The 288358-nt window shown below is 37.1% G+C and overlaps 2 protein-coding genes, 1 long non-coding RNA gene and 1 pseudogene across 6 annotated transcripts; 2 read left to right on the forward strand and 2 right to left on the reverse strand.

The window, feature by feature from the left end:
• Positions 1–33253: 33253 nt before the first annotated feature.
• HOMER1 (homer scaffold protein 1) lies at positions 33254–168759 on the forward strand. 2 transcript variants are annotated; one of them, XM_072958460.1, is made up of 14 exons: positions 33331–34638; positions 81086–81242; positions 85562–85693; positions 88299–88391; positions 97866–98005; positions 127067–127223; positions 130980–131090; positions 131682–131762; positions 156371–156555; positions 162316–162438; positions 163352–163939; positions 164402–164510; positions 165664–165745; positions 168257–168759. In XM_072958460.1, the coding sequence occupies exons 1-10, from the start codon at positions 34634–34636 to the stop codon at positions 162353–162355; spliced, it is 1101 nt and encodes a 366-aa protein (XP_072814561.1). In that variant the 5' UTR covers positions 33331–34633; the 3' UTR covers positions 162356–162438; positions 163352–163939; positions 164402–164510; positions 165664–165745; positions 168257–168759. The 2 variants fall into 2 exon arrangements, with proteins under 2 accessions (XP_006197664.1, XP_072814561.1); XM_006197602.4 differs by lacking the exons at positions 156371–156555; positions 162316–162438; positions 163352–163939; ... (1 more) ...; positions 165664–165745; positions 168257–168759 and adding an exon at positions 144149–146350 and having other exon boundaries at positions 33254–34638.
• Positions 168760–168983: 224 nt separating this feature from the next.
• LOC140695642 (transmembrane protein 88 pseudogene) lies at positions 168984–170415 on the reverse strand (annotated as a pseudogene).
• A 519-nt stretch (positions 170416–170934) lies between these two features.
• Positions 170935–232777, reverse strand: JMY (junction mediating and regulatory protein, p53 cofactor). Of its 3 annotated transcripts, none has more exons than XM_015244810.3 (11): positions 231215–232777; positions 209921–210094; positions 198088–198238; positions 194682–194851; positions 192160–192325; positions 191452–191639; positions 189452–189538; positions 183578–183673; positions 181773–182352; positions 180394–180704; positions 170935–176207 (listed from the first exon to the last, which is right to left on the reverse strand). In XM_015244810.3, the coding sequence occupies exons 1-10, from the start codon at positions 232253–232255 to the stop codon at positions 180397–180399; spliced, it is 2961 nt and encodes a 986-aa protein (XP_015100296.2). In that variant the 5' UTR covers positions 232256–232777; the 3' UTR covers positions 170935–176207; positions 180394–180396. The 3 variants fall into 3 exon arrangements, with proteins under 3 accessions (XP_015100296.2, XP_072814558.1, XP_072814559.1); XM_072958457.1 differs by having other exon boundaries at positions 183569–183673; XM_072958458.1 differs by lacking the exon at positions 209921–210094 and having other exon boundaries at positions 183569–183673.
• A 32578-nt stretch (positions 232778–265355) lies between these two features.
• LOC140695643 (uncharacterized) lies at positions 265356–281832 on the forward strand. The gene is made up of 3 exons (XR_012071367.1): positions 265356–265550; positions 266394–266430; positions 281626–281832. It is a non-coding gene; the product is annotated as an uncharacterized lncRNA (long non-coding RNA).
• Positions 281833–288358: the final 6526 nt, after the last annotated feature.

Here is a 288358-nt window from a genome sequence, read left to right on the forward strand (position 1 = left end):
AGAAATAAAAGGGATCCAAATTGGAAAAGAAGAGGTAAAGTGTCATTATATGCTGACGACATGTTACTATATTTAGAAAACCCTAAAAGGTCCACACAAAAGCCACTAGAGCTGATTGAAGAATTCAGCAAGGTAGCAGATTACAAAATTAATGTTCAAAAATCAGTTGCATTTCTTTACACTAACGATAAATCAACAGAAAAAGAAAGTAAAGAAATAATCCCCTTTAAAATAGCACCCAAAGTAATAAAATATCCGGGAATAAATCTAACCAAGGAGGTGAAAGAATTATACACAGAAAACTAGAAACCATTGATGAAGGAAATTAAAGAAGACTTTAAAAAATGGAAAGATATTCCATGCTCTTGGATTGGAAGAATCAATATTGTTAAAATGGTCACACTTCCCAAGGCATTCTACAGATTTAATGCAATCCCTATCCAATTACCCAGGACATATTTCACAGAACTAGAACAAATCATAATAAAATTTATATGGAACCATCAAAGACCTAGAATTGCTAAAGCATTACTGAAGAGAAAGAAAGAGGCTGGAGGAATAACTCTCCCAGACTTCAGACAATCCTATAGAGCTACAGTCATCAAGACAGCATGGTATTGGTACCAAAACAGACATATAGACCAATGGAACAGAATAGGGAGCCCAGAAATGAACCCACAAACTTTTGGTCAACTAATCTTCAACAAAGGAGGCAAGAATATACAATGGAATAAAGACAGTCTCTTCAGCAAATGGTGTTGGGAAAACTGGACAGCAGCATGTAAAACAATGAAGCTAGAACACACCCTTACACCATATACAAAAATCAACTCACAATGGATTAAGGACTTAAACATAAGACAAGATACAATAAACCTCCTAGAGGAAAACATAGGCAAAACATTATCTGACATACATTTCAAAAATTTTCTCCTAGAAGAAATAAAAGCAAGAATAAACAAATGGGACCTAATGAAACTTTCAAGCTTCTGCAGAGCAGAGGAAACCAGAAATAAAACAAGAAGAAAACCTACGGAATGGGAGAAAATTTTTGCAAGTGAAACCGACAAAGGCTTGATCTCCAAAATATATAAGCAGCTCATACGACTCAATAAGAAAAAAATAAACAACCCAATCCAAAAATGGGCAGAAGACCTAAACAAGCAATTCTCCAAGGAAGACATACAAATGATCAAAAAGCACATGAAAAAATGTTCAATATCACTAATTATCAGAGAAATGCAAATCAAAACTACAATGAGGTATCACCTCACACCAGTCAGAATGGCCGTCATTCAAAAATCCACAAATGACAAATGCTGGAGAGGCTGTGGAGAAAGGGGAACCCTCCTACACTGCTGGTGGGAATGCAGTTTGGTGCAGCCACTATGGAAAACAGTGTGGAGATTCCTCAAAAGACTAGGAATAGACTTACCATATGACCCAGGAATCCCACTCCTGGGCTTGTATCCAGAAGGAAATCTACTTCAGGATGACACCTGCACTCCAATGTTCATAGCAGCACTATTTACAATAGCCAAAACATGGAAACAGCCTAAATGTCCATCAACAGGTGACTGGATAAAGAAGAGGTGGTATATTTATACAATGGAATACTACTCAGCCATAAAAACCGACAACATAACGCCATTTGCAGCAACATGGATGCTCCTAGAGAATGTCATTCTAAGTGAAGTAAGCCAGAAAGAGAAAGAAAAATACCATATGAGATCGCTCATATGTGGAATCTAAAAAACAAAAACAAAAACAAACAAACAAACAAAAACAAAGCATAAATACAGGACAGAAATAGACTCATGGGCAGAGAATACAGACTTGTGGTTACCAGGGGGGTAGAGGGTGGGAAGGGATAGACTGGGATTTCAAAATTGTAGAATAGATAAACAAGATTACACTGTATAGCACAGGGAAATATACACAAAATGTTATGATAAATCACAGAGAAAAAAATGTGACAATGAGTGTGTATATGTCCATGAATGACTGAAAAATTGTGCTGAACACTGGAATTTGACACAACATTGTAAAATGATTATAAATCAATAAAAAATGTTAAAAAAAATAAATTTTAAAAAAACTAACATTTGGTCCTTGAGTGGTACACTTAAAATTTTTGTATTTATTTTAATAAATTTAACTACAAGATGAGAAAAAGGGTTCTATTTTCTTCCTCCACGATGTAAAAAGAAATCAATTAATGGATCTCCTTTATACTAAATTAATGCTAGTAATCATTATTTAAGTTGATAAAAGACTAGAGAGTTCCTGGGGAATAAACAAAATAATTTACATAGTACACAGCCCATAGTAGGCATTCAATACAGGTTATATGCATGTGAATCTTAATCTGGAAAAAAAAAACAACACTTTTTTCAGCTGGAGCCTAAGTCGTCTAGTGGATTGAAAGTAAAAGAGAATGGTGTTGATCTGCTTTGTAAAACTCTTGGGAACAGACTTAAACACTTTAAGACTGAGTTTCTCTATTTGCAAGGAGAGGGTAAAATTCCTGATGCTCGTTGAAATGACAGGGACATCATAAAGATTAGTGAGTTGAATGTTGGTAAAGAATATCATATTCCTTATAAGAGCAATGTTATGTAAAGACTTAGTTCAGTATCATCAGAAATTGGCTACAAAGCCACTATGAAATGCATTACCTGTCATTTTTGAAATAGAGTATAAAATCCTAACAAGAAAAATAACCCTGCTCGCAAAACTATAAAATGTCATTTTTCTTCAAAGAGAGGAAAATAAGAAAAACGAAGACTTCTACCTTTGAATTTAAACACGAAATCAATATATAAAAGAAAAGAATCAGGCTCTGAGTCCTGAATGTTTTTGTTCTTTCAGCATTTTAATGAATAAATGAGAAATAGGTTTAATTATTTAAAAATACTTTGACAGAAGTTTAACTTTTTTGTCTTTCTGTTGTCTTCTTAACAGTAGAGTTAACTTGAGAAATCTTTTTCTAGGCTTTTATCTGTTCACCTGACTCTCACAGAGACAGCCCAATTGAAGGGAAAAAAAATGAGCTTCAAATCAGAGAAGCTAAATTTTAGTTCTGGCTCTGACCTTGGGTAAGCCACTTGAGGTCTCTGAGACTTATCTTTTTCTATAAAATGGAGGTTTTGAAAATAGCAGTAGCTTCTCCTCCCCGCCCCCACCCAGTGCTGTTCTGATGATTGAGTGTGTAAATTCTCCTTAGTGGCTACGAAGTTATTTCCAAATGTTAATAATTGTTTTTCATATCTTTAGTCTTTTTCTAAACAGACTTACCAATCTCATCTTTATCAAGTAGCAGGTTTTGATGATTTTACCCCCAAACTCTCAAATCCAGCTCGCTCTTTGTAAGTTCTGTCTCTTCTGCCCTGGATTCCACAAGGACTATTCTATGGCCCCACCTCTCCCTAAACCCCACCCCTGACTCTCTTCCAGCTCCAGTTAAATGACTCCACCACCAGGGTGAATTTTCTCACCTGAAAATGTAGTCACGCGTCCCTGGTGCTCAGTGTTCTTTATGGCAGCTAATAATCCACAGAATAAAATCTCGATTCCTTCACCATCCACCCCTGCCTACCTGTCCAGCTGGATCTTCTGCTGGTCCTCTCTTGCCCTTCACAGACTCATAAGTCCATGATTATCTTTTTTTCCTGCCTCCATTATTAGCATATTTATTCCTCCTGCCTAAAATGTCCTCCTCCTCCTGCTCAGCAACTCGAGTACAATTTTTCTGCAAAATCTTCTCACCTATTCAGGCCAAATTCTACTTACTCTTCACATCTTAGTTCAAAATGTCTCCCTTTCACGTGCTCCCTTTGCTCTTTGTTGCGATCTTTGCAGCTTTCACTGAACATGCTGTTCCTCTTCTAGAATGTCGATTCCTAAAGAGGGTTGATCATGTCTTTCCATGTTGCACAATGCCTGTACCTAGCAAACGTCTAACTTTTTTTTGGTGCATGAATGATTATTTTCTGGTATTCTTAACCCTGGACCAGTTTCATTTTATAAATTTAATTTTTTAATTTTTATAAGTTTTAATCATTTCTGTATACCAGTTTAGCCTCCTTGTTTTACTATCATGTAAGTAATTATAACAGCCTTCTCTTGGGATAGCTTTACTGCATCAAATACAACATTCTGGCTTAAGTTAGGGTTTTCATAATGATAAGGAACAAAGAATTACTCAGGCTAACTCAGGGAAGGGGTGGGGGGGGTTGTTCTGAAGACTCTGCAGAGATATTGCAGGGATCTCACAGGAAGCCCAAGGGAAATGTGGCTTGTATGGAGCAGTTTCTTGGTCTCCTGTCACGTCTTCACATCATTCTATGTATGTCATCTACTCACTCTCTCCCAGCTCCATCTGTTTCCAATTTCCTGATAACTTGCCTATGAATTTTGGCTACCAGTCAAGTCCCTGGCATCCTTTCACCCTTTGCCCCCACTGCTTCCTCTCTTTTTCTCAAATTTCAGATCCACAAGAGAGGACTCTAACTGACACAGCTCAACTACTTGGGCCAAGCCACATTCATTCATTCATTCATTCAATATTGATGGAATAAGTAATGTATGCTTGGCACTCTTCTAGTTGCTGGGGTAAAAGCAGTGGAAGAGACAGATGAAAATGTCTGCTGTTACAGAGCTTCCATCCTGTTAGCCACAGACAGGTCCCTGAAGTGGCTATCCCTAGATCAGAGGCCACTTTTCAGCACCAGCATCTACGGTTGGAGGTGAAGAGGCAGGGGCATGTGGTAAAAAATGTGGACACCTGGTCAGCCAAAAAATAAGCAGGGCAGATTCCCCCAAAGGAGGTGTATGCAGGCACAGAGGGACTTCAGGGCAATTTTAGTTGGAATCTTTCCTTTATTACTCAAATTTCCTGAGTTTATTCTCCTTCACTTCTTAAATACCTCATATATTGTTTTAAAAACATTCTTTTAATCTTTTCTTTGATTCGTTCAAGGCTACCATGATATCTGAGAGCATTCTTACATCTACTAAGTATGTGTCATCTTGAAAGTAATTTGGAAAGAAATTACTTAAAGAAAATCTAGGGTTTGTAATTTTTTAATACGTAAAGAGTGTATCCCGAGGCAGGATGGATAACTTTTTATTCTTGATTTAAGTGTATCACCTCACTTTGCAACTAATAAATACTGTTATTCCCATTTCTATCTATAGTTAGAGAAAAAGGAAATGACTTTAGAAACCTTTAGTACCAGACCCTAAACTCCACTAAATTCCATCTTTCTTCGTGAGTCTGCCTGTCTCTGTGGGCTCACTATGTGCGCATGAATAGGTGGGTTTGTCTGTGCACAAGTCTATGTGGCTTAGAATTCTCACAGTCCCTTGGCAGCTCCATCTCTACTTCTTTGTTGTTCATCTTTCTCTCTGTCTTCCTCTCCTGCCTCTCTGTCTTGTTCTCACTCCTCTTCCACACCCCCTGAGTCTGTTGTCTCCCTTAATTAAGTAGGACATTGAGCTGAGGGCAATGTTTTTTACTGGTGCCACCATTTCATTGGGCTGGAACTGGAGATGAGTCCCTCAGGACTGGATTACCATTTGGTAGCAGGCCGAAAATTCGGTTAGCTGTCAACAGGTGAGAAGTAATGACCCAGCCAGAGGCCAAAATTGGAAGACTTTTTTCTTATTAGCCTTTAACGTAACTATAGCTAAGTATCCTATTCTACAATCCTCTGCTTAAACTAGTCCAGGTTCACTTAGGCCCACACAGATTAAATTTGCCATAAATCTTCTCTTAGAATCAGCAGTCTACAGAGATATCCTGGTTCCAGAACTGTAGACTTCAGAGCAATTTTTTATAAAGAAATTCTTATAAGCAGTTTCCACTCTATTTTTAAGCCCTAAGTGGATCTATAACTATTTGCTTAGGACTTCTAGAAAGAAAACATTCAGTTAATTTCTTGAAACTTCCCTGTTTCTGTTTCTGACCTCATATTTTGGGCCTCATAGCAAAAGAGAGAGACAGAGAGAGAGAGAAAACAATTTTTAGCATAACCTAGACCTGAATGGAAATCCTAAGAACATACTCTTTCAGGCAACAGGTAATTCTACCACTACGGACTAACTTATTCCAATTTCTTCCAGCCTCGTATTGATTTTTATACCTTCACTTGCCATCTATCTGTTATTGTTTCCAACAGCTTTAGTAGAATTCCAAAATCTTTTTTTAACTTGCCTTTTTTTAAATTTTGTTTTTTAATTGAAGTGTAATTGACTTACAATATTAGTTTCAGTTGTACAGCAAACGTTTTAGTTATACAGATAAATATTCTTTTTCAGAGTCTTTCCCACTATAAGGTATTACAAGATATTGAATGTAGTTCCCTGTGCTATGCAGAAGGCCTTTATTGTTTATCTACTTTATCTATAGTACTATGTATCTGTTAGTCCCAAACTCTTAATTTATCCCTCCCCTGTCCTTTCCCCTTTGGTAACCATAGTTTGTTTTCTACGTCTGTGAGCCTGTTTTTGGTTTGTAAATAAGATGTATCATTTTTTTTAGATTCTGCATATAGGTGGTATCATATGGTATTTGTCTCTGTCTGACTTACTTCATTTAATGTGATAATCTCTAGGTCCATCCATATTGCTTTAAAGAAACTCACTTTGAGAGTGATATCAGACCTTCCCTCTCTTGTTCTAAAACATTTTTCATTATGTCAAAATAACCAGAGTTTTCAAATAATTTGTTTGCTTTTTCAACAAACATTTAGCCAACAACAATCCAACTAGGGCTGGATACTGGGAAGCTAAGTAAAACAGACAACTATCCTGGCATTCATGGAGTTTATGTCCTAGTGAAGATGGGGGAGACAATAAACAAAGTAACTAACAGTTATGTACTGTGGAGAAAGGTGAAGTTCTGTGGGAAAAATAGAGGAAGGCAGGTGGATAGGCAGTGGGAATCGCAATATTTAAGTAGCCAGGTAGGCTGAGTCTTTTGAAACAGTTTCATGTTTTCTCCTCTTAGCTTAAAGGAAAGAAATGTCCATTTATAATCCTCCCAACTGTAAAAAGGTGAAATAGTATTTTTAATTGCTTTTGTACTTCTACACCCTTGATTAAGTATTTGCTGTGGCTCTGTCTTCTGCCAGGAGGAAAAAAATACTAAACCAGAGTTTATGGTTTGCTGGTTGTCTGCAGCTGCTTCACTTGATTGCCTTATAGGAACATTCTACCTTCTGAAGTGAATGGCAATCTTGGGCATCAGAAGCCCTATCTCTTAGAGTTGATGATCCCACAAAAAGAGAGTACAGTACTCTAGAATCTCTGGGACCAAAAACCTCTGGCGAAGCCCCCTGATTTTAGTTATTTCAGACAAATGCAGAAAAATCTTACATGCATTCACATCCAATAACAGTACTAAGCAACTATAAATATTTGTGGATTAATGTAGCATGTAATTGTCATTGTTTTCCCACATATGAATATGGGCTTGAATTCCCTTGAGCATGATTCTTACCAGCCAGATTAGTCATAGGGCATCTGACCAGCTGGCAGTCAGCCAAACCAGCACTTCTTCACCCTGGCTGTAACTAGAATCATCTCTTAAAATTACCAACACATGGGCCCTTGACTCCAATTAAATCAGAATTAATTTGGAGGGTGTGGCCCAGGCATCAGTATTTGTTCTTTAATTCCAATTACACAAGGGATTCTAATGCATAGTCAGGGCCAGGAACCTCTGCACCTCGTCTGTCAGCCTCCTGGTCAGCACTGCTGAGGGTCTCCGATGGTCATTAGCGATCTGCTACCTCCAGAGAGACCTGTGCTTTCACCTCACTCGCTTTTTCTTTCAATTACTTTCCTCCCTTCCCTTTACTTCTTGCCCACTTCTTTTCTGCTTCTGCCTCAGGCCTGCCAGCAGTACCTGGTAAGGTTGTTTGGCCCTGGTGGGCCAGCGCTGGGCTAGGTTTTCAGCTCTCTGATGCAAAACACACTGATCTAATTACCTGCAGATCGCCCAGTCATCAGTTCTGCAGCTGTCTCTGTGCTTCTCTGGGGCCCCTCCACCCCCTGCCAGCCTGGCTGCCCTCCATGGCTGGTGCTACACTCGGGGCCGGCCCCCAAGATGGCATGCTTTGGCCTTCAGAATTCCTGTTGAATTCCTGTTGAATATGCACTATCGTAGCATCTGAATATGCTCTTGGTGTACATAAGGCATGTCATCATCTGGCTCTCCGACCTTACTCCCCACCACCGCTACCACAGTTCTCCACACACACCCACACCCACACATCCCCTTACATTATCACATTTTCCTACATATACCTGTTTGTTTCTTTCTTCAGTCTGGAAACTTCCTCATTCTTCCCGTTCCTAACTCAATTGTTGCTCCCGTAAGAAGTCGTTCTAACTCCTCAATTATAGTGTTGTTCCCAGTGTATTATGACAACTTATGTGCTTATGTTCCTGGCTCAAGGCAGAGGCTGGGTCTTTATCATACATATTTTAATTTTAATTTTTAAAAATATTTTTATTTATTTATTAATACTTTACTTATTATATTATTTAATTATTTTATTTTGTCAGGGGAAGGTAATTTGGTTCATTTATTTTTAGAGGAGATACTGGGGATTGAACCCAGGACCTCGTGCATGCTAAGCATAGGCTCTACCACTTGGGCTATACCCTCCCCCCACTTTACCGTACAAATTTTAAAAGAGATAATAGCTTCTCGGTAAATACTGAATGGAAGAAAGACTGAATGGACCCATAGACTCTGGATGGCAAACTACAGCTTGCCTGTGGACCACATCCGGCCCATCGCCTGTTTTTGTAACTTAAGTTTTATTGAAACACAGCTACATCTTTTGGTGTATGTATTGTATGAATACACCCATTTGGATGTAAGAATAAAGTTTTATCAAAACATAACCATGCTCACATGTGTTGTCCGTGGTTGCTTTAGTGCTGCCCAGGCAGACTTGAGCAGTTGCCATAGAGCCCACATAGTCCCCAGAGCCTAAAATATTTACCATCTGGCCTTTTGCAAAAAAAGAAAATGTGCAGACCCCTCACTTAAAAGAAACCTGAGAAATCTTCTATTGTATTGTGTCCAGTAGAAAGATAATGCAAACCACATAGGAAATTTTAAATTTCCTAGTAGCCACATTAAAAAGAAGAAAAGAACATAGAAAACAAACTTACGGTTACCAAAGAGGAGAAAGGGGTGGGAAGGGATAAATTGGGAGTTGGAGATTAGCAGATACAAACTACTATATACAGAAAAGATAAATAACAAGCACCTACTGTATAGCGCAAGGAACTATATTCAATAGCTTGTAATAACCTATAAGGAAAAATATGAAAAAAAAATGTATAATGGAATCACTATGCTGTACACCAGCAACTAACACAACATTGTAAACCAACTACATACTTCAATTTAAAAAAAGGGAAAAGAAACATAAAAATAATTTGAGTAATATGTTTATTTAGCCCCAGATATCCAAAATGTTATCATTTCAACATGTAATTAATATAAAAATTATATAATGAGATACTTTACACTTTTTGTAGTACTAAGTCTTTGAAATTGTATAGATATTTTATACTTACAGATCACCTTAATTTGGACTGGTGCTCAATAGCCTTGTCTGTAACTAATGATTATCTTATTGGACAGTCCTAGGACAAATCCATCTGTTTATAGTTGAAGAAATTGGTCCAGAGAGTTTAAGAGTTTAAAGTCACATAGTGGAAGAATCAGGCACTAGACCTATCTGTCTATTCCTTGACTCTTGATCCTTCCACATTATATTGCCCTTTAGTCTTGTTATCTGTTGATTAGAAAAGATAATGATAAGAAGACACGGTTTCTAATTCTGTACAAGCATAAGTTGTGTGACTTTGGGATAGTTCTTAGCTTCCCAGGATTTTCATTTTCTCGTCTCTAAATGCATTGGATTGAATGATCTTTAAGCTCTAATGTTATATGAACAATCAAACATATTGATTTGAAAACCAGAATACATGGCAGTCATTTTGCCCAATAATTCTGTTCTTGAGAATCTGTGTGTAAATATGAATTCAAGACCACGTAGGTTGTCACCATAACTGAAAACTTTTAGAGGCCAGAATTTTAAATAATTCACTCATTCAAATTTGCATTTCAGTAATCAGAACCAAGCCTAAAACCTGATACACTTGTCACAGAACCTCTCACATCAGTGTTAGGTTCTTAAGAGATTTTGTTTGTTTGTTTTTAAAATTGTAGAATAGATAAACAAGATTACACTGTATAGCACAGGGAAATATATACAAAATGTTATGATAACTCACAGAGAAAAAAATGTGACAATGAGTATGTATATGTCCATGAATGACTGAAAAATTGTGCTGAACACTGAAATTTGACACAACATTGTAAAATGATTATAAATCAATAAAAAATGTTAAAAAAAAAAAGAGATTTTGGAAGTGGTCAGAGAAGACAATTGCTGAGCAGTGAAAAAGCAAAGAAGGGACTGGTGTTAGGCCCCATCTCGGGCAGCAGAATAGTTTCCTTTCTCTGCTTACCAGCATCAGGGCTGTCATAAATGACAGAGAGGGTAGGACAGTCAGGAAATGGATCTGTCATAATATCTACAGGAAATTAGGGGATAGAGAACTGTGCCCATGATTAGATAGTCAAATTTTATTTTGCAATACCAAATTTTATAACAGAATCAATACCTTTATTAAACTTGTACACCAAATCACAAAAGAAACATAACAATGTAGAAGAAAGATTCAGAAATGAAAGTGAGTAGGCACCAGAGATGCATCTTTTTTCCAAGTTCGCCTAAGACCAGCTGTGTTCACTTTTAAACTTACTCACATCTTGCCCCTCCCTCACAACAGAAAAACATTTTTTTCCTTCCAGAGACACAAGATTACAGGAGAGGGCAAAAGGTATGTGCTTTGGAGTTAGACAGACCATGATATGAGCCCCAGATCCTCATTTTTAAAATTATATGGACTTAAAAAAATTATGTGGCCTTGGCACAAGTTTGTGTGTCAGTTTCCTCTGTAAAATGTGCGTGAAAATAGTACTTGCCACATGGGACTGAAGATTAAATGAGGCAATATGGAAAAAGGTTTTAGTACAGTGAGTATCACATTTTCAGTTCCGAATTAATCTTTGATATTATTCTTTTTTAAAAAAAAGTTTATTGAAGTAAAAGTTTACAATGCTGTGTTAATTTCTGGTGTACAACATAATGTTTCAGTTATACATATGTGTTCATATATTTGTTTTCATATTCTTTTCCATTATAGGTTACTACAAGATATTGAATATAATTACCTATGCTATACAGTAGAAACTTGTTGTTTATTTTATATATAGCAGTTAGTATGTGCAAATCTCAAACTCCCAATTTATCTCTTCCCACCCCCTTTCTCTCCTTTAGATATTATTCTCATTCTGAAAATAGGATTCAAGAAGCAGGAGAGAAACTACCAGTGTGCTATACCTGCAACTGGTTGTCCGTGTCTCATGACTGGTCCACTACGTTTATGGAAATATTGATGGTATACATTCAATTGTGTACATGTAAATTAGTGTAACTAAAGCATTTCACAGGGAACCTGATTGTGCCATTGAATTCTCTGTCCTTAATGCCTCAAAATCAGTGACTGGGTAGCTGGGCATGATGGTGTGGAATCCCTGAGGGAAACTCACTGCACATTTTGCTGTTATTACTTGATAAGTAAGTTCTTCAGAATTCTAAAACTGAGTTTTGCTTCTTTATGGCAGTATTTCATCTTGATAAGCTTGTGCATTGATAGTTGACTACAGAATGGTTTTGTTAATCTTCCTTTTTTCTGGGAAAAATGACATGGGAAGTTAAGTGCCTGCAGGTTTACATCCCATATTGGGAAACTTGCCCTCAGGCACCAAGAGATTTTGTAAAACAATCTTCAGCATTTGTTCAGCCAGCAGAGAAGAGGTAGGTTCCCTTCCCAGCTGACTCATTGTTCAGAATGGATTTCCTGCAGAATTCAACTCACTCAGCATATTTGGAACTATTGGCCAGAGATCAAGATGACAGCCCCAGGGATTCCTTCCTGGGACATTTATCAAGGAAAACTCAGCCCCTTAGATAGAACAGCAGGTTGGTTTTCAACTAGTCATCAGCTCCCGTTGAGCTAGGAAACTACCATTTACTTTATAATTTAGAGTACTTAAAAGAAATGTACTATAATAAAAATAACTAACATTTATATAACACTTACTAGGCGCCACAGTTCTGGATGTTTTATTTTAATTAACTCATTTAATCTTAACAACAACCCTATGAAGCAAGCACTGCTATAATTATCATCCCTATTTTACAGATAAGGAAACTGAAGGACAATAGGGTTCAATAACTTGCCCAAGATGACACAGCATGTAAGAAGCAGAGCCTGAGATCAAACCTAGGCAGTCTGGCACCGGAATCTGTGCCTTTACTTTCCTCTTCCACCTGCCTGCAAGGTAGGGGTACCTTTTTATTTTTGACCAATTTTTTCAATGGAGCTGCAAATATGTAGTTTTAAAAGTCTATTTAATCAAAACAATTTACAATAATTGATTTTGATACTAAGCAATTTGCACTCTTAAGAACTTTTATGATTAGTTCCTTCCAAAAATGATTATAGAATTATAATATGTTTTATTTTGTAGATAAAGACTGAGACAGACAATAGGAAGTACATTCCTACCTTCCTTCTCTTCCTGTTGTACTCCTATTCATCCCTCAAAACCCAGGGGTTCATTACTTCTTTCTCTGCTACTCCTACAACTATATACATATGTACAATTGCATTCATTGCATTGCATGGTGATTATTTGCGTGTTTCACTTATGATCCCTGCTTAACAGGACTGGATCTGTATTTTTCTTCACATTTGCATTTGTGCAATAAAGTCAGCAGACAACAAAGGCTTACTGAACTGTATTTGAAGAAAAATGCTTAAATTTAAATAGATTTCTTTTATTAAAAGTGTCCTTTTTCAGCTGATGAAGCAGATTTAATATCAGAGAAAGTTTGGAGATACATGATTACTGATAGCTACTCTTAAAAAATTTTTTCTTATTTGAAATACTGGGTGTGAAAAAAATGGAATAACTTAACTGCATTCATTCTAAAGAACTGTAGTCTTTACATCATGGAGTGCTTGTAACCCATTCTCCCAACATTTATAACTATGTGGCTATTCATATTTATCTACCATTTATTCTTAAATCTTTTGGGGTCAAAGTCATTGTGATTAGATTTTTTCTTACTATTTCACTATTGTATCTCAAGTATTACATCTAATTATATATTATATAATTATATATATAATACTTAGGTATTATAATTAGAAAATGGATCCTTGCTTTTTCATATGTTTTCTACATGCTGTCACTTACCATGATTCTATGAAGCAAATGTCACTGTATACAGTATAAATTGTTTTGCAAATATACAAACACCAGATTTTAGCTGAAAAAAATGAAGAGCATGGTATTGCAGGTCAATCATACACAAACACATTTATGTTACAGCTTAATTTTCACCTATTTTTACAAGAATAAAAGCAAAGTAATTATATTACTTAATCTTTGATTAAAATTAGTTGAAAACCAATATAGCTCTAACATGTTCTGTTGTAACTCACCTAGTGGTCAATCTTACCAGCTTTTTAAACTCCTCAATTAATGTAATTTCTACTGTTAAACATATTATTTGTTTAAAATTAAAGCAAAACTTAAGTGTATGCTATCTTCTGACTGGTTTCTTAAGTTTATTATAGTTTTTTTATTAAAGTTTGGAATTTGCTTATGACCTTCTAAGATGATTAAATGTGATTTCATATGTTTAAATTACAAACATATTGGTATTTACAGTATTTTTATTATAAGCAGTATGGATCCTGGACCTCAGATTTCCTAAGGAGTTTTTAGGAACTTGTGATAAATATTTAATAGAGGATGTGAGCTTTCTTTTTTTATTTTAATCTTTATTGTTTTAGAAAGGGATATTATTTAATTCATTTGTATTTCCTCTATATTCTCATATGATAATGCCAGAGGGGACAGAGGGAGCTTGTGGAACCTAACTTCCAAATTCCAAAAGGCTTTTTACATTGATAATGTTTGCTTATAATGGAAGTGTATTGAAGAAGCTGAAACAATTAGACAGTCATAGGATACCAAAAGAATGATTTCCTCTCTTACCCTATGTTTGCAACTCGTTTTGAAGAGTTCTAAGGGTCAGTCTAGAACCAAACTATTTTTGCAAATGTGGTATTGAATGATTTTTTTCCTTCATGTGCATCCTTTGATGTGTAAAAGGAAGCCATAATTTTTGTGAAATCATCATTTAAAAAAAGACATTTTGTCTTTAAATGTCTGGCTTACCCAATTTTAAAGCAATAATGGAAAAAATTTTAAATCGCCTACAACCCCGCCAACTTCACAAGTTGAGATTTTCTTATTTCATTTGTTTGTATCAGATTTGTTTCATGTATTGCTAAATAGCCTGTAACATGAGAATTTTAAAAAAACTTTATTAATGAAAGTACCGAGAATTGAACCCAGGACCTCATGCATGCTAAGCATTTGCTCTACCATCGAGCTATACCCTCCCCTCTGTAACATGAGAATTTTAAGAACATAGTTTTCTCTATGTTCAGCCATCAACTGGGCATTTTAACAGATTTGGGGAGGGACAAATAAAGGAAAAGGGATCATTCATCTCTGAAATGGCTGAATCTTTTAAGTATCTCCCTTCACAAACAGTCCACACTCTTATTGCTTTGCTCCCAATGGCAAGCAGCAAAGCTAACTTTGGTCATTACCAGAATTTTCTTTTGCACAAATCCAAGTTGACCTTGTTCAACTTATGTTCAAGGCATTTTTGTTGATTTCTCTCTGGGGCTTAGTTTAGAGTGCATTCAACAAACATGTGGACCTTTGATTTATTGGTCACAAACAAAAGCTAAAAATCTTATAAGAGGATAAAACTCATCTTTGTTTCAGCTTATGTTAGCAGGAAAAGTTGTTTTAGCTCCATGGAGACTCTGAACCTTATTTTGAACTTATTGCCTGGTGCCTTAGAGCAGTGAGATCAATATTTTGAGGCATTTTTTTCAAGCTCCACAATTCCAAATTGTCCTCAGCAAGTTGAACTAACTCTATTTGGCTTTAGCAATTCAAACCTTCAATATATCTTTCAATATATGATTGAATGTCAATCATATCTGCTGATAAATGCATTTAGGTTTTGTTTGAAGCCTAGGTGTTTTATTCATGTGTAAAAGCCTTGACTTTTTATGCTCATGAAAAGAGTATAAGCTCATTATTTTAAAAAATCCAAACATTACAAAATTATTGTAGAAAGTTAAGCTTTTGTGATATGGAGAGCCATTATTAATAGAGGAGTAGCAATATTTTGCAAGAATATTTTCCTGCTTAGTAGCATGCATTACTATATAGAGTCTTTTTTCAGTAATTCCTTGACAATTATTTAGCTCCTAGAAACATATAAATCATACAATACATACTGCTTTGCACGTTATGTTTCTCATTAATATCTCTTAGGTATCTTTCCATGTTAGTACTTGTAAAGTCTACTGCATTCTTTTCTTTGGCTATATAGCAGTCCATGATACAAATGTACCATAATTTATTTAAATAAATAAATAATCATGGACACATGGGTTGTTTCCAGGTTGGATTTGTTGGTTTGTTTTTGTTTTTGTTTTGCCGTACCAATGTTGCAGTGAATATCCTTTTAAAACTACCTATATACATTTGGAACACAATATTTTAAAGCATTAAAAAGAGGTAATGGAATAATACTGTTTTAATGTATGTATTTCATTCTTGTTAGCACTCCAGATTATTGTTGCCAGCATACCAAACTAGTAACAAATAACATTTCAAAAATGTAATTCAATACCTTTACTTCTAAAGAATAGGTACATTTTCCTAGAACTTGAAAATATTGACTTACAAGTGACCTTCCAACACATTCTTTTATGATTCATTGAATAATACTAATAATGATTCCTTGACCATTATATAACTCTTCGGTTTACAAAGCATCTTCACGTAATTATCTCATCTGACTTCACATCAATGTGATGATCAATGTGATGTATGCAGCACTGGTTTATAGGGAAAAAGGGTGCTGACTCGGAAATTCTCTCTGCCTGAAATAGTTATATAGAGCATAAGTCCTTTGTTCTGCTAACTCAAGGAGTAAGGCCACTGTCATGATAAGAGTGTTATACCATACTGTTACCTTAATGTGAAAAAAACACTTATGAATCACTTCAATAACTGGTGTTGCTAATTTACTATCCAGTTTTCAAGCGTTTTTATTTAATTGTCTGATATCCAGAGGTTAGACTCACCAGGCATTTATTAGCTAAGAGCTCCAATAATTGCTACTCTAGAACCAAGTATTTCAAAGACATTTATGCAGCAGTTGTTAATGATGGATGAGTTTCAGCACCACTTTACCTCATTTGGAGTTGGGAGAACTGCGAGTAAAGGCAGAACAGAAAAGTCCAAAGAGTGCAGCACCCAACAGAACAGTGCTTGCTAAAGCCTTGGAAATTCCTCTCTCCACCTGTTACTATTTTTGTATTCTTATGACCCTTCCTTTACTAGGCGCCTGTCATGGTGGGGCTGGCAATAAGTGGTGAAGCTTCGTTTCTCACACTCCTGGTAGGAAGCAGGCTCCTGTGCAGGGAAAGGAAATCTTTCTATGTTGCCTCCTGCTTTGGGAAAGGAAGCAACTTGAATGACTATTGTTGCAGTAGCTGCAAATCTATGTTGCCTCATGAGTGGCTCTATCCCCACCCTCAGTTTAGTTGAGAATGTACTTCTGAACTTCCCCTCTTCCTACATCTACTGTAAAATGCACAAGACCTCAAAATCAGCTTCCAGATCTGGAATCTTACCAATTCAAGCCCCTCTTGCTGAATACGATAGCATTTCTAACCAACCATGATTCTACAGAGTGGCTACATCAATACTGAAAAGCAAAGTACACTACTTAAAGACCAACACGTTGCTGATAATACTTTGAAATTCTGGCGTTCTGTTCTTTCCCATCAGCACAATTACAGAAAGCTGATTTGCCCCTCATTCCATCTGTCCAATATGACTTTGTACTTCTCAAAGTATACTTGACTGTCAAATCAAGTTGGTCTTTTCATTGTCCTATGTGTAATACCTACCTCTTTGCCACCTTTCTTCCTAACCTTATATTTTTCTCTTTCCTACCAGTCCTTCTCCTCTCTTGTCTAACTGAATTCTTAACAAGTTTGAGAACCAGCCCCCACGTCCTGATAAAGCCTTTCCTGCTATGACAGAGAACCCACTGACATCTGTACACAGGCAGAGAAACTCAACACCTTTCTGCACATTCTGTCTTTCCCCTCCCAACCTGTGGTTGAAATATCAAACTTGTACTCCTGACATTCAAGCTCTTAAAATAGTGTCTTGTTTATTGAATTGCAATAATCATATTAGGCACCAGAATGTAGTGTATGCCTCTCCGATTCTCCCACCCCTGGGGCCTTCTCTCTGAACCAAGTAGGGAGCAAGGTTGAGTTTTAGTGTACATCTCTGGACCTATCAGAGGACCCCCATTGAAGTTCCAGAGTCAGCAACAGTTGGTCAGTTTCTTACTCACACAGTGTATGGGAATGATGGATGGTTTCAAGCTGATCAAAGGCAAATGCCCTACCTTTCTTCTTATTTGGCTAACAAATTCCCCTTACATACACAAGAATGACCTCTTGACCCTCATGGTGTTTGTACAGCAGGTACCTTTGGACACATTTCACTCACTCAGGATATTTCCAACATGAGTGAGATTCCATGGTGGTTAAAATTTCACTAATACTCTCTTATTCAGAATAATATATTTTATAAGCCTAATAAATAAAAATGTTTCCAATTCAGAAAATTAAAAAATATAAGGAGTATGGACTATCTGGAGGGTGAGAATTTCCTATGATAATTTTATCTCATGTCTTCCTGACCAGTCCTATGAACTACCTAATTTAAGACTTAAAGTCCTGTGTTACATGTGAATTGTTTAATATATTGACCATGGACTTTTAAACTAGATTATAAACGTCTCAGGGACAAGACTCATGATCCTGAGTGTATTAAGATGTTCAATACATACTCACTGATTGAAATCAATGTCATCTTTAGATTGAAGTGCTTAAATTCCAGTCCAACGGGTTTTAGTTAAGAGATAGTCAATCATAAACCTAATTACCACCCCCCCAAATAAATAAAATAAAATATAGGGAAAAAATGAGGGCAGGGGTACAAGGGGGGGCTGGATGGAGGAATTACAAAGTGGCATGAGGAAACATTTAAAGGTGCTGAATATATTCATTATCTTGACTTTGGTAATGCTTTCACAGGTGTCTACATATTTCAAAACTTACATTGTATACTTCAAATTATGAGCAGTTTATTGTGTGTCAATAATATCTCAAAAAAAAAAGCTGGGGTTCTAGGGGAGAAACAAAATTCACTCTAGGTGGTACAAATGAAAACAGTTTCATGAAAAGACTACTCAGAGATATACAGGCAAGGTGAAGAAAAGAGACAAAGTAGGGTGATGCAGCCAGCAATCAGCTACAGAGGGAGGGCCATTTTTCCCCTGGGGATGAAGGAACAAACAAAATAGAGTTAGCAGAACCCAGTGAGAGCTGGAGCTGGGGAAAAAAAAAAAAGATTGATCTGGCAGAAAAATGTGGTTGAAGAGTCACGAGCAAGAGCTGAAATATCCTAGTAGGGGGCAGGGGAAAAATACCCAACTTTCCACCCTCAGATCTCCTTTGTGTTCCAGCTCACAGGGAGTCATGGAGTCAGCAAATTTCAGTCTTCTGAGGCATGAAAGCAGGGCAGAGAAGGGTGGAGAAAGATTGCGGTGGAGAGAACTTGGGCAGGATTGAAGGGGTGGGAAGGGAGGCACACAAAATAACCAGCAGGGAAGGCTACTCCATTATAAATGGAAACAAGAAAAGGTTGAATTATTAGGTACAGAATAAGAGAAGCCTAGAAATCAAAAAAATTATCTGGCAAAAACTAAGTCTGACTTAACTAAATTTAAGCCCTGACTCTGTTCATTTTCTTCATGAGATCACTCTGAATACAATCTGAGTAAAGAGAATAAATACTCTGTTACATTGAAACTTCCAATTATTGCAGTTTACAGTCAAGCAGTGAACATGTATAGCCATCATTCAGAGCAATGAATAAAATTCATTTGCAAATATAACTGCCATCACACTCAACAGTGGGATCTGTACTGCTTAATGAGCCCTTTGATGGTTTGTTTTGTTCTGTTTTGTTTTTGGGGGGTTTTTGGCTATGATGTAAAATAATAGAACACATACATTCCTCCTGTGTGGAGAAACTGTTATGAATAATATCAAACTGTTCTCTTTAAATTCAAAAGAGAAGCACATTTTAACATTTTAAACTTTTGTTTGGTGCCTACCCATGACCATGTAAGATTAGTTAATATTTACATTAATAGAATGACAGAACATTAAGGGTCGTGTAATCTGCCATCACATTTAACAGATAAAGAAACAGGCTCCCACAAGTCACCTGCCCTTGGTCAAATAAATGGTTGTGGCAAAATCAGCCCTGGATGCAGACTGTCAACATCCAAATCTGGCCACTCTGGTTCTAGAAATGCTTGATTTAGTGCCAATTAAATGGCAAATAGAGGTTAAGGGCAGAAGTTTGGAATTAGGCAGATTAGTGTTCAAATTCAGCTGGTCCATAGGCAAACAAAAAATAAATTCCTGCAGAGCTTCCATTTCCTCTTCTATAAAGCTGGGGTAAATACCCACCTCATCAGAGTTGTGGGTTGACTAAAAAAATACACTTAACATATTTAGCACAATGGTTGGCAATAGCAGAGGTCCAATAAATAAAAGCTATTATAGAGTAGTTTTCTTTGAAAATCAACCAATAATTTAGTTATTGATGATGGTCAATAAGAATTTGAGAAACAATATGCAGGGAACTCTAAAGACTAAGAAAAGAAACTTTAAGTAAATCAGAAGAGGTAAGCAGAGAATAAAGGAAATTACTTAATTGGTGGGGAAAGGAATACAACAGACAGTCCTAACAGTAAATGAATTGATTTTATGTTTTTCTCCTCCATCTTTACTAAGGAAACATTACCAAGAGTCCTACTTTTCAATTTTTTTTTGATTAATTAGGCTTTATTTTTCAGAGTAGTTTATCCTTTGATTCACAGAGCTTAACACTACTGGACCCATTGAAATGCTGAAAATAATTGAAAAGCATAAAGCACTGTACTAGATGCAAGGTGGTATTATTCTCATGAATGAGTACTGAGAAGTGCCCAAGACCTAGTTAACACGCCGGAAAGAGATGAATCGACAGAACTTGATCTATGTAGGTTTTAAAGAACATCAAGTGTAAAATGGTGCAGCTGCTGGCAAGTTGTGTACCCTGTTACGGCAAACTTTCCCAGGGACTGATGGATTGCCTATCTGAATTCTATCTAAATGAAGAATTGCAGGCATAGCTGTGGAAACTTACAGATAGTGAGTATCACACTGTACTGGATAAACCAGTTAAATATGTAATTAAATCGTAGGACCATTGGAAAAAATGTATAAAAACCTACTGGGGAAAAGGCATCATAGCTTGTAAGGGAAATTCAAATCGAAATATTATGAAGTCTTTAGAGAAATAAAGACTGTAGTGTCAAAGGGAAAACTAATGGGTAAAATTTATACGTGTAAGACTTCTCCAAAATCCTTATATGAAAAGGCATTTCCTACTATTTAGTAAGAAATTTTGATGAGGTCATCATTGGATTGGCAATACTTAAAAATAAATAAATAAATAAGGATAGGAACCTGACTTAAAATGAGGAAACAGAGTATACAAATCAGTAAGCATGTCTTAATTTGGAGAAGCATAAACAGCAGCGTCTCAGAGATCCTTCGGCGCTGAGACAAATATATTTAAAATCTGTATAAGTAATCTGGAAGACATAATATCGGGTTCATAGGTGATATTGAGTTCCTCCAAGTATATCCATAATAGCAATGGGAGAAATGATAGGAAAAATCTGAGAGTTGGGTAAGTAGGCAGAAAGGTAGCAGCTCTCATTCCTCTACACTTAATGCCCAGAAGTGTTGATCCTCTTTCTAGATGAGAGGGTCCCGCGGAGATGCTGTTGGTTAAGGGAATGCCGTGGACTGGAGGAAAGTTCCGTGGAGCTGAAGCCTCAGTGTGCACTCCAAAGGAGGTTCTGGATGAAGGATAGAGGTGGACCAGTTTCTCTCTGGGTCCAAACTGTGGGAGGTTCTGTCTTTCAGAGAAGCCTGGAAGGAGTGGGAGGGGCAGAAAAATTATGAAGAGAAGAATTATTATTTAAGGAAAAATGTTTTGTGGAGGTTTAGCTAAAAATTGTAGTAGGTACCCTCATGTACTCTTAAGGGCTCAGTTAATTCACGGGGCGAGCTTTGAGGCCAACTTTGAGGATCTCCAAAGGCCTTTAAAGGGTGATATGAGCCTTTGTCCAAGGATAGGCGTTCTTTAAAGATGAGGAGTTGACTCTAGCACCTATGTAATAAATCCACGCTCAATGATAATCTGCAGTCTAGTTCAGAGATGGAAGAGACCACAATGCAGTGATTCAGAAGGATTCAGAGACTACTGGTCATGAAGTAGAAAAGATTTTGTATTTGAATGCTAGATTCTCTGTTTTTGCTTTCCTTTTACACTTGATAAGATCACAGAGTTGGTATGGTATGCCTCTGTGTAAAACTCTCAAAGGTTTTGGATGCTTTAAAGCAAAGGATTGCATTTTAGAAACAACTTTGAAGTCCACTTCTCTAATTCTTACATAGTCTAATATTGCTTTTCCATTTGCATAGTGACTCTTATACAGCTGATTATAAAAGGAGGAGGAAGAATACAATTAATTTTTATGTCAGTAAAAGTAACAAAAAACTGATAGTTGCCTTTCATATATAAAGATTGCATTTGCTAAGCATTTGCAATGTACCAGGATTTTATACTTTGTTTAATTATTACGGCAAGCCCTTCAGGTACTATTATTATTCACCCTTTAGAGACAGGGAAACTGAGGCTCAGAGTATTCAATAACTTACCCAGTACTACCTGGCAGGGCCAAGAGGACTCAAAGTCAAAGTCTGTCTGATTCCAAAGTCTATGTTCTTAATATCTATCTATCTATCTATCTATCTATCTATCTATCTATCTATCTATCTATCTAAACTTGCTGATGTTCTTTAAGTTCATGTATGTATTTGATTGTAGTTGGTATAAAAACAACAAAAGGAAATTTCATTAAAATACTTGCTCATCTTTAATATCTTTCATCTCTACTTTAAAAGTCTTTTCATTTTATTCGACATGCAGCTTACCCTATTAGTAGAGCATCCACCAATACAGATTATAGAAACTATTTTTCAACAGGGACATGCCACTGGATGTTATGACTATTCATGTACTGGTTCTAATGCTTTCAAACAGATTTGTTTTGTGGTGCTCACTCTATTGCATTTTTTGAATAGGTTGTAAATCTTGTTAAAACCAATAAAAATATAATTTAAGAATGTTTCAAAAGCAATCTCTCATGTCACTAGAATTTCAAACGTTTTCTGTTTCTACTTTCTTCTATGTGTAGTGCAAAAATGATTCTAAAAGTAACTTTATTGTTAGGTATAATTTTTTTCTAATTACAAAAAGTAACACATGATGACTCGACAATTTAGAATATGTAAAAAGGTATAAAGGGAAAAAAGTATCCAAAATTCCAGTATTCAGAGGTAAAATATGATAAATATTCTAATGTACTTCCTTTGACAACAAAAAATTCCTATGACAACAAAATATTAACTGTGGATTATTTTGGAGGATGGTTGAAGAATTTCAAGTAATTTAAAATTATATACATGTACATTTTAAATATATATCTATTTTATATATGTATATATTCATTTAAGATATTCATCTAAGTTTTCAAATACTTTCTCTAAAGTTAATTCCATTTCTCTGTAGGGTGACTATGAGATGTTATGATGATAACCAAAATTTTGGCCAATTTGTCTAGATGAGAATTGAGAAAAATTAATGTGACTTATGTATAACAGAATATTTGAATTTTTGCATGTTTTAATTTTTTTCTGTTTACAAAGATAATATGTGATCATTATATACAAATCAAATAACACATAAAAGCATTAAAAATAGCTAACATTTGTGGAGTGCTTTCTACATGCCAGGCATTGTTCTAAGGATTTTGTTTCTATTCATTCATTTAATCCTCACAAGAATTTTATGAAGTAGGGACATTATTTTATTATTTTTTATTTTACAAATGAGAAAACTTAGGAATCAAGAGGCTAAATAATTTGCTTGAAGTCTTGGTTTACTAGGGAAACAAGTAGGTCGAACAGCATGGTTTTTATTTGTTCATTGAGATGTTTTCATGAGAAAACAAAGATGATGAATTAGAGCCTTGCCATGGACAAATTATACCTTCTTTTTAGGAAAGAAAATGATCAAGTTCCACACGGTGTTCTCATAGATGAAGGCAGTAAATTGAGGGTGGATGGACACCTAAGAGGATCTGGAGCTGGCTGAGCCCTTGGACTCAGAGGACAGGTAGTGGAGCCCTGTCAAGGACATGTCACTACACAATGACTGAGTTGAGATTCAGACCTAGGCAGGATGCCCCAGAGCCTACACTTAACCACTCCCTAATTTGCCTCTAGAAAGTATAAAGAAAAAGAGGCATCAAGAAGAAAGCCTAAAGTCCTCTGATTCCACAACTCATGGACAACAACGGTCATCATTTTGGTAAACATATTTCCAGACCCTTTTTGATCCAAAGCTTACCTGCAGCTGATCTAAGTTTTCCTTCCTCTTCAATATTTTGGAAAAGCTTCAGAAGGCTAGGTGTTAACGCTTCTCTAAATGTTTGGTGGCATTCATCTGTGAAGCTGTCTGGCCATGGACTTTTGCTTGTTGGGAGTTTTTAAATTACTGATTCAATTTCAGTACCTATAACTGGTCTGTTCGTATTTCCTATTTCTTCCTGGTTCAGTCTTGGGAGATTGTACCTTTCTAAGAATTTGTCCATTTCTTCTAGATTGTCCATTTTATCGGCATATAGTTTCTCATAATTGTCTCTTATGGTCCTTTGTATTTCTGTGGTGCAGCTGATCTAATTTTTGGCAGAATGTCTTGTGATGCTGTTGGAACATGAGGAACCACTGCAAGGCCATTTCTCACTTGCCTACATCTCTTTCCGGAAGGGTACCATGAGACTGTTTCTCATCATTTCTTAGGTTCTGAGGAGGTATGAGGTTTTTCTGCCTTACCCTCTGCAATGCAATTATGATGCTAACCACCCAGAGTTAGGTCAAATTCCACAGGTTAAGAACACAGTCCCCACAAGACTGTTCTCACTTCAGACACTAGCCATTAGCTCAGGGATTCTCAGCCATCCACACTTCTGACCAACTAACTACAAATTCATGTGTTGCCATTGTCCCCTCAAGTTTGGTAATTCACTAGCACAACTCACAGAACTCAGGAAAGCACTAGACTTATGATTACAGTTTTATTATAAAGGATAAATCAGGACCAGCAAACTGAAGAGACACAAAAGGCAAGTTCTGGGAAGGTCCCAAATATGAAGCTTCCATATCTTTAGGCTGTGTAACCCTCCCACACATCCATGTATGATTACCAATAGGAAAGCTCACCTAAGCCCCACCTAAGTTTTTATTGGGGTTTCTTTATGCAGGAAGGATTGATTTACTTACTAGCCAAATGGTTGACTCAATCTCTAGTCCCACTATCCTTCCCAGAGGTTGGGGCTGATATTACCTGGCTCAAAGCCCCAGTACTCTACTTAGTGGTTGGTTTTTCTGGCATGACTAGCCCCCATCCTGAGTCATCTCATTAGCAAAAAAAACCCAGGTAAGGTCGAAGGTACCCTCCATGAATAACAGACAATGGTCCCTGGGGAAATTCCAAGGATTTAGCGGTTACCTCCTAGGAACCAGGAATATATGTCAGCTGTAGTCTTTATTACATAATGCCACCCGTCCTTAGCACACCACTGCAGGCTATAAAGCTACTTAGCAGCAGCATGTAATCAGCTCCTCAGCAACAAGGTATCCCATAACTTACGTTGCATTGTCATCCAGTCCCTTTTGTTTCTGTGTTGTCCTCTGGGGCCAGGGACATCAGGACCTGGCACCTTTGCTGTTCTTGCTTTTGCTATCTGTATAAGTAATCAACTATCTGAATTTTAAAAGGGCTTGTTGTTTCTTTACGAGCCAAATATGTTAGCCTTGCTTAACGTATCATGTATCGAGATAAGAAAATCCCAAGAGGACACGTATGGGGAATTAAGGTGTTTAATTTGCTACAGCCATTTTGATTTTTAAGGACATTACAATGGAGCTGTTCAGTAGGCTGGATGTGAGATCAGAGCATGGAGGGTAGAGGAGAAAGTAGGCTGTGCAATGCCAATGACTGACACCAGAGAAGAGGATGAGTTCTCTGAAGGAGACAGCTAATGGGAAGGATGACTTTGATATGAGCTCAGGCTTAAGTAGTCATGAGATCTTTGAATAAAAGAATAACTTTAAGGGTCTTATATCCAATCTCTTACTTGATACAAGCATCTCTTCTACATCATCCCAACAATTGGTCATATAGCCAGTTTATACTTTAATAGACATAATGAGGAAGCAATAGGCCAGTTATTCTTAGGGCAACTAATTCTACTGATGTAGATCTGATTATTGTTGCATTCTTTCTCATATTGAGCTGACACTTGCCTTTTAATAAATTTTACCCTTGATCCTTTACTATCTCATGGAACACATATTCACACAATTACGTATTCTTTGGGACAGACATGCTGTGAAGACAGCCATCATGTCTCCCCTTGGTTTTGTCTTCAGCAAGTTAAACATGTGCCTTCATTCACATCTCACATGGCCTTGTCTTGGTCTTCACCACCTTGGTTATCTTGCTGTTTCATCAGCATCTTCCTTAAAATAGAATATCCAGATATTGTTGCATCAGTGAAGAGTACAGTGAAATAACTATTTCCTATAAAATATTACTTCAATTTCTTCTCTTTCTGTAAATGTATTTTTAAACTTAGAGTCTTACTCAAAAAAGGATATGATGGAGATAGGAAAATAAAGTTTATATTACTGTCTGATCCTGTCCTCCTACAATTAAGTTTTAACATATTTGTGTGTTTTTTTAAATAATTGATTTGTATTACCAAAATAATACGTGTTTGTGGGGGAAAAAAGTCAAACAATACAAATGGTATTAGGGAAAAATTTTTTAAAATGCCCCTAATTCTCAAATTTATAATCCCACTCCTTAAAGGTAACCACAATTTAGTTTACTGTATTTACCCAGAATTGTTTTTATATTAGGCATCTTTCCTTATCAGAACTATGGATCTATCTCATTCTTTTAAAAAGCTGCATAGGATTTTATTATACTGTTATACTTTCTTTTATTTACCAGTCCCCTATTGATGGACATAGATGCTGCTTCCTCTCCTTTTTTCATTTTATAGCAATACAATCAATTTTTGTATGTGTTCCTTTGAATACTTGAGAAAGCATATGTGTAGGATAATTTCTTTGAAGTAGAACTGCTGTGTCAAAATTTACATATATCTTCAAGGGTACAGCGATTTACACTCCTGCTGGCAATGTAAGGTAGTACCACGGCCCCTTGATCAATGCTGGCTTGAACTGCAAGGTCCACTACACCAGGATTTTATAGCACTATGTAATTGGTGGTTGGTTGAATGGGAGAAGCAGGGGCAGGGACGTAAATTTATACTCCGATTTTTTTGTGTTTCCCACTGGGCTGAGAATCAGTGCCCGACCCCCATGTTGCTCAAGGACCAACTGTACTTGTTTTTCCATATGCCAAACTTTAAAATAATTGTTCATCTAACAGCTGATAAATAGAACCTGGTTTGGGCTGGATACCTTCAGTTTGCCCCCCACCCCATGCACCCTGCACTCTTCTCCCTGCCCTTTGCATAGACTACATCACTGGACTCCTGTGCCCTCTAGCTTCCCATATGTCAGGTTTAGAAGGAGGGACACCAGTAGAAGATGGGGTGGGGAAGGGAGGGACTAGGTATTATTGATGAAGTCGAGATATTTATTTCTTGTGCTCTCTCCTTGTGGGGACTCTGGGCTGGCTGTGACCCTAAAGCCAAGGATCCAGCTCCTGTCCACACAATCTTCTCTGTCTCCAGTTTCTAGCCACTGCTTTCTACTCGTCTTTCAGGCATAGAAGTGTAGTCTCCCCTGCTAAGCCAGATACTGTCCTCTCTCTTAGAGCTTCCTGTACCCTGCCCCACCTTTGTAAGTAGTATCTTTATTAAGCATGCCTCAGGGTATCTAATTTGAATGTTCTGTTTCCTGCCAGTTCTTTTTTCTGGGAGTTCAGCCAGGAGAGATTCCCCAGAATGTTCAGGAGGTATCTCTCAAGAGATGCAATCTGAGCATAGACCTGAATGACGAGGAGCAGTGTGAAGATCTTAGGCATATGTGTTCCAGGTGACAAAGGCCCTGCATTTGGAACAAGCTGATCACAGTTGAAGAGCAGCAGGAATACCAGAGTGGCCTTGGGCCATGTGGCAAATATGTGGTTTGCTAGCCCAAGAGCTATTGCCTCTTATTCCTCGCTGAGAGGGCTCTAATTTTGTTCAGGCCCAATATGAAGACTCAAGAAATGAACCACCATTACTCTAAGCAGATCATGAAACTTCTGTGCCAAAGTGTCAGTGATTCATTTAGGGATGGGCATGTCACCCAGTTCTGGCCAATGAGACATGAGAGGGAATTTTCTGGGGGCCTCTTCAGAGTTTTTCTTCCTGATAAGAAACAGGCATGAAGGAGAAAATTCCTGTTTCTTTCCCTCTCTTCCTGCTTTAGATGCTCTTTGTGAGAATATGATGCCTGGAAATGTAACAGTCTTTTAACAACCATGAGACAAAGGGCCAGTTATTAAAAAAACAACATATGAAGATTGCAAAGTGAAAGGCTGGAAACAGCCTGGACCCTAATGATACCTTGGACCTTGCAATCCAACTGTAGGGCCACCTACCTTCAGACTTCTTGTTAAGTAGGCAAATAAAAAACTTATAACTTAAGTTACCATAAGGTGGGGGTTTCTGTTTCTTGTAGTTGACACATAACTCACACTGTGGCAAGAGAGGGAGTGAGGAATGGTAACAAAGGTAAGAGAAGTGGGCAGGGGCCTACCATACAGTGCCTATTAGCCAATACATGGAGCTTGAATTTTATTCTGAGAATAGAGATTTTAGCAGATGAGCCAATCAATACAGGCATATAATACAGATAGATCGATTGATCTGTCTATCTGTCTATGTATCTATCTGTCTGTCTGTCTATTTATCTATCTATATCTATATACATATTTATCATGTATATGGTAAGAATATAATCCATTATTAGAATAACAGATACTGAGTAAAGGTAGATTTACCATTTCCATTTTAATTTTTAGAGAAATTATTATTTAGAACCAGGTAAAAAGAAATAAAATTCTCATGGATAATTCATGAACTATCTTGGCCAAAACTCCCAAATGTGAGAATCTTTATGAATGTCTGACCTCTTATGCTTGGAAGAACCCTTAACACAGTTTCTAGAAGGTGTTTGCCTGCTTTAGTCATGTCAGAGTCTTTACTAATTATGTTCTGCTTCAGAGAGTTTGCAATTGTCACCTCAAACCCTTATCTCTCTTTGAAAGAGCCCCCAGTTTTTGCCTCAGTCTTTTCTCTTTGAAAAGAAGGCAACTTCCTTTAAGCATGGCTGTCCTAAATAGCCTGGATGGTGTTTTTCTCCGAGCTGGCACCAAGCGCATCACAAAATAAGGTAGAACATTTAAAACATTTTCCTCATGGTTGTCCTGTTTCCCCATTCAGGAGAAAGATTATTGGTTACCATGGCAATCAGCTTCCACAGCATTCCATTCTAAGGAACTGCACAGGTAGAGCGAAAGCTAAACTTTGCGTTCTTGACTCTAGCTTTCTGCAGATCTGCATATTTGTCCAGCCTGTTCTCTGTAACTGCTGTTTAGAACAATCAACCAACCAAGCAAAGAAAGTGCAGTTAAGCCAGATCATTTTTTTCAAAAGCACTATCACCCCTTCGCTTCTGAATGTTTTTCAAATTTACACAGTTGTACAACGATTTTCTCACAGCACCAATGGAAAACTTTCTGGTATGTTCTTTCACATGTCTGGGATTCTATCTGTATCTCTTTATTTAGAAAACAAATAATGAATTTACAGTAAAAATCAGAGCCAGAGATAGTTCTATGAGATCGTTTCCCATGGGCTCTATATTGTATCTTTCCTGAGGATAATTCTCTAACTTCCCATCCTCCACCATTCCCAAACCCTCTGATAAATACTGCAGATACTCAGAAGACTAAAAATTGTCCTCAAGCCATTGCCTTGGAGATGCCAAACACTTATACTCCCACCCTTGAGACTGTTAACTACCCTGTTTCTGTTCAGAACATTAGTGGTAATAGTAAAAGAGAGTTTTAAACAGACCAAACAATTTACTGCCACCAGTAACTGCTAGCGTGGAGGAGATGGAATAAATTTGGAGACTCAATGGGATAAATTCTATTTCCCTACAACTCTTTTGTTTCCTTCTTTTCATTACTTTTAGTCTTTGCTGATTATTTAGTTTCTTTGTAATTATGTGGCATCAGTGAGGAATCTAGAGATTTTTACAGTATGGAGAGATATGTTTTAATCTATTATTTCTACTTATGACTTTATTTGAAGCACTGGTGATATTTTGGTATAATTAAAAAGAGGGCACATAAAAAAGGAAGTTGCTATTACCTAATGTTAAGCAATTTAAAATAATATCTGGCTTTAGCCCTCTTTCCCTAAAAGTGTTTCTATCTCCTAGATGCCTTTTCATTGAAAAGGTATTGCATGACCAATCTATGAACACCCCATTGAATATTACCATCTCCTATTAAGGGCATGGAAGTAAACTCTGTTAACTAAAACAGATGCCTTCGCCCACAGATTCTAAAATCAGTGGGTATTCATAAACCTTGCCACAAATTTTCAGAGCATAGTGGGAAAAGGGAACTGTTAAAAATTTGAAACTCTACTAAAGTACTTTCTGCCTCTTCCGGTAAAAGAAAATATATTACTTTCTAGGAAGCTCACTACTTTAAAAAACAAAGCAATCAGGATTGGAAATTCATGGCTAGCATCTGGGTTGCATCAGCTCAGTTTTAGAAGAAAAGATTTTAGATGAAAAGCCATGTAGAATGATTCTCTGACTCCTTTGAAAATTGTATTGGAATCATTTCAAGGGAAGAGAAAGGCACTTTATTATAATTTTTTTCTGAGCAGACATTCCATGATATATAAAATGTTACAAAGTTTTATTTATTCCTTGGGGTACGTGAACATATGTATTCCCTTATATACTAATCCCACATAAGCTAGAAAAAAATTGACCAATAACTGGCAGAATTTGCTAGATTAAGTGCAGAGGCTGAAATTAAATAATCACAGAAACTTTGGATAATTATATCACAGTGCACCATTCTATTTATATAGAAAAAAAAGTTGCTCTCAATTGTCAGTTGACAAAAGAGCAGTCAAGAAGAGACCATGTAGCTTTGAAAAGCAGAAATGCTAACGAAGGGTCAGCATTCTCAAAGCAGGGAGGTAGCTAACACGCTGTTTTGACAGTTGTGTAAAGATGAGGAGAAAAAATGATTGTGAACCAGAGAAAGTCATGATGAAAGGGCAGGACAAAGTGTTTGAAAATAGTGAAGTGGGAGCTTTCATTAACATGGATAGAAAGAGCAGGAAAGAGAGAAAAGTGATTTCCTTTAGATAGGAAATGGTTTGTACAGCAATTTTAGTTGAGTAATAATTTGTATTTTAATTTGCAATGGCCAAGGGATGACTTTATTTGAAGAATGATAATTTTATTGGTTTAATATTTTATACATATGTAAGAAGCTCCAATTATCTGAAATATAAATTAGTACAAGTGTCTATTAATATAATAATATATATTAGACAAATTGGCAAGCAGGGGTTTGCTTTTGATCAACCTTTGTTATAACCTTAATAAAAACTATTAATACTTCAAACTGTAAGCAAGATCATGATTTTATAATGTGAAGATAACAGAAAGTCTGATTTAGTTGCAATTTGGCTGATTTCCTTTAGTCTTGGGATCCTAACTTTATCATGAAAGTGTAAATGCAGAAAGCAGTAAAAACAATGTTTCTTAATTAGGACTCATGTGAGTAGTTTAATACTAAAAATGTTTTTTTAAAAAACTACACGTGGTATAAATTCTGTAGAGTTTTCACTTCCTTTATTTAAACTGCATTGATATCTATTTATAGCTCTCCTAACAATTACAGTATAGGTTGACAATCCTATGTCCTGGATTTTCCAGGTCATTTCAGATTCCAAATATTTTGTCTATTGTTACATGATGTGTTTGGATTTCAGTTTGGAAAACATGGTCACTGAATTTATAGACTAACTCTGAAATAGCAATAGCCTTTGGCATTTTGTAGTAGTTCTATTTCTGGGCCATGATTATCAAGTTAAATCAGATCAAATCAAAGTTCATTATTTGAGTCTACCTAATAATAAACTATGAAATAATGAGGACATTTAAAAAACTTTGTAGTAACTGGCAATTTGAAGAGCATTCATAGTATGACTTACAGACACACACACACACACAAAACCGTATCTAGTAAACCTATAGATAGACGGCTACCCCTCCCTGCCATATAGGAAATGAGTAACAATATACGTAAGAGATACTGTGTTATATGTTATACAGTCAAAACTAAGGAAGACAAAAATAGTCTTAATGCTCTTGTATTAATATTAAGAAAAAGAATTTGGTAGTCATTCTTATTTTCAATTTCCATAGACTGGAATTCATAGTCTTGATAAACCAGAAGTGAGAGGAGGATACCCTGGGATTTGCTGTGCATATGACGATAACTATGGGGGATCTAAGTCAAGACTGACTCATTATCCCACGCCAAAACATGCTGTTTTGCAACTGAAAACATTTAGATCATTTGATACCCACCATTACTATCCTTTATGTCATTATAACATTGCTCATGGCTTCACTTGAAATTCATGATTTAGGTGCCACACACCAAAAAAAAGTTTTAGCGACTACTAAGTGCAGAATGGCATTTAATAACTTTCAAAAATTAAGGTGATTTTCCCCTCGTCTTGTTGGAAACATATCTACCACTGTGATCAGTCTCTCCTCCCACATTTCCGCGCTAGTGGGGACTTGAGAAGCCCGGGAAAGCTGCTGCAACAGGGGTGGGAGTGGGAGATAGGATATCACCCGCTTGACACTTCGGCACTGTTGCTATGAATGATTCACTTGTGTTTGGCACATTTGTTGCAAGGAAATCTCCTCCTGCCGCTCCTCTCGGGCTGTCTCCTGCGCTTTGGCCTTTAAGGAGAAGCGAGAGCAGGTGGGCACAGAGGAGCTCGCCGAGTCCTCCTCCCCCTACTCCTTCCCTAATTTAGCAGTACTTCCGGCCGCGTGACATCATCCCCCGCACCCCGGTGACGTGAACGGCGGGTGACGTGTGTGCGGAGAGGAGCGCGCTGACGTTGCTATTTAAAGGTCCTCCTGCGGGGAGGATGGAGACACAGCGGGAGCACCTGGAGTGGGGCGCGGAGGAGGCTGTGGCGGCCGGGAGCGGGGCCAGGAGCCAGCAGAGGAGCAGAGCGCACGGCCTGCCCGCCGCCGGCCACTAGGGGAGGGGGGAAAGACAGGAAGGACGGACCGCCGGACCCGCCGGCCGGCCTAGCTCCCCACGAGGGCCAGCTCGACCCCCGACCACCAGCCTCCCCGCCGCCCTCTCGGCTGCCGCCTCCTCCCGCTGTCTGCAGGGCCCCATCGGGCCCTCGGGACCGGCCCGCGCCCCAGCCCCCGGCGCCCGGCCGCGTCCCCGCGGCAGCAGCCGCCTCACGCCCCCTCCCGTGAGCAGGGGGAGGGACCGCTCTGCTCCCCGTTCTCCCCGCCCCCTCCCCCGCCCCCCGCAGCCCACTCTGCTGCCGCGCTTGCCTCTCACGGGCGGCGCTGACCCGGGAAGCGGCGCCCTCCGCTCTGCTAGCGGCCGGTGGAGGCGGAGGCAGCGGCGGGCTTCGGGCCGCCCCGGCCGGCGCTGCTCTGCCGAGTGGGAGCTGGAGGCCGGCGGAGGCGGGCGGTGATGGAAGTGTGAGGAGGAGGCGGCGGGGCCCGGGGACTGTGAGGCGGCGCGTGGCGGCGGCGCGGAGCGGGAGAGGCGAGGAGCAGGGGTGGGGGCACTGGAGCAGCGGCTCTTCCGCGGCTTCGAGCCCCGTTCCCCTGCCCCTGACGCGGGATTAGCCGCCCGCCTTGCCTCGAGCGGGCGCCCGTCGACCCTTGATTCCCGTCCTCTGCCGCTGCTCGGCTGGCTCCGGAGCTAGGGGCAGCGTGGGGCTCGGTTCTCTGATTCATTCATTCGCCGCCGCCGGGAGCCTCAGACCTGCGGTGCTCCGAAGAGCGGAGGGAAGAGGGACAGCTGCGAATGAAGGGCCGTGCGCGAGCCGGGCTCCATTGTGCTCGGCGGCGGGGGGCGGGCAGGGGCTGAGGGAGGTGGGATCCGGCCCCCTCCCCCTGCTCCCTGGCGTGCGCTGCGCCCCCAGCCTGCTGCCAGCCTGGAAATGGCTCCGTGTATTCTCTTTGGGAGAATGAATCGATCCTGCCCAGCCTGCTCTTCCTCCTCCCCGCCTCCTCTCTGCTCCCTGTCTTAGGAGGGGAAAAAAAATTAAAAGACAGATTCCCATGTGGAGTGCCGTGCACGTCGCGAGCTGCCGGGTTTGCACTTCGAGGAGATTTTTCTACATAGCTTTTTCTAATGTAAGCGCAGGGAAGCACTGGCAGTACTGCTTTTAGGATTTTTCTTTTCTCGCAGGGATCTGTCAAGTGCTCGTCGCATTGGGTTGCACGCTCCACCCCCGGGGACCTGGTGTGGTGGAGAAATTTGAACCTGCAGCCTTAGTAGCACCGAAGAGGCCGAGTTACCTGGCTCTCCCTGAGTGTCGAGAAGGACATGAGCGAAATGACCACCGAACTCATTTTTTATAGGACTCGGTGAAGCTGGATTCTGCGTTTCCCGGCACGTAGACTCATTTTGTGGAATAGAGTCGACCGCTATCTCCTCCGCGCAGCATTTTCACCCTAATAAGCAAATGCCACCTCTGCTTGAACATTTTGGTGTTTACCAGAGAGAAATCATTTTAACTAAGGGAACTAACTGAATTTTCAGCATCACTGAAATACCTCCAGAAAAGGATCTCGGGAGGTGGAAAAGCAACTGCGAAATAGCAGACGGGGAAATTCCTTTGGAAGTTATTCCGTAGCATAAGAGCAGAAACTTCAGAGCAAGTTTTCATTGGGCAAAATGGGGTAAGGATTTTTGTGCTTAACACCTCTTACAGTCTGTTTATGTATGTATGTTACTGAGCGGTGGTGGTGAATTGTCTGTGTTTTATGTTTTCAAACAATTTTGCCACCTTGCTAAGCTGGTCGTACTTTAAAAATATAGGTGAGATGTGTTAACCTTTTGACAAGTTATTTTTGTAGAGTGACGCCGGAGGCCATAATTAAGGAACATGCGTATATTGCTTGTAATGAGAATATAGTTTTACTAGCAGTATTTAAGAAGACAATACATTCTGCCCTTTCCAGGTCAAAGTGCTGCATCAGCGTGTAGTGAAAGTCATGTTGTCTTAGGTTTTGTTGTTCGTGTCTTTCAAAGAGAAGTCCTCCATTCTCTCAGTACTTTGAGAATAATCAGGTGCACAAAGGAACATTTGTAAAGTAGTGAGTGGTTAGACTACAGTCCTTGAAAATGAGCCAATGTAAATTGTTGCCCTCACTGTGCCCTCTGTTTTGCCCTTGAATAGCCAAACCTGAAATCTATAAAATTGATTAATTGGAGGCATTATAGCAAACATCTGGAAGTCTTACTAATGAGGGCTCTACAGTGCCCCGCACTTCGTTGAAGATCAGAGCCTAAATAGGAAAAAGCTTTTTGTTGAATGAACTCGTTCACTTATTCTGTTTTTTTTTTGTTTTTATGATAAAGTCTTTCGTTTGTGTTAACAATGTCAAATCTACAGCTTCTTTCAGATTCATGGTCAATCAAGAGTGCATTTTCCAACCTTTTGTTAACTCTTCACACAGTAACTTGATAAAATGCTACTGATTCTTCCTAATTTAAGCCAGGAATCCATAATAGATTAATGGAGCAATGATGTCGTTTCATTGATGGATTGTCAATGTTTTTTGTCAAAGAGGAACTTCTAGAATTTTCTTTGTCTCTTGGTGGTTGAATAAATACCTGTAAAGTGTAATTAAGGGACAGAGGTTGAAAGGATAGACACTGAAATTCATTGTGACAGTTTAGGGGTGTGCACACCTAAACTTTTCTTGAAACGTTCGGAGGAAAGTTGTTAATAGTACTGCCCTTTTTGTTGGAGGTAGAATTTGAAGTTTATTAACTTGAACAAGTGTGAAAATGTAGAACGTACATTGTAGGAGTCCTTCATCGAATTGATGAGAAGGAGCGGTACTTGTTTGTAAAGCTTAAAGGACAAAGTGATGAGAATATATATAACGAATAATTTGCTGGTACTGCTAAGAGCAATTAAAATACCTCATTCTATTTCTAGTGCTGCTATTAGTAGCGTGGTGATCTGAGGCAAATTGCTTGACCTTTGTGGACTCTATCTGTAAAATGAAAGTCTTAGGTGAGTTCTAAAATTTTTTCCAGTCTGTAAAAGTGAATTACTTCTTTTTCTCCTCCTCCTGTTTTCATGATTGCTGGTTGATTTCTTGAAGTAAATCTCTCAGATGGAGAGATTGTCTTCTCTAAGTAGTTTCTAAGTGTGTAGGCTGGAAAATTATGGCATTTGGAAATATTTTGAATGAATTGTACCAGTTTTAATTAGAGAAAATACTGAAAAAGACTACCATTCAAAACCTTTGAAATATGGCTTCCCTTGAGAGTCTGCAGCTCTTCTGTTTAAAACGTGTCAGAGAAAAAAATCAAGTGGCAATTTTTCATGTTAAAGGCTGCGTTCTCTCTACTCTGTGAACTGGTAGCATCATGAAAGAAAACTGATTTTCCACAACCTTTAAGCTGTATGACTGTTCGTCGTTTTACCAAGAGCAGCTTGGGAAGAACTTAATATGCATGGGACTGATATTTAATGCATGAAAATAAGCCCCCTGACACAGCACACCTTTTAGATACTTCAGTGTAAATGTGTTGATAAACTAATTTATTTGTCCTTAATAAAGTCTTAAAGGTGGGCTGCAGAGGCAAAGGAGCAAATGTTCATGGCACAATTTTTCTACAAGTCTGTCTTTGGGGCTAGGACTCCTTCTCCTTGATAGTGACTTGTTTCATCTGAGTTGTCAAGAGAGGATGGGCAGGTGGAAGTGGAAGAGGACAGCATACAGAGAAGGCATTGTGGAAATTCACACACTTGATAGGTGTTTGTACCTGATAAGTGCGGAATAAGCAAGCCTCTTGTACCTACTTACGGGAAACAGAGCTTTAAATGGTCCTTAAAGTTTTACCCAGGCAATCCTAAATTACCTTACTCTGACCAGTATGTAAAATTTAATGTGGGTGAAGTTTCACATTTTATGAATATATTTTTGACTGATTTTAGGTTTTAATCAGAATTTATCTTTGCCTTAATTATGGATATAATTGCAAGTCCGGGGCAAAGTTGCAGCAAAAGGAATTTTTTTTCAAAGAAAATAAGTGATTAGTTCAGGCAGAAAACAAATCTAAGGTTCCTGTAATAGTAGTTTATAAACTGTGGTGGGAGTGGAAAAGAACAGCTGAAACTGACAGTTGGCAGAGTCTATCAAAGTATCTTGGATGCAGCCTGAACTGCATTTATTTTATTTTTTTTTAAATTTTTTGGGGGGTAAGTAATTAGGTTTATTTATTTACTGATGGAGGTACTGGGTATCAAACCCAGGACCTCGTGAATGCTAAGCATGCGCTCTACCACTGAGCTATTCCCTGCCCCCGAACTATTTTTAATTACAGTGGAGGCAGTGGAAGTATTGATTTGTGAAACTGGTGTATCAGACCCCCCTAAAAATGAGAGCATTCATATATGTAAGGTTAAAGTCTAGGAAAAGCTTCCAAGCCTCAGCGAGGAGTCTCTGTTAAGGTTTGACCCCAGTCCTCTAAGTACTATCTCCTAATGAGAGCAGTGAGTCAGGAGCTATTTTGAAATGATTAGAGTAGGCAACAGAAATCACATAACTTCAAGGAGGTATTTCATGCTACTGTTTGTTTTGCTTAGCTCATATTGGCAACTTAGTGCCCTCAACAAGGGAATAGAAAATATCCCCTCCCCCTTCTCATTAAGAGTTATTTTTCAGCTGTGATTTTTTCCTGCTACTGGTTTTGATAATGCTGTTTCTGATTTATCTCACCTGCCTGTGGGTGCCTCTGGAAACCCTCTTCTCCACCTTTCCCCAGATAACTTCCTGAAGTGTGGAAGTGGGTGCTGCTACATTGCAACCTGAACCAGTCCCTTCTGGGAGTGGAAGCTGACACCTCTTTCTGCCTCAGGCTACTGTCCGGGGACTTTAGCTAAAATGCGGAAATCTTGATCTAGCACTGCAACCTGAATGGGCTTTGTCACAAAGGCACCCACCAGGTCATTTCTAACATCAGAGAAGTTAGATAGACGTCTTAATTCTTCATTTGTTCATTTTACCGATTTTGAACCTCTCCCCTGTGGCGTGTCCAGCAGCTCAGTGCTTCTGATACAGAGACTAGTAAAAGGTGCTGCTTCCCTTAGGGAGTTTATAGTTTAGAAGTTGGGAAGACAGTCAAGCCTAAAATTACGAAGTACAGTGAAATGTCTAAGGGACTGTAATGTAGGCATCACAGAGGGACAAAGAGTGTGTGTGTGTATGTGTGATATTGGCTGCTGAGGGAGGGATAAAAAAGCTTTTGTGGAGGCGGTAATTGGTATTAAATAATGGAAGATGGGTACAGGTGGGCCTTGTAGACAAATGAGAGAGCATTCAAGGCAGAGGTAACAGTGTGATTGACAGCACTTAGACAAGGAACTGTAAAAAAGTTTGGCATGATGGACTTGGCTTTATGGAGTCTGAACAAGAGATGGGCCTAGAGCCTTATGCAGGGAGCAGGTTAGAGGGCCTTGAGGAACAAACAAAGCTGGTGTATTTCAAGCTTTTTTTTTTTTAAGCAGTGATCCATTATAGTAAGATAGATATTTTTATTTCACAACTTAGTGCACACATATATAAATGATAAAAACGTCACAAAATAATATCCTTTGTATGAGGTACTCTGATATTTTCTATTCTCTTCTATTTTTAAGAGTGATGGCTGGGACCCAATACATTGATTTAACAACCCAGTAATTTGAAAAACACTACTCTTAGCTGTGGGAGCCACTGAAGTGTTTTAAGCAAAACAGTTACATGAAGGATCAGGGAAGTAGCATGAGAAAAGAGTTTTAAATATTTAAATTTTGGTTGTGTATGTTGCATCCTGTGGAAACACCAAGCCAGAACAGTGAACCATGGCTGGATAGGGGAAGTGGACAGCTGGGCAGGCCCTGGAAGACTCCATGGTTAGGGGAAAGGAAGAATGGTGTTGAGTTGTGTGTGGCTGTCTGAGTGGGACATTCTCAGAATCAGGGCATTTTGTGTGGAGAGGTAAAAATGTGGGAAACAGCATGCAGTGTTCTAGCAGCAGTGTTCTAGCAGAACCACTCTCTCAGATGGGCCATGAAATAGTGAATTTGGGAGTTGAAAAAGTACTTTCTAGCTGGCATACAAACTGAATGGTAAGAGTGAGAACATGTTTGAAATTACCCCAAGAAGTAATTAAAGGGTATCTGGAAGAACAGGAGAAGGAATAGATAGATCGATCGATTGATCTGAAGCACTATGCTGTACACCAGAAACTAATACAGCACTGTAAATCAACTGTACTTTTATAATAAAATAGTGATTAGGGGTAGCATATTAGGATGTGATTATGTAATTCTTAAAAACAAACAGTAAGGACCTACTGTATGGCACAGGGAACTATAGTCAATATCTTGTAATAACCTACAATTGAAAAGACTCTGAAAAGGAATATATATATATGTACACACATATATGTATAATTGAATCACTTTGCTGTACACCTAAAACTAACACAACATTGTAAATCAACTATACTTCAACTAAAAAAAAGAATCCAAAACACCACACACACAGAAAAAGATGTCATTTTGATTGGTAACATTATGTGGAAATCAATCCTTTTTAAAAAATCATTATTGATTCTGTTTTTATTTCTTTCACTTATAGTTTTCCTTATTTTGTTTTCTTGGCTCTAGAATAGAATTACTGAACTTTCACAATAAACTTGCAGACCTATCATGAGCAAATAAATAGACACACTAAAAAATCCTTTTCAAAATATAAATACATAAAGGATGCATTTAGGGAAATCTCTTAATTTTGGTTCGGTACACTAATTTGTTTAATAATTTTGAAGTGGAGTTGCAGTATAAACCTGACTGTTGTGACTTCTCTTTTTGGAGATTAGAGAATCATGAAAGTGATCTAGGATAGTTACCTAATCTTATTTATGGCAGTTAAGGGACTGACGAAAGTGTCTTTATACATAGTTTGTAAATTCAGTTTAGTTTCAAGTGATTAAGTGTCTCAGATGAAAAGGTGGTTAAATTTCAAAGGTACACCCTCCCTACTGCCATGTGTTCGTTTTTCTTCCCCCAGATCTCTGGTGTTTAGCTGAAATATTTATTTTTAGTTACTCAATTGTTTTGTTATTTAAGAGTAATCTGACTCACTGGATGGAAGAGTAGGGAAACTGAGTTCCAAATATTTAAATATTTCCTGATACAATTTTTAAATGACTGAATATAAGACATTTTAAATAGCTTTATTTCTCAACTGTTTAGTTGAGTAGAATGTGCAGTTTCTTGTTTGTGTATTTGACCTGTGACTTACACAATAAAGAGTGACCATATAGTTTATGAGATTCATTATCTTTGTGGAATAAATCAAGATTTTCCTAGAGATCAGAAAGACTTCTCTGTTAAGGTTTGAAAAGTTGAGTGCTTTTTGAGACAATGTAAGGTTTTAGGTTCATTAAGTATCTTCATTTCAAAAGACTCTCCATGTGATTAGCAGTATTTATTTATGTACATTTTAACCCATGTACAAGAATTGAGATAAACTTTTGAAATCTTACTGAATGGGCATTGCAAGAGTAGGTAAAACTTTTTGAAGGCTTATCATTCAGTGGTCGTCAACATGTGAATAAAATCATGTTGTTAGTCTGACTTTCAGGTAAAAAAAAAATCTTAATTTTTACAACATAACCTTCTGTATACTGTAAAATTAGGATATCCATTATCACTGCTAAAAGAGGCAGACTGTTCAGTGAACTTGTGCTCTTAATTGTAGCTTGATTCTCCTTCATCTGTCATTTAAGTCTAATGCGTTGGTCATTTCTGTGCTCTCTAATAAAATATCTGACAAAAAAGATGAAATTGTTTAGAATCAACACTGCTTGTTTTAAGCAACATTTTTTAGGGAAGAGGCTGAAATTAATCATATGTATGTATTATCTTTTTTGTGCTTTGTTTTTACCTTCCACTTATATTTTGTTTATTTCTCAAATTGTTTTTAAAAGTTTTTTTTTTTTGCTGGAAGCATTTTTTTTTATTTAATCAGATTTATTCACCATTAAGTAAACTATGTGTCACCAACCTTGTCCTGCAAAGAGTTCATATTTACCACAAATGGTGAGTAAGCTCAGTTATTACTCAACTGGGGGCATCTCTCATTTACATGGAGTTCAACTTTTTTTCTAACTTAATTAAAAGGTTTTTAAAAATCTCACTTTTCTGGTAAGTATAATTTAGAATTACTTTTACAGGGGCAAAACTAAATTACTATCTAGTGAGCCTGCAAAGGGGAAAAAGAACAACAAACCATTCCTTCTTAGGTTTTTTTTCCCCCCAATAATTAATTGGGAACCCAGTATGGCTCTTGTGTAGCTAACAGAATTTTAAATATGTAAAATGAATATATGACTTATTTAAGAGCAGAATTTCATTTACACATAACTTTTTTTTTCTGTTGTAAGGTAGAATACTGGAAGAAGGCAAAAATGCATTGTTTTCTTTTTTTTTGTATCAGGATATAAAATTATTTATAAAATCCAAAAAATTAGCAGTCTAGTCAGTATTTGCTCTTCATAGTACAGTTTACCTTAGCACTTTCTCTAGCTTTTGAAAAATCACTTTAATCCCTTAGCACCTAATAGTAGTTTTTTTTGTTTTGTTTTTTGTTTTGTTTTTGCTTTGCTTTATGGACCTTTTCTTTTAATGTTCTCCCATAAAACATGAAGCATTTCCATGTTATCTTTGAAAAGGTTTGGCACCAGTTCCTCAAGGCAGAGCCATTTCAAGAATTGACGGCTTTTTGTAAAATTACCAAACGAGAGTTAGACCGAAATTAAACACAAACAAAAAACTGTGCTGGGGGATCACAGATCCCAAAGCAGCTATCATTTCTTTCTAAGGCCATTTTAAGTCATGTTTTTCATGTCATATCTATTGGCACATCTGGATCCACGTGTGCACATGCCTGCAGGTCCAGAGGGCTGTAGAAGAGAGTATGCTTGACCTCCAGCCCACCCACAGGAGGGCTTGCTCCTAATTTGTCCCTGTCCTTAGTAGGGGGGCCATAACAGACACAGAGCCACAGCCTTGGAATGGATCTTGGTGGGTACTATACATAGAGGTTCCTAACCACCTAGTTCTTAGCAGAGCACATGTGTGCAGCATAAGTTGAAAGAATCTGGGGAATTAGACCTCATTTGCAGTGTACAGAAAATCGTGATTCCTAGCAATTGGGTAGAAGTTGGTGTACCAATTATTTTTCTGATAATTTTTCTTGATAAATTGTTGGATCCTTTCACCTTTACATTTAAGCATGTCTCGATCTGAAAGTGTTGGCTTCCTTCTGTTTCATTTAAGAAATTTAAGAGGATTATTCTGAATAAGACTTTTTTGTGTGTGAGTTGGAATTTTCTGCCCTAGTTACTTTCAGTTTCCCCCATTAGACTCTTAATAACAGTCTCTAGGAAATTATCTTAAGTGGATTTGACTATCAGAGAGCTCGAAGTCCTCACATTAGAAAATTTCTGTCAGCCAGTGTTCCTTCATGGAAGGTAAGTCTGAACATGAGTAAACTTATATGGGACAATTATTTTGAACCAGCTATAATGTTTGAGTGTGCTTAGCCTATCCCTTTACCTTTCTGTGCTGCTTTTTTGCTTATTTGGTTTGTAAAACTACTGTTTGCTGTCCTACTCTGTAGTCATGAATCTCTGTCATGTGGCTTTTAACATTAAAATTCATTACTTTGCTTAATCACCCTGCCAGCTCCCAAGATGTTTATGGAATGAGGATTCCACCTACTCTTGTTTACTCAGTATTGCCAGGGATCTGTGTACATTCAGCTGAATGGGAAGACTCCCAAATCACCCTTAAACTCATCTTTCTTGAGGTTCTGTTGATTAAAAAGAATAAGTTTTAGATCTTGCAGGATGACTTTTTCCCTACTTAACTGATAATGTATAGAATTTTAGTTTTCTATTTTCATTGTTGCTTTCATTGATTATTAAATGCTAAATTGATATTTAGCATTTAATAATGGCTATGCCTGTATTCATGTGGGGGGAAATAAGACATTAGTGACAGTATTTCTATTTAATTTCACTTGGTGGCATATTAGTATATTTGAAGTAATTAGCATCATGATCTGTGAGTAAATTATAGGCTAGTCATATTGTAGGAAGCTACCCTGAAAAATATTTTCAAAGATGGTGCAGTGGTCAGTTAGAAACCAGGATACAAAATTGTATATTCTCAACTATATAAAACACATTCTGCATAAGCATAAAAAGATTTGAAGGAAATTCCTGAAAGTGCTACCATGCTTATTTCTGGAAGGTATGACTGTGAAATTCTGTTTTTTTTGAGTCTTTCTGAATCTTTAAGTTTCTCTATGATGAATATATTAAGTTTTAAAACTTGGGTTTTAAGGGTGAGGGTATAAAAAAAAAGCTAATACCCACAATACCAAGTTAACAGATCAATCACCGTTCCTACATATAGATACTTAACGTGTTTGTATCAATTTTAGCTTGCTTATCTCAAATTTTATTTTTCTTTTCAAAACTGGCTTAAAAAAGTAGTTGCTCTAATGACAGCAAAAATGGTTTCTTGTTTAAATGTAAGGGTTAGTTCTGCTGTCAGCTATCAGAGTGTTGGCACTAATCCCCACTTTTTATGCAGGAAGAGCCAAAACTCAAAGGGAAAATGTGACTTAGGGGAGGTTATGCAGCTATCAAGTGGCTGAGCATGTACTGGGTCCCTCCAGCTCCTCGGGGCTCTTACCATTAGGTCAGGGGATCCTAAAGGGATGCTCACATACACAGAGACTCAATTAGAGAGGGGCTCTTACCCTCATAGTTAAAAAACAAATTCTAATTTAGTGTAAGCTTAGTATCTTGGTAGTGAGTTTTAATTAAATGTATTTTGTTTTCCATTTAGATGGTACTGAAACAAACTGCATTCTAATTTTAGTGTAATCAAATCTCTGTTCAGTGCCTTCTATTTTGAATTCTCATAAATGGTTTGAAATGTTATTACATGTGTTTGGTGTAGAATTTCCAAAGTTGATTCTAAATTGTAGATTCCATCAGTCAAAGCCCTGTTAAGTGCCCTTGTCGTTATTGGACACATGGGCTTAAGGAATACGTAAGTAGAGTCTCCTTCTCTGAAGACTTCAGAACAGAAAAAGAAAACTTGAGATGTTGTCTTGAAACACTTTTCTTAGGACTTAATGCTGGAGCAGGAGACACACAAGTGGAAGGATCACTTGTAGCATATTGTACAATTTCTGCATCATCATGAGATAGCTGTAAGTTACTGGAATTTGTAAGAGAAGGCTGGGCCATATTGTATCCAGATTTAAAATTGTTATTCTTTCTGAATCATTTTTCTCAGAGATCCCAAACTAATGCTGTCATTGGCTGGGTAGAAAAATGTGTCTAATGTGGAAGTCAATGAGGATGGTGGGGACTGTGGAAAAGTGAAGAGAACATGTCTTGCCTAAAGGCGTTCATATCCGATGTGTTCTAAAAACCCTCTGGTGAAAGAAACACACCTGAAGCCCGATCCCTTATTTGTTTAGCAAACATATTGTGAGCTCCTACTATGTGCCAGTCACTGTGGTATTTTAATCTAGGTGGGATACAGTATGTTTGGAAATGCTTTAACTCTTGACTCAGGAAGGAAGACCAGAGCATAACAGAGCAGTGGCATTATCACTAGGTTAGTGGCTCTCAATTTTGAACTTGCATCAGAATCACTTAGAGAGCTTGTTAAAAATATAGATTGCTGGGCTTCAACCTGAGTTTTTGATTCAGTAGTTCTGGGAGTGGAGCCCTTGAATTTGCTGTTCTAACAAATTCCCAAGTGATGCTCATGTTGCTTATCCAAGGACTTTACTTAGAGAGTCATTGGATTTGGAAAATGAAGCTTACACATGAAAAACTTTTGTCCATTCAGAAGCTTCAAGGATTCTTGAAGCCTTTTTTTTTTTCTCTGCTCGCAAATTGCGAAAAATTATGATTTTGAACTGTGGGGGAAAAACCCTGTTTGAGCCTTGTATCTATTTTTCATAAGCTAAAAGATCCAGGGCAACTTGAAACTGATCTCTATCTCTTTAAACCTGATTACTTCCAGCAGTACTTACCAGTTACACTCATTTCTTCAGAGTGACTTCTGCTTTCTGGCATTTCTGAATATATTATTTTTGAAACTACCTGAAACTGCTTTGACTCCTGAAGTTTTATGCTTTTGGAGGAAGTATGATTTCTTTCTAAGTTGTTTATCCTGTTTAGCTATCCTTAAGTTTGCCTACATGCCATAGTATTAGTTTTCTATTGCTGTGTGACAAATCATCACAATTTTAGGGGCTTGAAAACAACACCCATTTATCTAAGTTTCTGTGAGTCAGGAATCTGGGCACTCTAACAGGGTCTTCTGCTCAGGGTCTCACAAGGCAGTAGTCAGGGTGGCAGCTGGGACTCAAGTCTTATCCGTGGATCAGCATCTTCTCAAAAGCTTATGTGGTTGTTGGCTGAATTCATTTCCTTGCAGTTATAGAACTCAACGAGGCTATGTCTTCAAAGCTAGCAGGAGGAGCCCCTCTCTGGTGCTTTGTCATCTTTTAAGGACTCCTCTAAATAAGTCAGAGCCACCCAGGATAACTCCCTTTGTAATTAATTGAAAGTCAACTGATGAGTGATCTAATCACCTGTGTCATATCCCGTCCTGTTGAACCTTACTACCCACACTCAGGGTGAAAGTTTTATGCAGAAAATGTCCACCAGAGGCAGTAATCTCAGGGTTGTCTTAGAATTCTGCCTGCTACACTGCATCAAATACCTATGGATATTTTTATTTTCTTGGTAGCTTTTAAAACTCTATAGCCCTCTGCATTCCTGCTCCTATATGGACTGGTTACTCTTTATGCAGATTATGTGGTTCTCATACTAGACTTTCCCTTAAGTTTTTTTGGCAGGGTGAGGTGGGGTGGAGGACAACATATTTCTGTTTCCTGGACACTGTGTTTTCTTTTTTTCTTTCTTGGTTTATCCCTTTGTTTTGCTGAAGCTCCTTTTCATGTAGTTACCTGAAAATGACTAGGTAGGAGAGAACTTTTTTGAGGCATATGTGAAAGTGCCCTTCCCCTGGATCTCTAGACAGGAAATAATTTTCTCTCATTATTGTGAAGGCACTGATCTGTTGTTTTCTAGTTTCCAGTTTTCTTGTTGAGGCCGGCTTGTTTCTGATTCCTATTCCTTCATGTGTTACTTTTTCCCCTACTTTGGAAGGTCTTAGGATTTTCTTTTTCCTTTCTTTCTTTTTTTCCCTGCTTTTCAAAAATTTCATGATATGGTATGGGGATTTTTGTTTGTATGTTTTATTTTGTTGTGTTTTTTACCACTTTTTTTTTAAATCACTGATGGACCCTTTCAATCTGTCAGCTTCTCTAAATTTGGAAGATTTTCTTCTTTTTTAAAAAATGGTTTCTTACACATTTTCTCTCTTTATGAACTGTTAATTGGATGGTAACCTTTTTGCCTTATCTGCCAGTTTTTTTTCTTCCTTTTATTCTGCCTTCTAAGGCAATTTTCTTGACTTGATCTTCTAAAACTTCTATTGGATTTTTAATTTTCCCATAATTTCCCATAATTTAATTTCCCATAATTTCCCACTTCTTTCTCAGTATGTCATCAATTTGAGGACATTTATCATGTTTTGAGTTCTGTTTTCTATTCCCTAAATGTTCTTTGTGTTCCCTTTTCATTTGTTTAGTTTCTTCTTTCATGTTGGAAACTTTCCTGGAATATCTGGTGATTCTCAGCTGTGTATAAGAGTGAGACACTAAAAATCCAGTTAGAAGCTCTGTGTGACTCAGTGAGGCCTGTCATTGATGAGGTTCATGTTAGGCATTTAGGTGGGGAACAGCCTTTTTCTTGGGGTGTTTCCAGGTGTCAGTAAGTAGGGATCTATTCTCTGAGATTGTAGGTCTTCTCTCTGAGGCTGTCCAATTTCTCTAGAGAACAGTCTTCCAGTATGTATATTTCTTGGCATTCTGAGAACAAGGTAAGTATATTCTTCCATGGTATACCTCAGAGGCATAGCACCTGCTGTAAACTGAAGACCATAAAGGGAAGGGTTTTTGAGGGGCATGATTTGGTTTGCAGCCATTTTCTTAATGCTCCACCATTGTTTTCTGCTGTTGGGAAAGGAAGTGGCTTGACTGCGTAGGGTGGAAAGGGGGCTTTCATTGCTCTTTTCCTTAAACTTTAGATCAGCTCCCCAGGTTCAGTCCCATACTTCACACCTACTCCTGCAGTTCCCTTGCCTCTAAATTCTGGCCAGCAAGTTGTTCACTTATCCCTTCACTCTTTGTAAGCACTATACAGTTTCCTTGGCTTTGCCAAGTCAAGTATTATTCCTTCTTTCAAAATTATTTCTTTCAAAGTTGTATTAAAAATTTTTGTTTAAAGTTGTATTAAAATTACTTATGCACTAGTGTCACTTCTATTCTTTGGTGTTACGGGTTTACACATTTTCTTCCCCTTCACTTTCATTTTAATGTAATTTCAGAAAAGGAAGATAAATGTATGCAATTAACTTGCCATGTTTGACCAGAATCACTGAGCCTTAGCTTTCAAATTTATACAAGGCATCTTTCAGAATGTGTTGACACTGTTGACGGTTAATTGATTAGAATTTGGTGGATGATGAAGTGTTGGCTTTCTAAAAGTCTCTCCCTGTTACCAACATCTGAAAACTCAATGCATAATATAAGCACAGGCTAAAATTTAAAAGTTAAAGTTGATCATCAGCCCAAATCTCAGCAAAGCAGAGCACTTAACTCTCTCAACTGTGTCAGGTAACTAAGGTGTTGCTATGGTTTATCCCCTAACACTGTGCCTCTTGAGCACTTATAACAAACATTAAGCACTTAATTTGTGTCATGAGTCATGCTAGGCGCTGGCAATGCAAAGATGAGTAGACAGTCATGTAAACAAGAAATTAGATTACTGTGATTTAAGTGGTGTAATGGAGATGTGTGTTGTGTTTGAGAGCACAGAGCAGGAAGTGCCCGCCTCCGCCTGGGAAGGTCAGAGAAAGCTTCACACAGCCAGTCATGTTTGTTCTGCACCATCAAAAACAAGGTAGAGTTGATGAGGGGTGGGGGGCAGTGGGAGAGGGAAAATACGGTGCAGGTTGTTAGAGAAGTATTTTGGGCAGGGAAGTAGTATCAGTACAGCTTCAAAGGTGATGTGCGAGTTAGAAAGTTAAGGTAGTTTGGCAAAACTCAGAATATAAAAGTAGATTTGACCAGGAGGTTAATCCAGGGCCAGATGTGATGACTGTGAGAGGGTTGTATTTTCTCTAGATAAGTGGCCTCCACGTATTTTTGGTATGGTGCCCATATCAATGAAAGGTTTTGAGCATATTCCTTCATTTGTGTATATTTTTCAGTTGCATATCCTACTATGTGTGTGTATATATACACACGTACATGTATGTTATAAAACATATAAAGGTAGAAATGAAGGAGGAGAAAATAGCTTATTCCTGTACCCCACTTTAGAGGCCATTGCTTTAGGTAATGGTGAGGAAAGGAACAATTTTAAGCTAGTAGAGTTATTATCATGCTTGTGTTTTAGAGTAAGTACTCAGGCAGTAGTATAGAGGAAGTTTTAGAGTTGAGGGGAAGGGTGTGTGTGTGTGTGTGAGAGAGAGAGAGAGAAGTGGGTTGGAGTCTTGGAGATCCTCAGATTTAATTGTATACTAGGTTGATTGAGGCAGTTTAATCAAGATTCATGGCTTGAATTAGGGTAGAGTAGAACAGGGGCTGGATTCAAAAGCGGTCTAAGTAGCGGTGGCTACAGGAGTTGACAGTGAGCTCTGTGGACGTAGTGGGTAAGGAGACTTGCTTGGTCACCCATCGGGTGAGCTAGGGAACCAGGAGAAGAGAAGCAAGTTTGCAGTGAGGCGAGAGTGCAGAGTGAGTAAAAATGGATGTATTTATGGCCATCTACGTGGGAAAGTTTTATAGCCGGATATCCAGGCCTGCTATTCAGGAAAAGAGAACTGGGCTAAGGATAGAGTTTGGGGAATCGTTAGAAAAATAAGTATTGGTTGAAACCTTGAATGTGGATGAGCTCATGAAGGATATTTCTAGAAAACAGACAGGCCTCTCTGGGGGAGTAGTCATTTAAGGGGCAGCAGAGAAGCTAAGAGGACTGTCGGCCTCAAACAGTGAGAGAACAGTGTCAAAAAGCCAGGACGAGGGGTCTTCCAGAAATGAGTAGCCAGGATGCCATGCAGCAGAAGCATCAAATGAGGCAAAAAGTGCGTGTTAGATTGAGTGAGCAGTGGTCCTTTAACAGTGGTGCTGAGAAGTTTGAGCAGCCTGGGATGGAAGCCAGATGGCCACAGGGTGATGGTGCTAATGAAGGACGTGCAGGCTTCTCCTGGGGACTACGCTTCTCCGGAACAGTGTAGCTTCAGCAAGCTCTAGGGTTCAGGAGATTGTTTTGATTTTGTTTTCAAAATGGGACTAAGCATTCTTTTTAGGCACTGGGAAGGGAGTCTATAGCTAAGCAGCATTTAAAAATTACAGTGCAGAGGGATAATTACCGAGGAGAAAGACGGGAGGGAATGCCATCCAGGGCACAGGAGGAGTGGTTAACCTTAGGTAGGAGGCATGTCTTCCTCCTGGACTGGAGGGAGGGATGTGATTGGGTTAAGCTTGTAGGTTAAAGGGCACGAGACTGGGAGGGACTCGTTTCCTCAATTCATTCCCTGATTCATTCAATAAACAAATCTTCATTCTAAGTGGCTGCTATGTGACAGGCACTATTCTAAGTGCATGAGATACATCCAAGAACAGAGCTCTGCCTTCTTGGGCAGGTATTCTAGAAAGTGGTAAAAGACAAGGCCACCTTCTGAGAGTGTAGAGAATGAAGGTCAGTCAGAGCCTTGGGCAGAGAGGTGAGGAGTGGGAGAGATGGCCCACCTTGAACAGTGAGGCGCTTGGAGGGCCCACCTGAGGTTAAAGCCACCGGTATTGGTGCTCCTGTTGTGGAAACAGTCTAAATCCAGGTTGCTGCTGCACCTGAGGAGCAGAGAACTGTGTTTTAGAAGGGTTTTCTTGGCCTCCATTGTGGTAAAAATGAAGCAGGAAAGAGGTATGTCCAATTTGTGGAGTATTCTATTCAGAGTTGTTTTCATGGGCCACTTTCCCCCACCCCAGTGGCCAGTTTCCTTCTATAGAGAACGTTCTTATCTTAGGAAACCAACCTAGTAAGCATTAAGTTTGTCAGAATGCCACCACTTTCTTAACATGGAAGTCTTTTCTTTGGGAAACATCCCAGAACCTAGTCCTGTGGAAAATCTTGGAGCTCTTCTGAGTTCTGGGACTCCATTTAATATTTATCTTCTCATCCCTCACTTGTGCCTGTACACATTGCCACACACAACACACATGCACTCCTGGGGGAACCAGAGTGCAGGGGAATTCTTCAATGCATTTTTTCTTCTTCTCTTGTACCTGGGAAAGTCAGCGAAGTTAATTGTTGGGCTTAAGCACTTGAACATTGCTGATTCCTATTGAGAACTCAGCATATTGTTACTATTTTGGAAGCAGTTTTGCAACTGTAACTTATCCTTTCTTACTCTTGATAAATGTAAATATTTGTAGTCTTTTTTGAATGGGTGGGTTTTGTTTTCTTTCTAGTCATTCAAAGTACCTGTGCTCATTGACCTATTCTAATTTTACTATCATGACAGCCTGGATAGCATTTTATTTTTTATGGGAACTTTCATGCTGAAGGAATATGTCTTAACTAGCAAATTGAGCAGCATTTTTCTTTTTTGCAATAAAATCAGTTAAGAGACAGAGGCTTCAAAATGAAATAAATTTTACTTTATCTTTTGTTCTATAAAATGTAATTTCATCATCAAACTCTAAATTGATGGGACTTGCACTTTTTTTTTTTTTAAGGTTTTTGTTGTGGAGGTGGTGGTGGTGGTGGTTTTTAACCTTGAGAAATGACTTTAGGCTGCAGGAGCTATGGCTGTGGTAGAGAGTAGCATAGCACAGTACAGGCAGAGCGATTTAGAAATCAAGTGAGGTCTCGTGAGCCAGCCAGTGGCTGTATTAAATTACTGATCCTCTTAGCTCTGTGATCCTGGGCAGGTTACTGTATATCTCAGTTTCCTCATCTGTAAAATGGGGATAAAATTATGAGAGTTAAAGGATAAAATACAGACAAGGTCATTAAAATATTGTGGCACATAGGAACTACTTAATAAATCACAGCTGTTATTACTATAGTTTTTATACAGATAAAATTTCTGATACTAATTTAAATTTTATCTTCTTAACTTCTAAATAAAGAACGTGAAAAAAAAGTTTTAAGCTTTGGTACCACTGAAAGTCAAAAATAAGTTTGTTGACATTATCCCCTCGAATAAAATACCCATTAAAATCCCCCTTCCTCCTACATTTTATGTCCAAAGAATTTAATCTGGTTAATGCTCTAATTCATTGATTATCTTGAAATATCCTGATTTGGGAGGCCTTGATGGAATCATGAAAATACTAATTCTGAATAAGGAAGTTGAGGTTTAAATATCATATATGATAGGGACAATCACCTATTCTACTGTAATTAATTTTATAAGCTACATATAAATAAATAATACTGTTTTTATGAAAAGTCTTTATAGTTAAGCTGTCTTACTGGTCATTTTATTAAGTCTACAGAAGAATATTTAAATATCTGATTTGGTCTTTTATATTAAACATGCTCATTAAAGTCAAATTACTCAGATTGGAGTTTAATATATGGAAAGTTAAGTAAAATAAATACATACGTACATACATACATACAAACAAACATGCCTATACTTATTACCTGAAAATGATTCCAAATTCTTAAGGTAGTATTAGTTTGGACCATAAGTGTCACGAGGGTGGGGGCTCCCTTATTTGTTAATTCATTTAACAAATGTTTACTGAGCATCCACTGTGCGCTCGGGACTCTTTAAAGTGCTGGAAATACTGCAGTGAACATAAATGACAAAAATTCCTGTCCTCATGAGACAGGTAATGTAAATAGTATCTGCACTGCTTGGCACATGAAGAGTTTTCAAGAATATTTTCCTCCATACCCTTTAGCTGCCCCAGGGCCTGAGTGCAGAGATGTACTCTAGCTGGTTACTGTTTTAGGGGCTATATGGCAGTAATGCTAGGGGGCTTCATGTGTCCCTTCTATGGGTCTGAGTACGGAGGTCATGGGAGTCCCTGGAGGATTTTAAGCAGCAGAGTGAAATTTCAGTTCACCTAAAAGTGTTGCATCCGTGCAGTAGAAATACTGTTTTGACTCCAGAGGGCCTGTTCTTCCTCTTTTTAGTAATTTTGAATCTAACTTGAATGTAAGTTAAAAGTTAAAAAGTAGTATATTAAACCTGCTTTTTCCAAGTAGATTTTTCATATAGAAGGAGGAAAGAACCTTAGAGATAATTATTCTGTCTGGTTATTTATTTATTTATTTTTAGATTTTTTTATTGAGTAATAGTCATTGTACAATGTTGTGTCAAATTCTAGTGTAGAGCACAATTTTTCAATTATACATGAACATATATATATTCATTGTCACATTTTTCTTTTTTTTGCTATGAGCTACCACAAGATCTTGTATATATTTCCCTGTGCTATACAGTATAATCTTGTTTATCTATTCTGCATTTTAAAATCCCAGTCTGTCCCTTCCCACCCCCCACCCCCTTGGCAACCACAAGTTTGTATCCTATGTCTATGAGTTTTGTATTTATGTTTTGTTTTGTTTTTTAGATTCCTCATATAAGCAATCTCATATGGTATTTCCTTCTTTCTCGTTCTGGCTTACTTCACTTAGAATGACATTCTCCAGGAACATCCATGTTGCTGCAAATGGCGTTATGTTTTTGGTTTTTGTGGCTGAATAGTATTTCATCGTATAAATATACAACATCTTCTTTATTCAGTCATCTCTTGATGGACATTTAGGCTGCTTCCATGTTTTGGCTATTGTAAATAGTGCTACTATGAATATTGGGGTGCAGGTGTCATTTTGAAGTCGGGTTCCTTCTGGATATATGCCCAGGAGTGGGATTCCTGGGTCATATCATAAGTCTATTCCTAGTCTTTTGAGGAATCTCCATAACTGTTTTCCACAGTGGCTTTCCTTGCTTCCCTCTCCCACTCTTAATGATTTAGATGTCTTCTTTTACAATTTTGTGTTTATTTGTAATTCATGGCAGTTATCTCCTTTCCAGTTATGAGTTTCTCATTTTTATAGCATCCTGCTTCTTTTCTATTTAGAGTAGACCTGTCAATATTTCTTTTAGCATGGGTTTAGTGTTGCTAAACTCCTTCAGTTTTTGCTTGTCTCGCCTTCTATTCTAAAGGATAGCCTTGCTGGACAGAGTATCCTAGGCAGCATCTTTTTTTCATTCAGGACTTTGAATATATCTTGCTACTCCATTCTGACCTGTAGTGTTTGTGTAGAGAAATCAGCTGAGAGCCTTATGGGGGTTCCCTTGTAACTCACTCTTTGTTTTTCTCTTGCTGCCTTTAGGATCATTTCTTTATCCTTAACTCTGGCCATCTTGATTATGATATGTCTTGCTGGGTCTGTTTGGGTTCTTCCTGTTTGGGACCCTCTGAGCCTCCTGTACTTGGATATCTGATTCCTTTAGGTTTGGGAAGATTTCAGTCATGATTTCTTCAAATACCTTTTCAGTCCCCTTTGTTCTTTCTTCCCCTTCTGGAACCCCAATTATGTGTAGATTGGCATGCTTTATATTATCCCATAGGTCCCTTACATTATTTTCATTGTTTTTTATTTGTTCTTCTCTCAGCTGTTCTGATTGGGTGCTTTCTGTTGTCCTGTCTTCTAGGTCACTTATTCGTTCCTCTGCATTATCTAGCCTGCTTTGCACAGCCTTTAGATCAGCTCTCATCTCAGCAAATGAGTTTACTAATTCTACCTGGTTCTTCTTTATAGCTTCAATTTCATTTTTGACATATTTTATATCGCCAAACACTATTTCTTTTAGTTCCTTCAGTACTTTGATCACTCCTGTTTTGAAATCTTGATCTAGTAGGCCATCAGATTGTGCTTTCAGGGGATTTCTCTTAATCTTTGAATTGGGAGTTATTCCTCTGCTTCTTCATATTGCTCATATCTCTCTGGCACTGTGACTTAAGGAGTATCAGTTATCTAGTTCTCCTGGAGACGGTGTGCTCTTAATGATTTTATCGAGAGGGCTTTGTGTCTTCACCCTGTTTCGTGAACTCAGCTTGCTGTTTCCAGTCTGTCTGGTTTTTAAAAAAATTAATGTTTTGTTCCCTTTGGTTTTCAGACGCAGAAATGACCTTGTAAGTCAGTGCCTGTGTTATTTTTAAGTGAGACCGCTGAGGGCTTTGCCCAAAGTCCCAGTGCTTGCTGGTGGTACAGCCTAGCCTTCTATGGTTTAGCCTTGCATTTGTTCCTCTAGAAAGAAATATCCATCACTTAGTACACCATCCATTAGTGCAAGCCAGCCTAAAAATCAGCTGTGTAACAAGTTTATATGTTCATCATATTTTTAAATTTTTAGATTGATCCCTTTTCTGAATTGTTTTAGCTCTTTATATTGCTTCGCCTATGGCATTTATTACTTTCCACTCTTCATAATTATCTTCTATTTAAATTTTTTTTTCTAGATGAAACCTCTTTGAGAATAGGATGTGTATGGTTCCTCTTTGTGTATTCCCCACAACTCTTAACGGGATGCCTGGCATTTCCTGGGTATCCCTGGGTACTCAGATGATTAAACACATACTCACAGAGGTTACATTTTGGGTTTAATAACCATGAAAACCCACAAGAATCTAGTCTACAACAATTTAAGAGGCTCTTTGGCTTAGTCTCAAATTTAGGTTGAATTCTGTCTCCATCCTGAAGTTGGTTGTGTGATTTGGAATAGGTCACTTATGTCCTTTTCCTCATTTGTAAAATGGAAATAGTATGTGCCCCCTCCAGGTTTAAGATTTTGGTGAAGTGTATACGAGAGATCTAATGCCTGATGTACTAATAGCCACTTAATAAATGGTACATTTGAAATTTATTTTCTATTTGTTTTAAATGTGCATATTTTAGTAACAGCTCTATTACTATATGAAGGATGTGTCATAGCACAGAGAAGGTTCTGTGGTGAAAAGCTGACAGTATTTTGATGTGGTTATCAGCTTGTAAAGTCTGGGCTTTTTGACTTCTAGTTATTTATTTAGGACGTTTGATTTTGGGCTCAATGGACTGATTTACCCTGTGAATACTTTAATAGAGACTGATATAAAACTGGAATGGCAATTTATTAGTAAGTCATTAGAAATACATCCTCTTCCATAGAAAAAATGCCACATGGAATCCAAACTGCAGTCAGAAGTTTGCTTGATGAGTAAGGGTTGTGGATTGGATGTTTAGTGCCACAGTAGTCTCATTCATCAGTCTGTACCTGCCACTGGGATATGTCAGGACCCTCTCTCCCCCAGAGAGTGCTGGGGGCGCTGCCTAATCACCTGTCATAAATCGCCTGTTTTGTCATGTTTATCTGCTTTTATGTTGCATGTTCTTGAAGGGGAAAGAAAGCACTTGTAGATTTTGTATTTGATCATTCCTCCCTGAGTTTACAGCCTCTCCTTGGTTGCATTTGGGGAGCTTAGATAGACTCCCACATTTTTAAAATTTAAACTTTGTATTAAGAAAAGTTTTAAGCATTTAGAAATCCAAAGAAAATTGTACATTAACCCCTATGCATCCATCACCTGGCTTCAACAGTTACTAACATATGGTACATATTGTTTCATCTATACTGCTTGTCCCTCTCCACATTATTTTAAAGCAAATTCTAGACATGATATAATTTTACCTGTAAATACTAAGTATGTGTCACTAAGAAATAGGACTATTTTTAAAAAAAATATATACCATTATCATTCCAAAAATAAAGCCAATAATAATTTCTTAACATCTAATCAGTGATCAGAGCTCCCCAGTTGCCTCATCAGTGTCTTTTTTAATCATTACATTGTTGAGATCAGCTTCCATACATGGTTCACACATTGTGTTTGGTTGATTTGATTTCTTGAGTCTCTTGTAATCAATAACAGCACCCCCCTTCCCTGCTGTTTATTTATCAAATTCGTCATGTAGAATTTTCCACATTCTGGATTTGGCAGGCTCTGTCCTCATGGTGTTGTTTAGCCTGTTCCTCTGTCCTGTCTCTGGTAAACTTGTAGTTAGATCTAGCCTCGATTGGATTCAGGTTTGAATTTCTTCCCCCCAAGAACACATGATAGGCGGTTGTGATGTACTTCCTGTCTGTTGCATTATACCAGAAAGCACATAGCAGTGTCTTGGCACTTCTCTTTTCGTGTGTTAAAGTTGATCATGGGGCTCAGTGTTACCAGCCTGATCCATATGTTATATTTTTTCAGTGAAACCATTATATTTTAGTTATTCCTAATTTTATTCTCAAGGAGTACCTCGCTGTCAAACATTATTGCCTTCTAATTTATTCTTCATATGCAGCCAGAATGATCTTTTAAATATTAATTAGATCACATGCTTCTCTCCTTAAAACTGTTCAGTAATGTCCTGTTACAAACTAATACCTAAACTTCCAACCATGGTCTATAAAGATCTGCATAACCTGAGCTTGATCTGCCTTTCTACACCTTGTTTTGTGCTATTCTGTTCTTTGAGAGGAAGTATGGCTTGATTCATAGCATAGGCTTTTGTATTAGACTGCCTGAGTTTGTGATCTTGGGCAAATCAATTAACTGTTCTGTGCCTTGGTTTCCCCATATTTAAAATCAGTGTTTTAGGAGTATCTACTAACAGGATTTTAATGATTAAATGATACATATAAATCACTTAGAACAATGCCATATAACATAGTAAGTACTGAATGTTAGCTGTTGGTTGTTACTGGTGTTGGTGTTGTCATTTTTTAATCTCTGTGTTCCAGCCATACCGTATTTTTCAGTTTCTGAAACTGCCAAGCTCTTGCCAGCCTCAAATCTTGGCACATTGTTTTGATTATCTCTTGCTACATAATGAACCACTCAATTTAGTGACCTAAAACAACAGTATCATTTATGTAGCTCACGACTTTGTAACTTGGGCAGGGATGACTCATCTCTGCTCTTTGTGGCACTGGCTAGGGTGGCTTAACTGGGGGCTGCAGGATCTACTTTTAAGTGAGTCATTCATATGGTTGGCAAGACAGTGTTGGCTCTTGGCTGAGAACTCAGCTCAGCCTGGGGCTTTGGTTCTTCTCTGTAGGCTGTTTTGCTTTCCTTACTGCATGGTGGCCAGGTTCTAAGAATGAGTGCCTTAAGAGAACAAGGCTGAAAGCTGGATGGCCTATTACAAACTGGTCTCAGAAGTCACACAGTGTCACTTTTGCCTCATTATTTTGGTCCAGGCAATCACAAAGGTCCATTCAAATTTAAGGGAAATTGACGTAAACTCCACCTCCTGGTAGGGGGATGGCAAGGTTCTAGAAGAGGAACAGGAGATGTTGCAGCTGTCTTTGGAGAATGCATTTTGCCACACACATACTGCTATGAAACACTATTATCTCCCTGATTCTCACTCCTTAGCTAACTATCCAATCTAAATCTCCTCTGTCCCCATTATGCACTCTCTTTCTCATAGCTCTTTATTTTATTTGGCAGCACTGATCAGTTTGTAATCATCTCTTTAAGTCCATGAAGGCTGGTGCCTGTTACACACCCAGTACCTTGCATAGAATTTGTTGAAATGTTAAAATGTGTTGTTTTAACTTAAATATATACACACCATGCATCACATGTTCATTAAACAGGGAAAGCATATTCCAAACATTGTGGGAAGAAAGGAACAGAAATACAGAAACACCAGCAATCAGTCCTTTAACTCCTCAGAATTCGTATCCTACTGTTGGCTTAGGGTAGGGATGGGGTAGAGAAAAGAAACACGCATATATATCAATTTTGTGAGGGAGACAAGATAGGAGGCGTAAGCAGTTTGAATAGCTGAATTCCTACTGTTCTTCCTGTACTTTTAAACCTAAATCCACAAGTCCATTTTCTGTTCCCGTATTCCTCTGGTATCCAGTTCGTGTAAAAAAATTTCTAGCTGACCTAACAAAGAAATACTTAGTAATCTCAAAGAGCAGCCAAGTAGACGTACTTCACTGGAGCAAAGCTAACCAGACCCTCACTCAGAAACTGTTCTTTACTTTTGGCACAGAACTACCAAGATTGGTTACCAGATTTCTCAGCCCCAGGAGCCTGGGTAGGGGGAGAGAATAGACTTTCAGAAATGAGTTACAGATAACAGCAAGAAAAACAGCAGTTTATACCTTAGATGTTGTAGCCATGTGGGGTAGAAGTTTCCACAAATTTTAAAGGTTTTTATTAGTAAATAAATATAGCATGCCAGTTGCTGGCTGTTGTCGACATAAGAGTGAACAAGCTCCTCATGGAGCTTGCAGTCTGGGGGCGGGAGTTGACTTTATGATCACTTTTACTTTTAACCTACATGTGTCTTTATTATTTTAAATGATTTTAAAATGATTTTCTTAAAATGTATAGTTGGGTATTGTTTTATATCCAAGTGTGACAATCTCTGCCTTTTATCTGAGGTGTTTAGACCATATAAATTTAATAGGATTATTGGTATGATTGGGTTTAAGTCTATCATCTTGTTTTCAGTTTGTCCCATCTGTTCTTTGTTCCCCTCCGTCTCTCTGTTTTGCCTTATTTTGGCAAACTTATTTGAGTATATTTCATGACTCCTTTTATTTACTATGTTGACTTACTATACTCTAAAAATGTCTAGTTGTTGTAGTTTAATGGTTCTTTAGTGTTTATAGTATGTATCTTTAACTCACCACAGTCTACCTTCAGGTGACATTATATCACTTCACATATAGTAAGAACCTTAATATAGTGTTTGTGCTATTGTTAGCCATTTAAATTCTACTAATAATATAAGCCCCACGGTACATTGTTGTTATTTTTAAGAGATTTTTAAAATAAGGAAAAAATGTTATACTTACTCACATACATACCATTTTTGGTGCTCTTCATTCCTTTGAGTAGATCTGGATATCCACATGGTATAATTTTTTCCTACCACAAAATTTCCCCTTTAACATTGTTTCACAGTACAGGTCCACTGATAATGAATTGTTTCAGCTTTTGTGAGTCTTTAGAAAATAATTTCACTCTCATTTTTTAAAGTTTTTTTTTTTTAGTTAAAATTCATGTTACATGTAACCACTAACCATTTTAAAGTGTATAGCATTTAGCATATTTACAATGTTATGTAAACATCGCCTCTGTCTAGTTCTAAAACATTTTCATCACCCTAAATTCACTTTCATTTTGAAATATATTTTTACTATATTTTGATGAGTTTTTTCTTTCTATGCTTTTAAGATGTTTCACTGTCTTCTGACTTGTGTTGTTTCCAGTGAGAAGTTTGCTGTCATTCTCTTTGTTCCTCTGTATGCAATGTGCCCTACAGCCCTGAGATTGTGTTTAAGATTTTCTCTTTATCATTGATTTTAAGTAATTTAATCATGATGTTCCTGGGTGTAGTATTTTTCATGTTTCTCTGTGCTTCAGATTTGTCAGGCTTCTTGGGTTTGTGGCTTTAGGATATTATCCAATTTATAAATTCTCCAACCATCATTTCTTCAGATTTTTTTCCGCATTCTTCCTATCTTTGAGGACTTCAGTTGCATGTATGCTGGATTACTTTAAGTTGTTCCGTAACAGTTATATTCATGCTCTGTTTTTTTCCAGTGTTTTTTCTCTGCACTTCGTTTTGAGTAGTTTCTATTTCTGTATCTTCAAAGTAGCTAGTTTTCTTTTCTTCCACAATGTTTACTTTGCTGTTAATTTCATCTAGTTTATTTTACATCCCCAGAAAATTAATTTGGGGCTTTTATATATCTTCCAGTCTCTCCTTAACATACCCAGGCTTTCCTCTGCCTTCTTGAACATGCAGACAGTCATTATAATAACTATCGTAATGTCCTTGTCTACTAGTCCTATCATCTGTGTCATTTCTGGGTCTGTTTCTGTTGATTGGTTTTTCTGCTCATTATGGATTTTACTTCTGAATGTTAGATACTTAGAATTTTAGTTTATTCAGTGCTAAATATTTTTGTATTCTTTTGAATATTCTTGTAGAAGGGCCTAATGAAAGAATTAGGATATTTCATAATATTTATAAGGAGATAATAACTTGTATAGTTACAATGCTCCTCTCAGAGGGAATGAGGAAATAAGAATGTGTTTTAGCATGACAGTAATAAAGATTTATAACTTAGGAGATTTTGATTTGGTCACTGAGTAATTGAAAAATAAAGCAAAAGAATTTAAGTCTAGTTTTCATTGCCAGACACCATTTTCTTCTTTGGTAGTAGTGAAAAGTCATGGGCTTGGAGTTAGCCTTGGATTTGAATTCTAGAAATACTAGTACTAGCTGTGACCTTTGGCCAGTTATTTAAACTATTTCCTCCTCCGAGTCTTTCTTTGTTGTTTTTGTTTTTTAAATCTAACTTCTTTTATCTTCTAGAGTTGTTTTGAGATGGAAATGAGAATATATATAAGGTATTCACATGTAATAGGAATTCAACAAAATGTTACTTTCTTGCCCCACCTTTTCTCCTACCTTTTAGCTGTTTCATTTTGCAACAGTGCTACTTTTGGATCACATGTTGGTTTGATGTTTAGTGAAATGGGGAGGAAAATAGTCACTACTCAGCTACTCTTATTACTCTTGAACAATTGCTGTAACTCTTCCAATAGCAATAATTTGTTATTCTTGTGCTTTAATTTTTATCGCATTACATGGTAGTTGAAGATACCCAATTGGCAAATAAATTGCCAAAAATTGCTTCACCAAATTCAAAGTTGCTTCTATCAAGATTCTGTGATTTTTTTCAGTAATTCTATCCCTATCAAGTAAACATATTATTTGAAATATGTGATTAGAAACTTATTTCTAACAGAGTTTAGAATAAATTAATTCTATAAATGGTGGAAGGTTCATAGATTTTAGCCAGATGAAGAGCTGTGTCATCTGTTAGTGTATTTGTTTCCTATGTCTGCCATAACAAATTACCACAACATTAGCACTTAAGACAGCACTTAAGTCTTAAAGTTCTAGATGCCAGAAGTCCAAAATCAGTTTCACAGAGGTGAAACCAGGGTATCAGCAGGGCCACAGTCCCTCAGGAGGCTCTGGGGAGAATGGTTCCCTGGCCTTTTCCAGCTTCTAGAGCTATATTACTTGTGTTCATGGTTCACGGTCTCTTTCTGTTTCAAAGCCAGCAGTGTAGCTTCTTCCAGTCGCTGTCACTCTTCTCCCTTCATACATAACCTTCTTCTTCACTTAAATCTCCCTCTGCCACCTTGCTTTAAGGACATTTGTGATCACAGTTAGGATCCAGTAGGATAATCTAGAAGAATCTCTCCATCTCAGGAGTCTTAGCCTAATCACAGCTACAAAGTCCCTTTTGCCAACAAGGTAACATTCACAGGTTCTAGGTATTAGGACCTGGATCTCTTTGGGGGCCATTATTCAACATTCCATAATCACTTAAAGGAGATATCAACAAATGCTATTTTTCAAATGTTATGTTTTTTATGCAGTCCCACATTAAAAAATCTATCAGTTTACTGAAGTCTTCTGTTGAACTCCCATTTTCCATGGACTGTTTATAATTTCACCTAGTGAAGTATGTTTTTTCTCCTAACTGTCATGTCACAAATACTTAGTTGTGATGATTGACAAGAAAAAGATTGTTTTAAAAGTCACATCATTTTCAAAGAATTAGTAAGTACTTTCTAAAGTAGTTCACACAACCCATTTTATAAAACTTGTTTTTATGGAATCTAGCCTTTCTGCCTGTGTGTGTGTGTGTGTATGTGTATGTGTACATGTACGTGTGTATGTAGGAGTCCTATAATGGTTCAGACAGCTTTTCAAAAAATGTACACAGCTTCTCCACAAGTACAACTAGTTAGGAAATTACATTTTTTTAAACTGAAGGGTAACATTTTCCTGAAAAAAATCCTTTATCACAGTGAAGTGTTCCATAAAATGCTGGAAGTATTAAATTCATAAATGTTTTTGCCAGAAAGAAACCAAATCAAGATAGGAAAAACAGCAGGGAGAAAGCAGAAAGTATTTTCACAAGTACCTGGCTCCTATTTTATCACATTACGTGTATTATTACTGTCATGTCATCCTTTTCAGAAATGCCATGTGTGATGAAATCTAGCCAATGTCTGAAGCAGACATGAGATACATTGAAATTAATAACTTCCATTCTCAAAGACCAGTGTTTTCACCTCAGACAGGCTAACAATATTATTACTATTGTTATTACTATTACTGTCATTATTATTACTGTGTTTTGTACAAAGGTGAAATCTTTGTATCAAAATCCAGATCAGAGAGTTAACTTCCCTTGCAGAGGAAAGCTCAAGAACTACGATAATTGGCATGACTGAAAATGAGTGTTTGGGTTTTTCCAAACCACACTATCATTCCAATGAGGTGCTGCAATACAAATTGTTTTCAAAATACAGATAAAAGGTAAGTGGTACCAGTGCGCATAATATACTTCCCATGAGAACACTTACACACCCTTAACAGTGCTTAACGTGCGTAGTACCCATGGTTGTGTAGCTGTACTTTCTTGCTTCTGTCAACAAAATTTAAGGCCCAGGGGCCAGGCAAGAGTTTGGTTACAGCAGTGAACTCAGATTTACCTGACAGAAGTGTTCTTTTCCCATCCAAAGAGTCAGTGTGGGATAAAGATGTGGGCTCTGGAGCCAGGCTGTATTTATTTGCCTGCTCTACAATGTGTCATCTGAGCGAATTATACACCCTCTCTTTGCCCCAGGTTCCTCGTCTTCAGAAGAGGGGTAATAGTAACTACCTCACAAAGCTTGAGAGGATTAAATTACACAGGCAGAATGCTGATATCAGTGTCAGACCATATGGTAAGCTCTCAAAAATGTTAATTATAACCAATGAATATACCACATACCCATTTTATAAGTTTAGCCTTTTGTTTTCAGGTTTAAGAGCAGCATATTTGAATTTCTTAGTTAGAATTATCTAAGCTGTGGATTTCCTCCTTTGGCACGAATGATGGAAGCTGTTGCTAATTTGTGTGCTCATTGATTTATAAGAAGGAAATGGTAAGATTTTATATCATTCAACTGCAAAAGGTTAAAAGCTGTCAACTTTTTTCTGTCAGTATTACTTTTTAAAATTCAATAACTAGCATTTAAGCTATTGAGTTTTTATTATATTAGTTCTGTAATCTTTCAGTTACTACAGAGAATTCCCAGTAATTAATCAGGAACAAGGTAGAATAGAATGGTTAAAAACGCAGTGTTAAAAAAAAACACATGAATTGGTACAGCGGACAACTGAGATAAGATCATTATTGGTGGAAAACAGAACATGGCCGAGTTCCTTGACACCTGAGTGGGAAGTGTGTTGAGCTGCAGTCTTGTTTGGGTATAACAGCAAGCAGATACACTTTTTCCTAGCACTGTCATGTAGAATACTGAATAATACAGGGATCCAATGAGAGTTTTGTTTTGTCAGTCTGTTAACAGATTCAAGGAAGAACTTTAAATCTTAATTCAGTGAAGGCTTTCTTCCAAGGAATTGTGATAAGCAGAATTAGTCATAAGCAGAAATCAGGGGGATTAATTAGTCTTAGAGAATTTGTAATAGTTAATGGGTTCCTTAAACAAATACTTTTGATAGTTCTGCCAAAGTACTTTAATAGTGGAAAAGAGTGAATGCATTTAAGATACTGGGGATAAGGAAAAAAAAAAAGATACTGGAGATAGGAAGGTGTCAGGTTTTAAGTGTTACGGCTTAGCTTATAAATTTATATAAACTTTGCATCTGTAGTCTTGTCATGTTTATTTTTGATACAATTTTTTTTATTACCATGATGTAAAATTATTGTAGGATGATGTGCTGTGCTCATGTGCTGTTTGTAGTACCTTGTCGTTAATACCACTGCTCTCTTCTTGAGAAATAGGACTAACTTGTTTTTCTCAAATGTCTCAAAAGAGCATTCAGTTGAAACTCTACAGCTTTTTAGCGCATGATGAGAGGCAGTTTTTAAGTAGGAAAGACTTAAGAGTAGGCTTTACCACTTGGTCCAGAATCCAGAGTATGGCTTTTGTAGAAGAACTGAAGAGAACTGTTTCCTGAAGAATTTGGTCACCAGATAGTTGGCTGAGGCAGCCTTAATTGGAGTTCTGATATTATCCACATAGATAGTGTGGAATATCTCCCAAACACAAAGGCTTTAGTAGAATCTGTACTTTCTCTATTTATGAAATGGTTCAGCTAATATTTGTATTTAATGTTTGTTTAATTAATCCATCATCATCTTCTGTGCTGTGTTAGCTGGAGAACCAGTTGGGGACTTTCTCCCCCTTTAGGTGACTGGCTGTCTTAGAGTCAATATTTCATAGGATTTCTTAGGACAAGCTTGCTGGTTCACAGTTAAAGGCACACAAGTAGTTCTAGGTTACTTGTTGAGCAGGATAACTCTAGGTATTGTTACATACCATAAAGAGAGTTCTGAGCAGACCTAGTTGATGGAAAAATTTGCATCAGTGGAGACTTGTGGCTAATTTGTAGAAAGTATTCTACAGGTTAGAGTGTCCCCCAAATCTCTGTTTGCTAGATGAATTCATTATCACCTGGGCTACAGTGTTTTTAACTGTCGTTCAGTTTTTTGAAAAAATTTAAGACATGTACTCAGTAAAGTGCACAAATCTATAGCTCAATGAATATTTGCCTACGTGTTTATTTGTGTAATCACCAACGTAACATTCCACTAGCTGTGTTTTTTTAAAACAAGGAAATATATTGCATTAAAATTGTTTGCTTACTTTTTTTTCTTATTATAAATACAGTGCATGCTCACATATTGAAAAATTGAGATAAGAGAAAATAAGTCACTTGTACTCCTACCACCAAGAACTCTAAATGTCTTTGTATGTAATCATTTATTTATTTATTTATTAAGTATTTTCTGAGTGCCTAATACGTGCCAGGTATTTGAGTTGCTGGGAACACAGCTATGATTAAAGACAGCAAAATCCTTGCCCTTGAGGAGATAACACTTGAGCTGGGGGAGAGGAATAATAAATAAGAATATAGATTGTGTGTCAGATGGTGGTAAGTGCCAGGGGGAAAAGTAAAAGAAGGGGAGTAGGGAGTCCTGCGAGAGGAGAGGAAGGGGCTGTGATTTTCAGATAGAGCAACCAGGAAGGCCTCCCTGAGAAAGTCTTGTTTGAGCAAACACCTGAAGGAGGCAAAGGAAGATGCTAGACAGATCTGAGGGGAAAGAGGACTTTAGGCAAAGGCCCTGAGCTCAGGAGGTGCTTGGCATTGTTGGAGAAACAAGGAGGGCCATTGTGGCTGGAGTTAAAAACAGTCAGCTACAGGTGAGGTTGGAGAGAGAGCAGGGGCCATATCCTACAGTGGTTTTCCCTCCTGAGAGGTGATTGATGGCATAGGAGAATCACCTTGCAAGCAGGGCTGCCCACCAGACCACTGATTCTGGGCTTGAGGCCTGGTGTCTATAATGCAGGCAGGATTGAGAAGCACTGATGGATTGAACGCCTTTAGACCATTTTAAGGACTTTGACTTTTACTGTGAGCCAGATGGAAAGCCATTGGAGGGTTTTGAGGAATGATCCACCTGATTTAGGTTTTATTACTTTAAAACTCTGTATTATGAAATTTTCTAGAGATACAAAAAAGAAGAGTATACAGTCTCCTATGCTACCATTATTCCACCCACTTCAGTAGCCATCAGCATTTTGCCATACATGATTTATCCTGACCTCTCAACTCTGTTTTCCAGGAATATTTTAATGCTAGCTTGGGTTTTTAGAAGAATCATTCTAGTTTCTTTGTTGAGAGAAGAGGAGGCAGGACAAGGGCAGAATACAAGTATATCTTCCATGTATTTTTTTTTCTGTGCATATACAGTTGATCCTTGAACAACATGGGTTTGAACTTTAAGGATCCACTTACATGCAGATTTTTTGCACTAAATACAGATTATAATACTGCACTGTCTAAGGTTGGTTGAATGCATGGAGGGCTAATTGTAAAGCTGTACTCAGATTTTTGACTGCCTAGAGGATCGCTGCCCCTAATCCCTGCTTGTTCAAGGTTCAAACGTAGATATACTTTTTAAACAGAAAATTGAATTATACTGTACTCACCATTTTACATAAACTGTTTTTATTTACTATATTGGACATCCTATGTCACTGAATATTCTACAACTTCATTTTTGAATGGTTACATAGGATTCCATTATATGGCTCTACCATAATTTATATGATCTTACATTATTGGACTTTGTAATTTACAATCTTTGGTTACCATAAACAGTGTGGTGATGCATCCCTATAGCTAAATCTCTGCAGATATATGTCCATGATTGTTTCTGTAAGGAAAGTTCCTAGAATGGAATTGCTGTGTTAAAGGATAGGGACAAAAATTTAAAGGTTTTTAGTAGACATTTTTCAAAGTGTTTTCAGAAAGACTTTACTAATTTATTCTGCCGCCAACTGCTTCTGAAAGTGTCAGATTTCCTTAAGCTCTAACACTGAATTTTTTCATTAGAAAAAAAAAAGATTTCTTATTTTGACAGGTGAAAAAAATAACTCATGGTTTTAATTTGCAGTTCTTTGATTTCTAATGAGGTTGAATTCCATTTCTGTTTGCATTTTAAAAATATGCTTAGTCATATAATTTGCTAGCTCTGTGACTTTGGATAAGTCACTTAGGACCTCTGCTTTTGTACTATGAAATAGATGTTGTATATACCTCTTTGCAAGCTTTTCATGAATATTAAAAGCATTTTTCATGAACATTAAATAAAAGCATTTTGTATGCCAGGTTTTTGAACTTTTTGACCATGATCCACAGTAGAAACAAAACAAAACAAGACTGCATCCTACTTTGTGACAAGTGTATATAAATATGTAGCCAAAAGTTTTATGGAACGGTACAGATACTCTTACCAAGTATGATGCACTCTGGTAATTTACATTCTCAGTCAATTTTTAGAATACCCATCAAACTGATTATAACACTCTGGGTTGTGACCCAGTATTTGAAAAACACTGCTATAGGCTCTAAAGGACTCCATCTTGTTAGGTGCTCTTTTATCTACAGTGATGATCTCTTCCAGGTACCTCAGAAGTCAACCTCCCTTTACCTCTGCTAAAACTCATTTTCAGAAAAGCTTAAATAGGAAAAAGACCCAAATTTAGCTTATTGTATTGCTGTATCAAATATTTGGTCAGTGAAAAATGTTAAATACATTCACAGTCAGAAAATGTATTTGTTTGGGGCTTTTGTGATACCATAATGACTGAATTGGTAACACCATTGTGAAATCCATCTAATACATTTGAGCCAAAAACCACATCATTACAGGGATTATATTTGCAAAACTCCAAATTGGGACATAGCATCTGACAGTTTTGCCTATAATTTTTGTTACCTGAAAAGCTGACAAAAATGGAAAACATAAATCACATTTAGTTATACTTAATACAGCCTTTTTTCAGTAGAAAAATAAAATAATATGAAAGCTGGATAATTCTGAGAGACTGGGAACATGTGGCTACCATGAGTAAAACACCAGATGCTGTTCATTGGTAGACTTACGGCGAAACTAACTTGAGGACCACTCGGAAAGGAGTTAGCCAGACCTAATGATTAGCTGTGACTAGGGAAACTTAATCAGATGAAAGTGAGAATCACTTCCAAGTCTGAGGGATGCTGGAATGAGAATTGCAGAGAGAAATAAAGTGGGAATGGGCTGGTGGTGTTTAGTATTTGGAAAGCACCCAGAGGTTTATCATATTTGATAGGAGAACTGTGCTGTTACTTTGGACCTCTAGTTTAACATGACATATGTTTTATCTGTTAAAATTATTTTTTGATGCTAAGCCAGGAAGTTTTTTAATGACTCTAAGTTAAAAGTTTAACTAATAAGCATGTACCGTTCACCCCTTCACAAAGGAAAACAATTTGAGAAATGCCAGAAACAATTTGGTACATAAAAATAAAACCTAAATTTTATACCAAAGAACTGTAATTTACCTTTGAAAAAGAGCAGAATATTTATGTTGTATCTATACTATATTGATTTTTAAACATTAAATGTCATCAGATTTAGAAAAATAAGCAACTTTGTCTTTCTCTACTTTAGTGGGTATTCACCTTAATTAGGTTTATACATGTGGTTAGAATTGTGTATTTGAGATGTTTCCATGCGTCTAGTTTGCGTGCTGATTCTGGATTCTGGTCTTTTCAATGTCTTAAGCTAAAATAAGGTTTTAAACAAGCTTAGGAGTAAGGGTAGAAATCTGCTGGACTCAAATATGTGAAGAGCCCAGAAATATGTGAAGAGATCCTCAGCCTCACTAGTAATCAGGGATGTACAGATTGAAGCAACAGTGAAATACCATTTCATGCCCATCAAGTGGACGCAAATTAAAGATGTTACTTGGACATTATCAAGTGTTGGGAGGAAATAATACAAGACTTTTAAAGTACAAGCTGGTATATGAGTTGTGATGAGCAATTTGGAAATATGCTATGGTGCATATCCCATGACCCAGAATCTGGTTTCTGGTATATCTCTTGCATGTGTACACAAGTAAACATCAGGGGCGTGGTTTGTAATAGAGCAAAAGTTGAAACAACCTGTATGTCTACCAGTAAGGAAATGGCTACATAAAATAGCCTAGTATTTTCCACTTGAAATACAATATAACATACGTAATTTTAAATTTACTTTTAAAGTTTTAAAATGGTGAAATGCATTTTAAAATATTTTGATAATACAGTTGACCCTTGAACAATGCAGAGGTTGGGGCACCAGCCTCCCATGCTTAATGTTGAAAATTTGCTTTATAGCTTCTGACTCCCACAGTACTTAACTACTGATAGCCTGCTGTTGATTAGTACTGTTACCAATAATATTAACAGTTGGTTAACATGTATTTTGTATGTTATATGTATATTATATACTATATTCTTAGAATAAAATAAGCTAGAGAAAATGTTATTAGGAAAATCATAATGAAGTGAAAAATGAAGTGTATTTATAGTGCTGTACTGTATTTATCAGAACTGTTAAGTTTACATCATCAGTTTACAAGATGATTGTCCATCAGTGCTTATATCAATATTGTTTTATATGATAAAAACACCATAGATGTTATATGTATTGCTAGCACTAGACCTCGAAAATGAAAGGATAATGTGAAAAAGAAATTCGTTTTTATTTACAGGTGTAACAATTGCTAACGAAGAGGCAGCAGAGTGATGGCTTTATGGTAGCCTAGTGTCATAGTATGATTGCTTCACAGCAGCTTAGCCTGTACACTAACGACATACAGTGTTAACCGGTTTCATGGCATACAGTATTACAGTCATTCATACTACAGTTTTGGAGGCACTGTTACTTAAAAAAAAAAAACCTGTAATGATAGACTGATATGCAGTTTCTCCAATTTCAAGAGAGAGGCACACTGTACAGTAATGTAGTTCTTTGAAAGCAAAGTTACAAAACAAAACTAGCACATATTTAATTTTAAATATTAAATATCATTCACCTTATGCCTATGTAAGGATAGACCAGTATCTACATATATTTTAGGCATTCTTGACATACTTAACCTTTTCGTAATTTTTTCATTATTTCTAAGCTTTAATGGTTTGTAAGTTTTTTAAAATTGTTGCATAATCTACAAAAAATTTTCTAATACATTGGGGAAAAAAATCTATGAATAAGCAGACCTGTACAGTTCAAACCCATGTTCAAGAGTCAACTATATACCCAAGATATTTTTAACATGTGGATTGAGATTGAGATTTTACATTCTTTTTTTATACTATCCATTGTGTATTTTGCACTTGGAGCACATCTGCATTTAGATGTGAAACTTTTTATCAAAAATACTTGATCTAAATTCAAGTGTCATAAAATTTACATTTGAAACAGTAGACTCACATATCCAGGTTGTTCCATACATGCTTAAAAGTATTTCAGTAATGACTTGAGTATTATATAAACTAATTCACTTTCTCAGTTGCACTAACCGTGTTTTACATGCTCAGTAGTCACTAACTGGATAGTGCAGTTCTAATCAGACTTGTACCACAGTTAAAAGAAATGATCTTCTGTATAAAATAAAATCTGGCTGATTTATTCAAATTTCACAGTGCCATTAAGAGTTCTAGAGTTATAGTGTGAGGCTTTATTGTTTGTTTTGAGCAATTAAAAATATTCAGAATAATACAGGGAATAATGTAACATCCATGCAACCACTGTTCAAATGTAGCAAATGTTGATATTTTGCCAAAATACCTTCAGCTCTTTCTCTTCAACCTTGGGTTTATTTATTTTTTTTGAGTATTTACTTGTTCAGATAGTATATGGATTGCATGTTCACTTGGTTAGTTTGTATTAAGTGTAAAGGAAAAGAGTACTTAAGAGTGTTATTGTTTCTTGAAATATTGTTGGTATTAGAACTTAAATAATGTTTTGCCATTTAATTCACTTTAAAAGTTTTTAGGAACTGGATGTCTACTAGAAGAGTACTTATTTTTGGTTTTTAGGAATGTGCCACATACATTAGCAAGAATTAAATTCTCATTAACAGGAGGCTATTTTCCTTAGATTTCCCTAGTGTATACTATGAGTTCTCAGAATTTAGCTGTATTTAGTGGAAATCATCTGGGAAAAGAAAAATGTTTAAAGTCTAGTGTAATTGAAAGTATAATACTGATTTTAAGTGTAATTGAGTTACCAGGCATACCTCTTGATATATTTTAAAACACCACGTATTTTGTCTGAAATGAATAGGGTTTTAAATGGGGAGGTGGGGCAGAGATGATGTCACTTGGAAGTTGTTTAATAAATAGCAAGCCAGATTCTTTATGTATTGAAGGTATTGCTTAAATATATACATTGAGTGGGTTTGCTTGCTCTTTACTATGAATTTCAGCATATTCCTTTGATCTGTTAATTGTTGCTACTGATTAAGTTCCCAGCGTAAATAAGTACTGTAACCCCTTTTAATAACTAGTGCTATGGCCTAATGAAAGGATTGAGATAGATTAAAAAAAAAAAAAACCTCATAAAATGAGGGCTGGTATGTAAAGAATGTAAAAAGTGTTATTACTGTTCTAGTTTTATAATTTAATCACGATAGATTCCAAACTGAAAACGTTAATTTATTTGATTACATTTTCTTCAGATATACTAATTAATTCAAATACTTGACATCATGAGAGTATTTCTGATGAGCAGTTGTGGAACGATGATTTTCTAAAAGTTTTTTGTTTGAATGTGCAAGTAATTAAAAGACCAGGGAATTCAGATGATACACTTTTTAAAAAATTCTTCCAGAAAAGACGTTTTGTAGTTGGTGGTTTCACATTTTAAGTCTTTATACCTGTGTTATAACAATGTCCTTTACAATTTTGTTATTTGCTGTATTGGTAACCTGGAAGTTTAAAAGGACGTACACCGGCTATGTTTTTGGTTCATCACTAGATGGCGTTCTTGCAGTACAACTATGTGGGGTAGTCAGTAGACTAAGCCTTGCTTTTCTCACAGTCAGTATGTGGGTTTGTTTTAAAGAACATTAAACGTGGATAAGTAATCACCAGTTAAATACATAAGATGGTAATGGGAATGCATAGTTGGTAATATGCAGTCATAATCTTTGAGCAGCATCAATACAGCTATTACAGTCAATAAGATTTTTCTTACAAGCATGTATTGGGGGGGAGTAGAGCTTGGGGGTGGGGTGGGAGAGGATTTGAACCAGTTAGTGATAATCCAATGGAATTACAATTTGTATTATTAACTAGTGCGGGACAATTCTTTTGAGGAAATTCCAGTAATTGAGCTCCAGCTTGTCTGAAGACGTCTGTGCCAGCTCACAATGGCACCAAAACTAAATTCTTCAAGCATTACGTCTAAAGTTAAATGTCCATTAGTGTCTATCCCCACCCCTTATCTTATCCTTGCTTATGTCCTTTTGGCCTTAACAAGTATTGTCCAGCTTCTCTTGCCACCTCAAACCCCAGAAACCAAGCTAAAGGTAGAATTTTTTTTTTTGTCTTACTTCCTGTGTATTTACTTCTAACAAAGGAGGGTATTTTCTCCAGGAAGTAGACATACCTTCAGCCCTTCGAGTCTCATAGTTAGGCATGTTTGGATTCCTGGTCCTCTCCTGCTTTCCCTTTATTCCTCTTTATGAACAATAAGAATGCTTTCATCCATGTACTGTTACGTTAGTTGAGTTCCAAGCTATTAGAAATTGTCGCTTACTGTATGGTTCTTTGGCAGTCTTCAAAAGTGACCTCTAAAGCATTCTTTTCCCAGCATTAATTGTAATGTAAGTGTAGCTTCCTCCACAGTGCCACTTAAGATAATCTTTTAGTACTGGTACAAGTTAAAAAAAAAATTAAATATTACTTAAAGCTTTGTAAAGACAAGTCCTAGTTTCCCATCTCATTTCTTCCTTCATCTAGACCCATCCCCACAGGCAACTGCTTTTAAAAATTCTAATTTTTATTTCTTTTGGTAGTTGCCTGCATATCTCTACTATGCTGTTACACCACTATTTCTTGATGAAAAGCTTTCGATATTAAATCCTTTTAGCCAAAAAGTCAATTGATAATGAACTTTCACCATTTCCACATTTCTTCCTTCCACCCGTCTCATTCACTTAGTCTTATAAGTTTTTCCCTTGATTACCTCTGCAATATTAAATGAGGCCATAAAAATCTAATTGTGTATACTTTGGGTCTGTGCTACGAAGTTGATGAATGACCAGTTCTGGAAGACCACCAGTCACATTTTATTGGGAAGCATGTTATTGCAGAGTTTATTATATGTAGATCTCTTTCTCCAGTTATTATTTGGGTAACTTTTAAAAATGACAACTTCCTGGAACAATTAGGAAACATATCACATAAAAAGCCTAGAGGCTGATTCACTGATTCAATGACATAATCAAGGAACCAGATTCTTGGTCTTTCCATATGCTCGTCTTCACAATGTTGGCTTTGTTTTTAGGTTAGTTGCCCTCACACTACTAAGGTGACTCTTCAGGGCCGATGTCACTGCAAACAACATTATTTAAGAGAACATCCCTTTTTATGTGTGTATCTTTTTGTGAGTGTACCCAGAAGCTTCTGGCAAACATTGCCTCATTATCTCATTAACCAGAATTGCTTCAGAGGTCCATTCCTAAACAGATTTCCAGCAAGGAGAATGGGATTGCTTTGATTATCGTAGTGAAGCTTACAGTCATGTAGAGGAGGGTAGAGCCGCAGAACACTATCTGAGGTGTGTTAGGAAGGAGCGAGGAGCAATAGTTGGTGGATAGTCAGCCAGTAGTGTCTGTAACAGAGCCAGACTCTCAGTGGGAGCTGTTATCCACCTTGTTTCTTATACCTCTGTCAGGCTGCTTTCTTTTGGAAAATTAAGTAGAAAGGGAAATTATTTGAAACCATAACTTTCTTCATATCCCCATTTGCTGCAATATCTAATTGTATTTACATATGTGAAAAGGGTATTGGTAAGCTAGGCATTAAAAGAAGAGTAGGAATGTATAATTATTCTTTATTCCCTTGGGCTTGGTTGTATGTATTGGACCCATACTTTTGCATTTCCTTAGAAGAAAAGTTTATTGAGTAATCACGTAATGTTTGCAAAAATACAGACTTCAGTAGTAATTTTTTAAAATTATTGTCATTGATTTTTTTTTTAATCCAAGCTATCCAGACGACAAATGTTACCTTTTTGATTGTTTTCTTAGATCTAGAACTTACATATCTTTTGGCAAATAGTCTTTTTGTTTTGCTTCCGTTTTTCATGATCTTCATTTCTTGCTTATTACACAAATGCCTGAGAGTTAAATATAATAATTCTTTATGTCAATTTTTATGAGTTTGAATAAACTTTATTTCTAAAACAAAATTCTGATTTTTACTGGATTTTCCTCAGGGTCATCTTATACTTACATTCTTCCAATTTTCTGCATCCATATTAAGTTGTAGAGTCCATCACGGAGCATAGTTCTTTTACAGAGTATTTGCCCATGATTAAGACCTTCAGAATTATTTTTATATCAGTCTTTCTAGAATTACTTTATGAACCTTCTGGAAAATACTTTAGTAACCTTTACTTTTAACAGTAAGGTCATTTGAACCACTCATTGTCTTAATTATTGATATAAGAAATTACAAAGTAGATTATTCTCTAGGATTAAAGTGTGTGTGTGTTTTTTGTTTTTCTAAACTGGTTTAAAGCATTTCATGCCAAAATCTCTTGCTTTTCAAATTAATTTTTAGATTAATGTTTAATTTCTTAGGAGAGTTTGTGTTGTTATATCTATTTATGAAATAACACTACAGTCATTACTAAATAAGCCTCAATTTTCTATTATGTCTTTTGTATATATTTTCTAGTGACAGTAATGTCAATAAATATAGTAGAATACACAGATCAGCTTTTAGTGAGATGTATTTACCTCAAAATTCATCTTTTGATTCTCATACTGTGATTGTAAATATAAGTTATGAGATGTTGCTGTATTAATGAAAAAGAATTCTGGAGTCAGATCATTTTGTTGCATGCTGGGTTATTCAGGGTGAAATGAGTTTCTTTACAGCAGGATTTCATAGAACCTTTAACATATTAACGTGCATTATAAATGTTTCAAAATGGGACATAACACAGTGTTTGCAGAACTTATTTAAACACAAAACACTCAATTCTAGCTCTATTTTCCATAGAACATACTTTGGAAAATGCTGGTATTTGATGCAGTTAATATTTGTGTGACTTGTTATAAAGCAAGTAGTGTGTCTAACCGTTTTTTATGAGTGCTATCCAGTTTATTTGAAAAAGTATTAACTTTAACATTTGGACACTTGGAATAATCGGTGTCAGATGCTTTTAGAGATCCTTTTAAGATAAGAGCTTTAAGGTTTCAGGTATAGCTTCTCTACTGCTGCTTCTATAGCTTTTCTCTAAAATGAAATTTATCCACATGTTTAGTGATGAAATTTACCTTAAACAGACTAGTTGTAAGATCTCTTGATGATTTTCACTCCACCCTGGTTTTCTCTACTGAGCTCCAAACTAACATTTTAAGTTCCTGACAGTTTTACATGCATACCCTGTAGGCATCTGAACTTGGTCAAAACTGAGCTCATCCTCACCCCTGCTATCCCCCAAATTCCAGACTTTATTTTCTGTTTACCATCTTGCCTAGTGGCACTGTCTTCTTTTCAGTCATTCAAACTGGAACCCCAGGAGACTCAGGTTCCTCCTTCATCTCCTACATCATTATTTCTTAACCTTGGCGCTGTAGGTATTTTGGGCTGGATAATTCTTTGTTATGGGGGGCTGTCCTGTGCATTGTAGATGTTTAGCAACATCCCTGGTCTCTTGCCACTAGAAGCCCGTAGCAGTCTCCCTCAGTTGGGACCACCAACTGTGCCTCTGGATTTTGTGAAATGTCTCCTGGAAGACAACTCACGTTTGATGAACCACTGTCCTACATCCAAACTGTTACTTAATCTTATTGATTCTACTTCCTAAATTTACCTTTAATCCCTCCTCATGTCTTCATTTTACTCCATAACCTCCTGTCCTCTTTATTTTTTTTTTAATACTTGGAATTCTTCTTAAGGGTCTGACTAGCACCCCTGTGTCCCATATTGTTTGCCTCCAGTCCACCCTCTTCAGTGCTACCAAATTTATCTTGCTAAAGTGCAAAGCTGTTCCCTTCTTACGTCTCTCAGTACCTTCCAGTGGGTACCCTCATGAACTAGCTTCTCTCTTTATCCCTAGACTCATCCTTCAAAGGCCCTCATACTCACTAACGTTCTTGCTACACATGCTGTTGTACTGTGTCCTCTCACTGCTGTGCTATACTTTGTTTCAGACTCTCCTGAGGCATCAATTTCTCCACAGTACCCCTTACCCACTTATTTTCAGAGAATTTATCATGGTGAAGAGCATTTTATTTATTTAGTTTTTAATATTTGAGAGTAGTTTTTTTTAAATTGAAGAATAGTCAGTTTACAGTGTTGTGTCAATTTCTGGTGTACAGCATAATGCTCAGTCATACATGAACATACATATATTTGTTTTCATATTCTTTTTCACCATAAAGTACTACAAGATATTAAATATAGTTCCCAGTGTTACATAGTATGAACTTGTTGTTTATCTACTTTATATATATTAGTTAGTATCTGCAAATCTTGAACTCCCAATTTATCCCTTCCCACCTCCTTCCCCTCCTGGTAACCATAAATTTGCTTTCTACGTGAGTCTCTTTCTGCTTTGTAAATAAGTTCATTTATCTTTTTTTTTTTCTCAGATTCCACATATAAGTGATATCATGTGGTGTTTTTCTTTCTCTTTATGGTTTATTTCACTTAAAATGACAACCTCCAGGTCCATCCATGTTGCAGCAAATGGCATTATTTTACTAGTTTTTATGGCTGAGTAGTATTCCATTGTATAAATGTACCAAACTTCTTTATCCATTCATCTGTTGATAGACATTTGGGTTGTTTCCATGTCTTGGCTATTGTAAATAGTGCTGCTGAGAACATTGGGGTGCATGTACCTTTCTGAATTAAAGTTCCCTCTGGATATAAGCCCAGGTAAGACAAGACACTATAAACCTCTTAGAAGAAAACATAGGCAGAACATTTTCTGACATAAATCTTAGCAATGTTCTCCTCGGGCAGTCTACTCAGGCAATAGAAATAAAAGTAAAAATAAACAAATGGGACCTAATTAAACTTACAAGCTTTTGCACAGCAAAGGAAAACATAAGCAAAACAAAACGATAACCTATGGAATGGGAGAATATATTCTCAAAAGATGAGACTGACAAGGGCTTAATTTCCAGAATAGATAAACAGCTCATACAACTTAATAATAAACAATGTAATCCAAAAATGGGCAGAAGACCTCAACAAGAAATTCTCCAATGAAGACATACAAATAACTCATGAAAAACTGCTCAATATCGCTAATTATCAGAGAAATACACATCAAAACTACAATGAGGTATAACCTCACACCAGTCAGAATGGCCATCATTAAAAAGTCCACAAACAATAAATGTTGGAGAGGGTGTGGAGAAAAGGGAGCCCTCCTACACTGCTGGTGGGAATGCTGTTTGGTGCAGCCGTTGTGGAAAACAGTATGGAGATTCCTCAGAAGAGCATTTTATTTTTCAACACATCTGTCTTCCCTCACCAAACTGAACTTTTCAAGGGCAAAGACCAATTCTGTCTGTTTTTGGCATGTAGAGATACTCAATAAAAGTTTGAATCGCTTATTTGTATGCCCTGATAAATGTAGTAACATCTTTGTTACTTCTAGGAATTCTGTTCCCTGTATCAGCAATACAGTTGTTTTCCTAGTCTTTGTCACCCAGGTCTTGATGGTTAGGCTTTTGACCACCGAAATCTTGAACTATAACTTTCTTTAAGAAATCAGCTTTTCAGAAAAGAATTGAAGAAAGCAGTGTATTTAGTTGATGGCAAATGTCATTTGCTTGTAAAATAGCTAGTTTACCCTAAAGATTTTTATTCAGAAGGGAATTGTGTGGGATAATTGTGCAGATTAATTACATTGTGTAAATTAATAATGGTGTGGGAAGTATTTATTGGACTCTAAACATTGCAATTCTGTTGAGTAAGGATTTGATGATTGGTCATGTAAGGCTTCTGAAACCAGTATCATTGTCTTAACAAATTTAATTTTTTGGAAAATATGTCTATTAGCACACATTCTTATAATTATCAGCCTACACTATCTAGAAATTTACCCCCTGTCAAATGAAAAAAAAAAGTATCAAGTCAATAAAGTCTAGAGTGGCCCACTTACCTTCCTTACATATCTTAATAAGTAGAATTTTGTGTGAATGAATTGCCCTGTGCATTAGGACTAGCCACAGTCACTGATGCTTAGAACTTTTAAATTAAAAGGTGAAAAAAAGAATTGCAGTGGTCGCAGGGCTTCAGGAAGGTCACGCACATATAGCAGCAGCCTTGCTGTGAAAGGCCAGGGGAGGAGAGTGAGTAAGACCTAATTGGGAAGAATTCTCTATCCCCGGCATAGTGCCTGCCAAACTACTCATAATTATTTGTTAAATGATCCCCTGACTAATGGCAGTTAAGCCAGAAGTGATGACTTTCTGCTTTAGGGAGGGACATAAAATGTACACTTCCTTTCGAAAGAGATTCTTGAGTAGGAACAGTTGTTATGGAGGTTTCCAGAAATAAAACTGCAGAGAGCCAGGTTACACACAGGGAAGGTACCTCCCTTTCCTAACAGCTCTCCCAGGACTGAAGTAAATCGTGGGAGACGTGTGACACCCAGCCCATCATTATTAACCTGAAGGGTCATTTTGCTAAAGACCAAGATTTGCCTTGATTGTTTTCTAATTTCTCTCCTTTCTATATTCTCCTTTCCCTTTAAATTTAAAGTTGAAAAAAATTTTAATTCTTTAAAATTAAAAAAATTAATTTGTTTAATTTTAATGTTAAATAATAACAGTTAAAATTCTCATTAGGACCTTAAGCTGCTTTAGGAAAAAAGGTGTTATGTAAATGAAAGAAACAAGCTTTATTTGGGCTCAAAAAAAGAAAAGTAAATGCTCTTAGAGAATTTTTACTGAAAACTCGGAGAATTTTGCATTGTAACGCTTCTATTACATACAGATTATCTCATGCTTGTTTTTCAGACTAAAAAAACTAATGATCATATTTTGAGTATATATTTTTGAATCATTTTGGTAATTGAAATTATAATTTTAAAAAAATCTCTATTGTTTGTCTTTAAGGCCTTACTTGATCTAAGTAAAACAGACTGTGATGATGGGCTACTTTGTTTACCTTACACTTTTCAGTGTCATAGGGATTATATTGAATATAAACTTTTCCAGTAATTTACTTACTTGTTACCAGAATAATGTAGGTTTTTTTAATACCTTTATTGTGGTATAATTCCTGTGCAGTAAACTACACATATTTCAGATGTACAATTTGATGAATTTTGATGGATATATATATACCTATTAAACCACCATTACAGTCAGGATAGCTAACATTTCCATCACTCCCCAAGGGGTGCAATTTTCCTACTCCTGATTTATCTCTTCCCACCTCATTTACCCCCTGGTAACTGTAAGTTTGTTCTCTATGTTTCTGAGTCTGTTTTTGTTTTGTAGATAAGTTCATTTGTGGGGTTTTTTTGTTTGTTTGTTTGTTTTAGTTTCCACATTTAAATGATATCGTATGCTGTTTTTCTTTCTCTTTCTGCTTACTTCATTTAGAATGACAATCTCCAGGTCCATCCATGTTGCTGCAGATGGCATTATTTTATTCTTTTTATGGCTGAGTAGTATTCCATTGTATGTATATATACACCACATCTTCTTTATCCATTCATCTGTCGATGGACATTTAGGTTGTTTCCATGTCTTGGCTATTGTAAATAGTGCTGCTATGCACCTTGGGGTACATAAGTCTTTTGAATTATATTTTTCTCCTGATATATGCCCAGGAGTGGGATTGCTGGATCATATGGTAACTATATTTTTAGTTTTTTAAGGAACCTCCATACTGCCCTCCATAGTGGCTTCACCAATTTACCTTCCCACTAACAATTTAAGAGGGTTCCCTTTTCTTCACACCCTCTCCAGCATTTATTAAGGACTTTCTAATAATAACCATTCTGAATGGTGTGAGGTGATACCTCATTATAGTTTTGATTTGCATTTCTCTAACAATTAGTGATGTTGTGCATTTTTTCATGTGCTCGTCGGCTATCTGGATGTCGTCTTTGGAGAGATATCTGTTTAGATCTTCTGCCCATTTTTTGATTGGGTTGCTTGTTTTGTTTTTGTTTTTGGTATTAAGCTGTATGAGCTTTTGGAAATTAGTCCGTTGTTGGTTGCATTATTTGCAAATGTTTTCTCCCATTCTGTAGGTTGTCTTTTCATTTTGTTGATGGTATCCTTAACTGTGGAAAAAAATGTAGTTTTAAATGGGTAAAAACTTTTAGTAAGAATCACATATATATAAGATACTTGTATTTTAGCAGGGCATAGTCAATTCTAATTATTTGCAGTGGTTTTGTTCTATAAAGACACCACAAACATTGAATTAGTGAATATTGAACCGTTGTCCTAGGGGAAATGCAGGGTTGGATTCCTGTGAGCTTCTGGCCACAACATTTTCATCAACCAATCAATACATAACCTTGTTTGATGTGTGTTTCCATTTAAAGACACCTTATTTAATGTATATTGTTGATTAATTACCATTGAACTCATGGCCAAAAGCACTGTAACACATGACTGAACAGAGCTTATATAACATTTTTTCTCCATGAGGCACATCACAGCCTTCTTGCACCTAGGAACAGGCAGCACTTCAGCACTGCTTGGGGGCCATTTGAAACAGTGAAAGCGCCAACAAAACACACAAGAATGCAAAACTCATGGCGCTAAACAAATTGCAAAAGGGACACTTGTTCATAGTGTGAGAACTGAAACAAGAAGGCAGAGTATTGCCTTGATCCACCTCAGGTGGAAACGTGCATGTCAGGTCACTGGAAGAGACTAAGAAAGTACTTCAAGTATGGACTTTGGGGTTACAAACGCATTTTATTGAGTAGGCAAATTCACAAATACAGAATTTTCAAATAATAAAGATTGTAACTGTTTTAAAGAAACTTAGGATTGAATACTTAGAATATTCAAATATAAGGGAAAGTTTCTCTTATTTTCAAAGATGTGGGAGTTTTTGGTTAAGTGGAATGAATCATCCTCCCAGTTTCCATGTTCTGTTGTCCAGTGGAATAAAATTGACTGCTTTCAATCTATCATTTTGTTTTCTCCCCAACAGGGAACAACCTATCTTCAGCACCCGAGCTCATGTCTTCCAGATCGACCCAAACACAAAGAAGAACTGGGTACCCACCAGCAAGCACGCAGTTACTGTGTCTTATTTCTATGACAGCACAAGAAACGTGTATAGGATAATCAGTTTAGACGGCTCAAAGGTAAGTTACATTTGCTTTAAATAACCTTGCTGTTTTGCTTTGTACAGTATACACTTCAGTTTTATTCAGAAGATTTTTATCTTCATTATTTTCTTTTGAGTTTTAAAAAGTTACCTCTTGAAAAACAAAATTGATTGTTCTTAGGGTATCAACTTTTTCACCCAGTAAACTACTTGGATTAACCACCATGTATACAGAGAGAGTTATATGCCAAAATATTCTACAGATTTAGGGTCAGTTTGATGAATATTCATTGTGTATCTGTTATGTCAGGCATTATGCTAGGTGATGGGAATATAGTGCAAACAGAATGGACACAGTTTCTACTCTTGGAGCATGCAAGCCAGTAAGGAACAAGAATTCTTTTCAGATGTGCTTCCATAGCCTAGTAGACAGTTCAGTATCCCTAATTCATATGAAGTCTTTAATATTAAATTCAATAATAAAGCTGACATCCATTATTCAGAAGAGAAGCAAATGGATAAGACCTGTTTTTATCTTTTAGGAGAGGCAGATAGTAAAATGTTTGACAGCATGGACTGCCTGGGTTTACATCTCAACTTTATCATCTGCTAAGTTTTTGACTTTGGGCAAATTATGGGTTTACTTCTCTCAGCCTCATTGTTCTCACCTCAGTACTGGTACTTGTAAGCACTGAGTTAATATCTACAAAGCTCCTACTTAGCTCAGTGCCTGATGGAGAGTATACCCTCAATGAATTCTGAATAACACACATAGGTAAATACCAAACATTAACTTCTGGAGATAGTGTGTAGGAAGATGAGGCTTCCATTCTTCTCCTTCCAGCTTCCCTGATGCCATGAGACCTTTTCACCCCCAGGAAAATTTCCCAGTTCAGTGTAGGGCTAAGAGCACAGACTCTAGAGCTGGACTGTCTGGTTTGAAGTTTTACTTTGCTACTTACTAGCCATGTGACCTAGAGCAAGATAGTTAATGTCTTCATGCCTTAGTTTTCTCATCTGTAAAAAAGAATTCATATGAATACCTACATCATTACGTCATGGGATTATCATGAAGATTAAATAAATTATTTTGAACACAAGCACTTAAAGTATGTATAGTAATCACTGTACAAACACTGATAATAATTGTTATTATTAATAATAAGCTTTTAATTATGTATTGCCTAGTGGGTTGAGGGACTAAAAGATAATTTAATGTTCAACTTCCTGTCTGCTTTTTCTGTATGCTCATTCCTTTTCTCCTTAACTAGATGATAGGCCCAAGGTGCTATTTGCACTTTGTCTTGCATGTAAGTGACTAAGGTGTATTTATTTGAATAATTGATCCTCTTTTCATTTTTACTCAGGATTTAAAGGACTTGGAGAATAGCAGTAGTTAATTTCTATGAAGCTTTATTTAATAAAGAATAATTTTGTCACATTTTGTAACTGTTCATGAAATTGACAGATATTAATTATTATAATCTCAGACCCTAGAATGTTTATATCTTTCCCCTGACTCAAACTTTCAGTTCTCTATAATCTGTATTTCTCTCTTGGCCCAAACCACAGATAAGATGTAGTTTTTATTAGAGACGACAGTCAAATGACGTATAAAAGTAAATTAGTCCCATGTCCATTGTGATGAAATAATCCTCATGTATTCTTCCTTCTGAAGCAGTATGAACTATTGCTTCTGTCAATCCCATTTTGAATATACTTTGCAGCTTGTAATTATTAGGCTCTTATATAACTCTTGTGAAAAGTTGTTTTTTTTTGTTTCTTTGAACAAAATCTACCGTCTGTACCAGAGTTAAATTTTCTTACACGTTTTCTATTTTCTAGTTACTTTTCTAAACCAGTGCTATTAACTACTGCAGTTTCCCTCAGGAGTAGTTTTCTGGTAAGCAGTAGTGGTTTATTTGATGCAGCTAAATGAGTGTTTTTCTCCTCCCCACCCCCACTTCTATTCCTGCACAACATGATGGATTGGAAGAACCTTCGGTGCCCTTGATTAGAAAGCGTCCATTTATTCTCACTTAGGGCCTCTACAGTGCATGTAACTTGCTTGAAGGTTTTCTAATCATGCTGCAGAGACACCAGCATAGCCGAGGGCCGGAATCAGGGCACTATATGGTTGGTAATGACACAGCATTTCTGTGTCTTTTCCTTGAAAAGACAAGAGCTCTAAGATTGAGAGATATATTTTAAAGAACTAAAATTTTTCTTTTAAATGGATTCATAGTAGCATTCTATTCAAATAAATCTGATAAATAACTGTAAGTGTGGAATCATCTGTCATTTTTAAGTTTTCTTCACTGATGAAAGAATTCAAGAACAAGTCATATGTAGGCAAGGAAAGTTTCAAAATGGGAATTAAAGTGGAACTCTTAAAAGCAAAAGAAGTTCATTTAAAATAGCTAAAACAGAAGGTTAGTAACCAGCAGCACATGGGTCCCTTATATGCCTTATAAAGCCTGTGACTGCCTGCTGTGTGTGAGTTACTAGGATCACCTGTAAAACACCCTTATCTCCTTAGACATACTCAGAGCTCTGCTCAGAGGGAACACTCAAGGACCATCCAAATCCAAAGCCGTGCTTGAATGGGGAGGGGATAGCTCAGTGGTAGAGCACGTGCTTAGCATGTACGAGGTCCTGGGTTCAATCTGCAGTACCTCTGTTAATAAATGAATAAATATAGCTAATTAGCTTCCTCCTCTTCCCCCAGAATAGGCCAGAAAAGGAAAAATCCTTGCAACTTCAGAGAAATAATAAAAAAGAAATAATAAAGTAGTGCTTGCCAGCCCTTACCTTCTTGCCTCTCAGTCTTTATCCCATCCTGGTCTGTGGTCTTCACAGAACTTAACACTCTGAAATTTCACTGGTCAGCTACTTGTTTACCTGTTCATTGACTGACTATTCTTGTGCTGGAATGTAATCCACAATTATATTGCCTCTCATTGTTGTATCTCAAGTTCCTAGAATTGTGCTAGGCATTTAATAGGTACTCACACACACACAAAAAGTTCAATATCCAAATGATTCCTTGCCATTTGGTAATATATCCTGTCCCTCTTAGTCTTTCATTCTATGACAACCCTACGAGTTAGAGCAGTTGTTAACCACACTTTACAGGATCTAAAATGACATGCTAGGGAAAACAGCTTTTGAACTGAAGGGTAAAGCAGTATATTAGTATATAAATTTTGTCGGAGATAAAAATGCTTATCAAGAATAAAGGCTCTCATGTAACAACAGAGAATATGTCTACTGTCTGTGAGATTGAAAGCAAGGAACCACTTTTACATCTACTTTAGTAGGACAAGAGTCATACATTCATTATTATAACTTCATCAATACCTGCATAGCTCATAAATATTTACATTTATACTGTTGTTTATGTGGTAAACAGACTTAGCCGTGTTCTGAAAATGATTGATTTTTTTGTTTCACATTTAATAGTTCACCAAATAACTGCTTATGGATTTGATAATATGTTTATTTTTATTATTATTAGAACCATTTTGTAATCTCGATCTCAGTTACAAAGTCATTAGGCTACTTAACTAAAACCAATTATACACTTCTGTAGTGCTGGCACAGGGATGAATGAACTTAAGTTAATATGTTATAAGAATAGTTGAAATTTATTGTAGTGGTCACCAAAGTTAATATTTAATATACTAAAGTACTAGTTTTCTAAGAAACTATGTGTTAAACAGAAATGATAGTGATTCTCACTGCCGTGATTTTATACCACTTTGTATGTGAAGAAGTAAAGCATATATTTAAGAGTTTGTTTTTCCCTTGAATAAAGGAAAATGTATTAAATGATTGAAAGTCTTTTTTGTATCATAATGTATTTCAGATAAGTTGGCTTTAAGAAAATTCTTAACTATGGATTTTAGAAAAGTGTCCAAATAGAAAATTTGTTCTGTTGCTGTGTTCATTTTTGGAAGACTCTTTGGAGAGGGAAAACTTGCTTTCAAATAAACAACTATTAAAACCTACTGGCTTTCAGTGAATATCATCCAAAATTAATAGATATTGATCCTAAGTGTTCAAAGGGAAGAACTGACCACATTAAAAATTCTTTAAAATTTCTTGCATCACAGGAAAACTTACTTTGATTGTGAAGTGTTGAAATTTGTGATAGAGTGCCATTATACTTATAGTTCTATTATTACCATATTTCCACCCTGTCACTTACAATGTTAAGAACTATTTCTCTGTCTTTATGTATTTAACATTGTATCTCAATAAGAATCTTAAGTTTATATGTAACTAAAAAGTCCTGTGCTTAAATGCCTGTTTGCTAATTTTTGGCTGGTTGCTCATACTTGTTTTATTTTTCAGGCAATAATTAACAGCACCATCACCCCAAACATGACATTTACTAAAACATCTCAGAAGTTTGGCCAATGGGCCGATAGCCGAGCAAATACTGTTTATGGACTGGGGTTCTCCTCTGAGCATCATCTTTCAAAAGTAAGTTAAATCATAAGATCTGAGAGGAAATCTGCATTTTTCAAGTCAGATGTCTTAAATATATAACAGACAATGGAGAGTGTAAAATGCAAGAGAAATTTTTTTAATATTCTCAGAACAACTTTAGTGACTTTAGAGCAGAAAGTAAGAGATCATTGGATTCCTCGTCAATTGAAAAATTTATTGTATACATTAAAAATGGTCACCGTGGATTGAGAAGGATTTGTGTGGTTAACTCTCTGTGTGATAGGAAATAAAAGGAAGGGATTATCACTTCAGAATGGATTTTGCTGAGGAGTTAACACCGTTGGCTGAAGATGTTATGCAAGATAGGTAGACACTAAGTTCTTCTGGATTATGAAAACTCAAGCTGATAATGATTTAGATTTCTGCCTTTTGGCATCATAGCAGGCACATATAGAATTCCTGTGTTCCTGTTAGGAAAGTGGTGAGAATTACTCTGAGCAATCTGATGCAATACAGCATACAGTCTAATAGACACCATGAAGAGTTCTCGGAACTGACCAAGTGAATTACTGTGGTCAGAGGGGCTGGTGAAATACAGAGCATCACCAGGCTAGATACTGGAAGTAAAACAGTTGTCTGCATATAAGTAAAAGCCATGCAGTGTTCTTACCAGCAGCACCTTGAATTCTTGTGAATGTCACACAGAAAAAGTTTATAAGGAAAAGGAAACGATCTCAGGATAATAAGATCAGGGGGATGAGGATTACTGACTTTTGCTCTTCAGATTTTATGCTTACCAGACCTAAAGATTTATGGTGAAAACTGCTGTGTTTAAAGCATTTTGTTAAAAGGATGACCCTACATTTGAAACATGTTACCTTTGATTTGGTATACATAGAATCTGATGGCTTGAGAGTTGAAATTGCTCAAGTGTAGGGTATTTAGGCTCTTGTTAGATGCACTCTGTTAATACTTAAGTTAAACCTAAGCTAATTATTACAGAAATCACTCAGTCTTAAAAATCAGTTATTTAAAAAAAAAAACTTACCCTTTTGTGAATATTTATTGACTTGAGGTTATAAGATAGTTTAATAATTAAAATAATCTTTGTTTGCTTTTGTTTTAGTTGTAAATTTTCCTTAACACTGTTGTTTTCAAGTGCTTTTGTTAAATTTTTGATATAAATTACACTTTAACGCTCAGTTTTATGACTTTTAAGTTTTGCCTTGGTGATTATAAGTCATTCTCTGTAAGATGATTAAAACAAACAAGTGTTACCTGATTTCATTTCTCTAACACCCATCATATTCTCTAAATACATTTCCTGAACTGTGGTAAAGGAATAAGTTCTAGACTCAAAGTATTTCAACATAACAGGGACACAGTCATCTAGTTAAGCATTGCCCCTCCATAAACAGTTCCCTTAGGAAATTACACAGTTATTCTAATATTTTTGCTCTTACTCAGAACCTTTTTGGAGCTTTTCTTTTGAAATAATCTATTAAAGCCTATAGCAAATAAATTAAAACTGTAATTATATTACATTTGCTGAATTTCTTGACAACAAAGGAACTAAATTGTGGATTAATTTCTGAAACCTGCATGAAATGATTTTTAAGCCTAAGTAATTCTGACTATAAATTAAGTTTGTTTTTTTTTCACCATGTCTTTCAAGTTACTGGGCAGATAGCTAATGTGGTAAAGAAATAGTTTATTAAATTCTGTCAGTCATATTGGCTCCTCTCATCCCGTCTTTTCTCTGAGAATGGGTTTTGTATATAAACAATTTTATTTTTCCTCTTTAAAGTTAACAAACATTTGCTTTTTGACCAAATTTACTGCTAGTGAATCCTAGTGTTCTGAGGGTGAAATGACTATTAGGAGACAACTCTAGTTTATTTATTCACTAGACTTGGTCCAAGTCTATAATCAGTCTCTTCAGAATATTTTGGCCCAGCGATGACAAAATCATGACTTACTTTCCAAGCCACCTTGAAGGCTAATGTTGGTGCTTTGTAGACTGTAAGGGACCCAAAGGAGTATGTAATCTTTTATAGTTGAAGCAAGCATGTAAATATTCTGGCTTGTTTTATCATTAAAAACTGTACGTGAAACAGTTATACGTCAAACATCATAAAGGTTTGAAGAAGGCTGTGAAGGCAGTTCTAGACAAGAGCCTCTCAAAATCAGGGAGAGCAGCAGCACGGAAGGAAATGTGTGGTCTCCAGAGGTTGATGTATGAGGAAAATTCCAATTTAATTTTCTCCGTGATACACAAACATAGTATCCTTGCTGATTACACTCCCAAACTGTACCCTCACCCCTTGGTCTTATTAAATATATATGAGCAACCAAGGAGGGACATGTGTAAGCTATCTGAGACCAAACTCTAGCTTCGTTGTATCATGATGTTTTTAAATGAGATTTGTCAGAGTACTCTATGGTGCGCAAGCAAATGTTTGATATTAGGCTTATTTTCCCGTCATTTTCATATTACACCTGTAATTGATTTGAGGGCTTATTGGCTTGTGTAAGAGTCAGCTATTCGGTAAAATGGAAGAAAACGAAGATAAAAGTAGGCAAAATTGAAATCGACCCGTTTTTATTTGGTTAATGTCTATAGTCTTTATACATTTAGTTTGCAGAAAAGTTTCAGGAATTTAAAGAAGCTGCTCGACTAGCCAAGGAGAAATCACAAGAAAAGATGGAACTTACCAGTACACCTTCACAGGTGGGTATCTAATTTCTATTCTTATTTATAAGTCTTTTTCATTTTCAGTGGTATCCTTTACGCCAGAGATAAGTTTGGGGGAAAAAATGGCAAAATTAAGGTGATTTCCAAAGTGGACATAAAAATGCACCCTTCAGTTAATCTGTACTCATAGGTGAAGGATTTTTTTTCTTTTTTTCTTTTTTTCTTTTCTATATGCCAGTGTCTTCAAGAATCTCAGGGGGAAAAATCAGCTTAATAATTAAAACTCAGGTTTTTTTAATGTGCATATAACTTAAAAACAATTGTACATAAAGAGCATAGATTGGCCTATTGTTTGTTTTCTGTGTTCCGTGATGGTCAGTTGGGTGCAGCCACAAGAGGAGACACAGGAGAGGCTTGGGAAAACAAAAGTTTGTTATACTCACAGGTCCTAGAAACTGGGGGCATGGCACACCTCTGAGGGGTACCAGGGATGCCTCAAGGTGGTCAGGAGGCAGAAAGCAGGAGCAGAAGGGAATACCAAGGCTAGAGCCCTGTACTGGGCTTTCTCTGGGAATGGCAGGGGAGAGTGAACAGTTTGGGATTGGCTAGTCTGAGTCATTTCATTGAGCTCTGAACTACAGGGGTGGTCCCTGGTTGCCTGCTACTGGGCTCTTAGATGACTAAGGCAGAGGAATATTGCCTCCTGGGATGCAGGGGCCAGAGAGAGGATGTGTGGCTCGGCCAGGGTGGGGGTGGGGGTTAATTTGCATATCAAAGGCATGTTCCCACCTTACCCCTGCTCTCTCTGAGAACTGGCTTGCCAGAAAGGTTTTTAAGATGTCAGAACATCACAATATACAGAAAATGTATATAAACAGTATAGTTTGTTCTACCTGATTTCAAGGTATACTTAAATCTGACAGTTGGAACATTTACATCTTAGCACTGAAACCCAAAAGGTTATAGGTTTTATAAAAGTATCACTTTTTCCTTTAACAAATGAGTTAATACCTGTTATTTGTCCATCATAGTCTTTCCTTAGCTGGAAATTAATTATACCTCCAAATAAAATTCATTAAATAGTTACATTTCAGTACTTTTTCAAATGTTTTAATGTATATAATATGACTCATAGAATGCCAATTATTTCCAGTTTTCTTAATAATAGACTTCTAAAATTAATCTTTATTTCAGTTGTCATCTTAAGAATAAGGTTCAGCTTTTTGCTGAGTTCTTCTCTGTAGTAATTATTGGTTTTTGAAATATAGTTAAGAAATTTTGTAAAAGGAAGGATTGGATGTTACAAATGGTTCTCTGGAAAAATAGCAGTTGTAGCTGGTTTACCTAAAACTTTCTTGAGGAAGTTAATAGGAATTGCCTTGGAATTTTGTGACTGGCCAAATGATTGGCACATTTTAGAAAATGGTTTGCTCTTCACCTTCTTTCTCATCCCTGGCAGCCAACTCTATTTGATAAACTCTACTGGTGTAAAGAGTTTTGGGTTTTTCAGAGGAAAGGAGAGCTCTATTAACAATGCTTAGAGTACATATTTCCTCATAGACTAAAGGTGTACTCTGGATTGAAGCCAAAGCTCTGTTATACCTCCTTTATACTCGCAGTGACCTGGAATGACGTGAATGATCATTTTGAAACTTCCCTTGAATCTGTCTTCCCTGAGTGTTATGGTAGTGTAGTTACGCTTTTAAGCATAAAACCCTATTTAAAATTTAGTACCAGTACATTAAAATTTAGTACCAGTACACGTTGGGAGCTCCCAGTTCCTCGGGTGAATGATTCTAGTATCACAAGAGGATGCTACAACACATTCAATAAGAGCATACTCAAAAGACTCCAATAAAATTGTAGTAGATTACACTTTGCCATTGTACTTAGTTCCTGTTTCTCTAATCATAACTTGTTTTTGTTTAATTGACCATGAACCATTACAAGTTGCTGCTAAGATACCTGCTCCTCTTTGGTGGAAGGAATGTCTTTAAGCCTTTACTTTCGTCAAAGGACTATTTCAAAGATGTTTACATTTGGAAAGTGCTGTGAAGTGTAAGGCATAAAGAAATGTCTTAAGTTCATTTGTATTTGAAAGCAAAAATATACTAACCTTAATTTACCCTTTCAAAATATTTGAAATCTGATTGTTAATTTACAGAAGCCAGAGAAATAGGGGGGAAGTATTTTCATTTCTTTTTCCTCCCCTTCCTCTTTTTCATGCCAATCCCTTATAGAGGTCATTAATATTTCTATTTTAGCTTGACTTGTATGACCTCTGGCTACCCTAACCCTGCTCAGCTAGAAAGCAGAGCTTGATTCTCACGGGTTTAACCCAATCTACTAAATGAATGCTCTGCCTGGAGAATAGAATATTATTCAGGAATTCAGCAAGGGGATCAAGAAATTAAATGGGATAATTGATAATAGTACACATTCAGTTGGTCATAGCTTTTGCCTTTTTTTTTTGAGGTGGTGTAACAAACTGGTAAAGTGTGTAGATTTTCAGGTCAAAGAGACTCAAATATAAATCCTTTTTCTGTCACTATGTGATCCTGGGAAAATTGCTTAACCCAAATCTATCTATACACTTGTAACATGAGTTTTATGTTGCTTACCTTATAAGATTATTGAGTGGAGTAAATATGATAATGGCAGTGTCCGTTAGGCAGTGTTACACAGTAATGGCAATAATGTAGACTCCAGAGCTGGGCTTTGAATCTGGGCTCTAACCCTATTAGTTTTCTGAACTTAAGCAAGTTACTATTTTCTTAATCTATAAAATGGGAGTAAGGACAATATTTCCTTACAGAGTTATTGTGAGAATTAAATGAGGATTATAAAGTGCTCAGTGTACAATAAAGGCTTAATAAACGTTAACAACTGAGTTGGTGATGTGGCTGTAATGTTAAAGACGATGATGTAAAGCCTTGACATAACAGTTTTTTAGAAAAATAGAGATGCCTTAACTGACTAAAGCTTCCATTAGAAGCCCCTGGAAGAGTTGTTAAAACACAATTGCTGCATCCCAAACTTAGGGTTTCTTATTTAGAAGGGCTGAGATAGGGCTTGAATTTCTGTTTCTTACAAGTTTCCAGGAGATGCTGATGGCTGTTGATCTGGGGACCACACTTTGAGATGCAGTGCTATAGACAAATCAGTCTGTCTCTCTAAAAGCTTGTAATGAAAGGAGTCTGGCATGTTTTCTGGTCACTTCTCTCTTCTTAGACTCTTGAATTAAGATTGTACCCATGATAATAAATGTGTGGTGGTGTCAGATAATCTTAATGTTGATTTCATCAAGGTAACATCTTTAGGAATAAGTTGAATCACATATTAGTTGTTAGTTTCTTTTGTGTATCTCTTTAAATAACACATTGATTTAGAACTTTGCCTCTGTCAGAGATTTACGTTCTCCCTTTTCCATGGGAATCTTTTAAACAGTCTGTTTGATATAAAATCAAGAGTGATGATTGACTTTAAATCTGAAGTTTCTTAGAAAGTTCACAGTTTTAAAAACACTGTATTTCAGTTAACTTGTTAGGCACGTTCCTGAGAATATACATTGAAGAAAAAAGATCTGTATAATCAAATAGTATTCAAATTTTTCTTCACTAGAGTTTAGAAAAAAATAATTTTAGCTGTCAGTTGACAAAGACTTTTAAATTGAGTAAAGTCTATTTACTCCATCACTTGTTTGTAGGCAAACAAAAGTCATGGGTTTTTCCCCCATTTAAATTGTCAGGTTGTATAGCATGGAACATATTGTAGTTGTTATCTTGATTTATAATTAATATATGTAGCTTTCTCAAGATTTTTTAGACTTCACTTTATAGAAAAAGTGGATTATATGTGTGTGAGTATATGTATACGAAGAAAAAGTTTCTTTAGCTTTGTTATTAATACCGTAATTTGGGTGGGGGAAGGTATAGCTAGTGGTAGAGTGTGTGCTTAGCATGCATGAGGTCCTGGGTTCAATCCCCAGTACCTACATTAAAATAAATACCTACCTACCTAATTACCTCCCCCCAAAAAATAAAATTTAAAAAGTACAATAATTTTTTAAAGTATTCATTTTAGTGATAAAATTGTATTTACCCAAATAGCACAGGCTTATTGTAACTGATTTTTTTTGGAGGGAGTAGGGAGGTAATTAGGTTTATTTATTTATTTATTTCTTAATTAAGGCATTCTACCACTGAGCTATACCTTCCCCCTATTGTAACTGATTGTTAGGATCTCTGTGACTGGTGTTTGTACCCATGAAAGTCAGTTGATCCTCTCTAGAGAGTAGTTCTTGAATCTATCAGATCAGAAGTTTGAACTGTATCATATCTTAGAACATTTAAAGTGCAATAAATCTCAAATGTTTTAGGTTTTCTTTAACAAAGGTGTCACTTGCTATAAATGTATTTTTTGAAAGGTAGTCTGCATTAGCCAAGTATTACTTCCCTAAACTATAATATTTATATATCTAGTCCACAAATATACCATTAGAATTAGTAAATGCCTATAAATTAACATGATACCCTGTTACTATCATTAGACAAGTATGGTTTCACCGAACCAAATGCCACAAGAACAACTTTTACAACCTCAGGAAAGGTTCACTAGAATTCTCTGGTATTATTGTTTGCCCTCCAAAGTAAGGACAGTGTAGATAAGATATGTGTCTTTAATCATGTTACTTGTCTCAGTGGAGTATTTTTCTCCTTCTGTATTGTTTATGTCCTAGGTGTTGGCAGTGAAAATAGAAAAGGAAGAAATTAGACGTAATGGTGAAATTGACTGAACTGGGAGGAAATGCAGGAACTGAGGGAGTGATGAAGGCAAGAGAGAATAGTAAAGAAAGATGTTAAGTTAGATGTTCTTGAAACTTCTATTCTTGGTTTGTAGCATCAACTTCAAAGGAACATTCCTACTTCAGACAGTGAATTTGAATCCTGTTGGGAGATACAGGTGAATAGTGGGTAGTTAGAAATTTGGAATTGGAGCTAAGTCTCAGGAGTCATCAACAAATGAATAATAGTTAAAGCTGTAGGTGAGAATGATATCCAGGAAAAAAATAGGATGGAAAGACAGGAGAGACAGGGGTCAAAATTTGTCACTTAAGATTGTCACTTAAGAAATTTGAGGAAGGTACAGGGGAAGACACAGAAGTAGGAAATGAAATAGCAGAGAATGTTAGCACAGAAGTCAAGAGAACTGCATTTTAAATTGGAGACAGTGATTTGGTACTTCAGGGGCAGAATTCCAATAGGTTGAGACTTAAGGGTGCAACAGCAAACTGGAGTTCACTGGTAATTAAAGGTGGACTGTTGGTGAAGGAAGGGCAATGTGAAGTAGCTTCTAGAATGAACGGAGGTAGAGTTAGTGACTTTGGGCTGTTCTTGAGGCCAGAAGGCTTGGTAGTAAGAATAAGGTAAGATATTTGGTTCTCCTGTAGGAGAAAAAGGGTTAGCATAACCTAATAATAATAATCTCAGGAGGATGTGGAGTTAAGAATTTTTTCCTAGAATGTGTGTGTAGGAGTAACATGAGTGTGTTTTTAAATGGAAGGAAGGAGTTAGGGAAGGAAAAAGAGAATAGAAGGAAGGGATCATTGATGCAGCGTTGTGCAGAAGAACGTAATGTTTTGAGAGGGGAGGGTGGAAACAAATTAGCAACTTCATCTGAGACAGGAGGGAAAGATAAAAATGGATTTAGATGCAAATAGGTGGGAAACTGAGAAAGTCTATGCCAGTTTATTTCTATTTTTTTCTGTGAAGAAAGAGATCATTCTCTAAGAGGAAGTACAACTGAAGAAAGAGAAGACTTGAGCAGAGGTTTGGAACTGCAGTTAGGTAAAGAAAAAGAAGAACCAAGTGTAAGTAAACTAAGGGATCCTCTGCACTTCAAGAGCATAACTGAAGTTGGAGCTCAAAATTATTTTCATGACACGACCCACTGTATTTAATGTATTTTCTCTGATAGCATTTGGTAGCTTGGGCACATGAAAATAGGGAATGATGATATGAAATTGGAAATTGTCAAGATGGGTGTTGTGGAAGGTAAGGAATCCAGAAAATTGTGATGATGCTGGTGAGGATATAATTAAGGTGATTGCCTTTCTGCTGTAGGCTGACTGTGGAGAGAAGTAAAGCTGGATTGAGCTGGACAATGTAGCAAAATAGCAGATGGCCAAGAGATCTAAGTCTTGATGAGGCTGAAGAGCAGATGGAAAGGGAGTGGGAGAGGTTGGGAAGATAGGAGGTTGTACAGCACAAGCCTTCCATGTCTGTTGGAATCAAAACCAGCAGTTGATGAGTTAATCTGAAAAGTCGGTTAATGTAAAGACTTTTTTTTTAAGATTCTTTTAAATTATAAATTAAAATTCAACAGTATTACATTTCATTTGTTCACCAACTTTTTTTATTTAAATCTTAAGTCTTTTCTTTAAATATAAATCTGTTCATTGGAATTCATGTTCTCTTTCTTACATAAATCACCAATAACTGATTGTAATTGCATGAGTTTGTTTTCATTAAGTAGAGCTAACCCTTGGCCCTGCACACTCCTACTGCAGCACATACACCTGAGAGTAGGCTGGTGCTACCACTCTGAAGGTCTGGCCTGGAGTGAGGGCCAACATCATTTTCTTCCATGTGATTTAAGATATTTCTAGGGCTTTTTGCTTTTTTTGGGGGGGGGAGCTTTCTTGCCGCTCTATAAATAGAGTAGAGGGAACAAATTCTTAAGCACTTTCTGAATCTTACATCGGTGCTGAGGCGCCTTTTATGTAATGGGGTCATGTGTCAGTTTTGGCTTCCTTGATACTCTCAGATTTTAATATGCAAATTTTTTTCCCAGTTTGCCTATTGTTGTAGATTATATGTGTAGGTGTAGGGTGTAGGGAGAATTTCTCAGAAACAGTGAGATGTGAGTTTTATTTTCTCAAAATAAGGATGTAGAGGTGAAAGAAATTCGTTAAATCTCAGTTTTTATTTATATTTTACACTTTTTATTTTTATCAACTATGATCAAAGAATATGGTATTTGATAATTTTTTCCTTAAATGATTACTGTAGAAGTGACTAGCCACTCTGTTTCTAAGGAGAAGTTATCCTACTTTTTCAAAAGTTTGTAGTCTAATAAATATACTTCCATGTTTTTTATTTTAATGTTTGATTTAAAGATGTAAAATGTTGGCTTTATGAAAGTTAAGGTTTTTAAGGAATAACTAAAGTTAGATGTTTAGAAAATTACACAAAGTTTATATTAAAAAAACAATTAGATGTTTGGAATATGTTAAGTAAAACAAGTTTCACAGTGCTATTTTTAGCATATGTTAAATTTCTGGAAGGTTTCACCCAATACTTTTGGCTACCTCTAGGGTAGTTGGAGAAGCTGGAGAGCAAAGGAGATTGATTTCCCTTATTTCTGTTGGATTCTTTCTTATTTTCATGAGCAAATATTAATTTTTTTAAACCTCCTTAAAAATAAAACATGTTCTGGGCTTTTTTGTTTTCATTTTAGATATAATGTTTAGGATAACTTAAATATGCCTTTTGTTAAACACAGCTAATGTTCGAGCTTTTGGAAGAAAAGCTTGCTGCAGTGAGATACTGGCATCATTGCAACCTCCATCGCTTTCTTCCTTCTCTCCTTCTTAGTTGCTTCAGCAGCATCACCATTTCTAGCCTCCCCAACACCCATGCCTCATAATCTTTCTTATTTTCCCCCAGAAGGTAGTAAGAACCAGAAATCAAATGACTATTCCTCTTCCTTTCTCTTTTGGTCCTAATCTATTTTTGTCCCTCATACTGTTATCATCCAGTTCTAGCAAATCCATAGTTGCTAATACTGGTTATGCCTTTTCAGGATAACAAGGTAATTTGCCTCTGTTATCATTTTCACTGAATCAGGTCCTGGCCAACTTACTGTTTAGTTCATTGGACAGTGAACCTTGATTATTTTAGTTTGGTTTGGCCTTTCTTGGAGAAAAATTTTCCTGATTTATTGAAACCAAATGTGAATACCTCATGGTTTCTTACTGGCTGCTTGAAGTTTTTCTAGCTAATTGATATGGTCCATAACTGATCTAGAATTAGTCATTTTGGATACTGTTCCCATTATTCACTTAGTGAGATTTGACTGTTGTTGAACAATTTCATGTTGTCATATTATCCTACAAACTATTCATGCATTGACTATCAGTTAATAGGAACAATAGATTTAGGAAAAAGATTTAAAAATAATGAAATTGAAGATCAAACTAGAGGTTCCATTAATAATTAAAAAATAGTTAAGTGATAATGTGAAATCAAGAAAGTAGCCTTTTGATCTTTGATGGCTTGTACAATTTATAGCATTATGGAATTATTAGTAAAATATTTAAATGTGAAATAAAACACATACAACAATATAAAACTAGAAGCCCCAGAAAAGAAAGTTGGTCTTACTACATTAATATTTTCTATATTTCTTCCTAGTCCTTCTTCATATGCAATACTTTTTCTGTGATCTAAATATCTCCTTATATCACCCTTTTTTTCTAGTTATAAGCATTTTCCTATATTACACATATTCTTCTTCTTTTTATTTGAGGAAATAGTATATTCTTTCAAGCTGACAAATTATGACCCATATCCCTTTTGGACGCTGGTGTTTTAATTTTCTTCCCCAACATAACCTCGTATTTCAGTTGTTAAGTTTTATTGCCCAGAGATTGCAAGGGGTCCACCAAGCTGCTCTTTAACAATCTGGTGCTAGTACCTTCCCTGGTTAACAGGTTTATCAAATGACCTCTCATTCTGATTTCTAGTATCACATTTAGGTAGTCTGATGATGGCAGTCACGAACGTGTCAGCATGAGCTTCGTTTTAAATTCCATTTATTTTCCAGTGGGATAAATTTAATTTACATCCATAGAAATAAGACAGGAAATTTTGCAAAGAAAAATATTTTCATTATGAGTAGCAGGCAAGAAAAGCTAAAATACACTAACATCATTATATATAATATGGTATAGAAATATTTCTGGTTACTTTTCTAAATGACTGTTGGAATTGAAAACAATGGCAGATAAGAAAAATTAAGACTTGTTGAAGATTCATTCTCCTCGCCTTCCTACCCTCCCAAATAAAAAATAAAATCTTGCATTTTTGTCCCATTTTTTTCTTCTCAAGTAATTATTGAATATTTTTTATTCTAATCAATTAATTGATTATATAAATGCAGAAGTTTTTCGGTTCTTTGAAACTACACTTCTAAATTGTGTTATGTTTACATCTTTTTTTTTAATGTTTACATTTTTAAATTGTATTCTTTCAATTTTCTTGTGTGTTAAAAAATTGTTTCTCCTTCACAGTTCATTTTTTAAGTCTTTGACGCAAATGTCAATTGAAATATAACCATACTTCATAAGTAAACATACATCAGAGTCTTTTTTAATTTTTAGATGATCTTGTGTATTTTAACATATATAACTCTTTTTTATTTCCACTCCCTTTTTTTTTTTTTTTAAAGGAGTCAGCAGGCGGGGATCTTCAGTCTCCTTTAACACCAGAAAGTATCAATGGGACAGATGATGAGAGAACACCTGATGTGACACAGAACTCCGAGCCAAGGCCTGAACCGACTCAGAATGCATTGTCATTTTCACATAGGTACAGATTCAATTCAACCATCATGATTAAGTAAAATATGTAGATATGGAAACTTACTCAGTTTCAGATAAATCTTGCAAAGTTACAACCCTGAGTGAAAATTCCAGGACAGACTTTTCTTTTTAACTGTTAACCTCAGACCGGTTTTAATAATTTATAGTTTATAGTTGCCTAGATGAACTGGAGTGAGCATTTCCATTATCCTTATAGAAAAAGGGCTACTGAGCTGATTATAGTACAAGTTGTTTTTCAGTGAAACAATATATTATTGCAAATCTCTTCTACTTATTTCTTATCACAGCCCGTAAAAGGCCCTCTGTTAACCTAGTTTCTATTCTCTTGTATGTTCTTGTTCTTATAAAATTTTAAAAATAGATTTCCTACTCTGAAATTAAACTTTACCATCGTCTTAGAGGTGACCTCACTGTATGATTTTGAAGAAGGGAACAAGTTACTGGGGTAACTTTTAGCATGGACCTATTAATTTTAATATCAGATTTATTTTGCATACCAAATAATAGTAAATAAATCTTCATGTGCTTCTGAATTTTAAAGAATTTGATACTTTAAAAAGGTGCAGTTTATCCTAAATGTGTTCCAAACTAGTTCCATTAATTATTGGCCATACTGTGGGATTTTGGAGGTGTAAGGAGATTTTTGAAACTGAAGTATTGCTAAACAAATACCTATCAGTCATTGTCTTAAAACTAATTTTTTTCCTTCTTTGGAAACTTTTGACTAGGCAGTTTTAGTTAACATTAAGAAAACAGTTTTCCTTTGTTGTGTTCTTTGGACCAGTTAAAAAAATCAAATTCTTGAGCATATTCAGAAGAATTGTGAAATGAGATACTCCAAACTCTTTTTCACGAGAATTTTAATTTTGATTGAATTTGTTGAATATTAGGGACATAGGATTAAACTTACTGAAGACTAACATTGTGGGATCTCAATGGCTGAGGAAGAAGAAATTAGGGTCTTTTTAGGAATGAACGTAGAAAAACTATTTGACTATGAGACTATTCTAATTTGTTCCTAAAACTGCTAACAATTTTGCATAAAAGAGTAGGCACATTTTGGAATTCTCATAGAGCTCATGCTTCAAGTATTGCAGTATAAGCATATTCTCTTTTCTATAGCTATAAAAATGAGTGAATCACATGAAAATTTTTGGTTCCACCAATCTGAAGACTGTATGTTTACACTGATTTGTAGATCATACAGGTTTTTAAAATACACAATTACAATTAAAGAGCAACGTGATTCATACGCAGTTTAAAAAAATACTAATGTTGAGGGAAGGAAAAATTTCTTTCCTGTTAAACATATCCATTTAATAAATAGATATGACTGCACTGAACATAATTATAAACTTGATTTCTTTGGCTAACACTTGAACGAGACATGGATTGAATACTGTAGCATTAAGAAGGAAATATGAACTTTTGTATTTATCATTTGTAAAAGCTATTTCTAGTTTATGCACCTAAAAATTTCTAAATGTTTATTATTTTGCTGACCCTTGGTATTTGGAGTTACTGTGATTGGTCATCTATTGATTTTCTCTGCTCTTGGGAGTCAAATAGAAGTTACTTACTTTGATGTGAAGATATAGCTTCTTTGACAACTGGAATATGTAGATTAGCAAAGGAGATATTTGAGTTCTGAAAATAAAACTTAACAGGTCAATTTAAGCTTTTAATTTTGTTAAAGGTATTACATAATCTTACAGTTTTCTTACTTATAGGATTTTAGAAGACTTATTCTCTGAACTTATTTTGATTTTACATCAATCAATATTAATGACTATTCACCTAGTTACTTGACTGAAATCAAGATTTCTAGCTGAGATAGAAGACTGAGTATTTTATAACTAATGTCAGAATCTCAAAATGTCAGTTAGAGAGCTCAGAGACATGTAATCTAGGATTTTCCAAACTACGGTAGCCTGAAATCAACTTAGGTTATTTAACGCATTCTTAAAAATAAAATGTAATAAAATAAATGGGAAACACCAGAATAAAACCCACATTAAAAGAAGAAACTGTATGTCACTAACATACATATTTATGTGTGTGCTGTATTATAGGGTAAGACGTCAAAGTTTGAAAGCATGTGCCTTTGGCATATGAAGAGATTAAATCCCTGAAGTTAGGTAGATTTGTCCTAGGTCACATAGTTCATTAATAACAACTTCAGGACTACAGCTCAGCTCTTTTGATACTAGTGTGTACTGCCAGTTAATAGTGCATCTTAATAGAATCCCAGTCCCCAAAACAAGTACATTGTTGTGTCAGGAAGTTAATAACTGTTCCTATTTTATGAGAACTACAGAGAGATAAGATCAGTGTTTCATGAATTAGAGACACAAACAATATTAAAATAATTTTTGTTTAAATCTGAAACTCATAAATGTTTAAACTTGATGTATTATCCTTTTTTTCCCCGATGGCAAAGAAAACGTTTAAAAATCTGTATTTTTAAGGCTTATTTATACTATTTATTTTTGCCTTTCTTCCTTAGCACTTATTTCAGCAGAAAAGAATGAATGGCAAAAGAGATATTTTGCCAACATTCCTTTGTTCTGGTTGATACCATTTTACTGCTAAATAAGGAGCAAAATCACTAGAATATCTGTGCAGTTCTTGTTTTTTTTTTCTTTTAAAGATGGAAGAATATAGGGAACAGTAACCCAGTCAGTCAAGTTAACTAAGAGTTGATTGTAGTAATAGCTACTTAGCAAGCAATTCAAATCTTATACCTAAATCTTAGTAATTCATTAATTAACACACCAAAAGAAGGCCCTGATTTTCATTTAGCTCTAAAAATTTTAGTAATGTGTGTATAGTTTGTTGACTCTCTGTAAGCTTTGTATTACTTGCTTTAAAGAGAAAAGCAAGATTTTTGTTAGCCTTTAAATTTACACAAATTTTCAAGTATCTTTGAAAGAGAGAGTACTATAATGAACTCCCATGAACACATCTCCCAGCTTCAACAGTTAGGGGAAAATGGCCAGTCTTGTTTCATTTCTAATCCTATCCACCCTTCCAGTTTTGTGTTATTTTTAAAGCAAATCCTAGACGTACAATTTTATCCACAAGTATTTTTTTAAAAATTACTTTTGAACTTAAAAAAAACTTACTTACCAAGCTAGTAAACTTTTTTTTATATTTTAATTCACTGGCATTATAGGGGTACCTTTATTTACTCTTTTCTTTGTTTTTTTAAAAATTACACTGCTGAACTCAGTTTTAAAATGTATGGGCTGCTCAGTATTCTTTAGTCAAGTGCTGTAGTCATGTTTTGTGTCTTTGTCATAGCTATGCAGAAACATTCTTATTAAATAAGTTTCAGTAAATTAACAATGTTTTGGTATAGTCTAGGGATGTATAAAATAGGGAGATTATGAGGATGAAAATGTTTAATTTCTTTGGGGAAATGGTATTAAATTTTATCTAAATCACTATTTTTCCTTAAAAAATAATTTTTTAACCTAAATGATAATATTCTTTGGGGACTTAGCAGGTATACACTCTGACCCACTGAAGTGTGGAGGGCATCTTTTGAGACCTTAGTCTTAGAATAGTTATACAGTTGACCCTTAACACAGGTTTGAACTGCAAGGGTCCACTCATATGTGGATTTCCTTCAGTAGTAAATATTACAGTACTACATGATTCACTGTTGAATCTGTGGATGTGGAACACGTATATGGAGGACCAACTGTAAAGCTATGCATCAATTTTGACTGCATGGAGGGTTGGCACTCCTAATCCCTTGCATTGTTCAAGGGTCAACTGTATACTAAATAAAATAACTTCTTCGTGCTAATCGACTAGCATATATTATATGGGGAAAGTGTTTGTTCTCTCACTCCAGGGAGGACTTGTTTGCTTCATAGCATCAGCTGTATGGAATTGTGGAATTTACTTGTTATTTCTTAATAAAATCTAGGCTTTTTAAAAAAAGATTTAAAGCTATCTAAAATTCTCTTAGAAATAGTTAATTTTATAGTATCCCAGTGCTATTAGAATATAATGCTGAAATATAATACTGAAAACTAAAACTTTTAACTTTGTTTATTGTAAATTTATGATCCTCAAATATTCAGTAATACATTGATAAATAACTGCTATCATATTTTTGAGAGTTGAGAGCAGGTATGTATATACAGTAGTAGCTCATAAAGCTATTTTTGTACTGATAAATTTTAAAAACAGTTTATCTTAACGGAAAGTAAGCTTTTCTGAGCACCAATTGTATTTAAATTATTTGATATTTAGATAATGTATTCTTATGGTGCTGCTAGATTTTATGCATTTTGGGAGTACTGCATCTATCTTCTATTCAGTTAAAAGAGATTTTTTCTGCCACTCTATGTGTTTCCAGCAGATATTCATTAAAGGATGTAGGCAGAAACATTACTGTTTAGTATATTGATTTTGCTTTAAATCAATATGACTACAATTTCACCCAAATTTATGAAATCCGGACACTTCATTCCATTTGTGTTTAGTAAATTAATTTTTTCATTTATTATCAGAATTTCCAAAAGCTACTACTTTAAAACTGTCACTAGGGATTTTTGTACAGTTTCAAAAACTATTATTTCATAGGAAAATGTACATACCAGTTTAGTTACATGTTAAAAAAAACAATGTTTTATCTTGAATGAAATACATTTTGTACTTAGTTTGAAGATGATACAAACAGGAAAAAATTGAATGACTGTTAAACACTCTGGGGTACTGTATTCTCCACAGCTGTGCCATTTGTCTCTTTCTCATGGATAATAAGCAAAACTCCTAAGATTATAGTTATGAACTAAAATAGAAGTAATTTCTGTAGATCACTCTTGCTTAAATAAAACCATGTATAAAGCTAGGGCTTGATTTCACAAAAAGTGCTTTATCATTGCTAAAAGTGCAGATGAAAAATTTAACTTGTAGTCTTCCCCTTATTGTTACAGTTACAATTGACTTAAATATTGTTATTCTTCCACCATCAAACCTAGAAAATTAGAATTCATTTTGAAAAATTAATTTGAAGACCAAGACAATTTGTGAGAGATTGCAGTTCAGCAATTTGGAGATGTCAGAACTTCTTTTACCATAATTGTGAACAGATAGCATTTTCTAAGAGATGTTATGGTAATTTGGCAGTATGTATAGGTCTGCATTGCTGGGAACTAAGAAGTAATTCATATTTTTAAAAATAAGATGCAGTAAAAAATACAGTTTAGTGACCAAGAATTTTCACTTTATTAGCTTTTTACATATGTATACTTAAATTTCCTATCTTAAATTTTTTTGGGAACTTTTATTCTATTTTAATGTCTTCTAAAAATTTTTAAAGACAATGTAAAAATTTGCTAAAGCATTTTGTCAGGCATTATCGCTTAATATGGGTTATTTGCAAGCAGAAAAATACTATTCATATGAGATAATGACATTACTAACACATCTCCAGTAGGGATTAATCCCTTCCCCTCCTTCTCCTCTGCCTTACCATTGTAATTAACTGGAAGAATTTTCACCAATCCATCCTTAGTGATTGTGAGTTTCTATTTTCAGGAAGATTGGCTTGGAGTTAGAGGTGTGGTCATTCACAATGGAACAGATTGACCTTAGATTAATTATGATCTCTTCCCTGTGGCAGGCTTTTAAAAATCCCTTTTTCCCCTCTTTCTCTTCTTAGAAGTCAATAGTGGGGATTCCATTGGAAGGGAGGTGTGTGATATGGACAGTTCTGTTCTAAGACTCAGAGGAAAGTGTTCCTGCTTTGGATTTGGCTTTCCGTCTTTCCTCTTACTAGAATAGTAAGGGATAAGAGTAAGGTGTGAACGTAGGCAGAGACCAAGCAAGCCACATAAATGTGTGAAATTTGTGGTGTATATGACAGTATGGAATTGTGAAGTAAGGTGGAATGTGCAAGGTTCATCCAAAGATATTAAATTAAAAAAAAATAAGACCAGAGAGATGAGGATTATATGACCCATCTGGTTTCTAGTCTGGGCTTTCAAAAGGGATCTTTGTGATTTACATATGGTTTAGCCCAAGGTAAGGATCTTAAGCAAATTCCCAACTAGTAATATTCATTGCCTTTTAATTCTTGGTGGTGGTATTTGGGAGGATATGATCTGCAGATTTGGAATCCTGGGTATTTGGTGACATACTATTCTGACAGGTGTTATTCTCTCAAACACAAAAATCTGACCATGCCACTTTTCTCCTTAAAATATTTCAGAGGCGTGATGTATGTAGACCAGTCCATAGTCATCAGATGAGGCTTCCTCAGCCTCATCATTTTGTGCTTCTGTAGCATTTACTCCCAATTGCTTGTAGTCCTCCACTTACAACCAAGCAGCCATGCTATTGCTCCTCTGCAAGTCTTTGCTCCCTTGTTTTTGGAATGTTCTCCCTTCTCTTTGGAGTGGCTACGCACACAAACATATAGTACTTTATACTTCCTTGCCCCCCATCTCTGCCTCTAACTTGATCACCAACTGATGAACCCCTATATATCCTTATAAACTCCAGCATCACCTCCTCCAGTAAGCTCTCTCATGTCCTCAGACTGAATTATGTGTCTCCTTTGTTAAATTCCTATTGTCTCCAAGCTGACATATGGAAGTTAACATTAGCTTCTCAGTCTCTACTGGGACAAGGACTGTGCTTTATTCATTAGTGTCACTGGTGCTTAGTACAGTAGGCATTCATTAAACATACGAAGGAAACAGTTTCCCTCACAGAAACTGAGTACATGCTCTGAATGCCCTTGGTACGGTGCTTCAGTCAGCTAAAGTTACACTGGTTCATAAGACCTTGAAGCTAAGATATAAAACTAGTTCTGTTTTTGAAAAGCAGTCAGTCTTACCAAACTTGAGATTTGAGTTTAACTGACTTAGTTTAAATTGTCTTCAAAGTTTCATAGTTTGTGTAAAGAAATTTTAAAGATAGTTTTATTAATAATGTTACTAAGTACCTAAATAATGTGAAGAATGCTAAAATGTGCATTTTCATTGTAACAGAATCATTTTCATTCTTTTCTTGAGAATAATTTTTCTTTTTATTTCAAAAGAAGTGCAGAGAACAATGATGTATTTTCTGTGAAATGAAGCAATATTTGTATTCTGTGGTTTTAAAACTGGTTATAACCACAGTGTTTTTAAAACTTTGATCTCTTATAAAGGCCAGAATAAGTACTTATTATTTGACTCAAAGAAGTGAATTTAGGGAATATAGAATTTTTTTAATTGAGAATTTTACTATGTACATTTGGCAAAAGTAAAGATGAGGGCCAACTTGTGCTTTGTGGGGTAACACATTAGCCTCACATTTATGCAAATAAGCTGACAATTCACTGAAATGTATTGAAAGTAGTCATGTTTCAGGGCCTACTTTCCTTGTAGAGTGTGTAAAATGTAAATGTGACTAAACAGTTGAAATCCATGTAAATTTTACTTTATTTGTTTTTTATCAGTTTTCCATTTTCCTTTGACAGTTTAGATTAGCCATATATCCAGTGTAGACAAAATAGTTTGATTTTTTTTTTAATGACTCTGTCCTAAATTGAAGTCTAAATGTTGATTTTAGAACTTTGGAGATAGAAGGAACTTGCACTACTAAATAGTCCAGACACTTCATTTTACAGGAACGGAAGCAAGTCCAGGGAAGAGGCGTTCAGCGTCACTATTTGCTCATGGCTAAATTAGACCAGAGAGGACTCCTGAGTCATTGATCATTAGGGTCCATCCTAGTTGAGGCAGCCCTCCTTCTACTAAACTTCAAGAGGATTTATTTTCTGTATCACATTTCCAGATACTCATTGTCTCATTTTTATCATCGTTCAACACACATTTATCACCACTTACTAAATTCCCCTGCTAGGTTCTTAGCTTCTGGCTAAGCCTGATTGACTTGCATTTCTTGGTAGCCCATATTGTTGTTTCTAGTCACTTAGGCATGTAATAGATAGGAAATAAATGTGTGAAAAAAGAATGTACATGCTTTTATTGTTACTGAGATGACAGGGGTATATAAGTTGGTACAACTTGATTATTAGCATCAGAAAACATACATATACTAGGAATGGCTAACAAATATACCAATATGAAGAATAATTAGTTTACCTTTTTAATTCTAATGGGGTCTACTTACCTATTAACATTCCCATATCATTAATAGTTTTATTGAGATATAATTTGCATACTAGACAAATCATCTATTTTAAGTGTATAATTCAGTGCTTTTTGGTATTTTCAGCGTTGTGCAGCCATCACCACAGTTAATTTTAGAACACTTTCATTACATCCCTCAAAGCTTTGTACCCATTAGCAGCCACTTCCTTCTTCTCCTTCCTCCTAGAAGACATCCCCTGCCTCTCCCAATCCTAGGCAACTGCTAATCTACTTTCTGTCTTCGTAGATTTGTCTGTTCTGGACATTTTGTATAAATGGAATCATATAATATGTGGTCTTTTATAGCTGGATTCTTTTATTTAGTGTGTGTTTACAAGGTTTATCCAAGTTGTAGAATGTGTCGGTACTTCACTTCCTTTTATTGCTGAATAATACTCAGTTAACCCAATCATCAGTTGATAGACACTTGGATTGTTTCCACTTTCTGGAAGTTCCACCATTGTTATGGATAATGCTGCTATGAACATTTGTGTATGAGTTTTTGTGTGAATATATGTTTTCAATTCTCCAAGTGTATACTTAGAAATGGAATTACTGTCATATGGTAACTCTGTGTTTAACCTTTGAGAGGAACTGCCTGATTGTTTTGCAAAGCAGCTGCACCATTTTAAATTCCTACCATCAGTATGTAAGGGTTCCAGTTTTTCCACATCATCAACACTTGTTATTATCTGTCTTTTTTTATTATAGCCATGCTAATAGCTGTGAAGTAGTATCTCTTTATGGTTTTGATTTATATTTCCTTGATGGCTAATGTCGAAAATTTTTTCATGTGCTTATTGGTTACTTGCGTATCTTCTTTGGAGAAATAGCTACTCAGACCATTTGTCCATTTTTAATTGAGTTTGTCTTTTTGCTGTTGAGTTGTAATTCTTTATATATTCTGATGTTAACTCCTTATCAAATAAATGATTTGCACCTATTTTCTCCAGTTCTGTGGGTTGTCTTTTCACTTTCTTGATGGTGTCCTTTGCAACACAAATGTTGTTAATTTTAGTGAAGTCACATTTACCTTTTCTTTACCCCTATGTTGCTTGTGCTTTTGGTGTCATATTTAAGAAACCATTGCCTACTCCATGGTCATGAAGAGTTACACCTATGTTTTCTTCTGAGAGTTCTATAGTTTTAACTCTTACATTTTGATCTTGTCCATTTTGAATGTTTTTGTATATGATGTTGGATAGAAGCCCACTTTATTCTTTTGCATGTGGATATCGAGTTATCCCAGTGCCATTTGTTGAAAAGACTGTTATTTTCCTATTGAGTTGTTCTGACATCCTTGTGAAAAGTCAGTTGACCATAAATGTGAGGGTTTATTCTGAACACTCAGTTCCGTCCCACTGGTCTATCTTCATGCTGTTCTTCTGTATGGTAGCTTTGTAGTACATTTTGAAATTTGAAGATGTGAGTTCTCTAATTTTATTCTTTCTTTTTAAGATTGTTCTGTTTTGAGTCCCGAGAATTTCCATGTAAATTTTTGGATCAGCTTGTGAATTGTTGCAAAGAAGTCATTTGGGATCCTGATAGCAATTGCATTGAATCTATAGAACAATTTGGATGGCCATCTTAATAATGCTGAGTCATCCATCCATGACCTGTGATGTTGTTTAGTGTTGTTTAATTTTCAGAGTATGAGTTTTGCCCTTCTTTTGTTAAATTTATTCCTAACTATTCTTTCTAATGCTGTTATTAGTGGAATTGTTTTCTTAACTTTATTTTCTAACTGTTCATTGCTGAATATAGAAATACAATTGATTTTTGTATAGTGATATTGTATCCCATAAACTTCCTAAACTCATTTATTAGTTTCATTAGTTTTTTAGAAGCTTCCTTAGGATTTTGTATAGTGATACTGTATCCTATAAATTTGCTGAAATTCATTTATTAGTTTTAAGTTTTTTAGTAGCTTCCTTAGGATTTTCTATATACAAAATCATGTCATCTACAAATATAGGTAATTTTAACTTCTTCCTTTCCATTCTTGATGCCTTTGCTTTCATTTTCTTGACAACTGCCCAGTCTAGAACCTTTGGTACAATGCCGAATAGAAGTGACAAGAAGGGACATCTTTGTCTTTTTCCTGACCTAAAGGGGAAAGCTTTCAGTCTTGCATCCTTACGTACAATATTAGCTGTGGCTTTTCATGGATGCTCTTTATGAGATTGAGGAAGTTCCCCTGTATTCCTAGTATTTTAGTGTTTTATATTTAATATTTATTCTGGCTGGTTAGTGATTTCTTCCCCCTCAGTGGAAGCCCCAACAGTTATATAGAGAGATTTCCTTCATAGGTGCTTTGGCATCTATAATACGAGGTTAATGAAAAAGCATGTTAGCAAAAGTGACTTTAGAAAGTATATTCAATCCTTTGGCTTAATTGTTTTTTGTAATTGGATCATTTTAGGGTATGCTTTACTCACAGGCTAAGTTACTATTGAAGAGACAACCTAAAGCCTCTCTGCTCTATGAAATAATAGACTTTTTTCCTCTAGATATATAGAGAATAGATATTAGTAATTTGTTAAATTATATGAAGAAGCACATAATTGGGTGTTACCTGAGTCCAAAACACTGCTATTGTATGGTAGTCATACCTTTGCAGCTTCTTTTAAAAGGCATAGCTAAGCCATCCTGTCATTATTATATATTGTCACAAAGTCTTAGTTTCCGTAGCAAGGAAGATGTACTGTATCTTAGAGGTCTCACAGCCCACAGTACCTACTAGGTGTCAAGCCCTGAACTAGACGTGTATCATGTTTTAGTTTTTTGGAGAGAAATAGGTGTCTTGGGCAGAAACAATAAAGAAGAAATTGGACTCACTTCCCTTTCCCGACTTCCCACTTCTGTGACCACATCTAGTTTTGGAACATAGTGGAGTCACCATTTCTCATGGAAGAAGAAGATCTGCAGTTTAGCCTAATTGAAAAGATGCAAATAGTCCCTGACTGAGAGACTAACTAACATGGAAGAAACATAACACTTTAAAAAGACCCAATCATCACAGATTTAACTTTGAAGAGTCAAAAGAACTGTACTTAACTGTAAGAATTCCTGAGTATGCCTAGATAGCATTTAAGATATCTCTGATTAGAAAAGGAAAAAATGACTTGGCGTGGCATCCTGTGTTTTGTTCCTTTGGCAAAATGCTATTATACTTGCTCCACATAATTTTCAGAAGTCTTAAAAGCTCTTGATGGAGAAAATGTTCTGTTTCTTAAAAATCAAAATAGCTATTATTCCTGATAAAGATAGTGAAAAAATAAGCAACCTGATTTTTCTGGACTTCAAAGTAGAACTCGTTCATAGATGCTGTTTCTTTTAAGACTTTAATGTAGCTATTTTCCTACATGTAATCTGATACTCATATCTTGGTCCATTTCTTTTCTCGTCACCTCACAGGGATGTTGTGAGGCAAATTTTAAATGTTCCTAAGAAAAGTGTAGAATTAATAACTCTTGACTGTCTCTGTTGATAGTTTATACAATCGTAAGATTTTTATCTTAAAATTTACAAGTGCTTTCCTATAGTTATAAATGGATTTTAGGTGTAATAAAATGGAAATAGAGAATGAAGTTGTATTTGATTTATCACTGAGCATCGTTGTAAATAATTTAACTGCATTAATTGTTGCATTGTTTTTTTTTCCAACCAAAAGCTTTTATACAATTATAATTAAAGAACAGTAAAAGTGTCTGTTTTCCCCTTTAATTTAGTTGAGATTTAATTATTCATATCTCTTAGATAAAAGGTAATCCAACTCATCAATTTCTAATGAAGAGAAAATGAAAACTACAATGAAATAGATATAGTTTAAAGGAAAAAAATCATAGAGATGCCCAGAATTCAGACTTTGAATAAAACTCTATATTATTAGGTAGAGGTGACATTTTAGTAATATTTTCACTAAAAATAAGAATAGAGAGATGATAAGCACTTGCTTTACCTCACAGTAAAAAGAGTTAGAAAAATTACGTTACTAAATAAAGGAAATATGTTTAAGTATTAGTTAAAATTCATGTATAGAAAATTTTTGATAGCCTGCAGAATTTGATTTCATTTGTACAATTTCATTTTTATAACATATTTTGGAAAGTAATTGTATAACATTTTCTCCTCCGCATAAATCAACCAACCCAGTTTTTGCAAATCAAACAGATATAGCACATGAATTATCTGATAATGGCTCCCAGAGCAAGGTTTTTAAATTGCTGTCAAATGTCTATTTTCTACTGCTTTATTCTCACTGTGTATAGTATCAAAAGAGAAATCAATTCAAAGTTAACTTATGGATTCAGGCATATAACCTGGCATTTATAAACAACTAATTTAGAAAATCTTTTCTAAATTACCATATTATTTAAATATTTGTTTTATAACTTATTCTATATGCTATAAAAATGGGAATGGATATAGTCTTAGGTTAAGTGTGTTGGTATCAAGAAAGCACTTGAAATTAAAATGTTGTATTTTTTGTATGCCTCACTTAAAAAAAATTTAATACCTTTAAATGAACCTTGTACACTTCACTTCACCAGAGATCCTGCTACTCCCTACTGTCATATATACCTCAGTTCACTCACTTATGTTGTTTAAGTTGTTAATTTACTTGATTTGTATGGTGGGAGTAACTATAGAAGGGGCCTTTCTTTGGCTAACTCAGTTTATCCCTCTTTTCAACATTTTCATAGTTTGCCTTCATTTAAGCATTGTATGCATACATTCATACCTACTACTGATATGAATGATATAAATTGGCTCATAGTATATTATTCTTCCGGTTTAATGCTGGTATGTTTGAATACTGCAGCTAGAATAACAATTTGGAAATTCTAACCTCATAATAATGAGGAAAGCACCATGTAAACAGTGAGCTAGTTTGAGGATAATTATGAAATTAGTGATAAAATTTATGTATAAGCATTAATAAAAATAAGGCTCCTTTTAAAATAATTCTGAACCTGGTTCCTTTTGCCCATACTGATACTTTTTTAACATTAAAAATGATATCTAATTGAGATAAGTTATTTTTTATTAAAAAAATTAGAATGTTTTTCTTTTCCCCCCAAATATGATAGCATCTAATACAATATGTGTATTCTTCTAACCAATCTATCATAGAAAGCAAATATTAAAGTTGGTAAACATGTGCTTCAGAAATAATGAAGAAATACTGCTGCATTAGTCATTACCTTAACAATATGCCCTGTCTGATCTTTAAAACTTAGAAGGGCTATCTTGTATCAGTGCCCATTTTATTATGGGAGCAGTTTATCAAATACATCCTGAGCCTGATATAATTCTAGAAAGATTAATTTTCTGGGAGGAAATGTGAATAATATAATAGTTTTGTGATCGTTTTGTCAGTCTCTAAAAATAAAACACGTTCTTACCATCATATACCTCTCAAAAGGTGAACTTAGGTTCTTCTGGCTGTGCTGCTTGTAATATTCTTTTAGGTAAATCACTTCATCCCTCTAAGCTGGTTTCCTCATCTATTAAGTAAAAGCAGGGGGTGGGGGGCAGTGAGTAATGATTTATAAGGCCCTTTCTCTTGATCATGTTAAAGTGATCTTGCCTTTAGTCCAAGAAATGAGTAAGATGTCCTCTTGCGGTCTTTTGTGGCTGGGCATGAGATTTAGCACCGAGTTTATAATCATTAAAAACACTGATATGTTACTCTGCTACATAAAAAATTAAATAAGTCAAATTCACCATCTCTGTCTTTAAATAGTAGAACATTAGGCAGAAGAAGTTGTGCCCTATGCTTTTCCATGATATGTACACATAATTAAAATTATTTAAATTCCTTCCAGATGGCACTGTGGATTCAAAATATGTGATCCATCAGTTATTACTGTTGAACGATAAACTCATTTAAAGTTAGAGCACTAGCATAGGAGACCGCATAGCATTGTAATGTCCTGGAATGGATTACTATAATGGGATGAACTTTTGAACAATAATACCACCTAATAACTAGACTTACAGATTGAAACCCATAATGACAATTAAGTCTTCTATACTTGGGAATGAATTTTAGCAGCATTAAATCATAAACAGCAAATTGAAACCTGCTTTATGTACTGGTTCACTTTGAAACATGGTATTAACCAGTGGAAAATGGTGAGATCTGAGAGGCTGTCCTTGGGGAAAGGAAGATGTAAGAATTTAATTAGTAATTTATTGCTATACCTGGAAATAATAGTGTAGTCATTTACACTTCAAATAGTGTTGTTGGATATCTCGTCTGTGGGTCATGCCTCACAGTTTAACACAAGCTCCAGACTAATTTATAGAAAGCATTGTGCCCCAAAAGGCCGGGGAGGAATACTCCTTGCTTTTAATTCACTAAATTTCAGTGATGCCAACTGAGAGAAAGATCATGTTTGTTCTTCTTCTTTATTTTCTTCCTCAAGAGATCATCTTTTAATAGTTTATTTCAGTTCAGAACTCTAAAGGCTAGGCTATGTGTACTATCCTTAGTGCTTCTGAAGATTAGATGGTATGGTGTATATAGAAATCTATTTATTAAAGGGGTTTGTATTTAAACCTATATTTTTATACTGTTAATTTTTTTTACAGTTTTATCTCCACTCATTTTATTTTACAATTGTCTCATGAGAAGTAGAATTTACCCATTTTCAAAGAAAAAAAGAACCTGAGATATAAGGAGGCTAGGGAGTTTTTCTAAAATCTGTAGATCTCAGAATTAGAATTTGACTCTAATCTTCTGCTTCTCTGCCTCAGTCTTTGCCAGATTTATCCTGAAGAAATTTTAAGCCCATATGGAGACCAAACTTGAAAAAGATGATAATTAACAAAATTCATTCGTTGTTTGGCACAATAGGTCACAAGTCACCAATAAGTAGTAGGTCTGTAGGCATTTAATTCACTTCACTTCTTATGTATTTAGGCTAAGTCAACATGGTCATGTTGATTTATAGTTATTTACACTGACAAATATGTTAATAGGGTTTATTGTGTATACTTGTATCTGTGTATAGTCATAGTATTCTTGATTATATACTGCCGGAAAGGAAAATCATTAGGAAATCTTAGATTTGGGTAAACATATATGAGTATAGGGCACAATAAATTTACATATAATGTGTTTTTTGTGCTCTTTAGTCTATTAATCTAGTAATATAGTTAAGAGTACAATCTGAGCGTTTACCAAGTAGCTGGTTAACTGTTTCAATACTGCTTAGAGCTACCCTTTATGTTTCCAAAACCATCATGGCATGAGCAAACGTTTGGAACCCTTGTAAGGATGTGGCAAGTTACCAGCATCTCATTCCTTGGGAGCAGCAAGTTAAAACTTGCACATAGTTTATGCATAATATGGTCGTAGTCCCTGAATAGTTCAAAAGTAAATTCTAGATTTTATTTGAAAGTAAAGAGGTTAAAATTAGCTCTGCTATGAACCAGTGATTCTAAAAACATGTCCAGAGGTTGGGGGCACCTGGAAAGCACAATTACGGTTATGGAGTGCTTTTTTATGTATGTATATATACGTGGGTAATCACATGGATTAGAAAGCATTTAGCTAACGTGTTATATGTGTAAAAATTACCATGAGCCACATTCAAAAGTATGGTCAAACTAAGCATAACCAGCTGTTTCTGGAAGTTATCCATGTATAGGTCCTCTTTTCATATTCATTCGTTCAAAATCATTAATTGAGCGTGTCTGTGTGCCAGGACAGAGTGACTAAGACTGCCCTTAAGGAGCTTTGTGAGGCAGTAGGACATATATTTGGTGGTGATCCATGATTATGCAGAGGTGGTGATTCATAGAGAGCCCTGGAAGCCCCAGAGAGCCCAGCTATCTTCCTGTATACCTCAGCTCTCTGATCTCATGCTTCCCTTTACACTCTTGATGTATTTGAGTGCCAGGTACTGTGGATACATCGGTGCACGAGGAACACAGCTCTGTTCTCATGGTGTTTAGACTTAAGTGTGGGGAGTAAGAAAAATAAATAACTGCATAATTACTGCTGTGAAAAATGTCGTGGAAGAAGAGGTCACAGGGAGTGGGAGAGGGCAGGTAGTGTTATGTCTGAGTCAGAAGTGAACGCCCCCCTGAGGAGTCACACGTCAGTCAACCTACCAGAGAACAGAAGCCACCTAGAAGAGTGGAGGAGGAGCATTCCAGGCAGAGGGAGGGGCACCTGAAGCCCTTACGTGTTTAGTGCCATCAGCCCAGGTCACAGTAGTGGCGGTGGAAAGAATCTGTAGAGAAAAACTGGGATGGAAGAAATGAGAGAATTTTTTCACTCGGTAGCATTGAGAGGAACGGAATAGGAAAAGATAAAAATGTCTCTACTCCATGAGCTTGTAAGCCTTTGGAGAACAATAGCCATGCTTATTATTTATTCTTGAATTCATCTTGTCTGGTAGAATGCAGTGAACATTTGTTAACTCAGATGACTGGTCACTTGTTTGCTATATATTACAATTTTTTTCTACACTTAGGGTGAGAAATGCCTTTGAGGATGAGAAAAATGTCATATACATCTAATCCCCTAAATATTAAGTGCAGTACTGCTGATTTATCACTGATTGCTTGAATTAAGTTCAGAAATTACACAAACTGATAGCCTTTTTAGTTATCCAGTAACCATGAAAATGTTAGCATCACATGACTAAATAAATTAGAAATGTAAATCTTAATGCATCGATAGAAAACAAACACTTCTTTGTCTTTCTTCTCCTGTAGAACCCAAGAGGTAAAATATATAAATTCCCACATTTTATAGAATTTGTCATATGGTTCTCAATTGCTAAAAATTTTAAGGAAGAGATACTTCTGACTGTATTATAATAAATCATTATATATTATTTAGCATTGTCTGTTAAGATCATCTATGAATATAGTGTTAAGTGGTATCAGTAAAAGGAATCTAAAATAAGTTTGTCTTCTTTCTTGAATTTCTCTGTTCACTTTTACAAAAATGCATCTGAAAAGTAGTTAAGTATACTCTCAAAGATTAACATTTCTAAGTTGCCTGAAGTTAGTTGCCACAGGTCATGTCATTTTAATGTAATTCTTGAAAAAACTCAGCATGGAAGCTAGCTTTCTAGATCTGTATTTACATAGAGTTTCTCCGAAGTCTTTATTTTTTCCTAGCTTTATTAAGGTATAATTGACATATAACATTGTGTAAGTTTAAGGTATACAGTGTGTTGATTTGGTATATTTATATATTGCAAAATAATTTCGTCAGGCAACACCTGTGTCAGGTCACATAATTACCAATTCTTTTTTGGGATAAGAACATTTAAGGTGTACTCTTAGCAACTTTCTTTTTCTTTTTCTTTATATATATATATATTTTTAAATTGAAGTATAGTCAGTTTACAATGTTGTGTTAATTTCTGTTGTGTAGCATAATGCTTCAGTCATATATGAACATGTATTTATTTTCATATTCTTTTTCACCATAAGTTACAAGATATTGAATGTAGTTCCCTGTACATAAGTTTCAAGTATATAATACAGTATTCTTAACCATAATCAGTATGCTGTACATTAGATCCCCAGAAATTTTTCATCTAATAGCTGGAAGTTTATACTCTTTGACCAGTATCTGGATCCTTTTTCCCCCACCACCTCTTCCCTGGTAACTGCCATTGTAGTCTGTTTGTATGCATTTGGCTTTTTTTAGATTCTGCATGTAAAAGACAGTATACAGTATTTGTCCTTCTCTGACTTATTTCACTTAGCATAATGCCCTCAGGGTCCATCTATGTGGTCACAAATGGCAGGATGTACTTCTTTCTCATGGCTGAATAATATTCCATTGTGTATATATACCAGATATTTGTCTGTTTTCCGTTGATGGACACTCGGATTGTCTCCATATCTTGGCTATTGTGAATAATGCTGCAGTGAACATGGGATCATAAGTCCTTAATTTGTTTTTTATAAATCAGTAAGTCATAGAGATGTAACATAACTAGTTAAAAGGCAAAAAAATGAGTCATTACAATTGCCTAAGATATTTACGTAAGGAGTCACTAATACGGGTAAACACAATGTATATGATGAAAGCTCCTCCGAAGCTTGGGATATGTAGTTATTTGGAGTGTTTTCTGAAAGCTGTTAATAAACCAAGTAAACCTCAAAGCATATTTTAGTGCTAAGAGCCTAGTTTTAGTTTCTGCGTTCATTTGTAGAAAACAGCACAGCAAATAGTAACAGTGGTTCCTTGAAGTAATTACGCAGGTAATCACATGTACACATTGTATCAAATTGTTACCTTTACATGTAAATTTAAGTAAAACGTCCATCTCTATAATGCCAAGTCTTTTGATTTTGAGTTATTTAGTGACACGGATGTCTGTTGTTTTCATATCCTCAAAGAGAAATAAAGAGATCCTACTTTATTAGTCAGTCCATACTTGTAACCATTCTCCACTTCAAAACATGTTTCAAAATATGTTTTGCAAATTTTACTGTGATGTCGAAGGCCTTTGGAACAACATCTTAAATCTGTTTAATCCATTCTTTACCAGACTCTCTAAGGATCTGAACCCAACTTTCACATTTTCATTTCACTTCTGACTTGTATAAGCTCATCATTATTGATTTTTATTAATCTACATTCTAAGCTAGTTGAAAAGTAGTCCCCTTCATGGCGTTCTCAACACCCTTATATGACGGCATCTAGCCTATTGTAGATAACAGAGCACCGGAATAGCCCATGTGGGAAAAGACATGGTTTAGTTGGAAAAACCTTGAGGCAGGAATCTTGATTCAAGTTTTAGCTCTGTTGCTGTTATATAGAATGTGGAAAGTCCCCACCCATTACAGCATTTGGATTTAATAGTCTGGATTAATTCAGTTGCTTAAGCTTGGCATAAATGAAGCCCATGTCACTGTCTTGATATCATATGTGATAGCTTTACACAAACAAAAACTCTTTTAAAGTCACAGATTACAAAAGAAGTGTTAAGCAAGGGAAATTCAAGTTAATGGAATGGACATGTTCAAATCTGCCACTGTTACTAGAAAAACACACAAAGCAAATATCCCGCTGACAGTGATTTTAGTTTTATCATCTTTCTATTGCTTAAGTGATGACTGTTGCTGAACTAATCTGGAGATGGAGCACAGCCAGTCTTCATCAGCTTGGCCAGTAAAGTTGGTCCTTGGAGTTACTGTGGCTTCTATCCAGGCTGACTAGGCAGGCTTTAGAGGAAAAACAAAAAAAAAACCCTCTTGGTAATAGCCAATCAATCAGTAGTAGACTAAACTGTTATTAATTCTGAACTATATTCACTTATCAGAAGTTCCCCCTTTTAAAAGTTCATTTGCATAATACTTTTGATCAGGCCCTTACTTTTGCATAATATTTACATTGCTCACATATACATTAAATAAATGAAGTTACTAATGATGATCTGCCTCAACTAAAAGACAATAATAGTTGCAAGTAAAATTTTGTTCATAGTATAACTCAAACTTTTAAGTAATTTGAAGTTATAGCTTTAGACTCTGGCCTTATCGTTAAAAACAAATTTAAACTGAAATGCAAAACTTCTCTGATTCTGAGTACCAAATAATGGTCAATTGAATTATTGATTATAATTGGTTTCTAAAAAAATGAAAAGTTTTCATGACAAAAAAATTGGAAAACAGATTTTACTATAAAATTAGCCATATATTTCCACTCAGTTTTAGCTTTGGCAAAATCTCTATTAATAGCATTTTTTTCTTTTTGCCAGTACTGAGAGTGACTTCTATTTTATTTATAATATTTTCCCCCAACAATACTAATATTGTGCTAAACAATTTTTAGGATGGCTTTTTCCTTAAATGACCTACTTTGCAAGGAAACAGAGGCATCTTAGCCTCTAAAACTAAATCAAATTATGACTAGATAGATAAAAATATTCGTTTCTGTCTTGAATAAAGTATAATGATTATAATGCTATTAACCTGCAAATGACAGGCTTAAAATTAATTGATCTCTTTGTAAAAGATAGATGTATATTCATGAGGTACATAATTCTTAAGATAAGAGAAACATAATTCTTTACTTATTATGTAAGGCTATTTCCCTGAAGACATCTCCCCAGTAGGATGATCTAACATCATACTCTAAATGAATTTCCAAAGAAAGTTTTTAGTTACTGATCAGTTTTTATAAGAAGGAAACCAACACAAATACTGACTTGTATGAAGACAGTAAATGCATAATTCACAGTAGCACCTTGAGTGAGTTCTTTTCTCATTTATGAACTAGCAATAGGCCCATTAAGTAGCTCTTTATTCCCTTCCCTTACATCCAGCACCCAACCCCGTAAATTCACTGATGGCAGGGAAAGTATGTTTTTTACTAAAATATTTGAAACACCTGAAAAGGAGTTTGAGCCTTTCACTTCAGGCAAGAAGTTGTTATCCACACCTTTTACTTTAAATAGGCTGCTTTAAATTTTCAAAGGGAATCTCTTTACAGGTTTTAGAGGTAGGGAGTTGCAGCGAGAGTGACAAGTGAAAATGAAGTTGGGACCTCCTTGACCCCTTCACCTTGTATCTCCTTTCCTTGACCACAACTACCTTAAGGCGTGTGGCAGAGACCACAGAAGGTGCTGTGCCAGGCAGGCAGTGCGCAGATGTTAGAGTTCAAAACCATCTCCAAAGCCACGAGTGCTACTCCAGCACATAGGTACACTTCTCTTACTGCTAGGAGCACAGTTATGGGAACTAGGGGATTTCTGAGGGCCTCTTTTTAGTGGGTTTATGTCTCCCTCAATTTTAGTGAATAAAAATGGGGGTAGGGGTAGAATTTTGTGTCCTCTAAAGTCAAATGGGAAACTGCACCAAAGTGCAGTATATTTTTATAAATGTAACATAGTTCAGATTCAGATTTCATCTTCTCTGCTCACTGCTCACAATCAGAAATCAACATTACCACTTTATGAGAATCCTTTTGGTTAACTTATTTTCTCACTTCTTCATTAACTTGATAAACTTATTTGGAGGTCTGTACCCACCAGAGGTTAAACTTATACATATTGGAGTGCGCACCTGATGTTGTTTCATTTAAATTATGTCTAAGTTATTTACATCACTAATCAAAAATATCTCCCTTAAAATACTTAATGTTATGTATTTTTAACCTTATAGTTCACTGAAGATTCTTTGAAGGTTGTTGCTTGTGCATATACAGAAGGTGCTAACATTTGAGTGTCTGTTACGTTCCTTTTTCAGAGATACTTTTATTTGAGCTGTTTGTTCCTTGGAGTCGATGAGAAGAGTTAGTATTAGTGCTGGTTTTACAGATAAGGAAACTGAGAGCCAATGAGCTAGACAAGCTGCCCAGGGTCATAAAATCAGCAAGTGGCTGGAGCCGTGAGTTGAACCACGTGAACAGACTCCTAAGCCTTTGCCTTTTTAAAGTGAGCTGTAATAGACGTGTAACGTTGTGTTAGTTTTTGGTGTACGTGAGCCTGTACTTTTAATCGCTGTTTCACAGCTGGTTCTTGCTTCATGTGTTCTTTTAACAAAATTCTTTACAACTCAGATACTTCTATTTATAGATTCATACAGTTATGCATTACATATTTTGAAATAATTTGTTTCAGATTAATTTTATAACTTCCTCAGAAAAGTCAATGGTATTTCAGTTTCTTTACCAGAACTAAGTGAAATTCTGTTTTAGAATCTAATTTCAGATGCCTTTGTTAAGACACACTATTACTTACATACTACCAAGAAAAAACATTGTCAATTAAACTGATGGTAACAGTGCTTTCAGATGTATTTAGACATAGATGTTAATATATCTGTGTAACACTTTTGTATGCATGTAAAATAAAATAAACAGTTTAAGATATTCCTATAATATCATCAGATTCAGAGTAGACCTCTTCTGCTTCACTCATTGACTTTTTTGACTCTAATCTATGTCCAGTTTTTCAACCCAATATCATTTTTGGGGGCTACCAGTAACATTGGTGATACAGTGCTTCTTTAAAAACTAGTTCACTCTTGTCTCTGAGACTTTCTTCTGAGCCATTGTTTATTGAAAGCTTTAATACTTAAATTCCAATTCAGTTCTAAAAACTGTGTTTCCCAGAGTATGACCATGTGATTTCCAGTTCACTACAGGGCTTTCTTTAAACCTTTATCGGCAAATTTATCTTTATCTGTTTATCAGTAGCCATCGGTTTCTATATTGTATGTTAATCTGGACACACCAGGCTATGTGCAAAGATAATAGAGTGTGAGGCAGGGGAGGAATCTGAGCTGGAAAGTAAGACTTGGGAGAATATCAAGGCAAACAGTGAAAGCAAATGGTCAGAGGAGGCAGCGTTTAGAAGCAGATGCCAACAAGAGGGTAAGGAACGGAGCAGTGGGAACAGATGATAAGACGACCCCCAAGGATAAGGAAGTTAATGAGTTGCCAAAACTACAGTAAGCTTTTTTTTTCTTTTTAGTGCAGGTACTGGAGATTGAACCCAGGACCTTATGTATGCCAAGCATGCACTCTACCACTGAGCTATACCCACCCCCCTGCAATAAGCTCTGAGAGACACCTTGTTAATATAGCATTTAGGCAAACTGAGGCTTGCACCTACACCTAGCAGAAAAGTCCTTTCATATACTGGGCTCTTTAAATACTGTTTATAAACAACGCAGAATTACTCTGTTTTCATTTAAGAGGTATTTCTTTCCTTTGAAAGGATAACTTACACTGTATTAAGAAACACCTTTACACCCTAAACTGTTTCTTCAGAAAGCATTAATTTCTAAGTGGAACTAGCTTAGGGCCAGTAGTCCACCATGAGCACCTACCCCAGAAGGCGGCTCGCAGACAGGTGAAAGTCCATGGTGACTGCTTCTGCGTTCACAGGTGTGGAGGGGGAGGGAAGCTGACGACAGGCAGATCCTGAGATAAGGCAGTATTATGGGGTGCTCAGTTCAGCTCTCTTTCATAGTTAGGGAGTAACCTCATTACCAGTGCTGAAATTAATGTGGAGAAGTAAGCCTGTTGCAACCTATTCTTAAATCCTCTATTAAAAGCTTATCAGGATATTTCACACAGTTCTATGTATTAACATGCTTAGGAAGTATATGCAAGGAGCTGCCACTCCAGAGACTCTGATGGTGGATCCTGAGGCCTGGAGGTGTGCAAGAGAGGTAGCTCTCTTCAATTCTGTTAGTGACCATTCACGTGTAGGATTCACTCCGCAGGATAAATAAGTGCATTGCTCATGCATGAGACTCTTATTTTGGTAGATAGTCTATTTGTTAGATAGTACTTTTGAAATACTTTTTCTTCTAGATTTTATATAACTTAATGAAGTTTACCAATCACTTACAGAAAGAACTTTGACTTTAAAGGAAAACAATAAAATTCCAGTTTAAAGAATCTTTCCAATGATGTTTTTGCAGTGTTTTGAACTCTCTCATCTGACTTCTAGATCTGAAGCCAACAGGAAACCAGCTGGTCCTTTTAGAAGGGAAACGTTACCAAATAGTCACAAGAATAAAGAATTATTTTGCCCTATTCCAGCATTCAGACATGAGATCATAGTGGTATTTCAGTATCTCTTCTGACTCACTGGTGTCTCCAGCTAAACAATTTCTTTGTGAACAGTTTATATTTTTACTTACCGTGAAACTATCAACACTATACTTGTAAAAAAAAAAGGGGGGGAGGGGGTGCATATTAGCAGCCAGAGAACCCCCCTCCTTTTTTAAACAATGCTGACTTAAAATTTTGGTATCAGAACTAATCCCAAGGTATTAATTACTGCTAAAAATTAGTCTGTTGGGGAGGAATATGAAATCTTAGAGTTGTGGATTAAATCAAGGAACATTGTTTTTGCAAAATTGCAAAAGTGTGCCAAGTATTTTAAATTATATGTAAAGACTGAACAAATCTAAGATAACAGATAGCTCACATGTAGAACTTCGTTCAGGACACTCCAGAGTTCATTGTCAGCTGAAATTGTGGAGGGTGTTCTGATGTACTAGATGGTGAAAGGAATATATGAAGAAACTGTAAAGAGAAGACAGAGCAGATTGACAAAAATCAAAAGCATTGTATTTCCTCCACTCTGTTTCACACGGTGCTCTAGAAAGACAGATTATTAAAGAAATAGCTCATAAAGCAGAAGCAGCAAGAATGTTCTGAAAGTTTCAGATTTACCAACAGAGATGAAATTTTCGTTGGTAATTGTAAAATAACCTTGAAAACATGTATTTCTTTACCTTGGAAACAAATACTAAGAAAAATGCAGAAACAAAAACTTAGCGTTGAACTGCCTGCCTTTAGTACTTATTTCAGGACCATTAAATCTCAAATTGTTATTGTTTACTGTACTCTTATTCAGTATGCATAAAAGCATTTGATATGACAGTCTTCTTCAATATTTATTTTCTTCTTTAAGTGCAATGAGCAGTACTTTGGAGCTCTGCAGAGGAAAGAAAAGAAAGGTTAATGGGAATCCATTGAACAGCTTAACTGTGGCGAGACATCACTACTTAATATATTAGATGCTCAAGACACATTCTTGGATATGAAGTAAACAAGTTATAGTATACGAAGACTTTGTATGTTCATCTTTTTCTATCCCTTCCAGAGGCGTCGTTTCAAATTTTTCTTGCCCAAAGCAGTTTTAACTGCACCTTGTCTATGTCCTGTTCCTTTCCTTTTCATATCCTTGCCTCTATAATTCTACTTCTCCTATCTGCTTCTTATCACTATCTCCAGATGCCCTCACCTCCTTCCTTTTATTTTCACCTCTTTTATTATGTGTCACAGCTATTCTGTTTCCTGCCCACCCAGTCTCTTCTCTGCCAACAAATACAGACATGAATGGAGCAGCTTAGAGATCATTCTACCCCTTTTAAGAAGACCTGAGTTTTCAGCTCTTTATTATTTGTAGTCCTACAGTCACAGGAAGAGTTATCTGGGAGTTCTTAGAAAGAATTTTTTTTTTCTTTTAGTTGTGTGATAATTTTTTTTTTAATTTCACATATTGCTGGTTTTATTTTGTGTGTGTGTGTGTGATAATATTTTTTAATTGAAGTACAATTTATGTATAGTAAAATTCACCTTTTCTACTATAGTTTTATGATTTTTGACAGATTTGTACGATTATGTACACATCAACACAATCCAGGTAAAGAAGGATTCAGTCACCCCCCAAAATTCTCTCCTGCTCTTCTGTAGTTAGCCTCTCTCCCTACCCCCAGCTACAAGCAACCAGTAATCTGTTTTCTGTCCCTATAGCTTTTCCCTAATGTCATATAAATGAAATCATATAGTAGTAGATAGGCTTTTCTCCCTTCTTTAAAAAAATTGTGGTAAAATATGTATAACATAATATTTATCATCTTAACCATTTTTAATGGTTCAGTAATGTTAAGTATATTCACATTGTTGTGGAACTAATCTGTAGAATTTTTTTTCTCTTCCAAAACTGAAACTCTGCCCATTAAACAACAAGTCTCCATTTCTCTCTCTGCCCCCACCCCTCCAACACCTGGCAGCTACCCTTCTACTTTCTCTCTCCATGAATTTGACTACTCTAGGTAACTTACATAGGTGGAATCACATAGTATTTGTCTTTTTGTGACTAATTTATTTCACTTAGCATCATGCCCCCAAGGTTCTGCCGTGTTATAGTACGTGTAAGAATTTTCTTCCATTTGAAATCTCAGTAATATTCCATTATATGTGCAATGTAGGCACCATGTACTGTTTATCCATCTATCAGTGGACACTTGGGTTGCTTCTACCTTTTGATTATTGTGGCTAATACTGCTATGAACATTGTTGTACAGCTATCTTAGATGTATACCAAGGAGTGGAATTACTTGATCATATGATTATTCTAGTCTTAATTTTTTGAGGCACTGCCATACTGTTTCCCATAGCAGCTCCACCATTCCCAGCAGTGCACAGGAGTTCTAAGTTTCTCCTTATCCTCACCAATACGTGCTGTTTTCTGGTTTTTTGATAGTAGTCATGCCAGTGGTTATGAAGTAGTACCTCATTGTGAATTTGATTTGCATTTCCCTAATGATCAGTGATGTTTAACCTCGTTTCAGGTACAGGTGCTTACTGGCCGTTTGTATATTTTCTTTGGAGAATCTTTTCAAGTCCTTTGCCCATGTCTTAATCAGTTGCTTGTTTTTTGTTGTTGAGTTGTAGGAGTTTTTCATATGTTCTGAATAACCCCTTCTCAGGTATATAATTTGCAAATGTATTTTCCCATTCATGGGTTGTTATTTCACTCTGTTGATTGTATCCTTTGATGCACAGACGTTTTTAATTTTGCTGTGGTGCAAATTTATTTTTCCTTTTATTGCCTGTGCTTTTCGTGTTATATCCAAGAAATCATTGCAAGTCCAATGTCGTGAAGCTTTTCCCTGTGTTTTCTTTTTAAGAGTTTTATTGTTTTAGCTCTCATGTTTAGGTCTTTGATCTATTTTTAGCTAATTTTTATTTATGAACAAAACTTTACTCTTTTGTGTGTGGATAGCCAGTTTTCCTAGCACCATTTGTTGAAAAGATTTTCTTTTCCCCATTGAATGGATATGGTAACCATATATGTGAAAATGATTTGACCACATAATTGAGGGCTTATTTCTGAACTCCGTTCTTTTTATATTACGCCCATCTTTTTGGGGGCATAATAATTAATCTTATTATCCAGCTTTATGCCAATATCAGACAAATGATTGAAATAATTATGCGGTAGGCTGAGTTCTCAAATTTTTAATGGACTTTGCAACCTGTAGACTACAAAATAAAACCTACAGAAATAAAATACAAAATGCCCTCATTTTTGTTCCCTTTTGTTTTATACAAATATGGGTAATCTTACTTTATAATTGTGAAACTTTCAACAAATGGATTTTTTTTAATATTCAAATTCATTTCTTCTCTTTAATTTTTAAGGGGTTTGATATTTGCATATATCAAGTGTTTACATTAGTTCAGTAAGATTTTCATTGTCGAATTGAAGAGTCCATTTAAATAAAATTCATCCCTGTAGAGGAAAAGTTGGTTGGTGTTTTTTTAAAGAAATCTGTAATTCAGTTAGAGCAAGTGAGTTGGTACATTCTTTACTCAGAAAATCTGAATCTGGAAAGTCATTCCACAGAACAGGAAATAGAGAGCTTTCTTTTTAAGCTTAACTTACTGTTTGATTCTGTCCATTTCAGATTTGATAAAATTTTCTCAGTAAACTTTAGAAGAATTTTTAATTTTTCATTTTAAACTAATTTTAGACTTAAAAATTACAAAAACTTATAGCACAGGGAAATATACACAAAATGTTATGATAAATCACAGAGAAAAAAATGTGACAATGAGTGTGTATATGTCCATGAATGACTGAAAAATTGTGCTGAACACTGGAATTTGACACAACACTGTAAAATGATTATGAATCAATAAAAAATGTAAAAAAAAAATTACAAAAACTGACAGAGAATCCTTGTATACCTCTCACTCAGCTTCCCTTAATGTTAACATCTGACATAACCACAATATAATGATTGAAACCAGGAAATTAACCTTGATGCAATACTACCAACTAAACTACAAGTCTTAGTTGTCATCAGTGTCCCTCTTCTGATCCAGGAACCTATGCAGGATCTACATTGCATTTAATTATTTCTTCTTAGTTTCCTCCATTCTGTTTCTTAGTCTTACCTTTCCTTGACACTTTTGAAGAGTACCAATCAATTATTTCATAGAATGTCTCTCAGTTTGGGCTTATATGATGTTTACTCATAGTTGGAATGAAAGCTACAAGTTTTTGGCAAAAATACCACAGAAATTATCTTGTGCTTAATATGTCTTATTACTAGTGATGTGCTTTAAAAATCTTGATGATAGAAACTATGCTTTCTTTTATATAATGTATATGTTAAAATTACTATAAAATATCAGTCCAGCAAAACATTTGGTCTGTGATGCAAATGACTTACCAAAAACCAAAATGCTTATTAAAGAAAGCTATTATCATTAGTTAGTTAATTGGATGTGGTTAGTAGAATTTCACTAATAGGAATAAACTTTCAATAATGAGAAAGAGAAGCCGCCTTTTTCTTTGAAGTAAGGCAGTTCTTTCTTCATTGGAAAATTAAGAAAGGAGTTATCAAGAGAGGGGTCTTCTCACTTAATAGAATTGTCTTTATAATAGAAAATTGTCTTTGTTGAGGTACTTAACTCTGGACAAATTATCAAGTAGAACATTAAATGAGGAAAAAAGTGATTGCTTTAGTTTTGTTCTATAAGTGATAACTGGAATTCTATCAGAACTTAAGTCAGAACCAATTTATAGGTCTAGCCTATCATGTGAAATCAATTTATTGCAGCAAACTTTGGTATTTTTCACATTTTAAAATTCTGAGTAAAATGAAATAAATCAACAATTTCAAAAGAAATACTACATTATATGTTCCAAACCTTATTGACATTGAAGCATCTTCTTATGTTTCATATGAAGGAATGAAATTGTACTTCAGGCTTTGATACTCTTTAAAAAAATAGAGTACATTGTTAGGTTTTGTTTGTAGGTATTTTTCAAGATACAATTTCATGTTTATTCCTCAAAAAAATAGGTAGAGACTCTTTTGTGGATACTTATATCTGTCATAATGATGGAAAGTCTTCCACGTTAAGCCTTCTACTTCGGTAATTTTTATATTGCTTTAGTTGGTAGGTTTTATTCACTAGGAACATCTCAGTGAAGTGTATGTGTTTTTATTTTTGAGCGGTTGTCTTTGAAACATTCATGGATTACAAACCACATAACAGAACTGAGTACTGCTTTCTCTTCAAATGACAATATTCAGTGGAATGGGTAGAATTTTATTTTCTTTTATTTTAGTTCAGCAATCAGCAAACATTGGGAGGCTGAACTGGCTACCCTCAAAGGAAATAACGCCAAACTCACTGCAGCTCTGTTGGAGTCCACTGCCAACGTGAAACAATGGAAACAGCAACTTGCTGCGTATCAAGAGGAAGCAGAACGTCTGCACAAGCGGGTAAGTTCAGGGCTGCTGTCGATAAGGATTTATGGCTAACATATTTCCTCGATCAGAGGAAATTTACATATAGATTCAGCACAGGGATATCTTCTGGAGGCTTTTGTTGGTTATCAAAACATGTATATGGTTGTATTACACATGGGTTTATTAGTTAAGAAAAACATTTTCTGCAGTTTAATGAGAATGAAGAATATACGGCTTTTGGAGTCAAAAGACCTGATTGCCAATTCCTGGTCCACCATTTATTAGCTATATGACCTTTGGTAAGTTATTCCCCTCTTTCTGCTCAGTATTCTCATCTATGAAATTGAAATAATAATATAGACTCTGTATAATTTCTGTGAAAATTGAGATACTGAATTGACATGTAATTACACTGAGTTAATGATAATGCTTTTGTTATTTTATTTTATTGTTGTTTCTTGAAGAAAGAACAATTTGAAAAATACAGGTAGAAAATTCTTTATAAAAGTTGGTAATAATAGAAATATATGGGGCAGCAAAACAAAAATCCCAATACCATTTATATCAGACCAAACAATTACTCACAAAGAATTTTTTAAATTCAAAACATATGCATTCACTCAGTTGGAAGCAGATGTCACTAGTTTCTGTTTTTAAAAAGGATGCCAAAGAAGTGAACTCCCTAGACAATAGGAATTGGGCTTAGTATCCCATTTCACAATTTGGACTTAGTACCCCAGAGCACAATTTGAGGAGTACAATAGGACCAGGATGACAGGGGAAGTAAGACAGGAGTTGAATAGAGACAGGACGGCAAGTAAGAACCCTGAGTAAACACCATTCCGTGCAGAGTATAAAGTTAAGGCGAGGAGGGAAGTTGTTTGATGAGTATAGAGTTTCCATTTCGCAATATGAAAAGTTGGAGATCTGTTTCACAACAGTGTGAATATACTTAACACTACTGAACTATACATTTAAAAATGGTTAGGATGATAAACTTTGTGTTTTTACCATAATTAAAAAAATTAACGTATGACAATTAACTCGTAACCCAAAAACATTCATTGGGAAGCTATCCTTTTTATGTATTCCCTGCCCTTGAGGAATTTTTGCTTTAAATAGTCAATTGAATATTAAAGAATTTTAGAAACTAAGTATTTTTATTTACTCACATGTTTATAATATCCAGTGCTCTTCTTTCCTTCCTGTAGGTCTGAATTTTCATCAGGTATCATTTCCCTTCAGCCTGAATAACTTCCTTTAGCATTTTTTGTACTTCAAGTGTACTGGCAATAAATTCTCTCAGCCTTCATATATGTGTGTGTATATATAGAGATGTGTGTCTTTACTGTAGATTGCATTTTCCTATTTCTTCACATGTCTAGTCATTTTCAGTTGTATATTGGACATTGTAAATGGTATCATGTAGAGCCCTTAGATTCTATTATCTTCCTCTGAATATTCAATGTTGATTTTGTTTCAGCAAGCAGTTAAATTACCTGTAGAGTACAGTCATCTCTTGGTATCCAAAAGGAATTGGTTCCAGGATGCACCCCCAACCCCACAGATACCAAAATCCACAAATGCCCAAGTCCCTTATATAAAGTGGCATTAAGTATAGTCAGCCCTTTGTAATCCAGATTCTGCACCCACAGTGGGTAAGGAGGGCCAAGTGTACTTTGAATTTGTGGAGGTGTGGACTTATGCTTCTTCAGTAGTTTATGTATTTCAGTTTTGCCCTTAATCCTAGGGTGAATCGATGAGTCCTGGGAAATCTATATCTCTGGGGCATAACCCTTCTAGGATTTCAGTGGAAAGCTGGAGGTGTTTACCAAGACCCTCTGATTTGGCAGGACCCGAACCTCAGTGTCCTCTCTGTCATGAGCACTACCACAGTTTAGCTCTTTCAGCTGTCTAACTTTTCTCCCACGCCCCTGACTCCTTGGATCCCTACTTTTACAATGCTCAGTTCAGAGATCACCCAAAGATTTGATGGGTGTCTATGCTTATTAGAGCCCTTCCTTTCATACATTTCCCTGAATTTCTAGTCATTTTAGCTATTCTGAGGCATTTCAAAATCCTCAGGCTCCTCAGGAGAATAAGATAACAGGTTATTGCTTGAGTTCTAGTCAAGCAATGCATCCAGGCTGCACAGGGTCTTCAGGCCAAAAATTGTGTCAATTTGTATCTCACCCAATATGGTGCTTTCTTTCAGTCTTTTGCCCAATTTGGTCACTCACCAGGGCCTTCAAACAGTTGATTTCTACATTTTGCCCATGATTTGCAATTATTTTCTGTGGAAAAGTTAATCCAATAGAAACTACTCCATCATTTTCAAAACTGGAACTCCTCATAAGAAATTTATTACCTAATCAGACAAAGAAAACCAATATATATTAAGAATAAGGAGATAATTCCTGAGATTTTTGAACAGATGCTCAGTGTTGTGGACCAAAGGACAAGAGAGCCTTGAGCACTTGAGTAGATAGAGCTGGCTTTCTAGACAAGTGCATTCTGAGCTGAGAGTTGAGGCTTGGTAAGTTCTGAATGGTTTTAAGAAGTAAGAGAAGGCATTCTAGTTAAGTCAAAAAGATGGGTATGAGCATGGTTTGTTCTTAGGACAAGGAGATTTACCTGCTTTTAGTTCAGTGTACATACGAGAGTGTTGGGCAATGAGATGGTTAAGTAGTTTGGGGCTAGCTTATGGAGGACCTGAGAATTTAGGTTTGATGCTGTAAAAAAAAAAAAAAAGATGAGCTGTTGAAAGGCTTTTAATGGAGGAGTCACACAATGAATGATGGAACACTAGCAGTTTGCAGAAGAGAGAAAAATAGACAACAAATGTAATTAAGTATACTGGCAAGCCATTGCTTTTGTTTACACCTGGATGAGAAGGGTCTGCACATGTCTACTAGAGCATGAATAGAAAGAAAGTGATATGAGAGGTAGACTGACAGAATGCGGAGGTTAATTCAATATTTGGAAAATGGGAGGGAAAGAGATTTGCTGTTTTCTTAGTAGTCTACAATTTATTATATTCTGGTCAATCAAAATGTATGAGATCTGAACATGTGTAGAGAGATTTGATAAGGTGTGTGTGTGCTTATGTTGACTTCTGTCTATTTAGACTGGTTTTGGATGGTATAACTTTTAGTGACAATGTCCTCTGTTCTCTCAAAAAATAGCAAGTGTTCATTAACAGTTATGTTGCTCTCCGGGCCCTCAGTAAATCCGTATTAAGTAGAAAATTGTTATCTTTTGCCATAAGAGACACTACTAATGTGAAGATATTCTAGTTTCAAATGATCGAAGTTGTATTTTAAGCATATCTTTTCTTCCAGATTCTTTTACATTTTAGAAATATATTTGAAAAATTTCTCACTTCTGTAAGGCCAGTTTTCAGAACCCATATTTAATTTGAAGGCTACAGATGGAGGGCAGATGGCTGATTTTGAATTTGCTCTCAGAAATAATTTTTAAAGAAGACTTTAATGATAGGGGTTCTCTACTGTCAATTAATCTCTACTGTCATTCATTTAAATTTTCCTAACCTTTTCATGACCAAGCCATGCAAATGATTATTTCCTTTACTTCTTTTTCTTTTGTCCTAAGTTCACATTTTTAAAGAATCTCTTCTGTTCATTCTACTCTGTCTTAATATTTCTCAAAATTTATTTTCATATGTTAATTTCAGAATTCATTATTCACCTATCAGGGGCTTATATGTCTTCAGCAAGAAAGCCTTTGGAATTGTCATACAATTTAATCTACATTCTCATCTAATTTTAGGTGACCGAGCTTGAATGTGTTAGTAGCCAAGCAAATGCCGTACACACCCATAAGACGGAATTAAATCAGACAATACAGGAACTGGAAGAGACGCTGAAAGTGAAGGAAGAGGTATTTGCTATTCTCACTCGTTTATAATCACACTAAAATATGTGTACAAATATTAGCGCCTGTGTCAGATTTAAAGGTACTTTACACAGTAGGGTAAAGTTGTGGGATGTTTGTAGAATGAAATTTTTCTCGAGTGATACTAAACTTGTTTCTGTTGTGAAATTATGGTGAGACACTCAGACCGAGATATTGCCTCTTGCCTTCCATATGAAAAGCTGCGTTCATGTAATCAACAGAAAATCATAAGAAGTTAAATGAATTTTACAAGCTGGTTTCTCTGGTTTCCAGTCAGGAGGTTTAATATCCCAGGAAAGAATTATATCTTCATTCTTGAAGCAACCTTATAATGTTCAGTTTGCTGTTTCTAAGCAGTGCTGTACCAAAGCCACCAAGCTGACTTGCTGCTTAAGATTATTCTGTAAAAGACAACATACTTGTAAAGGTGAATTTACCTCTTGAAAAACAAAGGAATGTTTTTTAAATCATCTTTTTTTTTTAAGGACTAGGACATTAATTTCAGGGAAAAATAAGGTTCTCTTTCCTTGATATAGTTAAATATTGTTGTTAAAGACATTGCTCTTCTTTTTCTAGGAAATAGAAAGATTAAAACAAGAAATTGATAACGCCAGAGAGCTACAAGAACAGAGGGACTCTTTGACTCAGAAACTACAGGTGAGCAATAATAAGATCTTTATTCCTTTTTGCATAGAGAGGCATCAGTCATTCTTTCATATTGCAATGACCTTTTCCCCCGCAACTCCATTTTGTAGGTTGTTGGTCATTTTTCCTTTCTAGGACCTCTGCTTCATGCATAATCTTTGATTTTTCAAAAATTACTTGATAACTTCATTTGGGAGGCTTATGATCATCATAGATGGTCATTTATAAATTGTCTTTAGTAAATTATTTTAGAAATTCTAGTAAATTATTTTAGAAAATATTTTAGTACTTTTATTTACACTGAGCTAATGTAGGAATTACAACAGTAATGGTGCCCTAATGGAAATCAAGATAGTGTTCTTTTTCTTTCTTTGGTCTAATTAATTTTACCAATTTTTTCCTCCATACATAGTATTCTTCCTGACTCTAATTTACATGCATAGATCTTGTGTCAGTGGTAGTCAACCATGTTTAGGGAAGATCTTTCAAAATTACAAATTCTCCTCCTGCCAGCTTGGGCACTTTTCTTATGCCCCTGTGGGCTCAAGAAGGGTTAGGTCCACTTCAGGGTTTGGAGTAAAAACAAGTTCATGTAGAAAGCGAGGAATTTGGGACAAGGGGAGATCAGTAGGACCTGAAAGTCTAGGACTGTAAAGAGTACCTAGATTTTAGTAGGACTGACCAACATTTGTTGAGTGCTTACTGTGACCAGACTCTGCACTTTACTTATATTATGCATTTAATCCCTGTAACAGTCCAAAAGGAAACTAAATGTTGAATAGGTTGACTTGTCCAGTGGGCACAAATTCTATGAGAATAGAGACCCTTCCTAAAGAAAACAGGTTCTTTTTATGAAATGAGATATTTCCCCCTTCCTCTGCCATCACTGACTTCCAGCAGTCTGGGAAAAATGAAGTTGCTTGTTGTGATTTGCCCTATTAAATATTGTTTCTACATTTCAACCATCTGTGTAGATTAGTGGTTCTCAGCTGGGGGCAGTTTTGTGCCCTGGGGTACATTCAGCAGTGTGTGGAGACATTTTTGATTTTCACAAGTAGGGTGGTGGAATTGACATCTAGTAAGGCTGCTGCTAAACATTGAATTATCCAGCCCAGAATGTCAGATTGAGAAAACCCTGGTGTACAACTGAAGTATGCAGCAAGTAATCAGGGCTGGAAGGAATGGGGGAAATGCAGGCTAGTTCTGTCTTTTGTTTTGGTTTGGGCTACCATTGTTCAAGTACTTGCTGTGATTCAGGCCGTTGCTAAGCACTTATGTGTATTAGCTCCAACGCTCACAGTAGTAGGTGTGGTATCCGCATGTTCAGAGAGAAAGCAGTTCAGAGGTGTTAACAAGTGTAACTAAGGCACTTAGCTGACTGTTTCAGCAGTCAAGCATCCAAGCCATCTCCAGCAATTCTTTAGAAAAGCTTTTACAGTGTAAATGTGTACATTTACGTTGTCCTGGAGAAACCAAGAGATGGTTTATTCATATCAAACTTCTAAATGTATTTCATCATTGATTGAGCAATAATTGAATTTTACAGCTAGCACCTGGAACTGTGAATATCACTTGTTAGCTGTTCTTTCACTGAATATCAGAAATACTGGGCAAGATAGCCTCCTGGAACAGGACAGGAAAGCTTTCAGAAAAGCTAAGAATGAATTTTAAATGGCCAAGCCACAGAAATAACCCGTATTTTTTTTTCCAGTTTGAAGAAAATTCCTCCTTATAGCCTGCTCCCTCCCACCTAACATCTGTTTATCACAAGTCCCAACGCCCTTAAACCTCCATTCATAAATTCAGTCCAAAAAATTGGGATCATTAAATTTCTGGAATGGTAGAGGACTTCTGAAATTGTACTCCATGAAATTGGATTGTAGGTATGATTATCTAATTTGCAGGTTGGTTTTTCCCCCAATATCAATGAAACATGTTCATCATATAAAGTTAAGAAAGATGTAACTTAGGGCAAGGAAAAAAAAATTTAAAAAGGAGATATAATCTCATCATCCTAAGGCAAAGTATTTAGAGTTTCCTTCCCCCAATGTTTGTTTGGATAACTTTTTCTTTATGTAAGACATATAGATACCAATTTTTTGTCTTGCCTTCCTAACTTAACATTATGTCATAGGCTGCATGTGTCACGGAGATGTGTAGATGTACCATAGTTTTCTTCCAGCATTCTTACATTTGTTTTCAGTGTTAACTATAATAATGTCATAATCTTTTTGACATAATCCTGTCTTTCTCATTATTTCTTTAAGATGAACTTGTAAAAAAGAATTACTTGGCATCATTGTTTTCAAGTTTCTTATGCTGAGAAATTGATGTCTGGAAAGGCAGGATATCCTCTGATATTGATCTCCTCCCATTTTTGCTGTCTGATAAAGAAGAAAGAGTAGCTCACTATTTTTCTTAAGTATTGTCATTTTTTGATTACGAGTAAAACTGAGTAGTTTCCTATATGTTTATTGCCGTCTTTCTATATCTTGAAGGCATCAAGTACATTTTCACCTTAGAGTACATGGCATATCCTTGCCTGCAGTTCTAAGCCCCCAGATCTTCAAATAATCTGGTTTCTAATGTAACTGAGGTCTTGGCTTGCATGTTAATTTCTTTGACTTCTCAAGTTAAGCACTACTCTGCAGGTCTCCCCCAGACCCCAGCCCTGGGAACTCTTTGTAATATTACCATGTCTCACTTTCTTTGTAGGACTTATCACTGTGTGAAATGATCTTATTTGTTTAATTTATTTTTAAATTTTTTTATTTTGAAATAATTTCACCCTCAACAGAAAAGTTTCAAGACTGAAATAAAGACTTTTCATGTATCTTTCACCCACATCCCCACCAAATATTAACATTTTTGCCATATTTGTTTTGTTTTATCATTATGGAACTCATTCTGTATATATTCATTTTATTTTTTCCTAAAATGTTTGAGAATAAGTCGCAAATATGATACCCCTCTACCTCTAAAGACTTTGGTGTGTATTTTCTAAGAGTAAGAACAGTCTCTATATAACCATCAAAATCTAGAAATTATCTAAATACTTTATTCAAATTCCCATAATTGTCCTAATAATCTTTTTCATAACAGAATTTTTTAGATTGCTTTTCTGGTCCCAGATTCATTCCAGGATCACAAGTTGCATTTAGTTGTCATGTCTGTTTATTTTGATGTTTGAATTGTTCCAGATTTAGCAGGCGGGAAACCCTTCAATGATGCCTCTGCCTCTGTGTCCTTTTGATGTGACCCTGTCATTCTTTAAAGAACTTCATGTTTTAGCTCAACTAGATATTCCAGGTTCATCTTGTATTTCTCAGCTCCAGCTTTGAAATTAGCAATTTTTCAAAGACAAATTTTTTTTTTTTTTTGCAAAGACTGGTATTTAGAAACCAAGATCTGGGCACTAGATAGACTCTTTCTGTTCTAATAGAGGTTCAAAAGTTGGTTACATTAGTTCTTCCTCTCCCCCTCTTCAATTGGTTAGGTTATTCATTTGAAATACCTTTATGTTCATTTGTATCATACTGTATTCCATTTTAGTTTTTTCTTCCTCATTCTTCTTTATTTTATATTTGTATGCATTTACTGAGTGTATGAAACATTAACATGGAGAACCTGAAATGTTTGAGAATACTCATACCTAAAAGTCTGAACTGTTCAGAAAGATACCTTCAGAGAAGTGTCATCCTGTCCAGTTCAGTCCGCCCCTATTCTTGCCCCCATTCTCATCTGCCCCCTGCAGGTAACCAGTCTCAGTAGTTTCTGGTTTATGCTTTCTGTGTTTTTTACACAATGAACAGATACATATTTTTAAAATTTCCTCCCCCTTTTTTTCTTACACAAGTGGTAACATACTCTAGATTACTCTTCTGCATTTTGCTTTTTTCATCTAAGATATGTCCTGGAAATCACTGTTAGTTCATAGTGATCTTGTTCATTCTTTTTTATAGCTGTATAGTATTTGCGTGTACAATAGTTCATTCAACCACACTCCTTTATATGGGTATTTAGGTTGTTTCCAGTATCCTGTGACAGTACTGCAATGAGTTATCTTGTGCGTAGGTATTTTGTTATTGTTGGAGGTGTATCTTCAGGATAGACACTTACAAGTGAGATTTCTAAACAAGAAGGTCATACTGTCAAATTCCTCTCCATAATTGATTGTGCCAATTTTCCCTTGTACCGTCAGTGTGAGTAACTGTTTCTCCACAAGCCTTGCCAACAAAATGTGTTCTCATACTTTTTAACATTTGTCAATGTGTGATAGGTGAGAAATGATCGTTTTAATTAGTGTGTCTCATGTTATGAGTGAGATTAAATATCTTTCATAAGCTTAAAGGCCATTTTGGCATACTTTTGTATGTATATGGATTGTGTTTCTCCCAGTTTGTCATTGGGACTTTGTTAAACACAGTGATGTTGTTTTATGGAGCAGTCAAATATATCATTCTTTTCTTTCGTTGTTTCTGGCTTGTCAATCATAGTTAAATAGCTTTTTTCCAAACTCAGATCATATAGGAATCTATCCATATTTCCCTCTAGTACTTATACAGTTTCCTTTTTTTTTTTTTTTTTACATTTAGATCTCTTATTCATTTGGGGTTTCTCCTTTTGTATGTGGTATGAGATATGGATCTAATTTTATCTTTTTCCAAATGTCTATCTAATTATTCATTGCCATTTTTAAAATTCTATCCTTTTTTTTTTCCAGAGATTTGAGATATTCAATTTCTAGTTGTATTTTGGTTTCTCTCTGGACTTCCTTTTCTGTTCTACTAGTAACTCTTATTTATTCATGCATCCTAATACCACACTGCTTTAATGGTAGAGGCTTTGCAAGACATTTTAATAAGTGATAAGGCCAGTCACTCCTCATAGCTTTTCATTTTCATTGTTTTTTACATATTCTTACATGTTTATTTTTCCATATGAATTTTAGTATTAACATTAGTACCAGTTTTAGTGTCAGCAGAAGTTTAGCTCTATGAAAAGGTTTCATTGAGATTACGTAAAATTTATAGTTCTACTTTAGCCAAAGTGATATCATCATGAGGTTTCCATCCTCTTCAGGAACAAGAGATGTCTTCCTATTTGTTCACATCTACTTTTATGTTTTTCAGAAGTGTTTTAGGGTTTTCATTATGTGAGTTTGGAACGTTTCTTGTTTATTTGTAAATATTTTATCTTCTTTTTTACTATTGCAAATGGGGTTTACTCTACCATTGTATCTTTTTCAATTTTTTATTTTATTTGTTTATTTACAGGGGTGAGGTAATTAGGTTTACTTATTTATTTTGGTGGAGGTTCTGGGGATTGAACCCAGGACCTCATGCGTGCTAGGTGTGCTCTCTGCCACTGAGCTATGTCCTCTCCCTGGGCCATTGTATCTTTTAATTGATTATTATTTGTATATATGAAAGCTGTTGAGTTGTGTTTGCTAATTTTATATCCTGTTACCTTACTAAATTATTTTATTGTTTGAGCCAGTTTTGTCATTTGTCCTATTTATTCTCTATTGGTAGTATAACATGTAGTCTGAAAACAGATCATTTTACTTTTTTTCCAAGTCATATGTTTCTGTTGATTGTTCTTGTCAAATACATCCATTAAAAACACCAGTACAGTGTTAAATAGTAGTGGAGACTTACCTTGTTCCTGATCTTAGTGGAAATGCCTCTAATATTTTTTCATTAATTGAAATGCTGGCTTTACCACTAAAATATATATCTTATCATGTTGTGAGAGGGCTTATTCCTATTTTCTTGTTTTTACCAACAAGGACTGTTGAATTTTGTTAATAGTTTCTTTAGTATCTATGGAGATAATCATGATTTTTCTCCCAGATCCATTAATATGGTTAATTTTATTAATGATTTTTTAATAATGAACCATACCACTTAGCTGTGGTGTATTATTTTCTTAATATGGTGTCAGATTTTTGTTCCCTGTCATTTACAGTTTTTACATGACGTTCATTTGTAATGTCTTGTAATTTTCGTCTTTTTTTCAAGTAGAGGCTGGATTTATAAGATTTAGATATCTAGGCCGAACTAGCTTCATAAAATAATTTGGAAGATTTTTTTCATTTTTCATGCCCCGGAATAATTTATGTCATATTGGAACTATCTGGTCTTGGAAGATTTAATAGAAATCCCCCTTGAAACCATCCGGGCCTGGTCCTTTTCTGTGCAGTAATCGCTTAATTACTGTCGTTTCTTCTACAGATATTGGGCTATTTAAGCTCTCCATTTGGGTTTTCAAATATTCAATGGAAAGTCTTATAATCTCTTGTTTTATGTAGTTGCTCTTTATCCTTTTCTTTCTTGATGACGTAAAGTAATGATATGTTTATTTTAAGTTTTTAAAAAAATAAGATTTTGACTTATTAATCATTGTCAATATTTTTCTATTCTCTACCCAGTGAATTTTTACTTTTATCTTTATTATTCTTGCCCTATGCTTTGTTTTGGTTTACTTTTAAAATTCTTTTTCTAGCATTTTGAGAGGGAAATTTAATTCCTTTATTTTCTTTTTTAAATTTTTATTTATGTGTTTAAAGCTATAGATTTTCCTCTAATCATTGCTTTGTGTCCCATCAATTCTGACAGTATTTTCATTATCATTATTTCTTAAAATTCTATAGTTTTGGTTTTATTTCCCTTTCATACAAAAAATGTTTAGAAGTATGTGCTTTAATTTCCTGGTGGAAGGGCCTTTTAGTTTTTGATTAAGTTATTTATTTCTAGTTTTTCTGCATTGTGATCACAAGCATTTGTATAATTTCTGCTTTACATAATTTACTGCTTTTTTGTGTAGTTTAATTTATGCTCAGTTTTTGTGAATGCTGTTTATTGATTTTGTAATTTAAGCCTCTGTAGCCTTACCTTGTTTTTCCCTCTTGATCTATCCTGTACTAAGAGTGACATATTAAAATCTCTTATAAGTGTATTTTTATCTGTTTCTCCTTTCATCTCCTGTAATTTCTACTTCATAAAAGTGGCTGCTGTGTTCTTGGCACATAAATATAATTGTTATATCTTCATTGTGAGTTGTGGCATTTAGCATTAAAGGTGTCTTTCTTTGCTACTTTTTCTACCACTGTCACAAACCCTGCCTAGTATACCTTTGCCCATGTCATTATTTTTGGATTTTCTAAATGAATTTCCAAGTGGAAAGACCGTTTTATTTTGTGATTTAGCTATCAATTCCTGGTCTTACTACATTGTGATCACAGAGTATTTTTAAGTTACATTAAGTGATTTTTATATGTATTTATATGTTATGTAGCTTACCTGGTTTTCTTGTATGTGACCTAATACATGATCAGTTTTTGAGAATGTTCTTTGTGTGTTATTTGAGCCAATCTGAGAAATTTTTTTATACTAAGTAATTCATTCATATTTGCTGATATGATTTTTATGTTTGGTCTCAACTTGTCATTATTTTATGTATAATTTATTTATATATTATATTAACTTGACTTTTTCTTTCTCTATATGATGTGTTCTTTTCTCATTTTTTATCTTTTTAAATTTAAGATAGTCTTAAATTTGTTGTAGTGGTCACCTTTGAACTTACATCTTTTCTAAATGCCCCTCGTCAACTGTGTTCACATATAAACTTTGTCTGTCTGGTTTGTTAGTTTTTAATGATGTCCTTTGACTCTCAACTACTACATATTCAATAATAATGAATCAGCTTACCTGCTTTTCTGTTTCCCTTCCCTTTTCTTCCTGTTTTCAGTTGCGTTATTACTACTTTGTCAGAATAAGTGACATTTTTATATTACTTTTTAACCGTCATCCACCTTTATTCTTATCTTTGATATACATTAAATATAGCAAATGCTCACCATCAGTCCTTTTTCTGAAGTTTTCACAGTAGTCTGTTAGTTGGATGAAGCCTGTCTGCTGGTAGGTGGTTCCAGAAGAGCTCATAGGTACACCTGTCCTCCGTTCTTTCATGTTTACGCTGTTTTTTAATAGGCTTAGTATTTGGATGATAGCTTGGCTAGGTGTAAAATCCTCGGTTCATAATTTTCTTTCTTTGAGTTTCTTGAAACTGCTACTCCATTGTTACCTTATTTTTAATATTGCTTTTGAGAAGTCTGATTCCAGTCTGATTTTCTGGCCTTGGAAGTTTTGAACTAATTCTGCTCGTTTACCCTGAGGAATTTTTCCTTTGTTTTTAAAGTCTAATCATTTTACTAGGGTATTTCTCAGAATGGATTATTGAGGATCAGTTTTCCTAGGTAGGCTGTTTAATTAGTAGATTCAGGTCTTTCCTTGTTCAGGAAATTTTCTTGTATAAAAGTTTTAAATGTTATTTCTGTCCTGTTGTATTTCTCTCCCTCAGGAGCTCCAGTGATATGTAATTGGATTGTCTTGTCTTCTGTTCCAATCACTTTCTATCTGACCATTTTCCCTACTTTATCTTTATTTCTTTCATTCCTTTGGATTTTTTTCAAATAATAATTGACTAAAATAAATTTTATTCAAATCTGTTTTTCCTTGGACATCATATAATTCAGTCTTCATTTCTGTTACGATTTTGCATTTTTCTTCTATTTCTATCATTGGTTTAATCAACTTTTCCTGTTTTTCAGGGTTTTGACTCATATCTGATTTAGTGTTTGAATATCTGATTCAAGCTCTTTTTTTAAATGCTTGTTTGAGAATATTTAATTTAGAGTGGAGGGTTCTATCAGAATTTTCTTGTGCTTCATAGTTGGTTTTTTGAGGTATTTTAATTTTTATCCACTGAAGTGTTTTTAGCATATTTTCTACTTTTATGTTTTAACAGTTTATGAAGATGAAGATTGCTCGTACCTTGGTATGTGGTACACAGAGTGGCAGTTTTGGGTGGTTTACAAATTTTTGGTTAAAAAACATTGCTTTTGGGGAGATAGTAGGGGAGAGGTTTGTGTCCTTTGATATTTTAATTTTCTTTTGTCTTGAAAGATTCTAAACTTCCCCATGTTGCTTTTTTTATCCCTTTGCATACTATTGCAAAAAGTCCCTTTCTCTTCTTTTTACTGTCTTCTCTCAAAAGTATTGCCTCTCCAGGGTTGCCTCCTTGTGTCTCATGTCCCTTCTTGTAGGTTGCTCTGATCTTCCAAGACCTTTATCTTCCCCTGACCAGTATTTTGGCACTTTCAGTGCTCTTTCCTCTTTCTTTGGATTATTGGAGCTCAGTCAGTCTCCTCTTCCCTCTTCTGTGTGACCCCACAGCCCTGCCTTGCACTCTGCGAGGGGTTAGAGTGAGAACATGAAAATTATCTTTGCTGAAAACCAGGGATTATATTTCCTTATTATAGGTAACTTGAAGTTTGTATTGGTCTCTTTCTTCTAGTTCCATTGAAGTCATGGAATTTGTTTGGTTTTTATTTGCTCTTATTATTGGTTTTATAGTGTGGGAAGGTAATTGGAAGATTTCAGGGTGTACAGTCACCATTTCCTCAGTAACCCAGACCGTCCATTCTGTTCACTCCTTTGTTGCCTGTTCTTTCTAGAATGCATGCGCCATTAAAACAGGGACCATTTTTTTGTTTATTTACTGGTTTATCCTCAGTACCTAGTTTGTAGAGGGCACTGTAGATAATTGTTGACTAACTCTTATTCACAGTGTGGTGTGTGTCTTATACCCGTTTTTCTGTTGAATTATTAATATGTGTTTTGATTATTTATGTCCTGTTACATATGAAGGTTAATAATCTAATAGGACGGTAATACATGTAAGAAGAGTTTAAGATGCGAATTGGCTGTTAATAAAGAGGGTTTTTTTGTAGCTTTTATTTAGATTCAATGGTGCAGAATTTAATTTTATAGAATATGAACCTGACCTCATCCCATTGATATGGTGGTAAAAATTGTCTAAATTTTTTTCATCTCTCTAGTTTTGTAGGCTCCATATCTAACAAACACAGAGCACGACCTGCTGCCTGCTAGGATGTTACACTTTCAGTGCTTGCCCTTTGAAGGCCTCAAAAGGGAGTTAGCAAATTGTGGCCTCACTGCTTTATCAGGACTGCACCAGGCCTCTTGGTGCACCTGGCATGTGCGCACGTATCAGTGAAGGAGAAAGGGAAATGGTTGCACAAAAATGATAGTAAACAGAAAGATGAGTTGTGGGGGTCGTGGGGGGAGAATAAAAGGCAAGGAGAGGGTTGGAAATTGTGGACAGAAGGTAGAAAACTGGAAAGTGCTACCAACCAGGCTGCTTCGTACTGGCCCTGGGCTGTCTGTCTCTTCTTGCTCTGGGATCATACCCTCTGCCTTAGAATAGACCAGTGCCGACAGCCCTATACTGGATCCCTTTTGTCATCTGCCTAGTAAAACTCCTCCAATCAGGGAAATGGCTTAGAGCACAAGACTTCTATGGAGAACAGCGCAATTTTAATAGCTGAGGGGATTTGGTGTTTTGCTTGCTTCCATTGAAAATGTTTGGATGTTTCATTGATTGTCAGAGAGAACAAGGAAGCCTTTCATTCTTAGGGAAGGCTTTAGAGGGCAAACTGGGTGGTGCCTGGTGAAGTGGGTGTTTGCTAGTGAATGACATTTGGTCTATTTTTATGTTGGAAACTTTCTACTCTTAAGCTTATTGTTTAAACAGGCAAGAAAGCATGCTGTGTAATCACGAGTGGAATTTTTACATTTAATCCCAGGGTCTGTTTTCTCCCTCATAATTTAGAGCCTCCATGAACTTGGCTTCTGAATTTATAAATATTTTATTGGTTTCATAATCTGCTCTCAGTTTACTTATCTTCACTTTGTAGATTATTCAAAAGAAAAAGATTAGAAACGTACCTGGTTAACATCTAGCAGTAAATACTTTAAGATTAGATTGGGATTCCCTAAATCCCTCATTTATAAATCATTATAGGTGCTTTATTTCTATTTTATATTTTCCCAGGCTCTTGTGACTCATCTGTGCTGTCTTTTTGCTGGAGCCTTGCTCTCAGTTCTGTCTGTCAAAACGTGAATATTCGTATTGAGAATTCTAAATCAATAGTTACTTTCTTCTATGTATTCAAGTCAATTTTCCAATTATTTTGCTCAGAAGTTTAATTTTGCACATATTATAGGACAAATAAATTTTGGAAAGAAGTGCCCATCATCCCAACAACCAGAACGGTTTCCTGTTTCTTGTGTGTACATTAATTCCCATTGTTCTCAATTTGCATACAAATTTTTGCCTAGTTGCAGTGCGCTGCTTCATCTTTGGTTCTTTTCATTTAACATTTACCAATTTGTCTTTCAATATTTTTTTTTAATCCACTGTCCTTTAGACTTGATGGAATTTTCTTAAAGATTTGTATTTAACATTTGAAACATCGTATTTTCTGAGGCTGATTCATAATTGTGTTACTAACAAAAATGTCTTCATTGTTCCATGTCATTTACATATATGAATGTAATTTTTAGCAGTCACTTAATTCTTCTCAGATATAAAAGTGAGCTTTCCATAAAGGATATGTAACTTTCAATTCATCGCTTTTCTGAAGTTTATTTAAAGCGTAAAAATAGGTTTTCTGCTATTTTTTCTTAATTCTCTTTTTTAACCGAATTTGGATGTCTAGCTTATGTCATTTTATTTTTTAGAATCACTTTATTATATTCGTCATGCTTAGAAACTTTCTTTTAGAGCAATAGTAACTTCTAAATAAATTTAAGTAAGCTAGAATTTATTCTTTTAAAAAACTAACCATTTTTTATTCCCATGAACTTTTACCTCCCTTTTGTCATTTTTTCTTTCTTTATTCTGCAGTATGTTGGAACTGTTAGTTGTATAATTCTCTTATATGTACAGTTATTATATATCCCTACAGATTTTAGCAGGTGAGTTTTATTCTCTACCATATGCATTTATTTAATATTGAGGCAAAACGAAAAATATTGAACATATTCAGAGGATCCTAAAACCTCATTTAAGAGTCATTTTCTTCTCTAAATCTTCCTCCAGAATTGCCCATAAGGAGAAAAAATTAATTTCTCTTATTCTCTTCCTGCTTTCACCTGAGATTGCTAACGGTTGTGCATGAGGAAAAGGCAGTGGGCAGAAGTAGAAATGAGATGTAGATAATCCACAGAGTGGGTCTTCGGTGTCTTGGTACCTGAAGTGCTGGGGTGTCGTGTGGCATGAAGGAAGCAGTCAGGAGATTTGTGTTCAGGGGAGAGAATGGATTTATGAACAAGCCAGTCAATAAAACCACATGAATTTCTCAGGTGGTAAAATCTAAAAATCTCCTTAAACTGTGTTAATTTGTGATTCAGAAGCTCATCCTGACTGTCAAACTGCATGAACTACAACAATATTACTAATAAGTTATGTTGATTTCTAAGTCTCGAACTGATGCACATGTATGTATCACACTTTTGTTTCTAAAGGAAGTAGAAATTCGGAACAAAGACCTGGAGGGACAACTGTCTGACTTAGAGCAACGTCTGGAGAAAAGTCAGAATGAACAAGAAGCTTTTCGCAATAACCTGAAGACACTCTTAGAAATTCTTGATGGGAAAATATTTGAACTAACAGAATTACGAGATAACTTGGCCAAGCTACTAGAACGCAGCTAAGGAAAGTTAAATTTCAGTGCCAATTGATTAAAAAATACACTGTCTCTCTTCATAGGACTGTTGGGGCTCTGCATCAAGATTGCACAAAAAATTTGAATATCACTCCTCCAGGAGGAGGGTCTTTTGAAAATTGGAATTGTATATTTCAGTGTAAATTTTAGACTTCAGCTTATAGCTAGTTGGGGAAAAAAAGAGATGAAAAACTTGAACTACAAATTACCTCCATGTATATTATTGGCCATAGTTAACTAGAAAGTTATAATAGATACTTAATGCAATCTTTTTTTCTGGTATAAGCCAATGGGAGAATTAACAATGTCTGGGTCACATCCCATTTTTTGTGTTCAACACAGTGAAGGTTATCTGCTTTTTAAATCAATTTATTTCTGATATCTCAAGCTGTGTTTTGTGCAAAATCTTAGTGATGAAAGCCCTGTCTTTTGTTGTAATCTGAATAATTTCTCAGGATATTTTTGCACTGCTGAGAAGCAGTGCCGTTACCAATTAATTCTTGCCAGGAGTGAGAGAGAGCTGTATCTTTAACTGAAACATAACTGGGTGTATAGAGTTCTTCCCTTTTTTTATACTGGAAGATAAATCACTCTGGTGACCACTCTGGTACACTCTGGTGTTCTCTAATCTTGTCTGCTGAATAGTTTACTTTCCATATTGATTCCATGTATTTATGAGAAGATACTGTCTCCCATTTTATTACATATTTTAAAGCCAACTAATGAAGGCAGCTGAGTCCCTCCGAAATTTTTCTTTTTAAATTTCTAATAAATTTGACACACAGTACTGAAATACAGCAGCCGTCACCGACGGTCTGGTCTAGCAATGCTAAGTATATTTACAGAATATGCAGTTACATTTATTTATATATTTTGCAAGAAATCTTTTCTGAATGATCGATGCATTTCAATTTACAAATAATAATGGTTATTGGGGAACTGTTTAATATAGATCATTTTAAGGTGTACAGCTATTTTAAAGGGAATCCATTTCCATCAAGCAGCCGAGCAGAGGACTATTAGGATTGGAGCCGTGTACTCTCTCTGGGTCTTCACATCAACCACGTCTCTAGTCAAACCTCACAAGGCAATATTCTGAACTGTTAACTAGGCATTTCCAAACAGGAATTCAATTCAGTGGGCACTTCTCAGTGAACAGGTTTTAATGTTGTTTGGATGTAATTTTAAAAGACTTTTAGCAAACATGCATTTCTTTATATATTTCTTTTAAGAAGCTATTTTAAAAATAAGTCAAGTGCTGTCTAGTTTGCTTATGGAGTAGGAATTGCATCAGAGTCCATATGTTCTTGCTGTGTAATGCCTGTGACGTTGAGGAGGGTTCTTTTTTAGAGTGTATGCTTGAGTATCTGACTCTTTGGAGTCTACAAATGCACTGACTTTTTGTTTGTATCCCAAAACGACTGAATTGTTAAGTACAAAATTAAGCTGATTGATCAATTTGTAACCATTTTTTCACTCACAAACAGCTACTCAACACTAGACAATTTTGTTTTCTATATGTATGTGTATGTATGTAAATACATACATCTTAATTTATATTAGAGTGAAAAATAAATGGTTTGTTTCTAAAGTTAGTTTCTAAAAGTGAGTTTCCAGGTGTCTCTGAAAAGTTTATATCAGACACAATCATCATGTATTATATGTGCTATTTTATTGTGTAAGTTCCCTCCATCTATTTTAGGGTGTTTTCCTCACCTGTTCATTATAGGGAGGGTAATTTAGGCACACAAGCTCAGAGTTGAGATATTTCTCTGGTAAATCAGGTAATAAAATGTATTTGATTGATGGAATTTTGAAGTAGATGTGATTTTTATCCATCAGTTTCTGAGTAACAGAGCACCAGATTTTAATTTAAATAGAAGATTTAACACTAGGGATCAGGGAATTTAGTTATGAAGAGTTAAAAATTTAAAAAAGTGTAAGCTATTGAAATGCTAAGTGAATTATTTTAATGATGTAAAAAGATATTTTTAAATTTTGACATAGTTGTCATTTAATGGGAAAATAGCTCACCAAAATGTCTCCACTTTAATTGTATTGATACATGAGACATGTGTGCAATTCAATATATACATATACTCTATGTATATACAGAAAATTATTTTTAATATTTTCCTACTGATATGAAATTTGAAATTGGAAATTTTGTGAGTTTTTTCTTTGTCCAAAAGAGCCTAATTTGTTCTTTTTTTAGTGATTCCACAATTTCTTGAGGGCTGCACCTTTAAGTTCCCAGCTTGTCATCCGATGTGTACAGTGTAGGGATAAGGTGGACACAAGTGCACATATAAATAAAACCTTCTCAGTAAGACTATTTTAAACCTTCATTTACAGTAGGAGAGTATCTAGAAACCATCATCTATACGTCATAATTAGGTTGTGTGCCTACGGTAGCTTTCTCCATTTCTGTATTATATAAATAAAAGTTTGCATATTAAAATCTGATTTTTCCCAGAGACAAGTATTATATAATGTATCTATATTTAGATCAAACTGTGGTAATATATTTATCAGAAAATAATGTTGGGGGCTATAGCCTGAACACGTGGACTTGAAGTGACACGGAAAAGGAGAGCAGAGATCGATCCCATTGTGTGTAAGTTATTATATGATAACTATGAATTCTTGTACAAAAAAAAAACAACTGAAAAAAAGAAAAGCAAAAATACAGTTTTTATTTTGAAATACACTCGTTGTTCTCTGGAGAATGTACTTTATCTTTTTCCCCTTCAGTCTTTTACAGATATTTTTTAAAAAGCATTTAAGTGATGGCAGCATTTACTTAAATCTTACAGGTGCTACTGGATTTTGCATTAGTGTGTTATGTTGTGAAATCCTAACTTTGACATAAAAGGTTTTATAAGTATTTCCCTGGCTGGAAAATTAGTTTTTGTTCCTCCTCTCTCTCTTTCTCTCTCCCTCTCTGTCTCCCTTTTTTGTCCCCCTTTCTTTCTGCAGATTAAAAAAAAGTTGATGAAGTTGCAGCCCTCCTTGTCCCTATAGAAGAGCTCCAGCACCACCATAGATTTAATGTTTTGCTGTCATAGAACTGTTGAGAAGCAGTTAGAGGAAAAACTTACGCCTTTTTCTCAAATGGGACCAAAAGAGACACTCAAAATGAATCCTCCACCACCTTTTAAAACTCCTGTCTTTGCCCTGTTAAAATTAAATGTATTCTTTCCCACGTGTGCTGCGGGCTCCCATGTTTGTACTTAACTCTGGAGTGTGCAGCTCGGCTGCTGTCTCCTTGCAGGCCTGAGTTTCTGTCAGCTCTGGAAGGAGAGGCAGGCCAGAGGGAAACTGGTTTGGTGGCAGTGTTTTGTTCTGTTTTGTTTTAAAGAAATCTTTCTGTTTATTTGATAGCAAGTGATTTTAACATGATGCTTGAAATCATGAAATAATCTTTATTGAATTTTTTTCTTCTGGATATTTAGCTCTGTTCCTTTATCATTCACAAAGTAAATTAATTTATATAAATCTTTTTTTTTCAATTTTTTGAGTTTTTTTGGGGGGGTTGGTAATTAGGTTTATTTATTTATTTTTTAATGGAGGCACTGGGGATTGAACCCAGGACCTTGTGCATGCTAAGCATGTGCTCTACCACTGAGCTATACCCTCCCTCCTAATTTACATAAATCTTAAAGAGGAAAACTTTCAGGTAAGAAGTAGTTGAGAATGACACATTTTTAAAAATTTCTCAAGTAGGATACTATGCCATAAAAATTATTTGTTGAGAAGGTAATTTTCATGTGAGAAAATATTTTTAGAATTACTAGAAAACAATCATTTTAGAATGGAAACATGTGTCATTCACCTTACTCTAAATTGTAAAAGTGTATTTTTTACTAATATTCTTATTAAATTGGAACTTAAGTTTTTATGGCAGTTTCTATGGGAAACTAATATATAGATGTCACACAAATAAGCATAGTTAATGAATTAAAGAAATGAATTTTTTTCTCTTTTTGTTCATAGATTACCTGGTAAAATATACCTAAAAATAGCTAACAGTTTCATCCAAGAAAAAACTCAAACTTAATCAGCACTACACTGCCTGGTGATTTCTGCTTAGTTTACCAGATGAAAAAGAATTGAGTTATTTTTACCAAAAACAGATGACCCAGGGAGAGAAATTGCATCTAGACTAGAGTAGGGGACAGGGCACAAGCTCCCAGTGGATGTCTAGTCAATTCTCTGATCTCTTTAAATACCCCTGTATCTCTCAGATTAAAGGACACATTCCAGAGGATGCCAGGAGTGTACGTGGTGAGGAGAGGATTTTGTGTGTGTGTGTGTGTGTGAAAACAGAGCCAGCAAAAAAAGTAGGAGCAAAATGACTTCAGTTTTTATCTAAGATACATCAGGATAGCCAGACTGGTAAAGTGCTACTTCCTATCTTGCTGCTGCTTTTAACTAAACAGGTTGGAATTGCCCTAATGAATTTCAGGCTTTCAAAAGATCCTGTCGTATTTGTCCTGTCAGGATTTATAACCTAATATAAAACACCTAGCATTCAGAATTCACCATTCTGTGGGATTCTGACCTACTTTTGTCAATTATTTTCACATCTTGTCTACCCAGGGACAGAAATATTACTCTGCTTTCTCCTAATAACACCAAATTAAGGTGATAATGGGTGCCTAATAGATGCCAAATTAAGCCCATTTCTGTAATAAAGAAAAATTTCTTTTGTGGATATTTTTTTCTAACTAGACTCATCTTTTTATCTTGTTATCTGTGCTCTATAACTGTGTTACCATATATGCATATATATAGTAAGTCATATCCATATGACTTGAGCGTATGACTTACTTGATTGTTATACCTTAGGTAGAATGACTGTTTCAGAAAACAGGGCTAGAAAGCAGATGTACTTGAAGTAAAAGCTTCCTCAACAACTCTAGTATGAAACAGAACAAAAAGGGCTGTTTGTTGAATATCTGCTGTGTGACAGGCACTGTGCTAACTGTTTGACATTTCATTTCTATGCATAGGGTCCCTGCCAAGGGTGTTCCTTTGGAGGGAGGATGAGGGAAAAAAGCTCAAATGTCTGCATCAGCTGTGTTCCCACAGCAGTCAGTCTGGTCCTCCAATCTACTGTCAAAAGGTAGAGATCGGCTCATGTTGCTGGTAGTTTTCCCCTTGAGCTTGCCTGCCTTGCCTCTCTGGAATATCTCTGTTAGGACACTTCTTAACTATATATTTTATATTTGCTTCTCTTGAACTTCTTCCTTTGGCCTCCTTTGGTGTTTAAAATGTTTGTTATCATTCAGTTGCGAATCATATTTGTTTGCAGTTGTCATAGTTATGCAGTATGTTTTAGTCCTCGGGTTTTTTAAAAAAAAAAAACTTACAGGCTTCAGATAACCCAAGCAAAGTATGTTTCATATGCAGAATTTCAGTCTATAAAGTTTAAGTAGCAAACAATTTATAAGGGCCTTGGGAAGACAATTCATCTCTTGAGTTCCCTAGTGGAATACGTTGTTAACCTGTAAAACTCATCTCCTAACACTAAATAGTAGTTCAGCAGGATGTGGGTTTTGTAGTCAGTGCTGGGTGACTTTGTGGTCAATTCTGGCTCCACGGAAGTCAAGGCCTCTCCAGGTTGATCATGCCATTAGATCAGCCACAGAAGTAACTCATGGCCCTAGGTTCTTTAGATGGGTGATACCCCTCATATAAATGGAATCATGTAATATTTGTCTTTTTGTGTATGGCTTATTCCACTTAGCATAATGTTTTTGAGGTTTATCCATATTGTGGCATGTATCAGAATTTACTTCCCTTTCAATGCTGAATAATATTCCATTATACGGATATACCACATTAAGTTTATCCATTTATCTATTGATAAACACTTGGGTCAGTTCCACCTTTTGGCTATTGTGAATAATCCTACAATGAATGTTCATATACAAGTATTTGTTTGAGTCCTGCTTTCATTTCTTTGGGTATGTATCTAGCACTGGAATTGCTGTATCATATGGTAATTCTATGTTTAACTTTTTGAGGAAGGATTGGGTTTGAATTGGATTAATTTAAAAGACTCAGAGCAAGATGCTACCTCATTGGGAAATCACCATCTTGGGGTTAGTATTTTGTTTACAGACCTTTAAGTGATCATTGGCCTCCTTAGTCATGCCTTTTACTCTCTTGCCTAAAACATTTGTTGTTACCACTTATGTCCCAGGCCCCATTTTGGAATAGAGACTCAAGAGAGCAGCTCACACTTTGGTGCAAGACACAGACAGGTAGTCTACAGTGTGTAAGTGCTGTGACAGGGGGAGCACTAGCACAAGCGAGCCCAGGGGTAAGAAGAGTCAAGAAATCTCTCTCAGAAGAGATGATACCCAGCTGAGTTTTGATGGAGGAGTAGGCTAGCTAGTTGAAGAAGAGGTGAAAGAGAATTGCAGAGAGAGTGTCATGTGCAAAGGCTCAAAGGTATGAAAGCTTTGGGACACTTAGAAGGTTAGAATGGATTAGTACCCTGAAACATAGATATCAGGGAAGGGTATATGGCAAAAGATGGTGGTGGCGAAGTGGCAAAAAGTAGATCAGGAAGGACTTTGTAAAAGTCATATGAAAGGTTTGGGTTTTATTCTGAAGGTAATGTAGAGAAATGGAAGGATTTTTTTGTAAAGAAGTGATATTTTAAAATAAATGTTTCAGAAGTCAAGGTAGTCATGCAGATCACAATAATCCCTGTTGAGAGGCTGCATTATGGTAGTCGTACTGGGACAGAGAAGATGGACTATTTGGGACATACAATCAATAGGGCTTCTTGCTAGAATCAATAGATGACAAAGAGAAGAATGCAGGGTGACTCCTAGATCTCTTGAGTTGGACAACCAGGTGAATGATCCCATTTACTAAGATAGGGAATTCAAGATGAGAAAGGGCTTGGTTTTGGTGGAGGCAGGACAAAACAAGATGAATGATAGGTTATTTCTGTTTTGAGTTTAAGATACCTATGGAATATCCAAGTGGAAATGTGAGTCTGATTGAAACTTAGGAGAAAAATATGAGCTGGAGATAAATATTTGGGGATTGTTGGCATACATAATAGTAATTGAGGGCATGGAAAATCGGGAGGATGCAAGATGAAAATGTCACTTTGCGCCAGGTGCAGGACAAGAGCTTATGAAAGAAACAAAGAATGACCAAGAATGATGAGTAGACCGCAAAGAATGGGGACTCATAGAAGCCTAGAGCAGAGTTTCAGAAAGCCAGATTGCACATGAGAATAAATAACAAATCAACCCATGTCTTGAGGCAGTGATGTTCCAACTGTGTTCTGTTAAGACCCTTCATTAATATTTGATTCATAAATATATTTTAACATAAAAATTAGATATGCAGACTATAACAAACTGAGATATGCAGTTTATAACATTTTAAAACATTGAAATCCAGCAAACATCAATACCAGGTTAACTGTTTCTGTGCAGATGCCAGAATAAAGCCATCTCTGGTAAATTGAGGAGCCCCTTGGTATTTCAAGGTGAGCTGTTAAAGAACTGCTACTGTTTCTTAGTGTGAATCAGGACTTGCTCAATACTGTGCAGCTGAAACGAAATACAGAAATAGGATCCACCTAAGATAACATCTGTCTTCCGTAAACCCAGCCTCAAATATTGTTAATGAAAGTAACTTCGCTTTTCTTGACTCATTATTAAATTAAGTGTTACGTACCATTCTTTCTGTTAATGTATTGGTTTTCCATGTAGCTGTCATTTCTAAAAGGTTGCAGAGGTGGAGGGCCACAGACAAAACGAAGCTGACGCTTTCCCAGTAGAACTTGGCTTACTATCTTTCTGTGGTTCACCTGCCTCTCCTCAGAGTCAAGTTCTAGAGGCTTAAGTGTATTACATGTATCTTTCAGAATGTGTTATTTTGATACTGAATTCGCCACTAGGACCAGATGATGTTTGTGTTTGCATTGCCATAGAAAGTCTAGAGTTAATGTTCTGTTATCTTAAATAAGATCCTTACTCCTTTTTTCATATTGGTTCAAAAATAGATAACTGTATACAAATTATCTCTGGTAGAAATGATCTCAGCAATGGCAACAACAACACAGTGCTCTTTGTATTTGGTTTTAGAATGCTGTATGGTATGTTTGATTTTTATTTCTAGTTTAAGTTAAAATTAGCTTGAATTCCTTGAGTAGACACGACTTGCACTACTTGGGCAACAACTTAGAGCATGTTAGACATTCCAGGAAGAAAAGAGGAGCTACTGGTTTTCAAATTTGGCTCCAAATAATCCATAAAATTTGCAGATCACTTGTGAATTGTCAAATAAACTCTAACTTTTAAACCACTTTTGTTCATATTTTTCTATATAGTGATTAATCTTGGTCTCCTTTAGCAGAGCCTTTGTTTGGAATTGACTCTGTGCGTTAAAATCCCACGTTATGTGTAACAGTATGAAACAGAATGTCACTGTCCGTGGCACTTGGCCGTCTCACAGCAGCTCACAGCAAGTTTTCACAGCAGTGCCGTGACTTAAGTGCTATTGTTATCCCCGTTTTATAGATTTTGTAGAGTCTGAGATTCAGCAAGATTAAGTGACTGTTCAAGTAAGAGGCGAAGGAGGCATAGAGCGCAGGTCCTCTGCCTGCTAATCTTTTTCCCTTCCCTCTCCATCGGCCCACACCATGAACTGCACGCCTTTTTTAAGAAGGCAGGTACAAAATTTACCAATTCACAATATTTAACAACCTATCACTTAATGAGAAAAATTGTTCATTATCTGTTTCACAAAGGTATTATGTCTTTGAATACTTATCTCCCTGCTTCTCTCTGTTTTTAGGACAAAAAACCCTTTATTTTCATTTTGATTATGGAAGTGGTTCATATGTGCTTTCCTTTTGCAGATGTTTTTAATAGTATAGATAAAGCAAAAGTCACCTGGAGCTTTCAGTTCTATCCCTAGAAATCACTACTCTAATCTGTTTGATGTATGTTCTCCCAGCATTTGTATATGCATTTATGTACAACATGTATGTGCTTATAGAAATAATTAGTTTTGGGGGGAGGGAGTACATACATTTTATCAAATGCTGTGTCTTTTCTACAATTTGCTATTGTTTTACTTAATCTCTTTGAAAGATCTGTCCCAGTTGGTAGACATAGACCTACTTCATGATTTTTAACTTCTCCGGTATTCCATTTTACGGATTAGGTCATGGTTTATTTAAGCATTTCCATATTTTCTCCTTGCTTTTTCATTCTACCCCCTTCTTCCTGAACTTGATGGTACTTTGTGAAGTATTAGAGGTATTCAAGATTGGTTAATACCCAGTTACCAAATGTCCCGCAGTCCCTCTCACATCCCCAGTCAGGATGAACTCTGGATCAATCAATTTAACTGAAAACTAAAACTCAAAGAAGTTTTTTAACCTGGTCTTGATGAAAATCTAAATTACACTACACACAGGCAAAACCTTGTGTTGTGGACGTAGTGGTCGTTCAATAACTGTGTTGAGTGATGCAACACACTTACTGCCTTAGAAAAGAGAAGGCTTTGATGTAAGCGTTTACCTTTGCTTAGTGACTTGGCCCACCAACCGTTTTACAGGGCCTCCATCTGGGACGCCCGGAGGACCCCCAGGGGTGTGTAGGACTGTTTAAAACACCAAGTGGTGTGCTTTACAGCCTTCAAAGTGGGGAAGAAGGATGCAGAATTAGAAAGAAAGGGAGAAATGGGAGCGGCTTATACTGCGGTATATCCAGACAGTGTCTCCCTCCTATGCCAGGAGCCTTTTGTCACTTCATTGGTAGTTTTGCTTCTGGTACGTCCCCTGCCATTTGGCTGTTCATTCAGTCAGACGTTTTGTGAGCACCTACAGTGTTACAAGGGACTGTGTCAGCCACCGGTAATACAAAGGTGGTAAGACAGCCCTGACCCTCAAGAAGCTTATACTCTAGCGAAGGAAGAGTGTTAACCAGTGAGTGCAGTAAGACATTAACCTTATCACAAGAGGGGTCATAGCTTCTAGTGAATATACAGACAGGGAGATAGGCATTGTCATTGAGGAGGTGGCATTTGAGCCAAGTTGTAAAAGATGAAAAGCCGACCACTTTGAGGATCCAGGTGGAGGGGTGGAGAGCTGAGGGGAAGGGGCGCATCACCAGAACAGAGCCACGCACCCGAATTCACTCTAATGTCTCGTGGCTTAGCCTGGACACCAGAGCAGACAAGGTAGACAGATTCCACATGGAACCTTGTCTTGTATCCTTGGCAATTCTGACTTTTCCTAAAGGGAGTGGAAAGCCACTGACCCTTTGGAGAAGGGAAGTAATGTGACTGGATTTACATTTTAGAGAAAGTGAGTCACTGACCACGGTATCAAGTGAATTCAAGACTATATGAGGTGATGGAGATGTTAACTGTCCTTATTGTGGTGATCATTTGGCAATATATAGACATATATCAAATCACCGTGTAACTTATGTAGTATTATGTGTCAATTATATCTCAGTAATGCTGGGAGAAAGAAAGGGTTAAAGAAAGGTTTTGTAAGACCAGATTCAGGATTCAGGAGGACTTTTTTTTCCCCCTAATGGTAGCAATCTAGGTAAGAGATTAAAAAAAGAAAGAAAGAACTGGAAATTACAGGAAAGCAGCTAAACTAAATATGAGAAATGTTCGAGAGATATGTGTTGGGGTGATATTTTGAAAATTTTAGTTTCTGCTTCTTTCCTGGCATTTATTGCTCCTTTCCCTTCCTTGCACCACCCCCCCCCCCCCCAGTTCAGGCCAACAGCAAAAACATCCTCTTTTCTGGCCCTCAGGATTCGGTTTTTCCTACAGGACTGAAAGAGTCAATTCTCTCCTTTTGAATTCCTCCCCTCAAATGAGATTTTTTAATAAAAGACCCCTCCCCCGCCCCATGTGATAAGGGAGAAAAATTGAAGGGAAACAAGATGATGAGAGGGTGGCAACGTCACTAAGAGGAGGCCCTGAGCACTGCCCCTCCCGCCAATGTACCAGTCTTAAATCTGAGCTTAGGGGGCATAAGCCCCAGAGACAGTGGAGGGTCAAAGAGCTGAAGACACCCATGCCTCAGCTTCCAGGTTTTGCCTGGGAGTCTTGGGGCCCCAGAGCGGCCCCAGGAAGCATCTGAGAAGTTTCCCTGCCTCACCCTCTGCAGCAGGCACAGAAGCTATTGGCAAAGGAGCCAGGGAATTGTGACAGAGGGTCACCTGCATGGATCTGGCACCAAAGACCGGATGGATATCTCAGAGGCTGTTGGTGCAGAAAAGTGCCGGTGACCAACAGTGCCAGAGGGGACCCAGCTATGTAAGCAAATGCAACATCAATGGAAGTAGATCAAGAACCAGGCCCCCTGCCACAACCCCCACCCCAGGTCCCCAGGTGCTCGACACTAGATGGAACTTAACTGTGACCACAGGGAGGAGGTGGGAAACTGGCTGAGCTTATCTTGAATTTACAAAATGTTTCTGCAGCTGGGCAGAATGTATTTTAGAACAAAACTATATTCTTTGCCCACCTAGTTTTGGCCTGAGAAAATATATCCACTACCCCACTACCAGTAGACGCTGCAGGACTTGGTAACTGTCTGGAGGACTTAGTAGGTTTCCAGATTTGGTTTGAAGAAATGAGGTCGGTTTGGACATGTTTAGTTTGAGGTACTTCTCCAGGAGCCTTAGGGATCTGAAGCTTGGGAGAGAAGTGTAGGCTGCAGAAATGAATTTGGAAGTTACCAGAAAACAGGCTGTAGGTGAAGCCGTGAGTGGATGAAATCGAACACAGGGTGAAGAGGACAGGACCGGAGCCCTGGAAAACCGCAACATGGAAAAGGGTGTGCAGAGAAAAGTCCAAAGTAAACTAGAGAGGAACTGGCAGGTGACACCAGATAATCAAACTGATAGCTGTCATTTAATGTTATACCAAGTCAGTAGGATGCAGCCCCGGGACAGATCATAGTTACAAACTCAAATTCTTTGTGACATCTCTTCTCCTTATTATCCAGGAAAATATCTTCCTCACGTCCAAACGCGAGGCCACGTTCTGGTTGCCTGAGGATGCCGGGATTCCGACTCCCGGCAGGGCCGCATCCGTGCTCCCCGGTGAAGCCTGGACCATTCCACAGAGTCCCTGCAGGGCAGGTCGCAGCTCGTGTTCACAGGCAGCACCTCTGTGTGCTGTGCCCAGGAGGTATCAGGGGCTTTCTTTTTTCACTCTCTTACTCAATTTTCCCTTTAAAGAGAAGATCTCTATCACATTGTCTTCAGAGATTAAGACTGAACAAATGTGTTCTTTTGGCCTGTGCTGCTTATTTCTAGGCACTAACAACTATATAAATCCATCATCCCCTTATCACCCTGGCTGCTAGGAAGTTCAAGACCAGGTTTTGGGTATAATTGTTGTAGTGTTCCCCAGATAGGAGTTCTTAGAATTCTAATTTTTTTTTCTTCCTTTCAGCCCTTATTTATTTGTTCCTGTTCCTTTTTTTGTTTTGTTTTGTTTTTGATTGGTAGTTTGGCTTTTTTATACTAGTCTGATGATACTTAAATTTTTATAACAATCTACTTTAAATCTTTTTGAGTTTAGAATAGCTGCTAAAAAAATAAAGGATATGTCATCATAATTTTGCAGGATTTTTTAAACCTGTATCTCTAAGGCTGACCATTGGTCTATGTTAGGAACTGCTGTCTTCATTTATCAGTTACAAAGTTCATTCTGATGAATAATTCAGAGAACTTCTTTCTCCATAGTCAACTCATATACTAATAATAGTGAAACTTAAACATGTGATTGCCTGATCACATTGAGCATTTAAGGACACAAGGTAACCCCAATGAAGAGATATCAGGAAGCCTTCCTCTTTGGTCTGTTAGCTCTGCTTCTCTCATGGCCATATTGGTTAGAAGGGTGCCACTAATCTTGGTCATTCACATAAAATTTTACTTCTCCATATCCCATGTCAGAACTGATAGCAAGATTCTTGTTCTGACTGTTGACCTATCACAAGCAAGAACTCAACAAAAATAAGTAATAGCAAACGTTCTCCTGTACTGCGCTGGGTTCATGACTTTGGGCATGTTTTCATTCATTGCATCTTTTGGACTGTCAGATCTTTTTTAGGTGCCAGGATCTACTTTTACCATCACAAGTGAGGAAGATAAAAGGCTCCTTCCAAGGCAAAGACTCAACTATTAAAAGAGACCTTGTCAAGACCAAATTTTTCCCCAAGAGTCCTGCCAAAGATTGCCCTTGGGCAGGATGCAGCCTCCTTCAGAGAGTGAGGAACACATCATGCAATTCTCCTTTTCCTCGATTGCCTACTAGATTAATCATTAAGCCACATGTGCCAGGTTAGAATGCAGTTACCAATCACCGTTGCCTTAATTCTCCCAACTTAGATGGCCTTGAGCCACCTGAACTGAAATTTGGGTGAAACTCTCCTTGGAATAGAGCTCATCGCAGGGCATAATGTAGCCTGGGTCCTCGGCCAATGCCTGCTAAATACTAGTGCGGGTCCTGATAAAAAGAAAAACAGTGCAAACTCTCCTTTTGGCTAATTATTTGATCATCAAACCAAGATGTTTGAAACCCATGGTTCTAGTTTTAATTGATTGCATTCTATTTCAAAGAGCAATAGCTTCAAGGGAGGAGGGTAAGAAGTTTTATTAACCCCACAGCATGCTTTGGGCCCTCCACGTTAGGTCATTTGGTCCTTACAACAGCCCTGGAGGAGCCCTGGAGAGGGCAGTGGTGGCTCAGCTTCACAAAGCAGCACCCAAGGACGCCAGGAAACCAGTGGTCACCCAACACCATATAGCCAGCAAAGGATGGAATCTACTTTGAAGGCAGATGGGCTTCTTAACTCCTGCTATTTTTCTCTACCAGACCTATTTTTCTTAGCCAGCTGCAGCAATGAGAGAAAAAGAGGCAGAAAGACAATCCAGAAAATGGAGCTGACTGCTCACTTAGGAAGCTGTAGCAAGACTGGAGCCTGGTGGCTATTGCTCGAGTCTCTAGGGAAGGCTCCTTAAGAAGACTTCTGAATTGGTGACCTTGACGCATTCAGTCCTCTCAATTCAAACCAGTTACTTGGTTCACTAACTGATCTCAAGACTGTGCTACAACTTTAGGGTGAGAAAACGGAGCCCAGAGTCCATGCAGTAGTCACACCTCCCATCTAATGCCTTGATTCCTGAGATGCCTACTTTAAACATAAAGGGGGAAATAGATGCATGAAGGCCGAACTTCACTCCAGATACAGCTGCCCACTTGTGCCAGGACAGACTAATTCATGTGAACTCAGAGGAACCTCAGGGACAAGTGTTTGGAAAACCAGACCCAGGGGTTCTGGACGCTAAAAAATGCTGGCAGTGACGCCGATAGCAGTCAGTACTCCGCCTACAGAGCACTCTCATTCCTGTCTCCTCATCCTCTGGAAAGAATCCCGGGTTGTTGGAATCCAGATCAAATAAAGAAGGGGCAGTAGTAACCAAGGTGATGACACCCCCCGACCCCGCAACCCGGAGAACCTCCTTAGCCTTTCCCCAGCCACACCCTCCAGTAGAGAACTCCTTCCACTTCAGCCCCGCTGGGATCCTCAGATTTCACAGTGAAGTTTTTGGTTCCACCTTCTCTAAATCCTGAGACAGTTTTTGTTGCAGATTGGGAGCCGGCAGGCTATCTTCAGAACCAGGAGATGTAGGATTCTTTAAAAACATGCAGCGGGGAGCATGAAAAACCTCAGAAATGCTTTAGAGATTCAATTTCATCTTCAAGCTACAAAACCAACTGTGTGATGATGGGGGCTTTGTTTTCTTTGCAGAGCCTCGGCTTCCTTTGAGAAAACTGACAAATGTGTAAATGTAACAAAGATGACACATTTCAATAAGCTCTTATTTCTTCCTCTTTATTATCTGGTTCAAAGAATTTTTGAATTTCATTCCAATTCTTTTCACTTTGTGTGTCAAGAGAGAGTCATACCAAGAAAGACTTGACCAGTATATTCTTTCAGTTCACAAATTCTCTTCTCAAAGTTTTTTTTTTTGCAAAAAAATGAAAGTAATTTTATTTGTTGTTGAGTCAAGTACTTACAAGTGACATGTTTTTCTCCTGATCTCCCTGACTGCAGTACTGAAAATGTCATGCGTCCAGTGGCGTCCCATCTAAAATAAGATTTGTTGTTACTGCTAAAGATGATTTTACAAATATCCCTCCTAGAAACATGCTTAGTATTGACAACAGAAAGCAAACATGAATTGATTTTTTTTAAGGTCAGGCACTTTCTTTTTTCTTTTTTTAATTTAACATCTTTATTGTGGTATGGTTCCTGTAGACCACACATATTTCAAATGTACACTTTGATGAACTTTGATAGATGTATACACCAATGAAACCACTACCACAATCAAGGAAGCTAACATTTTGATCACTCCCCAAGAGGAAGAATTTTCAAATTCCCAATTTATCCCTTCCCACACCCTTTAACCACTGGTAACCATAAGTTTGTTCTCTGTCTGTGAATCTGTGTTTTGTAGATAAGTTCATTTGTGTCCTTTTTTTTTTTTTAAGATTCCACATATAAATTATACCATATGGTATTTTTCTTTCTCTTTCTGGCTTACTTCGCCAGATGTTCTCCAGGCCCATCCGTGTTGCTGCAAATGGCATTGTTTTATTTTTTATGGCTGAGTAGTATTCCATTGTATACATATACCACAACTTCTTTATCTAGTCGTCTTGTCAATGGACATTTAGGTTGTTTCCATGTCTTGGCTATTGTAAACAGTGCTGCTATGGACACTGGGGTGCATGTGTCTTTTTGAATTATATTTTTCTCTGGATATATGCTCAGGAGTGGAATTGCTGGATCATATGGTAAGTCTGTTTTTAATTTTTTAAGAAACCTCCATACTGTCCTCCATAGTCGCTGCACCAATTTACATTCCCACCAAAAGTGTAGGAAGGTTCCTTTTTCTCCACACCCTCTCCAGCATTTATCTTTTGAAGACTTTTGAATGATGGCCATTCTGACTGGTGTGAGGCGATATCTCATTGTAGTTTTGATATGCAATTATCTAATGATTAGTGATGTTGAGCATCTTTTCATGTGCTTGTTGGCTATCTGTATGTCCTCCTTGGAGAGATGACTGTTTAGGTCTTCTGCTCATTTTTTGAATGAATTGATTTTTTTTTAATTAGAATTTTGTTAGCCTTATGATTTGGACTAAGTAAGAAATCTGGTCAATTAATGATTTTATTCCATTTTTATTGCAAACAAGAATGAAAAAGTGAACAAATATTTCCACACTGGATTCCTCTTGAATGAATTCAAACAAAGCTCATTACTAGTGGTTTTGCATTTGGCAAAGGTGTGAAATTGTCCTCATAGAGGTGTTGATTTACTCCACCTCAGCAAGGCCTGGCCCTTTGAGTAGGCAGCGCTGGCCCAGGGGAAGTGGCTGTCTCTGCACATCTGTTAGGTCCCATGGGCTTCTGGGGTTTGATCAGAAGCTCCTGCTAAAAACTATTTTTTCCCACCAGATTCTAGGTTGAGAAGATACGTCATCCAGTGTAAAAGATGACTTGATCATTTTTAACTGTGATAGTGTGAACCGGGTTCTTTCTGACATTTTTTTTCCATGAACAACTCCACACACTGGTGTTTGCCATTCAGTGTTCTTCACATACGTGGGGCCTGCCAACATTGTCACTTGCCCTGCAACTCTGCTTTTGGCAGGTCCCTCATGTCCCCAGGCCCCTCCCGAAAATGGTCTATAAAATTTTTCCAACCTCTTCTTCCATCTCTAAAATACTCAACACAGTAAGAGAAGGAGAAGGTTAAGAACCATTGCCTCTAAAGAAACTCCAAGGTTTCTTTCACCTGAGGGCAAAGGCGGGCCTGTAAATCATTTACTGTCTCAAAAATTTGAGAACACTTTTTTAACACACATCTAGCATATGATCCAGCCTCCTAGCTACCTACTTAAGAGAAATAAAAACATGTCCAAACCAAAACTTGTATCTGAAGCTTTATTCACAATAACCCCAAACTGGAAACAACCCAAATGCCCTTTAACAGGTGAATGAATAAACAAAAGATTGTTCATCCATAAAATGGATTACCGTTGCACAATAAAAAAGGAACAAACTTCTCCATGCAATAGCATAAATGAATCTCGTTGTGCTGAATGAAAGAAGCCAGACACAGGACTACATGCCGTCTATTCTAGTTACCTGAATTTCTGGAGAATGCAAACTAATCTATTATGGTGACAAAAGGCAGGTCAATGGCTGCTTGTGGACTGCACAAGGGCACAAGGAATCTGAGTGGAGGGATGTTCTGTAGCATGATTGTGATGGTAGTTCTGTCACAGGTGGATGCAACTGTCAACAGTCATGAAATTGGAGACCTTAAATGAATACAACTTAGGTAAATTGTTTCTCAAAGTTACCAGGGAAAATTTTTTGGTAAGCTCTTGCCTGTTAAATCTGAGAGTTGAAGAAATACATAATGGGCAGCAGATAAGTTTTGTGGGGCCATGATATTAAAAAAAAAAAAAAGGATTGATGAACCAAAAATATTCTTAAACATTCTGGAAAGGCCCTTTTAGTTTCTGGGCAACCTATGGGAATTTGTAGGAAAAAAATTTGTCTTCTGGTTTCAGGTAACCACTAGAACAAAGAACTGCTTTGCGGGCTGAGCAAGGTCCTGGGCTGGGTGAGCCTTACTCGCAGCCCGTCTCCCCTCTGGATTCCTGAGAGCCAGCTGGCTCCGCCACGGCAAGTGCAGGGTGGCAGGCAGCTTCCTGTCTTTGCCAAGTCAGGTTCCTTCATACCGATTTCTTTCATTCTGCCTGAGGCAGTAGTGTCTACTCAGGGCTGGATTCCATTCTACTTTTTGAATGTCTGTTCACAAACTAGAAACCCGTAGGGCACATTCTTCCTTTCTAGGCCACATGGAGCAACCAATTTTAGCTGGCACCACTTGTAGGATCACAGGATGTGGGATTTGGAAGGAACCTCAGAGATTCTCCTGTCCAACTTCCCAGAGGAGGAAGCTGAGGCCCAGAGAAGGTAAGTGACTAACCTAAACTCACACAGCCCAAGCAGGACTATGAATCACTGCCCTCCAGGAGTCTCTCCGCTTTATTACGCTTACTCATCACTTGTTGAAAAAAGTGCAGCCCAAGATCTCTAGCCGGATCCTAAATCCAAGTTTAATTAGTCTGCTGCACCTTCCACCCCCCTCCCTAATGAAAGCTGTTGGAAAATGGCTGGATTCTAGCTGAGAGAAAAGCAGTGAATTCTTAGTTCTGGCCCACTGTGAGGAACCGTAAGAGCCAACCTCAGCATGGAAATGAATGTGAGGCATTTATGATTATTGTAGAACTTGGCAGCAATTACAAAAGCCTGTTCCATGGTAGAAATGACCATGTTAAATTTCCATTCTTATTTGCATTCGTAAAAATAGAATAAAATGATTTCTTGGGTAGACGCATTCTCTGGGACTGGGAAATGCTTCTTGGTCATTACTGCTCCTTTCACTCTTCATATATTTTCCCTTGATGGCTACTGAAATAGCAGATACTTCACACAGAGAGAACATTCATCACAGCAGATTCTTGATTGAAGTTGAATCAGATTCTTTCAGTGAAGCAGCCACTGCCAGGGAGTAAATCAGGCCCTTCTGGAAGCTCCACTCACACTCAATCTCACAGGACTTTAATTTCCAAACTACTCTTGGCAGGCCCGGGTCTCACCAGCGTCCCCAACTGCCTCCTCTCGCATCTGGCCCCTTGGTCCTTGACCAAGGGAGTGGGGTTTCACGACACTGAGTCGTCCCCTCGGGGTCAGGAGGCTCCTCCCAGCAGTATCCAGACAGAGCCCGCGATGCTGGTGCTGGTGCCGGGGAGACGAAGAGGTGAGAAGCGGCCTTGGCCCTTTGGTTTGCCTGCTGTGCTGGTAACATGCTTTGCTCTTCACACAGATCCCCCAGAATGTCAGTTGTCGAGGCTGGATGACTAGGACAGTATCTTCAGGAAGAAGACTTCAGATCGTGAAAATCACCCTAAGCTGAAGCAGCAGCGTCGGCAGTCCCTACTCCTGTGCGGGGACTCCTAGATGACCAATCGACAGCATTTCTTGGAGGTGGCGGTGGCGGTGGGGCCCCACGCTTCCCAGTGGTACCATTTCCTCTGCCACTTTGTCTTGTCCTGAGAGTCCTGCTGTACCGTGTCTGCAGCCAACACGTTTCATGTCTCAGAAATCAAGGGCACCAAGGATGGGTCCAACACTGTGTCCATCACTTCCCTCCGCTGAGCACCATGGTCTTGGCAGCCTACTGGGCATATTGTCAGTGCCCAGGACATCATTTTGAATGATTAGCTCAGTTGTTGAGCAAGAGGATAATGATAGTTCTGACCTTAAATGTAGACTCATCAAATCACTGTAGCAGTAATACAAAAACTCACTGAAAAACTGTGGGAGAAGAAATGAAACTTTCTCTAGGTCTAAAATCCACTAATGACCAGAATAAATGATATCATCTATATACAATCATGGAGAACTGATACAGGTACTTGAAAAGCACATTCTCCCTACCTCTTCTAATCCTTTGAATTTAAATCATTCCCATCACTAAGATCAAAGGGCAACACCTGACCTGGATAATTTTCTTCTCTATTTCCTATTGATTTATTACTTTTAAATGTAGTCTTTTGCTTACCTAAGAAACAGGAATACAATTGCTATTTCAAGTCACTTTTCCTTTTTCCTTTTTTTTTATTGGCACACAAGCATGCTCTGGCATCTCTTACCTTTAAAAAATATCTGCCCTTAGTCCTTAGAGCTGTCAGTTGATTTCTCCCTTCTCCACTAAAAGACGTCTGAGAACTGTGGACTCATGAATTACCTCCAATCCTGACTTTCCATTTATTTGTCCTTCAGACTTCTCTCCTCTGGCTTCTGCCCCCCCCCCCCCCGCCCCATGCTCTGCCAAAAGTGCTCTCTCCAGTAACCTCCACTTGGTCCATTCCAGGAGCACTTCTGAGTCCCCGTCCTACTGGAATGCTAGTTGGATGACCACCTAAGAATCCTTCTACTGCACACGAATGAAGAACCAGCGGAAATGGTGGCAAACAAAAACAGTAAGTTTCTTGTATGGTTTAACAACTTTCTCCCCTCCAGTTTTCTCTTCATCCTGGCATTCATCAGATATTAGATGAGGCGGATTAATCCTCTATCTTTTCTACCTCCTTAGCTGTTTATTCAGCTTGAAGAGTTCATTCCCTCTCTTTTAAACCTTGTGTTGAATCTGTAACATCAGCTACCATAGTTTTTGTTTCTCAGGGTCATCCCCTGTTGTCAGATTATTCCTTTTTATGGCAACACATTCTTGTTTCATAGCTGCAGAATTTCTGGCAAAACTAATTTTAATTTTTTCCTCCTACTCCCTGAATTGTCTGTTTTCTGAGTTACTTTGTTTAGGTCTTCGTCCACTGTATGGAGACTTTCTGAAAATGTCTGTGATTGGAAGCAGTCTGTTCACATTCTACAGGGAGACCTGGGAGCTCTGGTGGGCAGGGAAGGTGGAGCCGGTTGACCAGGGGTAGGTTGAGTGGGTGGGAGGCCAGCTTTGTCATTTGATGAATCTCCATCTCTCCTCAGACACAAATATCACCATGTGATGGTCTTTCCTCTTGGACAATTTAGTTTCTTCAGAAAGGAATCTTCCAGACTCCTCTGGGGTGGTGGTGGGCTGGGGTGGTGGTGTGGGTGCCTCAGATGTACTCAGACGGCAGCTGAGGGCTGTCTCAGAACCAGCCAGGCAGAAGGTGGCCAGGGCCCTGGCTGCTTCAGTGTTCAGCAGTACCTCTGCCCTCCTCTTGAACCTGCTATTTGAGTCCAGCTCTTCTCTGGCTCACTTTATCCAGGGAAGAGTCTTGCTGTGGGAAAGGAAGGTGTGGGAGGTGCCTCTTGCTCCTATGGGAATTTCCACCACTCTCCTTTTCTCCAATACCTTATCCTTGCCTTTCAAAGAGCACAGTGCCTCCCAGTGCAGGCCCCTCAGGACTTGCGTGCTCCTCAGTGTCTCCCTGCCCTCTCTCAGATCAGCTCCCTCCACTCAGTTAAGCCATTTACCACCCATGCGTCTTTCAAATACTTCCTGACATTTCTTGCCCATAATTTTCTCCTCTTTTGTTCATTCCATTACTGTCATGTTAGGGCTTTAGGAAGGAATATCAATAAATGTATGTTTCAAGCCACATTTTAATTTTGGATTATATTTTGATTCTTTAGGACTGCACTTCTACAGAAAATCAGAAAGTAAGAATTCTTTCTCAGTTGCACCCAATTCTTTCTCCAAAGAGTAAACATGAAGGTAAGTTTTTTGTTGTTAATTTAAAATGTTGCCTTTTGCATAATACTCCTTTTGTGTCATGTAAGTGAGATTATATTCTACTGAGAAAGAAAATGTGTATGGTTATTGCTGACTTTTCAGATTATCCAGGAGCACCTACTCTCAGGTGTTCTTGCTTCTACTCAAATCTTTGTAGTTCTTTGTGATAGATTTTGGTATCATATCTTCAGAATAACAGCTAACAGTCTTCTATGTGCCATTCTTCTATGCACTCATTTAATCCACAGAACAGCCATACGAAGTCAGTATCATTACTGTCTCTATTTTGGAGATGAACATGCTGAAGCACAGAGAGCAATTTATCCAAATTCACACAGCTACTGAGTGTCGCAGGAGTGCTTGCAGTTAACCACTGGGCCATGCTCTGTTATAATATCTTCTTCTTTTTATTTGATGAAATTTTTAAAGATTTTCTCACCTACTTCCCCAAAGGAAACTTACAATATTAAAACACCTAGAGACAGAGAGTTTAAAGCACACACAGAGCCAATTAAAAGCAGCAGAGGACTGTGTAGACCAGCAGTCTGAGATGAGTTGGCTTTTCCACTGAAGTGCTAAATTTGGCTCTGATTTCCTGCCAACTAATGGGAAAAAGTGAAATGTTAGATTATATGCTTCTCATTGTTTTGTAGAGCAAGCATGCAAATTACTTTGCAGAGAAAAAAGTTTTTGGCAACCGAACTCTAGAAGCAATTTCTAGAATTCTAATAAAAGAACTCCATGTTAGGGTTTTTTTTTTTTTTGAAACTTTTTTATTGGAAATGTAACACTTACTCAGAAAAATACATACACATAAATGTACAGCTTATTGAATTATCATAAAGCGAGCTCCCACCTCATCACCACCCTGGCCAAGAAATAAAAGCTTAGCCCCCCAGAGGCTCTCTGACTGCACCTTTCTATTAAAAAAGCTCTCCTTTCCCCCAAATGTAACCATTATTATGACTTCTGTTCCAATCTTTTTTTTTTTTTTAGTTTTTTACCACCTAAATAATATCCTGAATAAACACTGTAGTTTAGTTTTGCCTGTTTTTTTTTTTTAAACTGACTGGAATCATGTACTAGGTATTTTTGCTTTTTGCTCAACTTCATGTTAGTGAGGTTCATCCACACTGTTTTGTGTGGCTGTATGCACTTTTATTCTATGGCGCTCCATCATATGACTATACCACAATTTGTCCTTTCATCAGTTGTGGACATTTGGGGTATCTGGTTGTTCGCTATTAGGAAGAATGCTGCTAGAAGCATGCCTGCATATGCCTCCTGATTCTGGGATATGCATATTTCAGCTGGGCAACCATCTTTTCCTTGTGTCTCTTCACTTCATCTTCCCTCTATACATGTCTATCTCCAAATTTCCCCACTTTATAAAGATACCAGTCATAATGGAATAGGGCTCCCCCTAATAACCTTATTTTAATTTGATTACCTCTGTAAAGACCCAAGCTCCAAAAAAGGACACAGACTGAGGGTCAGGACTTCAGCATATTAATTTTGAGGAACACAAACAAGTTGGTCACACTAAAACATGGAGCAACTCTGGGAAGAGGACAGTTTGTGCACAGGCATTAAGATAAGAGACTACACACAGTGCTAGAGTTCAGCAAGCCATGGGGCTGATAGGAGGGGCCAAATTACATTCAGCTCTGTCATCCATAGGAAGATTTCAGATTTTATTCTAAGTGCAATGGAAAGTAACTAGAGGCTTTTATGCAGGGGAGAGACATGATCTCACCACTTTTGGGGCAGAGAATAAGCTGGAAGGAGACAAGAGTGGCAGTGAAAGGATCAGTTAGGAGACTAGTGTAGTGGAGATGAACACGGTCTGGACCGGGGTGGTGGTGGGAGTGGGTAAAGGACAGGGAAAGCAGTGGATGTACACCAGATGTAAACTGGAGTTCGGCTTGACAAGACTTGTTGGATATGGAGGATGAGGGTGAGAAAGGCAGCAAGGGTAAATTTCAGGTTCTGAATTGCAGAACTGCATGAATTGCTTACAAAAAGGGGGATGGGGGACTGAGGATTGGGTCCAGGTTTTGACTGAGCAGGAGTCAAGGGAGAGAACCATTTTGGATATATCTGAAATTGTATGAAGCATCCAAAAGAAGAGATCACTGGGCAGTTGAATATATACAGATCTAGTGCTGAGAAGAGGGATAAGCCAGATAAAACAAAATTGGGAATCACCATGACAAATCATGTAGAGCTAGGGGGAAAGGTAAGACGAAGAAGATAGAGAAAAGAGTTATGAAGAAAGTCTAGCAATATTTATAAGTAGGTATCTCTTCATCTCAACCACCTATGAAAACTGAAGACTAGAATCACGGTGCTTATAGATAATGCAGGGGAAAGCACGCTAGAGTTGGTGAGGTAACGTGTCTAGGTGTTACCTTCCAATGACGCACCTTAATGTAACACCAAAGCTTGAGTAACATTTGAGAAATGCATAATTGAAATTTAAAACCCTTTCAGCAGGTACTGGTCACAGTGAACTGATTGTTGCATTTTCTGGTGGTTGCTGGAAGAGTTAACTTTGTTTCAGAAACTTGGCACTGACCTATATACTTGCCCAGGTAAGTCATCCTATTTCTGAAAAGAGATGGGTCACTAAGTGGCCTGGAGGTAAGACCAAATAATTTTTAAATTGAGATTTGAGCCACTGGAACGCTTGAACGTTTACCCAAAGAAGATCTCAGAGGTTTGGGTCTTTAAGCATGAAAAAGATCATTTTGGCCTAAAACATTTATGGGATGTTTTTGCTAAGTGGACTGTTTCTACTAAAGAACCATAGTACAGCTTTTGCATAATGTAATTCAGAGTAATAGATCACAAAATGCCCATGTTGGCTACTTTCTTTCCCTTATCTTACTCCTCTCCCAAGTCAATAGTGTTAATTTACTGTTCTAGCTTAAATATATAGAATATTTTTAATATTCTATAGAATATCTTCAAAATAAAATTAATTCAGAGTAGGGCTTCTTATCCTGAATCTTTCAAAAGAAGTTTTAGGAATAACTCTAGGACTACTCCCGCTAGACTTCATTTTCTTTCCATTGGAAAATGGTTACAATCGTAAGGTTTCTCTGTAGTTTGCCAATCTATCATCTCCCCCCCCCCACTTTCAGCTTATTAGTTTTTTATTGATCACTCTTTCTCCTGCAACCTCACCCCCCACCCCCTACCCCCGGCGCGTAAATACTAGGAGCTGCACGAGCTGCATCGGAAAAGGGCACCAACGCGGTTTAGTGTCCTGTTCACAGGGGACTTGCGGGGTGGGTGCAGGGTCCAGCCCACATGTTCAGGATTCAAATATGGGTTGTGAGGGGAAAGTGGGATTTCTGGGGGTGTGGTGAAGTTTCACCAGTTTTGGTTTCACAAATGCTGCTGTTTTGTTCCCCAAGGGGTTGCTAGGACCTGTTTGAGGCAGAAGTCGGGACAGGGTAGGTCGGGAGACCTCGAGCTTCAAGTTCTTGGGCCGACAGGCAGTTGTAAGAGTTGTTCTTGCTTTGCTCGAGGGTCCTCAGACCCAGACTTTTCTTGAAGTTGGAACGGCCTGGGGCCCTGGTGAGGCCCGGGTTTGCCGGGGCTGCGGGGCGCGCCGGCGCCGCTAGAGGGCTCGGCTGTAAGGCACGAGGCAGTCGGCCAGGCGTAGGCCCAAGCAGAGGCGGCGGTAGCTGGCCAGGGCAGGCAAGGACGAGCAGCGGCAGGAGCAGGAATCTGGTGACCTGCAAGGCTGTGAAGCCCGGGTCCCGCAGGTGCGCGGTACGCGGTGCGCACGGGAGTACCTGGGAGCGCAGGAACTGGGAGCGGCAGAGGAAGCCAAAGCCTAGCATGGTGACAGCCGGTAGCAGGATGGTCCCCAGCACCAGCGCCAGCAGAAGACTGAAGGCAGCCACCAGCAGATTCTGGGCCGTGACCAGCACAGCGCAGGCCCAGCAGTCCCAGGGATCCCGGGAAAGGGCCGCTGAGCCCCCGGGGACATCCACCATGGCCCGTCTCCAATCTATCGTCTTTGATTACACAAAGCATCTGTTGGCGAAGGGTGTTTGATGCCCTTGGGGATAAATAACTTTTTAATTGTTCTTGGTAGTATTCTGACAGAAATTGGCCAGTAAGTTTAATTGCTTAAGGCTTTTCCTCAAAAACCATTATTGTACTCACAAACTTGTAATGACTTGATAAAAAGGGCTTTTAACTATTACGCCAATATAAAGAGGCTCCACATGACCAAGGAAGTGCACCAAGATACGTACTTAGGGTTGAAATAACTCAAACGGCTGCAGTCATAGGGAATTTTCTAGCTCTAGAAACACGAGAATACAGGTAAGTTGCTGAGGCTGACGTGAGTGACAGAGCACCCCAGCACCTGCAACTCTGAGACGTCACTGGAAGTGAAACAAGTTAACAGCCTAGGAATTTGTGTGGGGCCATATATGTCCCCATAACTCTCCTTGCAGGCACTATGTTCTGGGGAACAAGGTTCCTAAATCCACACAGCATATTAGCCCTACGTTGCACCCAAAGCACTTCAAAGGGATCTGCTATATAATTTATTCGTATCTTAAGTTGCCTCTGAAGAGATTTTAACTTAATTGCTTTTTTTGGATTGAATTTATTTGAATTTTATTTGAAGTCACATCTTTTGATGTCTTTGATACTTGTTTTTAATCCTTCTTGAAAATTTTTATGGATCAAGAATTTCTCTAGCACATCTCAACACAAGAGACCCAAGGCCTTGTTTCAGCCTTGGGCAGCATCTGGGACCTAAGTCCCTTAAAGAAGGCCTGTCCTGAGACGTGTGCCCCTTGTGTGTTGGGGCAGCATCAGGTCAGCATCAGGCCAGCGAATCTGAAGGCTCTAATTAAGCTAGCCCTACTTTCAAATGTAATGACAATAATCTTCTCCCAATTCAGATGATCCCAAATTGCTAAAATGAAAGGCATTTAAGGACCTTCCAATTTTGGAAGTTGACATTTCTAAACCATATTGGGGGAAAAAAACAGTCGGGAAGAGGCAGAAGTACAGGGGTGGTGTAGTCTCTCAATCCTGCTTATCACGTTACAACAAATGCACAACTTGCTGTGCTCCTTCTTTGAGGAGTGAAGTGACATTATAAACCACCAATGCTATTTTAAACAAACCAAATGAGCTTAACTCAATAAATATCTTTTATTAAAGAAAAGAAGGAATATTGTTAAGCACCAAAATTGTATGTTGTTACATTGCATGTACAAGAAGAGAAAGGTGATTGCAATACTTGGTGTACAAGTACTTAACTCTGTAGTCATGGGTGTAAAAAACATGAAATACAAAGCAATACAATAATTACAATGCAGAAAAGTTGCACTAAAGAGCAAAAGGCAACAGTCAAAACAATTATTGGAGATTTCAGAGTATTGCTCTAAATGCTTGCTTAGTTTTTTTTCTTTGTACTTTTAATACTTCAGAATGTTAATTGAGCATATTTAAGTACTGTAAATTTGCAAGAGCTGCCATTTACAATACACTTCACTGCACACTGTCCATTTAGTGTAACAGGTTTTAAAGCCATCCTGAAAAGCCAAGCACAATGTGCTAGTGTTTCACTTCTACCATTATAATATTGCACAAAGCTAGTAAATTGGTTTGCCATTAAAATTTTCATTTAACCAGAAAGGCTAAAAAACATGTCAGTTTCATCAGCCCTAATGGACTTTTATTCATGCAAAAGGATCTGTAGCCTTCGATTTTTCATAAACTATAATATATATTATGGTTTCACACATGGCAAGACATACAGTACAGTAAGAAATTCAATAAAACAGTGGGGATTCTGTCCAAGTCAGAAGTCACTGCATGGGTTGTATTGTCTACCCATCTTGGTTCACAAATGAATGGAAAGTGTCGTCTTGTGATTATGGAGAATTCTTAAAACCAATGTAATTAGTACTAGGAGAAGCTAGAGTAACTTGCTGCACTCTTTGACAGTTAACCATAGAACATTCAAGTTAAAAAACCCCAAACTTCCCTTGTTAAAATTGAACTCTACCCAACACCCATACCTTTGTATACATCTGAAAATCACTTTCCACGGACTTTCCTTAACTCATCAATTTGAGCCTCTCTTAGTCATACCTGACCCCTCCCTCCAAAAAAACTTTCCCCTAACCCTTAAAACAAATGACTGCTTTGAAATTTGGTGTGAGAGAACATTGATGAAATATTGAATATGGCAACCTCAGAGTATTTTCTGTACATGCACCTTACAGTGACTTAATAAATGTGTTTGGAGAAGGGGAGAGACATTTATGAATCTGGAATTCAGTCAATTAAATTCTTCAAATACAAGTGGTACATTTACTGTTGGTAAAACAGAAAATTTCAGAATGAACAGATCTTTGAAATAATTCACCTGGCAAACATTTAAAACACACACACACACACACAGAATCCAGACTCCCTCTCACCTTTAAAAATCCTGTTTATATAGATGAGTTTAGGCAGCAATATAAACTCATTTTGTAGGAAAAACTTAAATTAGACTATACTTATAGGATAAAAAAATGCTACTGCTTCATTTTACAAAGCAATTAAGCAGAGACTTTATGTGCTTTAAATAAAGAGCACTTTGCAGCAAAGTTCAGAAATAACTACTGAATTGTTCAGTAGCACTAAATGCAACATGCTCCAATAGTAAGGTGCTTCTATGTTCTTACCTCTCTTCCATCTGATATCAATCTTGTGGTCAATCCTCTAGCATTAGGCATAGATGTCCTTCTATGCTAAGCAATAAATGGGAAGTAAAATTTGTTTAAAATGCACATTTACCTTTAGATTATTTAAATTCAGTGCAAGAATTAGGTAAAACTTAAAGTTTCTGCTTTCACTATCAAACAGATGCATGTTAACAATGCATATGCCGTGAGTTTTAAATGTTTCACAGCTGCTCAAAAAGACTTTGCAAATAACCTGGTAAAGTATATAAAATTTCAACTCCCTGATCAGGACCCATGAGCACTTTAAGTTGGTATCTGATTCTGAGTATTAAGTAAATAATAATTAAATTAAAAGCGTTTTTTTAAAAAGATTATATTTAGTGAAAGAAAAATTTTCCTTATACATACATGCAACAATTGCAATTTAAAAATGGAGTTTTAGGGAATGTATAAAGTTAAACAGTATTAATTGTATACTGGTCCCATTCCAGAGAGGGTTCTGCCCACTAATTTTTGTCCCACTGATACAAGAGTTTTAATTCTTAGTGTCTGCTATGGCCAAAATATGCTTTACGGTTTAACACATTTTATAACATAAAGAGGTCATGCCATATGTTAGCAAATACTGCTACACAGTTCAGCTTTGGAGAAACAAGGTTCCCCCCGCCCTATCCCCTCTTTATACAGAATTTTAAAATTTTAATAGGTTCATGTAATGAAAAAGCCCCATATTCCCACTGTGGAAATACTATACCTGATAAACTGTTACAGCTGTGTCTAACAGTCCATTTAAAAATGAATTTTATAGAAACATCTCATTCCACAATGAAGAACCAAGGAATGATTGTTTTTATGCTGCTTACGAACTCAATAAGCCTATAAAATATACATTAAGTGAGCAATTCTCATCTTTTAAGAATCTTCTTTAGCCAGGTATTTCCTCATACTGCTACACTACAGTACCATTAAGATTTTAAATCATTAGGAATACCTTTTCTATACATGCCACGTTGGTTATACATACATAATTTTAGTCATATTAGTAGAGGAAATATTTAAATTGACATTCAAGTGAGCAGTAACTAACTTCCAAACATCCAAGCCATCATCTACTTGCTTCCCTATTTTAAGTATACTGCAGTTGAGACTAGATTGGTAAATTAACTTCTAAACTGATTCAGCATAAGCAAGCAGCTGTTTGTGGATTCGTGATACAAAATGATACATTAACAGTCAAATATTTTAAACCACATAAATAGTACAGGTAAGTTTGGAATTGGAAACATGATCATATATAAGTACCATCATAACTATATACAAATTTTATACTAAGGGCAAAGATGCTCATTTTATTAGGGGAAAGGAAAAAAAGGAAACTGTGCTTATATAATTTTCGTTGGGTTCTGAAATTGCCTATTAATTAAAATGAGGAATCAACTGGAGAAATGGACTGGAGTTTATTATCTGTGAGAACTCCAGAGGTTGATGGCCTCTAGTAACGTGATTTGCAGGAGGCGGAACCTGAATCTGGAGGAAGGGAAGTGGATGTGTTGGAGAAAGTTATTTAACCAGAGCACGAGCACAGCTGGCTGCTCCTCACCTTCAGGTGTAAGACAGCTTGCAGAGCACTACAGAGGGTGTGCTGACTGCAGCGGACACACTCCTCGAGGGTGCGCAGGGGTCTCAGCACCCTGCGTTATCTGCTAGAAACAGTACAACATGGCTTGCGAAAACAGATTATAAAGTGAGTATTGTCTTTTAATGGAACCCCAGCTGTTAACACTAAGAGCAATTCCCTCTCGATATATTCAAGTTCCAGTGCTTCTGCTGTGATGACACTACATCTTCCTGTATTTTTGTAAATATCAATAAATAAAACCGAAAAAAAAGTGTTATGAACAAGTATCCAAAGGCATAAAATTGATACATGATTTTTTTAAGGTTTACAAATCTCCTTTAAAACTTTTTTTCAGATATGTCAATCAAATCAGTCATTCTTTAGGTTAAAATGCATGTTTCAATGCTTTGCTGAAGGGGTGTTAAAAAAATCTACAACCCTCCCACTGTAATTAGGGGGTGAAGATTAACTTTATATTAGATCTGTACTTCCAATATTCCCAAAGTGTGAGAATAATGCTAGAATAAAACCAATGTATTATGAAAATGCTCAGTCTCATCAAAAAATATATTTCCAACATTTAAGCAGATTTTAGGTTTTTTTTATATAACCTGTTGCCAGAAAATTTTCAGAAAATTATTTGAGAGGAAGTAACATTTTCCAGTGGCAAACGTAAGCATTTCTTTTTTCCTTCAGGAACACCAATTCGGGCACACTGGAGGGCTTCTACCCAAGGACTGCTTTCTGGGTCTAGGTCAGAGAACTGCCTCACAAGAAATAAAGTTCTTTTTGGTACTTCAGCCCTTAACTCCATTCATATAAAGGTCAAGACCTGTCCTACACAGAATTACACTCTCCAGAGTACTGTAAACTGTGTCCAACATATCCATCTTAATTCAAACCCACAACAGTCCTGCTGAGAATTCGTAACAGCTCCATTCAGATAGATGCATTCCTGAGGACATTACAGCAAAATCGACACTAGAGTTACATACCTATGTTTAAAAACTTAGTGACACTAACAAAGGCTCTCTCCCAAAATTTAACTCAAAGCGTGAGAAGACAGTGAAACACCAGCCAGAGGCTTTTCTTCCTGTCCACTTTCTGCATATCTGTAGAGCACTTTTTTTTGCACTGTGGAGCATGAAAATAAAAACTTAAATGGTGCATGTTAAAAATACCTGTATCCCTATTACTGAATCCTGAATTTTGATTCTCAATAGGAAAGTCATGTTGAGTTATAGTAATCAAGCAATAGTTCAAACAAAAAGACTAAAAATAATTTGAAACATCAAATTACAAAGTATTGCTTTCCATAAACAAAGCTGCACATAAAATTCAAACTATTATAAATTCACAATTATGAAGAGCTATTTAAAAGCATGGACATTTTTACTTTGAAACCTTACAAACTGTAGTGTGTGGTCTTCTAAAAATATGCCATGTTAAGTGTATCACATTGTGGTAAACACAGTAATAAGTGTATCTCCATGGTAATGTATTTTTTCAGATGTTGCTGAACATCTTTATGAAAATTCCTTTGGAGATATTAATGTGGGAATTATCAGTGCATTTCCATCGGATTTCTTCCAACTCCTGTCCTACAGCTATCATGATTAACTTCTTTTTCAGAGTGTCACACTATTTATTTAAGCTGACATGGAAAAAGCTCTGTATTTTGAGCAGATGACTGACTATTCAGTGCACTGAACGATGGATTTCACCAAAGCAGTCTCAGTACAGCTCACAGTAAATCTGTCAACCCAGTGTTCTTCCAACTTGTAGCAACCCCTAGCTTTACTGGCCACTGCAAGAAAATGTAAATGGGTGGACAGGTGGGGAAGGTGCTTATAAAACAGGAATCTTCAGAAGGCCTTTTCTTCATAGCAGTCAGGAACATTGCACGTCTAAACTCATATTAACCACCATGTATTGCAATGACTGGGAAAGTGATAACTTGCCAATTGTGCTTCCTTTTTTACACCACTGAGCCAATACACTTTGAATCTAATGGAATCCAAATGTGGAACCAAACGTTTAAAATTTTGCTCTCCAAAAGAATATAAGCCGATGTTCAACTGTAGGCATTTTTTTCATTCTGTTGAGTCACCTGTTTATAAACAAAGTAATACAGTGTATTAAAAAGGATGGCCTATTAAAGAGTACGTATTTATGTTCCCTCACACCATTTGCAATATCCAGTATGAACACTGGTGATTTTTCCTTTAAGTGGTTTTTCATACAGATGATGTACAGGAGGCACCTTTTTTTTTGTTTAAGGATGTTTGTATTAAAGTAATAAAAATAAAAACCAAATAATTTCAACACAAATTATGATCACTGTTAAAAGATCACATGTCATGGTTACTCTAGTTATTACTGCTGTGTAATATACAGGAAAGTTGTAAAGAGGGTAAATCCTAAGAGTTCTCATCACATGGAGAATTTTTTTTCTTTTTTTCCTCCTGTTTCTTTTGTTTAAGATAGAAGTTGGCTAAACCTAACGTGATAATCATTTCACAATATACGTAAAGCAAACCTTTACGCCGTATGCCTTAAACTTACACAGTGATGTATGCCAATTATTTCTCAATAAAGCTAGGGAAAAGAATTTTTTTTAAAGGTTGTATGTTACATTAACTTTCACTTTCACTCTTAACCATTGTATGCCAAAACTATACACTAAAAAGAAAAATACAATCTAAAATCTTTGCCTCATGAACTTCCAGTACGACAAGAACTACCAAATGGCACCCTTAAAATATACTAGAGAGTGACTTTTGTTTTATTGAGATTTAGAGGACAGAGTTAGTACTGGTCTTTAAATGGAGGTTTTTACCAGGACCTTTTAAAATTCAAACTAGTTATGTCTGAGATCCATGAACTGACCCACAGCACAAGAGAATATATATAAAAGACCTACTTGTCAGATAAAAGCAGATTTGCACATGAATAAAGATGGAACTTACTTTATTACAGTTCCGCATTACTGCATACTGCAGCACTGCAGCTACATGTGGCTTTTGAGCACTTGAAGTCAGTCTAGTGTGACTGAGAAACTAACTTTTTAATTTAAGTTAAAATCTGAAATTTTGTATAAAGTATTTTTCCACTAAGCACAACTTTGTTGTTTTGGTAGGATGATTCCCTTTAATATGGAATACCTGGCATCCATATTGAGATGGTACTACTAGGAAGTGTAAAAACTGGACTTTGAAGACTCAGTATCAAAAAATACGTATACTACGTTGTGGAATTTGATCTGATACTCTTTTGGATATAACATGTAAAATAAAACATTACTAAAAATCAGTTTCATGTGAAAATTTTTAAAATGTAAAACTATTACAACATCCTTGGCTTACATTATATTTCTGTTGGATACCATCATTATAGTTACTTCATAAGTTAAGGAAGGAACCCATAGGAAACAAATTAGAAACAATAAAAAGGTCTATACAATTATATATATATATTTCCTTAAGTTTAGAAATCCCTTCAAGAGACACTACCACCTATGGCTACATCTGAGATGAGTTTTTAGAAGAGGGTGAGGCTGAACACCTCCAGCACCTTCATTTTTTATTTCATGAAGTTTTAAGAAACTAGTTTGTAATTAATGATTTTAAATCTGTAAGAAAGAAACCATTTAATAGGAAATTAAAATTTATATAGCCTTTTAGCCATCTGTAGAAAAGTATCTAAAAGTTCAGAGTCTTTAAAAATGAGTTCCTAACACCACACACAGGCAGTGTACACAGCTCTTTATCAATGGCTGCTTTATCGGTGGGGATTACAACTAGTCCTTGGCTTGCTTCTGGTGTTGGATATACTTAGTCTTTTAAAAGTGTGCTGGCTGGGCTCTGGGGGGATGGGAGAAGATAAACACAGGTGGGCTGGCCTGTGCTGCTGCTGCTGGGCCATGTACCCTGACTGTGCCACTGCAGGCGCTGTGACAAAAGGACTAAACACAAGTTTACGTGTAGGTCCAGCTTCCAAGATGATCATTTTTGGCATCGCTTTAGCAGTTTACTGAGAAGCTACACGCTGAAGGGGACAAGGCAATAGGTAACAAGCACTGTGAAATGAGCAACAATCTAAAAATAACAAGTGTGGAAAAGATTCCCAGTCAGGCACAACTGAGTCTCTAGACAAACTCACATGGTGAGTAGACACACTGATGTGCAGGCATATGTGTGTGTGTGTGTATATATATTTATATATATATATATTCATATTCCTCTACAAAGCATAGGGTACAAATGTACAAGCACAAATGGTTTGAAATTATTTTGGGATCCAACAATTTGGAGGAACAGTAAGTGACTGATAATTAAGACCTCTAAAAGTAACAGGAAAATAGGATGCCAAGAGTCCAAGACTCGTAGCAGGACAGTGTTACTATCAAACATTGGTTAGAGTACATTAAAGGTGACAGAAAACCACTTATCAAGATTTTTCATCCTTTTGGCTAAGCAACTGATTGGTGCAGGTGCTGGTGGGGAGGGACGGGGCTGGGAGTGTGGCGGTGGATCACTTTCCTGATGTGCCCCATGCCCAAAAGGAATGGGTAAAATTGTTTTCAGTAATATTTTGATATATCTAGAATAGTATCTTTCAACATTTAATCAACATTTTAAAAACGAATGACACAGTTTTTGGGGTGTTTTGTAGTTAAGTCTTCAAAATCCACTATGTATGCCTACATATACTTCAGTTAGTTCTACTCTGCCAAAATCTTTGGTCATGAAGACCATGAATCTGCATTTTTAATAAGCTGCCCCTTCCCATCCTGTAATTCTTAAGATCAGGCATGTTTAAGAATCACTATGCCAATTTCCCTGATATTGGTGATGTTGAGCAGCTTTTCATGTTCCTGTTGGCCATCTGCATTTCCTCCTTTGGAAAAATGTCTGTTCAGTTCTCCTGCCCATATTTTAAATGGGTTGTTTGTTTTTTGTTGTTGTTGTTGCTTACTTTTTAATTGAAGTACAGTTGATGTAAAATGTTGTATTAGTTTCTGATGTACAGCATGGATGGATTTGGAGGGCATTATGTTAAGTGAAATAAGTCAGACAGAGAAAAACAAATTCCTTAAGATATTACTTACATGTGGAATCTAAAAAAAAAAAAATACAGCAAACTAGTGAATATAACAGAAAAGAAACAGACTCACAGATGTAAAGAAGGAGCTAGTGGTTACCAGTGGGGAGAGGAAGCGGGGAAAGGCAAGATGGAGGTGGAGATTAAGAGGTACAAACCATCAGGTATAAAATAAGCTACAAGGGCGTATTGTACAACATGAGGAATACAGCCAGTATTTTGTAACTATAAATGGAGTATAACCTTTAAAAATTGTGAATCACTATATTGTATACCTGTAACATAATACTGTACATCAACTATACTTCAATTATTGTAAAATAAATACATAAATAAAGTTAAAAAAGTAAAAAAAGAATCACTATGCCAAGGATTAAATTTATTATTCCTTTATCTACTCCCACCAGGACTATGAGTCTTCCTGCTTTTTGTGAAGCCCACAGAAATATACTCCATCAAGCGAGCATGATGATTAACAGAATAATATTATTTGCATAGTTTATATTTTGCACAAATTACATTTCAGTTATGGTCATTAGCAATCCTATATACTAGGATTGTTCTATCTTTACCAATTCTACATACAGAATAATTTGTGCCACATTACTACAGAATCAACTATTAAAGTGTATTGGGGACAACTTTCTACTACCCTGGGACAATGCCAGAAGTGTTATCAATACCAGAGAGATACTCAATAAAATATGTATACAATTTTATATATTTATTCTGTTAGCTGCAATTTTATCTAGACAATGGAGTAACTATGATAAACATTAATTTTAAAGGTTTAGAAAGCGAAATAATCAGACAATACAATGACTTTTATAGAGTCCTTTGTGCGCAGCTAACAAAACAACAAAATTCAACATGCATAACAGAGTTTGCAATCAAAATACATTAGAAAAGGACTTCTCTGCTCTTTAAAGCCAGAATAACACTGCCACTTCACTAAATTAAGAATAACTTCTTTACTTTAATGAGCAGGATATAAGAAACACAGCATTTACATAGGAATATCTTTGGAAAGTACTTTTTTGTTATGTTGCTAGAAACCACAGTAGTAAAACCTGTTTACAAATGAATGATCCACGCTATATCTGAACCTCAGACTCAATGAAATATAACAAGATTCATCATTCAGTATAAAAGCTGTATTACTGAATGCTACTGAAGAAAGTAAGATCATTTACCTGTTAGTTCTCCCAGTCTGTGCAAGGCAAAGCTTCCTCTTCATCCTCTGATTCAGGGGATGCTTCTTTGATTCTTCTAAGAGCTTCATGGATGCTCCGTGTTAGTGGGTCTGTGTCGGGCAGCAGCGTGAAGGATTCTCTCAAGACTTCCTTCTGTACCTTCTTCAATTTTACTCCCTTCCTTATCTGTGCCAGGATATTATTACTATCATCTTCATCAGGAAAAGGAGGCAGAGTTCGCTGTTCAACCTTTTTCAGATGAAAACTACCACGCTTCAAGGAAGCTAGCACCTCATCCATGGGTGAGCTCACTTTAGAAAATGAAAGAGAACAATTACAGTTAGGGCTGCACTTAGAACCAAACTGCATAACCTCCAGATTTTAGGGCTGTGATAGCCCCAGATGCCAAAAACACCAACTACACAAGGGACGGTGAAGCATGGACAGAATGTTTCCAAAACACAAAGGATCCTAATTATGCTTGTTCAAAAAAAAAAAAAATTCCAGACTCACATTCCGTGTCAGTATTACTGACAGTCCTATCATTTCCTGTGTGAGAAGTGAGCAGACTGGGGGCTGGGGAGTGATCTTTAATATTATGGGTGAGACTCCCAAAGGGTTTCCATAATGTAAAAAGTTCAATCTAAATTCAGACAGTGATTGTATTGTACATTTAATTAAAAAAAAAATCTGATTCATTATGGTGATTGTGCTTTTTTTCATTTAGTTGTTTTACGTAATATTCTACTTGGGTTAGGATAAGAAATATTTCACAGGATGGTCTCTCAGATTAAAATCTAATATGCAAATAAAATGTTCTCTGCATGGAAGCTAAAGCTTCTTAAAAGGCCAGAATTATTCACTGTTCTTTTCAAAAATAGCTTTATTAAAGCATATCTGATGTGCAATTAATTGTACGTATTACTACTCCCTATTCTTCTTTGCTTCTTTATACAAAGAGTATGCCAAGGTCCTCCAAAACTATGTTACATGGCTCTGCCACTGTTGTCCTAGTGTGACAGTCTTCCCCAGGTAGCTTCCCTTTGCTGATGTGAATACCTTTCTTGTTCTTCTGAAACTTAGAATCAGTTCAGCACAGAAGGAGCCATCTAATATATGTTACCAAATAGACTCAGTCAGAACATACATAATTTTAAAAACTAAGAGCACAAGAAGGTACACATTTCTGTGTCTTCACACATTTGAAAATGGGTTGGTAAGAATTCTGCTGTGCTGAGACCCTGAAAACCTGTCTGCTATCAAATAAAGTCCAAAAACGAAATGTTTAAATCTTCGTAATATCCTAGGAAATAAACAGTCCTTTGATTATATGCCTCACTTAGTCAACAGATGAGCACAAAAATATCTTTTTAACTTACTTCTCCTCCTCTGCAAACCTTCAGCAGTCTTTTTGAGCTTCTTCCTGGCGCTGACCAGCTGGCTGCTGTCAAAGAGGTGTGCTGAGGGGGCGCTAGCTGACTTTGGGATCCTCTTCTCGGTCCCCTCCATTCTAGGCAGATCTTTCTCCAGTGTCTCTGGGGTGCTGTCCTTGCCAACAGGCAGAGGTGGTGGTGGTGGGGGAGGGGGAGGTGGCGGGGGAGGCGTTGGAGGGAGAGGCGGTGGGAGTGGATCTACTGTAACACAACCCGGCCTAAGGTCAGTATTATTTAAAAGTGGAAGAGATACAGTGGGAGGCAGTTCAGAGGTAACACCACTGAGAGGTAATGATGTGGCTTCAAGTTGTGCTAATGACTTATCTTCAAGTTGTGTGAGGCTTTGGGCTTCTGGTGCCTGGGGTGACCGGAGTGTGCCTCGTCCTTCCTCCACCTCCTCGTTTTTCTCTCCTACCTGTAGAGAGTCGCACTGGCCTTCACAGGGCACAGGACTGGCTGCACTTCTTCTTCTTGCATGAGCCAGTCGCAGTCTGGTTGATTTAAGTATCACCTGACCAGGGTACCTCTAAAAAAATCAGAAGTTATTTTAACTGGTTAGATTATATTAAAACCATTTATGAACAAATGGCTGTTTATTTTCTCCCTCCAATATAATGTTATTTTAGAGCTTTTGTGATTTTTTAGGGAAAATATGCAGAAAACCAAACTGTAACACCTTTTAAAATAATTATAATCAAACTTTTTATTACCTGTTTATCATCAAATCCTTGTCCCCTCGTATCCAGTTAAAAGGTCAACTGTTCAGAATTACCACATGCTTTTCTGAAATATCTTTAGTCAACAAAGTTACTAATTTAAATAGAAAAATAATACCAATGTAAAATATAAAATAGCATGTGATGTCAAATATATATGCTATTGGTATGCAGAAAGCTAACAAAAAACTATTCTTAATTTCTTACATGTATTTTCAAATGCTTACAGATAAAAATTAAAACATTACTGTTCTCTTTAAAAGGTTTACATGGCATTTTTAAAAGCTCTGAAAACAATATATGCATTTTATGATAGAATAGAAGGAATAAAATTTCTTGGAGTACTGATACACAGAACTCTCATTTTTTACTATGGTAAAACCTAGCATTAAAGCATTGGTAGGCAATATTTTCTTAACACAAGGCTTATCCTTGTGTTAAGGACCCCATTCCCACTCACTCTAACCCTTTTCACTTGATTAAAAGCGTCCTTTAAAAAAAAAAAAAAACCTTCCTTCACCTATAAGGTGATCCCTCAGAACACAGGGTGGAAGTAAGGCTCCTGAATACACCAAGAACTAGAACTACCTGGTTTAAGACCATTCCAAGAACACGTTTAGCTGCTGCAATATCAATGTCCAGAGTCATGGATTAGCCTTGCAAGAGAACTGCTCAAGTTCTTCTCATGTGTGCTGATCCATCTTCTAATTCTGCCATTGCTCATTTCCACAAATTACCAAAGGCTGACGTATACGGAATTAATAACAAGTGGATGCATGAAATGGATTCTCGGTTGTGAACTAACTCACAACTCAAGAGGAATCCAGGCTTCTCAAAGATCCTGACCATTCCTCTCACTACAGAAGAGGTAAGCCAAGGTTCAATTTAAAAGGTCTACCATGACTATAATTATTTACCAAATAACAAAGGGAAAAATCAAGTCTTTCTAATGCAAAGAAATCTTACAACAGGAATGTGTATATAGTTCTGTTTAAACAGCAATGAAAAATAATAAATTGACCATACTTTTACTACCTGTTTAAAGGTTCGAAGCCTATCCAGTGTTCTCTGTCTTTCTTGGCTAACCCAGGCACTTTTTCTTTCTTCTTCATCATGCAATTTTTCTCTTTTCTGGTAAAAAATCAATAGTAATTCCATTATGATGTGTCCATAATTTTATCACTTATAGGAAAACAGAAGACAGTTCTCCCAATACCAAAATGATGCAGATAAAGAATGATGCATTAAGCAAAATGTTTTATGGCATGAAATGGTTTCTAACAGAAATGATATTGCTGTTTCACTTTTTGCATGTATTCCCTATTAAAGATGTTTACTCTGTAAAGTAACATAGTATTTTCTCTTAACTGAAAAACGTTTCATCTTTGGGGTTCTCAAACAACTTCAGTATGCATTGCTTATAGCTGCTATAACATCTGCTAACTCAAATAGTTTACCTTAAAAATAAAAAACCACTTGGTCAGTAATTTAGATATTATATATAGGTTAAGCCTGGTGTTCTGCAGATAATATCTACTATTACTGAATCTGTTCTTCCTGTGATCAGTTTCATTTTTTCCTTCCCATTCTCCAATCCCAAACCTCTTTTATTCTGTATTTCCAGTCTGGATTAACAGTGCAACTACCGCTCCATGTTGGCAAAGTTAAACCCAAATTCCTTTCTAAAGGAAAGAAAGTAGAATTCTTGGCAGAAGGATAAAGAATGAAAATAGTGTTTTTGACAATCTCACTACTGAAGGACAGGTAACTGGTATGCAGTTACCAATTAGGGAATGCACCGAAGAGTGCCATGATGTCCAACCAGTTCCCCAGAGGGATGTAACTACCACACACAATACAGATCATTTCCACTTTTATCTCTTGGTGAGGTGCGCTGGATCCTTTGTGTGTAATCAGCCCCTTTGGACTGATGGTCAGGGTGGGGCAAGGGTGAGTAAAGATGAACTTTCTTCCATCTCTTTGCCTTCTGACAGGTCAAAAAGACCTTTCCCATTTAGAGAACTCTCACTGGGAGGGTCTTAAGAGTTCACAAAGACCATTAATAAATTAGCAGATACTAAGTAAGGCATCTCTCAGTAACAGTCCCAGATTGCTACATAATCATAAAGGCTTCTGGATGGGAAATTAAAGAGAAGACATGGCCTCAGTTCTTCATTAAAAGCAGACATAAAGGTCCCATGTTGGTTCTGTCCTTTAGAGAGGAAAGCCCAGAATGGCTCAAGGACACAGTGAGGCAAGAACTTACCCCAACTCCTCACCCCTAATCCTTACTCACTTCCATTCACGTAGCTGAGTCAGCAAAACGAAGGACAACTACATCTGGTAACCACCTGGAGTTGGGAGTGAACTTGTGCCTTCCCACACTGGCATACTCAGGGACAAAGGGTATTTCTAAGGCCTGTAGTGTAGCCCAGGATCAGAGATGAAAAGATTTTTCTATACTTAAGAGTATGTTATTCAATGGCTATAGTGCTTAGTACTTGAGAAAAAATCAGTTATCTAAGAGATGATTGGTGTTTTCAAACTGTGAATCTCTAACAAATACATAAAGAACTGAATGTGAAGTTCAGGAATAAAACTGATTAATCATACTGCTGTTCTGACAGCTGGTATATCTAGAGTCAGATCTCACTATAATCTAAAGAAGGGGGATATTGTATCTCAGTGGCAGAGTATGTGTTAGCATGCACAAGGTCCTGGTTCAATCCCAGTACCTCCATTAAAATAAACCTAATTACTCCCTCAACCCTAAACAAAACCAAAAATAAAAGATCCCAAATGGAAAGATAAGAAGAAAGTTTCAGACTCGAGGCATGAACTGATGAGCTTATATGGGCTCTTCATAAAGCATACTATTGTGTTTAAGAGCACAGGGAGTAACAGACAGCCTGAGTGGAGTACCAAGTACCCCCCTTCCCCACCCTCACTCCCCTCTGCTATCTGACAGACTTTGGGAAAGTCATTTAATGCAGATAATTTACCCGTTGGTGGGTGGAGGGTACTAACTCGGTGGTGACACAAGGGGCTTTGAGGTTTCTGTTGACATTCTGTTTATCAGCCTGGGTACTGGTTGCATATATATGTTCATCTTGTGAAAATTAAACAGTTATGAATTATATGCTTTTCTGTGTATGTGTGTATAAATAGTTGTATAGTGCTTCAATAAAAGCAGTAATAAAAGGTTTTCATAGCAGAATATTGTTTTAATAAAATGAGAATACACAACAGGTAGAGCATATTATCAGAGCATGAAGGCAGTGAGTAGTTTTAAAGAAGCCATTATGTGCAAAACCTTAAAAGTTCTGATCAGTCCATAAATGGCAGCTTAAAAGTACTCCATGTCTATTTCATGAATGCTGTTACATAAAATAACACCACATTCTTTTTAATGGGGGAAACTGACTTGCTTCCTGACCGCCATTTCCTTACTGTACTCAATTCGTCTCTAAGCTTTAAAAAAAAAATGATGAGCAAGTAATATTACATTTTCTTTATTCTGTAGAGTTTACTATCAAATATTAAACTAAACTTCCTGAGTTCCTGAATCCCCCCAAGGATTTCCAAAAGAAATTTTGGAACAATAAGGTTAAAAATCCAGGGATCAACATTTTAAATAATCTGCAACCCAACAGATTGATAAAGGTGGGTTAAAACTAGATTTGAAAAACAAGCTTTGATCTAACTTTCATTTTCCACTGGCTATGCATGTTAAAGAATAGATGATTAATGGATTCATTCTGCTACAATTAGGTGTTCTATCCAAAGCTGGTATTAGATAAAATTGTAAGACACTGATCTTTGAGATTCCCTGAAGTATCAATTTCCTCATTTTCATTCATCTTTGCCCCCCCCATAAAACTCTTTGAGAAAGGATTTGACCCTTATTTGTTCTAAAAAGCTAATTAGTTACCCCATCCACAAAAGTACTGGCATTTCACCAGAATCCAAAATCTTCATGCAATAAGAACAAATCCTAAGTGTGGAATCTCAATAACAAGCTGATAGCACAGGTACTGATGGTGATAGCAGGAGACACTCTTATTCATCTAACTCTTAAGCTGGCCCCTAGTCTAATCTTCCTTACAAAGCAGTTCTCAGCCCTGAAGACAGTAATGAACAATAAAAGTACAATAATTTTGCTATTAATTTAAGATGAATCCTACAGTTTATGGGTAAACTAGTAATAATAATATAATAATAATAATACAGACTAATTTAACTTAACGTGCCACTGAAGAAAGAAATATTTTAAACATGCAAATTGAGTAGCATGCTCATGTCAACATTTTTGGTGTTGACTAATCTAAGACATAAATGTCTAAAAAGACTACTATAATAATATATTGCAGGCATGATGAGATACCGCAATACTGGGAGTGGGAGATTTTAAAGTGACTTTTTTTTTTAAAGTGAACTAATGATCTCAGCAAATTATAACTAGAGGGGAACTTGCTCAACAGCAGCTAATATAACTTCATCACAAACTAGAAAATCTAGAAAAGACGAAGTCCCCTCTCACCACTCCTTTCCAACACTACACTGGAAGTCCTACTTAATGCAACAAGAACAGTAAATAAAAGGTATACTGATTGGGACAAAAGAACTAAACTGCTTTTATTTGCATAAGACATAATTGTCTATATAGAGAAAAATCATGGTTGACATATAAAAGTCAACTGCTTTCTAATATACAGCAAGGAACCACTGGAATTAGAAATTAAAAACCTTTTATATTACCACTACAATACTATTAACATTCCCACCCCTCAAAAAAGATCAACAGATTAAGAGCGTAAATCTAATAAAATGTGCACACAATCTATATAAGGCATATAAAAGAAAATCAAAGAATCAAATAAATGAAGAGATATTCCTTGTTCAAGTATACAAAGACTCAGTATCATTAAGGTGTCAATTATTCCCAGCTTGACTTATAGATTCAATGCAGTCTTAATCAAAATACTAGTTGTTTATTTTGTAGTTACTGTTAAGCTGATTTCAAAGTTTACTTAAAGAGGTAGAAGACCTAGATCAATGGAACAGAATAGAGAGCCTACACAAATATAATCAACTGGTCTTTAACAAAGGAGCAAAGGAAATTTAATGACAAAATGGCCATCTTTTCAGCAAATGGTGCTAGAGTAACTGGACACCTACATTTAAAGCAGAACATCAGGTTTAAAAAAAGAAAAACAGTTTAGCCTTACACCCTTCACAAAGATTAACTCAGAATGGATCACAGACCTAAACATAAAATGCAAGAGTATAAAGCTCCAAGAATATAACACAAGAGAAAATCTAGATGACCTTGGATTTGGTGATGACTTTTAAAATACACCAAAGGTAGATGAAAGAAAGAACGGATAAGCTGGACATTAAAATGAAAAACTTTGTTCTGCAGATGAAAAGGTAAGCTACAGACTGGAAGAAAACATTTGTAATAGACATGTCTGAAAGGGGCTATTATCCAGAACATACAAAGATTTTTCAGAACAGTAAGTAAACCCATAACCCAATTAAAAAGGGAACAAAAGATCTAACAGACACCTAACTAAAGAAGAGGTACAGATGGTAGATAAGCATTGTGAGAACATGCCCAACAAAATACACCACTAAAGAACTGCAAACTAAAACAACTATGAGATACCAATATACACTTACTAGAATGGCTAAAATCCAAAACACTGACAACACTAAATGCTGGTGTGGATGTGGAGCAAAATCAGCTCACTGCTCGTGGGAATGCAAAATGGTGCAGCCACTTTGGAAGACAGCTGGGCAGTTTTCTACAAGTAAGCATACTCTTCCCATAAGATCCAGCAATCATGTTCTTTGGTATATACCCAAAAGAGCTGAATACTTAATGTGTACACAAAAACCTCCACAAGTTATCAGCTTTATTCATAATTGTCAAAACCTAGAAGCAACGAAGATGTCCTTCACTAGGTGAATGGATAAATAAACTGTGGCACAACCAGAAAATGGACTATTAATCACTGCTAAAAAGAAATAAGCTACCATGCCATGAATATACACGGAGGAAGTGCATATTACAATTTAAATATGCCATTATGAAAAGGCAACATACTGTATGATTCCAATTAAACATTCTGGGAAACAGCAAACAAAATGTCAGTGGTTGCCAGGATTCTGTGGAGAGAAGGTTGTGAATAGGTGGAGTGCAGGGGATTTTTAGGGCAGTGAAAATATTCTGTATAGTACTATAATGGTGGATTCGTGTCATTATATATTTGGCAAAACCAAAAGAATGTACAGCACTAAGGATAAACTATGGCCTCTGGGTGATAATGACGTGTCAATGTTGGCTCAGACTGTACTGTAATAAATGTACCACTCCTGTGCAGGTTTCACTGGTGGGGGGAGCTGTGCATGTGTGGAGGTATATGGTTACTCCTTCTATTTCTACTCATTTTTGCCTTAAAAAACTGCTTTAAATAATGAAGTATATACACAGTTGGCCCTCTGTGTCTGCAGGTTCCAAATCACTGGAATGAAAATACTTGGGGGGAAAGAACACAGAAGGTTCCAAAAAGCAAAAATTTGTTGAACTAGTTACATAATATAAGGTATCATAAGTAACTGAGAGATGACTTAGAAAATATAGGAGGGTGTGCGCAGGTTATACCCAAGTACTATGCCATTTTATACTAGGGGCTGGAGCACTCACAGATTTTGGTATTTGGTGGGGGAGAGTGGGGACAGGGTGTCCTGGAACCAGTTTCTCCCATGGATACTGAGGGATGGCTGTATAGTGACGTAAGGCTAGTATCTATCTATAACATTTTTCTTATTCTCTATAGATGTCATTCACTTTGAAATATGTAAAAATCGAAGTTTTACTGTAAGTTTTCAAGAGTACAAACTTACTAGTTGTACTGTGTGGTGGGTCCTATATTCATCTTCACTCCGAAGGCGCTGTTGGAATTTTTCATTGTGTTTTGCAATACAAATTTCCTATAAATACATGAAATGTATTTTAATTTAAGTGAAACGACTTATTTGATAAATTAAATCTTAATCTTGACATATACCTACATAGCAAACTATCAAGTTAAGTCATCTCTGGTTTCTCATCTGGAATACTGAAGCTACATAAATCCAAAATAATTTATTAAACTCTTCTATTAAACTTAACATCTCTGTAATTCCTGACTTCTCCCTTTTTTAGAAGGGCACGGTAGAGTGGAAGAAGGGCATACCTAATTTCAAAAGTCTCTCTCAACTCTGAAGACTGTGATCAGAAGATTCTAAGTATTACTGTACTCTTTAAACTAGTATGAAGAAAAAAGGATACATAACTCCTGATTTAAAGCCTGTTTCTTAAGCACTCTGTGATGAATGTGATCTTGCCTGCACTGGTTTAAACAGTAGCATAAAATCTGAATATTCTGGTCAGAGACTTTGGAGCTAAAGGAGACCTTAAAGACTAGAAAGTATGATAACAGTATGTGACAGGTATGCTGATTCTGATCACATGAAAATAGTATTAAATAGGACTCAAGCTTTTGCATCACATAAATCTAGGGTAGAATCCTATCTTTGATCCATACTAGCTGCTTTTTCTCAGGAGGTTCATTTAACTGCTGGAAACCTTAGTTCCCCTGGTTATAAAATGAGGATACAAGTCTACAATTCCTAATTTAGAGCAGAGTTTTAGAATTTTGAATCTTTTTATTTTAGCAAGGTGATACGTTGCATATGCCACCTATTACCCAGTAACTCCAGCAGGATCTGAAGTAGAGTAAGAAGTATTTTGAGTGAAATATATGAATAGTCAAAGTAAGCAGGACAAAGAAAAGAGTACTTATATATTTGTTCAGGTCTGAGTTTGCCACCAAATCAAGTATGAGAATGCTTTTTGGCTACTAGGAGTGTTATAGAAGGTAATATACAAAAACAAGGATGTTATTCTTCTTGAAAATTTAATTTAATAAAAGTTAACAGAGCACAGACCAAGTCTTCATGGCACAGCAAGAGACCATCTTTGTTCTTTCAAGAAGAAAGGTGGGGCATGATTCACTTATCGTCAGAACTACCCCTGGGTATTAAATTCTATTGCAGCTGCCAGATTAACCAGGGAGCCTGTGACCCCAGGCATGTAGGCATGTAGACAATACAGAATGTACAATGTCACATAGAGAATCTATTTTTATCTTTTTGTATCACATGGTTGATCTTCTCATTATCTTTCTTTTTAGAAAAGTTTCTAATTTCCTCTCTTTCCAGCCTTCTGTCACTCCTCCGTCCCTCTGCAGTTGTCACCTCAGTTGTTGGACCTGGGCGTCTGGGGACATGGAGAGGGGAGGGCAGAAGGCCAAAACCATTCAGAGACCCCTGACTGTGTGATATGATGAGCTGCAGCAGACCAGAGGCTTCCAGTGTAAATAGGCAGAATCTCTGGCAGTAAGTTCCCCTACTTCAAGATTTAGACTAATGTAAGAATGAAGAGTGAAAAACATGGATTAAATTGGTACGTGTTTTTACATAAAAATTAAAATGTCCCTGAAGACTGAGGTCAGAACTAGTCTACTTAATTGTAGAGCATCCCTGGCCTCCTAAAGTAAGGAGCCAGGAATTGCATTACATGGAGTCCTGCTGTCATGCCCAAGCAGAGTCAGCTTTGGGGTGACTGGGGCAAACAGCACATCACTGCTGGCTATTCTAATGTGCTTAAGAGGGTAATTCTTAGATAACTACGTAATGTCAATATAATGGGCCAAGTATTGAGAAGAGGTAATTCTTACTTAGTTTTAAAAGATAAGTATTAGTGACAAACTGGGTTAGAATTATTAGATATGGGTCAAGGATTAAGTAATAAATAAAAGCAAGACGTAGCATTACAGTTATAAATTCAATAAATACATAACCTTTTTATTTCTGAGGTATGCTTTCTTGGCTGAAACCCGTCCACGTCTTGCCTCCAGCTGGCGTGCTTTCTGCTGAAGTTTCTGTAGCTCTTCTCTCTGTAAGTGCACAGATGATGCCATCTCCTCCTTCTCCAGCATGGCCTCCATGCTTTCATAAGTGTCGTAGTATACCACTTCATCTCTCTTTTCTGTTACAAAACAGCAACAAGGGATAGTAGTAGGTAAAAGCATGGGCTTTAGAGCCAGAGAGATGAGGGTTCTGATCCACTCACTGATTCTGTAACCTCAGGCAAAGCCATTACATCTTGAGTTTCTTTGTAAAATAGTGATTATTGGGAAATACACCTCATAGGAGGAATGTGTGTGCAAAGGGCTTAGCAATGGCCAGCACACAGTTAAGTGCTCAGTGTAAGATGCCGTGACCCTTGCTCCCCAAATTCGAAATTTGAGTATACAAATTTTGGCTGAAGCAACAAAGTAAGTTACTTACCAAATAAGTATTTTACAAAGGTAATAACATATTTGCACTCTACTTCTACTAAACCATTTGTCTGACTTTACATTAAGACGTTTTTTTAGTTTCAGCAGAAAAAATATAGCTGGAGTCCATGCACACTTTCCCTAGGTGTGCAAACAAACACATGGCGAAATTCCATCATTCATTCAAATACATTTTTGTGGATTTTAGTGGTTAGATGTACATCATACCCGATATAAGTCTTTTGATGCTTTCCAGTTGTGCTGTCAATAGTAACTCTTCACACTTTAAGATTTCAAACTGCACTTCATACAACTGAAGTTGTAGATCATAATAATCGGCTTCTAACTGATCCAATCTAGCTATGGCTTCTGTACCACCCTGCAAACTCTGCATCTGCATTGAAAATAAAAATAAGAACATATCTAGTTGGAGAGATACCAACACCACCAGGCAACCTGGGATCAGACGATTTAAGAACCTACTAAATTTGTGTACAAAGCTGTATGTGTATATTTTTCTCTGAGTACAGCGTTCCTAGCTGTAGGGGTGAGAATGACTATAATCAAGACTCAGTTAAAAAGGAGATAGATGAAAAGGAACAGTACTTACTCCTAAGTCAAATAAAATTTTACTTGCCTGGGTGGTATTTAATATTTCAGCATTAGTTTAAAAATTGTTTGAAGTTTAGCATTATACCCATGGTCACTGTCACATCACGAAGAAGTTTTTTGTTTTTAAAATAACCTAAGGAGATGCAACATATCAACATTTTTTAAAAGAACGTAAGTCTTCTCATAATTTAAACCACAGGCTAGTGCTGTATTATAAATTACTCACTGGCAAAGTATTTGTTTGGGATGGGCTTAATAAATCACATTTGGTCTGTTTCTTATGAGTCATGTGGTCACCTTAAATTAATGCTAATAAACTAGGGCAGTCATCAACAGAGATTTATATATATATCACAATATGTATATTATATCACTCAACAAGCATAAACCTGGCAAAAATGACTAACCTATAATCTTACTAAATCCTTTGAAGAATTCAAACACAATTCAGAACACTAAAAAACAGACTATTAAGGTACTGGGATGACCCCAGGAAAAATGACCCCATACTCTCTGGCCCATTTCAGCCTCACCCTTCCTCTTCCAGCAGAGATCAATTCCAGCAAGGATGATGTTCTTGCAACAGCAAACAGTCAAAAATCTTACCCCTCAGCAGCTCTTTTAGATGCCCTATGCTGTCAGTACAATTCATCCTGGTTACAATAAAGCCAGCCAATGTGACATTCTACCTCAGAAGAAATAAAATGCTGGCATTTTAAGTTTTAAAGTTCTAGAACTTAAGAAAATTCCAGACAGCTAGTCACACAAAGGAGAAAGCTAGGAACATAAAGGAGATGGAACTGAAATCTGTGAAGAGAGTCTAAATGAAGTGTGGAAAATTCCAGAACAAGTTCCAGTTTTACCTTTAACAACAGCAGCAAATAAGAAAATGTAAGGGAAAAAGAAGTTCATAATTTAAAATTCATTAACAGAAAGATCTTTCTAGATCATAGCCATGATATATTATAAGTTACCTCATATACTAGTTAAACATGCATACATACATTCATAGAGCAAAGTATTATACATAAAGCTGTATTAATAAAAGCAATGATGATGTTTTATTCTTCTCTAGAGACTAAAATGTACAACTTTCACAAATACACATTCAATGTTATTAAACGCCAATATGGTCAATCCAAAAAACAGGAGCAAATATTTGCATATCGTATATCTGACAAAAGACATACCTGGAATATGCAACTCTTTCAACTCAGTAATTTTAAAAATTCAATTTCAAAACAGGTAAAAGATATGAATAGACATTTCTCTAAAGACACATAAGGGGCCAATAAGCACACAAAAAGATAACATCAATGTCATCAGAGAAATGCAAATCAAATTCACAATGAGATACCACTTCACACCCACCAGATTGGTTATAATAATTTAAAAAAAACAGTATTAGTGATAATATAAGAAAGATGTGAAGAAATACTATTGAGTGCACACTGCTAGTGGGAATGTAAATGGTACAGCTGCTTGGGAAAACATTCTGGCAGTTACTCAACAGTTTAAATAGCATTTCACTCCTAGGTTTACACCAATATAAATGAAAACCTTAAATAGAAATATTCATAGAAGCTTTATTCATAAAGCTCCCAAAGTAGAAAGAACCCAACTGTTCATCAACTGATAGATGCATAAAATGTGTTATAACTATACAGTGGTGTATCATTTGGCAAAAAAAGTAAATTAAGAATGAGACATGTGACAGCATGGTTGAACCTTGAAAACATTATGCTACAGGAAAGAAAAGCAGTCAAAAAAGTCACATCTTCTGATTCCATTTATATGAAATGTCCAGAATAACTAATCTATAGAAATAAAAAACGGATTGGTGGGTGCCTAGGTGTGGGGAGATAGGAAATGAATGCTCCTTTTTTACAGTACATTGTTGCTGACTACAGTCACACAGGGATGCTGTGAAAAAGGTCACACATGTCTAACTCTTCTATCACAGGCCCTGTTGTGAAAGTTACCATCTCGTGGAGATAGTGTGCAAAGTTAACCCTGGCCTGAAGAGCCAGAAAAATATCAATCTTGTATCCATCCCCTCCCTCCCCACCCAAAATAGTCAAATAGCACATCTTAATTTAAAAAAAAATTTAAATATACTTTCTCATGGTTTTTGTTACCTCTTCTTTTAGTGCATGTTTCCTCTGTTCCAAACATATCTCTTTAGCCCTCATCATCTGCAGAGTCTCCTTAGAAACCGCATACTGGAGTTTTTCCATGCGTTCAGCAGCTGCTGCCCATGACGCTTTACCAAATTTCTTCTGATCTGCTCGCATTCGGTCATACACAGCTATTGATAATTTTTAAAGAGACACTGAAGCATTAAGACATGAAACAACTTGAAAATAAAGAATCAGAACGTCCTAGATTCCAATGATCACACACTCAAAGATAAACACGCAAATCCTACCACCATGATAAATTACCTATAACAGTTATAAAAATTCAACAGTATCTTAGATTCTCTCTAATGCCTTAAATAAGAATTTTAAGTAATCATCCTCAGAAATAACTTTTGGGGGGGTTAATTTTAAAACTTAAAAAAAATACTCTTCACATTGTTGAGTGATATTAAGGTTTCTATAAAACTTTATTTTATGAAAGTTTATATTTTTCCCTAGGTATGTAAGTTGAAATCAGAACCATAACTATTCAAGGTTTTAAAAAAACTATTTAAATCTATGTACTTCTGAGTTCGTCAAGAAGTCTGTAATGATGTGATGTAGGACAAAATAAATCCTAGACATTATTAGCACAGAGCTTACACTGCAAAGGTTAGCGTTAAAGGACAAGCAAGTCCCAGAGAAGACACCCAACTTCTCCTTGCCACCACGGTGCGGGAGGAGGGAAGACACTTTTTAGTATGCCATAATAGAAGCTTTGTTCAAGAAACATTTTGACAATCAAACGGCTAATATCTTACAGTTAAAGAAGCTTATCACTGACAGTAGTATGGTACTGGCTCATCTTGTGTCCTTAAACAATTAACCCAACTATCCATATGCCCAACCACTTTAAAAGGTCAGGGACACACTTTAACTACCATAAAGAGGCAGGAAATCTGATTACGTAGTACTTGATGTAGTCTTTAAGTCAATATACATTCTCTAGTAGTTTCTTGTATATGTTCAGAGGTTAAGTGATTGGTATTTTGGTACTGCTACTACAGCATTACCCTCTTTTCAAGGAAGTATCTCAGTAACCTTTGCCTCAGAATTTTATGAAATCTTAATTTTTTTTTACAAGAATACAAGCACATACTTAAAAATTAAACTGTACAGAAAGGCTTACAGTGGAAAAGAACAGTTTTTCATGCTCAATTCTACCCCACCCTTAGTCTCAATGCCTTAATATAACCAACTTGCAACTCCCTCCATTCATGAACATTATTTATTGGTTTAGTCTTTTAGTTCCTATTATGACAAATGAGCAATCTGCTTACTCAGAATCTCCTCTCAATACAGTTCTTTTGGTTTCTCTGTTTTTCTATGGCCTTTAAACACTAACATATTTGAGCATCAATCTAATCCTTAATTTTAGGGTTTTTAACAAATGATATCTACTTATGTTGTTTGAATATCAAATGATTCTGCCATTTTAAATCTCTGCCTATCTTTAAAAAATATTTATGCAACCATAACATCAATACAGTTGTGCACGGGGGGGAAAAAAACAACAGCAAGGAGTTTGGAGTTAGACAGCTTTGACTTAAATTCCCACTTCTACCCATCAGCATGTAACTTAGGGCAGAAACTTAACTGTCCGTGGGCTCAATTCCCCGAGTGATGAAATTAGGGAAATACAGTACCTACTCGGACTTTTGTGGGAATTAAATGAGAGAAATTCAAATGTTCCTCTCACTTCAATGGCAATATTAAACAAAGAGATGGTCTGTTTTGTTTCTTCTCTCTCATGCACACATCACCACAATCACTCATATTTATATGATGTTAAAGCACTTTTTCCATGTGTTATCTCTATCTGTCCAACAATCCTAAAGAATAAGCATGGTATTCACTATCAACACCTTCAACATAGATATGTGAAACTGGGAGGAGTTTTGGTGAAAAAAACCAAGGTTACTCGTCTATAAAAGCAGAGTTAAACTAGTATTTCAACTTGCTTAAAGACCTAATCTGCTACTTCTGCCATTTTCACTTGTAATCACAGCATACATCAAATATTCTGCACAAATAGTCAAGAGCATTTCCTCTTGTTTCCCACTTAAGGACTGTCTGTAGCACGGCTCTCTGTCCCAAGTTGTTGCCTACCACAACACTCAGTCAATACTTTGCCCTCCAACAACTGGATAGAATGTATTCTTCCATCTAACTGCCACTCACTTCACCTGGAATTATTTTCCAACAGTTTAGGAATATGAAGGTAATGGGAACATTGTTTGTGAATACAGAATGCTTGGAATACCCCTAGAACAGTATTGCAATATTTCTAAAACAGATTCTTCTCTCCCTCTGCTGGCAAGAATAAATATTTTTGCTAAGATGACTGTCAACATTATCAGGATAACAACCATGTAATAATACCCTATGGTGATATGGTGATCATTATATGTATAAAAACATATAAGGCAAAACAGTCCTGGTGTTTAAAGGAATCATGTTCTAATATATGTATACTTGTCAGAAATGACTCATTTAAGATGTTTTTAAAAGTTAAGCAGTAAAATTAGGCTACACCTGGCTTCATGTAAGGAAGGAAGTAAAAGAGGGGCCTGTTTTACTCGCCTTCTGAAAACTATATATATAATATAAGGAACTCTTATAGATCAATGGGGGAAAATCACTCATCATCAGAAAAATAGGCAGAAGATAGTAACTGGGGAAAAAAGGAAGGATATACAAATATCAATTATTACATAAAAACAAAAAAGATAAACACTCAGTAATAACCAAAGGAATGCAAATTTTAAAAACATAGCACTGTGTATATTTTTCTAAATGACAATGCCAAATGATACTGAGGAATCAAGGAAGGTATTCTTACTCAGCACCGGCATTCTGAAGGAATAAACTGTTTTCAGTGACACTTAAGGAAAAGTAGATTTGCTGAAAGAATATTCAGAATAACTATTTTAATGCCAGGTAAATTTTAAGTATGTGTTTTCGTGAGTTCTGTGAGTCACTAGTGAATTTTCGAACCTAAAAGGACTGCAGGAATCCCCATATCTGCAGCCAGCTGGTTAGAAATACAAATGGCCTGAGGACACCCCAAATCTGCAAACAGTGTCTGAAGGAAAAGCAGTCATGTTGGGGACTGTGCTTTTAAGCTGTAAGGTCTGTAACTGTGAATGAGTACCGTCAGTATTGAATTATGCTACATATTACCATTATTTTTTTAAAGGTGAGGTACATGTTAACATATATGCCTAGAAAAGACTGAAAGGATATACCTCAACTTGTTAGCAGTGGTCTTTATATACTTTTCCATACAACTACTGCAAACAAAATACTTAAACTGCTCATTTTTGAAAATACCTAACGAGGATAATTTTACTGGGAAACTCACCCTTTTGAGCTTTAGCTGTTATTTCAAAATATTTGACAGTAAGATCCTGAATGGACAGTACAGCCATATGAGCTTTCCGCTGCCAATCAGCATCTTCTTTTCGTAGACTTTCAATTCTTCGGGGACCCAGGTAATCATTCTCCATAGAAATCTTTAGAGAGAAAAAAAAATTTAAAAGATCGTTTCTTTCTTTTATTCATTCTTTAAACATTTACTGAATGTTTATGTATCAGGCATTGTGCTTGGTACTAAAACAAAGAATACTTGTTTTCTCCCTACTCTGGAGAAGCTATTAATTTACAAAACAATTAAACTGACAAAAATGTTGAAGATATTTGACATAGAAATTTGTTCCCCCTTCCTCTTCCTCTGTCTTCTTCATCTTTCCCTCTTCCATTTATAAACAAAAGACATACAACAAAATATCACATAATAAAATTAAGACATTAATTTTGGGTGCTGAGATGAGAAATTTATTTTCTCCTTTATGATAATTAGATTTTCAGGTTAAGAATTATTTGTGTCAATAAAACATTTTTAATCACTGACATAAATAAGATAAAAATTAACAATATATAGAAATCAGTCTATCTGCCAACTGAAGGACTCTGGATAAAAGTAACAGAAAAACTGGCTATGTATCATAAGAGTCACAAAGAATGTTAATTCTAGTATGCAGCACAGTGATTCATTTATACATTTATTTGTATTCTTTTTCATATTCTTTTTCATTGTAGGCCATTACAAGATATTGAATATAGTTCCCTGTGCTATACAGTAAGACCTTGTTGTTTATCTGTTTTATATATAGTACTTAGTATCTACAAATCCCAAACTCCCAATTTATCCTTCCCCACCCCTTTTCCCCTGGTAATCATAAGTTTGTTTTGTGTATCTTACAAAGGTATGTTAAAATGGAAGGTATAATCCAGGAAAAGCAGCAACAGACCCTTTGTAGACCCCCTCTTGCTTTACTACATACTGAGAAAAAGACTTAAAAATTAAACAAGAAGTTAATAACATCACATTAGGATGATGGGGAAAAACCATTATGGAGAAAAATGTTAATCCACTCCTCATACACTTTTAAAACTGACCAAGCTACAGTAATCAAAACCGTGTAATATTGGCACAAAAACAGACACACAGATGAACAGAACACAACAGAGAACCCAGAAATAAACCCACAGACCTATGGTCAACTAATCCTTGACAAAGGAGGCAAGACTATACAATGGAGAAAAGACAGTCTTTTCAGCAAGAGGTGTTGGGAAAACTGGACAGCAACATGTAAATCAATAAAGTTAGAACACTCCCTCACTCCACTCACAAAAATAAACTCAAATGACAAGACAATATAAACCTAGAAGAAAACACAAGCAAAACATTCTCTGACATAAATCTTAGCAATGTTCTCCTAGGGCAGTCTACCCCGGCAATAAAAATAAAAGCAAAAATAAATAGGATCTAATTAAACTTACAAGCTTTTTGCACAGCAAAGGAAACCATAAACAAAACACAAAGCCCACCTATGGAATGAGAGAAAATATTTGCAAATGATATGACTGACAAAGGCTTAATTTCCAGAATATATAAATAGCTCATACAATTTAATAACAAAAAAAAAACCCAATCCAAAAATGGGCAGAAGACCTCAACAAGAAATTCTCCAATGAAGACATACAAATGACCAATAGGCACATGAAAAAATGCTTAATATTGCTAATTATCAGAGAAATGCAAATCAAAACTACAATGAGATATCACCTCACACCAATCAGAATGGTCACCATTAAAAAGTCCACAAATGATAAATGCTGGAGAGGCTGTGGAGAAAAGGGAACACTCCTACTCTGCTGGTGGGAATGTATTTTGGTGTAAGTAGCCATTATGGAAAACAGTATGGAGATTCCTCAAAAGACTAAAAATACACTTACCCTATGATCTAGCAATCCCACTCCTGGGCACGTATCTGGAGGGAACTCTAATTCGAAAAGATACCCAATATTCACAGCAGCACTATTTACAATAGCCAAGACATGGAAACAACCTTAATGTCCACTGACAAGATGACTGGATAAAGAAGTAGTGTTATGTTTACCCAATGGAAACTACTCAGCCATAAATAAAGAACAAAATAATGCCATTTGCAGCAACATGGATGGACCTGGAGATCATCATTCTAAGTGAAATAAGCCAGGGAGAGAAAGAAAAATATCATGATTATCACTCATACGTGGAATCTAAAAAAAGAAAAAAAGAAAAAAGAAGACACTAATGAACTCATCTACAAATGAAACGCACAGTAAACAATCCTACGGTTACCAGGGAAAGGGGGTAGGAAGGGATAAATTTGGGAGTCTGAGATTTGCAAATGTTAACCACTATATATAAAAATAGATAAAAAATAAATTTCTTCTGTATAGCACAAGGAACTGTATTCAATATCTTATAATAACCTTTAATGAAAAAGAATATGGAAACAAACATATGTATATATATGCATGACTGGGACATTATGCTGTAAACCAGAAATTGACACACTGCAACTGACTATACTTCAATCAAAAAACAAAACAAAACAAAACAAAAAAAACTCTAGGGGAGGGTGTAGCTTAGTGGTGGAGCACCTGCTTAGCATGCACAACGTCGTGGGTTCAATCTCCAGTCCCTCCATTAAGTAATAAACAAACAAACTGAATTATCTCCCTCCTAAAAAAAAAATTAAAAAAAAAAAACAACTGATCAAGTAAGTTATCACACTCAATAAATAGAATTAAGCAACAAATGAAGCAACACTATACTTCTCCTTAAGCAAATGAAGAGTCTTCCAAATGGAGGAAAAAACATATGAGCATTTAGCATAGTGCTCAGCACACAGGGAGCAATTTATTAGCAATATTAAGGGAGACAATGGTGAAGCAGAAGAATGATTCCAGGGTTACTGGGAAAAAAATATGTGCATGGAATTGTCAAGGATTTCATTCTGCCTATGTTAAGTTTGACTTTGCAAGGCATGTCCAGAGATACAAGCTTGGGTATCTTTGACACACAGAAGACAATTAAAATAACAAGAGTGGATGAGCTCATGTAAGGAATCAGAATCCTAAGTAGCAAGATTCAATGGACAAGAAATCAACCCTATCAAACACTGCTTAGGTCAAGTAGATATACAACCAGCACCCATGGACCTACCAGCATGAAGATTACTGAACTTGGCAAAAACAGTTCTGGAGTACAGGCAAACTCCTTTTGCTTATTAATCCCGATCGTATCTTCAGATCTCAGCTCAATTACTAGTTCATGGACGTCTTTCTTGACTCACCACTGTAAGCTCTTCAGTGTAACAAGTATCTTTCCTTCTTAGCACTTATCACAATCAAACTTTATATTACCTTATGAACTTATAAACATTACCTGCTTCCCACTGTGAATGTTTTATGAGGGCAGAGAAGGCATAGGTGGTTTCTATCTCTGCTTGCTTTCTTTTCACTAGCACACTACCTGGCATGAACTAGGTAATCTAAAATATTTCCTGAATGATTGAGTGAATAAAAAATTCACATCCATACAGGTTTTTTAATGAGAGACATGTAGACACATGTATAATTATTCTTTAGAGAAATCTGTGAGTGAGTAGAGGGGAAAAGCGTGGGGAAGAGGGTAGGCCCTGCTTTGTTTTAATGGGAGATCTGGAGCAGGTTTGAGAGGGAGAACTGTGTTTTCCCCTGTAAAGAAAAGCACCCAGATAGGAATAAATTGGTATAGGAGAGAGGAGGAGAAGACAGAAAAACAGCTATTTTTAGATGGTAGGATGACAAATCATTTAGAAAGACTCATTAAGCAAATATTAAAAACAAGACTAACCAGGGTTAGTGAGGTCACAATGAAACAGGCACACATAATATACTTCCGGGTGGAACTAAAAATTGATTAAAATTTCCTGGAACATATTTTATGACACCATAATCTCTGAAGATATTTAACAAAATAACTTCAGAGAATAACAACCAAAGATGTTCACTGCAATGTTGTTTGAAATAAAGGTAAAAAGGGATCCCAGATAGCTAATAATAAAGTTGTATTTAATACTCCCATAAAATACAGTTCTAAGTAAAAATGCTTATGAAGAGTTTGTAAAATACATTATTATTGATGTCATCTTTTGGTGGTGAATTATGAGTGAGTTTTCTTCCTATTTGAAATATGTACTTTCCAAATCTTTTGTATTGTATATACACTGCTTTTATAATCATGAACAACAAAAAATGCTTTTATCTCTCCTTGGGTTCACAAGCCATACCAACTAGACAGGCTGAAGACACATTACCCTAAGTTTCCTGTTCCTAGTTAAGCAAACAATGAGCTCATGTTTTCATATGTGAGGCCCAGAAAGAGGCATAATTAAGAGACTTAACCTCTTTTTTCCAGTGTGGGGGAGGGATGGGATGTGGATGAATGATCAGAACCTAAATATCTTTCTTTATAGTTGGAAAAATTATTTGCACTCCATTTCTGGGGCTATAAAAATAGTGCCAAGCAAAGACAATTAAACACAAGGAGCACTACCTGTGGGGGCTGGGGTGGGAGGTCTGGGCAGACTTTCTAAAAGGAAAAATTGAGTAGGTGAGTTCTTAAAGAACAAGCAGAATTGTGCCAGGTAATGAAGATGGTGAAGAATGTATGTATGAAAAGAATTAAGGTATTTTAAGAAACATGAAAGACGTGGGGGTAAAGAATACATTTAGCTGGCATACTTTATTGAGGCTCATGAACTGCAGAAGGAAGGGTAGGATTTTGACAGTTATATGGGGAGTTTATGGGAAAAGAGCACCACGCAAAAGGCATGCTGTAGATAAGAGCTCATCTGAGCCATAGCCTAGAGGCAAGTAAGTTCAATGTATGGTAAAGGACAGAGCAGTCCAGCCTAGCAGAGTTTACGTAAAACAGATGAAAGTAGTGGGAGGTAGGACTAGAAAAGTAGGTTATGATCACTATGAGGAGGCTGTGGAGTTGGTACTTAGTATGACAGGCAAATGGAAACCACTATGGGAGTCTCAGCAGTAATTAGTGGTAGACTTGAGTTTATAGTTAAAGGTTCTAAAAGACTTGTCTTCTGTAACAAAACCATCAAGGTATGTGCTTTCTTTTGCGGTGATTACCTCTGATTTTAAAGTTAAAAAGCAAAAGATTAGTATTCACGAGTATGAAAAAGAAACTCAACGAACTGATCACTACAGTAAAAAATTTAATTCTTACTCAGCATGTTATGCATGATTGAAGCCCTTTTCAATGACATGATTAAACTTTGTACCCTTTAAAGAACTTGTATGTTTATTGTACCTAAGACCATAAGCTAGGTCACTTAGGTTTTTTTCCTGAAGTCTAAAAATGTATGTAGATTCTACCAGCTCCAAGTTTAACCTTCTGCCTTGTGATTCTAGGGTTCAGGCCCTGAAAACCCTATTTAGCCTTTGCCAATAGGAAGGGTTGGATGAGCTTTCAGAGTTGAAGGAGAAGATCTAAATCATTGTACTTTCCTGACTTTCCTGTTTGCTGTTCCTGTGACCATCATCCCAGATTTGTTTCTTCATCCAGGCATCTGCAGTACCTTCTTGAAGGAGCTAACAGAATCCAGTTTGCAGTTTTCAACCTTTGCAGAATTGGCCTCATTGTGTGTCCAAGACAGCACCAGGGTACCAGTGCCCTTGCTCAGAGATCTGGTTCTCTCCATTGAGATCTGACACACCAGCACTAGGAGAGCAATGTCCTCTCTCTCAGAGGTCAGCTCCACAGGACCTATCCTTTAATAATTACCACCTCTTCCTTTTGTAACCTCCAATCCTAGGAGTGGTGGCTGCTTTTGCAATTAACTCTGATGCCTTCTTATCTATCTCATTAACGTTATATCTACTTCTTTGTATTAAATTTCCTCTGCTGAAATAGCTGGTTTGATTTTCCAATCAGACCCCAACAGACACAATCATGGAACAGAAATGTAACAAACAGAACAAGCAGTGCTCAAAATTAAAACATCTAAACTCAGATGATGAAGACAGAAATCCTCTTCACTCACACAGTTAAACACTAAAGTGAGAAAACTTGCATTATGGCTTTTTTGAGGAGAAAAAAATATAAAAACCTGGTGGTAATTATCTGGAGATAATGTGTACTGTGTTGGATTATCTTTACCTTCATTGTATGTGTATTCAAATATACGCAAACATTCTATGCTTTTTAAATGCTGTTTTTTAACTGACTTCTGAAACTCAGTAACTAATGCCGCTTTAAAACGTGATTATAGTTTATTGCACCTAAGACATTAAGCTAGGATACTAAGTTCTTTTCCTAACTTGGCAAATCTGAAGATGTACAGCCTTGGTCAGCTGGATCGTGTGCTAAAAACAATGACACCTCTGTTTTCAATTTCAAGGCTAGAAAGAAAACAGTGCCTGTTTTTAATATGGAAAAAAGTATGTGTCAGTTTAGGTGGCTAGGATAGTGAGACTAGTTTATAAACAAATTTCTTGGCATGGAATTACTTATTATAAAGCACATCACTAGCTTGGATACTTAGTTTTATATGAGAAGCTTAAGTGTTACTTCTGAGTATCGTTAACATAGTACTGAAGAAAAAAAAATAAACAATTCCTATTTTTAGGTAGAACAAAAGCCATGAAGACTATCAGCAGGCCAATTCACTACCTAACCCTGACTCACTGAGAAACCAGGTTTAAAAATCTAGAAAGGACCATCTAGTTAAAATCTCATTTAACTGGGGCCCAAGGAGAATGTAACTGAATTCAGTGCGCTCCATCCCTTAGCTGTTTCAAATTTTATTAGATATGTGGTTCTCAAACTTTTGTGTATATCACAATTACTTGAAGACTTGTTAAAATACAGATTGCTGAGATCCCTGGTTTCAATAAAGGAGATCTGAGGTTAGGCTTAAGAATCTGTATTTCCAACAAGGTTCTAGGCAATACCGATGCTACTCATCTGGGGGTCACATTTTTAAGAATCAGCATATTAGACTTAGAGCCTGGGAGCTCCCTAAAGGGATGCAAATTTCAGGAAGACCTCTAGGCCTAAAATAATGCTGGTTATGGAGGAGCTACTTAATGCTTATACATGAGGCAGAGGGTTAATAAAAAATCTTTATTCCATTTGTATAAAGATAATGAGGCTATTTTTTATTGATTTATAATCATTTTACAATGTTGTGTCAAAGATAATGAGGCTATATTAAGAAATATTTAATATAAAATATGTAATAAATGTACTGAGCATTGTTATTATAAAATGTTACACACTTGAGATGCCAGGTTAACTTCTTTCCTATTATACTTTAGTATCTAGGTTAAATGAAACCACTGGAAATTAAATTCTTTTTTAAGAGTCTAAAGAATAAAAGTCAGATTCCATAGAATGATACAGCATTCTAGTCCCTGACCATCATTTCCCCTCATCTCCTACAAATCCTCAGATCCAAGCCATACTAAACCAACAGCAGGCTTTACAGTCAAGTAACATGTCTTTCAATTCCAGCCATGCTGGTTATTGGCCTCCATGATGATGCTGCGTTGATGATTCAGTGATGTTTAAATAATTAACTGTGACTAAAAGCCCAACTGTTATGCCTGTTCACTATACTATTCCTTTTTTTAATATATATATCTGGAATAAATCCAATCTCTAACACAGACATACATACTCACTTCCTACTGAATTCTTAATTCTTCAATGGTGAAACTCAATAATCCCTTTTTCCATATATCTTCAGGCAATGTTGATCACCTCACTTTGCTTGTCTCTACATAAACTTATACATACTTCTTATTTATTTTTCTTTAAAAAAAGAACATCTGAGTCATAATTTACATACAATACAATGTACCTGTTTAAGAACAAATTTTGACAAATTTATATACCCATGTTAACAGCCACTATAATCAAGATTTGGAGCATATCAATCTCCCCCCAAAAGATTCTGTTACACCTGTTTCCTCTGAACCAATCTCCCCAGTCCTACCCCAGGCAACAACTGTTTAAAACAATCATTTCTAGAATTTCATGTAAATGGAGGCACACAGTTTACACTCTGGAATTTTTTACTCAGGGCAAAGTTTTGTAAGCTATTTATTAGGGTTTAATTTACATATATAATCAAGTGAATCTATCTGAAGTGCTAGATTTGATGATTTCTGAAAGCTGTATATGTCCAAAAAACCCACCACTACAACCAAGATACAAAAAATTTGTCACCTCCAAAACATTCCTCGTCCTCCTTTGCCATCCACCTCCTCACACAGTATATACTCTCCTGCATGTGGCTTCTTCAGCTTAGCTTGACTTTGAGATGTGTCTGTTGTTGTGTCTATCAATAGTTAATTCCTTTGCATTGTTGAATATTATTCTATTATACGGAAATACCGTGTTTAGTTTATCCATTCACTTGTTGAAGTTATTTGGGTTGTTCCAATTTGGGGTTACCGTGAATAATGCTGGAGCAAATACTGGTATATAAGTCTTTTTTGTGAATAGATGTTTTTGCTTCTCTTGTGTAAAGAATGAGGGGTCAAAGAGCTGAGTTGTGAGGTTGTAAAGTTGACCCTTGAACAACTTGGGTTTGAACTGCAGGGGTCCACTCACAGGCAGATTTTTTTTCTATAAATACTACAATGCTGCACGATCCACTGTTGGCTCAATCCATGGATGTGGAACCATGGATTTGGAAAGCCTCTTTGGGACTCAAGCATCTGAGGATTTGGGTATCTATAGTGGGTCCTGGAACCAACGCCTCAGGCTGTTCAAAGGTCAACTGTGTATGTTTAACTTTTGAAGAAACTGCAAAACTGTTTCCCAAAATGGCTGTACCACTTTAAAATCCTGTAAGGAATGTATGTGAGATTTCCAGTTACTCTACAACCTCACTAGCCCTTGTGAGGGCTCACTCTAATGGGTATGTGACAGTATCTCATTATGTTATCAATTTGCATTTCCCAGATGACTATGTTGAGCATCTCTGCATGTACTTATCAATTTTTTTTCTCTTTCTAAATATTTAGCTCATTTTTTTTAAATTTTGAGGTTTTATCTTACTGAGTTGTACAGTTCCTTTTTCAAATGTATTACAAGTTACTTTCTTTCAGTCTGTGGCTTGCCTTCTCATTTTCTTAATATTTCAAAGAGCAAAAGTATTCATTTTAGCAAGGCCCAATTTATCAAATTTTTTTAGGTTTATGGCTCAAGTATTCTGCATCCTATTAAAAAAATTTTTTTTGCAGTACCATTTGTTGTAAAGACTTCTTTTCCCCCACTGAACTGCCTTGTCACCTATGTGGAAAGCTAACTGACTATATAATCAGATCTATTTCTGGGTCATTCATTTACATATCTATCCTATACTATTACCACATCACCTGGCTTTCTCTAGCTATTTTACAGTCAGCTGGTCAGTTTAAAAACAAAAACAAAAACACACAAATCCTACTGGACTTTAATTTGAATCTACAGATCAAATGAGAACTGACATCTGAACATTAAATCTTCTAATCTATTAACAGTCTGTTTCTCCATTTATTTAGGTATGTTTTAATTTCTCTCAGCGAAGTTTTCCAATTTTTCAGTATACAGGACTTATATATATTTTGTAAAATGTATCCCTAAACATTTCATGTTGATGCAAATGTTAATGGCATTCTTTAAAATTTTGATTTTCATTTATAGAAGACAGAAAACACAACTACTTTTTAATACTGACCTTGTAGCTAAACTTGGATTATTCCCACTAGCTTTTTTAGATTCTTTTTTTAAACACGTGTGCTCATGTGATCTACAAATACAGAAAGCTTCAGTTTGTTTTTTCTAATTTATATATGCATTTTTTCTTGTCTTATTGGACTGGCTACAAACTCCAGAGAAACACTGAATTAAAAAGTGTTGAGAACAGACAATCTTGCCTTGTTACCAATCTTAGTAGGGGAAGAATTCAGTCGTTCACCATCATGTATGATGTTAGACAGGCTTTCCATATACACACTTTATCAGGTCAAGGAAGTTCCCCGCTCTTCCTAGTTTACTGAGGTTTTATCATGGATGGGGCTGAACTTTTCATCAAATGCATTACTGGACCCACAGATATATACTGATCTTTTCCTTTATTGATAATACAGTGAGTTTACATTGATCGGTTTTTGTAATGTTAAACAAACCTTCCCTTTCTGAGATAAACCCTCATCACAGTATACTACTGAATCCTATTTTTTCAGTATTATGTTAAGGATTATTGCATCTACATTCATGAGGGATATTTATCAGTAGTTTTCTTTTTTCCTGTAATGTCTTTGATTTGAATAATGCTAGCCTCAAAAGGGAGTTGCAAAGTGTTTCCTCCTTTAAATCTTCCTGTTATCCTTCATATGGCCTTGTAGTTTTCTCTGTGAGAAGGTTTTAAATTATGAATTCAACTTTGTTAATATGTAGCTATCAACATTTTTCTATTTTTTTCCTTGAATCTATTTCGACAATTTGTATTTCTAAGGAATGTGACCATTTCATCTAAGTTGTAGAATTTTTTGGCACAAACTTGTTCATTCTCTCTTACTAGTTCATCATCATAGTTGATGGGCACTTGAGGGGCAAAGCAGTAAAATACCATTTTTACCATTGAAAATGTTATTTAAAAAACATGCTGTCTTTTCCCCCTCCCCTATACTTAACTTCCCAGGGAAAAATGGAGTAATAAGTGATGCTAGTGGCTAATACAGCCTGACAATGAGGTTCAAATGCTCAATACAAATCAAGATGTTAATTAATATGAAAGCAAAAATGCACACAATGCTGAACTGTATAGATTATGTCTGCTAAACAGTACAGCCTAGAAGTAGATGGGGCCTCCATGTCATCCAGTTCATCCCTGGCCTTCCAGTCAAGTTTTCAATGGACAAACATATATACTTCATTTTTAAAAACTGGAGGAAACTACAGTGTTTAAAAATTCTTAGTTACTAGTTACCATTTAAACCAAAATGCCAATATTATAAAATTGACTTAACAAATCAGTATTTTTCAAAATTATCAATAAAGGAGAGTATGTCAATTATGTGACAGTCTGTGTTGCTCTGTATCTTGATTCATTAGTAAAGGGGAAAAAGACACACAGACATGCTTTACCATGTCATAATTTTTCAAATACACTACTCATCCTTGCCGCCAAGTATAAAGTTCTCAGAATAATTACTAATGATCCAACCTAACCCATTATGCAAAAAAAAGTTTTTTTAAATATCCTAGTTCAGCAATGTTTCCATGTGAATTAAACCTAGCAACACTGATTTGAGAGGTCAGCTATAAAATCAAACCCTTTAACACTCACCTCAAAAATTGTAATATATACTTTACACATGAAAATTAAATGTCATGAAAATTTTAAAGCTCTACCATTAAAGCCTTGTAACTTTCAAAACAAGGTCTTCCCAAAACAAATGTTCCCAAAACTCCTGCTAAAGAAGTCTAAGATTAGACCGTACCCAAAACATTAAAAGAGAGACAGGAGTGGGCGGGGGGGAGTACAGGAAAAGGGGACACTAGGGGATCTCAACATATTTACAAACTTTTTTTCTAGGTTGTTCTCAACCCTCCCTACTCAGCAGAGTCACCTTTTCAGATGCTTTTAAAATGAGGTGTTCAGGCTCCACATACCAAACTAGAGTCTTTAGGGACAATGGACCATATATCTTTATTTTTCAAAAGCTCCTTTACTAATTAAAATGCATAGCCATCCTGAGAACTGTTAAACAGGAAGGTTACTATTTAGATTTTAAACAAATACCTTGATCTGCTGTCTCCGTAGCATGGCAAGTTCTCGCATGTCTCGGAATGGCTGTAGTAAATACTGATAGAGTTCGGTTGTGGCTTCTGCAAGACTGCTGTAGGCTTCATCCTCCATCTGATACAAGTCCAGAAGCTCTACCATGCTCTCTGTATTCTTGTGCTTATCCAAGAGCTGTGGAACAAGAAAGTTTCACTACAAAGAAATCCAATTGTAATAGCCTATAAATACTTGCTAACTGCCTAGCATCTGAGGACCTTGGAAACCTGAAACACAGAATTAAGACAGAATGAGAAGCACCAATTGCTTTCATCACTCATCTCCATGCCTTAGATCTTTTACTACAAGACCACTGTCTGGAATATCCTTTTCTAACTACTACTATTACCATACTATTCCGGGTTCTGTGTAACTTTCTGGAACTCAGTACTATCTGCCTTTCCTTAACTCTAAAAATTTTTCCCCAGCATCTAGTAGCTTTCTCCATATTTATATAAAAAAATTTTCACTTCTAATCTACAAAGTAGTTATCAACTCTTGCCTTTATTATTTTATTAGTAATTTATTTATTAGTAATTTATTTTATTTATTAGTAATTTCCCCAAACCTTCTTGCCATTCCTTTCCCCCTCCAAGTTTGGAACATTTGACTTATGTCTTCAAAAATCTAGGTGAAAACTCAACATACCGAGGAGTTTAAGACTGACTATAATTGATGTTTATAACTTTCTTACTTGACATTCCTTGGTACTCATGTGTGTATGTTTATATATAGATATCATTCATTTCTCAACAAACATAGACTGAGCATTTTAATACACGTTAGGCACTGGGCATACAAAAATATGCTTCCCTTCTTCATGGAGTTTACCATGTAGTAAATAAACAAACTAAATAAAGTTTTAAAAAAATTACAAACTTTGATAAATGTTATGAAAATTATTAAATTTTAAAAAGTAAAGAATAAAAGTAATACAGCGAAACAATGGATCCCATGATTTCTCAGGAATATGAGGTGAGGAGATGGTGAGAAACCATGACCTAGTTGTTCAGGGTAGGTTAGAGAGAAAAGGCTATCCATGGAAACTTATAATAAATTTCAAAGAACCTCTCAATGAACCATGTAGCAAAGCACTATTTTATGTACTTCTTGGTGTCCACTGACTTGTGATACTTTCATCTCCTCAAACACAGAAAATTCTGCTATTCTTTCTCAGACATAAAGTTTCCACTACTTGGGGAGGGTACAGCTCAGTGGTAGAGCACATACTTAGCATACATGAGGTCCTGGGTTTGATCCCCAGAACCTCCATTAAAATAAACAAACCTAATTACCTCACCGTCCAAAAAAATTAAAAATTAAAATAAATTTAAAAATGCTTAAAGAAGGAAAAAAACAAAATAAATAATAAAAAATAAAGTTTCCACTAATATCTTCCCTCCCAACTTCTTGCTTTATCATATTGTTGTACATATTACAACTGACCTTTGAACAACTATAATATGGGGTTAGGGGCCCTGCCTAGTCAAAAATCAGAATATAACTTTACAGACTACCCTCCTTCCCAATCTACAGTTCTGCATACAAGTATTCAAAAACTGAAATACATAGGTATAAATCTAATTATGCACAGGATCTAAAGGAAAAGTACACAACTGTGATGAAAGAAACCAAAGACCTAAATTAAATGGAGATACATGGAGTGGAAAACTCACTACTGTCAAGATGTCAGTTCTTCCCACCTTGATCTATAGAATCAATGCAATGCCGTTTAAAATCTGAGCAAGTTATTTTGTGGATATCAACAAACAGATTCTAAAATTTGTATGGAAAGGCAAAAGACCCAGAATAGCCAACACAATATTGAAGAACAAAGTCAGAAGAATGACACTCTCCGTTCAATTTCATTAGTTACTATAAAGCTACAGTAATCAAGACAGTGTGGTATTGGATAAAAGAACAGATTAATGGAATAGAGTCCAAAAATAAACCCACACAAATAGTCAAGGAATCTTTTGACAAAAGAGCAAAGGCAATTCAATGCAGAAATCACTTTTCAACATATGGTGCTGGAACAAATGGAGAAGGAACGAAGGGAGAAAGGGAGGGAGGAAAGGAGGGAGGGAGGAAAGGAGGGAGGGAGGGAGAGAGGAAGGGAAATCTACAGAGACCTTAAACCTTTCACAAAAATTAACTCAAAATGGATCATAGATCTAAATGTAAGATACAAAGCTATAAAACTATTAGATAAAAATATAGAAGAAAATCTACATAATTGTGCTTTTGGTAAAGTGGACTTTGTTAAAATTAATAACCTCTGATCTATAAAGGATACTATATCAAGAGAATGAAAAGACAAGAGTAGGAGAAAACACTTGCAAAACAGTTTTTATAAAGCACTATTTTGCAAAATACACAAATTCCTAAAACTCAGTAAGAAAACACAATTTTAAAATGGGCAAAAAAAAAAAAACCTGGAAAAGACCTCTCAGAAAAAGATATACAGATAGCAAGTAAGTATAGAAGGAGATGCTCAACATCCTACCGTAATTTGGGAACTGCAATTAAAATGATGAGCTACCACTACACACAACACCAAATACTCATGAGGATGTGCAACCACCAGAACTCCCACTGCTGCTGGTGGAAATGTATTCTGACACACTGTTGTAAGGCACATACATATTAAGGATTATTAGACATCTCTTTAGAGAATTAACCTTTTTATTATGTAATGCTCCTCTTTATGCCTGATACATTTCCTTGCTCAAAAGTCTGCTTTGTCTGAAATTAATATAGCTACTCCAACTTTCTTTTGATTTGTATTAGTAACGTGTATCTTTCTTATAAAACTAAATATATTCTTAACATATAATCTAGAAATCACACTTTTTCATATTTACTCAAATGAGTTGAAAACCTTATGTCCAAACAAAAACCTGCACATGAGTATTATAGGAGCTTTATTCATAACTGCCAAAACCTGAAAGCAACCAAGATGTCCTTCAATAGGTAAATGGATAAACAAACTATGGTACATTCATAGAAAGGACTATTTAGCAATTAAGAAAAATGAGAAGCGAAACCAATCTGAAAAAACTATGTACTCTATGGTTCCAACTATGACATTTTGGAAAAGGCAAAATATGGACACTAATAAAAATCAGTGGTTGCCAGCGACTGGAGAGAGGTGTCACACTCTAATGAATATATGGAATATAGGGGATTTCTAAAGCAGTGAAATTGTTATGCATGATACTGTAATGGTGGATACATGACATCCATTTGTTAAAATCTAGAAAACTGTACAACACAAAGAGTGAATTCTAGTGTAGCCTATGGACTCTAAATGATCATAATATATCAACACTGGATTATCAACTGTACCAAATGTACCACACCAATACAAGATGTTAACAACAGGGGAGACTCTGGACAAGAGAGAAAGAGTAAATGGGAACTCTGTATTTTCTGCTCAATTTCTCTGTAAACCTGAAAGTGATAAGATAGTTATTAATTTTTAAAGTGAAGATACAAACCTATTTAAAGACACAGTTTTGTATTTCACTGTTTTTAAAATATAACCAAAAATGATTAAAAATAAATTCACAGTAACCAATTAACACTGATTTTCATCCCTGCTAAGCCCTATTGTTTTAAGGGGATCAGACCAATGTCTTTCTGCTTTGTTAACAAGTATTTTTTGGTAGGTTGGTTTTGTTTGTTTTTTGTTTTTAATAGAGGTCAACTTGAACAAAAAAGAATCAATTCAGACATCAGTCATATTAACAACTGATAACACATGAATTATTTACAGATGTGGACAGAAGTCCAGACCAAGTGGAATCTTACTTTATGCTAAAAGCAAAGAGATGCCATTAAAGGTTTTTTGTTTCGTTTTTCCTTCAAAGACCTCACTGGTTCCAGGGAGGAATACAGTCTCCCAAGGAAGAGAATCTTGACCTGTACTCTGAAGGATAAAAAGGGATAAACTAGGCAAGGTGTAAAGGGAAGATTGGGTCAGAAAGAATGGCATGTCCCTAGCTACCATAAAATAACGTTAACAAACTGGAGTAGAGACAGCATAGGAACATAATGAAAGACAATTCTAGAGACACTAACAGACGTGGTGGCCCTAACTTATACTACAATGTCTGAGAACCGATTGGAAGGGGCACCAGAGTGGATGCATATATCAGTTCATAGTCTCCTGTGTCAGTCCATGACAAGTTGGTGGTAAGCTTCGACTGGAGGAAGAGAAAAGCACACATTCAAGAAATGCTTTGGAGATAAAATCAACAGGACTTGGTGAACGACTGGATTTTTCCCTTTACCCTAAAGTTTTTGGTATTCATTGATACAAAGAACACAAGAATAGAAACAGGTTTTTAGAAGCAAAGATCACGGATTCAGAGACACTGCATCCAAACTGCGTTTTAGATATCCATGAAGAGAGGTCATGTAGGGAATGCAAAATGTCCAAGATAGATACTACCTTTAAGTCTACAATCTAACTAGGGAAACAAACCAACAGACATATAAGTAAAATACTGACTGTAAAAGTTTAGAGAAAAGTTGGTTCAGAGTGGGCTAAAGCACTTGAAAAAGATGTTCTAAAGCTAGGATTTGAGCTGGGTCTTAAAAGGATGGGAAGTGCTAGACAGGTGAAGGAGAGCAACTCAATCTTGAGAAATCACATGAATAAAAGCATCACAGATAAGCAATCTGGATGGGAGGAAGGGGGTGGCAATTTCCATCATGCCCCCTGAAGTAGAGGGTATGCCCTAGTGAGCAGGGTATCACATTGGTTCTGTAACTGCAGCACATTCTAATGAGGAGTGAAACCATCTATGGAGCAGAAAGAAAGATGCATTAGATCAATGTGACCAGTTTAATTTTCAGTTCACAAAGTTCAACTTACCTAAATAACCATATCAAAGTGATGCTCATTTGTGTATCTGGTTACTTGAAGTATGGTCTCAGCAAATGTTAGAAATACAGAACCTCAGGGCCCACTCCAGACCTACAGAATCAGAATCTGAGTGCATAATGAATACGCACAGCCAAGTTTGAGAGGTACTGCTTCAACAGATACATTGTATAGCCATATTAACTATACTGTGAGGCAAAAGTCTGTAAGTTATACAAGATATGGTCAATTTTCAAACTTTCAAATTAAAATCTGTAGAATTATGGTATGTAACTTTTTTCCTTGGCTCTAAAATCGCTTTCCCCTCTCACTCTCTCACTACACATCTATTATTTTATAATAGCTCAATTAGTACTATTCAGACTAAAATTAAGCCAAAAGTCCCATTTCTTGTGGTTCTGTTCCCTATTAAAGCATTTTTAGCTGTTTTAAGAAAAAAAAGTTATTACTGAAAACAACACAGAATGATCATCTTTAGAAGACAGGTACAAAGTGACAGAGTCAGCCTGGCCTTATCTCCAGCACTGGTCAGAATCTTATCTCTGGACATGGGCCATTCAATGAAGTTGGATGTTTAAAAGCAGTGGTGGCCATTAAAATCATCAAATTAACTCTCTTCATTCTGAAGATTTGTTTACTTGTTTTTTTTTAAATTGTATTTTGGCCTTTCACCATTATAAAGAAAATACTGCAATGATCATTAGATATTTCAGTTCTTTTGACAAAATTCTATTAATTTAAAAACTGGCAATTTAGAATAAACTGAAAAATCACAATAGAACTAGAATTCAATAAGCTGTTAGAATATACATGCAGAAACCAACAGCCCTTTCATAGTAAATACAGAACAACCAGCAAGGATTCTATTTACAACAAAACAGAAATACCTAGGAATAAACTTAAATCTATTAGGAGCCATGTAAATAAAATGTTAAGGCACCAAAAGACTATATAAATGGAAAAATAAAAATAAAAATATCAATTCTCACTAACCTACACATTTCACATGGTAATACAACAACCTTTTGACATTTTCATGGCATAAGAAAAGACAAAATTTTAAATTCTCATGAAAAAATAAAATGACAAAAATAGCAAAAACAAAAAATTTATAAAGAGTAGTTGTGGAGAGGGGCAACAGCCTACTAGGTAGTATAAATATTTGATATAAGCATCAAGTACAATGAAGTATTTCAGATATATGAAAGTTTACTGCATGAATCATAAGCATGAATCATTCAAGAAATGTTGGTGGTAACTGTCATTTCATCAGAGAAAAAACAGTTGGACTCCCTACGTTATTCCTTACACCAAAATAAATTCCAGTAGGATCAACAATTTAAATCCAAACAAAATCATAAAAGTTGAAGAAATGAGGGTCTTTTTGTTTTTTGCTTTAAATAATCTCAACATAGGGGACTTTTACAGCATAACTCAAAATTTCTAAACTATCAAAAAAAGGACTAATAAATTTTGCAGCAAAAATTTTAAACTGGCTACAGACATAAAAAATTAAATCAAGAAATAAATGACAAAGGGAAAAAAACTTGCAATATAGACAATTTCCAAGGTCAAAAACCACGAACAAAAAATAGGTAAATAATGGAATGAATGAGTTCATAGAAATGACTCCTGAACAAATGAAGACTCACTTATACTGCAAAACAAATCACTAAAACTTCACAGATCAAAAAGTTTTAAAATACACTCCTACTTAAAAGGATATAGAAACAAATTACAACCTCCTCCATTTGTTTCAAAAAATGTAAACTGATACATCCTCTACAGAAAGCAATTTAAACAAAACACGTATTTCTCTTCCACCCAGCAACTTCTCTTATAGAATTTGTCCTATAGATACAAATGCATGTGTGGAAAGGAGTGCTGTTTCAATAGCAAGAGGTCAGGAAAAACCTATGTGTCAAAACAAATCCATTCAATGCAGCATTATTTAGCTATTAGAATAAATACAGCTTGTTGAGAGGAAAAAAAGCAAGACAGATATAACAGAGTATATAGTATGCTACCATTTGAGCTGTTAAAAAGGCGAAGAATATATATGTCCTATGTCTTTGTACATTTCTCTTCACTTTCCCATCCCAAAGGTATTCTGGCTTACACACCAAAAAAGGAAAATTAAATTTTCCTCTTTGCCACAATATCCAAAACTACAGATACACTTTCCTAAAAATGAAGTATGAGAAGTATGAAAATGACACATGCTTCTCTTCCTTTGCTCACCTATTATTTCATGTATAACTAAATCATGTGTTGAATCATCTATTTTAAGCTACAATTGAAAAAAAAAGGATTATGAAAGCAGCTGTGTACATAATCAACTTCTTTATCACAGGACTCTTCTCAAGTCTCAGAAATCAGTTCTAAAAGTGGCAAAGGTGCTCACTTCCGCCATGGCTTAGCACCAAAACTGCAGCAAATCAGAAATAAAATAACCAGAATAAGGAAGGACCAGGGGGGAGGGGGTTACTGTATAATAGCAATAAAACAATGGTATTGTTCACAATGCAATATAAACTACTTTTATAGTTTTAATAAAGGCAATAATTCTCTCCTTGCAAGATAATGTACATTCAAAGAAGGCCTTTATCTTTCATTCCACTTGAAAATGGAACGCTTTCATTGAGATAGTGATTTTCTATCAAGTCCTAGGAATTGCAAACCTACTGAAAGAATGAGAAAAAACCCAACATGGTAGCAAAATCTCTAAATAATAAATTCCCCATAGCCATTGACAAGCAATCAAATGCCAGGATTCAGCAATAAGACAATCCTCAGATACTAGGCTTTTCTGAGCTGTTTTTTAGAGACACTAAAGTAAATGTAATGCACCAGTTTAGATACTATTTTCTACCAACACAAAAACATCAAGTCACTATATGCTTATTAATAAAATCACAATAGCACTCTACACAGATAAATGCAACCTCAAAAGAGAAAATCAGTTTTCTATTCAAGTATTAACATATTTATATATTATTTCCCACATGCCTTTGATCCACAAATAGAGCAGTCCTTTACAAAGCTATTATGCACCAACTAAACTTAATACTCTTGCAGAGAAGCCCAAGGCATCTCACCTAACACTGCTAATTTATTAATTTGTCTTCTTTGCTATAAAGTTTCATGTTTTTCCAACATTAGATTACTGTAAAACCAATTAGAGCTTCAACTGGCAATCCATTTTAATCTAAGTATCCGAAAATAATCTTAAAGGAAATGTACTTTAAAACTTCAAAGATGCGACTTACTAAGCATTAGACTTTTTAGTCTAAACCATTTCCTATAATCCATGATAGAAGAATACAACTGTAAAATATAATCACTAACTTGCTATAATAACATATTTAATTTTCAATTTTGCTAACCAAAGCTGACTAAATCCAGGTAATAAATAAACTCGACTGTGGATATTTGCAGGTTATGAACTGTGAAACATAAAAGGTGCTATAAATACATATACAAAAAAAAAAAGAGTAGAAAGAAATTGGACACAGAGTTAGCTGACTTAGGATTAAGGGTGTTTGGGATGTACAGGGAAGGACCGAATTTAAAATGGGGGAAAAAAAGAAAGAAAGAAGGAAATAAAGATATTAAATGGAGAAATGCGGGTTTGCTAAATTTAAGAAGATTCACTGATGGACACAAACTGAGTCAGAATGTAGATAGATCTGAGTGAGAATACAACATGCCTCCAAAGGATGATTTCAGAAGGGCTCAAGAGCAACCAACGTAATATAGGTGCTCACTGCAGATGCAGAGGAAAAGAAGACAGGTAGAAAAGGGGGCTAGAAAGTAAAGAGTTGTATTTGTTTCAAAATCTGAAACAAACTCATAGACATAAAATACTAACTTGTGGTTGCCAGAGGGGAGAGGGGTGGGAAGGGACAGACTGGCAGTTCAAAATATGTAGATACTGACAGAGACAGAGAGAGACACAGAGAGAGAGAGAGAGAGAGAGAGAGAGAGAGAGAGAGAGAGAGAGAGAGAGAGAGAAAGAAAGAAAGAATAGATAAACAAGTTTATACTGTATAGCACAGGGAAATATATACAAGATCTTGTGGTAGCTCATGGTGAAAAAGAATGTGAAAATGAATATATGTATATTCACATATGACTGAAAAATTGTGCTCTACACTGGAAATTGACACAACATTGTAAACTGACTATAATTCAATAAAAAAAAAACAAAACAAAAATCTGACATATCTCTCGTGCAATTTGAGAAAGTTATTTTGCTCTACTGATTCATGTATAAGAAATTAAGCAGAATTATATAAAGCATTAATTAAATACATTAGCCTAATAAATAGAACACTTCTCCCTTTCCCTTCTTTCTAGCTTCGCTAAAGGTCACCTTTTTTTGCCTCCCCTGATCTAGACCTGATAAAAACTAGGCTCTTAACCTAGTCTCAGTTATCTGATATTTGTTTCAAATCTGATATTTGAAACAAAGCTCTGCTTACTGCAAAAGTTCTCTAGGGCAAGAACCCACAACTTAAACTCAGGTTCTTAAAGATGCCAGTGACAACAGCTTAAAAAATTTTTTTCTTTCAAGACTCCCTATGACCCCTGCACAGAGAAAGTGTACAACAACCCTGTGCCACTTACTCCTTTACCTAATCCTATTCAACTTGGCTTCTTATCCAGTGACCACTTATAAGGAGAAGAGAGAGAGAAGGAATCTCCTGGGCTTAATAATTTAGTCCCCATCCTGTACCTTGCCAATCAGAGACAGTTCTAGAGTCCTCTCTCTGACTTTAGGATTACAGGGCTACCACTATCTTTGAAGATCTTAGAATAATTTTTGAAGTCCTAGATACAAAATTTAGAAGCTAAACTCTCATGTGCAGTTTCATAACTTTCTTCCTACTCTAACGTATCAAACTCAACAGTGCCTCGTTTTTTTTCCCCAATTAAGATGTAAGAAGCAACTTACGTTAATCTACAAACATATCCATCATTAAATGATTAAGACATGCAAACAATTATGTGTGTGAAAAAGGGTGACTCAAGACTAGCATTGAGGTGCTCAGATGGGAGAAGCCTATTACAGCAATAAAACTGGATCCATGGCCCCAGGAACTTCCCTTAGGTCTAGATGATGTTTCCCCCACCGACAAGTAAGGCCCAATACCACAGGTTATCTTCCATTCACAAAGCGGGCTGCTCAATGCTCAACTCAGTTCTTGTTTCGTAAAACTGTTGAATCATTTTTGTTATTTCTATATTAACCACTGATTATTTGCTAACAACTGTTAATGCTGAAATCCAATTTTAGAAAATGTAAGGGCTACTGACAGAAATGACCCATTTGACATCTTAAAAATTGGCTTTCAAATTTTTTACTTCATAGATGAGAGGTAAATTTGATTTTGTTTTACTCCTAGGTGAAAACCTTTAATTAAAATGTTAGAAACATGCATCCATGTCATGTATAGAAACCAGCTTTGTAACATATCAAAAAACACCCACTGATACACTGTATATAGCACAGGGAAATATACACAAAATGTTATGATAAATCACAGAGAAAAAAATGTGACAATGAGTGTGTATATGTCCATGTATGACTGAAAAATTGTACTGAACACTGGAATTTGACACAACACTGTAAAATGATTATGAATCAATAAAAATGTAAAAAATAAAATAAAATAAAAAAAAAAAACAAACAAACAAACAAAAAACACCCACTGAGCACTGACTGCGTACAGAAGCACTGGGAAATTGAGGCATTAGAAAACCTTAACAACAAAACCTATCTTTGTCTCCTGGGCCTTACAATGCATTTTAAAGGGCAGGAGGGACCCATAAAGAGAAAAACCAGGGCAGCAGTTATGGATGATATGAACCGTATGTAACGTTAAGTTCTCTCTGATCTGTGAATTTCTGAAAGAAATTCCTCTGGTTTCTGACAGTGCTCAGAAACAACTTTCTTTAGGAGGGGCACCTTACCTGGCCCTAGAAAGAGGGTGGAACTTAGACAAAAAAAGGACTACGGGGGGGGGGGGTAGGGAGGATCCTATACAATGGAGCATGGTGTATGGTGAGTTCAGTGAATAATCGGTAAAAGCTTGGCTGGAATAATGAAAGGTTCATGCTGGGAAGAGAAAAAGGTAAGACTGGCAAAATGTGAATGAATCTAATCGCCAGGAATTTGGGCTCTGTCTGCAGGATGACAGTAAACAATGGAAGAGTTCAGTTTGGTGTGTGTATGTTAAAAGCTGGAAAGGTGGGTATGAAGATCTGCAAAATAATGTTTTAAAATAATTTGGGAGCAAGGTATACAAAGGCTACACTGCAAGGAAGACATTGAAGGAGAGCTAAAATCAGTCCAAGGGTGAAATAGTGAGCGATTAAGCTGAAGTGCGTATAGGAACAACATGGGAAAGGAAATAACTAATGCATGAATGATTTCATAGTATTTCAGTTCTAAAATTCTTATTTAACATCTCTGAATCAGTACGCATTCAGAGATCAACAGGTACTTACAACACAGTGATGTACGTGTAACTATTATGCTACTTTATAGAAAAAGAACCAGAGGCACAGGCTCAATAAATTGCCTAAAATTAGGTAGCTGGTGAAAGGTAGAAGGTGTGAATCTTTCACAGCCTAACTTAATCTCTTAACCACTGCCCTTTATGTCTGACTCATAACTACTAGTCGATTATTTTTTTCTTATGGGAATGATATCAGTCTTTTGAGTCTAGGAAGACTGAAAATATGATGAAATATATACAGTGGAATACTACTCAAACATACAAAACCGAATTTTTGACATTGGCAACAACATGGATGGACCTGAAGGGTATTATGCTTAGCGAAACAACTCAGAGAAAAACACCATGGAGTCTAAAAAATAAAACAAATCAATGAACATAACAAAAAAAGAAACAGGCTCACAGATACAGAGAACAAACCAGTAGTTAACAGTTGAGAGAGGGAAGGGGGAGGGGCAAGACAGGGCTAGGAAGTTAAAAGGTAAAAACTACTCTGTATAAAATAAATAAGCTACAAGGATATACTGTACAGCACAGGAAATATAGCCAGTACTTTATAATAATCTTAAATGGAGTATAATCTATAAAAATATTGAGTATCCATGATGTACACCTGAAACTAACAACTCTGAAAAACAATTATACCTCAATAAAAATAGTCTTTATTTGAAGTTTTAGGTCTCGAAAGACGCAAAGTGTATAGTAAAACCTGCTGAAGGGCCAACTCCAAAGCCCTCCAGGGACCCAGAGACCTTTTAACACTGTTTACAAAAGCAAGCCATCTAGACAGGCTTCACTGTGAGCTGGCATATAATTTTCTTTTGGTAAAAAGATGAACCTTTTTCAAGTTCAAATATTGCTAAAGTTAATTCTCGTCTCTTTCTCTTTTAATCCTCCACTTCTTTAACCCTACTTGTCATAATCTTTTCATTTTCATTTAGCAACCACAATACCCAAATTCACATCACCTAATATAAAAAGAGAAAAAGAGGAGGTAGGATTTCCAGCTAAAAATAGAGTTCACATCCTTAACTGCCCTCTTCCCCTGCCTAGCCAGAAAAATAAGATTATTATTTAGTATAGTTATGAGGGGAAGGGAGTACAATATTAACAATTCAAAGTTATGAACAAAGTTTTTGAAATGGGAATAAATAGAGGGAGAAAGGAGGCAGATTTCAGGTCTTATTATTTCTACTGTAGGGGGAAGTACTAGAAAACGTTTTGGGGAGAAAATAAAATTTCTTTGAAGTAATACATATCTGTGAAATCTTAAGGAAAATTATCACACCATCTAAACCAATCACCCTTAGCAAGCTCAATAAAGAACAGAACTTACAAAATAAGCATCAGTATCACATTTATTTTTCCTGTGGTTACAGAAAAATTTTATAAGTCTATATAAAAAAGATATGCATTCTGTCTCACATTAGTTTAATGTATCATGCACACAACACAGTTTTCTGTATCAGACATACAATTCGCCTCCTTTGGGATTACAATGTTCTCCAATGACAGACAACATTGACAGTGTATGTGCATAATGAAGGTTTTCCAAAAAGTGATCAGTGAGACACTGCTAATATTTTTGTCCGTGATGAGACATTGACTATGTATTTCAATTTGACAACGGCTATATTTATCAGTTAGCTTCACTCCCTTCCTATAGGGATGAAGATAGTCCAGTCGTTAAGAAAATCAGCTGAAATCAGGCATGGATTTGAATCTGGTTCTCTTATATAGATATGTTATCTTAGGCAAATTTATCTAATCTTCCTGAACCTGTTTCCTCTATTGTAAAATCTTTACCTCTTAGGTTAATATGAAGATTAATATTGGTTAAGTGTAGGGCGGTGGGTATAGCTCAGTGGTAGAGCACATGCTTAGCATGTGTGAGGTCTCAGGTTCAATCCCCAGTACCTTACAATAAAAAAATTTAAGAAGTGTTAACATTTATCAAGTGTCTACTGATAAATGGCACTACTCTAAGTAGTCTACATAAAAACTACTTTTAAATCACTTTATAAGGCAGTAGTAGTATTCTCCTGCCTTTACAGATGAGGAAGCTATAGCACTGAGAGAATTAGGTGAGCCCAAATTCACGAAGCTATTAAGTGGAGGAGCCAGGACTCAAACTCACTTGAACCCTTCCTTCTATACTCCTATCTACATGGTAACTAAGTTAATATATTTAAAGACCTCCCAAGACTGCTTGATCCACAGGAAGCATTTAATAACCGTCAGACATTTATCATTCCAAACTAGAGCCTTGGGTGTAGGGTGTAGCTCAGGGGTAGAGATGTGCTTGGAGCGCACGAGGTCCTGGGTTCAAACCACAATGCCTCTGCTCAGGGGAAATATTTTTTTTAAATAAAATAAAGTAAAAAATCATCTACACACTTAAAAACAAGAAAACTGGACCCTCACATAAGTCTCTACATATCAGTGACTACAGTTATGACCCCATTAGGGTCAATAAATAGTACAGAAACTCACCTAGATAGGAAGGTGAAGGGGAAGAAAGGCTTTCAGAAAGAATTTTAGCAATTAAATAGTGGTTTTGTAAGTGTAACTTCAGCAAGTTATCAAAAACTGAGAGGGAAGCAGTTTGAACAATAAAGTCCATAGAGAAAAGGCATACACACAAAAACCCTCAAGTACAGGTAATGAACAAAGTGATAACCAGTAAATACCAAAAAAACAAACAAAAAAAAACAGGCAGAAATGCTACTCCTGCCTGCTTCAATGCCCTCATGTACTCATAAATGAATTAGAGCTTTTTCAAAGCATAAATAAAACTCTAGCAACATTAGAAGTGCTATGTCTAGAACAGTCACCTTACTTCAGAGAGACCCAAACCTGGATACAAGCACATAAAACGAGTGGCTCAGGTCCCAACCATTGCTACCTTGTGCCTGTGAGCTACTGTGAATCCTTATGGAAAGAACATTATAATCTCATTTTACAAACATGAAATTAAGGCACCAAAAGGGTAAGTAACAATTAAGGTCAAGCAACTAGTATCAGAATTAGGACAAAAACACACATTATCCTGAGCCATGTCCAGTAAATTTTCTTTCCACTAAGCACTAATTAAGATAGTGTAGTGAGACATTTCTTAAAAAGTACCCTGCCTCAACTAATTCTAATCAGCAGGATGACTTGGTAACCAATTTTAATTAAATTTTTTTCCTGAAGAAAATGACCATTCTTATTTATTACTGTATTCCCCCTGTGCCTGTATTACTAGAACTAGTATTTGTTGAATAAACAAACTTGTTGAATAAATAAAGCTCCAAACCATCACCCTCAAACCTTAAAAGTTAGTTACAATCAAACCCTAAATCATTAAAGAAATTTCATTTATCCTTAGTATCATTCTCTACAAAATGTCTAGCCTATAAGGCCTATTTTTATTTGAGCCTATTATACAAAACCTTCACTACAGTCTGAAAAATCTATCATATGCAATTATAACTATATAAAATTTAAAATGCAAGGACAAGCATAAAGGCAATTCCCCACACTTAAGAAAACAACTCACAAAAATTTCCAGTTTTTTAAAATGAGTCCTTCTCTGCCCTATGCAGTTTTAATGACTTAGATACTGTGTTAAGGCTCCTTGGTATGCATTAACAGTCCCCCCTACAACTCGAAAAGCCAAATGAACTTCACCACTTTTACCAAAAAACAAATAGCACCAAGAACTATTGTTTAGACTTCACTGCCTATGTCTCTTACCACTTAATTTTTCTCCTGTAACAACTAAAGAAACCAGGTAGATTTAGAGGGAGCAGATCATGGCCTATTAATGGGTAAAAAGAGCCATGGGAAACTTTCCATTACAAGAAAAGAAGCACACGTACATCTAACCATCAAAGGAAGGCCACCTCGTGCTTTCCAGTCTCACTTCCAACAATATTCTACAGTCAATGAAAGGCCAAATAAAGCAGCAATGGAGAACAGTGAAACTAAAGTTACATGTGAAGATGCTGGGAGTAAAGATTGCTAATTCAACCATAACTGTTATTGACAAACCAAACCTCCCACTTGCCTTCTTCCTTCAACACGTACACACACACCCCCACACCCCCACACCCCCACACCCACACCCTTGTACTCACATTACTGAAGTATTTGTTCAAGTTTTGGCCTTCTTTTAGCAAGGAGTTAACATGTCTGTGAAATATCTGGTGGGCCTGGCATCATGTGATATTTAAACAGCAAGCAGAGAAACTACCATATAAATTATTTATCAGAAAGGCTGCCATCCTGCCACCAGCTTCCATGTTTTTGTCATACAGACACACTAACCCAGAAGCATGTATTTCAACTCTTTTCCAACACCTATCTTTTTCTTCAGTGATATGAAAAATGACCAAAAGTTTACTGGGGCACAGGACTGAAGAAAATGATTGATTTCTAAGTCATTATTTTAACAGCCTCTAGCTTTCAAGTCTTTCATCATAACTTTCAATAATTTCACAAAATTCACTCAGCTTCATTATTCCTTAACTGTGTTTTACAGTAAAAGAGCAGTTTGCACTATGTTTATGGAAATATTCAGACAGAAAGCTCTCTCCATGACAATTCAGTACATTATGTCCCTTTCAAGCCTGCTTCTACTATTCATACCTAACCATGGGCTGTGGCTGACCGGTGCAAAGGTCAGCATCCTAGAGCTCATAAAAGACTGTCATTTTGATGGGAGGGTAACTGCTCAGTGGTAGAGCATGTGCTTAACATGCACAACATCCTGGGTTCAATCTCCAGTACCTCCACTGAAAAAAAAAAAGACTGTCATTTCTCTAATGCATATAGAGATCTTCCTTGACTTACACTGGGGTTATTGCCCAAGATAAACTCATAGTAAGTTGAAAATATTCTAAGTCAGAACTGCATTTAATACATCTAACCACTGAACATTATAGCTTAGCCTAGCCTACCTTAAATGTGCTCAAAACACTCACATTAGCCTACAGTTGGGCAAAAATCATCTAACACAAAGTCTGTTTTATAATAAAGTGTGATGAGTATCTCATGTAATTGAATACTGTACTGAAAATGAAAATGGAAGGGTTGTATGGGCACAGAATCATGATCGCGTGGCTGACTGGGAGCTGTGGCTTGCTGCCCAGCATCACAAGAGAGTATGGTACCCTGGAAAAGATCAAAAGTTCAAGTATGGCTCCTGCTGAAGGCGGATCACTTTCACATCATCAAAAAGCTCAATCACCTTAAGTTGGGACTGTAGTTGGTGTTTCAGCAGTGCTCCAGAGCTTTATACCTAAATTTAATTTTCCAGGAAAATTAGTAAAGTCATAATTGGGAGGGGTGATAAGTAAACAAACTTCATAGAACTCCTTGCCCCTTCTGTAAAAAACAACTCAAGTCAGGAGTTGTTTACAGCCAAGTCATTTTAAACTACAAAGGAAAACAGTGATTAGGCACTCCTGTCTAACATAAACCCATCCTTGCACCTAAGCAACCTATTTCTTCTAAAACACAAGTTGTGGACTCTGCCCTGCACTATGCCTATCTTTATTAATTTGATATAAAACAAACGAGTTACCTTAAATTTAAAAGTTCATTACGGAACTGACTAGATTTTTAAATACTGATGCCACCCTCCCAATCTCAGGAGTGGAGAATGACATCCTTTCTAATGTTATCAGGGAAACAAGGCATGGCAGAAAAAAACACATGCCTGGATTAGGACAAATTAAGTTTGACTCTGAGTTCAGTTACTCCTTAGCTGTTTAATGTTGGCCAAATTCACATAACATCTTTTTCTAGGGAGGAGGTAACTAGATTTATTTATTTTTAATTGGAGGTACTGTGAATTGAACCCAGGACCTCCTGCATGTTAGGCATGCACTCTATCACTGAGCTATACCCTCCCCCCTCACATAACATCTTTAAGTCTCAAATTCTGCTTCAGTAAAATATGTATAAAACACTACTTGTCTCAAAAGATAGTGTGGAGGATGAAAGGATAGAGGTACTGTGAAGCGCACAATACCTAAGTAGTGCCAATGTTTACATTCCCTTGAAACAACACTGCCTGAAAGCCTCCCTTTTAAATGCCAAACACTTGTTAGGTATTTTCATAATGTCTTACTTAACCCTTCAGACATCCTTTAAGTATTTTCCCCATTTCTCTACTTTAAAGAGGTTAAATAACTAAACAAGTCACAGAAGTGGTGAGTGCTAATTCAAACCCCGGTCTTTCCGACTCCAAATACAAGGTAAGCTCTGTCTACTGTGTGCCTTACAAGGTTACTTTTGAAAACACATACTTCTGAGTGGTTTCAACTGGAAAGCAGTTAGAATTGGGCAGTTTTATAAACATAATAAATTTCAAAGTGAACACTGATTTTTAGATTTTAATCAAGCTTATCATCACAGTTAAGGTTTACCATCGAAAGGCCCACAACCATTTCAATAGCTGTCCATATACTGAAACCATTATTTACAAAATCCAGGTCATCAAAGGTAAGCCACAGTATGGGCCACCCATACACACACACTGTAATACAATCCTCAGTTCTGACCAACAACCAAGGCTACTGCTGAAACCATTCCAAGAGGCCTTGGTGGCACTTGATTCATTCAGGCATTGAGCGCTTGCTATATAAATAGCACTACTTACAGTAAACCCTTGTAAAAGTCCAAGACAAGCCTACCATGTAATAAATTTTACATTTCCTTTGTACTCAGATTGAGACCCTAAGTAGTATACGATCTACAATTCTTATGTCACCTAAAAATAATTCCTCATTAGTATTGTATAAATTGTAGTTCCTCACAAACTAATCAATTGACCAAATTTGTGAACCATTAACAACAACTTTTAGCAGAAAACTTAAGGTTTAATTCTTCAATACTCCACAAGACAGATATAGGAGTACTTTTTATAGCCCTCTATTAAATCATAAAGGTATCCCAAAAATCAAACTCCAATAGAGGTTACATGCTAAACTTACAAAGCAGGTCATTTATAATTGTGGTTTTAGGGCTCTTTTTGAAGAACATCTTTAAGTCTTTCTTTCCAAAACTGCAAATATGCCTATGCTATAAAACTATGCATGCTACTTAAGGTACTCTGTTAAACGCCATCTATAGCTCCCCTCAATTTACAGGAAATTCACCCAAAACCCCAGATAACAACTCCTTATTATGAAGTTAAGTATTTTAAACAGCACAGTCCCTTGAGGAATTTACATTTAGCAACTTACAAATTTTTATTTACTCACAATTTTACATTAAAATGGCACTTTCCCCATATTTTTAAATTCCTGCAATACTAAACAAACAAACAAACACACCAGTGTTCTTTGTCCACTATTACTAAGAGTGCTCACATGATGTGTGGCCCTGAACTAGGGTAGCAAAGAAGAAAACTCCAAGATACTGTCAAGGCCAGGGACCTTGAGAAGTTTACAATCTAGCTGTACAGTTTGTTCTATTAAAAAAAAAATCCTTCAACAATTTAGTGACCATTCTGAATACCAATTAGGTGTGGTGTTTAAATTGAAAACTTTACATTAATAGGAAAAGGAATACTGTAGGAAAAAGAACCAGAAAAAAGATTCAGAGAAATTAAAAGGAAAAATATGACCAAAGGATTAGATTTTCTGCATTTACCAGACATACCTAGCTTTAAAACCTATAGCCAATTCCACAAGTCAAGTTGAGAACTAGGAATTGAAAGAAAAAAAAACTGAATTAGACAATTACTAACAATAGAATCAATTATGCAAAAATTCTTCTACAAAGACTACGTAAAAAAAAGTTACTGTAAACTATTAAGGTAGCAAAAAATTAAGCAGAGGAGGAAGGAAAACAAATAGACTGGTGTGCTATACACTCTCATTGTCACGCCCATGGCAGACATCACTAATTAATCATGCAATCCTTCCCCCCTGAGCCTCGTAATTTCTTTCAAAATAACCTTCCAGTAGTAGGGTGGGCATTATAACTAAACCTATTTGTTGTCCTTGATAGCTTTTTCAAATACTGCTCAAGTCAACTAAGTGAAGCACCAAAAAGTTACGTATTTAATGTTCAATGAATTTATAATACACTTCATTTATTGAGCTGTTTCCCAAACAAAGTACACTTTGAAAGTTCAAATTTTTCTCTGTTAAAGAGAATAAAACATTATGGTCACTATTACCTTAATTAGGAAAAAAATATATATATTTTAAATGTACATGAGTTCAAGAAAACTATAATTCTACGTTTCAGCAGCCCTTTGACCCAATTTGAATTTTAAAAAATCAGATAAAATTATTTTTTCTGAGTATCAGTAAAATCAAAACAAGACATGCCTATATCATTTAGGGACTAAAAAACATAACGTGAATAAAAGAAAAAGAAAGGGGATAATACATATCTGTAAAATGAAGAGAAAGAAGTACAAACTTTGTCTTTTCAGTTTAAAAAACATGCAGGTCGCTATTAACAAAACTCTAAAGAGAATGTGACCATTTAAGATTTGTCACTTCCTTCCCAAAAGGATTTAAGGTAGAACACAGACTCCAGAAGTGAAATGATGAAAAGGGAAATAAAAACAGACCCCAGGAACTCTAGGATCACATTATGATGGATGATGTTTAGTTAGCATAAAGTAAACTAATAGGAAGGAGTGAAAACCTGGAATCAGTTAAGTTGTAAGAGAGCACAGTGGGATAAGTGAACAAGAATTATTTCCTAAATCCTGACGTCTCACAAAGAAAAATATGTAATATTCCAAGAAGCAACCAGGAGGTTCCAGCTTCTTAGCATTAATAGTAGGATTCAAGTATTACATAAACATAGGCAAGGTTGACAGATCATAACACAATGTCAGGAATACAAACACCATAAAAAGGGGCATTTCCCACCAACTCCAACCTCAGTACTAATACTAAAGATTATAAATTGCTTTGAGAAAGTTATCTGTTAGTGTCCCATTAGGGGAAACTAAGTATATTTTAAAATGCTTTTTAGTAGTTCTTTCCGCAGAAGCTGTTCAATAGGCATGGACCTCAAATTATACACACGTAGGGCTCCCTATGTATAATCATTCAGACCTTTTCCCGATGTTTCCTGTAATTTTAAGGATTCCTTTGAAAAAGCTTTTGCACTGCTTTTACCTCTAAAGTACAAAGTATAATGAACATTCCTAACCAGGGCCTTTTTTCTCCCTAAAACAGGAGTTGAACATGAGCCCTCCTTAAAGACTTAAGGTATTCCTAAACTGTGTATAAAACCTTTCAGTCTATTTGCATCCAATTGCCAGGAGGGACTTTTTTCTTTGGACAGGTCACTAATCTGCAGAAAAATGATTTTAAAATTTGCCTAAGTTGCCAAATTACATAAGGAGTTAAAAAACTGACCAACTTTCCTCCCTAAGACAAACCATTCTGAATAAATGAACATGACATCAAGAAAGTACGGTTAATAATCTGGGCAATTATCGCTAGAAAGAGCTTTAGGAGGGGTAACGAGAAAGCTCACTCAGTTTTTATTTATTTACAGGATATCTTTCTGCTAAGTGGCTTTAATCTTATCAGTACTTAGTAGTAAACAAAGCACTACACTGTATAGAATCTATGTGATAAGTGGGGTGCCGAAATCTAAAGACTTATCAAAGTTCCTTCAGAGGGCAGATTAAGGAAAGCCACGGTTTTCCTACCAAAGAGGAATGAAAGGGGAGACAGGTCAGGAACCCATCGTCTTACTTTTCTCTTGTCTAGAAAAACAAGTGCCCCAAAAGCGCGCAGCCTAGACCGAGGCTCCAGCCTTTGGCAGTTGAGTAACCTAAAGCGATGACTGGAGCCCAGACTAGGTCCTTACCTCCTGGATGCGCTTCCTGGCCCGCTGAAGCACTTCTTCATAGCCCTTCTGCCGCAGCTCGCTAAGGCTTTCGTAGTACTCCTCCGGGTCGTCGGTCTCGGTGAAGAGTACCTGGGAGAGGATCTTCCAGCCGCAGGTGTCCAGGCCGTGGCCCAGGTAGACCTGGAGCTGATAACACAGAGTGTCGATCTCCTGCTCGGTCATCTCTGGTGCGCCCCCGAACAACACTGTCCACATGCCCGAGGGCTCCTCTGGGAATACCGGCAGGCATGGCTCCAGCTGCGAGTTCACCGAGCACAGCTGCTGGTGCACCGCGCGCAGATCCTGGAAGGAAAAGAGCCCGGCCCAGCTGCACTCCTCGGCCGGGGACTCCAGCTCAGCGGCGGGCGGCGGTTGCTCCGCGTCCGAGAGCCCCAGCGACGCCGGGTCCGCCTCGTCCTCCCTCACCATTTCCAGCACCTCGATCTCCTCGGCGACCGTCCCGCAGGCGCTGATCACCCTTACCGACGACACCTGGGCCTCCTTGGGCGCTGTTGGGGCTGCCGCAGCGGCGGCACCCGTCACATCTCTGCCTCCAGATGCACTCCGGACCGGGCTGGACTTGGCCCGCACTGGGCTCCGGAGAGGGCTCTCCGCCTCTTTTCCGGCCAAACTCCGCGGCAGGGGGTCCCCTCGAAGGCTGCACGAGGTCCGAGGAGAGCCGCCCTCCGCCCAGGCCGGGCGCCTCCGGGGCCCAGGGCTCCTGCTCGGAGTAGCCGAGGCAGTGGCCTCGGGCCGACCCCTGCCCGCCGGGCTGCCCGGCCTGCGGGTCCCGTCGGACGTGGGTGCGCCAGCCTCGGCGCCCCCTCGCGCCCCCGCCTGCTCCCGGGTGCCGCTCCTCTGCCTCTGGGCCGTCCGGTTGTGGCAGGTTATGGCAAACTTGCCCTCAATCTCGTTCCAGGCGACGATAAAGACAAACTTGTGCTTCTCGCGCTCGTCGAATACATGCGGCCGCACGGCCACCCAGTCCGACTCGAGCGTCTCCTCGAGCGCGAACGACATGGTGGCTCCGGCGCCAGGCCGCGCGGAAGGCGCCGCCGGCCCTGCCCGCCAGAAAACTCACCGGCTGGCTGCGCCGCGCCCCCCGCTCACCGTCGCCAGACGCCTTCAGCCATCTTTGCACGCCAGCTGGCTCTCCCCGCTCGCTCGCCCGCCTCTCCGCGCTCGGACCCGCTGCGCTCCTTTGTGGCGCGGCTCGCGGAAAGACAATACGCGTCCCAGGAGCAGGTAGTTCACATGGTCACGTGTGGCGGGATCTGTTTACAAGCCCCGCGCTGCGGCAGCGCCTGGTGCCCGCCCCGGCCGCCCCCTGAGCGAGGCCGCGGTGCTGCGTCTGCGGCGCTCCGGAGATGAGGTGCGGGTTCCGTGAGGTCGGGTAGGTGGTCGGGGCGGGCGTGTGCTTCTCCGCGGCTCGCCCGGGCTGATTTCCCCGCCCCTCCTCCTCCTCCTCCTCTTCCCGACCGCCTGGAGCCGGCCTGACGGAGGGATGCGACTCCTAAACTCTGCGCCTCAGTATCGCCACAATGTTGCCATTCGGCTGCTGACGTCGGCGGCTCCACGAGGGACGTAAACACGGGCACGTGCCGCACGCTGGTGACGCGACGGCGGCGGCGCGCACACCCCGCCCGCGCGCGTCGGCCCCGCCCCTCAGCGTCCCCCGCTCCCGCCCGCTGGTTGCTGCGAGCCCGACTCTTCTTCCTTCCGCGAAGCCTCCTCCTCCTGCGAGCTGCAGCAGGCGATTCGCCGGCGGTAAAAGTGGCAGGTGTTCCCTGCGGCACAGGTGGCTTCCGAACCCAGGAGAGGAGGCATAGAAACGGAGGAACTGAGAAGTTTTCAAGTCCATTTATTCAAAGGGACCCTCAAGCGTAAATTTTCCTCCATTCACCCGATGGGATAACGTTATGCGATCTATGTGCTGTATTTTATTGAGACCCCCCCCCAAGGCTGTTGAATTCTCTCCTAACACCCTTGTGATACAATTTTAAGATATGAAATGAAGTGTCTGTTTTGGAGTATAACTCCAAAACAAAATAAAATTAAGTGAAAATTCAGTCACGTCCTAATAATATGAATGCTTACATTTCTGTTCATCAGCGTTCTTTTGCATTATTGTGTACTGTGCTGTGAATCTAGTTTTGAGGTCACTGGCTTGAGCACTATTTTTTTTTCTTAGAGCCCTTTGAAATTGTATTCAATTATCAGAGTTCCCAGAACGCACATACAAAAAAAAAAACCATGTAAATCTGAAGAATTCTGCTATTCATACTGAGCTATGATGAAACACATTCTTAAAATTGCCTAGTGGATCTTATAATCCAATTTATATTATTGCATTCTCTTTCCTGCTAGTGTTCAATTCATATTGCAGGTATTCTGCATTCTCAATAAAGTAACATGGGAATTGTTACTTTCATCCATGTTTCTGAAATATATGCGAAGCCGTTTGGCTTAACCTTGCGTTGTTACCACACTTAGTTCAGTACTGTTTCGACATCTAAATAAACAGCCTAAAGTTTTAACCCTGTAGCTCAGCCGACGTTTTAGACCTTATAGATCTGCTTTGACCACCCCCACCCCAAAAAAAAGGCGAGGAGGGAAGGGGGCACTTTCGACTTTCAGCAGGGCAGAATGAGCAAAAAGGGAAACGGTTTTTAAACCTTCTTACAGTTCTTTATGTGAACTACAAATTTTCAAAGCTAGTAACTGAACTTGTGGAAATTCTCAAATGCAAATCAGAGATATACCTCGTGAAAGACAGGAAGAAAGAAAACCTATTACAAACCTGTATCACTAGTTAAGCAAACAATAGCACACTATAGAAAAATTTCCTCTCTTTTCTGCTGAAAAGTTACTGCTAAAAATTTTCCTGATAAAAAAGTGATGAGGTAATTACCAGCTCTATTCTTCTAATATGTTATAGATAAGTATAAATACTAGGAATGAATGTAAAAACAAAAACAAAAACAAGAAAAGAAGAAAAAGAATGAATGCAAAAAGAATATGTTAATGGGATATATTTTAATTTACATGTATATTAAAATTGCAGTATTTATCCACATATATAAAAGTATGTCTTATCACGAGAGTGCTAGAGAAAATTGGTTTGTGGCCACATAGGTGTTAAGTATGTTCCCCCAATACCCTGGCAATGGTGTTTTGTCAAAAGGATTGTTTCAATGTTTCTCATTTCCTCTTAGTAATTGTTATCCTAGATACGTAAAGAAACAAACCAAAATTCCCATGGTAGGTTACTGTAGTACTTTACAATTCTTTCTTTAGGTCTATATCTGATTGTCAAGTGAAATCTCTGACTGTATAAATTATTCCCTGGGAATAAGTAAAGCTACAGAAAGCGACATTGTGACCTTGTTCCATAACCCCAGGAGCGTGGGTTGTGATTCTTCCACTGGGACTTGCGGTGAACACCACACCTTATCTTTTACTACTAACATCTCAAATACCACAGGGTGTGCCGGGATTTCTGTTCTAAGCAGCAGGGCTGCTTGCTCTGCAGTGAGGACCTTCTGCAGCAGAGACAGTCTCTATTCTGAGCCCTACTTAAAGCTGGAACCTTCCATATCCCCTGATATATGAGCTGCAGCAGTTTTCCTAGGTGTTGAATGTGTTGCCTCCAAAGCCCAAGGAGGCTTAACAGTCACTGTATTTCCTCATTGTAGTGGTGGCTGCATGGGCAGCAATCTGTCCTTCACTTTGAAGGGAATGTCCTGGCTTGCACCTGACCATGGGATGTGCAGAAACTTTACTAAGTTGGCAAGTACCTGAAATTTTGTAGTTTGTCTCCCCTCCTCTGGAGTGCATGTGTCTTCCCAAGGTCTCCAGCAGGCCAATACCCTCTTACTCCTCCTGCCAGATCATCAATGTAACAAATCAATATGATATTCTGCAATATGTCTAGGCAGTCCAGATGTCTTCAGGCTAAATTATGACAAAGAGAGGGAGAGCTAACATAGCGCTGGAGCAAAGTGTTTCTGATCTTCTTTCCTGACTGGGATAGTTTTCACATTCGCCAAATCAATGGCTGCATATTGCGAATCAGAGACCATGTTATCTGCTCTAGCAAAGAAACTAAATCTGGCTGGGCAGCTGTGATCAGGGCTATTTCTTGGTTGACCTAGCAAGAGGCTTTAGAATCCATCTGGTTTCTGCAAGGACTAGACCATCAAATAAACAGAGATATTCTAGGGACCACCATGCCTACAATTTTAAGAGTAGCTCTCATCTCTGCTATCCCTCTCCAGGGTTATACTGTTTTTGTTTCACTATCTTGGTGCAAGATGGGAAGTTTCAGAGACTTCCATTTGACTTTCTACTATCATAGCTCTCATCAACAGGACAAACATGTGGCTTACTCCAACTGCCACATGTCAATCCCAATTACATATTTGGGGATGAGAGAAATAAGTACTAGGTGAGTTCACAGACCTGATGGACCCAGATGTTGGTCCAGATTCCATTTATTACCTGGCCCCAGTATTCCTTTGCTGTACCACAGAGCTCATGATAAAGCTTCTGGTTGTTGGGTATAGGAATCAACTTAGACTCTGTCTCCAACAGTCCTTGAAAACATCTGGGAATTTCCCTTTCCCCAGGTAACAGTCACTCAAGTACATGGCCTAGATCCCTTTGGGGAAGCACTGGGGAAAGAATTATATATTGCAGAGTTCTTTGCACTGGGACTCAGTCATCTCGTTAGTCAGTGGGTACCAGGTCCGAAAACTGAAAACTGGGCAAGAGTACTACTTTGAGTACTTCCCTCAACCTCTGCTCATCCACTCCTGCTCTATTTTGACTGTGTATATTAAGCAGTGTCTTTGGGCTGCTCAGCTTTTTGGCTCCTAGGGATGCTGTGTTCTATTAATGATCCCATACTGTGGACACTGTGACCCTCTGACTTCTGGTGGTGAAATGCCAGAAATGGCCTCTATTACTCCAGTTCCTTCTCATCCCTGTTGCTATCACCGAGCCAAATTCTGTGACCACTTCTCCTGCCTTTAACCCTGGTCTTCAGAGGAGAGCCACAGTGATCTCCATGGGGGTGCTGGGACCCCTCTCACCAGCACATTTCTATGAACGTCCTTGATGAATGGCATATCCTTTGGACCTTCCTGGGAAACATACTTTGTTCTGACTTCACATAGCATATCCATCCCAGCATTCCTACTTCCCTGAGTCTTTTATTTGTTTCTCCTTTTGTATACCGTGGCAATTCAGACATTTCAGTTCAGGCTCTGTGAGGCTCATTGCTTTTTCCAGGTTTCCAGGAGTCACCCTCATAGCATATTTTCAACATCCCCTAAGGGCCTAGCTTGGATGTTAAATTCTCTTGTCCTGAGAGAGTGACCTTCAGGTCTGTAAGCAATGTTAGTTACCCACAGCTTTTTCATTATCAGTCTGTAGGATGACAACACAATCAGATAACAACCCTCCAATTTCATTATCCTTGTATTTATCATTCCCCTTACATTTCAAATGCCTAAATCACTGCACCAACCATGGCAGTCGTCTCCACTGGTACTTATTCCCAACTCACCACCAGTGGAAATTTTAGAAACAGGACTCTCACCTTTTTCCAGGGGCTCTCTGTGCCCATCACTCAGAATGTAGTGCTTGTGACTAGCCAGGTTGTGAATGATTCAGCCCCCAAACTCCATCTTACTACTGCTTACTGCTTCTAACTTACTGCTTCTCAGACTAATTCTGGTACCAACCATGCCAGCTGGGCTCTCTGGGAAGCAGACAGTGAAAGGGAGTGAGGAGTGTACAAGGTTCATGGAGAGGGACATCTGTGAAGGAGGCAGGATAAGTGGGGATGGGGATGGGATCATCGTCAGCCTGTGATGCCAACCTGACAATCTCTGCCAGCCCAGTGAGGAACTGGAGAAATGATTATTAGAGTTGGGTGGAAATGGCTATGCCCTGCTACCACTGCTTGCTCTGTCACTGGGTGGGGGCCAGCAATGAGAATGTGATCTTGGCTACCGTCATCACAATCAATCACAGGCCAGGAGCCACCTGGAGAAGTATGTGACCTTAGCTCAAAAGCTGAGGTGAATCCTGTAGGTGCTGTCAGCCAGAGGGCTGTCAGCTAAGCCCAGTCCTTGCAGCTGGATAACACGTACTTTCTTGAAGGGCGAATCTGAGTGGTGCACATCTATGTCTGCCATGACTACTTTGTTTAGTATTTTATTGTGGCCAAGTATCCTTACTTTACAGCTTTAAAGTGGTGAGAGTGAGGGCAAAAAGGAAGAAATGAGATAAGGAAAGTTGTGTAGCTTTGCAAAGTGATGGTGACCATACTGGCCCTGCTTCCTACGACCCAGTAAGTAGGTCACACAGAGCATGTTCTTCATCAGCAGGAGGGTCTTCTCCAGAAGGGATGGGAGAGAAAACTGCTCTCCCATCATAGGAAGTCATAGGAACAGGGAGACAAGGAGGATTGTGTCTTCTTGGCTCCTTCCCATCTCTCATTTCCCAAAGTCAAGTCTCCCACTATGGGAGGCTCACACTTCCAGGTTGCATCATCCAGCCCTTCAGGAAGCCAGGGTCTCTGCCCTGCAATGTTTCAACCAAGCTTGGTAGGCAACTCAGCACCAAAAAGATCAACACCCACCAACAGAAGCCTTGCAGGTCTGCAAAGGCAGCAGCAGTGGATGGTGTGGGATACAGGAAGTGCCTGCAGAAAAGTGGTTGAGGGGAACTGAGAAGGTGAACAAAGTTTACATCTAACAAACCTGCTTTTAATGTTTGATAGTACCTAAGAATAGCATGCTTCAATAAGGATTTCAACATTTCTTTAAAGCTTTAAAGATTAAGAAAAACTTTCTTAAGTATTATTACAAAAGCAATGCTTGTTCATTGAAGACAAATTTAAAATTACAGATATATTGAAACAGGACACTTTAAATGCTACCTAGAGATACCACTGTTAAAACCTTCCTGTGTATCTGTATATACTTTCTTTCTGTACTTATTTATAAAACAAGATACCACTATCAATACTATTTTGTAAACTATCTTTTTCACTTAATATTGTGTCTTCAAGATGTTAATAAATATACAGCTTTACTATCTTTTTTTTTTAAAGAATTCCATTGTGCAAGGACCTGTCAGCTCAGTTCTCAACAGATTTTTTTCTCCAGTTGTAACCTGAAGTCTTATATTTGTCTTCCTGTCCCTGTGGAATTATACCACTAAATGTATCAGAGTATACAGATACCCATATTCTTCAATTGTTTAGTATTTTCTACAATATCTAATATATCATATCCTTTATGACATCTATCCATTTATCTGTAATTTCAAAAATTTGGACATAAAGTGAGCGGACACTTATGTTTAGTACTTAATGGTCCATGTACCCACCTAGTCCACACACTAGTCAGTGTTCCATACTTTTCCATCTTGATAATGCCCTACAGTTTTACTTAGCTTTACCACTATTGTTGAACTTTTGAGATTTTTCCAACTTTCCAGGATTATAAATAGCATTTCTATAACCATCTTTGTGCAAACTACTTCTTTTCATTCTAGTCATTTCCTTGAGGTATAATCCTAAAGTGGAATTTGGCCAAAAGGTAGGAATAGTTTTATGACTCTACGTTCATAATCCAATATTATATAAATTTACATTAGAGCCAACAATGTTGGGTTTATACATTTAATATATTTTTAAATTTTAATAGGTATATAATGATTGTTAAAAGTTACTTAATTAAAAATTCTCTCAGCTGCTTTTTAAATTTTTCTGTGTGTGTGTGTGAAAGTAATAGTCTCACCATGGAAAAAAAAATCAAGTAAGTGAAAATACCGTCTAAACCTCCACTCTTAAAAGATTCCATGTTCCAATTTGACTTTACACTCTTTCACATTATGGTATATGCATGCAATGGTTTTATTCTTGAGACTCTAAAGGCCCAGGCCTGTGACCAGCAGGGTGCCATTTTTGCCACATTCTATTGGTCAGCGTATGTCACAGGCCAGCCTGATTCAAGGGGAGAGGAAATAAGACTCTCCTCTGAATGGAGAGGAATGGCATATGTGAACAGGGAGGGAGGTTTCAAGCTTGGGAAATATGCAGGGCATGTGGTAAACAAATCATATCAGTTGGAATCATTGAGTGACTGAACAAACAAATGAATAAATTGAATAATAAGAAACATAGGGCAGAAGATATTTAAAAATATACAGACAGAGAGGGGAGGGGAAAGGTCAGGGGAAGGGGATAGCTCAGTGGTAGAGTGCGTGCTTAGCATGCATGAAGTCCTGGGTTCAATCCCTAGTACCTCCACTTAAAATATAAATAAATAAATAAATCTAGTTACCTCCCCACCTCTGGAAAAAAATTTAAAAAAAATATACAGACACTACATAGACAACAACAAAATATTTAACCCTTTTATATAAATGGAATGGATTTAATGATAGAGACTGACTGCTTTCAATTTCACACCAGCAGGGAGGCTGGGAAAAGCAATAGATGTTTTACATCAAGACAGATGGTGTCAGGCCAGGCCAGAGTGCATGCAGTGAGGGAGGCTTCAGCTAGACCTGGAGGAAGTCTACACAGCCAGTGCCTTAGGCAGGCAGGACAGAGGCCAGGTCCAGAGAAGTCTGTTCTGGGTGTGGAGTGAGAGCAGGAGTGAGAAGTTACAGAGGTTCTGCAGGTCAAGGCAGCAAGTCCATATCAGTAAAGTCAGACCTCCATCGCGTAGACTCAGGACGGGAAAATGAGAGACAAGATGGGCCCGGCCGACAGGAGCTCAGACACCAGGCGTCAGCATCAAGCCTGGCCCTTGACCCTGGGCTCACTGCTCAGCCCGCCTGATCTGTAGCGACTGGAGTCTAGGTCCACAGGGGCTGGCCTGGTGCTGGGTTGCTTTCCTTTCTCCTTACTGGATCAGCTGTTCTATCTGAATGCGCAGAAAGAAGCAGCTCTTAATATGAGCTGATATTGATCGTTTTTGCCAGAATTACCCCAAATGTAGTGTGGTGGGCAGCTTTCAAGACGGTCAACCCCACTTCTGGAATTCACAACCATGTCTATTTTCTTCTGACATGAGGATTGGTCTGTGTGACCCATAGAACAAGCAAAAATAATGGTATGCCACCTCCAAGATTAGGTTATTGAAGACTGAGGGTCCATCTTGGGCTATCTCTCTTTCTCTGGTCCCTCACTCTGCCAGAAGGATGTTGTCAGGGTGTGAGCAGCCCTGTGGAGAGGCCCACAAGGTGGGGAACTGAAGTCTCTGGCTGACAACCATATGAGTGAACCTGGAAGTCAGATTCTTCCACCTAGTTGAAACTTGAAATGACTGGAGTCCCTGAGGCAGTAGCATCCAGCTAGGTCACTCCAGAGTTCCTGATCCTCAGACACTGTGTCAGACAATAAACTTGTGTAGTTTTGAGTTGCTAAATTTGGGCAATCTGTTACGCAGTAATACATACCATAAAATAGCAACCTAATACATTCAGTTTGTGTTAAATTTCTCTGGAAAGCTTATTGGACATGCAATTTCTAGGTTATGTCTGAAAGAAAAATGCCCTCTTTGGAGTAGGGGGCAACCATCTATTTTTTTAACAAGCTTCTGAGGTGATTCTTAGGTACTCTTAAATTTGAGAACAATTGCCTTATGCCTTTAATCCATCAGTGTTTCTTCTTCCAAATGAATTTGCATTTTAATCCTAATTTCTAAGACCTTATTAAGCAGTAAGCATTATCCAAGGCTTAAACACTAAACCCAGAGATTCTTGATGTTTTTGAGTTCCAGGCACTATTTCAAATATTATAACTTTTTGAGATATGTTTGAAACAATTAGAAGACGAAATGAATGCTAAGCAAGCTAACAATGGTCATAACCAATCACCTGGACAGTACAGCCTTGTCCATAAAAGTGTTCATACTAAATATGCTCTCCTCTGGTTACCCTACAGCCTTGAGCAGCACAACTTATTACTCTCTGTGTTCTCACTCATACACTCAAGTGGCCAAGTTTTTCCACATTCCAGCAAGAGTATGTCAAGCTTTGTGATAGACATGTATTAGGTCTCACCCTTATTTTTGTACTCTCTTCTATGCCCTATCATACGTCCAGCTCAATGCCTACTGGTAAAAGATTCAAGCAATTGAGAACCATAGCCTAAACTCTAGATGATGCTCAGCAATGGAGATGGGTATTATTAATTAGGTTCTGACATGAAAAAGACTGCATATTTTGGGTTGAGGGTATAGCTCAAGTGATACAGCTTAGCATGCACGAGGTCCTGGGTTCAATTCCCAGTACCTCCTCTGAAAATAAATAAACCTAATTACCTCTCCCTCACCCCCTGCCAAAATAAAATAATTAAGTAATACAATAAAGTATTTAAAAAATAAAATAAAATAAAAACAACCCCCCTCAAAAAAAAGAAAGAAAAAGACTGCGTATTTAAGTTGTGATAATTCAAGAAGTGTTTAATGAAAGGAGGAGGAACAAAAGTGTAAGATGGGTGTAGGGAAACACAAGACATAGAAGTTGATAGCAGAGCCACCCTTCATGGCACAGGGAGTGATTGGTTCCTGGAACTGGAGACAGAGGGAGGGCTGTATGAAGAATACCACTCTACAGGATCAGAGATCTTTGGCGGAGAGAGACACCTACCCTCTAGTGACTCCCATGTAGAGGGTGCAGGAGAATAATACCCCAACAGTACTTTCCCCCATTCCTCTTATCTTTTGCCATGCTCTCCATTGGTCAAACCCAACAGGAAGCCAGAGGGTAAGAGTTCAAGGAGGCAGTTCATAGAGGTTAATCTAGAGAAGGGGAGACAGTGGATCTAGGGGTAGAGGGAAGGGCGAGAAACAGAAGACATCTGGCACATTCATCCATCCATCTTTGCATAGAGCTATCCTGAGGAATTTTCTTCTCTTTCCTTTTTTTTTTTTAAATAGAGGTACTGGGGATTGAACCCATGACCTTGTGCATGCTAAGCACACACTCTGCCACTGAGCTCTAACCTCACCCCTTAACCTGAGGATTTTTTAGACCTAAAATGAACTACTTCAAGCTCAATGAGGCACAGCTTATTTAATAATTTGAAATTTGATAAATGCTTTTTTCCCCCCAAAACTTCATGACTACAAACATGATAGTCATATCTGCTTTAAGCCTTTCTATTTCTCAGCTGAATCTTAACAATCTTTATTCTATTTTACTATGTGACCCTATCTTCTTGGTGATTTTAATTAAAAGATATAGAGGAAATGGTCTGTCCGAAGTTGTGTTGTTATTAGGTGGCCAAGTTAGGGGAAGATAAAAGTGAAGTAGATGTGTAGTAGAATGTTGGAGAAGGTTCAGAGATGGAAGTGGACAACTGGAGTAAGTGGTCCTTGAGCATATAGGCATGAGGTGAGTGGAAGGAAAGAATGAACCAGGAGGATAGGAAGAGTTAAACAGTACAAAGTGTGCTTCCCAATGCTTTTGAACATAAACAAATGGCTAGAATGACTAGATGACTCAACCAAATCTTTACAATTGACAGGCATGGTCTATAAATGCTCCTCTTTTCCCCAGTTTAGAAGGTAAGCAGGGGCTTTCTGGGTAAAAGTTCAGTACCCAGTAATTCTTTATTTTTGTGGGCTTTGAGCCCCTGAAATGTGGTATGGGTGGAGGGGCGGTACCTCAGTAATACTGGATCATAAAACCTGCGATTTGGAAGGGATCTTCTACCACTATGAATCTAATGTACAACTTTCTTATTATGTGATTTTTTTCAGTCACTTTAAGGTGGCCAGTGATAAGGAGCTCAGTGTTTTATTAAGCAGCTTTTCCACTCTTTGCCTGCTCAATCATAAAACACTTTTCCTAAGGACAGAGATACGCTTTCTTTCTTTTTTTTTTTTTTTTTTTGAGATACGCTTTCTTACAACTTCTGCCCTTTGATTCTTTTTCTGCCACCCAGACAAGTTAATAATAGTTTATTCCCCTTCTACATGAAAAAGTCTCCAAATGCTTTTTTCCAGCTTCCTTTCATGCTGGTGAAGTGATTAACAATAAACAGGTATGCATAACATTTTACTGTCTGTTATGTACCAGACACTGGCCTAGATGTTTCATGCGCTGTATTGCTAATCTTTACAAAAACACGAGATCAGTATTTTCATACCCATTTTACAGGTGAGAAAATCATGGAAGTTCTATGTGGCTGAGATGGGATTAGAAAGCAGGCCTGTGTGAGTTCCAGTTCCACCTCTTTCTCCAGTTTCAGTTTCTTCATTTCCCAGACATCTCAGCATCCTGGTCACTCTCCAGGTAAGTGCTTCCCAAAGCAATGTTTTTTGAAAGTCTGATTGAGCAGAACAGTCATTGTTGTTACAATGGAAGAAAAAGAAAAAACACATTTGGAAAACATTGTGCTAAGCAAAATGAAAAAATAGGTTCTATACTTTAGGACTTACAACCTTGAGTACACTAAGTACATTGTGTAGCTGAAGGTGAAATATAGAGTATTCAGGGTTTTCTAATCTTATTTGAGTCTGGGACTCTTGTGGGTGGAAGATTTTACAGAATGATGTTCACCAGTATTCACTGGTTCACTGGTGAACACTGCTTTAGGGACATCTTTATTAGTATTATTTTGAAGATGTGAGTATACCAAATAGAATGTTATCTTTCATGTAACCGACCAGTTTTTTAAAAATCCTGTTATAATTTTACCTTTATTAAAACAAAACGTTCTTTCAACACACTGATAACTGAGATCATTCTTTAATTCAATAGAATAGAATAGAATTGAACTGAATTTATTTTTTGATACCAGGAACCTCTATATGTAGCCAGCCTCTATTCTAACACTGGGAAAAATCCCACATGACATAATAGACGCTAACATTTCTTGAGCACCGAAAGTTTTTAGGAAAATACCTTGAACAAAAAAATAGCATTCCTTTTAAAAAGCACACTTTGTAGTTGGTAGAAATAGTAGGGATGTGATTAATTTAAAAAATGCTGAATCAAGTTTTTGTGGCATGAGGCCAGGAAATTCCCTCTCCCTTTGTTTTAATTCTGAACAAAGTTGCAAGATTTTATCACTTAGCTTCCCACTGATTTAGATTCAATTTGTTTAGATTTCACATAGCCCTGTCCTTGTGGTTAGGTTTAACATAAACACTGAACCAAGATCTCCTAATAATAGACTACAGCTCTCAACTTCCTGAAAACTATGCTCCTTTATTTATACGTGTTATTTTTTTCTTACTCATTCCTTGCCTTGTATTTAAATCTTAAAGTGTTGATCAGAAAATCCCACTTTGGGATATTTTTTAAATTAACAGCACAAAATTGAATCTGAGGGGTTCAGAAGTTTTTAATATTACATGTTTTTGAAGGAAGAACAATAGATTTTATTTCCAAATCTGTCATGTTAGAGACATTAGAGTAAACTTGTAATATAATTGATGACAATAAGCCCATCTCATAACATCAAGGACTCAATTCTTAGAAGAAAGTGGATGTTTTAATACTTTCCACAATTATGTTTTCTTTATTCCTCCTTTCCCATTTAGAGACTACATTGACATTGCTTGCACTGAGATAATAGAAAATATATGTACTGGTCTCTGCCCCTGGTTCCCAGCATAGAGCTCCTGAGACTCGTGTAATTTCCAGAGTGAAAAGAATACTTGAAACATCTCTTGTTCTAATATTTGTCTTTGACCCCATCCCTGTCACAGGGCCCCTGAAACCCTTGTAAATTCCTAAGTGGTACGAGCACTAGGGCCACTTTTTGTTCTATTGAGACAACTCTGAGCAGGCTCCTGGATGGCACCTGGATGGGGGATGGTCATCAGAAAGACCAAGCCATGATTAGAAGCTTGGAATTTCCAGTCCTACCCCTCATCCTCCAGGCAGGGGAGAGGGCTGGAAATGGAGTTAATAATTGATCATGCCTGCATGAGGAAGTCTTCATAAAATCTCAACAATACTGGGCTCAGGGAGCTTCCAGGTTGACAAACACATCCACAATAGGAAAGTGACTCACCACAACTCCATGGGAATAGAAGCTCCTGTGCTTGGGACCCTCCCAGACCTCCTCCTATGTATCTGTTCATCTGGCTGCTCATCTGTATCCTTTACCCTGTCCTTCAGTAATCTGGTAAACCTAAGTATTTCCCTGAGTTCTATGAGCCACTCTAGCAAATTAATGAAACCTAAGGAGGGTGTCATGGGGACTTCCAATTTGTAGCAAAATTGGACAGAAGTTATGAGTAACCTGGAGACCTACTGCTTGCAATTAGTATCCGAAGTGGGGTTGGAGCAGTTTTGTGCGACTGAGCCCTTAACCTGTGGGACTTGACATTAGTGTTAGAATTAAGTTAAATTGTAGCTGGTGTTGCAGAGAATTGTTTGGTGTGGGGAAAATCCACACACACATTTGGTCACCAGAAGTGTCAGAAGTAAAGGAGACACACAGAAGACACAGATGGGAGGGAAAACTGAGGTTTTAATTTCTAAGGTGAATCAACAAAATTAGGACTAGAAAGAAACAAAAAAATTAGGTTCAATTGATTTTCAAATTAATAAAACAAACTATGCTATAAAAGGATATATAATGACTATATAACTACCATACAAAAAGGATGAAATGAAATGAAATGGAGAACTTATGAATTGAGTTTTAAAAAACTGTTACTTAGACAAAATAGATATACAAATAAAGTCTTTTTAAAGGATTGCAACCATAGATAATAACCCACTCAACCAACTGCGACCCTATTCAAGCTGAAAAAATTGCACTGCTACAATTTTAAGCACAACATTATTTTAATACAGTCAGTCATCACATCAGAAACTATAGAGATTATCTCAACATAAACTGGGTGATTGCATAAAATTGGAGAATGACAATTCTTTAAGATTTCAAACTTCTCTTATCATTTGATTTAAAATATATTTGTATGTTAGAAAGTTGGCGAGGAAAAACGGACACCATTCATAACTGAAAATATAAATGTATATGTATATTTAAAAAATAAATGTATATATTTATATATATTTTCTCTCATTGTATTTGCCAGTGGGTAGTGCTTTACACAATTTTTCATTATGAAAAATTTCAAAATAATTTAAAGAATAGTACAATTGAGACAGGAGGGAAGGGGGTAGGGCACAGCCACCCGAGGAATGACAGCAATTTAACACCAAAATGGTGGAATACTCACCAAAATGGTGGAAGATTCAACTCCTAGTTGGCCTTGAGGATTAAGAGGTTTGACTTCTAGGAGACCTTGAGCTTCATTATAGGCTCATTGTAACAGCTCGTGATAAGTAACATGCCTGCAGGCACCAAGGATAACCGCAAAAGGCCAAAGAATGGGTGGTGGCCCAGTTCCTGGGAATCCCAGCCCCTTCCCCAGGGAAGTTGGAATGGTCCCACCTGTAGGCATGTGAAGCTACTGAGCTCGTAAAAACTGACACCACCACGCCTAGCGGCCTTTTTCTGTTACCTCCTGTTTGGAGATGGCCCTCCCTCAGTCTATGGAGTGTGTACCTACTTTTACTTTAACCTGAGCACCCAATTAACACACCTCTTTCCTTGCCTTTCTCTTGCCTTACACTCTATGCAGTATGTATCTCTTTAAATAAATCTACATTTACTCGACTGTGGCTGGCACTTGAACTGTTTCCTGAGCAAAGCCAAGGACCCACACCTGGCGGGGCACGTCCCAGGGGCTCATCTGAGACCTGGAACACAGCCCTCCTCATGCCCCACATCCGTTTTCCTGCATCACAATGATCATTACCTATATTAAATAAGTGTTAACATTTAACAATGTTTTCATCATCATTCTCTCTATCTATGTGCTGTGTATCTTAGCCATTTGAAATTAAGTTGTAGACATTGTTAAACTCCATCTTTAGATACTTCAGCGTGTAGAATCCAAGAATAAGGGCATTCATATACCAGTATCTTAATCATATATACTCAATCATATATCAGTTTCACCCTAAGACTGAGGAAGTGTAAGTGGTAATGTTGGAGTGTATTGTCTGCAAAGAATGAAAAAACAGTAATAAAAATCGGCCATGCACTGGCAATTCTAAACAATGTCAGTGATTAAATACTTCTCCCTAAAAAACGGTTTTATTTATTTGTAAACAACTGCTGCATAGAGTTGAATAATATATATAAACTTCAAATTAGCATTTTTATTGTTTACTTTAAAAATGAACATTGTATTCTAATGGCAATTAGAGAATTCCCAGTTACACAATTGGCCCCTGGCTTTTTGGGGCTGAACTACAAGCATTCATTTTGAAAATAAATTCCTATGGTTTGGAATTATTGAGCTATATTGCAGGGAGGGGAGTTGGGGGCAAGGGAGACACAGTTCATGTCTGAGACCCCAGTGGTACTAATATTCCTGTATCTAAACAATAGATGAACAATGATGGCATAATGCCTGTAAAGATAAAGAAAACCTGAATTACTTCGATTTTGTTATTCTATGTGACTGCTTGGAGCTGTTATTTGGATTTAAAATTTAAAACAGTGAAACAGTTTGAACTAGGAGGTGAAATATTTTTGTTTGGTAATGTTACATTTTCTGATATCTAAACAGCTTTTAGTTTTGTGGACAGAATTCAGATAGGGGCTAGGCCTGATCTCATAAAGGGTTTGGGGCAAACACTGAAACTCATGATTTGGAGCAGGCTGGAACTCCTAAGCAGAAAGCTAACAAGTTTTAGTTCATACTTAAAATATCTTGGTTAACTTAAATGATATCTTAATTTTAGTTGGAATTCTTCTTATTTAATTACAATTAACCTCTTAATTGTAAGCAGATAAGAGAGAGGGTCCCCAAAGAAAGAAAACCAGACAGAGCTTTCTTGACATGAGATACCATTTTTGGCCTAAGTCATTTTGTGATTTAAGCCTGGCCGCAATGCTTACCCTTGAACTGGGATCAATAATTAATGATCTTAGGGGGACAAAAAAAAAAAATGCAGAAACAAATGACTGTTATTAGGCAAGAGAAGTAAAAAAAGTAAAGGTAATGTATCAGTTGTAAAGACTCCAAATTCTATTTAGATGGTAAAGATTAGGCAGAAGAGCTTAACCACCAGATCAACTGGAACCTAAGGGATGATGTTGACTGTTGACTGTGACTTTCAATCAGCTAAAACTTGGAATCTGTGGCCCCTTCATGAATATGCATGTACCTTTAGCTTAAAACTTTCCTAGTTTTTCTGTTCTAGGAGACACTGATTTGGGAAAGATGTCCCCTGTTCTCCTTACTTACTGCAAGTAATAGATCTTTCCTTTTCCTGATCCTTTGTTGGGTTGCACCTTTTCGCTTGACACTGACCAAGAGGCAAACCCAGTTTTGGTGAACCCAATTTTTGGGTAACATAATATTATTCATTACTGTGAAAGACCGATATGTTCGTATAATATTTTCCCTTAAAATTAATGTAATTAAACAAGATTAATACATTACATTTTTTTGGTATGGAATCTTTGTTTTGTTATTTATTTTACTGTCATGTTTTATACATACAAATTTCAATAAATTAAAAAACATACTGTCGATTTTTCTGGCCATTACTATTATCAATTTGATTTCATGGTTATTACTGAAAAAAAATTGTATAGAGAATTAGGAGTTTAAAAATGATCAACTCCAGATATCAAAAAATAAAATGTGTGCTAATTAGTGATCATGCTTAAAAACTTAGCCATTATTATCCATTGTTATCAATATCCAACCAAGTGGTGCATTTTAGCCTCCAGATTTTCTGGAGCTTGGTCAGATCCAGGAGGAGGGAGAAGAATATTAGATACTTCGACTAAATTATTCCTCTTAGAAAATAAGGTAGAGCAAGTGAGAAGAAATAAAATCACTAACAGTTAGTAGTAGAATAACAACAAAACAACCGCCCCTATGATAAAGTATGTGGAGAGCTCTTGCCAATTGGTCTAGCAGAAATTAAGTCATAACAGTTTTGCAGAATTTTACAGCCTTATTCCATCTAGAAATACAGGCATGCCCCACATAGAATGGGGGTACTCTGGAGGGCTTGATAACTTGGGAGGTGGGGGGCTCTTGGCTGCAGCCCCAGGGCCAGCCTGGAGTGATCACAGACTGCTAACAGCATGATAATAACTCTAGGAGGTAAGAAGTTTTTTTTTCTGCTACCTCCTCAAAATCCCTCAGCTTAGAGAAATACAAAAAAAAAAAATTCTGTTTCCTTCTTTTTTCTCAAATTGTAGACAGTAACTCTGGAAAATTGATCATAACTCTGTCTAACATTTCTCCGAACTTATCTTTTTTTTTCCCCTGCTTGGGGAGTGCAGTAGAGAAGAGAGGATGAAAGTGTGCAATCTGGGAGGGTTTTAATTACTTACTCGGATTAATTACTTACCCCAATAGTTAACATGGTACAGTGAACACTTACTCTGCACCAGAAGCTGCTTGTAAACATCTCTGTGTGTATTACTTTGTTTAGCCCTCACAGAACCCTATGAGGTCAGAACTGTTATTAATCCTCTTTTACAGAGAGGAAACTGAAGTAACTTGCCTAAATTTATTGGCACCCTCTTAACCACCCTACTACATACTTAACAAGTAGAGATGTTGAGAGGATTAGATAGAGAATGCATAAAAAACTCTTAGATTGGTGCTGACAGTGTTGGATTTTACCTTGAACTTTGTGAGCCTGGAAAATAGCTATCATTAAAGAGTCTGAGATTTGTAAATGTTAGCCACCATATATAAAAATAGATTTAAAAAGAGCAAGTTTCCTCTGTATAGCACAGGGAACTAACTATATTCAATATCTTGTAATAACCTTTAATGAAAAAGAGTATGAAAACAAATATATGTGTATATATATACATGACTGAGACATTGTGTTGTGCACCAGAAATTGACACACTGTAACTGACTGTACTTCAATTAAAAAAAAAAAAAGACAGAAAGAAATGCCCCCACCCATTGTGTTCTGGAAAATGGTTTATTGCAAAGAGACATCCTTCCCCATACGACCTACATACATCTCAGGTGCTCCCTTGTTTACTTATCATAATGGCCAGACAGGGACACTCTAAATTCCCATTTGTGCCTCATAAATAATTAGCTGAACTGTTCAGTCCCCACTGAGTAGTCAAAACGAAATGCTAATTAAACTTTGGTTAGGATTCTCTCCTTCCCTCAGACCCCTGAACTTTAACGCATCTCCAAATTAGCATGCAGCTCCTCCCTTAACATCTTCTCCTGAAAATAGGTTGACCTCAGGGTAAACATTCTCTGAACTACTTTCAAATCAGCCACCTCAGCCGCACTTTCATCCCACTCTCCCGCTTCACATTCTTTCCAGCCTTGTTTACTCTGCTCCATAAAAGAAAACCCCATCTTACCTAACCCTAGAGATCCTTGCAGACTAGACCCCTCCTACTGCCATCGCCCCTTCCTCGGCCACCTCCCATCCTGGCAATAATCCTTTCAAATGAAGTCTCTCCTTAACTAAATCTGGATTTGTTTTTTATTTGAAGGTTCCTGGCACTTAGTTAGGACTCGGTAAATATTAGCTACTATTGCTATTTCCTTGCATCCTCTTCCTTTGTCCTGCGCTAAAACTTTGCAAAAAGCAATGAGGGAAATCCAGCTTGCTGCATACACCTGATGAGTGTATAAATTAATCTTAGGCCACAGAGGAAATAGAACAGTCATACCTGGATAATTTGAGGAGGATTTATTTATAAGGGAGACTAGTTAAAAAGTTATGGCGGGTGGAAAAACCACAAGTGACAATAGTAATAGAATTTTTACCTTCTCTAGGTTGAGGGGACAAAAGAGGCAGATACTGCCAGAATATGGAAGGACAGTCACGTAGAGCAAGCCAATCTGATCAAATGGCCCAGCGAACCTCCATCAGGGAATAAACATCCAATCTTACCTCCTCTCTCCCTTGGATCTTCGACGGTGGCACTCCACTGACTAAATCCAACAGGAAGCCAGGGCTCAGGAGCCCTGTTACTGTAATTGACACAAGTAAGCCTCAAGGGGCAGAAAGCCAGGTGGGAGGGAGTGGCGATCTGGAGGGACAAGTGGAAAATATCTATCACAAAGGGGCTCACAGCCTTCTGTGTGTCTTAGATTGGGTCCCTAGAAACAGACACTGAAACAAAGAGTCATATGCAGAAGGCTTATTAAGGATTTCTCTCTGGAGATCCAGATTTAAGGAAGTGAAGGAGGCAGGACCGCAACAGAGGGAGAAGCTGACTCATAACGCAGGTGCAAAGCCCCAGCCTGTTCTATCAGGAGTTCTGGAATTGGGATGGTTTTTCAGGGTCACCCCCAAACTGGGGCTATGGGGCAGCCCCTCTTCGTACACACGCATCAGCCAGACAGGTACAACCTTGGGCTAAGGCTGAGCAGAGCCTGTGACCTAAAGGAATTCCCAGGGAAGGATGCAGGTAGGAGCTTTTAGCACCTGCAGGGAAGCGGAAGGGATCTGAGTGGAACATCACAGTATCCACTACCACGTGTACCAGGATGGAGGCCACTGCTGATTGGATGGCCAAAGACAAGTAAAGTGCTGAACACGGACTGATCAAATACACGGCTGAGTTGGTGAGAAGGGTTGAAAAGCATGAACTTAGATGTTGAGAGACATTTGAAAAACTTCAAGCTTCATTCTTGGTAAAATATATAAATAATAATAAACCTCTTAATAACAGAAATAAATGGATACCTCCTTAACATGGCAATATGCCTACATCTCAACCCAGGTGCTCAAATCATGCTTAATGGGCAACCTCAGGCTCCTTCCCATGAAAGGAAGGGACAAGCCAAGGCTATCCACCCTCATCATGATTATTTAATGCTGTTCTGGAGGTAGTAGCCCATGCAACACAAGAAAAGATACAAGAGGTATAAAAGCAGGAAAGGAGGAGTATATTTTTCATTAGAATTGTAAAGATAAAAGTTTCACCTATCAAATTAGCAAATATAACAAAGTTGGATAATGCACTTGGTTGGTCAAAGTGTGGAGAAACAGACACTCTGAGACATTGGTAGTGGGACAGTAAGTGACTACACTCCTCTTTGGGAGACAATCTGACAACAGTTATTAAAATTAAACACATGCAGACTCTTTCACTAGTGAGTCCACTTCAAGGAAAGTACCTTATGGATATACTCACCTGTGCAGACAAAATAGATGTGTGAGGATGTTATTTTTAGCTTGGTTTATCACAGCAAATGAAACGACCTAACTGTCCACTGGTGGGGACAAATTAAACTGTAGCCCAACCATGGGATGAAACACTATGTTGCTTTTAAAATGAATGAAGCACATTTGTTTGTATTAATATGTAAAGTGATTGTCGAGATATATTGTTGAGTAAAAAGAATCAAGATGCAGAAAAATGTGCTAATAACTAATATGGTGTTTTTGTTGTTTTAAAAAAACAACATATGCATAGAAAAATCTTAAGATAGACAAGAAAACTAGTAATGACAGCTACAACTGGAGATCAGAACTGGATATTTGGGAGAGCTGGATAAGAAGAAAACTTTTTTTATTACTTTTTTGGTACTTTTGAATTTTGTGCCTATTCAAAAATTAATGTAAATAAATAAATAGACAAAAGAGATGGACCCAAAGCAGGCAAGTATTAGAAACAACATACTGACAGCAAATTTTTATAATAACAACTATAGGAACAACAAAACAATCAATTCCCTTTCCCCAAAAAAGAGGCAGGGGAGAAGTAAGGAAAATTGGATTAAAGTTAATAATGAGTCAGAGATGAACTACAGAGATTTATCCCTCTCTAGCCTACAGCCCTGGGGAAGAGCAGGAGATTCCTTCTGTGTTTTGGCTAAGAAAATGACTGTTACTGCATTCTCTGATATCTATTCAATGTTTGATTTCATGGATAAAATTCAGATAGGAGCCAGGCTTGTAAAGCCTTGTCTTATAATAGGCTTGAGGCAAACACTAAGGAGCACCATTCCTGAGCAGGGCATCCCGTGTAACTGTCTCCCAGTCTCTCAGCATTTGCATAAAGGCATATTTGGACTGGGATGTGGCAGAGCTCCCCAGGAGACTGTACACCAGCTGAGGGACAATGACCCCAGTTACTCTCTTGTTTTATGTGGCCAGCATGGAAGTTTCTTGTATGGCTTATAACACAGGTGCTTTGAGACAAAGCAGTTGAATATAGGTGACAGCTGCCCAGAACCTGGAATCTTGGGGGTCACGACCGAAAAAAAAGAGGGAAATCTCATTGCCATGCAAAGCAGTTTGAACTGCTTCACTCATTGGACAATCCTTATGTTGGTCCTCACATGGCTTAACATAGATCCCTAACTGTTAAAGGCTTTGAATACCCTTCTTTTGACAATGGCCTTTAAAAATTTAAGGGACCCAAGAAAGTTGATGAAGTCAAACAACACTCTCAAGGAAGCCATTTTTTGATTACCAGAATGCAAGACTTTTTGCCATAGCAAATCATACTGATAAGTCTCTGTGCTTATGATATAGTTTTAATAGCATGTATTATGCTTTTAAAATTTTTTCAACAAATTTTTATTGAAGTGTACTTGATTTATAATGTTGTGTTAGTTTATGGTGTACAGCAAGTGATTCAGTTATATATATATATATGTATATATATTCTTTCTCATATTCTTTTCCATTACAACTTATTATAGGATAATGAATCTAGTTCCCTGTGCTATACTGTAGGACCTTGCTGTTTTTCTGTTTTATATACAGTAGTTTGTGTCTGCTAATCATTGGAGGAGAGTCTTTATAAGGAATTTTTTTCCTTCTATCTAACTTCTACCAGAAAGAATGGCTGAAGTTCCAGTTGCTACATTCATGGTCATTGAGCAGAATTCAAATAGCTCCATGCAGCGGATTATGTTATGCAGGTGCCTGGCTGTACATTTTGTAGCTAATTCATTCTGGCAGGCATGTCAGGAAATTATGCTGTTCAGAATCAAATGTTCCACAGGAACATTACTAGACTTTTTCTTTGGCTAAGTGGCAAAAGTGATCATACCTACTCTGAAAATTTTCCAGGTCAAGCTCATGTATCCCAGGCTCTGCTCAAGCATGAGTGCCAGGAAGATGAGTCCCGGACAATTCTGCGGATTTGTATATTTCTTCAGGGACCTCAACTGGGTACTAGAGTGGAGACAAAGGTGTTTTGTGAGGGAAATTTCTGGCTTTGGCTCAAGTATTCTGCAGTCCATCTTCCCTCACAGTAGACAGTTTGGGGCAAGGTTTTCAAGTTGATAGAATGTCAGCCTTGCTACCTGCTTACCTGATGTACAAGATTTATGTCTCTTCTATCAGTTAGCCACATAAAATCCCAATACTACATTCCAGTTGGAGAATAACCTTGAGTTGTCAATTATTTTACTCCTTTCAAAAGCTAAGCAGAGAAAAGTGGCATTTAGCCAAGTTTAAGGGACATATTATCCATCCAATTTTGGTGATTTTAAGACCTGTCCTGGTATCATATGAGATCACTCTGATAGTAGAGCTGTATATTTATGTGACATTAACTTAGTCCTCTCCAGAATCTCTATTATTGAGTTTAACTTTTAGAGAGTGCAAGGGCAAGATTTGCTATAAAACTTTTGAATTTATTGGCTGAAATATCTAACAATGTCTCCTACATAAGGCATCTCATGATGGATTTATTTTATTTTAGAACTTAGTACTACGGGAAAAAAATCTCTTCTAAAAAACTGACTTCCAAATTTGCCATTCTAAGAACAACACGTTGGATTGCTCTCTCTCTGGCAAAAATAGAATTACTAATCATGCACAGTTACTACGTTAGCTTTTGGGGCTAGCTATATGCTTCCTCCTCCTTTTTATGACTTTCTTTTTTTTATTATTTATTCATTTTATTTTACTTTTTAAATATTTTTAAATGAAGGTACTAGTGATTGAACCCATGACCTTGTGCATGCTAAGCACTGAGCTATACCTACCCCCTTCATGACTTTCGTATTACATTTCTTTCCCAATAAATGTGTCATATATGCATCTCTTATTGGAAATTTCTGTATTGCCTAAATTTATTTTTAGAAAAAAGTAGGGCTTTGAATTTGTATTATTATCAAATACTTCCCAAAACCCCCTACTATGTTCATTTAATAAACAATAAAACCCCAACAACAACAGACTACACCCAGATAAGGAGCAAGATTTTTATTTAAAGTATTTTTTTGTTTGTTTTTTTAGGGCTGTAATTAGGCTTATTTGTTTATTTATTTATGCATTTAGTTATGTATTTATTTAATAGAGGTGCTGGGGGTTGAAGGGAGCAAGAGTTTAAAAATAAAGAAGTCTGAGAGAGAAAGAATAAAAGTACCCATCATTAGTTTCTCATTTAAGTCTTAAATTCATTCATAGCAGTTGAAGTTCAGATAAATTCATTGATTCTCTAAATGCAGTAGTAAACATCAGGTTTGCCAAACTCCATGTTGGAGGCTGGCATCTACTCCCTTTTGGGAGATCCCAGGAAAGGCTAAGAGTGGGGAAAAGGATGACAGTGGGGAGAGCAGTGCTGTCCCACATGCACTGACCATGCATGCCTTCCAGTTTAAGCTGTATTGGTGGGTCGGTCCTGACTCCTCCTGGCCTGGTTCAGAAACGATGTAAACTCTGCGAGGGCGAGGGTTTTGACCAGGCACAAATGAGCTCAGGTTTTCTATTAAATATTTGGAGGATGAATGAACAAATAAATGAAAAAAATGAGTCAGCATGATAGGTACCCCGCGACGACGAGGGTGGTCCAAGTGTCCCTGAGCTGATGCCTGAGCTCCCGCCCTTACCTCCAAGCTTCTGCCAGGAGTTGGTAGTCCCATGAGAAGCTGATGCCAGAGAGCCTTTGTCTCAGTGGGTGGTAGGTCTTGGAAAGGGGATTCATGTCTTTTTTCCTTCTCTACCCAAACTCCATGCCATAAATGTAAAGTTGACTTTGTTTTAAAATATTGTGCACTTTAGACTGCCCATAAATCTTTAATATTTGTTTCCCTAGTTTGTCATAGCCATATACATGACAATGTAATGTGACCATCATCTTGGGTCTTTTGAAGCTCTGTGATAAAATCAACATACACATTTCTAAAAAAATCATGACACTGAGGAATCACTCTAATCCAAGCGTTCTTGAGCTTTAGTGTGTATCAAAATCACCTAGAGGGCTTGTTCGAATTCACGTTGCTGGGTCCCACTTTCAGAATTACTGATTCACTAGCTCTGGGGCTCAAGAATTTACATTTCTAACACATTCCCAAGTGATGCTGATGCTGCTAGTCCAGGGATCACATTTTGAGATCCGCAGCCCTAAACTGACTTCTTTACCCCACCACCTGCCTTTTGTGACCCCACAGTGCCTTCTGCTCTGAATGCAGTCGGCAAAGTTGCAGAATGTCCTCAAGAGTGAGTCTGACTAATCTGGGGACTGTGACCTGCATTATCTGCAGCTGGTAGCTGGTTGTAAAATGGAGCAATTAAGGATTAAGACATAAACCACAGGAAATTAATATGAAGCACCACTGAGAATAAAACCCATACAATTGCTCTGCTTTGGTCATACACATGCATCCTGCTTTGCTTTGCTGTTCTGCCCACCATGTATGAGACCACACCCAGAACAAACAAAAGACTCTCTTTGCCATTCAAGAATGATAAGGTCACAGGCCAGCAAGAGAATGGAAGTAAAGTCAATGAAATAAGATTCTGGTGCTGATCATAAAGGAAAATGCCATTATACTAATTAATCAGTTAATATACAACCTCAGTCTGTAACTGCGGCATAGCGGACGTTTGAATTTCTGTTGCCTTCAAAGAATAGTTTCTTTAAGCCAAAATAATTTCTACCTGAATGTTTTCTATAATTCAGAACTTCATATGACTATTTCATAAGAATTCATTATTGATTTTGATGATATGGCTTCTTAGAATACAAACCTGAAGCATACTATAAGATAAATATGAATTTGAAATACAGGTTGATGAGGTGGAAACAAATTGAAATTTTATAATGCTGATTAATAATTCATTTCACTTCTTTAGAAATTTATATTTGGATTCCTTCTTATATAACCTCATTTAAAAGATTTAAGTTGATTAGCACCAAGTAAAATGAATCGATATAAAGTCTGGCAAATCTGGTTGGATGGATTGGACAAAAATGAGTTTGAAAGCTTTCTTCCTATCATGTCCCTTCCATGAGGTCACAAAGTCACTTTTCATATCACAGACATCCCCAAATGGTTACTTATTCCTTAATGTTTCATTTAACTAAATTAGAACAAGATGACAGTTTCTTTTTATTCATCTTACCCATCTCTAAGTGTTATTTATCTAAATCTGCTCCATCTACTATTCATAATGATTGCATTGATACACATAATTTAGGATGGAATTGATTTAAATATAATTTATTTAAATTTAAATTACTACCCAGGAAGATAGAATGTAATAACTTCAACTGCAGCTTCATATCTCTTATTTGATTTAACCATAATATGGTTCTCAACTGGTAAATAGATACAGTTTCATTCTTAGAAGGTCTATGCTATCCATTTCAAGTGTTGACTGATTTTGATAATTTCTCAAATTATTTTTACTGTCTAATTAGGAAAATGAAGCCTTTGAAACAAACAGATGTGAATTCATTGAGAGGGTTAAATGCCTCTGAGTCAATAGGTTTATCATGATTTTGTTTGACATATTTTACAATATGTCAATATATCAAATAAAACACAAAAACAATGTACATGTCTGTAAGTGTTTTATCTGATTAAAACAACATGCTGGGAAATTTCTAAAGACACACAAAAATGTTGAAATTAACAACACTTGAAGAACAAATCTTTCACCTTCACTCCCTGACTCCTTGGGGACTGGCTACAGCACAGGGAGTTATGCACACTCAGGTTTGCAATCATTCCTTTGCAGAAATTAACACAGGGAATGAGGGATGTCTTGCTGCAGAATCTAACCTTGCTTAATGAAGAAAAAAAAAAGCAGCAATTTCAGAGTCTTGGCCTGGTTTGTGTTCAGGGTAATGAGCTAGGTGAATTTAGAATCTCAGAACCAGCCCCCAAAGTGCGTTAATGTGGCTAAGCAGTAGTGTGGCCTGCTGTCTCCACTGTGGATCTAGGTCTCTGTGCTGATCATCTGATAGAGGGCTGTTTTGTCCTCTTAATATACTTTAATATGCTTTATTACCTTTGAAATTTACTGTTTTTCCTTAGAAAGTATCGTGTGTGTGTGTGTGCGTGCGTGCGTGCGTGCGTGCGTGTGTGTGTGAGAGAGATTTAATACTCACCTCCAGGATGCTCTAGAATAATGAAGGATATATTTTCAGGTTACACCAGGAAAGAATGGAGTCCAAGTCTTAGAATACTGAAGCTTGCTCCGGGCTGTCCTGGGCTAAGTCAAACATATAATTGCCACACATCAATTGAACTTAAAAGATTGTTCAAGTTTCCTTAGCAAGAGATTTAAAGATAATCTTTCAGGGTTGGTTGATTGTTTAGAACTAATGTTACCTAGACAGCTGACAAATGCTTAAGTATTACTCCCAGCAGGTCCTCACAATGCCCTTGTGAGGCTTATTAGCTTCATTTCTCAGAGGTAGAAGCTGAGTTCCCCAGTGGTAAGTGAGTGGTAGAACTGGATTAGGGCCTTGTCAGTCTGGTTCAAGAGTTTGCACTGTGTGTGTGTGTGTGTGTTTGATACTTTGAAAAAAGAAAACCTCCAAAGTTGGGGTGTGTTCTGCTCAGAGTGTCAGCTGTCCTTGATGATGAATGTTCTTTTGGGTAAAAAGTGGGTAAACTTGAAACCAAGGGCAGTCATCAGTTAGATCCCTTAAACCAAAACTTGCTTCATAAAAACTTCCCTGTAACCTGCATTCACCGATCAAGCTCGCCTTAATTGTGCTTGCAAACCACATCTTCTCCAAGCTTCATGAAGCTGAGTCAATATATCACACGATTCCTTTAAACACCCCTATAGATAACACCTGGGAAGTGTGGGTTGCTATAGTAACAGTTACTAAGCTGTTTTTCAGGAACCTGGAGCTAGTCATGCCTAGATCAAACTGCCCGAGACTGCCAACCATTCAACTGGGTCTTCCCGAGTGTCCGATTGATGACCTTCTGACGTCAGAAGGTCCAAACTCCACCCTCAGCTCATGCTAACGCCACCATTTTCTCAAGGTACATCCCATGAAGAAGCATGTAACTCAAATAGGCCTGCACAGAACACCAATTATGTCACCTTTTCTTGTCTCCAGTCATATTTCCCCACACCTCAGACCTCCTTACCTCCTTATCCCCTAAATATTCCGAGCCTCTCACCTTCAGGGAGGCAGATTTCAGACTTCCTCTCCTGTCTCCTTGCTTGGCTGCCTTGTGAGTAAGCCTTTAGTCTGCTGCAAACCTTGGCGTCTCAGCATTTGGCTTGCTGTGTGTTGGGCACACCTGGTTTGGAAACAAACTGCCTTACGAAGGGCAGTGGGCCTTTGCTGATGGAGATACTCAATCCGAGTATGTTTTGGGGTGCCACATCTCAGAAAAGCCAGAACCTCTCAGAGGAGAACAACAAAGCTAGCAAGGACGTGGAACAGCATCTACGTGAAGCAAGAATAAGAAACTTGAGATACTTCCCTCTTGTGTCTTCAGCTCCCAAACCCATCAGAGTCAGCAAAAGATAGGAGAGCTGCTGTTCTGGAAGATGGGAATTTTAGGGTTTTCTTGGCTAGTCCTTTAACTAGCTATGTGGATGTGAGCAAGTCTCACTGATCTTGGTTTCCTTATTTATGAGATAGATTCTTGGTTTCCTTGGCACACTTTCTACACCAAAGCAGCACAGGGTGTCAGTTAGGAGCACTGATTCTGGAATCAGACCATCTGAGTTTGTAATACAGCTCTTATTTCACTTCTCGTGCCTAGATTTTTCATCTGTAAAACAGGGACAATAATTTCCATTTTAGAGCTAGAGTAACAATGGGTGAGTATGTACAAGCCTTTTAAGGTAGTGCTCGTCATTTAGTAAGCTCTTAGTAAATGTTAGCTATTAACCCGATGGGTTTTTAGTGCAGTTTCAGGGTCCAACTTTATGCAACTGAGAATATTTAGACGAGTTATCATCTTGGATCCTTTTGCTTGGTCTTTCCTAACTTCAGAGGCTCAAGAAATCAGGATTCTTTTTGTAGCTCAATTCTGTCCCCACTCCTGCCCAAGCAGGCATCCCCTCAACTCTAAGTTATTGTCTAGGCAGGGATTCAAGCAGGTGGAGATAAGAATTGGAGCAAGAGAAGAAGGAGGAGGGGGAGCATTAAGGCCAGAAGAAGGGCTGAGTGTGTAGGTACGAGTAGTGCATAACTTGGCAACCACTTACATACTAATATGCTTGAAGCTTTTTTTCCTTATGCAAAGTCAGCACTGACGATGAGCTTGGACACCTGCAGGTGTTACTCTGCCAGGCAGGCAGCACCATCTCCTCTGCCACCACCTGTCTTTCTCCCACCTTCCTGCATTCCAGTATCCTCCGTTTACCATCAACATTGGCCATCACCACTACCAACACGTCATAATGTCTGGTGAGGTGTTCAGATGCCACTGCAGAAAGTGCCTGTCTCTACTGAACCTCAGGAGAGGAGCTCCAGCAGTCAGGGCATTGCCAGAGCTGGACTTTCTCTCTTGAAAAAGGTGAATGAAATGAGATCATTTTCAGATTGAGATTTTATCAAAATACAATGTGTTTAAAAATTCCTCCCCCCTCCCAAAATACAGTGTTTTAAAGATCTTCACAAAACAAAAATTCTACAGGGTTTTTTTTTTTTTAAGGTATACTCAAGTGCAAACATGTCATTATAGGCTAAAACTTTAAATTGTGACATACACCTTAGTTTAAAATATATACTCCCTGATTTAGAATGTATTGTTTCCTAAAACTTTGAATTTTAGGGATGAAAAAGACTTTTGAGACCGTTCAGTTCCATGTTAGTATTTTTTAGTTGAAGGAACTGAGAGGTAAGGAGGTGAGGACACTGGCCCTTGTTCACAGGGCTAATTAGGAAAGTTGGAGCAAGAGCAGAACTCTCAGGCAAGAATTATTTTCTTTACATCACAGAGGACTCCTCCTCCAAAATAATTATGGTTGTTACATTGCAAAGAGTTCCAGAATGGGAAGACAAGTGAAATTAGTCGCATCAACAGCTCACGCAGAGGGTGGCTAAGGGTATGGGGCCTGGGGCCAGACAAACAGGGTTGGAATCCTGTCTTCCCCACAGACCAGCAGAGTGATCATAGGCAAGTTATCCCACCTCTCTGTGGAGTCACAGGTAACCTGACTGCAAATGTTTCAATGTGTTTGTAGAGTGTTCTGTTCCATATTAGGGATAGAACCAGTATCAGATACATGTAAATCAGGAACCATTTATGTATTTATGTGTTCAATTATCGTTAAAGATTGTTTCTGAGAGGCACACTATGAGGATCTAATGCAGTTATAGTTTTTAGCTTTGCTAAATTGAGAATATTTAGGGATGTCTACATCTTGCATCCTTTTCTATATCTTTTCCAGCTTACAAATCTTAAGAAATCAGAATTCTCTTTCTGACTCCATTCTGTTCCTACCTTAGCCCAAGCAGACACTCCCCCGACTCTATAATCCTGAGGATGGAGACCTGGGCAAAGCATGGTCTCAGCCATATCACCAGTGCCAGCCCAGCACTTAAAAAATAAATGTTAGTGAGAGTTTAATGCAGTGGGATCTCTAGGATTTGGACATAGAAATGGCTTAGGGGTATGAAATGTGAGTGATTGAAACTGTGTAGCTAATGGCCCCTCATGCCACTGCTTAAAATCAGCATTCAATGAATGTATGCATGAATGAATAAAGGATTAGTGAATGAAAGAAGATAGTTAAGCTACAGCTTTGTTGTGGTCGACACCGCCACTGGGATACAACTGCCAAGTGATACTGGGGAGGAAGGAACCTCGACATGGAAGCTGAGGTGGACTAATCTAATGTAAAATGGGTATTAATGTGTCTTTACCCATCATCCATTCCTAGGCTGGAGAATCTGCATGATAATAATTACACAAGAGACGCATTCAATGCCTTTGTAGGAAGACAAGCAACTTGAACTTGGCCTTTGACCTAGAACCTGTGGCCCAGTTTAGAAAATAATATTCTAGCCTGTGTATACTCACTGATGAGACTATCATGACTTCAATTTTCCTCTCAGTGGTATACCTTTAATGAGCTAACCATTTCCCATCTTGCTGTGAAAGAAATTCATATGTATAAGCTATTATTGTCGTGTTTATAATCCAGAATGATCTGATGAAGTAGTATATTTAGATACCTAAATGATAATGAAGACTTTGTGTTGAGTTTTTAATTTATTTGACTGATTTGTTGAATTTTAAATTAATTTGAGTTTTTAATTGGACTGTGGGTGTTTAATTCCCACGGGACCAAGAATTATATGTCTCCTCTTTCTTGACAAACCCTATCTTCTCCATGTAATCTTGTCTCTATTTTTTTTTGCATTTATTTTTATTTCTATTTGGAAAACTTGTCTGACTGGTCTTTGCCACTGAAGACATCAGGTTGTGCAAAAGTCTTGGCATTCCTTGCTTGATGACTGCACAAATGAAAAATTAAGTGCGAGCAAATTCTTGTTAGATAACTTCATCGCATAGTTCTAGAGAATCACCAGCACACATCAGTCATTAAAGCATTTCTTTTTCTACTTTTACAGTGACTACACTACTTATTAAAATAGCAAATTGCTTTATTCTCTTTCCTTCCCAGAGGTTTTAATTTTTCTTATTTTGTCTTCATGGCTAGACTTCTTTTAGAAGATTGAAAATCATTTCTCCCTTGTTATTAGGGCATTTTTGGCAGACACTGCTTTTTTCACTGGAGCTGAAATATGGCTTGATTTATTTTTGTTGTTTCTGAGTTTGTTTAGCAACATAATTAATATTATCCAAATTGTTCTTGGATCAGAGCTTAATTCCTCAGCTTTTGTTTTTGATGCAAGGATGATTAGGTCTGGAGAAATAAATTAAAAAAAATTTTATGCCAGGCATAACAGCAATGGTAGTATTCCTTAACCTTCCTGCTTCCGCCCACGTTTTGTTTACATGCACATCCATCTGTAATGTCTCAAAATTAATCACTGTTCTTCAGTCTAGAGAAAATTGAGAAGCCTCTTTCCTGAGCCTTGATAAATGAACTTCTTCCTACAAATGGACCATAAGATCCACTCACTGACACAAATTCCCTTTTCTAAGAAAAAGTCACTGCTCTTAATAAGGCACTCCTTAGCCTCTCTCAGCCAAAATATTTAATTGAAATATCCCCATTTTAAAAGCTTGTATTCTTTAATACAAATAAATTTCATCAATGCTATTTTCATTCCTTATGTCTCTTCCTTCCTTTTAATCCCATGCTTAACCCTTTGTGACCCAGTGGGATTTTCAAGTCCCTTAGTAAAAACATTCTCACAGTCTCTGATGCTGGAATCCTGGACTAACAGGACCTCAGGTGTAGAATGTTCCATCAGAACTTTGGACTGATCGTGCAGTAAATAGTGCAATATTGAGTTGTTGGTTTTTTTTTTTGTTTTGTTTTGTTTTGTTTTTGTTTTTGTTTTAACCAAAAGGGAACATTTCTTTTCTCTCTTTAAGAGCAATTAATTTTGAGTTGCTAAGAACTACAATTTCATCTGTAAGGGTTACTCTACTAATTTGGCTCTTTCCTTAATGTTCCTACATTTTGTTTATTTCACTGTTCTTTCCTGCCACAGAAATTACTGCTTTTTCCCTAAGACCCTTATCTTCACACGCCCCTCTCTAATCTCTAAAGAAGACCTGACAGAATAATGACAGAGGTCCATGCCAAGAGACTGAAGGGAAGAAACAGAGAAGAGGAGGAGAATGAGGAGGGCAAACGGCTGGGGAGTGGGTGGGGTAGACCTGCTTTTGGTCAATACTTTGGGGCCCCTCCTTCCTCATCTTTCTAACCCGAGCCCCGGACTTGGCCACTGTAGCTTCCTTTGGCTTCTGCTTGGGGATTGAAGACCATCCTCAGAACTGACTGCCTTCGAAGGCAGTCGGCTATCTTCCTTGTTGGCCCACTGTACCCGCTGGCCTGGCCTCATGGAAATCTGACAAGCCTGCCTTGCAGAGACATAACAGATTGGCTTCTTTCTCTTCTTTCCTTTATTACAGTCAGAGAGAGGCCCAGAGGAGGAGGATGTCACCCTCTACAAGGGAGCTCTTGTGAAATTCGCTGTGCAGGGAAAACAATACTGTGGGGGTGTCATTTTCAGTTGTGCTGTTGCTGGCATGACAGTTTAAACAGTACTGGTTCCCTGATCTGTTTGGGCTTGGTTTCCATTCTTGCATAATGTACATGCCGGGTTCTTTGTACTGTGGATAGCAGAGAGCCCACAGATAACCAAGGCTTGGAGAGCGGAAGGGTTCTCTCATTTTATGAATTAAGCAGAGTCCAAGATAATACGTTTTTAAAATCTCGTATTTATATTGCTAAAACATATCAACATTGAAGATCAGTTTTAATCACTTATATATTTTAGCTCTACAAAAAAAAAAATTAGTTCTCATCTCTCACTGAGTCGGTGAGAACTGGATACTCAGAATCATCTGGGAGCTTTTTAAATTACTGAGGCCCAGGCCTTACTTTAAACCAGCTGAATGTCAGTCCTTAGTGGTGGGGCCCTGGCACCCCTATTTTTAACAAACTCCTCGGGCGAGTAGAGAATCAGGGGTAGAAGGTATATTGTTAAATAACCAGTTTACTCCCTGTTGGTAGCCTTAAGCGAGTAGGCCGTGGGACCCAGGGCGAAGGTCACAACAACTCTCCTATATAATAGGTAAACAGTAAATGTACGCACGCACCAGTTATATAAGCCGTATGAACCGAAAAAGCAAAGGCGCGCATGCGCTAGTAGTAGTACATAAGCAGTATGAACAAAGAAATGAACAACGCGCATGTGCGGGCAGAACAAGTGCGCCACGCAGGCTCGCGCCATCTTGTTTTAGAATACAGTGCTGTTTCGCTCCACGTCGGCTTCTCCCGGCGCAGCCTGTTTTGCAGTCTCCTTAAATCTCTCTTCAGTCCCCCTCGGCTGCCACTCCCCATCCAGCTTAAGAAGCAGTCTCTTCCTGGGAATCTCTTCCTGGTCATTTTTTATTCCCAAGCCTCAGAGGTAATCACTGGCCTAAATTTGGTGTTTATTGTTCCCATCCAAATATTAAAACTTTTACCACAGGTATATGTATGTTTGTAACCCAAAATAATATATGGTTTGGTATTTATAAATTTTAAAAACTTTGTAAGGGGGAGGGTATAGCTTAGTGGTAAAGTGCATGCCTAGCACGCACAAGGTCCTGGGTTTAGTTCCCAGTACCTCTGTTTAAAAAAAAAAACTAATAAAGAAACCTAAAATTACCTCACCCCATTAAAAAAAAAGAAGAAAAAAATAAAAATAAATAAATAAAAACTATAAATGGTACTACGTCCTATGTATCTTTCTAAAACTTTTTTCTTCAAGATTTATTCATATTGATACATGTAGTTTTAGTATATTTTCACTACTGTATAGTATTGTATAAATATTTTTAAAAACTTATTTTGAAGTGAGCCAGTGGTCATATCGTTTTACCAGACTTACTTCCTTTTTGGGGCTATTTTCCCCCAATTTTATATTCAAGAGCACATATTTTAATAGCGATTATTATAACTCAATTTTGGGTTTTTCTTTTTCCATTTAATTCTTAAAAAATTTAAAAAAAATTTTGGGGGAGAGGTAATTAGGTTTACTTACTTCTTTTCAGAGGATGTACTGGGGATTGAACCCAGGACCTTGTGTATGCTAAGCATGCACGCTACCATTTGAACTGTACCCTCCCCACTATTTAATATTATATCATAAACTTCTTTCCATGTTATATGTTATAATGATTCTTTAATTAGCTACAGAACTTTCCTTCATGTTTGTTTATAATTTACCTAACTATACCCCTAATATTTACCCCTAATATTGTTTCAGGACATGGAGCTGGTAACGCTATGAGAAAGACTTGAGGGTAAGCAGCTTATTTGTTTTGTTGAATTATTTCCCTGGAATAACTTTCCAGGAGTAGGATTATTGAATCCAAGTCTTTGAATGATTTTATGATTCTCGATACTTTTTTTTATAATATCATCTTCCAAAAACACTCTTACCATCTCTCAGTTAACACTGGATGGCTTTGTTTCATGGAAGAACATAGTATTAGGAATGTCTCTTTTAGAGAAACCATACTCTTGGTTCCAAACTCTTAGAACAAATCAAACACTGAAAAGAGTTCCCAGAGTTGAATCTATTTAACAATAGGCTAATATTTAAAGCTAAATGGAATAGCAAACACACGAGCAGTAGCAAAAACGTTGGATAATAAACTGATTGCAGATGTGATTTCACAATGGTAATTGTTACTTAAGTTGCCTAAGCTCTTTATTAAAGTTCAGCGTCCTCAGCTGTAAAATGGAATTATAATACTAATAACAATAGCAACAAGCAGGACAACATTTTTACTGTCTTCATCATGTGCCAGGCATGGTTCCAAACACTTTAGGTGCACTAACATTTAGTTTTCATAACAGCCCTATCATGTAGGCCTTGTTTTCATTATCCCTATTTTATAGCTGAGGAACCAAAGCACAGAGGGTTAAGTGACTTTTCTAATGGCTTACAGTTAGTAGGTGGCAGAGCCAGAATTCTAACTCAGTCTGGCTCCAGAGTTTACACTCATAATCACTAAATAGATAAGATAGTTCATATGAAATACCTGGTCCAAAGACTGGCACATAGTGAGTACTCAATAAATGCTTGCTATTATTATTATTATTATTATTATTATTATTATTATTATTATTATTACTTCTATTATTATCAGTATGTATTTTAAAAGCCAACTAATTAGGTCGTATAGAAAATGGCAGAATTGAATTAAAAGCTCTAGGGAACAGAATTAATGACTGGAAGTTTCAGCAAGGCAAATCCTGACTCAGTAGCAATGGTGCACTCTTGAAGGGGAGGCTTTAGCTCAGTGGTAGGGTTAGTGCTTAGCATGCATGAGGTCATGGGTTCAATCCCCAGTACCTCCACTAAAAAAAAACAACAACAAAAAAACAACTCTAATAATAAATAAATAAACAAACCTAATTATCTCCCCGCTCCAAAACAAACAAACAAAAGTAGTGCACTCTCGGGCACTGCACATGAGCCAGGAGAGGATGAATGGCCCCTTAAGAAGGTTGTAGAAAAAATTTCTGTATCAGGTGGGTGGCTGAACTAGATGACCTCTATGGCACTTTCCAACTGTAGGAGTCTATGATTCTAGGCTGGAATCCTATATTCTTTTTCCACACAGTAAAGCTTCATTTGTTTTCTTTAATATTAGTTTCAGTTTCTGAACCTTGTTGATACTATTTTCATTGTAATTATCTGAATCATTCACCAACAAGAGTATAGCTTTGTAGTTTGGGTAAGCCTTTGACAGTCTCTCATGTTGTAATGTTTGATGTGTTACAAAACCTGAACATTATAATGATGGGTGCTGGGGAAACTGACATATAAACACATGAGTTACTGTGCTGTGATGGTCATCCCTTCTAGGTAGGCATCTACAGGGTTACTGTCACTGGGCTAAATACCATTTGGGGCCTGTCATCTTTAACCATCAAGAGAATGTGCAGGCCCATAAAATCGTCATACGGGGCTTTTAATGTTTACATTGAAAAATCATGGAACTATGATTGTGGATATAAGTTAATGTCACATCTGTAACAACACTGTTCACAGGTGACTCAAGGAAGTTCCAATGAGTTTCCTGCTGAAAGGACAATTACTCCCTTGATGGAAGTAATAGTTTTGCTCAAATCATAGAGAAGCCACACCTGACCTCATAACTTGCCTTCCCTTTGGATTTCAATCTAGGCAATTATTTTGCCTTTACCATTACATCTTAAGCAATCCTTCAGGATAATGAACAATTTTGTATATCAACTTTATGTCATTTCTCCAAAAAGGGTGATTTAAAAAGCCCAGTTAATTCCCTTACAAAGATGTTGAGAATGGAATCCATAGCAAGCATACAGGGCTGGTTCAGAGAGTCAGTACTTAGAAATCAGTTTCTTCTTGGCTATGTATTTTTGTCTTTGGTCTGATGTTTTACATTGGGCTGAATGTGTAGTTACCATGGAGATATGATGAAAATGGGCATAGAGTTTTGGGTATCAAATTGTCCACAAATTTACTATATAAAAATAGGATGTGGAGTCAGAAAGAGGACAGACAAAAGCTTTCAAAACAATGTTGTGAGATTTAATCTACAATATGAGGAGGATGAGAAAACCAGAGAGCAGGTAGGATTTTAGATATTAGATTCTCCAAAATCTTAAGATAAACAATTTGAAGTGATCATTTTTGAATCATCATCACTGAAACACACAGTATATTCACCTTGTAAGAAAAATAATCTGATTTTACTTAGTGGGATTTCACCATTTTCAACAGTAGTAATAATTCTTGTAAAACAGAGATTGGTTGCAGGTTGACTTCTATTTATGATGGCACCTTCATGCAAACAGCTCATATACTGATGGATATGCGTATTTATACTCTGTGTTTAATTTAGACACATTGTAACTCAGGTTAAATAATGAAAAAAGTGCCAGTTTGTTTTAAGTAAGCTAAGGTTTGCTTTGTAATCTGATCAACTAATAAACAATTATGAGCATACATTTGGGGCATCTTGCTTTGGGGAACTTCAGAAAGGGTGACAAGCTGTCTGGCAGTAATTACGCGTGTCATTATCCTTGTGTTATTCATAATGAATCCAATAAGATGAGGGTGGTGTCTCCAGTCACCCAGAAACTCGAATTAGAATGCTTAAGACTCAAATAACAGCAGTGGGCAATCAGATTCAAAGCTTTTTTGGAATGTAAGTAGCATTTCTAAAAGGAATGTGTGTTATTTACATACGTAAAGTAAATATTGAAAGATTGGCTCTGGCTAAAAATACTCAAGGTAAGGTTGCAGGACTGGATAGTAAAAGAATGAGCTGATATTGTAGACTTTTCAGAACAGAACTTTTTTTTTTTGTCATGTCTGTTTAGGATGAAAGTGAATTTTTGATTCAAATAAAACAGAAGGGAGTTGACCAAAACTGTTTGTCCAAGAAGTGACAAATGTGTAGTGTACCCAGGAACAAATCTCAATTTACAGTATTGTTCTTAAGCAAGTTATACTTGGACAACATCTTGCTACATTTCAGATTGTACGGTTAGAAGAATCAAACTTGAAAATTCTTTTGACCTGTTCTCTTTTGGGTAACATTTTGAAAAATGTGTCCTAAACAAGGCAGTATATTTATCATCTATAAAACAAGACAAAGAGATTGAACTTAGACTCTTCTTCTGGTAGGTTAGTTGGACAAACAAAACTTTCCTATAGATTGAGAAGTTGGCATTGGTCTTCCTGCCTATGGAAAAGCCTTGAATAGGGACAAGCCTCTCAGAGGGGAAAAAAGGAATGTCTCTCTTCTCTGCTGAGGACAGAAGCACAAAGTGATTGAAGTAGTTTGAATTTATCCCTTCTATTTGAAAAAGCCCTTCTCGTACAGATATTTCTCTTTGCCTCAGACCTTCTGTTGTGGCAAACCCTGCCAGAGGGTTACTGGAGAGAATAGTTTTTTGTTTGGTTTTGTTTAAGATTCAGGGAGAGCTGCTTAATGAACATGACAGATAGGGCATGGAAGTCTTGATACTCTTTGGTTGAGTCCTGTGAGTCACAGCTGCAGAAGGGGAGGCGTGGAGGCCAGTGGCCTGCCTGCTGACATCAGAGCAGTGGTTAAGGAAAATCTGGCCAGTGCCACCTGAGGGCAAAACTGCCTCTTCACCATCATAGCATCCTTGCCCTGTCTGCTGCTCTCTCCTACCCCACCCCTTCATCAGCCCATTGTGGAGGCTGCTCATGCCCCTTGTGAGGAAAGAACAGGTTTCTCCTCTACTCGCTTTCCGGCAGTGGTATATATGCCTCCTACGAACCAGCACTTCCGAAGAGCTGGGAGCCTCTGTAATGCTTCTGCAACTCTGAAGACCAAGTCAGTTGACTTAATACTCCTATCGACTGACAGAGATTCAGGCATGAATCAAAGAATTTAGAACTGGAAGGGACTTTAAAGACTTAAAAAACATAACCTTCTCATTTTATATGTTGGAACTGAGCCTGTGTGAGAGCCACAGAGCTCATTAGAGCCAGAGGAAGGGGATGAGAACCCAAGCGTCTTGAGTAGGATTCTTGTAAGTGGAAGAAGGTGTCGTTATTTCAGGAGATTTGTGGGTGCTGCCTCCAGGCCAGCGTTCATTCCTCTGTATAGTTACTAAGCAATGTTGGTAGGAAACTTAATTTTAGATGGGGTGATTTGGGGCTTCATATTTAAAGAAATGAATTATTGTGAGTCTGTCACGTGTAAATGAATGTCGAACAATTCCCTTCACACTGTTTTATAAAACAATCATAAGCCCCACAGCTTTTCCTTATTGGGACGTGTCCTTAACTGAACTCACAGAGACGCTTCATATTCTGTCACTCTGAGTGTCTCACTCGCACACTGAGGAAGCCAAACTTGAAATCTTGAATTCTCTGGCCCATATTTAGAGATGATTCTCTTTCTAGTAGCTATTCTTTATCTGAGTCTTAAGACTAGGCATCTGGGTATCCATTTAATGGGAAGAATTAAATTTCGTCCCTTCCAGGCATTCTGCCCAACTTGCAAAGTGGAAATCCTTGCAACTTTTTTTTTCATTTGGCCTGATATGTCTTGTGTAGTCCCAGTAAATGTACACAAAGCAAATCATGTTCAGGAAACAGAAACAGAATAAAAACACTTCATTATTAGCATCCTGGAGACAAACCGCATTGCATTGGTCCCGCTCTCCATCAATACATAGAGGAACAGAATGCAGATAGTGGCTCTATGAAAGTTTTATAGTAGGTGAAGTTTTACAAAATTGTGTACCTACTATGTGCCAGGCATCTCTTCCCCCTATTTGTTCTTTCATTCATGGAAATGCTTTATTCTCCTTCTAGTTTGTATCTCTCAATAAAGCTTACTCTTGGGAAAGGATTAGATGTTGCTTATTTCTATTTTAGTTTATGCATTTATTTACCCAGTAACTATTTCATGAGCAACTATGTATCAGACACTATGCTAGGTGTTTGGATACAATAGGGAGAAAAAATTAGACAAACCCATGTCTTTATGGGTTAGACTAGTGAAGGGCACAGTATCATAACACAAATAAATGTGTGCTGACAACTTGAGGAGCCTGTAAAGATGAACAAAGTGCCAGGAGATGGGGGAAGATGACCTGGTCATAAAAGCCAAGGGAAGCTTCCCTGTAAAATGATGCTTAACAGAAATGGGAAGGGACTGGAGTTATCAAAGAGGGAAGAGTGATTTAAGTCAAGAAGATAGTATCTTTAAAGGCTCTGTAATAGTGAAGAGTCCAAGGGTAGAGCATGTATTACACTTTTTGCTTTTGCTGTACTATGGTGAATAGGTTTGATGGGGTTAGAAGAGATATAGGTAGACTGGTTAGGAGGGTATTAAGATCAACAAAGAAAGTGGAGAAGATGAAGATGAGCAGACAGTTTTTCTTTTTGACAGACAACCTCTTACAATATTTTAAATTGGATATATTACTTTGCTGAATCCTCTCTAAACCAAACCAGATACTATCTCCATAGGACATGAGAAATTTGAGCAACAAAGAGGTTATTTGCTCCAAGTCACAGAGCTAGTAAGCAGCAGAATCAGAATTTGAGTCCAAGTATTTTTGACCCCAAATGGCTGGCTTGGCTAATGATGCAGTGCCTTGAAGGGTTATGTTTTTATTTAGTGGAGGAGACTCTTTCAGTTCCTGGAGACCAAAACAAACAATCCATCATGTTCTGGCTGCACTGAAGTGTTCTCAGTGAAGGGCAGTAACTCCAGGAATATTTGCAGATCTCTCCTTTTATCTCTAAAGACAGCTGAGCCATGACACCCTGAATTCTGTGGCTGCCTCATCTGCATACTGCCCAGAAACTCAGGGAAGTCTTTGCAGGCACGTTGAGGCTTGGGCCCCTGGGAAGGATGAAGAGAAGGACATTCAGGCAGGCATGGAGTCCTTACACTAGGGCCAGGAGGCTCCTGAAAGATGTATCCCTACTCCTTGGTGGATGCCTTTTGGCATCATTATTATAGGTGGGGATCATTGGGTTGCATGGAACCCAATCCATGTGAGCCAGCTTCTGAACTGGGGGTGGGGCAGGGCATGGTTATTGGAGCAGTACAGAGTTGTTTAGGTGGAAAGTGAGGCCAGCCAGCTCATGGGAACCGATTCTGGGAGGCCACCAGAGAGTGAGGCAGCTTGTCTCTCTGTCTCCAGTTTCTCATCTCTCTTGGGCTGTGTGGTCTTTGCCTCTCTGAGCCTCCTGGGAACAGATCATTTTGACAGAATTGGGGGATGGCTTGGGTGTGGAGGTGAGGGGGAGGGAGGTATCATGGATGACTTCTCAGGTTTGTTCCACTGGATGACTAAATCATTGAGAACGGAACCATGGAAGGAAACCAGGTTAGTAGTATTGGTGGGTATGGGGAATGGTGAGAGCACGAATTCATTAAGCTTGGGCACCTTTGGGACTCCCAAGAGGACAAAGTAAGTTGCCAGTTGTATAATCAGTTTTGAAGCCTGAGGAGACAAATGCTTGGGCTGGGGGTATAAATTTGTGAGTCATTTCTGTATGGATAGTAATGAAGAAATTGATTACAGATAATAGCACTTGCAAAGAGAATATTTTAGAGTGGATTGAAATAAATGCTTTGCTTTCCTCTGGGGATGTGCCTTTTAAGCCTTGTCTAAGTACAAAATATATCACTTTGATTCCTCACCTAGATCTTTCTGGTTTTAGAGCAGGTAGGCAAGCTTATGAATTGGGCAGAAGTGTCCCTAAAATTATGCCCCATAGGTGGATCCTACTGGGCTTGCTGAAAAGTCAACCAAAAAGACTTGGAAGATTTTTAAAAAATCTTTATGAAAAAATCAACATTTAGCTATCTTCTTGGGAACAGGTGCAGATGGAGAAGACAGGTAAAATGCAGACGTCTACAGAGCAGATTAAATATTGCGTTGGCAAACAAATTGATTTATATGATCAAAGATGTCCTTTCAACCTAAGATAGTTTGAAGATGTTTTTGGTGTGAAGACTGAAATTAATCTGAAGCATCCCTACTGGGTTTTGGTGAATTGTTCTGTGTTGATGTGTTCACATCTGTAATACTAATAATGTTCAAGATTTTTAATGTTTTTCAGCCACTTTTATTTTTATTTCAATAATTGAATTCTTAACTTTTACCTATTATTATAGGACTTTACAAATTCAAATTAATAGATACTTTTTCAGAGTAGTTTTACATTTACAGAAAAATTGAGCAAAAAGTACAGACATCTCCCATATGTCACCTCTATCCACTCTCCTCTCTCAGTTTCCCCTATTATAATATAATATCATTTTTTTGATGGGGGAAGGAAATTAGGTTTATTTATTTATTTTTGATTGAGGTACTGGGGATTTAACCCAGGACCTTGTGCATGCTAAGCAGGCACTCTACCACTGAGCTATAACCTTCCCATTCCCCTATTATTAATATCTTGCATTCATATGGTACATTTGTTATGATTGATGAGCCAGTGTTGGTACATTATTATTGACTAAAGTCTATAGTATAATGTTGTACATTCTATGGGTTTTGGCAAATGTACGACATACATCCACCATTACAGTGGCATACAGAATAGTTTCACTGCCCTAAAAAATCCTCCGTGTTCATCTATTCATCCCTCCGTGCCCCATAACCCCTGGCAACCAGTGATCTCTTCATTGTCTGTATAGTTTGCCTTTTCCATGATTTCACATAGCTGGAATCATACAGCATATAGTCTTTTCAGACTGGCTTCTCTGACTTAGCAACATGCATTTAAGTTTCCTCCATGTCTTTTCGTGGCTTGAGAGCTCACTTCTTTTTATGATTGAATAATACTGAATCATATAAATGTGTTCTGCTTTGTTTATTTATTCACGCACTGAAGAGCATCTTAGTTATTTCCAAGTTTTGGCAATTATGAATAAACGTTCATGTATAGGTTTTTGTGTGGGCATAATTTCAACTAATCTGGGAAATACCAAGGAGTGTGACTGCTGGATCATATGGTTAAGAGCAAGTTTAGTTTTATAAGAAACTGCTAAACGCTCTTCCAAAGCGGCTGTACCATTTTGCATTCCCATCAGCAATGAATGAGAATTGTAACTTATAGTGCTTTAAAAATCTGTTAACAGCAACAACAGTTAAAAAAAAAACTATGCATAAGCTGTCTATCAAGAAGAACCATTTGTTTGCTGTATATGGAGCAGAACTCCCCTCCACCACTCCTCCAATTATTGACTGTATTTTAATTGTCTTTTCTTAGTGGGTGGAGTTTCTCTTGACTGTGAAGGGTCTGCCTGTGGACAGATTCCTCCAGAATTCTATTTTTTATGTTGGATACTTTGAATTCCTGATTGTAACAGTGATTAGGAATTATTTTCTAAGTTTAAATAAATTCATATACTGCACTCAACACCACCACGTAGGACACAACGTCGCATTCTGCTGCATTTGTTACACAACAGTAAAATCTTTCACCAGGCAATTTTGCATGTAGACATAATTAACTTCAGTGTGTAAAGCTACCACAAAAAGTTTGAGTGTGCTCAGCTGAGTTATTTTTAGATGCATGCAAAATATTTTGTTAATGTAATTTTCTGATGACTTATCTAAACATTTGAAAGAAAGACAATGGGCCCTTTAGCATTGTCAGTGCTGAGCTCACCCAGCCCCTTCGCGCACCTGTACCCAGGAACTCCTAGGATTGTACCACAGAAATGAATTCCTTTAATCATAGACTCATGAGCCACAGAATCTCTCAGTCAGTCATAAGCCTGACCCACTTAAGTTCATAGCCAACATAGGATGTTTCCTCTAATCTTCCAGAATTCCAGAATATTCTATTATAGCAAAACAGAAATGTTTACAAGTTTTTCCTTTTCAATACATTCTTCCTTAGGCCAAACCAAAATTCTTTACCTGCAGTTAGAAAATCATTTCTTTGTGTTGTTTTGTTTCAAAAACATCCATGAACATTTCTCCTGAAAGTTCTAAGAGAGTAGATTTTAAACATTCTCACCACCACAACAACAAAAAAGTAGTTAAGTAAGGTGCAGGGTGGATTAACCTAACCTTACTGTGGTAAACATTTTGCAATACATACATAAATCAAATCATTACAGTGTACACCTTAAACTTATAAAATGGAGAGCGTCAATTATATCGCAATAAAACTGGGAAAATGAAAATGCCTTACATACATAAAGACAGCGCCCCCTTTTCCCCTGGCTTTTGTGTCATTATTCTTAAATATGCCTTTCTTTTTATTTCTGGCTTTCTCTCTTATTCTTGACACTACATATTTATTATCTTTTTAGATAATTCAATTAACATTTTCCAGGGCACATACTATGTGCAAAGTATTAGGTTAAGTTCTAGGAATCCCTTTACATCAAGGACAGGAGTTGGCAGACTCTTTTTCAGGTCCTGGAAAGGACCAGACAGCAAATATCTTAGGTTTTGAGGGGAGCTATCCAGTTTTCATCACATTACTCAACTCTGGTGATGTCGTGCCCAAGCAGCCGCAGGAAGCAGTAAAAGAATGAGTATGGCTGTGTGCCAACACAACTTTTTTTTACAAAAACAGGTGCTGGACCCCTGATCAAGGGGATCACTGATCCTGCTAAAATAAATGCAAATACAATATAGAGAGTGCCCTACATCAGCAGTATAAGCACAGTAAGTGTACTCTAAAGGCAGTCTGAACAACTTGCGGTTGGAATACAGCAGAGGGAATAATTCATTTCTACCTGACTTGGCTGAACAGGTTTTCATTTAGAAGGTGACTTTTAGAATTTAAAGGATGCCAGGAGGGAAAAAGGGTTTCAGAAAGAGAATTCCAACTAGTGTGAACAAAGAATGTGAGCATGAAAGAACATGTCATATTTGGGAAATTTCAAGTTCTCCTTCTGTGGCTAAAACATTGTATTTATAGGAAGATGTGAGGAAAAGGTATGCTGGAGGCTGGCTGTCAAAGGCCCTGAGGCTTCCCTTTGGGAACTGGATTTTAGCTGTGGGCCAACTGAGACACATTCAACTCTGTTTTAAAATGAATTCTGGAGGTCTACACTGTGTGCTGGATGTTGTTTTGGAGCAGGAGAGAGCAGAGGCAGAGAAACAAGTTATAAATCTATTTCTTTTGTCCAGGTGAGAGAAAAAGACTTGAACTGGGGGAGTGGCTTTGGTGGAGAAGAAGGACTTTCGGAGGTTGAATTGACAGGTCATAAAGACAATGATTGTTTCCAGAATTGTCAGATGGTCAACAGGTTGTGCCAGCTGTTTAGTACTCAGATTTGCTCTCAGACCCCTTCCCTGCCCTTTCTTTGTCTGGGATCGCAGGAAGCTGATCCCCTCAAACTACAGCTCCTGGCTCCCTTGCCTACTGGCTTCTGGATGGGCAGAGCCACATGGGAGCAAGCAGGCAGAGAGAAACCAGAGTATTTCTCCCCTCTCCCCCTGTCCCTGTGGCATCAGCAGCAGTGACTGAGTCTCCTTTGTACATCTAGCTCCTTCTGTGGTCCAAGGTTCCAACTCCCACTTGGTGGCCCTGGCTCTTGGGCTCCCTAACATCGCCTCTTCTGTGCTTTCACCCGAGGGGTGATGGAAGCTTCTTGTCGTTCTCCGCTCTCTCTGGGTTGCCTCACCTTCCTTTGTTTTCTCTTTCAGCTTTTCTGACTTCTTTGTAACCAGTTCTCTCAGTTGAACTCCCTAGTGTAGGTTCTGTTCTTCTGGCCGGATCGTGACTGATAGAGGTGTAATGATTAAAACAGTTGGGCAGTGCAGGAAAGTAAAGTAGGGAAGAAAGATAATTCAATTTTCAATCTGTTTTGTAGTCTGAAACAAGGTGCCTACTGTACCTATAATGGTCTTCATTCCTGCTCCCACTAGACCATTCATCACAAAGCTAGTTAGAACAGTTTTTAAAAAACCTAAGCATATCATATCCTTCCCTACTTAAAACCTTCCAATGGCTTTCTGTTGTACCTAGAATAAAAGCTGAACTCCTTAGATAAGCCTCTACCTGCACCTGCTCGTCTTTCCCTCCTCACTTACCCTGTCCAGCCACACTGATCCTCTTGCTGTTCCGCAAAATTGCCAAGTTAATTTATGCCTCAGGGCCTTTGCACTTGTGCTCCTACTACTGGAAATGCTGTTTCTTCAGCTCTCCATGCAGGTCTCTGTTACTGTGTCATCTCTTTAGAGATACCACCAACACTTACCTCCTTATCCTGGTTTGTGTTCTCTGTCACATGTATGAAATTATATCATTTATCTCTTTCTATTTCCTTAAAGCTTGAGGGCACATTTTTTGCCTCGTTCACCTTCCTATTCTTAGCACTTGGCCTCTATTAAGAACAGCATAAATATTTGCTGATGAATACATGAATAATTATTTCACCTTTACAAAGTGTTGTATAGCAGAAGTGCTTTATATTTTTTTATTACTTTACTTATTTATTTTTATTATTTTACTTTCATGCTGTCTCATCTCAACATGCTGTCTACTAACCCATCTTCACTATTCTGCTCTCAAAACAGTTGGAATCCTTTCCTCTATGAAACTTTCTCTCCCTACTCCACACAGGGACTTGACTTCTCCCTCCTTTGGGGTCCTTTGTACCCTAGCAAGAATGACATTTTATTGCAGATGTTTAACATTTTCCTCCTTTTCCTAGATAGTAACCTCTTTTTTGGGAGGGGAGAGGTAATTAGACTTATTTATTCATTTATTTAAATGAAGGCACTAGGGATTGAACCCAGGACCTTGTGCATGCTAAGCACGTGCTCTACCACTGTAGCTATACCCTCTCCCGCCAATAGTAACCTCTTAAAGGGCAGTAGGGATCATGGATTTTTACCTCTATAGCTTCAGTCTGTAGAATAGTGCCCAACACATTGTTACATTTAGTAAATATTTGTTGAATGAATAATGGATGAAATAGCAGATACAGGAAATTTTCCAGCTTCACATTTCTATTTGTTTCCATACACGATGGATTGCTGGGAAGGAAAATGGTTCCCTACCTGTAAAATGGGGTTGATAGTACCAAACTCACACTGTTTGTGGACAAGATTGGGGTAGTGGAATAAAAACGCTTAGCAAATTGCAAGAATAATTTGAGGAAAACTTGCCATTCCTGTATTATGGGGGAAGGGCTTTTCCCACTGACAAGGATGCATCCTGATGTGAATATCAGTTTTATCCGAGACTTGTCTATAAAAAATCTTAAACTTTCTCAAATTTTCATGATGATTTGGAAAGAAGGTGTTCTGATGGAGGGATGGTTAAGGTAGACTTCACAGAAAAAGAGGAAGATGTCCTTAGGAGTATGTGCTTGGCTTTTTCAGAGGTTTGGTTAATCCTGAGAGGAAGGCCTTATAGTATGTTTTCTAGGGACGAGGGTTTACTGCCCATAGGTAAGAAATACATGCTCAGAGAGGCCCTAACCCCTCATGTACAGTCCCCAGCCCAACACCAGGAAGGATGATTGTCACTGAGCCCTGGAGTGTTGGGTCTCAGTAGCCACCCTCTTGCTCTGGTGCCTTTAACTCCTCAGCTCCTGTTAGCTGTAACACAGAGAAACAAAGGGAGGGGTGAAGACGTATTTACTACTCTTTCTGCCAGCATCTTTATCCTTTGCCTCTCTGCTGTGCCATTTGGAAGCTGAGAGGCTGTTTTGTCTCCAGCCCTATTTTGCACTGAGTATCACTAAATGCCTAATTTACTATTAAGTGAAGATCAGAGGGAAGAAACAGATTTTAAAACATTTAAAAGTATTGAAGTGCCAAAGTGCTTTTTCTGAGGATAAAACTAATGACAGAATGTTGGTTTTCATCTAAGAGTTCCTTGAAGATAAAAGTAATCCATTAGAACACAGCTTGATTGACCCGGGTAGATTGTGGGGAGCATGGTGGGTGGGGACATTGGGTTGAACTGGCAGCCTTTATGTAAAATTGATTGTGGCCTCTGATTTTAAAATGAAGCCACAGTGTGGTGAGACACCTCCCCCTTTGTGTCATCCATATTCTATTTCCATGAAGGGGATCTTAACCATAATTTCAGTTTTAGTTAAAACACTTAAAAAATCCCAGTTCTATTAAAACAATTATGGATATTTTTGCTAATGTAGAGAGGCAAGTTGTAAAAGAAACCCAAGATCTTAAAAAAATTAAAAAGAATTAATTATCTGCTTCCACCAACTCTCTGCCTTTTAAAAATTAAGTATTTTAAGAAAATATGTGTGAGTGGCTGGCAGATAAGCATTAGTTGCTCTTCTCTGAGCTCCCATATTTTTGTGTTCCTTCCTTTTTTTTAAAAAAAATAGCATATTGCATTTAATTGTATGTTTCCACATCTATCTCCCTCATTAGACTTGAGCTCATCTGGGGCAGGATCAAGTCTCACCCATCTTTGATTCATCAGTGCCTATGATATGAGGGTGCCTAGTGCAGAGCTGTTTTTCAAAAACTATTGAATGAATGGAACATCATTTTAAGCTCTAGGCATCTGTTTGGCTCTCGGCCTAATTAGATAATATTTAATTCATCACAAGCACTAGCTCTTAATCAGATGAAAAGATTCTCAAGCTCACTTTTAATAAAAGAAGTACAAATTAAAACCGTACTGAGACACCACTTTTTCATGTCTCATATCCCTGTGTATGTTGTACATACAGGATCAGCACTTTGTTAGTTGTATACACTAACATTCTAGGGAAGGCATTTTGGCAATGCCTATCAAAATTCCAAATGAACATACTCTTCTGGGAGGAGGTAATTAGATTTATTTAATAAATTAAATTTTTAAAAGAGGTACTGGGGATTGAACCCAGGACTTCGTGCATGCTAAGCAGGCACTCTACCACAGGACTATACCCTCCCCCTCCAAATGAACATTGTCTTTAACCCAGGAATTCCACTTCTAGGAATTTGTCTGACAGATACTCTTCTACAGGTGGCAATGATGTATAGGTCGAAACACTTATTGTGTATTGTTTGCACTAGCAAAAGCCTTGAAATGATCTAAATGTCCACCAATAGGGAATTAGTTAAACAAATAATAGTACATGCATGCAATAGGCAGTCTAGTCCAGAGAAGAAAAAGAATGAGGCAGCTCTGTATCTCCTGATAGGGGATGATTGCTAAGCTGTGTTAAGTTAGAAAAACAAGATTTAAGGATGCAGCGTGCTACCATGAATTATTTAAGTGATGATAAGAGAATTTGCGTGCACATGCGTGGTTATTCCTGAATGGACTTATAAAACCCTAGTGAATATTGGCCATCTCTGGTTCAGGGAGCTGGGTGGATTGGTAACAGTGAGTTATGGTTTGTGTCCCTGGCCACACAAAAAGTCTTCTGTGACTCACTTACCCTTTAACTCTTTACCATGTTCCCATTGTTGTTAGGATTAAGTCCCAAATTCTTCTCATGACCTGCAAGGTGCTTTGTCACAGGACCCTTCCCTCCTTCCCCTGCCTCATCTGCAGCCCCTCTCCCTCTTGGCTTGGTCTTTCTGTTCCTCAAACACTATTCTCCTTCCCATCTCATGGCCTTTGCTGATGCTGTCCCTCTGCCTGGAACACTCCTCCCCTCCACCCTCACCTGCCTAATTCCTAGCGCTCCTTGAGGAATCAACTTCGAGGTTACTTCATCAGAGTGACCTGTGCTACCTCACCAGCCTAGGGTAGTCCCCTACAGATGCTCCCATGGCATCACAAACTCCTCTTTCAGTAGTAAGCAGTAGAGATGCAGTTAAATTAACTACTGTATATAAAAATAGATAAAAAACAAATTTCTTCTGTATAGCACAGGGAACTATATTCAATATCTTTAATAACCTATAATGAAAAAGAATATGAAAACAAGTATATGTATACGTATGACTGAAGCATTACGCTATGTACCAGAAATTGACATATTGTACCTGACTATACATCAATAAAAAATCTTATTTGCTTGATGTCTGTTTTCTTTTCTAAGCAGCAAGCTGACATCTGTCCCGGTTACCTCTGTACACGTGTCCAGCACAAAGCCAGTGCTCATAGACTGTTGTGGAAGGAAGAAAAGAAGGATGGAAGGAATGAAGGTGGGAGGGAGGGAGGGAGGGAGGAAGTGAGGAAGGTCAGTCATGAAGGAGAGATGAAGGAAGAAAGGAACAACCAAGACATTAAAGCCCATTGTAAAGCATTATCCCTATGTGTATTCTTCATTAGTAGTTTGTGAGCCTAGTATTCTCATATTTACCTGAAAATTACATTGTTAACTCTCTGGCCTTAGAATTCGTATTTCATAAAAATTGGATATTTTGGTTTATTGTTTAATGAAAAAAAATTATCACCACTGATGAATTTTACTTTAGCTCAGAAATCATGTTATTCTGAAGATTTCTTGTTTTACCACAGAGGGGCAGTAGCTTTTCACATGGAAGGTAATGATGCCTGTCTTTTATGGGTGAGAAGATGTTTTAAGATACACATGTTAGGCCTTTAGGCTCTTTAAAAAAATCCACATATTTTTACATTGATGCTACTGTGTTTAAATATGAAACAGATGATCATCTGGTTTGTTTAGAATGAATCAAGATTGTTCCCCAGCCTCCAAGGTTCTGAATGAGGTGGCTGCTGTCCCCTCCCTGCCCAGGCACACTAGTTTTCTCAAGGCAACATCGTCTCCTTTCCAGGCCTTGTCACTTGTTATTTCTTCCTGGAATGCTGTCCTCATCCAGGTTTCTGCTCCAATGTCAGTCACTTAGAAAGGGCTTTGCAGATCCTTCCATCTGAAGTAGCTCTCTACCCAGGAACCAGACAGGTTTTGTGAGATTTGAATTTGAGATAGAGAACACAAAATTATAGATATAAAAATTCACATAAAGTGAACACTTAGAAAAAAATTAAAACAAAGGACAAAACAAAAAAGCGGACACATGTCCCAACCATCAGAAAAGCTAGAAAAAGAATGCATATTTTTATTAATTAGCTGCCTGACATGATACTTTTTTATCCTACAATTTTGGCTACATACTCTTTGGTCACTTCCTCATATGACGATGATGTGATATTATTTTCTAGACAGTGAATAGAAATATAATTTTATAGTAGTAAAAAATTATACTACTACAATAGAGTAATATCGGTATAGCATATTGAATTGAAGCGTGTTTTTACGATGGGTAGTAAATTTCCTTTGGTTTCCCTACTCATTGGTAATGTCATGTAAATTTTTAGGATTGTTACCAAAATTTGATAAATCTCTATTAGGTTTTTTCTTATATGGTCACTAAGACTTTAGGGCATTTCAAGTGTTTCGTTTTTGTGCTGGAGAGTGTGTGGTGTGTGCATGTGTGTGGCGTGTGCATGCTCACGCGCGCCTTCACACTAGTCTAGAGCCACGGCCCCTGCAGAGGGCTCTTGGATAGACGGCGCCTACGCAGATGAAAAGCTCTGCTACAAGTTTCTTTAGCGTCAGGGTTATTGTCTCCAAATTCCAGTCCCCAGTTACTTATTACCACTCCCCTTGGTTTTCATTTTCTTCGGCGTTAACCACAACCGTTGCGCGCTTGCCTTTTTACAGATGGTGTTCTCCCCCTGCCCTGTGAACGGGCGGGGAACGGGCGGGGAACAGGGTCCCTGCCTGTTCCGCTCGGGCTGTGCTCCCAGAGCCTCGCACAGGCTTGGCTTAGGAGAGGGGCTCAGTAATTTCTTGAATGAATGAGTAAGTGAATGTTAAATGGGCTTTAATATCAATCTCTCGAATTTGTTATTGGAATTTATGAATGTTGATTTGTCAGAAGAGCTATTTTAATTTCGCTTGACGGCATAGACATTGTTACCAGCACTAATTGTGTGAATAAGATCCTTTTTGAAATGGCAGCTTTTACTTGATATCACAATGTGCTCATTTCTTTAACTAGAAAGTTTGAAATAGTAAAGCCACAGATTCTTTAGGGTTTGTATGGGCCTCAGATCCTTGATATAGCAGCTTCCAAACTTCCTACTGCGTTAGCCTCCCAAATAATTTTGAAACAAGAGGGTTGACACCCTCATACATTTTCAAGTTACTAATTAAAAAAAATTGTAAGTTTAAATATTTGCAAAGCATGTCGTTACTAACTTAGTGTAAACTGACACTTTAAAAAGTCAGTTGTATTAATTGCAGGCAAAATACCCAATTTGATTCCTGACTTTATCCCTTTTAAAAATACATGAATGAACTCTTTTTTAACAGTGGAAAATATTATAGTGTTCATTTTTCTCCCTTGAATCTGTATTTTCATACTTCTCATCCTCCACCTTTCAATGTCTTTGTTTTTTTTGTCTGAAAATCTTCTGTGGGTAGATCCACCAAACTTTTCTACCACAAAAATTTGTATATACATTTAAATTTACATTTGGAAAGTTTTTTTTATAACAAGCTCAAAATGTTTAACATTTCTTCTAGATGGAGTTCTTATAATTATTATTATACAGATTATTAAAAATATGATAAATTTTGATATGTAACTGAAAAGTAAAATGTTATTAGAAATACATTTCTTAATTAGATGGGTTGAACTGTTTTTTCAATTAGTTTATGTATGCATGTTTAAATATCATTTATTGCTAGGACAAGGCAGAGTTTAGCATCACTTCTCTGCCTACTTACTGTAAGTTCTGAGAAACCTTATTCAAATAAATAAGCAGATGAGAGAGAAGAATATTTTGTTATAGCACTATTACTCAGTTCTCACAACTCCTTCCAGGTTTTACATCAGAAATTTTATAATGATATATCACCAAGAATTATTATTAATGCACTATTAGCTAAAATGTCCTAATTCAGCTATATTGATAGCAAAGAATTAGGAACTACCTGACTTGTAAAAAGATTAATCAGTCATTAAAGTAATTTACCTTCTCAATACCAGTATTTAGGAATCTCCCTATGTTTGGTGCTTCAGACATTTTAACTTCTCAGGACAATTTCAGGTCTTACAATACAGTGTAGAAAGATTTGGAATGACTGAAATGTGTGCTTTAAAATTTTTTTTTGATGAGGGAAGCAGTTATTAGATGAAAAGTGGGAGGAGAACCCACACAGACAACTGGACCATTGGTGTGTTTTTAGAAAGAGTAGTTGTATAAAACAGGTCTTTTCAAATGTAAGTTGAGGATTTGAAACTGATTTCCTTTAAAGGACCTCTGTCTGTGTACAGAAGAGGGAAGTCTTGGAGTCACATCACAGTTGGAAGACCATTCATTCTGAACCTATTTCAGAAATTAGGTTCAGAGGTGTACTGTTCATTGGTCATACCACTAGCCCATACCACACTTAGAATGAGACTCAGGTGTCCTTACACTGTATCTTCTTCCCAGTCCTTCTCTCTTACAGTAATTGGTGTTTTTCTTTTTTAAAAAATGCTCAATTTAAATTAGCTTGTGAAGTCCCAACAAATTCAGTCAAGACCAAAATGTGAATAATCTGTAGTGGGGTAAGGAATATTTGGCTCTGGAATTAACCCACATAAACTTCTAAAATCTGCAGTGTATTCTTGGGTGCTATTTATCTAGGAGCTTCACAACTGACAACTGTAGTGAGAGCATTAAGGGTGACCAACACAATATTTACAAGCAACTGGTAAGATTATGATTATTTATAATCACATCTACCAGAGTAAGTAGGTAACACACTCTTATAAAAACAAACTGAAATTAAAACACAAATTTGATGATTCATTTTCAATTTATTTAGGAAACATTTATTGTCTACCCTGTGCCAAGAATGTACTGACTGCTAGAAATTTTAAAATTAATTTTAAACTAATTAGCTTACTGCAGGAAGTGCAAGAGTTGTTTTATTTACAATATGTAGTCCATTCTAATGCTAAATGTCTTTTAAAATGTTTCTTTCTCCATTCTACTATTCAGCGAAGTCATAAATCTCACTTTCGGAAAGCTTTCTGTGTGTTCAAACATTTTCCCATCATTTTTTTTTTTCTGCAGAATCGTGGGTTGAGAATTATAGTAGGCTCCTTTTTTTTTTTTTTATGGTAGGCTCCTTTTAAATTACACAACATAGTTCCAGGAAATCCAAAAATTCCCTGGAGCTATGTGGATCCAGTGGGAAAAGCATTTTCCAATTTTGAGAATTCCCAAGTGGGATTGGGAAACCAGTGACGTAGTGTCTTGCTGAGGTGAGAGTTTAAAGGACCACGGAGACTATATTACTGTCAGAGCATTTTTCTGGTGCCATTTTGGGGGCTGGTATGGCAGTGCTCAGGGGGCAATTCTTCCCCTTTCTGAGGTGAATAGTCTAAGTTCCAGCTCCAAGGTCTCTTCTAGGATCTGTTCCTGTTTGCTCTCCTCTCTCTGCCTCTACTTTCACTGCTCTGATTATTCTCTCCAGGGACAACACCTACAGTGTGTTGGTGGGAGTGTCGGAAGTAAGAGAAGAAATGATGTCGGGATTGTGGGCCTTATTGCAAAACAGCATTGCTGGGATCCCACATCCTGTTTTGCTTAAGCTTTGGTTATTTTAACATACTCATTGCATTGACCTGGATCCTAGTCCTTGCTCTTAATCGTTAAATAGGGTATTGGGTTATTAAAATTTGCAAATGTAAATAAAGCCTACGAACTGGAGAGCAGGCTTGTTAATTAATCACCCTACCTGGTTCCATTAATCCAGTCCTGAGTGTGCTCGAGGAAATATATTTTAAAGTTTCCCTTAAAATAAATGTCATTATTTCTAATTACACTTCCTTTCACATGCAAAATTTCTTTTAAACCATTCAGTCTGTTAAGTTAGCACTTGAGGTGATGTTGGTACTTCCTATCTCTTGTCCTGTTTGAAAAGTTCAGTGCAGCTATGAATTGTACAAGAGAAGAATTAGGAATTTGTTTTGTTCTCTTTCCTAGCTCTGTTATTCATTCTCAGCACGCCTACTCCTACCCACAAATCCAAGGCTAGTCTCTCTAAAACATATTTCTGCCTCCAGTGTACCTACTGGTTAATTTACACAGCTTTGATTCATCATGACAGTCACATGCTTCTGACAGGGGAATACCTCCAGGCAGTCACCTGAAGACACTTTTCTGTAATAACACATATGTTTCATGATAGTGCTGTGTCTCACCTTTTTCCAGGCATAAAAAATGACAGACAGAATTCTAGTTTCTTGTCTTATCCTTTTAAGATAGTTGTACTTTTTTTCATGTTTCTTTTCATGTGTCTTAGCAACCTTGTTTTGTTTTCCTAATCTTCTCAACGTTCCTCCAGATATTTTTATTGTCCCTGTGGTCTTTTTTTTTTCTCTTCTAGTTTGTAGTACAGTAATATGTTGTTCCGGTAATATATTAGTCAAAGATGATTTCTGTTGGGCCAGATAAAAATAAATAATGAATCATGAAACCTGCAGTGAAAAATGTGGAGGTTATAGGAAGAAAACTAACCAAGCAAGAATAAGCTGGCTCAAGGCTGGGTTCAGGGCTGGCTATATTTAGATCAGGGGAGTGTGTCTTTTAGTTTCCTTTCCCTGTTGCATGTTTATTCCTTCCTCCCTACCTGCAGCATCCCTTAGCCTCTCAGAAGCTCAGTATTTTCACGTCTCCCAGTTTCCAGTCAGGAAGAAAAGCACCCATGGAGAGCAGTCTCTTAGGAGTCAGCCACACTCACAGTGCCTCTCTCATCCTCAGGGTGGCCACCTGGGAGCCATTACTGTATTAGATGACTCACCCCCAGCCATGATTGACTGGAGCAGGAGAAAATGTTGAATCCAAACTACTCATCAGATTCTTTCTCCACAAATCTAGATTGGTTTCAAAACTTCCAGTTTGATCCAAAGCTCTCCCCTTCCTCTCAGCACACACAAGGCTCATGGCCCCAGGGACGTGCATGTGAATTGGTGTGTTTGTGCATGTGAGTGATAGAGGGGAGGGCAATGTTCTCTCATAAAAGCCCACCTTCTTCCATGATGGACCCCTCTAGTATGGGGAGGGGGGAGGGGAAGGGAAGATATGTCTCGAGGTGAAGGCGTGGTCTGCACTCCAGGTGGAGCTCATTGTCTCTAAGAGACACAGGTGGAGGCACTTAAGAGATTCAAGCCCAAGCAATTCCAGGAAGAAGCCTTTGAGAGGTCTGGTGATTCCAGGCCTGAAGCCTCCCACCACACTCCTCTGCACCGGAGCCTCTCTGCTTCATGCCTCGATGGTCCTTGACAAGTCGGCCACCTCCAGTCTTACACTCCTTCCATGGTCCCAATCCTGGGCTCTAGAGAGAGGTGAGCAGGCTCATGCTTTACCTGTGAGGAGCTGGGAAGCTGAGGGGGTGTCCACTGGCTCCTCTCCTGATCTCACCATCACACTTTTGGCTTCAGTGCTCATTCTCTTACTGGTACTTGGGGTAGATGGGCAAAACCAATGCTTACCAGCCATGCCACCAGGGACCGAGATGTCAGGCTTCTCTTTCTCCCAGACACCCACCAACTTGCAGTGGTTCTGTTGAGTTCCCCTCCCTCAGCTTTGGAGAGGAGGCTGAGCTTTCAGGGAGCATGTAGTAGAGAAGAGAATGGGGAGGTGAAGATGCTGGTGGGAAAGTAGTTAAAGTGATGAGCCACGAGACGCAGGTTGTAGAGCACTGAGTGCTTTGACCCTTGGCTGCATGTTGGATCAGTTGGGGAATTTTTCAAAATAATAATAGTTGAGTCCCTCCTGCAGATCATCTGATGTCATTGATTAAGGCA

Source organism: Vicugna pacos, chromosome 3, assembly GCF_048564905.1.
Source record: "Vicugna pacos chromosome 3, VicPac4, whole genome shotgun sequence".
NCBI classification, from domain to species: Eukaryota; Metazoa; Chordata; class Mammalia; order Artiodactyla; family Camelidae; genus Vicugna; species Vicugna pacos.

What these genes read in the sequence shown, in the direction of transcription:
- JMY (XM_072958457.1), bottom strand. Translation starts at nt 232,255, where the DNA reads ATGTCGTTCGCGCTCGAGGAGACGCTCGAGTCGGACTGGGTGGCCGTG. An exon ending in CATCAAAAGACTTATATCGG is followed by an intron (nt 191,640 to 192,159) that starts GTATGATGTACA and finishes GTTTTGTAACAG; the next exon opens with AAAAGAGAGATGAAGTGGTA. An exon ending in CCCACCACACAGTACAACTA is followed by an intron (nt 183,674 to 189,451) that starts GTAAGTTTGTAC and finishes ATTTTTTACCAG; the next exon opens with AAAAGAGAAAAATTGCATGA.
- HOMER1 (XM_072958460.1), top strand. An exon ending in CTGAGCATCATCTTTCAAAA is followed by an intron (nt 85,694 to 88,298) that starts GTAAGTTAAATC and finishes TTATACATTTAG; the next exon opens with TTTGCAGAAAAGTTTCAGGA. An exon ending in CTTTGACTCAGAAACTACAG is followed by an intron (nt 131,763 to 156,370) that starts GTGAGCAATAAT and finishes CTTATTATCCAG; the next exon opens with GAAAATATCTTCCTCACGTC.